At 49.7% G+C, this 286713-nt stretch overlaps 1 protein-coding gene, 2 long non-coding RNA genes and 1 other non-coding gene across 5 annotated transcripts; 2 read left to right on the top strand and 2 right to left on the bottom strand.

Moving 5' to 3' along the window:
* Positions 1–51444: 51444 nt before the first annotated feature.
* On the bottom strand, positions 51445–57763 carry LOC121827219 (uncharacterized). Of its 2 annotated transcripts, none has more exons than XR_006069375.2 (4): positions 57163–57763; positions 54873–56824; positions 53480–53625; positions 51445–52400 (listed from the first exon to the last, which is right to left on the bottom strand). It is a non-coding gene; the product is annotated as an uncharacterized LOC121827219 (long non-coding RNA). The 2 variants fall into 2 exon arrangements; XR_006069374.2 differs by having other exon boundaries at positions 51445–52341.
* A 62825-nt stretch (positions 57764–120588) lies between these two features.
* Trnaa-ggc (transfer RNA alanine (anticodon GGC)) lies at positions 120589–120661 on the top strand. The gene has a single exon. It is a non-coding gene; the product is annotated as a tRNA-Ala (tRNA).
* A 48433-nt stretch (positions 120662–169094) lies between these two features.
* Shb (SH2 domain containing adaptor protein B) lies at positions 169095–286436 on the top strand. The gene is made up of 6 exons (XM_006973710.2): positions 169095–169792; positions 215372–215492; positions 249550–249765; positions 261531–261702; positions 264015–264134; positions 285613–286436. Exons 1-6 carry the CDS (start codon positions 169097–169099, stop codon positions 285794–285796), a joined length of 1509 nt encoding a protein of 502 aa, XP_006973772.3. The 5' UTR covers positions 169095–169096; the 3' UTR covers positions 285797–286436.
* Positions 246279–247172, bottom strand: LOC143271842 (uncharacterized). The gene is made up of 2 exons (XR_013049089.1): positions 246898–247172; positions 246279–246775 (listed from the first exon to the last, which is right to left on the bottom strand). It is a non-coding gene; the product is annotated as an uncharacterized LOC143271842 (long non-coding RNA).
* Positions 286437–286713: the final 277 nt, after the last annotated feature.

Below are 286713 nucleotides of genomic sequence, written 5' to 3'. Positions count from 1 at the left end.
TGTCACATATTAGACTGACCTCAAGACATTCTGAGCTTGATGAAAAGTTAATAAAGCTGAGTAGCCCATAATCGGGACCTGCTACAGCCTCTTGACTTCTGTCTCGCCATCTCTCTGAGTCTCTCCCTCTCGGCATCCACCGTTCTCCTCTCTTCCTTGGCCTCTTCTCTCTCTTTCCTAATGTCAGCTCTAGTTCATAATTTTGCTCACAATCTGTAAATTATCTTAGAAATAAAGGTAAGTTCTAAGTCACATGGCCAACATCTGATCAAGATGTTTGCTGGCAACCATCAACAGAAAATAAAATCAACCTGGGCTAAAAGGCCGTATGATGGGAATTTTCATTGACTGAAAATTGACTCAAGAGTCAGAATTCTTGACATGACTCTGGTTTACTCAATAGAGCCCAGGAAACGTGAACTTGGTGGAAACGGAGACCACGGAAGACACGCCACAGTGGCAGATGCCGTGATGAGTCAGTTAAGCAAAAGCCATCAATAAACCAAGTCCATGTGACAAATGACATCCTTGTGGGAATCACGTCAGGAAGGTTAAAAGGGGAATGGAGGACCTGAGCAGCAAACCACAGACAAAAGTGACCAAGAGCGTCAATTCGTTCTGTGGTGCTCGCTTTTAAAACTGCTGTCTGCATAGACATTAATCAGTGTTGAAAGGCATCTTATTAAAATGTTGAGAGCTGCTGATGAGTACACAGACCTGTGCAGAGAGAGGGGACATGGATGGGTGGCCTTGGTTTACCTACCCGCTGTCCTATTACCCACTGTGTGCCGTCAGCTGCCTGCAACGAACTGCCCTGATTCTTCCTGATTTGTGGTTTTTGTACTTTAAAGGACTTGAGTTTTTACACTAATCACTACCTTCTAAATCAATTAATGAGACTTAAAAGGTCATTTATCACCGAAAATTGCAACAGGAATCACCAATGCACTCCATCAGCTTGCAGACGCTAAGGAATTGCGTCCTGCATTGATAATTGCACCCCCGCTTTAATGAGATTCTTATTAACATATACATTATTAATTAGACCATTAATGCAGATGTCATTCTGAGTCACACTAGGATTCCCGACGGCTCGTGTGGTTATTAAACCTTCCTAATTTGCACAATGAATTAATATTATATTAAAGGTTCTCTCCACTGTGTATACAAAATTAAACGCTCACTTTCGACATCGCACCCACAGCATCCACTCATGGTCGATAAGGAAAGGAATAAGGGGGAGGTGTTGCCATCCTAAGACCTGAGTGCTTCCAGCCTTGCAAATGAGTGGCAGTAGATGGTGAAGGGTAAGCTGAGGGAGTGGGGAGTAGACCGGAGTCCCTACCCATACCCCCCATGCTCAGGAGGGACCCCCTGTCTTTAATCAGCAGGGTTTCCTAATGTGTCTCAAATACAATGTCCCCTTTTTTTTTGTATTGTAAAATCATTTATTCCTTGTAAATTGTGTCAGAAATATGCATAAGCAAAGCAGTGTGAATATTTTCAATACTTCCCTATTCTCTCAGCATTCAGTAATTACCTCTCTGAGGGTTCTCACACAGAATCTTAGTTGTCGATGGTTAAAAAGGCATCCTCTTATGTGAATAGAATACTCTATACAGCTTCATCGTCTGTCTTCATAACTTAGAATTGCATGAACGCTTCCCCACACCACTGCATACTCTTGTAAAGCATGAATAATTGCCACGTTATATACATCCACGGACGTCACTCCTAAATGGCTTAGGATGCTGGCCACTGGGCTGGACTCCTGACACCAATTAGTCCTTACGACACTAACTTGGATATTGCCATGAAAATTTTTGATAGAATTGACGAAAAGCCATCCTTAGTTGGCTTTGAAGGGGATTTGTCTCGGATAACTCAGTGGGCCTAATCAAACTATGTGTACGTCCCTAAGGGTAGACACGTTGCTTCCCTGAGAAAGAAGAAAGTCCACCAATAAATTCCTGTCTTGCTTGGAGATCTATCCTGAAGACTGCAGACTCATCACAGAAGCTCTGCTATTTCCCCAGCCAATTACTGGCAATACAGTAAATTAACCCTGTTATGGCCCTCTCCTACAGACATACATTTATGTCTTAGTATACACGAGGAATTGGTTCCAGGATTCTAGAGGATGCCCAAATATCCGGATGCTCAAGTCCCTTATAAAAAACATCCTCCTCCTATATACTTTAAAAATTTATTTTAAAGTGTGTGTGTGCATTCGTGTGTGTGTGTGTGTGTGTGTGTGTGTGTGTGAGCGCATGCGCAATTGCCCATGGAGGCCAGAGGAAGGTATTGGGTCCCCTAGAGCTGGAGTTACAGGTGGTTGTGAGCACTGGTGTGGCCACTGGGGATCCTACTTGGGTCCTCTGGAAGAGTAGGATATGCTCTTAACCACTTAGCCATCTCTCCAGCCCCTCCCACATGCTTTAAGTTAGCTCTAGGTTACCCACAATACCTAACATAATGTAAATGCTGTGTAGATAGTTGTTACGCTGTATTGTTTAGGGAGCAAAGACAAGAAAAATGTCTGTACCTGTTGAATACAGATGCAATTCTATTTCTGAATATCTTTTGTCTACAATTGGTTAAAATTCCCAGATGCAAATACGGGTTAATGTGGGTTCATGGAGTGGGAGCTGGTGGGGAGATCTTCAAAGGCTGTCACGTTGGGTAACACCGTCATGGGGTCTGGCTGCCACACCTCCCAACAACCCACCAATATAGAAGCCTACTGTGTGTGTGTGTGTGTGTGCGCGCGCAGATATATATATATCCCTGCTGGATCTCTTCATAAATCTTTTTATATGGCTACACCATTCATTAGCACCGGGCTTTTTGCAGCTGGTCTTGCTGCTGGCTTGGCATGGCTCCTCCTGTCTCAGGCTGGAGCTGCCCGTCCAGGTATACTGTTGTCTGTCCTATTCCATCATGAAGACGCCCTGAACAGCGCAGTGCACAAAGGGAAGCCACCGTTGTTGGGAGGGTGTGGCGGTCAGAGCCCATGGCAGTGTTACCCGACAGCCTTTGAAGATCTCCCCACGAGTTCTCACTCCACGAACCCATGTTATCAGTCAGCCGTGGTCCGTTTCTCCGCCTTACACCCACACCCGTGCCTGAGAGCATGGTACCAGTTACAGCTTCTCCAAGCCCTTTCACGTTCTCCTTTGAGAACTTCCACCTGCAAACAATTGTGCCCTAACACCCTCTGTCTGGTCCTTTATCCCTGCCACACTTGTAACGGCTGCTTTCCTGTGGAAAACCCAAGGAGTTCAAGGAAGCTGATCCTTAAGAATGAGAGTGTGGCCAGGTGATGGTGGCACACAACTTTGATCCCAGCATTCTGGAGGCAGAGGCAGGCGGATCTCTAAGAGTTCGAGGTCAGCCTGGTCTACAGAGCGAGTTCCAAGACAGGCTCCAAAGCTAGAGAGAAAACGTATCTCAAAAAAAAAAAAAAAAAAAAAAAATGAGAATGAGAATGAGAATGTGTGACATCACCTTTAGTCCCAGCCCTAGGGAGACAGAGGCAGGCAGACCTCTGAGTTCAAGACCAGCCTGCTCTACAGAGTAAGTTCCAGGATAGCCAGGGCTGCACAGAGAAACCCTGTCTCAAACCCTCCACGCACCCCCCGCCCACACACACAGAGAATGAGAATGTGACATCCTTTCCCTAATATTAGGATTAAGGGCCTTTATGACACTCTGGCCATGTCATAACCTGCAGCACAAATGGACCAGATATTTGCCTAAATTATTCCTTCCGTCACCTGAAGACAGGCGCCTGTGGAAAGAAAGGCGGCCAGTGATCAGCTGGCCACCAAGGTAGATAGGACATTACAGAAGAGACAGGCTGAGGAGCTTGGGGTTGGCCATCTACTTCTGCCCACACTGACCGAGCTGGGAAAGGCACAGTGAGCTCGGCCTCAGTTCCCAGCTCAAGGCCTCAGCAGAAAAAGAAAGGGCTTTGGTGACTAGCCAGAAATGATCCCGAATTCACTGATTTAAACACAGTCCCCCTCACCCTGAATCAGCAGGCCTGATAGATCAGCAAGTGACCTTTGCAGTCACTTTTTTTTCTTTTCTTTCTTTCTTTCTTTCTTTCTTTCTTTCTTTCTTTCTTTCTTTCTTTCTTTCTTTTTTTTTTAATTTTTCGAGACAGGGTTTCTCTGTGTAGCTTTGCGCCTTTCCTGAATCTCGCTCTGTAGACCAGGCTGGCCTCAAACTCACAAAGATCTACCTGCCTCTGCCTCCCAAGTGCTGGGTTTAAAGGCGTGCGCCACCACTGCCCGGCTTGGAATCACTTTTTAAGGTACCAGCTGAGTGACAAGTCTTTGTAAACCTGGGGTGTTAGTCTGCAGAGTGGGGATCCTGTGCTCAGTCCGTGCAGGGCACTGTCTCTCCCACACCCAGGAAATCCAGGCAAGGAGACGACTCATATCACTACAACCTTTAATGGGAACAAGGGACTTTTTTATTTCCATCCTTTTCACTTTGGGTTCTCAGAGACAAAAACCTTGATTCCCAAGGTTATGCCAGCAGTGGGCATAACAGAGGGTCGACTGAACTGGAAGCCATCTGGCCAGTTTGGGCTCCTTCCACTAAACCAAGAAGCAAAGGGAGAGATTTTCATACCCACAAAAGCCGTTTCGCCCTGATCGCCAAAGAGAAGTTGCTGCCTCTAGACCAGTGGTTCTCAACCTTCTTAATGCTTCTCTCCTTTAAAACAGCTCCTCATGTGTGGTGACCCCCAACCATAAAATTATTTCGTTGCTTCTTCATAACTGGAATTGTGCTACTATTATGAATCATAATGTAAATATCTGATAAGGGGGATATCCGATATGCAGACCCCCAAAGGGGTCTAGACCCTATGGGCAATGTGGAGTCTTTCTGGGACTAGAGAGATTTTTTTTGTGGGGAGCCTTTTAGTATTTCCAGGCCCTGTGGTACAAGTTCATGGAAAACAGTGCCCTGTCAAGCAACACACAGACCCTTGCAATACAGAGTGAGCAGTTTTGTCAAGCAGAGATCCGTAACCAAAAATAATTAAAAAGGAAGCGGAGAGGGAATATGGAAGGAACATAGAATATTCTCGCGGCAGTACAGACTTCCTGCAATGAGGTGTTCCTTTATGAGACAGCAGGCTCTCCTGAGTGATGTCTTACCAGTATTGAAATGACAAAAGTTGGTCCAGCCATCGTTTCCCAGGCTTCCTTCCGAAGGTGGCAGAGCATCCATCTCTGCCCTGTTGACACAGCTCTGTGCTCAGCGGTCTTGCTGCCAGCCTGCATGGCATCTTCCCGCAAATCAAAATAAGGACTCCCCCAGGGCAAGTTTTAGATGAGTATATTAAATATGTTATTACTTCCTTCTTAATAACAGTCGTTTTGTATAAAATAGATAAGTTTTTCAACCATGAGAGAATACTCGAAATTCACAAAAAAAGCAGCTCTGTACTTAAGATTTGTGTGTCATGTACATATATCAAACCAGAACGGGTTCCGGAGAGGTGTGAGAAGTCATACAGTAGCCCAGGCTGGCCTGGAACTCAGAGATATTCTCCTGCTTCAGCCTCAAGAGTGCTGGGAAAGTAAGCATGAGCCGCTATGCACAGCTTTATAGTGTCTTAAATAAATAGAAAAATTAATTTTTCTTCAAAGTTACTTAAAACAGGCTATAGTTACTTCTTAAAAAATACTTAAGTATCTCGTGTGGGACAGTCCTTATGGTTACTCCATCTGGCTGCACACCTTTTCTCTCCAGCTATTTCAGAGGCAGCTAGGTGGACAATCGTGGTGGCTCATGGCTACCCCACCTCTGCCTACAGCTCTTGCTTTCTGCCCTGAGGGCTCCTTGCTGTGGTCAGGTAAGACATTCTGATCAGCATGCAGACTTCAAAGGACCAGAGAATTAACCTCGGGTAGGTCGGCAACCTTTGGCTGGTGGAGGACGGACACCTGTGGGAATCAGTCCTCCTGCCCCCGAGGTGTATAGGACACAGCTGCCCAGAAGGTCCCGGGAAGATAGCGTGCAGGTGCCCACAGAGGTGGCCAGCTACAGAGATGGGATCTATTCCTTCCTCCTTTCCACTCCCGGGGGCTGCCTTCTCAAAATGAACCACCCACCAGCAAACGCCCATCTCAATTTCTGCTTTTTAGGAAAACTGTGGCTAAGACATACTTTCAAATTATAGTCAAAAACCAAATAATCAGTAGTATGCGGTGGCTCACACCTGCAATCCTAGCAGTCAGGAGGTGGAGGCAGGAGGCTCAGGAGTTCAAGGTCAGTCTCAGCTATACCCAGAGTTCAAAGCCAGCCTGGGTTATGTGAGACACTGTTTCAGAAAAAAATCAAAAGCAAAGAAACAAAAATTATCATTATTTTAATGCCCACTTGCTTCAATGTCTTCTTTTTCGTTGAAATGGTATCAAATGGTAGTTAGATTTGACAGAGCACAAATTGTAAATAATCTTAAATGAGCTTTAATCTAAAAAAAAAAAACAAAAGAACTGTGCTCTCTACTGGCAGCCAATATGGGCAACGTTAAATACTCTGGAAGTCAGGAGAAAGTATTCAGAAACATGTTTGGTGAACTGCAATACTAAATGCCCACAGGAGCATTTAGGAAATAGTTTAAGATTTTAATTCCTCACAGGCCAGTGCCCATCAATAGCACAGCAGTCGGTTTCAATGGTGAATTGTCCACGAAGCTCCAAGCAGAAATTTGGAGTTCAAGCTCATCATCATTCTTCAAATTACACATGCCACTTTGAAGAATGAAGAGTCAGTGTTTCTCACACTGTAAACTGTTCTTCTAAAATAATGTTGTATCCAATATTTCCTCTGAAAAAATTGATCTGGGGACTGGGGATGCAGCTCCATTGGTAGAGTGCTTACCCAGCATCAAGAAGGCGTGGATTCAATCTCCAGCATCAAATAAACCCAGCAAGGGAGCACAAGCCTGCAGGTGGGAGGCAGGGATGGGGGGGAGGAGCACAAGCCAGCAGGTGGGAGGCAGGAATGAGGGGGAGGAGCACAAGCCAGCAGGTGGGAGGCAGGAATGAGGGGGAGGAGCACAAGCCAGCAGGTAGGAGGCTGGTGCAGGGGAGCAGACGTTTACAGTCATTTTTTTACCTACACATGGAGTTCAAGTCCAGCCCGGACTATGTGAGATCTTGTCTTAGGAAGAAAGGAAGGAGGGGGCTGGAGAGATGGTTCCGGGGTTAAGAGCACTTGCTGCTCTTGCAGAGGACCTGAGTTCAGTTCCCAGCACCCGCATTAGGAGGCTCAGTCTATAGCTCCAGCTCTAAAGGATCTGACACACTCTTCTCCCCACCGTGGGCACTTGTACATGTGCACAAACGCACACACAGGCACACACCCCTTTCTGTTCGAAGGAAACGAACAGAAAGAAACTGACTTTGAACTTTACATGAGTTATAACTGTGCTGATGATAAGTTAAAAGGAGCTTTCTGAGCCAGGCCATGGTAGCACACGCCTTTAATCCTAGCACTTGAGAGGCAGAGGTAGGGGGATCTCTATGTTCGAGGCCAGCTTGGTCTACAGAGTAAGTTCCAGAACAGCCAGAACTACACAGAGAAACCCTGTCTTGAAAAAATTTAAAAAGTAGCTTTCTGGTTTTATTTTTTGTTTGTTTGTTTTATTTTATTATATTTCCTTCTTTAGAGATGTTGGCATCAATTTCTTCTATTTGCCATCAAGAATGTATTTTTCTTTTTTTTTTTTTTTTTTTTTTTTTTTTTTTTTTTTTTTGGTTTTTTCAAGACAGGGTTTCTCTGTGTAGCTTTGCGCCTTTCCTGGAGCTCACTTGGTAGCCCAGGCTGGCCTCGAACTCACAGAGATCCGCCTGGCTCTGCCTCCCGAGTGCTGGGATTAAAGGCGTGCGCCACCAACGCCCGGCAAGAATGTATTTTTCTTAATCATCATTTAATTTTTCTTCAAATGAATTTTAATTCCTTTGATGTTTTCAAAGACATTTCAGGCAGTGATTTTAGTCCCTCTGTCTTTTTTTACTTATAATACCAGGTTGTTAACTCTCTTTTTAATTAAAATTACATTTATTTATTTTATGTGGGGAGGAGGTGAGCACATGCCACGGCACACATGTGACGGTCATAGGACACCCACAGAGTCTACTTCCTTCCCTCAGGGAGTTTCAGGAACTGAACTCAAGCTTGACTGACTGCAAGTGACCTCGGCTACCCAGCTCCGTGACACCACACTGCCACTCTGTGTAAAACATGTCGGACTGGTACAAAGGGAATTACCTTACAATGGATTTGTTGAGAGTATGTCTGTGAACTGCATTCCCCTATCAACATGTTCATTAGCTAGAGCTCTCAATGATAAAATGTATTCCTCCGTCAAAAATGAAAATGGGATGATATGATCAACCCTGTAGGAACAAGGCCCTTCGCTCCTATGTGCCAGAAAACTGCCCTAAACATATAAATCACCATCTGTAGAGTAAAGAGAAATTATAGGAAGAAATATTTTCTAATTTTCAAAACAAGAAATTGTTTGTAGAGCAAATGGTGCCCTGACACGTGACCCCACTCCACGTGGTGACCCAAATGACTCACAGGGCAGCCTGGGTGCTGCACCTGCTTGCTTCCGGCCTCTACTCTGCCTTTGCAGCCTCCGCTCTCTTGCCTCCGTTCCCGCTAGACATTCTACACAGCTCCTTGCTTGTGTGTGTCCCTGCCCCACTCCGACCTAGTGACAATTTAACCATATGGAGGACCTGCTCCCCCACTTCCAAAACGCTGTTAACAGGTCATTTGGACCTGTCCCCATGCCCAGACCATAAACTACCAAACAGGCAATGAAGTTCCACCTTGGCTTCCTGGGACGGACACCCAGCTTGTAGCAAGGCAGAGAATGTTTAATCAGCGCACTTTCCAGGGATGGTGCTGGCTGCTATTGTCCTAAGGTCAGGGCTGATTCTCTGGGGACTATTAATGAGAGGGGGTCACAGCCCTGCCTGGGGAGCATGTAAATAGGAAGAATGTACTTTCTCCATCAGCCTTCCCTCCAGTGAGTTCTTCTGAGGACACCGTGACCTTTGATGAGGGCCTTAGCAATGCAGCATTTATTGAGTACCTTGAGAAAAACCAGACGTAGACTATGCCCCAGGGACTCCAGTCTGGTGAGAAAAGCACATGCGGACTTGTGATGACAGCCCAATGTAGGTCATAAAAGTGTGCTGGGGAGTGCAGGGGAACAGGGGGATTTTCTAGAAGGATTTGGCTCATGCAGATTTGAAGATGCAGAAGTCCCAGGGCTACCGCTGGCATCTTGAAAACCCAACAAAAAAATCTGGTGTGCAATTTCAGCCCCCATCTGAAGGCCTGAGACCCAGGAGAGCCAATGATGCAGCCACAACCTGTGCTGAAGGCAGGAGCCCAACACTTCAAAGACAGCCAAGCAGAGAGAAAAAATTGTTTCTTATACAGTCTTTGGTCCTATTGAGGCCTTCATCAGATCAGCAAAGTCCCACCAATACCATGCACCCTCCTTAGTCTGCTGATTCCAGCATTCATCTCCTCCAGAAGCACCCTCATAGATACATTCAGAAATAACACCACTCTGTGGACACTGCATGGCCCAGTAAATCAGACACATAGAACAATGTTGTTCAAATTCTAAAACACCCAGAGCCAGATATAAGGGTGAAAGCTGAAAGATCAGAGAAACAGAACAGCCAACCACTAGTTCTTACCTCTATGAAATCCTCAGCCTAAAGAGAGCGAGTTCCTGTTTCCTCATGCCTTATATACCTTGCTCTACCCTGCTATATTACTTCCTGGGATTAAAGGCACGTGTGCTTCCCAAACAAAGGCATGAGATCTCAAGTGATAGGATTAAAGGTGTGTGCCACCACTGCCTGACCTCTATGTCTAATCTAGTGGCTGGCTCTGTCCTCTGATCCTCAGGCAGGTTAATTAGGGTACACACTATATCACCACAGAACAAGCCATCCAAAAGGATTAAATGGGACTCCATGTAAGTCAGCAGCAGCTGAGGAATGGGCTTGAGGCTGAGTTCCTCAGGGGAGAAGGTTTATGAATGGAATTCCAGAAAGAGAATAGAGAGTGTACAAAGACACAGAGCTGGGAAAGAGAGGCATTTTGAGGATCACAGTGGGACTTGGTATAAGGAACAGGGGTGTTGACAGGTGAGTGAGTAACATATAGAGATACAGGCCAAATCTTGATACCCAGGTTTACACTTTATCTTGAAACCAATAGGAATGTCAGTCAGAGTTCTGCTGAAGCAACAAGGAACTTGAGAGGATCAACTTAAAAGCAGGAAAGGGTCCTTTTGGCCCACAGTTCCAGAGGTTTCAGCCCATGGTCACTCGGCTCCCTTTCTTAGGAATGTAGCCAGGCAGGACATCATGGCAGAGTGCATGGAGTGGAAGAGAACTGTTCATCTCAGGGTCTTGCGGATTATTGGTGCATTATGTGAACATGTGTTGCTGTGATTGGTGTAGTAAAAAGATGGACAGCCAATAGCTAGGCAGGAGAGGATAGGCGGGATTTCCTGGGAGAGAGGAAGAGGAGGAGGAATCTAGGCACAAGGATTTGGAGCAAATCAGATGTGCTGTGCTAAGAGGCAACTGAGCCACATGGTAGAATATAGTTTTTAAAAACACAGGTTAACTAAGTTATAAGAGCTAGTTGGGAAAAAAGTCTAATCTAAGGCCAAGCTTTCATAATTAATAATAAGTCTCTGGGTCATTATTTGTGGCCTGGCAGTCCAAGATAGTCTGACAAGAAAGCTTACTACATCAGGGCAGCCAGAACAAATTTGTTTGTACTCTAACAAATAAAGCTTGTCTGAAGATCAGAGGGCAGAGCCAGCCACTAGTTAGCCATAGAGACCAGGCACTTGGGAGGAGGAAGCAGGAAAATCAGGAGTTCAAGGTCACCCTGGGCTACATGAGATTGATCCATTCCAAAAGAGAAACAGAGGCCAGTCGGTGGAGCCTCATGCCTTTAATCCCAGCTCTTGGGATCTCACGCCTTTAATTCCAGCACTAGGGAGGTGGAGACAGGAAGTGATATGGCTGGGCAGAGAGGGAAATATAAGGAGGAGGAGACAACAGCTCATTGCATTTAATCTGAGGATTCGTGGAGACAGGATCTTGCCCCCTTTCAGCTGAGAAGTCCTGGAGGTAAGAAGTCTCTCTAGTGGCTGGCTCCTTTACTGATCTTTCAGCATTTACCCCAATATCTGGCTGTGGGTTTTTATTATTAAGACTAGTTAGAATTGGTGCTACAGGCCCCACTTACTAAAGAGTCCATCATCACCCAATAGCACCATCTAGGGACTACGCCTTCTCCACACAAGGCTTTAGGAAACATTTACCATCCAAACTAGAAGAACAGGGTGTTAGCAGCATGGCCAGTGTGGAGTCTTAGGAAGAACATTATGCCTGAGAGGCTGAGCCAAACATGACCCCAGGGGGCCATGAAAGGTAAAGACACATATATGCCACAGAGATCTGTCTAGAGCAGGATCTCCATGTCCATGGGTCTAGAATGAATCCAGATTTCTGCATTTCAAACTACCCTACGACCAGTGCTCTTGGGTGAAAACACACAAGATCAAAACCTTTCCCCCAGGCCCTGCCTTTCCCATCCCTTTCCCGTGCGCACAGAGAAATCAGGAAACTTTACGTAGAATCAGGTTGCTGCTCATAAGGTCCCATGGCTGATGTATAAGCAGCTCTTGGCCTTGAAATATGCAGGAAAGGGGTGGGTTGTTCCAGAAGATATCCACCTTGAGCCTAACGTAATGTGTCCTACTCTAGGGACAATGAGAAGTCAAGAGGCACCCGGAGTTGAAGAACAGGGTAGGGACAGGACCAGATTCAGGGAAGTCCCAATGACTGAGGTATCTGGGCCATCAGTTGGAGATTAACAGGCTCAGTGTCTCATGAGACTTGATCATCTTCAAGTGTCCGAGGAGCAGGACAAAGGGAACAGACAAGACATGTGATACCCAGGGATCAGGCTAAAACTAAACAATGGGGTGATGTCACAACAGGAGTGATCTTGCTTCATTGTTAAATACACAGATCCCAGCAGTCAGAGATGCTCAAATCAAAGGCATGCTCCCTGGGATGGTAGAGGACATCGTGTCATTGGTGATGTCTGAGCCTGTTTTAAATGGTAAGTGCCTAAATGGGATGGGTCATGAGCCCCTAGGTTCCCCATCCATTCACCTATCTCAAGAGGTCCTCATTATTGCAGTGAGCCCAGATGTCTGCCAGGCCCATCAACTCCAGAGCCAACCCAACTGTTGTCTGTAAAAATAACCAAGGGATGATAGAAGTTTTACAACACTCCTTTATATCTTACTATGCTTTCCTGGCTGTACCACACTTCTGAGAAATCCTCCTCCTTGGACTTTGCTCCATTGCCTTGGAAATAATTCCTTTCCTCTCTGGACTGCAGTACTGACATTAAGCATCACTCCCACCCAACTCAGTCCCAAATATGACAGGTACACACATCCATATAGGCTAAGGACCACCATGTTCTGATGATCCCCAGGTCCTAAAGTATAGCAGAGGAATTAATGAATAGGCTTGGTGTCTTAGTCACTGTTCTATTGCTGTGAAGAGACACCATGACCAAGACAACTCTTATAAAAGAAAGCATTTAACTGGGTACTTGATTACAGTGTCAGAGGTTCAGTCCATTAGCACCGCGTCAGGGAGCATGGCCAGCAGGCAAGGCAGGCATGATGCTGGAGAAGTAGTTGAGAACCACATGGTGATCCTCAGGCAGAATGAGAGACTGGGCCTGGCGTGGGCTTTCGAAACCTCAAAGCCCATTCCCATGACACACTCCTAATCCTTTTAATCTTTTCAGATAATGCCACTCCCTGGTGACTAAGCATTTGAGTTTGTGAGCCTATGGGGCCATCCTTAGTCAAACCATTATGATTGGGCTCAGCGTAGTGACTGGGGTCTTTGAACTAAATTGAACTGGACTAAATTAACAACTTTGATGGCACGTGGTGGCAGGCAGAATGTTAGTGCCAGATGAACTTTAGAAACCACTCAGTGTCTTGCCGGGGTTTTCCTTCCCCACCCGACTCTCTGTTTCTGCTGAGAGAGCAAGAAACAGCTGAGATCTGTCCCCACTCTTCATGGAAAATGCTGTCTCTGCCATATCTCATCTGTCTTGAAAACACTGTAACCCTCCTAAGTAAGTTCCAGGCTGCTTAGCCTCCATCGGCCACCACTGCCCCTGAGATTTTCCTCCGTGCACCACAAAATAAATAGATCCTATCCTCCCCAAAGGCTTGAATCTGTCTGACACAGGCTCAGGAGTTCAAAGACCTGGTACCCAGTTGCTGATGCTCTTTTGGAGAGGTTGCGGGACCTGGTTGGTAAAGTGGCTTCCCAAGGACTGGCCTTAGAGTGTTATAGCTCAGTCCTGCTTCCGGTTGGCTGCCTCAGGCTCCCACACCTTCCTGGCCATGGTGGATGGATGGTCTCCTCTGAACGTGTATGCGCCAAGGAATCTACGCTCCCTTAATCTGCATTGTATTTGATCACAACTGTGAGAAGAACAACTGATACAGGAGAGCACTGGGAAATGGGGCTAGCTGGAGGAAGTGTCGTTGGATATGTCTCTAAGGTTGTATCCTGCCCTGACTCCTTCCTGGTTCCCTCTGCTTTCCGTCCGCTCTGAAGAGCCTCCCTCCCACTTAGGAGCGCACACTCTTGCCACCAATGATTCTCTGCCCAAGCCCCCATGAACTGGACGCTCTGAAACCAAGAAAAAAAATCGATCATCCTCCTTAAAGTCCTTCACTCAAGTAACTGTGTCAGCGCTCCAGAAAAGGAACTAATACCTCCCAACACCCGCCCCCATGAGTCCCCCCATATCAGCCATTGGGCACACCATCCCCCAAATCTCTTCATCAGAAATCCCGGGTTTGTCTTAGACTTCTCAATTTCTTTTCTTTTTATTTTATGTGCATTGTTGTTTTGTCTGCATGTATGTCTGTGTGAGTCTCCTGGAACTGGAATTATAGACAGCAGCAAGCTGCCATGTGAGTGCTGGGAATTGAACCCAGATCCTCTGGAAGAGCAGCCAGTGCTCTTAACCGCTGAGCCATCTCTCCAGCTCCGATTTTCTCAATTTCTTAAACCCTAGGCAGACTCTTAAGAGGGAAAAATAATGAATGATTCCTGAGTTTATTATTTTTACATCAGTAATAAACTCCATTTTGCAAGCTTAGAATAATAATTTGAAAAAGATACAGTGTGGAATCGATCTGAAAGTGCAGACTTCAGCAACGCATACAAATATCTGCTGAAATCACCAGATTATAAATTCTGTGCTCATCATAATTTTTGTTGGGTTTTTTTCCCCCAAAGCAGCAGCTGCTTCTGTCAGGTTGGCTGTGGGTGGGACAACCGGAATCACACTGTGTCCCCTAGGAGAACCAGCGTCAACTTGGAGGACTCATAGGGTCTGAAGTAAGGACTGAGGCGTGGGAGGTCTGGGTTCTCCTTTCTCTCGCTGCCCCGATCCTTCAGAATGGGCACCCCTAGGCTTCAGGGTTCAGTAGATGACGCTCTGCACTGTGTTTTTAAGATTTTGTGTGTATATATGTACATGTGTGTACATGTTTATGTGGCTGCACATGTGTAGGTGTGTGTATCTGTAGGTCAGAGGTCACCCTGGGTGTTGTCCCTCAGGATATATCCATCTAAGACTTTTAGGAAAGTTGGGACCTGGGGCTTCCTGATGAGGCCAGGTTAGCTGGCCAGGGAACCCCAGGATCTGCCTATCTGTGCCTTCCCGGCACTGGGATGAAACACACACAGCACCATGGCCAGATTTTTTAATGTGTGTTCTGGGCATGGAATTCAGATCCCCATGCTTGCAACGGCCAACATTGACTCACTGGACCATCTCCTCAACCCTCACAATAGGCATTTTAACAGGATCCCAAGTGACTCTGATATGTTCGGTCTGCTGGAACCGTTTTGAAAATTACCCACAAGACCATGTCAAGGGACCGTCCTAGGGCTGACACTTAGTGGGATGTAACAGTCACCCCTTCCAGTCTTATGTTTGAAATGAACTTGACTCTTAGGTGGGACTGGAACCCAAATGAGCCATAATGTATGATCCCTAACATTCCCTCCTCAGGGTGGGGCCAGCCATGCTAAGGACCAGATCAAGACTGGACAGCAGCACACATGTCCAGCTGGAGATGCATAAAGAGAACACATATATCCCTGGAACTGCAACAAAACGTTGTTTGTCCTTAAGGATAAACCTGTCACAAATTTCGGTATTGCCCACCCTTCTGAGCTACACATCTCGAAATCAGCTCCCGCCACTTTCACTTGACAAAGCAAATCTCATGACCAAATCTGATGCCAGTTTTGTAGAGGACTTCTAACCCTCTCACGAGAAGACAGGAAGAAACAGGAAGCAGTAACGCCACCCCTAAAGCCACCCAGGGGAGGCCGTCATAGCAGCCCCTTTCCCAAGTCTCCTGTGCCTCTGACCCCTGGCCTCCAAGTCTGTTCCCTCCAGTTGTCACAGCTCTGGCTCCTTCTCTACTTTCCCCAGCCCCACGTGCTGGTCCCATTTCAGAAATGCAGATACTGAGGACCACAACGGCGATCCAGGTCATCAAACCCCTTCCCAGTGGCCTTTTCTGGGCAAGGGACTCGGTGCCACCCCTGTCTTCCTGAGATCCCAACCCCAGTTCTTCAGAAGTGGCTGCTTGCTCTGAAGCCCCTGCCCACACTGGTATCTATCTCTGTGTCTCTCATAGTCCCCCAACCACTTGGTGAGGTCAGGAATATCGTTTCGCCATTTCAAAAACGAGGCAACTGAGGCCTACAGGTCGTGACCTCCCAGAGTCGTGTCCGTAGACGACAACACAGAGACTGGAAGCCAGGTTTGCCCAGTTCTAAAGCTGACGTCACGTCCCATCACCTCCCCTCATCCTGGCTCAGATCCTTTCTTCTGTGGCCTCTTCCATGCTCATGGCCATCTATGGTGCTATCCGAGATGAGCATGCTGGACGTATGCAGCCCCACGAAGCCAGCCTTTCGTTCCCACTGCAAGTCACAGAAATGAGGATAAATGTGCCGTCTGTGTCTTCTCGTCTTTGTCAATTAACGTACAGTTGGGCAGCAGAGCGGGTAGGGGAGGAAGCAGACGCCTCAGTGTGATGGAGGGGACGACATCCAGTAGTACAGGACAAGGTGAAGAGAGAGTGGGACCAAGAAAAGGCGGAGGCTGGGTGCGAGAGTGCCCTGTGGCCGCATCTGGCCCTGGCCCTCTCACTTGGCCAGCTCAACGGCCTCTGTGTACCAGACAGAACTCTTGGGGTTGGGCCAGGCACTTTCCCCTGCCAGTGAGGACGCTGAAGCAGAGGAGTAACTCCAGCTGGCCAGGGTCATCCAGGCAGCTGTTCTTGGAGTAGGACCAGAACTCAGGATGGAAGGGAGAAGCCAGCTGCTGCTGCACCCCTTCACAACCCCTGACTCCTGGACAAGAGGCGGAAAGAGGTGAACGAGCAGGAGCTTATGTTGGGCCTAGGGTGCCCATCTTGGCCGTGCCCTGGAGGGAGATGGCACCAGAGGCCCTAGCAGAACCTGGGGGCCAAGTGGCACAGGCAGCATGCTGAGAACTCATAGTTCACAGTAGGCTGACAATCCAGCCTAAGGAGGAACCTGGGGTCATCTGTGGCATCACGTGCCTGGAATCCCAGCTCTTAGGAATCTCAGGCGGAAGCATTAGAAGACTTTTTTCACAAAACAAAACCAAAAAAAAAAAAAAAAAAAAAAAGAGGACAGAAGCCTGGAACCTGAGGCCACAAAGTACAAGTCATATTCTGTTTGGGGAAATCAGTTTGTTCTTGTAAAAGCAGTGGGGAAGGCCGGCATGATGGAGAGCTTGGGAAATGGAGGAAGAAATATCCAAAACTCAAGTCCAGTCTGGGCTATGTAGCAAGATCCTGCCTCCGAGGGAGGGGGGAACATTTCACATCTTATTAACACTGTAGGGAAGAAACAAGGTGGGGGGCAGGGATGGGGATGGTTCAGGTGTAAGGTATGCACAAGGACCCGAGTTCAGACGCCCACAACCATGTTCTGCTTTGTTTTTGTTTTGTTTTGTTTTTAAAGATAGGTGTGGTGACCCGTCTGTAATTCCAGGTGGGTCCCTGTGGACTTACTGGGCAGCCAGCCTAACCTGCTCTCTGAGCACCAGGTTCCAGTGAGACCCTGTCTTAAAAAACAAAGTGGATGGCTCCTGAGAAAAAATACACTACATACACAATAGATACATCGGAGTCTCTGAGATGGGGGTGGGGGGTGATCTAGGGATGAGACTAACAAAGGCAACCACAGGAAAATTCTTCCGGGAATTTACAGAAACTTTAGGGACCTCTGGCTTCTCCTCAGAATGGGAATAGAGGTTTAAGTTGATCTTGACATTGAAAGTGCTCTTGGGAGACATTATAAGTGCTACTGTGTGGGAGAGAGGAAGGTGGACGTGGGGAAACTGTGTTCTCCATGAGCATCCTCCATAGATGGAAGATGAGGATGAGCAGGCTCGGGGCTGAAGGACCAAGCCTGTATCCTAGTCCTTCAGGTCCATAACCGCATGCAGCAGTCCATTCCATAACCTTGGAGCCTGATGACTAATATCACTCCATTCTACATAAGAGGAAGGGTACAGAGAGGTGGACTGGCTAGCTCCAGGCCACCCAGCATGCAGAAGGGACCCAGGATCGGAACCAGTCCTCCTCAAACCTAAGAGCCACCTCTTCTTTCTTTCCCATGAAACCTTGGTCAGCTTGGACATGCTGAGCTGAAAGGCAGAATAGCTTAGTGTTCTTTTGCTAGAAGACATCATAAGCAAGGAAACCTATAAAATAAATCACTTACTTTGGGGCTTGCTTACAGTTTAGGAGGATGAGTCCATGACTACCATGTCAGGGCTTCTGGGAAAATGAGTCTAACCTCTGTGTCCACTGAGCATCTAACACCAAGCCCTTACCCCAGTCCATGTCCAGAGAGGAACAAGGCAGGAGCTCTGTTATGTGACGGACTTTTAGTAGGGAATTGTAACGCACACACACACATCAATCAAGCAATCAGTTCATACCAGAAAGGGAACCCACTTTAACTGACCAAAATAAGGATTGCACCAATGTTCACCTTGGCGGCCCCGTGAGTTTTTGTTGGGATTACTAACTGGTGTGTCAGTGGGGGTTGCCAGCAAGGAGAAGGGATGGCTCAAAAGCAGCTGTGTCCCTGAAAGGTCCACCCTGACACGGGTGAGAATGTGTGAGCTGACAGCTCAGCAGTCCTAGAGTTCTTTCCTAGTCTGAGCTCTGTGGTCTGTTTCCTTCAGCGTGGACATGGCCATGGCCATCGTGAATTATAAAGTGACTGTGATCACCTGCAGGAGACACCCGGCATAAAATTAGATCCATCAACACTTTCCTGAAGTCTCATGAGCCACCCCTCCCTCCCGATGCTCACTAGATTCCTGGCAGGTGCCAAATAGAAAGATACCTGCTGAAGAGACCTTAAGAGGGGAATCCATTATGAGATGAGGAGGTTGAGAATCCTACCCGCCAGCATCAGTGGGAGCCTCAGCCACCAGGGCTAAGTGGGGCAAAGGGCTAGAGCTGACCCTCCAGAGAAGCAGCTGCAGCATGCCATGGCCACAGGGGGCCCATACCCCACCAGGGACGCCAAAGCAGGAAGGAAGCAGAGTGCCAATACCCCAACTTCTCTTTCCTTCCAACCTCTGACCTCCTGTCACTTCCCAGGGACTGACCCTAACCTGGTGACCCCTGAGAAAGGACAGTACCCTCCATGGGGGTCAGCCCGGGAGGCAGAGAGTGGGTCTAGAAAAAGATTATGGCGGAGAAAGACCAGCAGCCCCTAAGACACAGACATCCGCATTTTCTGGGAGCCTCTTCCCATAAAGACTGGACAGAGGCACTAGTATTTCGAGGTGACATGTTGGAAATGACAGTGCTGTTGTTAGAGACAGGCTGACCTTCTCTGCGTTCACCTTTATAAGAATCTGTCTTTCAGGCTGATCCTGAGGCTGTCATGTCCCCTTGTCCCAGACACAAATGGCAAGATAAGGCAGTGGATATGAGGACACACCATCAACCCTTCAGCTGTGGGGAGGGGGGTAAACTTCCCGTGATTGTCAACTCAACCATACAGGGTTCAGACTCACCTAGAAAATACACCTCCAGGCTTGTCTGTGAGGATGCTCCCAGGGAGGTGTGACTGAGGAGGGATGACCCACCCCCGCAGGTGGCTGGCACCACCCCACGGGCAGGAAATTAAAAGGAAAAACAGAGCTCGAGCAACAGAATTTATCTCCCTGTGTGTCCTGAGCTCCCCTGATGGGAGAAAGCAGCTTCCTGCCACCATGCCTTCCCCCACTGGAAGCCCAAATAAACCCTTCCTCCCCGAATTTCATCAGGTGTTTGGTCACGGCACCAAGAAAAGTAACTAATGCACCTCCCTTCTGGACTGAGGCACACGGGCGGGCGCTCAAAACAACGCAGTGTTAGGCACTATCCACCGAACACTGTGTGCAACCAGACACAGCTCTTCCACGCACGTTTGTGCACGCGCACAAAGCTCCCTCTTCTCCATTGGCCCTGCCTGTATCTTGAGCTAGACAACTAGAACTCAAAATCACTCTTGAGAGAGAGAAAACAATTTGAAAAGTCACAGGAAGAGGCACAGATGGTCTGTAAAGCAATGCTCCGGGTGCTGCTTCGAGAAGGGGGCTGGGTGTGAAGGAGCGTCCCGACTGTCACCCTGCATGAGATGAGACGGTGCAGCAGCAGAGATTCATCGGACGCATGCTCACAGATAGCACCAGCCGAGGCTGCCTGCCACAAGCCGAGTTTGTCTGTCCTACAGTTTCCGGGTTCCTGTTCTCTTAGTCAACACCTCATGACTTGCCTCTTCTCCTTCAAATTCCCTAACATCTCTACATTCTCCAAGGCTTGCCTAAAAGGACACCATTGTCCTTCATTCATGTTTTTTAACCAGTTGTTCCTGAAAAGCACTCTGCCAAGCATGTGAGCTGCCTAGTGACCAGGACAGACTTCACTCTGGCCCTTAGAGGGACCACACAGCCTCTCCCATCCTTGACTTCTCCCAAAGCACCCCGTTCCCATGACCCTTTGGTGTTTGACCTTTGGTGACCTTCACATCCCTCTAGGTCTACTCCTTCCCACCAGAACACAATTCCTCAGAGACTGAGTCTCTGCCTTTCTCTGAATCACTGGTTCTCAACCTTCCTAATGTTGCGACCCTTTATGTATGCAACCCTCATGTTGTGGTGACCCCCAAACCATAAAATTATTTTCATTGCTACTTCATAACTAATTTTGCTACTGTTATGAATGTAGTGTAAATATCTGATATGCAGGATATATGGAATTCGACCCCTGTGAAAGGGTCATTCGACCCTCCAAAGAGGTTGAGACTCACAGGCTGAGAACTGTTGCTCTAAATGTCCTGCTTGGTGCTACGCACATTAGAAGGGAATCCAGCAAATGATGAGGCCAATCAATCTCTTAACTTCAACCTCTTCCTCTGTATAATGGGAAACATTATCCTGGGGTTTTTCTGAGTTGATGGATGGGAGAGCACTTTGCAGATTACGTAAGCCACTGTGCTCCAGAAGGGAACAAGATTTTATTCGCCACCAGGACCACAAGGTACTTAAGCCGAAAGGACTCCATGCAGCTTACCTGCCTCAAGATCAGAGGTTGCGAGAGTGAATCTCTGCAGAACCCAGGGGACAAAGCTAGAGCTGAGGAGGTCCCCACGCAGCTTGTGACACACTGCACCCCTCCCTGCAGCTAACAAGCCAGTCAATTACCATCGGCTCATTTGTAATCATTACAGTTGTTGTCTTGAGGGTTTTTTTCTTTTTTCTTTTTCTGATTGCTCTTTCGAGAGGCCCCCAATCAGAGGAAGGGGCACAGGGTTGGAGAGCTTTTATTGGCAAACTCCATCTCGCCCTGCCCTGCTGTGATGCTGGGACAATGGAGTGTCAGGCTAGGGTGCCTGTGCCGTCTGCCATCCGTCTAGAGTGGCCGTGTTGACAGAAGGTGGGAGAGTGGGGGGATGGGACTCCCATTATAGGAAGGGACCCCTGGAAATTTTCATTAAGCTGATGCATACTGTCTATATTTCATCACCCAGGCAAGCTTTCTCACTCTTTTGACAAGAAAACAGACAGGTGGGGTCGTTTCGATGCGGCTGCCGGGTTCCTTCCCCTGGGAAGTGCTTCCTCTTGGCTTGCATGATAATTGAATTTCATGGATGGAGTCTTCCACATACTTCTCAATTAAGGCTTCGTATAGGCGGCAAGCTTTTTCAGGTGTTGATCTATGATCGTCACTCTCTTTTTACCTTTAAATTAATCTCCTTACTCTCTGCCATCACTAAATCCAGCTTTGCTAAATAGCATTATTCTGACTTCAACAGTCTAATCAGTTTGCCGTAAACTGGGTACAGCTGAACGTCATGTATGCCGGAGCCTCCCTCATCAATCACAGCTGTCAAGAAGTCAGAGGTCAAGGAGCAAAACTGTCTCCGAAGGCAAAGTGAGAAAAGAGGAGGAAGGAGCAGGCGAGCTGGTGTGATGGGCTAGATGGGCAAGGGCCAGCCTGGTGGGGTGGCCCTGGGTGAGTCACTGCCCTCGAGAAGTTACGAGTTGTCTCGGTCGTGGCGTCTCTTCACAGCAATAGAGCAGTAACCAAGACAGTATGTACACAGATAGAGTTACTGTGTGGTGTGTAATGTGTGAACATAGAGCTACTGTTAGTAAGATTGGAATGAAAGACTCTGGGCTCGCCTCTGCTGGCTTTGCCAAGGAAAGCAGGGATCTGGCAAGTGGCTGCCATTGAAAGAACCGCACCTTGGGAATGTGTTGTTATTCAATAAATTCTGACACTGTGGAAAGACACAAATGTGATCATCCATGTCAGACATTGCCCATCTGTGACACTGACCTAGAGACCCTGTCTCAAACAAACAAACAAACAATTTATAAAGAAAGGAAGGTGACAGACCGAGAGGGGAGAGGGAGGATGTAATCGCCTGAGTCCTCACTGATTTCATTCACCACATTCTCTGAACTTACATACGGCCCCTCAGGAAATGCCATCCAACACCACTGCTGGAATTGAAATGCTCAGCCATCATTGGCTCTTAGTACTGCAGGAACCCGCGAGTTCCATGACCTCACCACATTTTCCAAACTGAGCCAGGCTAGGTAATTGGGCAGGAAAGGAATAAAACATTCAGTGTCACATGACACTGTGTCCCCTTCAAGTCTCGTCCTTCCAGTAGTCCAGTGCAAGAAACCAGGTTGGGGGGGTACTCAGGGCCACTCTAACTCGCCAGGCAGGTACTAGTGGGGTACCGGGAAGGCAGGTGGACAACGCTGGTAGGTCTCGAGCCCTCTCCCAGTCCTCCAGTCTATATCCTGGATGCCCAAGACACCATTCCACCCAGTACCACCCAGCCTGGACCCAGTGTACGCCACAGGAACTGCACCACAGACCCCTGATGATGGTTTTAAACATGATAAGCAGTGCTTGTTACCGCACGGAAAGGTGACAAGCCATGACAAAACCCAGTATCAGAGCTTTATTAGGAGGGGGTTGGGGCAGAAGAACCAGGCCTGGGAGAGACGCACTTGAAGAGAGCAGAGAGAAAGAGAAAGATGATGAGCAGGACTGTGTTTGACTATGACATAAAACGACACAACCATCTCAGGGGTATTATCTTCCATTTTACAGCTCGGGGGAAACGTAAGTAGAGAGATTTCTTATACCATGCTCAAGGTCACACAGCTGCATGGGATGGATGGAGCAGAAGGCTCAGAAGTCTGCTCCCCTCACACTCCCCTCTGGTGTCTCTGCCACCTTCACCTCAGATTCCAGTCCTTTCCATCTGATCTTAGTGCCCAGCACCTGGGATGGGGCCTGATGCCTCTCACTTAGGATGCTCTCCAGCCAGCCCTCAGGGAAGGTCATCTGTGGAAGTCAGCAGACAGCTGATAAATAGTTGACATCAGTGTGTGAGATGCCATGTGGGACCAGCCTAGAGGGCTCTGGAGATGCGAGGAAGGCATGGCAACAGCAATTAAAGGAAAAAAAATCAGCCACCATAAGCTGGTGACCACCTGTGTGGAATTCTATCTAATACACACTACCCCAAGCTATGCCAATAACTTCATATGTTGGTGAGTTTTCTAAAAAATCCTTTAGGGTAAGTATCGCTTTTAATCATAGCTCATATATGAGGAAACCAGTGTTCAGCAAAGGGAGAAGGTGACCATGAATGGTTGGATCAAAGCCCGTGGCAAGGTGTTGAAAAGCCTCCCCAGGGAAGGTAACATGGGAGAAGGGTTTTGCTGTTACTTTTTCAAAGATTTTTAAAAAATTGTTTACACATGTGTGGGTGCCTGTGGAGGCCAGAAAAGGGAATTAGATCTCTTGGGGCTAGAACTGGCAGTTGTCAGCATCCTGATGTGGGTTATTGGAACTGAATTTGGGTCCTCTAGAAAAGTAGTATAAGCTCAGAGTCATCTCTCCAGTAACCGCCCCCCCCAACTTCTTTGAGACAAGATCTCACTATATAACCCAAGCTGGTCTGGAACTCACTCTGTAGACCAGGCTGGCCTGAAATCACAGAGATTCACCTGTCTCTGCCTCCTGAGTGCTGGGATTAAAAGTGAGTATCACCACACCCAACAGTGAGCAGGGTTTTTGTTTCTTTTTCTTTTTCTTTTTTTTTTAAGCTGGGCTAGAAACAGGTCAGAGGAGGTAGAGGAGATAGGTGAGGTTTCCAAAGCAAGGAAACAGAGAATCGGGACGGCGCAGAGGCGATTGGAAGGAATTTCAGTTTCCTCGGGAAGTGGCCGTCAACTCGTGTGTGTCAGAACTGAAAACTAGAGAGAGAGAGACTAAGATTCAAATAAAATGAAACCGCTTTAAGGATCACAGCATATGTTGTGATTACAACTGTACATATTTATAGTATATTATGCATGTGTGCATGTGCATACAGAGACTATGAATCATCACTGGGTGTCTTCCTCAATCACTCACCACTGATTTCTGAGACAGGGCCTCTCACAAAACCTGGAGCTCAAGGATTCTGCCGGACAAATGGCCAGTGAGCTCTGGGGATTCTCCCGGCCCCACCTCCCCAGGAATGTGATTACAAGTGCATCTCACCAAGTCTGGTTTTTCAGCAGAGGTGCTAGAGATGAAATTCGAGTCCTCACATTTACACAGCAGGCAGTTTGCAGACTAGCCATCTCTCAGCCCTGTGTGCTGTGATAATGTTTGTTTGGTGCCACCGTACTCAGGATGCCCTCGTCACCACTAGCCCACCAAGTCCCTGGTCCTCAAAATGTCCTGATGCTCTTCCCTGCATAAACCCTTGAACTCTGTTCTGAAGCTGAGCGCTGAGACCCAACTCCCGAGTTCAACTTTAAATGACCTTTGCCCTGCACAACAACCAGGCAAAGTGTTCCCTTTCATTAGCATGAGTTTGGGGATCAGCACCAAGGCCGAGGCAGCTCCGCTCTCTACTCGGTCCATTTAGTAAGATGTCAGGAATGGAATGGAGGCAAACCAGTCCCTAGCGAGGACATCCCATGGAGATAAGTGTCTGTGCCCCTGAGCTGCACAGATGTATACTAGGTCTGATGACCAGGTGATGAAGATGGACATGTGTCACCTGAGAAGGTACCACCAGCCTGTGGCTACCCATCGCCTATATAAACTGCTCCTAAATCAGCCTCCCGACATGATGTCCCTTCAGACAGTTGTGTGCCATGTTCCTATCACTGCCCCATCATAATGAACTTCCGTCTCTGCCACCAACATGCCTCTCGATTCTGTCACTGGGCAAGCCTAAGAGCTCTTATGTGGTAACAGTTCTTTCTCAAATTTTTCATGTGAATATTTGAATCTAAATATTAATTTTTAAATGCCTCTGCATTTTTATTGGCCTTCTGCTTCGTCCATAGATCACTTCGGAGAAAACTGACATCGAGACAATAGATTCTTCTGATTTTCTTTTTTAAGCCTTCCTTCATTTCTCTCGGTGATATTTTACAGTCTCGGGGAATGGGTTTCCATAACTTTTCTTAGATTTATGGTTTTTAGAGGGCTCCTGGTGCTGTTGTAAGCAGCCCCCTCTTTTTACTTCGGTTTCCAATTATCTGTTGATAGCATGTAACAAACATTGGATTTTTGTAGAATGATCTACTGCATCCAAAATACTATTACTTCTGGCAGTTTTTTGGTGTATCCCACTAGATTTCCGCAGAAATGAGCATGTTGCATGTGGAAGATTTATTTTTTCACGTCCTAGTCTGGGAGCCTCTGAGTCTTTCCCTGCTTGATGGCGCTGGTCAGCACCTCCAAGGTCAATGCTTCAGAGAAAGGGCAAGAGCAGAAACCCCGTGGGCCCGCGAGATGGCCCAGTGGACAGAGTGCTTACTGCATGAGTAATGCTGAGTTCCATCCCTGGAAGCCACATCGAGGTGGGGAAGAGAACTGACTCCACACGGGGTCCTCTGACCTCCACATGTGTGCACATGGCAGGCCCCACACTGGGTACACATGCGTGCACAATAACAACGTTAAACGGAAAGAATTTTTGAAAGAAAGAGAAGAGGAAAAACTGCCCTGTGTTGTTACTGACTTCATGGGAAAGTGTCTAGTCTGTCATGCCTGACTCCGATGTTCGCTTTGGAGATCTGGGAGATGTTCTGGTGAAGTGGAGGAAGAGCTTCTCCTTGTTAATGGACTAAGAGTTTTCATCAGGAGTCAATGCAGATTTTGTTCACTTTTTTGCTTCTGTATTTATTGATCTAGTTAAGTTTTTTTATTTGCTTGCTTTTGCTTCTATTTTTAAGTGCTGGTTGAACTCACACCTGCTAAGCAATCACTTGGCCACTGACCTGCACCCCAGCTGTTTGGGGGTTTGTTGTTGTTGTTTTGTTGTAGATTAATAATGTGCTGAGCCACATTGATTGAGTTTTGAATGTGAAACCAAGCATGCCTCTCTGTGGAAACACCACTTAATCATGAAGCGTCCCCTCCTAGTCATTACTGGATTCAACCTGCAATCATAACTTGATTGTTGAGATTATCCGGCTTATCTCCATTTTCTCATGATGTCTTCATCTGCTTTGGTATCGAGGAAATGCTTCTACCATGAGAGGAATGGAGGTGTGCCCTCCACCCCCTGCTCTGTGTCCCCACCCCATGCCCTCTGTGCCCCCACCCCCTGCCCTCTGTGCCCCCACCCCCTGCCCTCTGTGCCCCCACCCCCTGCTCTGTGTCCCCACCCCCTGCCCTCTGTATCCCCAACCCCTGCCCTCCATGTCCCTACCCCCTGCTCTGTGTCCCTACCCCCTGCCCTCCGTGTCCCCACCCCCTGTCCTTTATGTCCCCACCCCTGCTCTGTGTCCCCACCCCCTGCCCTCTGTGCCCCCACCCCCTGCTCTGTGCCCCCACCCCCTGCCCTCTGTGCCCCCACCCCCTGCCCACTGTAAAGTTTTGGGAAGAATTTGTGTTGAACTGGGCTTGTGTTTCTGAAATGTTTTGTAGAATGCTTTACAACTTGAAATTTCCATTTCTTTCACAGCTTGCTTGTTCTTCCTTGAGTATGATTTTGTAATTTGTGCCCTTCGGTGGGTATGTTCAGATCACCTATGCTATTGAATTCATTGCCACATTATCTCATTAACCTTTGTCGTCTGCAGAACCTACAGTACCACCCCCGCCCCCCTTAGGTTGGTATCAGAAGCCTGGATCTTTTCTTCCTGGCCAGTCTGATCACAGGCTTATTGGTCTTACTTTTCCTTGTGGGTCTCATTGGCAATCCCTGGTTTTCTCTCCCTGAATTCACTGATTTCTGCCTTGTTCTTTGTGTCCTTTCTTTGCCTTATTAATCTATTGGTAATTAATCTAGCATCTTATTTTCATGTCCTTCCATTCAACCTCTAGTCTGTCTCCATCTTTTTAAATGTTGATATGTGAGTTACTTGGCAAGGCGGCGATGTGTCGCTTCGTTCCCACAGGATCCCACTGAGATTGTTCTGTCAGTGCTTGATAATTTGATGGGAGGAAAATACAGACTCCCTCAAGTGGTCCTCTGACGTCACACACATGCTGCAGCATGCACGAACACACACACACACACACACACACACACACACATTTTGCTGGCTGTTTTTTGTTTTTTTGTTTTTTTTTTTTTTTTTGCTGAACCAATGAGCTTTTTATTGGGGTTATATACAGGAATATGAGTGAGACTTTACTTACAGGAGCATCAAAGATCACTCTGCATGGGTGATAGTTTGCAAAAGCTAGGAACCTGGAGCACACTGTACAGTCTTCAGGCAACTTAACAGGTTCCAGAGTGTCCCTTCCAAGTGACTCAGTTGGTGTAAACCTCTTCCAGGCAGCTCTGTGTGTTTCTGCGTCTTACAGGCTGCTGATCTACTCTGTCTTCTTTCAGCTTGGCTTGCCTGAGAGTGACTCTCTGAAGTCTTATTGATTACTCTTGGGAGGGAGGGGCCTAGTGAATGTAGTCAGTTTCAGGGACTTCCTGAAGCTATTTTGAGTTATTTACAACTTTTGTCTTAAAGAGTTTGACTTTGGTGGAATGTTTCAATCTATGGAGAAACTGCTACACAACACTTACTCCCTACTACAACTTTCTCCTGCTGAGTCTGGTTAGGAGTCTCAAAAAAAGAAAAATCTTTCTAGGATGGGAAAGGCTCTACACAAACAGGATGCTTGATGGTTTTATGCCAACTTGATACAAGCTAAAGTCATCAGAGAGGAGGGAGCCTCGATTGAGAAAATGCCTCCACAAGATCTGGCTGTAAGGCCTTTTCTCTATCCTGGGCTGGTGGTCCTGGGTTCTATAAGAAAGCAGGCTGAGCAAGCCATAAGGAGCAAGCCAGTAAGTAGCACCCCTCCATGGCCTCTGTTGTGAGTTCTTGACCTGACTTACTTCAATGGTAAACCCTCCCCAAGTTGCTTCGGTTATGATGTTTCATCACAATAGTGACCTATCTAAGACTCACACACACACACGAAATGTCTTTCAAACACCTCACACTCACAGTGGCATATTTTCCTACTCTTCAACATTTGTGCTATTGTTATCCACTCACTTTTACACATACTATAAACCCTACAAACTATGAACTGTAATTATATTATGTGAATAGCAAGTTATCTTTAAAAGGCTTTTAAGTAATATAAGAAATATAATTACCATATATAGTTTCCATTTCTAATACCTTTTATTATTTTCTGTGGAATAATAATTCTATTGGATGTAATTTTTCTTCTGTCTGGTTAATGTCCATTTCTTTTAGGTTAGGAATATTAATTTTTGAATTCTCTCAGCTTTTATATATTTGAAAATGGTTTTATTGGGGCTTTGTTTTTAATTTCTCTGTTTCTCTTACTCTCTCTCTCTCTCTCTCTCTCTCTCTCTCTCTCTCTCTCTCTCTCCCTCTCCCTCTCCCCCTCCCCCTCCCTCTCCCTCTCTCCCTCCCTCCCTCCTAGAAATCAGGCGTTTCTCTTCCCTCTCCCCCCACCCTGCAGCTAACTGGCCTCTGCTGTGTCTATTAGAGCACACTGGCAGGGATGTATGTGGAGAGAAAGCAAACCCAGCCCCTCCTCTTTGCAGTTGCAAAATCAAAGTTTAAAGTCCCAGCTAGCACTGGCCTTTGTGCTGGGAGTCAGGAGTGACCTTCCACGACCCTGTGGAAACCACAGAAGTCAGAAATCCCGTTTGCTGGGGGGTCTGAAGCTAACTTTTCAGCCCACCATTGCCCCTATACATGGCAGCTCTGCCCGCGTAAGCTTTCTGTCCTGTGAAGCTCTTCTCCCATGTTTGAAGGGAAGGCTCTCTCTCCTTAAGGACACTCATGCTGTCTCTAGTAGAATGTTCTCTCTCCTAAAACTCTCCCTCCCCAAGGCCTGGCCACGAGACCTCTCTCCTAACAAAGCTCACTCTGACTGGTAATTTCACATCAGCTCCTTTTCCAAACCTGCCACTGTTAGCATTCAGGCCCGCCCCTGACCTGCCCAGCGCCCTGACGTCATCATCTTACGTAATGCCCTCTTTAAGAGCAAGCCCCTCCCCTTCTCTCTTTCTTCTTTCCTCTCTTGCTGTGAGGTAGCAGGCGCCTCCTCCCTTTCTTTTCTTTACTTTCCTCTTTCTCTTTTTTCTTCTTCTCCTCTCCTCAGACCCTACCCGTTTTCTCTTTCTTCTCCCCTCAATTCCCCCCTTGATAAACTTTCCATGTGGGTGCTTGCCCGCATGGTGTGAATGACTTTCCACTGTGCCCCCTTGGCAGCCGCCAGCCATGTCTGCAGGGCTTGTCTCCCTCACCGAGTCTTTTTTTAAAATACAGCAGCCACATTGGACTTCAGTTTGTGTTATAAGACCCACTAATCTCCCCAGCCCTGAATATTTTTGATGAGTATAAAAGTCAATTTTCATGTGACTTCTCTACAGCAACACCTGTTCATCCAGACCGAACCTTTTCCGCCTTAGGAAATGAGGCCATCAAGTCCAGCATGGTGGTCAATGAGTTTATTGAAGCCAGTTATAGGAACACAGGTAAGGGATTGCTTACAGGAGCTTGGCTGACTCAAAGCTGCATCATCAAGAAGTCCTCCATTAGCATGAATGGTGACTCAGAAAAGCTCTGTCACTGGTGTCCAAACCTGCCAGCTCCTATGTATTCTAGCAGCATCCAAGATCAGATGCAAATGGGGGGGGGCAGGAAGGAGTGGTGGCTGGAATTTCAGGTGAGGGTCTGGTGACCCTCCACACTGCTCCCAGAGAGAATGTCAGCAGCTCCATTACCATCACCACAGACCGACTGAGCTATAACGGTTTACTTATTCTGTTGCCATGACTGTGGGGCCCAAGTTACCATAGCCATCTGCTTCATGCTGGCTGATGGTCATGTTAGATCTAGAAGAATTGGCTTGACCAGCAGTCTCAAGGTTGAAAGGCATTTTTAAAAAATTTTTATGTTTTTATTCATGTGTGTCATACATGTTTATACCTGTATGGGGATGCCTGTGGAGGCCAGAAGAGGCATCAGATCCCCTGCAGCTGGAGTTACAGGTGTTTGTGAACCACCCAGTGTGGGTGCTGGAAGCCAGACTTGGGTCCTCTGCAAAAGCAGCAAGTGATAGGGTTTATGTGGTGGAGTACCTTGGTGGGTTGGTGCAGCATGAATCTTAAAAAAAGTTCTTATCAATAAAAATAAACCTGGGGCCAGTTATTGGGGTGAATGCTGGAAGATCAGAGAAGCAGAACAAGCCACAGCTTCCTCACCTCGACAGTTCCTCAGCTGATCCTGTTTCCTCAGACTGGAAGCTTCTGTGTCCTCATCCCAATGGCTCTCAGCTGAACTGCTGCTTGAAAGCCTGAAGCTTAACCAGCTAAAAGCTTCTGATTTCTGCTCTTCGAGCCTTATATATCTTTCTGCTTTCTGTCTCACTCCCTGGGATTAAAGGCGTGTGTCACCATGCCTGGCTGTTTCCAATGTGGCTTTGAACTCATAGAGATCCAGAGGGATTTCTGCCTCTGGAATGCTAGGATTAAAGGCGTGTGCTACCACTGCCTATCCTCTATGTTTAATATTGTGGCTGTTATGTTCTCTGACCCTAGATAAGTTTATTAGCATGCACAATATTTTGGGGAACACAATACCACCACAGGTTGGGGCCAAGATATGTTGTGGAGATGACACCATCCAACAGAACTCACACAAGAGATTTATTGGGGGAGGGGGAGTGGAATGCTGTCTTGGAGTAGAGGCATGAAAGAGAGAGAGACAGAAAGACAGTGAGAGCAGGAGAACAGGACATGATGGCGGGACCTTTTAGAGGGTATGTGTGTTGCATTTGGCGGCTGGTGATGATGTAGCTACCAGCACTGAATCACTAACCTCCCTCCTCTTTGTTTATTATAAAAGGAGAGGAAATAAGGAATGGCTGGTGAGGCGGGAACGGGGTGCCATGTTCTTCAGACTGCCTCCTGTTGTCTGAGTGTGTCGACATCTTTGGAGACCCAAGAAAGCTAGGATACTGGCCAAGTCCTGGAAGAGAAGGCTGTTTCCCTGGCTGTCCAGTCTCTGTGGGACCATCTGGGACTAGGGACATGCAGACAGCAGCTGGAGCAGTCTGTGAGGCTATCCAGGATGCAGATTTTGAGGGAACACCTGCATCTGGCAGGGTGCTAAAACATATATATTAGGGACAGAAGGTAAAGCTAAGGAGTTTAGAGGGAAATTTCTTTCTTAGGTATACATCTGATACTTTTAGACCCATGGTCCTGGCGGTTGAGGGAGAAGAGTCTGAAGATCCGGGAAAGGGGGAGATATCCCACCCTCACGAATAGGCAGTAGGTGGGGAAATTTAGGCTGTTGATTAACAGGAGTACTTATCTGGAGTCCATTTGACCCTTAAGAGGTGGATTCAAGGGGCTGAAGAGATGACTCAGGGGTTAGGAGCACTGGATCCTCTTCCAGAGGACCTGGGTTCAATTCCCGGTACCCACATGGCAGCTCACAACTGCCTGTAACTTCCGTTCCAGAAGATCTGACATCTTCACACCAATGCACATAAAAAAACAAAATTAAAAAAGGGGGGCGGGGTAGATTCAAGTCAATTCCCTGAAGCTTACCAGAATTTTTAAGTTTACAAAAAGATAAGTTTTAGATATGTTAGCATTACCATTGTTTGTAATTTGTACTGAAATCATTGTTGAAAAGGCAGTAGACTCACACTTTTGAGTCAAAGTAGAAGCTCAGGGGACCAAAATGGTCCTGGGTTAAAAGTCTGAAGGAGTCTTTCCTCTATCCAGAAAACTGGGTATGTATAGATTAGACAGATGTTTTTTGCACAATGAGAAGCGTTTTGAATTCTATACTTAGAAGACAACCAAAGGAAATTTAAAATCTTGAGCATGTGACTACAATAGTGGAAGAGAGTGCTTACCAGAGCTATTAATAGCTTATCAGAATTCCAATGATTAATGTTAAAACTCTGAACTTTTGAAGTCTTAGTATAACAATAGCAGAGAGGGAAAGAGATTTGAAACATTTTTCATTTTTACACATATCTTAAATCACTTTCTTACACCTTTACAAATTGCATTTACATGCCTTAAGACACTTTCTTAGACCTTTATCATATCCTCAGACCTTACATAAACTTTACATTTTTTTTTAATATCTAATCATTCACCATGGACACAGGTGGTTGATTTCTGAGAGCAGCCACTGTAAAGTGAGTTCCTTTTTAATAATGGGATAGTGAAAAGTTACTTTGAAATCTGTTTTGTGAGTTTATCTCTTTTTAGAGTCTAGTAACAAAGTCAACGGAGTCTAGACCTAGTAGGAGCTCCAGGAGAGTGAGGCCTATGGCCTGATTTTTACATATGAAGAGAACTGAGAAGGCAGCTGAAGGAAGCCTTGGTTGCTGCTGTTAGGCTGGTAAAGCTATCACTAGTCCTCAACGCCATCAGAGAGATCTGAGAAGGATAAGTTTGACCAGAGTAAGCAGAAAGTACAGACCAAGCAGCTTCTGAACCTATTAAAAATGGCAGAGACTTACTGGCTACCTGGACAATTTATGGTTGTTGCTGGGAAAGGTCCCAGGGCAGCCCCAGTCTTCAGCCACCAGGTCCAGAAGATCCGACAGACTTTCCTGTGGTGTAGAAACTTGAGGGGACCAGCCTACCTTGTCTAGGCAAAGCAGGGCAATAAACTCCCCAATGTCCTGCTTGTCCACAGTTTGGACAGGTGTTAGAGTCTGTGGGAGATCAGCTCCGACTTGCTCCCACCTTTCCAAGGGTTCTTGGGTAGAGGAGAGAGGAATGAGGAAATATTAGATAGAAAGAGAGATAGAAGGAGATGATAAGAAAGACAGAGACACAGGATAGCCCTCCGGAGGGCCTGGGTCAATACTCAGCCACCCAGAGCTTTATTCTAAAGGGCTTTTTATAATATGCCAAGGGGAGAGGCAAAAGACCTCCCCCTTGCAAGATCAAAGCACAAAACATACAGCCAAGTGCAGACCCTTCCAAACACCTGGTAACCTTGCCTGTGGCCATCTCCTTATGCAGCCCTGCAGGTGAAGCAGGCTCAGATTCTCTGACCCTGAGTAAAGTCTCACTGTGGGCCTTCATGGCCAGGGTCCTGGCAGCAGGCAAGGTAAAGTGCAGTTTCTCAACCAGTGGCCCACTTTGCCACATTTAAAGCAAGCTCCAGGTGGAGTTCTTCTGTGCTCATCCATCTTCTTTGGAGGAGATGGGATGCTGCCAGGAGCTGGCATTTCTCTCTGTCATGAAAAGCTTTTTATTAAACATTTTAAATGACATATTCAGGAGATCTCTAGCTGTCTATTAAGTATACCTGATTTAGTTACTTGCTTTAGGCTAAATAAAGCTTATTCCTGTAATTAACTACATTAGTACTTAGCATGATTACAAGTATATTCTGAACACATTAAAGAATTTGATCATTTATAAGGCAGCTATTAATTTTCATGTCTTGTTTATTCTTAACAGTTTACAACAAGTTAGTAGTTCTCAGAAGACTAGCACTTTACATTCCATACCTGTTAGGTTTAGCTTTAAAAAATAACATTTTTTGATTTGGAGCTCCTTTAGTATTGAAATAAAACTTTTTAATCATAGCTACAGTCCATTGAGAGACTGGCAACTTTACTGATCCTTTTATAGTACACCATTATAAAATATTGTAGGGTTTTTTTTGGTATGGCTTAGTTTATCCAAATAGCTAAAGCTTAAAGTGAGCAAAGACAAAGAAGCTAGACAAATATTACTGTGAACCTGAGTATACTTGAGGAATTTATACATCTTGATTATCAAATATACCTTATTTATCAAACATATGCCATTACTTAACTAAATTTTCTAGTAGCTTGGTGCTGCACAGTTAGCAAAGACATAAGTAGTTAGACATACGTCTTAAGTCAGCTTTTATTAATCTGAATAGATTTTTTTTTTTTTTTTTTTTTTTTTTTTTTTTTGGTTTTTCGAGACAGGGTTTCTCTGCGTAGCTTTGCGCCTTTCCTGGAGCTCACTTGGTAGCCCAGGCTGGCCTCGAACTCACAGAGATCCGCCTGGCTCTGCCTCCCGAGTGCTGGGATTAAAGGCGTGCGCCACCACCGCCCGGCTAAGATTTTTATGACCTTAAAATTTTATCACCGTATACAGTGTATTCTAAACCAGAGACAAATCACATATATAGTACATTGCAGCAAATAGAACCTTAAATTTTTATCATCATACAAAAATCCATACTAATCCAAAATATTTGATTTTTGTTGCTTCTTAGTCTCAAGGAGATACAGTGATAAACAGAGAGCCCATCAGGACTAAGAAGTTCTACAATTGTTGCTTTATGCCATGTGGTCATCTTAAGATGGTGAAGTCACATGGCATGTACACTTTAACCTTAGTAAAGATGGCTGCCAGCCATGTGGCTGCTTACATCCGGATGAGGTCACCAGCCAAGATGGAGGAAAGGCACATGGTTGCCATTTAAAACATCTGTTTTCCTAGTAGATCTCTACATTTTTTCTATATATATTTTTTAAATGAGAATTGAATCCAAGTTACAAATACACACAGAGTTGAATCCAAATTATATACACACACAGAGAGTTGAATCCAAGTTACATACACACATACATAAACAAGAGTTAAATCACACACACACACACACACACACACACACACACACACACACACACATCCATGAATAGATTTTAATTATAAGCCTTTTATAAGTTTAAAGCCAAATTTTGTTACAGATTCCATTAACTATACCCAATGAATTTACAAATCCTTAGATAGAATTTATAGCATAATCTTAACAGATTTTTTTTCTGAGAGCTGAGCACAGAAAAGTCATAAAGATAAAAGACTTTTAAGAGTGGAAAGTAGAGAAAGTGTAGAGCAGAGCAAGTTAAAGATATAAGATATTTGGGAATCATTTGTGCAGGAGCAATTGTTACTACTTGTGAGAATTTGGAAATCAGGTTCCCCAATTTTTTGGCCATTGGTCTGTGCTGAGGAGAGACTGTTATAATAAAATCTGAGCCTGAGGAGGAAGAGAGAGCCACAGAGTGGAACGCAGTACAGGTGTGTTCCTGTAGCTCCAAGAGGGAGCTGAGAGCTGAAGCTGGACGACTGCATGCAGGCTGGAGCCAGAGACAGCCAGGAGAGTGGAGGGGGGGGGGTCAGGAGAGTGCAGGGGGAAGGGAGCCAGGAGAGTGGGGGGAGGGGCCAGGAGAGTGGGGGGAGGGGCCAGGAGAGTGGGGGGGTCAGAAGAGTGCAGGGGGAAGGGAGCCAGGAGAGTGGGGGGAGGGGCCAGGAGAGTGGGGGGGTCAGAAGAGTGCAGGGAGAAAGGAGCCAGGAGAGTGCCCGGGAAGGGGATATTGGTGAAATTATTAAGGCCACTCCACATAGTTAAAAGGGAGGTTTATTTAGTGGCGTAACTTACAAATGAAGGGATAGGTAGGTTGCAGGGTCTGGGAAAGGTGTGGCACAGTCCAGCGGTGTTCTCTGGAGAACTCTGCTCGGTCTACCTCCACCGTCCAGGGTCCAGGAACCAGAGAGCCCCCGCCTCCAGAACTTGGGTCTTCAGCATCCTCTCTCAGGCCTGCCTTGTAGGTATGACCATTACCGAAGCCTCAATGGGGATTGGGACTTCCAGGTCAAAGCTGGAATGGCTACCCGCTACAAGGGAGCCAGGAGAGGCGTGCAGAGGAAAGGGAGCCAGCAAGTGTCTTCAGTAGACAGGCCCACAGGGGTGTGGAAGGCCAGAGCTGAGAGAGAGAAAGTTGCCCACGTGGTGGGAGCCCCAAGGGTGAAGAAGCTGGCTCCAGTTTCTGGCACAGGACAAGAAAAGGAACAGTCAAGGGACGAGGTGGAACTGAGTAGCACATGGGTGCCCACGTGGAGGGCACAGCAGCAGAGGGCGGCAGCAGCTGAAGAACTGGACTCTAGAACTTGGAATCAAATTCACCAACAAATGATCTGTACGTCCCTTAGGAGAGTTAGATCAGCAGCTTGGTTCCCAGCAGGGGCTGCAGGGGAGAAGGGGTGTGTGCTGCGTGCAGCCTGCCCCTGACCTTTGCTCCTGCCTCCGGCTAGTCTGGCTCCAGCACCCACTTTGCAACAGACTTACAGGTCTCTCCACACTAACTTAAAGATGGGATAGTTATGTAGTAAGGGTGGGGGTGGGGAGGTGGAGAACCAGACAAAAGTAAACAGGTCCTGGAGTAGAGAAAAAAGAAATAGGGAACGGGGAATGCTTTGCCGTTTCCCCCAACTGCTTGGTTGGCTGCATTTTGGATTGATTATCTAAGGGGTATTGAGGCCAAATTTGACTTCAAAGGCAGATAAATTTAGAAGCCCTTAAGTTGGGCGCTAGGTGTTGGGGTCAGAGGTTCTCCAAGAGGCATCCCAAAGGGGAGCCCAGAGGTACAGACAGACAGCACAGTTCCCATGGATGAGGTAGAGGAGGATGTCTAAGGCCAGTCCAGTCATCCCTAGCATCCAGGGGTACCTAAGGAAGAAGGCACCTCACCAAACAGAGGCTTCACCAAACAGAAGCCAGGTTTAGCCTGGCTAAGCCTGAGGAGAAATTCAGTACCTGGTACCAGGACTTTTGAATGAAACCAAAAGATGGAAACCAAGCTCAAAAATGAAGCCTTACCCCAGGGAAAGGGCCAGGGGTCTGTACCTCCATCTCCAAGAGTACCAGAGACTCAGGGAAGCATTTAACCCAATTGAGAAGGATCACTCACCAATTGCTGGTGATGGATGGAGGGCCAGGGGATAGGTGGAGAACCTGAGATAAGAGGTAGGGTCCCAGCGTGGCTTACACCCCAAGCGGGGAGCATGCAGGCACCAGGATATCCCACTGAGTCATCGGCGTCAATGTTAGGGTTTTTTCAGTGGAATACCTTAGAGAGTCATGGACAACGTATGCCCCAGAGATCACACCACACAACAGATCTCACACAGAGATTTATTGGGGCAGGGAGTGAAATGAGAGAGTGAGAGACAGACAGAGAGAGCAAGAGAACAGCCATGATGGTGGGGACCCTTTAAAGGGTTCACACCTCAAATTTGGCAGCTGATGATGATGTAGCTGCTGGTGCTGAGTCGCTGAAGGCAGACTGGGGCAAACAGCAAGTGCCTGGACTGTGGAGACATCTTTCCGGCTCCCATTTTTATCTGTCTTCTCACACACAATGCTTCTGTTGAAAATTCTGTTGCTCTCTCGCCTTTGTTCCTGTTGTGGGAAAGTCGGAGGATATAGGCAGGTAGGAAAAGGAGAGTGGGCTTTTCTAAAGGAGGAGGTGTCCCCTTTCCAATGGGAGAGGTTTCTGGAAAGAAACAGCCCACCCAGGGACAAACATCTGGGAGAGAAGATGCGAAAGAAAGACCCAGGGGTCTTATAAAATGTCTAACCTAGAGTCCGCCCAGGAAACTCCCAAGTCTGTGTCTCCCCGCCCGCCCGTCCGAGAGGCTGCACCAGCCAACCTCAGTAAAAACTGTTGTTGCTCTCTCTGCCTCCTGGGCTCATGTCTTCCTCATTCCTCAGTGTCTTTCCTGAGCAGTTTTTCTTTGCCCATCCAGCAGAATGAACTTGGCTTCAGGATAACACTACGAACTGATGTATGTTGCTGCTGCTGCTGCTGCTGCTGCTGCTGCTGCTGGCGCTGCTGCTGTGGCTGATGGGAATTAAACCCACTGGCCTCCATGTGCCAGGTAAGCACTTTGCTACTGAACTACCTACCCAGGGGTTTTGTTTATTTGTTTGTTTATTTATTGAGCCAGCTGCCAGAAAACCCAAGCATGATCCTCCTACTTCAGGCTCCCAAGGGCTGAGATGATGTGTGCCACCAACCCGACTCTCTTGCTGCTTTTTAAAAGGTTTTCTTTGGCAATACTTTAAGCAGTCGGGTTATAAAGTGTCTTGGTGTCATTTTGGTCCTGTTTCTTGTTCACTCAACATTTTAAATCCTCATGTCTTAGTTAGGGTCTCTATTGCTGTGAAGAGACACCATGACCGTGGCAACTCTCATAAAGGAAAACATTTAATTGGGGCTGGCTTACAGCTCAGAGGTTTAGTCCACTCTCATCATGGTGGGACATGGCGGTGTACAGACAGACATGGTGCTGGCTGGGGAAGGAACTGAGAGTTCTACATCTTGATCCTCAGGCAACAGGCTGTGAACTGTGTTCCACACTGGGTGTAGCTTGAGCATAGGAGACCTCAAAGCCCGCCCCCACAGTGACACCCTTCCCCCAACAAGGATGTGTCTACTCGTACAAAGCCACATCCTCCTAATAGTGCCATTCCCTGTGGGGGCCATTTTCTTCCAAACCATCACACTATACTTTTATATTTATATAAAGTTGCTACTGAAAGACCCTAACCCTTGGGGGCTTACACCCCCAAGCCCCAGGAAATGAGGAACTAAAAAGAAAACTGGTTCCAAGGGCAACCTGACTCAGTCATTACTCAATCACCCCTGCAACAATGTAACAATGTAAAAAGATTTCTGTTAAGAGATGTGCTCAACTGTGACTGGGATAGTTGCAGGTGTTCCAGGAAGGACCACTGTGACCTTTGTGTAAATTCCACTCCCGCCCTGATACCCCCCTTGAGGTTTCAGGAAGAATGTACATGCGGACGTGACTGTACCCACTCTGTGATCAGACCATGATCTTGTGAAAGGAAATTGTATGGGAATTGTAATCTTATGGCTTTTGTGGGTTTTTCCTTTAAAAGCCCCCATGTGGCTACAGTAAGATGAGACTCTTGCTCTTTGGAGCAGAGTTTGCCCGACTGTACAGCCGCATCAATAAACACCTCTTGCTATTGCATCAACTGGCCTGGAGTCTGGGTTCTTGGGGCGCCCACTTGTGACCCTAGATTTTTGGGGTCTAACAGCCACAAATAGAACACCTACAAGCTAAACAAACAGGGGTCTTGACTTCATGTGGGAGCAGTGAAGGGTTTAATGAGGCGCTCATGGCTGGCTGCCACCCACGGCAGCCATGGCAACAGAAGAGAGCGCTGGATGCTAAGGTGGCAGAAGAATCACGAGCCATGGTTACCTTTCTAGAGCTTTATTAGGAGGAAGGAGAAAGAGAGAGACAGAGGCAGAGAGACCGCGTGGAGGGGAAGTACAGAGGGGATATGGAAAAAGAGCCCGTGGGAGGGCACACCTGCTTTTTAGGCTGGGATGGCGTCGCGGGCTGATGACGTAATAAGGACATAAATCCTTACAAGCAGATATTCAATCATCTCACAAACATATATTTGCCTATGGTGATCCACACAGGAGATTTACTCTGACAGGAATCTTCCGAGACTCCACAGCGTGGACTCCTAGAGAAGGGGATGAGTGATGGCTTCTGTCACTCACATAACCATTTGTTCCATTTTCACTCATTTCCTGTTTCCCAGGCTCTGAAGAGACGGTGCTCAACCAGGGACTCTTGTCCTTGCAGAAGGGCCATCCACTTCCCGACCACCATCCCATGCTGGCTGGGAAGTGCTGCAATTAGAAACCAAGAGCCAAGAGAGCACAGCCTGCTGGGAAGCCAGGGGTGAGACAGCAGGAGAGGATGGGGTCGTGTGAGAAGAGCGAGGGGAGGCCTGAAGGAGAGTGGAGGACCAAACCCTGGCCTACTGTGTGTCAATTCCTGTCACAGCTCCTTCAGCTCTCCAGGAAACCTGACTGTGCCCCAGCGCCCTCCTCCCGAGCCCCTCCCCACCTCCTTCCTTCTCAGGGGTGGTTCAGCTCAGCTGGGCCTCTTAGCCAATTAACACTCTTTGCATCTGAAAAGCTCAAATCAGCTCCTCGGAGGTGTGGGAGATCAGAAGTAATTAAGGCCTCTTTCTAATGTAAATCTAAACCTGAAGTGGGATGTTTGTCTCCTTGGGAAATTTGAGCCTGGGGTTATCCTGGAGCTGGGGAGAGGGGGAAGGCTATGATGACTTCAAGACTGTCAGCCAGTTTGGTTGGATGCTTTCCAGAAATATTAGGTTCCATTAAATCGAAACTGATTCCACAGCAATGGGAGCGAGCGTCTTCAAAGGTAAACGCAATCCCCTTTTCCCTACTCACAGGTCCTTTCTCCACAGCCTCTCGTCCTGATGCACCTGACCCTGGCTCTACCCCATCCTCCTCTCAGGCCCTTTTATTAAGTGCCTGTCACCCTTTGTAATTATTTTATTTACTGGCTTCCCACGTCATTAAGTAAATACGTCCAGGTTGCTGTTCACCCTGGAGCATAATATATAAAGTTGTCCAAGTGAAAAACAGCCTGACTGCAGATCAGCCAGTGCAGTTTGGAATGTACCTGAGAGCCTCTCACGAGGTGGGGCTCCTATTCAAAGCTGCTGCTGATTTCTCTCTTCCCACGTCCCCTTCTCTCCCCTCCCTGTCTTCTAGCCAGTGACATAGGATCTGCCCTTACCAATGACCAGCTCTCGCTACCAGGGACTCTTCTACTGAAGTGTTAGGTACCTGGACTTAGAAGCCATTGAGGGTAGAACCCTTCCCTCATAATTAATTTTAGGTCTCACCTCCTGTTTCCCTGGTAACGTTACAAAAGGAAACATCAGTCAGTGCTTCCTCCCTTAAGATTTAAAATTTGATATGAAAGGGGAGGTGAGCTTAGGTTAATGTGGAGCTACTTCCTCCTGGTCAGAAGACTAGCACCTGAATTCTGCCTCTGGCCCTGGGTGGAAACATGACGTTCTATGTAAGATTATAAAGATTGTCTCCTCTTTTAAGACATAATACAACTGGATCTGTCGATCACCTGGCTGGGAAAGCTGATTGACCTGAAGACAAGCTACGGGGGATGGGAAGAATAATTATCCTCTCAGTGAGACAATATACTTACACCTCTGCCCTCCCCAGGAAACCCTCTGACACTACAGCTGCTTACAGACCTTCACTAAGTTGTCTTGCTCTTCTGAGTTGTAACTCAAAATCAGTTTCTGAGTGTAACTTGGAGTTGCTGTGGGATCTCCTGTTCTTGCTTCTCCCACTGTGATGGCCAGCATTACCTGAAATACATGTGAGCGCCTGTCTGAATCACCACTCCATTCAATGTCTTTCCTTATCTAAGATATTGGGACTGAAACCTGGGAGTTTGATAGTTCCTCCACGTGGTCTCAAAGCACCAACACAGATGCATGCTGGGTATACTTAAACATTCCTCCCCATTTCTTCATAGGCTCCCACCCTGAAAGCTAAAGTTACGTTTTAATTACTGTGCTTAAGAGATTTATAAAACAAAAATTCCTCTGATCTGTAAGCCCCACCTGCCCAAGGACAGATAACTTCCTGGAATGCTGGGGCTGTTGTTTAAGCTAACAAGCCACAGGTCTTCACTTCTGTAAACAAGGTTGGTTGCCCCAACAGCACAGGATGTGCTGATCACACATAGGGTGTGTGTTTGTCTGACCGTATGAATGCCGGAAGTACAAACTTTGTACATTTGCCTTTTCAGGCCCCTAACCAATGTCATTTGGTGCCATATTCTGAGTATGTGTCTCGGGTATAGACCTGGTCAGAATTTAATAAAGTCTCTTATTTGTTAAAAATTTATTAATTGTCAAATTGGTAAATCTGAGTCACCCCAAACCCATAACAATTTGAGTAAAAATGACCTCCATGGGTTCATATAAGTGGCCTTGTTGGAGAAAGTGTCACTGGGGGGAGGGGGCTTTGAAGTTTCAAAAGCCCCTGCCAGGGACAATCTCTCTCTCTCTCTCTCTCTCTCTCTCTCTCTCTCTCTCTCTCTCTCTCTCTCTCTCTCGGTCTGTTTAGGATCCAGTTCTCAGCTGCTTCTCCAGCACCACACCTGCCTACAATCACGCTCCCTGTCATGATGACAATGGACCACACCTCTGAAACTGTAAGCCAGCCACAATTAAATGATTTCTTGAGAGTTGCCTTGGTCCTGGCGTCTCTTCACAGAGGTGGAACACTGACTAAGACAGTTGGTCATCCTAGAAAAGGAATGTCTGTTGGGACAGCCTGTCTCACTTCTGGCAAACAACTTCAAGAAAGAAACACGAGCTACATGCTGCAACAATTTCCTCATTCCTGAGCACCTCACACCATCCCTATAAAGGGTCTCAACCAAATGTTTTCCCTGGCAGACCCCTCAACTTCCAGAGAGAGGGGGAGGGGGAGGGGAAGAGAGAGGGAGAGAGAGAGGGAGAGGGGGAGGGAGAGAGAGAGAGAGAGAGAGAGAGAGAGAGAGAGAGAGAGAGAGAGAGAGAGAGGAGAGGGAGGAGAGAGAGGAAGGAGAGAGACAGACAGACAGACACAGAGAAACGCCCCTCATCATGTGCTTATAAACACATTCCCATCTGCTGAAGGTCAGGCTCCCGTCTCTTTCTGCTGTCTGGGTCTTTACACAGCCTGAGAAATTAACAGCTTATCAAATGCCAACTTCTCCCACCTGGCCAGGGTTAGTAAAGCATCTGGTCTACCTGAAACACATTTCACTGCCCATCTATACCAAATGGGTTCTCCAAGCCCATTTCTTTTCTTACCTAACATGGGAAACTTTGCCTCCCTGAAAGCACCCATAAGAAAGCACTAGGAACTTTGCCTCAGCTACACCTGTCCTTAGACCCCAGATCACTGTTTTCTTAGAGCACTTACTAAAAAGGGCTACAGTGGTGGCTGCATCCCTCTGGGATGTGTGTATATATCCTATAACTCATGAATGCCTTTCTCAAAGCCCTGGAAGTGATTGCTTTAGAATATTCTCATCAGAAAAGACAAGGTCTTGCCGGGCGGTGGTGGCGGCGCACGCCTTTAATCCCAGCACTCGGGAGGCAGAGGCAGGCGGATCTCTGTGAGTTCGAGGCCAGCCTGGGCTACCAAGTGAGTCCCAGGAAAGGCGCAAAGCTACACAGAGAAACCCTGTCTCGAAAAATAAAAAAAAATAAAAAAAAAAGAAAAGACAAGGTCTCTGCTTCCATTCTCTGTGGGAGGACAGAATCCTAACAGATGTAGATGGCATCATCAGCATCCATAATGACCAACACTGTTATTCACCCTATCCCCTGACTACTGAGCATCTGTTCTTTCCCGACTCTGCTCCCTTTATTTTTTTTTTTTAGACAGGGTCTCATGTATCCCAGGTGGCCTCTAGCCCATACAGCTGAGATTGGCCTTGAACTTCTGATCTTTCTGCTTCCACCTTCCAAGTGATGGGATTACAGTCATGCACTACCACACGTGGTTCAGGTTTATGCGGTGCTGAGGTTTGAACCCAGGGCTTCATGCATGCTAGGCAAGCAGTCTACCTACCAAGCTACATCCCTGCTGTCCCTTTAAAATGCCCAGTCACTTTTCTGTGGATGGGAGGTGGCTTCGGTTGGTGCTAGGCCCTAGCTTCTCTAGTGTTTAGCTCTGTTTATCTTTGACAAGACACATTTTAGAGTGACATCTCTCTGTCACTAACAAGCACAAGCCTCCTCCCCTTGAGTGTGTAGAATCTATGACTTATTTCAATAATGGACAACAGAAAAAGAAGAAAAAAACGTAACTTGTCCTTTTCTCTCTATTTCTTCTTTGGATAGTGTCCAAAATCCTGAGAGTGCTTGCTCTGACTCTCTGGACATTCTCCCTCTTTCTCTGCAGAGACTCCTACCCCACCCGACTCCACCCCATCTCCACCCCAGGGCAGCTGTTGCCAACAGCTGAACATGCTGGCTTTCTTGGACCTTAAAAAGGCATAGCTTTCTTCCTTCTCTCCATCTCCCTCCCGGCAGCTTTCAGGATTTATAGCTTGCCTGCTTAGAGTTTTTCCTCCCACACTCTAATAGATGGTCCTCAAGCTTCCTTCGGAGTCCATTTTAAATTCTTTTGTCAGGGAGACTAAAAACCCATAAAAGGGAATCCTGAGACCCTGGTAGCTGAACAACAAGCTGCTTGGTTCCGTGATCCCCCTCAAGCTCCTCAGTACTTTTCATATTTGGACAATTTCTAAAGTTGAGCCTTCATAAATATGCCTCTAGCCATGGAAGTGAACAGGCCTGGCATGTTATTTAGCTGAGCGGCTAACTCCTTTTCCTACCTCTACAGCTGGAAATCGTGCTTGAGGAAGGCAGGAGCCTGTGTCTAGCTTGGTCACCACCTAACCTTGCAGCACCTGGAATAGTCAGTACCTTTGCTGTGAGGACACAGAGTCAGAAACAGCTAAACAGAATCCTGACTGTCCATACTGTCAGGATGTATGGAATAACAATCAGTTCACCCCACAGGGCTGTTTCAGGCAGTTTACCTGATATTCTTACTTTCCTAGTTAAGGCCACCAAAGCAAGCATGGCTCTTTTATTACAATCCTAAGTGATATTAACTCTCAAATTAGATATAACAGTATAAATAAATAAATAAATAGCCTGGCGGTGGTGGCACATGCCTTTAATCCCAGCACTCAGGAGGCAGAGCCAGGCGGATCTCTGTGAGTTCAAGGCCAGCCTGGGCTACCAAGTGAGTTCCAGGAAAGACACAAAGCTACACAGAGAAACCCTGTCTCGAAAAAAACAATAAAAATAAATAAATAAATAAGTAAATAGAAAAGTGTATATGTTTCAGAGTGTTAGAGAGGCACCAGCAGAGGTCAAGAGGTTTCCGTAGAATGGTAGACACAGAAATAGACTCCCTTTCTGGTAAGGACCCAAACAGGAAAGACGTTGGAGAAGGCGGCTTGAAGTGTCCCAGGCTTGAGAGCAAACACTGTAGAGCTGGGTCCAGCTGCAGGGCAAAGAAGCAGGACTGTGGAAGGGAGGCCGGAGAGACGGCTCAGCAGTTCAGATCACCAGCTGCTCTTGCAGAGACCTGAGTTTGGTTCTCGGCAACCACATGGTGACTTACAACCACCTGTAACTCCAGTTCCAGGGGATCCAGCACCCTCTTCTGGCTTCCCAGGGCACCAGGTAGGCATGCAGTGTACATACATACATGTAGGCAAAACACTCCTACACATAAATACAAATAAATACATCTTTAGATGGGGGGCAGGGACTGGGAACGGACAGACAGATGGAGGTCCAAAGTGCAGGTCCAAACAGGAAGAGAGGCAGATGGCTATTGAGTAGGCCACATCAACAGTGGGCAGAGAGCCAAGCTGAACTCCCAGGGGCAGCTGGGAGTTCTCTGCCTTGTCCTTGAGACACCCTCCCAGTGGTCAGATTGAGGCAGCATAGACAGGCAGGGGAAATCCTGGGACATGAAAAGAATCCAGCTGTCCTCTCTGTCCAGCAGAAAAGCATGAATTTCAACGCAGTTAACAGCTGCTTATGGCCGCTCTCCCTCCCCAGCTGTAAACCTGCAATTCTCTAGGAATCTCACCAGAAACCCAATTTGGAAGGAAAGGGTGTGTCTTAAATTCCCCATGGCTCTTGATCTCACCTTATGATAAGCTTATAAGTCACCCAAGGCATTTCTGGAGCCACCCCACTCATCTCCCTTAACAAATGAGAGGAAAGGTAGAGAAACGTTCTAGTTTCTTGTTTTTATCTCTTCCTTTTACACAACCTAGCGAGCACAGCCTGGAAGCTATGTGTGACCGAATACTTCCTTGGCCCCTTACGTTGTGTCCCCAACTCTAGTCCGAACACCAGGATGGAGAGAGTGACTATCTCATGGGAGGACAACTGGCCTGACCAGCTCAGCCCCTATGCTTCAACCCAGTAAAACCTTACTGACCCCTAGGGCGGGACCCCTGGTGGCCCTTCCTTGGGACCCACTCTTGCTCTGTGGGCCGACTTGCTCCAGTGCTGTAGTTTTTTACTCTTTTGTGGGGGGGACCACCACGCAGAATCCAAATAAATCACACACAGAGGCTTTTTCTTAATTATGAATGCCCAGCCTTAGCTTGGCTTGTTTCTTGCCAGCTTAACTTTATTTTATTCCGTCTGCCTTTTGCCTCTGGTTCTCTTCTGTAAATCTTATTCTTACTCTGTGGCTTGTTGTGTAGCTGGGTGACTGGCCCCTGGAGTCCTCCTCCTTCTCTGGCTCTGTCTCATTTCTCCCTTTTTCTTCCCAGATTTCTCCCTCTATATATTCTCTCTGCCTGCCAGCCCAGCCTTTCCTTTCTCCTGCCTTGCTATTGGCTGTTCAGCTCTTTATTAGACCAATCAGGTGTTCTAGACAGGCACAGTAACACAGCTTCACAGAGTTAAACAAATGCACCATAAACAAAAGTAACACACGGTAGAATAATATCTACAACATTGTTCTTTCTCACACCCTCACCTACAATAAAACTCCTTCTAAAACCCACCCTCTCTTTGTCCATATTTTATTCTTCGAGTTTGTGAGACAAAGACCCAGAAGCCACTGGCCTGGAGTGGCTTCCGTGACTGTCGATCGTCTAGCACCCTAACTCCTGAAGTTAAGTTTGTTGGAGATGAGAAAGTCTCCGCCATACTCAAGGGCCCCAGTGCCACCTCCATCTCCCCATGTCAGTGGGTGCGTATTACTGTACTCTTCTTTGGGAAGCACGGACCCTCCGCCCACATTTGATTGAGTCTTACTTTTCAGTGCCTTCCTCCTCCTCTTGAGACAAGATGTTCTGGTATAGCTTTGGCTGGCCTGGAACTCAGAGCGCTCCACCTGTCCCTGCCTCCTGAATGCTGGGATTAATGGCATGTTAATTAATTAATACCACACCTGGTTCTCTCTTTATAAACAAAAGTTTTTATGAAATTTTCTTTATTTAGTGTGGGGAAGGAGGCCCTTTATGCCACTGTGTGCATGTGGAGGTCAGCAGACCACTGCGGAGTCATTCTCTCCTACCAGGTAGGTCCCAGGGACGGGACTCAGCTTGTCAGGGCTGGTGACAGGTGCCTTTACCCAGAGAGCCATCTCACTGGCTGGCCTCTATACCTTGTATTCTTATACTAAAATATCTCTGCTGTATCTCCAACTCGGCTTCATAAACTGGCTAGTCCCAAAATTCTTTTTTGTTTGTTTGTTTTGTTTTTTGAGACAGGGTTTCTCTGTGTAACAACCCTGGCTGTCCTAGAACTCACTCTGTAGACCAGGCTGGGCTCAAACTCAAAATGATCCACCTGCCTCTGCCTCCTGAGTGCTGGGATTAATGGCATGTGCCACCACCTGGCTTCCAAAATTCTTTTCGGTATTGAATCCACAGACTTCAGATTGGCCTGAGCTGTGGTCAATCTGCTGAAGGAGGTAGTACACAGCTGTGCCTCTGTCCCCACTGACAAGATAACAGGTCCATTGTCATCACAGTGCTAGGTGTTCACCTCCTTATGGGGTCCATGTGAAGGCTACCCCCTTCCTCAGTCTCCTATGTCCCAAAAGTTCTTGGGCCTGTTTTTCTTTGTGTGATTTTAATATGCCCATGTGCCTCTATAGTCTCAATTTACCCTGATGAGTTTATAGGGTGGCATCTATATGAATGTCTACTCTTAGGAATAAGTCACTTATCAGGCTGTGCCTCGTGGGTGGTACAGAACAGATGCTACTGTTTATATGTCCATTCAGATGCACTGTCATCCTTGAGCTTCAAAATGGAGTCAAGAACTACTTGTAAATGGAGCTTCTCAGGTCACAGCCTGAGCCCAACAGCCTGCCACTTGATGGATGTTCCAGAAATAGAAATGCTTTGAACAAATGCGTTTCCCGGAACTGCCAGTGTATAGACATGATGCTGGGCGTAGAGATGCAGAGCCGGACAGACGAACTCAGTCTTTGGGAAGAAGCCCAGCCCAGCAAGATCCCAGGACCGAGGACTCGTTTGCTCACTGAATGCCTGAATCTTCCCTATGGTGGAGCCAGACCACATGTCAGCCGAAGCAAGTACCACCAGATGGATTTAGAGAAAAGAAGGGAACCAAGAAATCGTCAACTTCTTCCCCACCCACTCAGATAGATCACACCCGGGGTGGATACAAAGTCGAGGCATAAATTAGGTGACCTGGGCAGAGGAAAAGGGCCTGAAAGACACTGGTGGCATGAAGTCACACCTCAGGGTCGATATAGTGAAAGAATAGGAGGAGATGCAAATATCCAATACTAGAAGTACTAACAAGCGCCAAGACTGGATTACGGTCCAGGCTGCTCATCACTTGAAAGCTACGATTTGGGAGGAGGAGTTCATAGGGAGGAATCGGACATCCTGTAGGACAAGCCCTGAAGAAGATGGAGAGACTGTTGTCCTCCAAGTTCCACCATGGTGAGCTCACAATCCACTCTCCCCATAGTCCACGTTCCAGGGTTTTGTCCGTCCTGGCAGAGGGGAGGTTTATCTTTAGCCTGGAGTTCAATTCTAAGAGCTCAGCCCTGTGGAGTTTGCAGAAGTGAATAAGGAGCCTTTGGAATAAGCAGATAAAGGCTAATATTCAATAAACTCACGAACAAGAGTTTTCCTTAACCCCCTTGGAAAAGACATCTCTGAAACAAAACCTAGGCCTGAGTTTCAATATTGGATAAGCCCCAGTGATCACAAGGAAAGCTAACATATGTAATTGACTATTGGCAAACACAACTGAACCAAATAAAGCAGTAATTAACAATTATTGTGCTTGAAAGTAACGGAACTAGACATCCAGGCTGCCTCGGAGTTTGTCCCCGGCATCGATAAGAACGGCGTGTTTGTTAGTGGGCGAATAACCCAAGTGTGAAATTCATTTTATTAGACTAGATCTAAGAATAGGCTTGAGCTACCAAATGGAAAAAAGATTTCTCCCCAGCTCCTCACTGTGGCACTCAGGGAATAAGCTCTATGTGCTGTTCTGCATTTATAAAAAGAGAGTTGGTGTAGGTGGTTTGTAAAACTGACTTCAGGTGTGTCCCTCTGCTTATCTGTACTGCTTTCCTGAAGGCTGTGTGGCTCACCTGCCAGGAGTGGAGTCCATTTTCACATCCCTGGCTTTATGATTAGCTTTGGCCAGAGAGGCCATTATGCTAGTTCTGAGCCCTCCCATAGCTGACCTTGCACCCTGCCACTCCCTTGCTTGGGAACCTTGTCTCCACCCCAAGAATAACCCCAGACTGAACAGCTGGTGGGTACAAGTTAATGACTCAGCCAAATGGTCACAGCCCAAGCCCTACACATGTATGTGAACTCATCCAAATCCAGGGAAGCCAATCTACAGCTGATTAACAGCTCACCACAGGGAACACAAGCAATCCCAGATGAGTCCACAGACTTGCCCTCAGAGGCCAAACCCCAACAGGCAATCTACAGCAACTTGGAGCAAATAATGGCTGTTAATATAAGCCAGTGAGTTTCAGAGTTACTTGTTACACAGTCATAATTAACCCAGAGGATTCTGGTTCATAAACACAGAAACGCACTAGGGCTTGGATAAACCAATTCTGATTGCTGAGCTGGGGAGTGGTGACACACACCTGTATCCTAGCACTCAAGAGGTGGAAGCAGGAGGATCACAAGTTCAAGGTCGCCCTCTGCTACATGGTTCAGTTTGAGGCCAGCTGGGGCTAACAGGAGACCTTGTCACAAAAAAGGAATCTTAATGACTACTAATCACTGGGCACTTACTACACACCGTAAACCTCATGTTTCTGAGGTGTGGTTAGCTACCACATCTACTTCACTCTACTTCATCTTTGAAACCCTACAGGGGGGCTCCCACACAGCAGGGGATCCCTCCTGTACCTGGGGTTAGACACAAACCAGACCCAAACACCTGTTTTCACAGAGACCCTTTATTAAGCGGGGAAGAAAAATTAAAGTGGCTGCTTTCTGACTCTGGCAGAAAAACAGCAGAAAATGACCTTGCAGATGTGATTTTTAAGAAGAGAAAGAGGAGGGGTCTGTGTTAGAATGGGACGGGGTGCAGTGGTAGAGGAGATAGGGGATGAAGGGGAAGGGGGCAGGAGGATTTATCCCAGAGGGAAAAGGACTGCCTCTGGATAGAGAGGAGACAGATGTGGTGCCTCTGGATAGAGAAGAGACAGATGTGGGCATGGGCAAATGGTGGTTTATAAAGGTAAAGGGGAACCCTGTATTAGGATGAGATGTTTAATTTGAATTGGGCATGTTATTTAGGTGAGTCAAAGGGGGCTTCTGATTGCTGGACCTTGGTAGTCAGCCAAGGAGGAGGAAGTGGCCAAATAAGGGAACAGAGCGTGGGGGCTAGCTTTAGGGATGTAACCTAACAGTTTTTAGCAAGGAAGAGGGAATGGAGGAGGAGGGCAAGGCCACGTGTTCGAGTTAGCTGGTGTCCCTTCAGTAAAGGCACCTGACACCAGGCCAGATGATCTGAATGCCACCCCTGGAACACACACGGTGGAAGAAGGCAATTGTCCCCTGCACACTGAACTCTGACCTCCACGTTGCACTGTAGCACACCCCCATCACGTACACAATACATAAGCAAGTGTAAAAAAAAATGAAACCCTGCAAGATGGAGTTGTTTCCACCATCTTGCAGAAAAATAGATGGGGAAACTAAGGCAGGAACCCATCTTAAGTAACTTGCCTAAGGATACATAGGAATTGAATAGGAATTCATACCAGCATACTCTTTCTAAAGGGGACCCCAACAAAGGCTGAGGCAATTCCAGTTCTGGGGTGCCTGGTGGAATAACAAGTGACTCTGAAAAAACAAGGGTCACCGCTGCGATAATTTTCAAGCCTCAGATTGATCTAACACTGACTATTCATACCAATGAAAATGGCAATGTGATATAATTGCTAAATGCATGATAACTGGCATTTATTTTTATAGTGTATTAACTCAGTGTACTGCAGGTGCCTTGGTAACAAAAGAAGGCAAATGTCATTCCTGTGGATGTGGTCAGTGTGCCTCTGCTCCATTAGGCATATAAAACATGAAGTCCAACTCAGGCACAAGGCTCTCCTGGATGAGTGCGCGCATACCCACTCACCCACACACCACCAGTCCAGCTCCATAAAACACCCATGACTGGGACAAAGACACCCATCTGCCTGCCACATCCTGCATAATGTCCCCACTTTCTCCTGGAAACCTGAGCAGGGTGATGAGGAACTAAATACAGAAGAGACACACATACCAAAAAGCTGGGATCGGGTGAGCTGTGCTGGCCATGATGGAGGACATCAACACAACAGTAACCTGGAAACTCAGCACATTTATTTTCTACACCTGAATCAAGGCTATGTTGTTTGAATCTTAGATGGTCTTATTAATAGAAGACCCAGAGCCAGATATCAGGGTGAAAACTGAAAGATCAGAGAAGCAGAGCAGCCAGCCACTAGTTCTTACCTCTACAAAATCCTCAGCCTAAAGAGAGTGAGTTCCTGTTTCCTCATGCCTTATATACCTTTCTCTGCCCAGACATTACTTCCTGGGATTAAAGGTGAGTGTGCTTCCCGGTACTGGGGGATTAAAGGTGTGTGCCACCACTGCCTGGCTCTCTTTCCAGTGATAGGATTAAGGGTGTGTGCCACCACTGTCTGGCCTCTGTGTCTAATCTAGTGGCTGGCTCTGTCCTCTGATCCTCAGGCAAGTTTATTAGGGCACACAATATATCACCACAAGGAGGTTTATGGCATTCCTCTGAACAAGGAGGCAGCTTTAAACTAATCTCAGTAGGGGTTTTCTGTTGGGGAGCAGCCTCAAGCTGTAAACATTAGGGAGGAGGAAGCTGAGATTGATAGTTTCTGTCCCCAAAGTCAACGTTTCCACTCAGCCCAGGGGAAGGCTTCACCACTCCCATGGGTCTGAGGCACTGGCATCCCTGACGTGGCTGTGCTCAGGTCAACAGCACACGTTCACTCAGGACTTCCCCCACTCTGCACACTGCCTGAGGTAGCCCTACGTGAGTGAGGACCTCTGTGGGAAGGGTTCAGGCGCAGTCTGGATTTCTGCAGGATCTGAGTGGGTTGTTTTCTTCACGTGAGTAGGTTCTGAGATGCTTCACTCTGCTGTGCCCAGGTCACCCAGAGTCAAGCAAAGCAGGGATTTGCCAAGAAGCCAGGCCACACTGCTGGCCTAGACATAGAGAAGCAGGTAGATGATGCAGGACTCCGCATGGTCCAAGGGGCTGGAGAAGTGTCATCACTTGGAATCTGGACCTTGAAGCATGGCTAGGAGTCGTCTGGAAGGCAAAGGACATGGCAGGCCACTGGAATGACGCCGCTGGTCTAAGCAGGTGGCCTAAGGAGATGTGCACAGTTTAAGACAGACCAGTGTAACCATGGCTACTGAAGCAGGGAACTTGGGAAAACAGTGTTTGACCCAGCTGGGTCTTTCTCTTTTGAGGAGTATAGCTTCGTGCTGCCAAAGAGATATCTCTGCCTGGGGCACAGCTGTGTGTCCAAAATAAACCCACAAGACCAATTCCACCCGCTTTTGCAGCTGCCCATCTGTTGTGGGATATTTGTGCACTGTGTGAAGATGTATTGTTGTGATTGGTGTAATAAAAAGCTGAACGGCCAATAGCTAGGCAGGAGGTATAGGCAGGACTTCCGGGCAGAGAGAGAACTCTGGGAAGAAGAAGGCAGGGTCATGAGCCAGATGTGGAAAAAGCAGGATGGCAGTACCAAGACACCAATGAGACTCTGAAGAAGTCGGGCATATGGTACAGAGTATAGATAACCAAGTCACGTGGCAGAATGTATATTAATAGAGATGGGTTAATGTAAGTTATAAGAGCTAGTGGGACGTGCCTAAGCTAAGGCCAAGCTTTCATAATTAATATTAAGGCTCTGTGTCGTTATTCGGGAGCTGGCTGGTGGGGCAGAGAAAGACTCGTTACACCCACCCACTGCCCTCATTTCAAAGGTCTACAACAAGCTGGGCCGGGCAGTGTAAGCCTGTAATGCCAGCTACTCAGGAGACCAAAGCAGAAGGGACTGTACATTCAAGGGCTGCCTGGGCTACAGAGCAAGTTCAAAGGTCAACCCAGGCATCTTAGTGAAATCGTGTCTCAAAATAGTAAGTTTTTTGTTTTTGTTTTTGATTTGTTAAAGGGGCCGACTGGAGAACAGAGCCCAGTGATGGTATGCTTGCCTATGAAATGTGAAGCCCCAGATTCAATTTCAGATACACACACACACACACACACACACACACACACACACACACACACACACCACACACACACACACACACACACACACACACACACACACACCCCTCACTACAGTATTCCCTTATATGCTTATGTTGCTGCTGGCCAGGAGCTCCCTAGACTCTCTGTCCTCCCCCTACACACACTAATCAGTGTCACTTACAAGCCAGACTGCACATCTCTGCTTCTAGGCAGTTCTGAGGTCATTCACACAGACCAATTTATTCAGAACAGAAAATGTAATGAGATGGTAGAGTAACAAAGTCACAGCTTCCTCAGGATTTCACAAGCTTGAGGGTAAAGAAAAGCCTAGAAGACAGAAGACAAGGAATATCTGAAGTGACTTGGAATCAAGTCTCCTGATCCAGAGCCATCTGGTCCAAGGACGGCAGATATGTGACATATATGTTCCCCTCCTCCCAGGTGATATTCAGGACAGACATTACTAATCAATTACCACAAATATCTTTCAGATAAGCCTGTGCCTATCAGTCAGCCTGAGATTGATGCCAGTTGGCCATCCCATTGCATGGATAAGATATGCAGATACCCAGAGAGGCTAAGGGGTCCCTTTCAGCAGAACTGTCTCCTATACCACACAACACATTGTTTCTACCTAATTTGTAGGAGACTTGCATGCCTCCTCTGTCATCACGGGGTGACTCTAGGGTGTAGGGTAGGAGTTTACAGTCAATGACCCCCCCCCATTCCCAGTTCAGTTGTTATTTGCCCGTGTTCTAAAAAAGGTTTTTATTATAATAAAAGACCACACACAGGATTAATAAATTGTGCCCATGCACTTAACAGAACCTTGAGGAATTCCTACATTCATCTGTGGGCCAGGCAGCAGTGTGTTCAGCGTTGTGTTGACGAGGACATGATGATGCCCCTGGAGGCTAAAAATGCCTGACTCTGGCATTCTGTTTGAGTAAGGGCTTCAAGAGCTGGTCTCACAAGCAGGCTGAGTCCCACTGTCCCTTCCCGGGGCTGGCAGGAACCCAGAGGTCCCACGCAAGTCACCCCCACCTTACCCTCTGTACAGTGGTCTCTGTGCCACACACCACAAGCCTGCCACTACGACAGGCAGTGACAGAAAGTTCCTGGCCCCCAAGGCTGCCAGCTGCAGCTTTCGCTCATTTTACCTGCCACACACTCTTCAGTCTGTTCCCTGAGTCCTGTGGGAAACTGGTTTTCTGGAGAGAATGTTGATGGGCAGGGAGGGGTCCAGGGCAAGACAAAGAAAAGCAGAAGAGCAGGCACTAAAACCGTCCTCCTCAATTTATGGTACGGCTAGAGCAGTGCCCATCTGCTCATAATTCTTACTGTATCCGTGGGTTATACCTGCCCATTCTGCTCTGGTGGGAGCCGAGGTCCTTGTAAATCCCGCTCCTTCAGAAGGCCCCAAATGCATTTTCTATGGGATCTTGTGCAAAAGAGCTGGTTGCTATGGTAACCATTGGATGTAAATTTCCCAGATCCCCCAACAAAACTATTAATCAGAACGATGAGGGGAGCACCAGGGTGGCAAATAAATCAGGTAAGAAACTGGCTCCTACCAAGAAGGAGCGGGAACAGGGTGCCTCCCGCCTTGTCGGGGAGAGGTGTCCTCTCACCCCTCCTGTGCATCTTCTGATTCAGGGGGAGGACGGCTGTAGCTCCAGGGGACCCCAGCTTCACCGCTCCTCTTTCCTACCGTTCGGTTCCTTTTCCTGTGGAGTCAGAAGGACTGGGAAGCCACACTCGGCACCTCATCAGCAAGGAGGAAGAGGCCTCTGGTTAGAGGAAACATCAAAAGGAAAAAAACGTTGGCACCTGAACAAAATGTTCTGGCTGATCTGAAAGAAACGTTCCAGTGGAGCACGGTGATGAGAGTGAGGGAGGGATTAGACTCCACGAGACAGAAGGCATGGAGCGGGGAGAGGCAAGCCCGGCTGGCTGGCTGGCTGGCTGGCTGGTGCTATCTCTTTCTTTGTCTCTGTGTCTCTCTGTGTGTCTGTCTGTGTGTCTGTGTGTCTGTCTGTCTGTCTGTCTCTCTCTCTCCTTCTCTCCCTCTCCCCATCCCCCACCAAAGGCCTGCCCCACATCAGACAAACTCTGTGCTACTGAGCCTTCTCTCCAGCCCTGGGAGGCTGAATCTGACAAGAAGTTTGCGGGTTAGCTTGTTTGGATTTCCACTAAGGGTTTCGTCCCCCAGCTCCCCTGTTTCTGTTGGAACACACAGTTAGTCACCTGACAGGGGGTTTGGATGACACCTCCAGATCGGAGTCCTGGAACACGGACTGTGCAGAGCAGAAACAAGGACGGGTTATTAAGAGAGAGAACTCACGTGCTGGGCAGTGGTGGTGGTGGCGCACAGTGGCACACGCCTTCAATCCCAGCACTTGGGAGGCAGAAGCAGGCAGATCTCTATGAGTTCGAGGCCAGCCTGGTCTACAGAGCAAGTTTCAGGACAGCCAGCTGTTATATAGAGAAACCCTTTTTCAAAAAAAAAAAAAAAATCAAAGACACAGAGAGAGAGAGAGAGACAGACACAGACACAGAGAGACACAGAGAGAGAGACAGAGCGAGAACTCTTCAGAGGTGGGGAGCAGGCTGGAGCAGAGAAAAAAATTTGAGAACCTAAATGGCCTCACCACACTGTGCAAAGATTTGAGACTTTTCTGTAAACTTTGCTGCTCCATTTGCATAGTACAGTCCTCGTTTATCTACACACACATGAAGTGTATGTAGAATGCATGTTTATCTATGATATGCAGTCTACATACACTGCATGTGCTGTCCACATGACAACTCTCAACTCTCTGCAACTCCAGTTCCAGGGGATCTGACGCCCTCCTCAGGCCCTTGCGGGCACTACACATTTTTTTAAAAGTAAGATAACAATCTCATATACTCGTCTCGTCAGCATACTAAAGCTCCACGCTAGGGTCTGACCTTCAGTACTAGTAAGCCACAGGTTACCTCGGACCCTGGAGTGCCCCCTGCTCCTGCTGTCCCGATGGCCAGTGTTACACCTGGGTAGGAGATGCTGGAGTGTCTGCTCCTGCTGTGCCAATGGCCAGTGTTAGTAGACCTGGGGAGGAGTTTATGATAATTTTGCGGGGCTTGTGAGGTTTTGTGCAAAGCTTTTGACACCTCTCTCTCTGCCCTGTTCTCCTGCCTCGGTCCTGACAAGGTGCTGTGCAAATCTTGCTAAGCCTCCTCTTAGAGACCTACAGACACGGGGAAGCTGGCTTGTCCCACAGCACCTGGGAAGAGGCACCTCACCAAAGACATCACCTTGATCAAGTCCAGCAGGGAACAGGAGAGCCAAGCTCACCCCGAATCCACATCAAGAGCAGAGAGATGCCCCATCGAGGCCGACAGAGAAGCTCCTCCAAGTCCGCTTTGCTCTCCTTTGGTTCTTAAGTTTCTCCAGGAAGGTAAGAGGGGATGGTGAGAATAGAAGAGGGGTGGGAGTGTCTCCACACTGGAGGCAGGAAACGGAGGCAGGGAGGTTGATTTAAAGCTGTAGAGAAAGTTAGACATGGCGGTGCATGCCCGTGGTTCCAAAACACCTGACTTTGGAGGCTGAGGCAGGGGTTTGGAGCTAGACTTCCCTAGAGAGTAAATAAACAGCAGCAACACAATCCACAAAGAGGTAAAAAGCTGACACTCATCCCATCCCCAGACACACACACACACACACACACACACACACACACACACACCTCTGCACCCCAGAAAGGCTACTCTGCCTCAGCATCCTAGAAGACTCTTTTCAGCTCCTTGGAGCCCACAGAGCATTAGAGGCCCCAAGAAGGGAACAGCTCTCCACAGTGAGCATCTGGGAGAGTCAGGGCTCACCTGCCCCAGGGTCTTCTGTCTCCAGTTTAAGCGGTGGTGTCCGCTGTCAATGGTGGAGCATCCTGCCTGGTCTTTCTTGGGCCTTTCCTGCCTGCTCTGCAGTGAAAATGGCAGGCAGGGACCCTGCCAGGATTGGTAATTTCTCACTGTGGGTGGCACTGAGGCTTCCCTGTCCCCTGGAGGAGAGAAATGAAGAGCTGATTAAGTACTTGAAACATCCCTGCCTGCGGATCATTTAATAAGCGCTGTGTCCATCTCTCAGGCTTCAGGCCAGACACTGGGCTGGCTAATCCAATTTGGCAGGTCTCCCTGTGGCAGGCCAGCGTTGCTGGGCACCACATCCTTTGATGTGCGCAGAATCGGTGCAAGGCCCCACACTGGCTCTAGCTGGTGGCGTGACTCTTCGAGATCTAGCCTTATATCACATCCAGCAAAGAAATGGCAACATCTATGATTCAAGAAGCTCAGAGTGATACAACTCCTGATTCAATCGACAGCCTGAGAATAAACCTACAAAACCAGATGTGGTCCACGAAACCGTCACTCCCTGGAGGAAATCTTAGAGGAGGAGACGACTGCAGTGTCTTGCATGAACGCCAAAACCTATGATGTCTCTTTGCTATGACTGTCCCTGAGTCAGGTGCAGAATTCCCGCTCCATGTATCTGCATCCCTCAGCCAGGAGAGTTTCTCTGCCTTGGCCACCCAGCAGATGTAAACACAGGGCTGTGGTGTAGACGCAGATGTTTCCCGTGCAGGCGAAGTACAGTTTCTCACCTCTTTTTTTTTTTTTTAATTTATTTATTTTTATTTTGTGTGCGTTGATGTTTTGCCAGGGGGGCCGGGTCCCCTGGAACTGGAGTTACAGACAGTTGTGAGCTGCCTTGTGGGTGCTAGGAATCGAACCCCGGTCCTCTGGAACAACGGTCAGTATTCTTAACCACTGAACCATCTCTCCAGCCATCTCCCCTCACCTCTTTTTAACTAAGCATTTGAAACTATCATATTTATTACAGCATATGTTTAAAAAAAAAAAAAGGACAGGGTCTCTCTACAGCCCTGGCTGGCCTTGAACTCACAGAGATATGCCTTCTCTGCCTCTTGAGTGCCAGGGTTAAAGGCATGCACCACACCTAGTACATATTCCTCATTTTTGTTTTGTTTTGTCAGTGTAGTTTGTGTAGTTTTGGAGCCTGTCCTGGACTTGCTCTGCAGACCAGACTGGCCTCCAACACACAGAGATCTGCCTGCCTCTGCCTCTCCAGTGTTGGGATTAAAGGTGTGCACCACCACTGCCTGGCTTCTAAAAATCTTGATAATGTAATTATTGGATTTTGCTGAGATGGTAGAAAGAAACACCAATTGTCTGAGATAAAAATATAATGACTCATGAATTATGTGCACTTGAACTTTATTACTTGTTCAGACCTTGCCAGCTCATCCACACAACACCTGACTATGCTCTGTCATCGTTAATTTCTACTGTCTGGGATACTCGATGATCTTCACTCATATAAAAGTTATAGCTGGACATGTTTTCTGCCTTTGCACTTGAGAGTCTAATTGACAAGACAGTAAAGTCAAGCATATGTTAGTTAACCGGCTGTTGGCGCGGATTATGCCTTTTAAATATGTGCTCCTGCCTCTCTTATTCTTATCCTCGGTGCTACAAAGGTCAGAAACAACCTGAGCTCCTTAGGAAGGGCCAGGCTTGAGCTAGGTGTGATGGCTCCTGCCCATGATCTCAGCACTTGCAAAGCAGAGACAGGAGGATTACTCATGAATTAAAGGCTAGCCTGGCCTACTTAGTGAGTTCCAGGCCAGTGTAGATGTAACCAACCGTCTTATTAAATAAGAAACACAGAACCAATGTAAAAGAGAAAGCCAAGAGGTCAGAGCTCAGAGCTAAAATCTTACCCTTCCTCCTGCGGTGCTCCTAGCTCTCCGAAAGAGACCTACTTCCTGTGTGTATGTCTTTAAATAGTCTTTCTGTTCTGCCTTCTCATTGGTTGTAAACCCAAACACATGACTGCCTCGTCACTGCCTGTAAGTACAACCCTCCAGGTCTTAAAGGCATATGTCTCCAATGCTGGCTGTATCCCTGAACACACAGAGATCTATGGGATTAAAGGCGTGTGCCACCACCGCCACGCTCTTTCTATGGCTCTAATAGCTCTGACCCCCGGGCAACTTTATTTATTAACATACAATTCAAATCACATTTCAGTACAAATAGAATACCACCATAGGCCAGCCTTAGCTACATGTTGAGAATTTATTAAAAACAACAACAAAAACCTACTGCGTGGGGCGGGGTTGAGGAATGGGGGACAGGCTCGTCACTCTGCCTTTCTGTCTTTCACAGTTCTTCTTTCCTCCACTGTTCCTCCAGGAACAGACACTTGGAATTCAACCATCTTGTGACCAAGAAGAGGCCAAATGAGTGGCAGAAGCTTAGGCCTGACCACTCTGAACCCCCAAATCCGGTTCAGACACCTACCCCACACCTCACCATGTAAGGAAGGTGAATGGCTGTTCGGTTAAGTCACTGTTATGTGGTTTCCTGCCCTCATCAGCTCAACACAAATCTCTAAAGGTAAATTCCAGTGGGGGCTGGGGGTGGCTCTCACCCCATGCTTTTCTGGTGTCTCTATCTCAGCTCCCACCACACTCAGACAACTGCTTCCTTCCTTCCTTCCTTCCTTCCTTCCTTCCTTCCTTCCTTCCTTCCTTCCTTCCTTCCTTCCTTCCGTCAGTCAGCCAATCATCTAATAAATATTTACAAAAGCCTACTTTGTGCCAATATCCATGACACTTCAAGCAACTGGAGAGGAATATGAGTCATGATTATCAGAAGAGCTCGTAGTTACAGGGATAAAAAGACAACATGAAAACTGAGTTCATCTATTTTACATTAAGTTTTTTACATTTCATTTGGTGTGTGTGTGTGTGTGTGTGTGTGTGTGTGTGTGTGTGTGTGTGTATGGCAAGCGCATGGAGGTCTGAGGTCACCTTGCAGGAACCTGCTCTCTCTCTCCACCGTGTTGGTTCTGGGGATCAAACTCAGGAGATGGGGCTTGGTAGCAGGCACCTTTACTTGCTGGGCCATCTTGACCCCCCAGAGAGTTAATCCTCAGTAACTTGGTTAGCCTGAGCCTAGTAAAGCATGAGTGTTCCCAGCACCCATTAGATAATGAGGTCTCTGATCTAATCCATAGTTGGTGGATTCAACATTTGGGACTATTGGGAGGTGGCAAGAAATGGGGACAGGAGACTGGGTGGAGGAAATGAGGCCCCGGGAGGGAGTGTGCTTTTGAAGGGCTTCTCTTACCCCGACTTCCCCATCGACCTTGAGGTGAATAGCCTCTGCCTCCCGTTTCCACCGCCATGACCTTCTGCCTCATCACAGGCCCCAAATCAGCACAGCCAACCAGTGGACAGGGAACCCAGGTAAGGCCCACCCCAGTGACAGATACTTTGTCCCAGGGGTGCAAAGTCTGGCCAGCCCAGAGATGATGACAGCAGACCCTGGCCTTGCCTATGGTATTAGTTGAGGCACAGGCCCTGTCCCAGCATCAGAAATCCATACCAACAGTGGCTTGAATAAAAAGAAGCTGATGTCCGCTTGTTTAAAGTCAGTAGTATCAGGGATATGTGGGAAATGTAGTCTTTCCTTTGGGCTTGGCCACCTGTGAGGCTCATTCATTAGCTCCGTGTCCTGCTCAGGCACTCAGTGCTTTGTTAACCAAGACCACACTATTTTGTAAATCTCCACTTTGACTGAACTGTGACAATTCCAGCCACTATAGTAATTTGGTTTCTAGCAGGAAATGAATGTATTTCTCTACATTATTAACTCTACATTATGGACTCTAGTCACGGCCAGTCAGGAGAGATGCTGGCCACAAATTCTCTGAGTACTCAATGGTTACCCCTAGCAGTGGCCAACTGTGGGCCAAATCCATTAACTTTTCCATCTCCTTCCCCTCCCTCTCCCTTTCTGCCCTACAACCAAACCAACTTGTAAGTGGCTGATGGGCTCTGATTTTTTTTTTTTTTCAGTTTTTTGAGACAGGGTTTCTCTGTATAGTTTTGGTGCCTGTCCTGGATCTGGCTCTGTATACCAGGCTGGCCTCGAACTCACAGAGATCCACCTGGCTCTGCCTCCTGAGTACGGGATTAAAGGCATGTGCCACCACTGCCAGTGTTAGGCTCTGACTCTTATAGATGGTTTCCACCCACCCCCAATAAAAGCCTGACATTTTAAGTCACTTGTTCCCTTGTCTGTGTTTCCTTTTTGGTGACCTCTCAGTGTCCAACTCAGAATCCAACCCCAGCCTTCAGGGGCCTCAGGAGGAGCTGATGATACTGTGTGTCACATCACGGATGCCATGGGTGCTTTAAGCACAGTGATAAATTATGGAGTGGATCAGTCCCTTTGGAGGGGGCTGTTTCCATTCAAAGGACATGCTGGCGCGATCATTTTTACCATCATCCTCTTGAGCTGTATCCGGATGTAAAAACTGTTTTTATATACCCGCCTTTTCAATCTCACCCAGTTTCTCAGCCTCAGTCCACCACTTGCTCTGCTCCCTACTCATTATTACCATTCAACCGCAAAATTTATGGCCACAGCAAATTGCCCATAATAAATGGGCCCCAGTAAAATCTCTGTAAATCCACCATCTTTCTCCCACGGGAGATTTAATAAAAATGAACTCAGATAAAAACACTCATTAAGAATTGAAACAAAGATTGATAGACAGCGTCTAATTCATAATTAATACATGAGAAAATAATGGTCTCTTTCTCTAGGGCATCTGAAATTATTTCACTCTCATAATGTTTGACCAGCATCAAAACGGTCCTCTGCCCATCTTTGTGTTTTAGCCATGCCCATGGTGGCTCTCTTCTGTGTACACAGAGACCTGGTTCGGGTTCTTGGGGGTTGGTCTCCGCCCTAGCTTAGTTTCCGCATGGCTTGGACTGGGCTGACCTTCCTAGTCATTACCCTTCGAAGATTTTCCGTGCACTTGCTGACCTAATGTGGGTAGAAATAATGAGAAATGGTGGGGTTTATTTTTGACAACTCTGGTGGCTTTAAATAAATTTCTTTGACCCAATTTTGAAACAGCTGCAGATTTTAAGGCACATTATCTACCAGCACATAAGTGGAACCTCCGGGTCATTAGTTGTCACAAACAGAATCATTTAAGCAGCACAAGGAAAATTCAGAGCACTTGTGTTTGGTGCTTTTAACCCTTCCTTGGCTAATGCTGTTCACATTAGTTGCTGGGTTTTGGTTTGTTTGTTTGTTTGTTTGTTTGTATTTATTTGTGAAGTAGAAGAAAAATCAGTGACTTTCTAGGTGACACCTGCGGTGTCCTGCTCTACATCCATCATTATGGATGACTCGATTCCACTATCTGGAAAAGGAAATGACATGGGTACCCAATGCTCATGGTTTGAGGACCCAACAAGACACACCAGGGCTTAGTTAGGTGCCCCAAGCTCCGGTTAAATGAGAGTTGTTATGTTGTTATTCTCAAGGGCAAATTAGAAATGTTCCTCTCTCTCCAAAAGGCACCAGTTAAGTGACTTGGTCTCAGAGTCTGTCCCCACAAATTATCTGGATGGCATGGAGGAGAAATGTGGGAAAAGTTGGCACACAACTTTCACACCAACAGCAGTGGGTGTACTTCTGAGATTAGTGCCCTGGAAAGTGCCCAACAGCACTTTGTGTAATTCCTGCCGAGAAGGTGGAGCCCGAGTCTGGACATGAAGAGACATGGCAGGGACCCAGCTTATGGAGCCTGACCAGAACGAAGGGCCTGTCTCTTTAAAACTGTCTAGCACATGAGCCAACAGGACAGACAGACAACTCATTCCAGAAGAGAGGGGAAAGATAAGCCTGCTAGAAGTAACTGGAGGGTTCCTCCTAGGCAGATCCCTGACCAGAGAGGAAGCCAGCTTTGCTGGGACAGCCGCTATCGTGAGAGCATGGCGCGGTGGTCCCGAAACCTTTCCCCATCTTTGAAACTGTTTCAAAATGAATGATTAACAACAGCTGCCTGTATATTCCTCCTGCTTTGAGGAGGCCATGGTTTGCAATCTGGAAACACATAGGCTCCCTGTTAGCTGGGTCTGTGTGTCTGTCTTGAGGAAGCAGAGAGCCGTCTGAAGGTGTCTAAAACGCTTTCTTCTGTGGACTCCAAATAGCAGGTCACCAGTTCAACAACAGAAGTGGAGTGAGCAGGATGAGCCCCCCACCCCCAGAGATAATTCTCCTACCACGAGCACCCGAGAACCCCAAAAAGTGTACAGAATTGTCTGTTGCAGAAGTGGGGTGCAAAGGATGCAGGGTGGGGATGCCAGGATAAGACACACAGGGGAGAGCCAAATCAGAATTCAGGGAAGTAGGCATGTCAGACTCAGCCAGGGAGACCCAGATACGCTGGCATATGTGCTCTGGAGGCTCAGACAGGCTCCATGTTCAAGGCCAGCCTGGGCTGCTTAGTGTCAGAAAAAGAGAGAACCACAGGGAAGTATGCCACGATGAGGTGGAAGTACCGAGTGGAGAGACGGAGAGAGCTAAAACCCCACCGCAGGCACTGGGATGCAGCTCGTGCTGGTCCAGGGTGGAGGGAGTTGGAAGGGAATTGGCTATTCAGAAACACTTGAGCCGATGGGAACGTTTTGCATCACACTCATGGTGGCAGGCACACAACTGGACACATTTTTCAAACCCAATGTACTGTAGCTTTAAAATACCATTGCTTATTTGTATGTCACACACATCTTAATAGAAGGAATTGTTTTCAATACGGTCAACACCCTCCTTCAGCAACCCAAGAGCAAAATCACGCGGTCTGTAAGCAGTTAAAGTTCACCCCCAGTTTTGTCCTGATACCCTGTGAACCTCTGGCTTCCACTTCTTGCATTTCCACTATTTCTTGATCTTCCAAGGCATAAGTAGGTCCCACCCAGAGACCCACCGGGCGTGACAGCTTCTCAAACCCAAGCCTTTATGGCCTCTGACTGTGGACTCCTTCACGCTCACCATCACTGACAGCTGAACTGCCTCTGTTTTCACAGAACGACACGACCTGGTTTTCTTGAGACACATGGTCACAGATTGCTTCCTCGGGGACACATCTGCCAGAGCAACATAAAAAAGTCCCGGGCCCCTCACCAAAAAGTCCCAAAGAAACTCAGCCTTAATGTTTTTCTGGCTTCTGTGAGGCCTCCACACTAAGGAAGTAAAATGTCCCAAATTGCTGCTAAAATTTTCCTTTGAGCTGTTCCTGTGGTAAGTTATGTTAGAATACATGCTAATCCATGTCACCTTCACGTCTCTGTAACTAAACACCCATGTCCATAGCATGCTACAGGGTTGAATAGTGTTTTATTTGTGGTTTCCATCTTTCTATTTTTTAAATGAATGACCAGTTTATTGAACAGCTTGAAGTCAATACAGTCTTAATATAAGTTTTTGGTCCAATCATTTACCTTCAAAGGAAATCTGTCAAAAGCCTCCTTCTCGACCTTAATGACATCTAAACGGATCAGCATGACCTTCTGGTCACCTTCACTCATTCTGAAGTTCAGCTGTCACTGGTGCAAAACTTCAGGGACAGTATCAAGAGCATCAAGTCCAGACCCAAATGTGTCAGGAACACTTCCTTCTCCAGCCTGCCACAAAGAGTGTAGGACACACACAACCCCCAGAGAGATCCAGCGATGTGCAAATGGTACCTCTGGATGAGGACCCCAGAGCACTTGGACACGGAGTAGTCCTCTAGAAAGAATCTGATGGCATTAGCCAGGGACAGAAGGCTGTGGGCAGCTCACAGCAGGATGGCAAGGTGCCAAGGGAGGACCAAAGGAAGGAAGGATGAGATGAGCCATGTTACCAAGCTGATAACAGAACACAGCAGGGACCCCACACTCCACAGCTGCCATTCAAAGGAGGGCATCTCCAGCGAGGGCACAGTGCTTGTGAAACATCCCATCAGCCGCTTCTGCTCCTCATCCCCAGCAAGCAAGGATAGTGCCTGGGTTCCTCCACGCTCAAGAGCCCACCTTCCTCACATAGGAAATGTCAGAAAATAGATGGTCCACCATCTTTTTCTCCAAAGCCACGGCTTCTGGGATGGCCTCTTCCATCCAGGACTGTCCTCTGTGACAACAGTGAACTAGCCAGGATGTGAGAAGGAAGGGACAAAGCCTTTCCAGTCTTGAGTCATTAAAGCACAGGGAAACACATAATTCATCAGGGTCAAGGACCCCACAACAGGCTTCACTGTTCCGACTCAGAAAGGGAGAATTCTGTTCATTGGCTTCATGATTCATGTATCCAGGACGATCCCATCCCCCTCAGATACCCTGGAGGGAAAGATGCCCAATTTCACTACCTGGAAAGCCCAGTTACATTAAGACCCGAGAAAGCACACACACACACACACACACACTCGTGCACACTGTGCTATAGGGACTGAGGTAGCTTGTACGTTTGGTCAGGACCGACTTTGTCCAGAAGTAAGTTAAGTACTTCCCAACTTCCCATGCTTGCAGGCAGGCGTGTGGCTGAAGCGCCTGCACTCTGTCCTTGTGTGGCGACGTCACCGAACAGGGCTGACTTCAGAACCTGGGCCTTCAGGCTGTGGAGACGTGGGCCTGTTTTTTCAACAAGCCAAGCCCAAGCCTCCTCTCCTGTTTGTAGGGAAATTATAAGAATTAGAATCTACGAAAAGCAATTAATAATGAATGGGAACTGGTTTTGTTCGACAATACCCCTGTCACACCTCTCAGTTGGGAGCCCCATCCTTGGCTCCTAGGAACTGTGAGGTGGGGGTAGGGAAATATGTCTGCCCCTGAGGAAATTCCCCTCCTTGCCCCCTTTCAAGACTTCAGCCTCTACTCTAGCATCAGGGTCCCATTACACAAATGGACCCCAGGTCTCATTTGGCTCACAACAAATCATCTGCAGCTGCTGTTCCCACAGGCCAGTCTCCCTGGCTAGGATGGGACAAAGGTTTACTTCGCTTGGTGGTCAGCTTCTCCTTCCAGTCTCCTGTCCTCCTCTACTCAGGGAGACCCAGCCACGTTCCCAGCAGCCCATGTGCTCCTACGTTCCCTGGGAATCCGCCACCTGCCTGTTATGGCCACCTGGGTATCCCCAGTCTTGTCCCTGCTCCACTGCACCCGTCCCATCTGCAAAACCAAAGGCTGTGTCCACCGAACTGGGAGCACTGTGAGCGTATTTCTAGAGAGGTTTATCTGAGTACGGAGGAGCCTTTCTGTATGTGGTGAGCATATCCACTCAGTTAGGCCAGCGTCCTAACCAAATGCAGAGGGGAAACAGCAGGCTGAGCACCAGCATTCACCTCTCTGCTTCCTGACGGATGGTTTGATCAACCCTTGCCACCACGACTCTCCAACCACCATGGGCTGTTAAACTTCATAGACCGTGAGCCAGACACACCCTCCGTTCCTCAAGTTGCTTTTTGTCAAGCATTTTGTCATCGAAATGAGAAAAGTAATGAACACAGTTGTGGGAAGCCACTGAGAGGGCCCGTGGTCCTCAGCCTCGGGAACTAGGAGCAAACCCACTTCTCCCTGCAGTCCTGGGCTATGGTGGCCTCCGACACTCACACAACAGCCAGTAGATGCACCCCACCAGTCTCCTGGGGACATTTGCCAGGCAGGCCAAGGACTCTGTTATGAAACTGTCATCTTCTCTGGGTCCCTCTTCTTAGGACCAGGCTCCACATCTCACAGACCAGCTAACAGAAAGATCTACCCCTACCCTGTACCCCTACCCGCCCCACCCCACATACCCCAGCAAGGGTTGTCTGAGGCCTCCCATTTGGCCTGGCAGGAGGGAAGTCTCTCCTCAGGCAGGACTGCGACTTCTCCCGAACCTTTCCCTCCTAGTCCTCTTTTCCATGACTTTCTTCCCAGGACAGCTGTGCTTGTCCCTTTCTTGTATGTGTTTGAAACAGCTAGACCACGGTGACCACCTATTTGCCCAAACGTTATTCTAGATATTTCTCTGCCCCCCCTTTGTGTGTGTGTCTGTCTGTGTGTGTGTGTGTAATTATAAAAGAGGCCATGAGAAATGATGCAAATGCAGTACTTATGTATGAAATTCTAAAAAAGTAAAAAGTTTAAACAAAAATTTTTTTTAAAATATTGGTTTACAAGCCGGGTAGTGGTACCTTTAATCCTAGCACTCGGGAGGCAGAGGCAGGAGGATCTCTGTGAGTTTGAGGCCAGCCTGGTCTACAGAGTGAGTTCCAGGACAGACAGGACTGTTTCACAGAGAAACCCTGTCTCCAAAACCCAATACATATATTTATATTGTGTTTTGCGTGCATGTGCACCACATGCACACCTGTCGCCCAAGGAAGCCAGATGATGGTGTTCCATCCCCTGGAACCGGAATTATAAATAGTTGTGGGCAGCTATGTGGGTGCTGGGAGCTAAACCTGAGACCTCTACAAGAACAGCAAGTGCTCTTAACCACTGAGTCAACTCTCCAGCCCCCATTTCTTAAAATCACATGTAAGTGTGTTGGGGGGGGGGTATGTGTGCATGAGGGCAGATGCCTGAGCAGGCCAGAGGATCCTCTTGGATGAGGATCCCAGTTACAGGCAGTTGTGAGGCATCTGGTTTGGGTACCGAGAACTGAACTCTGGTCCTCTGAAGGGGCAGGCATGCTGCTAACTGCTGCGCTCATCTCTTCAGCCCCATGCTTTCTTTTTAAAGGAACAACAGTGACTGAGTATATTGCAAGAAGGCAGACTGGGTGGTAACTGAAATATCACCCACAACCACAGTTATTTCTGGAGATTTTTGCTTGTTTGTTGTTTGTCTGAATTGTTGGGTTTTGTTTATTTATATGTACTTGTTTATTTTTAGTGTGTAGTGTGTGTATCTGTGTGTACATCATGTCATGGTGTGCTTTGGGGGTCAGAAACAACTTTCAAGGCTTGGTTCCCTCTTTCACCTAGTTTTGAGACTCAGTCTCTCTTGTTTCTGCCGCTATACTTCATATTCCAGGCTGACTGGCCTGCAAACCCCAGGATGACAGGAAACACCACTGCATCTGAATCTGGATTTTGCCTTGGGATCAGACTCTGGCCATCAGGCTTGCACAACAAGAATTTTATCACACACACACACACACACACCACCCCACCCCAGGCCATCTCCCTAGTTCCAGATTTTGTCCTTTTTTTTTTTTTTTAGATTAGCATTCAAAGCTGTGGAGTTAGAATAAAGCTGTTTAGCCCATATAATGTGGGTGGTCCTTATCCTCCACAATCACAGACTGACCTGTCCTGAGTACGAGGGAATCCGCCAGCAGATGCCTTTGGACCTGAACTGCCATTCTCTCCTGAGTCTCAGCCTGCTGGCTACAGAGCAGATGTAGGGTTTACCAAGCCTTCCCAACCCCATGAATAAATCACCTAAAGCAAGTCTCTCTAAATGCGCATAGCTTGTTTATTCTGTTTCTCTGGGGAAGCCTAAGCCGTCCTTGGCTTTATACAGTGCTGCCGCTGTGGGTCCCGATATTCATTCTGAGGCACTGGAAACAGGCAAAACTGGATTATAGTTTCCTGAGATTTCATTTTCAGGGTTTGGGATAAATTGTGCTACACACACACACACACACACACACACACACACACACACACACACACACGCCTGTGAGCACATCATGGTTTCCCTGCAAAGTTATCTATTTCCTGGAGATTGAAAGTAATCCACCTGCACAGTGCATCCATCCCTTTCCATATCCAGCTCTCTGGTGCTGTTCCTTTAGATTTAGGATGCTTCCGGTATATCTGCCAGGCTGTAGTTTTCTTATCCATTTTAATCACATTTCTATCTGTAGGTAGTTTTTTCTCATTAAAAAAATATATGTGTCTTTGTGTTCATTTCTCCTTTTTTGTTCTCTGGAATTGAATATTTAGGTACCACCCTACCCTTCCCCACCCCACCCTGTCCCACCCCACCCCCGGTCACACTCAGGTTACTGATGTAGAAGAAGCGTGAAGTAACAGAATTGATCTTGTACAGGACTTACCAACAGATTCACTTGGGAGTCACTAAGTCACACAAAGCAGACCTTAGCTAAAGGGAGCATTGTCTCCATAATACCCCAAAGATAAGCAGTGTGCTACCCAGGCCTGTTAGAGATGGCAGAAATTTAGGATGCCAGGATGCTAATGTTTATTCACCAACATTGACTTCCAATGAGGCTTCATTTCCATAACAAAAGGAGACAACCCTGACTTACCAGCCATTTGGTCCATCCCCACAGCAAAGAACATACCTCTACAGCGGTGGTTCCCAACCTTCCTAACGCTACGACCCTTTAATACGGTTCCTCATGTTGTAGTGACCCCCAATCATAAAATTATTTTCATTGCTACTTCCTAACTGTAATTTTTCTATTGTTATGCATCATAATGTAAATATCTGATTTGTAACCCCTGAGAAGGGGTTGCGACGCACAGGTTGAGAACCACTGCTCTAAGGGGCAATTCAGGGGGTCAGCACAGGGTGGCAGCCACCTTTAAGTCCTGGTCTGCTGTTAAGTCCACTGTGCTCTTATCAAGAAAAGTATAATTCTGCCAGGTGAGCAAGATGACCCCAGGCAACAACTATTCAAAAAGAACAGCACTGGTGTATTTAAGAAATAATTCTGACAATATCTTTGCTGTGTAAAATCCCATCTGCCCAAGGGGCCAGACTTGCAGTCTCCTGTCTCTGTTTAAATTGTTAAAAGTGTGACCTAGGGCTGGGACATGAAGGAGATTTAAGGATGACCGTGTTTGTTATGTATGTACATTAGCAAAAACTTCTGTTTATGGCCGCTTCCTCTTCCGGCAATAGCCAGAGCTGGACATGAGTTATTATTAAAGAGCTTTTCCTTTATTGCTCTCTAAGTGTGACTTCTGACAGGAAGGCTTATTAATATTAACTCTAGAGCAGTCTACACTAAGCAACAGGTACACACTGCAGTTCTCAATCTTCCTTTTTCTTTCTTTCTTTCTTTTTCTTGTTTGAGACAGGGTCTCCCTATATATAGCCCTGGCTGTCCTGGAACTCACTATGTAGACCAGGCTATCCTGGAACTCACTCTGTAGCCCTGACTGTCCTGGAACTCACTATGTAGACCAGGCTGTCCTGGAACTCACAGAGATCCACCTGCCTCTGCCTTCTGAGTGCTGGGATTAAAAGTGTTCACCACCTTGCTCAGCTTTTCTTTTTCTTAAAGTCAACTCAAAATTCCCCCTTCCTTTCTATTCCTCCAAAAGCCACTGGCTCTGGCCAAACAGGGTCAGTGTCTGCAGAGCTGGGGGGTCTTCATGGGGCATAAAGGACACAACACAAGATGCTGCCAGCAGCAGAACCACCCACGTGATGTGAGGGTGTCCTCGCAGGGGTGCCGGCACCAGAACGGAGAGAGCCGGGGAAAGCTGGGCAGAAGCCTCACACCTGTAACCCCAACGCTTGAGAAGCCGAGGCAGGACAGCCAGCCTGTCTCAAAATCAGAAGATGGGATGCAAGAGGTGAAGAGGAAGAGAAAGCTGAAGAAGGCATCCATGAGGGTGAAGCAGACAGACTGCAGGGCACTACAGGGTCAGGTGTGGTGGGAAGGTGTCAGTGTGCAGAAGGTACATTATACGAAGGCTGTGTATGCTAATTAAGTAAGTCTGAACAGAAAGGTTAACGGAAATCTTATCTTTCACTTTTGGGGAAAGAGTTCCAAATGCAGGAAACAGAGTTAGCACGAGGGCTGGCGGGATGGCTCAATGGTAAGAGCACTGGCTGCTCCAGCAGAGGATCTGGATTTGACTCCCAGAACCCACAGGGCAGCGCACAGCGGTGTATAACTCACATCCCAGGGTATCCAATGCCCTCTTCTGGCCTCCAGGGGCACAGACACACTAGGTGCACAGACATACATGCAGACAAAACACTCATACACATAAAATAATAAAATACATAAATCTCTCTTAAATTGTTTTTAAAGAAAGTTACAATGAGCCACTGGTGTTGGAGCTTCCATTTATAAATATGGAAATATAGATGCAAATGTGCATACATTGGGAGATACATAGAAATCTCAGGAACTGTGTTCCACCTGTGAGTCCTTTGCCAGAGCCTGGGGACCATGACACCCCAAAGGCAGTAAGCTCACCTTATACCCAGATCTCACCTTCTAAATGCCATTCTCACTAGAAATGAGAAAACCCCTCCTTGGAAGCTGCCTGACTCCGGGGTGTAACTTTTGAGATCTCCTGTCCCGCTAGAGATTGAGGGTGCATTCAAAGAATGACAGACCACGTTCAGAGGAGCCAACACAGAGGACGCCAAACACTGGTCTAAGACTTGTGTGTGTGTGTGTGTGTGTGTGTGTGTGTGTGTGTGTGAGAGAGAGAGAGAGAGAGAGAGAGAGAGAGAGAGAGAGAGAGAGAGAGAGAGAGAGAGAGAGGAGAGAGTAGGCCAGTGGTTGACATCTGGGGCCTTCCTCAGTCCCTCTCCACTTTATTTATTTAAAGATTGATTTATTTTATGAGTATGGATGGTTTATCTGCATGTGTCTATGCACCACATGCATGCAGTGCCTGGGGAGTCCAGCAGAGGGCATTAGATCCCTTAGAAATGAAGTTACAGTTACTTGCCAGCCACCACATGTGTGCTAGAAAACAAACCAGGGTCCGCTGGAAGAGCAGCTGGTGCTCTTAACGGCTGAGTCATTTCTCCAGCACACTCTAATTCAGTGGCCTTACTCTATGTTGACATGTGTCTTGTTGTAAAGCTTTCCATCATCCCAAACACTCTGTAGCCATCAACCAACACTCCTCATTCCCCAGCACCCAGCTCTGGTAACCTCTGGCCCACTTTCTGTCTCTATGAATTTGCCTGTTCTAGGCACTTCCTGTAAATGGGACAACACAGCATTTTGAGTAGTTCTCTTAGTTCCTTATTTTAAAGAGATGCAGGGGCAATAGTTCAGTGAGTAGTTCAATGATACTGTGTGCTCAGCACACACAAGGCCCTGGGCTTAACCCCAGGAGCAACAATAACAAGAAAGCTTACTCACTTTAGCCTAATATGGTGGCATACACTTGTAGTCTCAGCACTAGGAGACTGAGGCAGGAAGATGGCAAGTTCAAAATTATCCTGCATAGAAGAACCCTGCCTAAAAAAATGAAATAAAAGCTACAGGATGGTAGATATATGAGTGACTCTTCTGTTGCTGTGATAAAAACCATGACCATGCAGAAGGGAGGGTTTATTTGGACTTGTGGTTCCATCAGGATAAAAGTCCCTCGTGGAGGACTGGAGAGATGGCTCAGCGGTTAAGAGCACTGGTTGCTCTTCCAGAGGTCCTGAGTTCAATTCCCAGCAACCACGTGGTGGCTCACAACTGTCTGTAATGAGATCTGTTGCTCTCTTCTGGCATGTAGGCAGAACACTGTATACAGAATAAATAAATAAATAAATAAATAAATAAATAAATAAATAAATAAATAAGTAAGTAAGTAAGTAAATAAATAAGTAAATAAATAAATATTAAAAAAAGAAGAAGCCCATCATGGCTGGGAAGCATGGCAGCAGCTTACGTCACGAACTACAAGCAGGAAGCAGAGAGTGTACTAGGAAGGCCTTGGGGCTTTGAAACCTTCAAGCCCACCCCCAGTGACGTACTTCCCCCATCAAGGCAACGCTTCCCAAATTACTCAAACAGCGCCACCAACTGGGGACCAAGTGTTTAAACATCTGTGCCTATGGGAGGCACTGTCTTTCAAACCACCTACTAGGTTTTTAATTCTCAACCTTTTGGCTAAGATTAAGTATAGAATGGTATTTGATGTGTATTTGAGGGCATTTTTTAAAAAACTACGTATATCTTGGTTGATGTCAATACAGTGCACGCATTTTCTTTATTTTTCTAAAACTTCTGTAGCCATTCTCCATCAGAAATGAGGACAACAAGCGTTTGAAGTCAGTCTAATGTTCAGCCATATCTGTGCAGCTATAAAATAGAGCATATGGGACCAGGAAATGTTTTAAGAATAGAGAGCGATCATAGTGTGTGTGTGTGTGTGAGAGAGAGAGAGAGAGACAGACAGACAGACAGACAGAGACAGAGAGACAGAGACATAGAATCTAACACTTAGAGCTCAGGCTTGCTTGAAACTCACTATGTAGCCCAGGCTGGACTCAAACTAGCAGCAATTCTCCTGTTTCAGCCTCCAAGTGCTGAGGATTGGAAAGCCAGAAGTGTAATATACCGTGGGAGGCTGGGAAGTCCAAGATCCAGGACCCCTGCATGTGGCAAGGACCACCCAGCGGTAGAAGCACAGAAGAGTATATACCAGAGAGGGAAAAGGGAGGAGGGAGGAGGGAGGAGGGAGGAGGGAGGAGGGAGGAGGGAGGGGGAGGGGAACCGGGAGCTTGCAGCCCATGCTTTCCTGTAGCTCCCCTTCAGCCATGTGTTTTGTGTTCAGGAAAGCACGGGTGTCCTCTCACGAGACCTGCAGGGTGATGGACCTACATTATCAGACCCCTCACCCTTGGAGTCCCCTCTGGGATGACAACCTGGTGGTACCCGAGGAGACAACCTTGGAATTTGCCGTTCCTGTCTTGTCCCTGTGCTGTCCAGTTCTCTAAGAGGCGTCTACTGTATGTGTCCAAGTCACAGGTCACTGCGGGGTGTTGGTGCAGCTTGTCTGCAGCGGGGAGGGGGACACCTTAGTGGGGAGGGCTGGGAGTCAGAGCCACAACAGGGACCTTGGCTGGTCCCGGCCTGGAATCTGTCACCCAGATCTGCATCCCTTTTTCCCCAGCTCTAGAAGGGACCTTGGAGCTCAGGAAGGAGATTTCTCCCATTTCCCCTGAGGGACACTCTCCAGGAGCACTGGCAGGGGACGGCTGAAGGGAAAGAGCAGGGAGGGAGAGGGAGGAGAAGGAAGGTGAGTGGTCAAGAGAGAGTAAGCTGTAGCATCATCGTTGGAATTGGCATCCGCCTGCTGGTGTTGGCAGGGACGGCATGGCCTAAGGACCTCTCAAGGTCCCATCTCCCAACACAGCAGAGTGTTACCAGCCATGGTTGGGTTGGGGGCGGGGTGCGAACACGTTCGAACCACAGCAAAATTCGGACTGTCCAGACATTCTGTGAGGTGTTTGGCCGTCTGTCCATCCATTGCCCGTTTGTTTGTGTACTGAACTCCTTCCGCTGCTCCCTGGGGCTGCGATCTCTCCACAGCAGCAGAATGACTGCTTCCCTAGATCTAGAGCAGCGAGACATGTCCACTCCGTGCTTCTGGCTCTCTGCTCTCCACATCTATAAACTCCCCTCTTGCTTTTTTAATTTCTTTATCTTTCCCTCTGCATTTTTGATGAGCTTTCTCAACCTTGACGGCTCCTACACTGATTGAATATTTTACACACTGATTCTGTTCCTTAATCTTTCCGAGGGATTAATGGCGGGTCTTAATTCTGTGATTACATTTCCAGACTCTCTTACAGAGTTTCCTTTTCTCATCAGTTCGCTTCTCTTTTAAGCTTTCTGGAAATCTCATTCTGCGGCTGTATAAAAAGTATCTATCTGTCCTCTCGTCCTTAAGACTGTCTGCTCTATTCCCCAAGGGACTTCTGACTTAAGGACAAGGTCCGGTGGGGTTTGCCAAAGAGACCCAGAGCTGATGGAAAGACCCAAAGTGAAGCTTGTGGGTTCGGTACCCAAGTCTTCGCTTAGTCCATGGGAACCCGGCTCTACTTCCCTCGCCTGCTGCCTTGCCTTCCCCGACAGAATGGGCCATGGCCTCAAATGGGAGCTCAAATAAGCCTTTCCACCTTCCTCAGATGCTTCTGGCCTGGCGTTTGGTCATGGAAACAAGCCAAGGCACCAGCACAGGACTCCTGAGCTGACAAGAGGGAGATGCCGCTGTGGGGCCGCTCCCAGGGAGGCGAGCAGAGCGCCCGCCCGCCCTGACTGTCCGCCTTCCCCCGCTAGGAACTGGCCAAGGCAGATCCTTCCGCCCGGCCGGGCGGTTTCTCCTCCAGCAGGAAGGGCTGTGGGGCTGAACCTTGTCACCTTTGTCCCCTTAGGAGACCCAACCCTTCCACCAGCTTCAAGCCCCCACCCAGAGCCCTCCTTCAGGTTCCTCCCCAGACTCCTCCTGGCCTCAGCCCCGAACAAAGACGTTCGAACAAGTCCACAGCACAATCCTAATTGGCAGAGTCCTCAGGCGCCTGAGCCCGGAGGGGTTCAGAGCCCTGTTGGCGCAGCTAGAGGAGGATGACAAGGCAAACACCCTTAGCCGGCAGTAACACTGGCTCCTCTCTCTATTGTAATGTATTCAAATACATCCCCTGAAGGGGTCTGCAGGCCCTCGGGGCTACAGGAAGGTCTGTGGGGAAACAGTTTCTTCTAATTGCTGAACCAGACACACCAATACAAACTCCGGCTTGAGTTTCCCATTACAGAGCTGAGACTCCGCAGTATGCCAGGGCCTCCCAAAGTAGTTGTCTCAAAGCACCATTTCCATAAAATGTTAATAAAAAATTGGATCCCAGTTAAAATAAATTTGAGCTGTGCGCAGGAGCAGGTTTCCTTCCTACAGGACTCCTTAGCATCTTGAATGCTAATTGCCTATTGTTCAGTCAATCATTCCGCATACGCTCAGCATCTATTGTGTGCCAAGCATGGTGGTAATGAGATTTCCACAAGGTCCGGGAGTCTGTAAGAAGCTCCCAGCTGTGCCTGCTAGCACCTCAGCACTCCGAGCTGTGACATCACCTGCAAGCTGGTTAGACGCCGCCAGGACTCTCCAGTCCTTCCTCCAGGGCCACTGAATCAGAGTCTGCATTCTAACCCATGCCAGGCTGAATACACTGCACATGTTCAAGTTTTGAAAGCCCTGCAACGTGGCATTGTTATAGCCGAAAAAAGAAAGAAAGGCTGCCCTGGGCAACAGGGACCTGTTGCTGTGGAGCCCAGGTGAGACCGTGGGCAGTAGCGATGAGGAGGGACACTTTGCCCTTGCGTCAATGTGGGCTCAGCAAGGTTGTGGCCATGAAAAGAACCCAGACTGTCCTCCTCAAGGACTGTACCCCTCAAAGACTGTACCCCTCAAAGACTGTACCCCTCAAGAAATATGTTAAGGACACAGGTGTTCTCTGCAGAAAACAACCAGCAGACAGCCGGAGTCCCAGGACGCTAACCCCCCACTCCCCACTCACCCTGGCTTGCCTCCCTCCACACAGCAAGGGGAAGACAGGGAGGTGACCTCTCTAGTCACTGACTAGCAGAAGGCTCTGGAGACAAGAGCAGCTTTGTTTCTTGTCTGCTGCCTTGTATAGATTTGGTCAGAGGTGTCTGGGGAGAGAGGAAGCAATTATATTTGGTATTTACTGCCCTATACAAGATTCAGCTGAAAAATAATGTCATTTTTGTTGCAAAAAAAAAAATCAATTGTAACCAGAAAAAAAGCTTCTACACACAAGAAAATTCCCAGCTGGGGTCTGCAGGTGAGCTGACCCCATCTCTGCCGTCACCCCAAACTAAATAGGAGGCCACTGGACAAAGAACCCCGACGCAGGAACCAGCCCCTGGGGAAAAGGGATCCTTTCTCTAGGAACAGGTCACCTTGTTCTTCTCCTGCAGTCCCATCAGCCAAAGCCCAAACCTACTCAGGGACAGGTCACCCCAGAGGACAGCGGAAGTGATCATACCTAGGTCAGGCAAAGCTCTGGGTCAGCACAGGTATCAGCAAGGGGACCACACATTCTTCTGACCTCTGTGACTTAGTTTCCCCACCTGTATACTAAGGGTGTCACATTTTTTGGCTACAACATTCTGTGACTCCAATGTCTGGGCAGGGGCTGGCCAACCAGCCCTGCAGACTGGATATATCAGTTATTTTTCTCATTGTTGTGAGCAAATATCTGACGAAAGTAGTGGAAGGGGAACATGGTCCATCATGGTTTATTCAGACTCACAGTCTGAGGGGAGCCAGACCATCATGGTTTATTCAGACTCACAGTCTGAGGGGGAGACCGTCCATCATGGTCTATTCGGGCTCACAGTCTGAGGGGGAGACAGTCCATCATGGTGTATTTGGGCTCACAGTCTGAGGGGAGCTGGTCCATCATGGTTTATTCAGACTCACAGTCTGAGGGGGAGACGGTCCATCATGGTTTATTCAGACTCACAGTCTGAGGGGGAGACGGTCCATCATGGTCTATTTGGGCTCACAGTCTGAGGGGAGCTGGTCCATCATGGTTTATTCGGGCTCACAGTCTGAGGGGAGACAGTCCATCATGGTGGAATGGCAAGGTGCCAGGAGCACACAGGCACATTGCATCACTGTTGGGAAGCAGAGAGGCATGTATGCTGCTCTTCAGCTCTGGTTCTCTATTTGTCAGTCCCGAACTCAGTCTGTACCACGGTACTGCACACATATAGGTTGGATTTTCCCACCTCAGTTAACCTAATCTAACAACTCCCTCACAGATGTGCCCACGAGTTTGTTTCCATGGTGGTTCTAAATGCCATCAAGTTGGCAATCAAGATGAGCTGTTATACTGAATCAGGCTCTCAGGTGACTTCATGGCCCCAGGAGCTACGAATTATTTCTACGTTTTAAAGTCCAGTGGTAAGCCTAGTTTCAGGGAATTAAACCTGAATGTGGTGAGCATTCTTCTAGATAAATGGGCAGAACCAATCCATGAGGGGAAATCAGCTCTAATAAACCAAATATATGAGAGAGTCTGCAGCCATACCAGTAGCCAGACAAAAGTGCTAATAAAAATTATGAGATATCTTTTTACAGTTATTAAAACAGTAAAAAGTCTATTTCAAATCCTAGCGCCTGTGTTCACTATGACAATGGAATGGTCTCTCTCCCTCTGCCCTCATGCAGTGTGCTTGCAAAGCTGAAAAGACTATTTAAAGTCAATTTGGCAGTAGTATCAAACATCATGAAAATGCACAGACTTCTGACCCACGCATTCCACTCCTAAGAACTAGTCCAAAGAAAATAACTCAAAATAAGGAAAAAGGTTTCTGCATGGGATGATGCTGGTAAAATATAATGAAATGGGGAGCAATATAAAACCTGACCACAGAATGATGTTCCGGTGGTCCCGTTCCACCTGCGTGGTGTAGCTATTCCAGGATCATCCCCAACTCTCCTTCACACTGCAGGAGGAGCCTGTCTCAGTCTGTATGGCTGGTCACTTGCAAAGCCTGGGCGTGGTCCTTTGGTGTTCCCTGCCCCATGGACAGGGGGAGGAGAGCAGGATAGAGCAGGCCTAGAACACTGCAGATCTCCTATGGTACCAGCATCTTTGCCTCCCAGCCCCATGTCCACTCTTGGCTTCTTTGAGCTGTCCCCAAATCTTCCATGCAAAGTCTTTCTCCTCTCTGTCCCCATTCCCCCCCCCCCCCCGTCGTCCGTCCCCCCACTCCATGCGGTCAAAGCTCTTTTGGACTGTTTCTGTCACTTAAACCTTTCTACGAGGTGCACAGCAGAAACCACACCTTTTGTTGTGGGATATTAGCTATTATTTTAACTGGATAGAGATGTGTTACATTTGTTTCTGCTGCAGAATGTCACTTTAACTGTGTAATATTACTTTAACCGTGTGTAACTTTTGTTTATGCTGCATTTGTTTAACGATGTAAGGATGTGTGTTTAATTATATAAAGATGTGTTGCACCTGTTTCACCTTGCCTGCCTAAGGCACCTGATTGGTCTAATAAAAAGCTGAATAGCCAATAGCAAGGGAGGAGAAAGGACATACAGGGCTGGCAGGCAGAGAGAATAAGTAGGAGGAGAACTCTAGGCTTGTGGAAGAACGAGGAGGAACAAAAGAAGGAAACTGAGGGAGATGCCCAGCGCAAGAAGCCAGACGAACGCCAGACAGACAGACAGACATAGACAAGCAATGAAAATAAGACATAGAGAAGTAAGAAAGGTAATAAGCCCCAATGCAAAAGGTAGATAAAGAGAAATAGGTTAATTTAAGTTAAAAGAACTAGCCAGAAATGAGCCTAAGTTAGGCCAAGCATTCATAACTAATAATAAGTCACCATGTCGTGATTTGGGAGCTGGTTGGTGGTTACAAGAAAAAGCGTCGTACAACCTTTAGTTATGCATTTGGTCTTTCTTTGGGCTAGGACACTTTGGTCAGTCTGGTGATCGAGAAGGGAAAGGGAACCACCTGCACAGAGCAGGATAGCTGTGGTGGAGGCAGCAAGACCCACACTGCCCGGTGCCCTATGCCCGGCAGATGGCGCGAGGAGAATGCATCCTCAGCCTTTTTCCAGACAACATCCCATCATAAGCCAAGGACCATCTGCACACACCAGTTCCTTAAGACACGTGATGGGACCATTAATATAGATGGTGAACCTCCCAGCACTTGGAGGCAGAGGCAGGAGGATCAGGAGTTCAAGGTCATCCTTGACCTTACATCGATTTTGAGGCCACCTTCGGCTAAAGGAGGCTATTCTCAAAACAGACAGACAGATGGTGTGATATGAAACAACTTGAGGGAAGACGTCCTTTTAAAAAGTCAGATACAGAGTTTGGGAGACTGAGGCACATGGATCTTCATGATTCAAGAACTACCTGACAGGCAAGTGAAATGGTCAATGGGTAAGTGGCAGTCGCCTCCAAGCCTGCAAGACTGAGACAGTCCCCGTGCCCATAGGTAGAAGGAGAGAACAAATTGTCCTCTGTGGTCTACACACACACACACAGAGAGAGAGAGAGAGAGAGAGAGAGAGAGAGAGAGAGAGAGAGAGAGAGAGACTTAACTGATTCATTAATGTAAAAAGTTTTGCACACACCTTTGATCCCAGCACTTGAGAGGCAGAAGCAGGTAGATCTCTGTGAATTCGAGGCCAGCCTGGTCTACATAGTGAGTTCCAGGACAGCCAGGGCTACACAGAGAAACCCTGTCTCAAAAAACTATTTTAAAAAAGGGTTTAAGTCCAACCTGGGTTATATCATGAGATCCAGGTCAGCCTGAGCTGAAGATGCATGAGACCTTGTCTCAAAAACAACAAAACCTTCGGATTCAATTATCGACCGTGAGCTACATAGATCAAAATACACCAGAGAAAACTTAGGAAGGGGTGCATAAAACGATAAGCATGCGGCTGGGGCACAGTCATCTCCCGCCCCACACTGAAGCATTGGTTTCCGGAGAAGCAGGATTCTGAGCAAGCAAAGTGGTCACAGACCAAAGATCTGTGCTGCCTCGTGAGCAGGCTCGCCGCCCTCAGAAAGGAGATTTGAATCCCTCCAGCTGGAGAGATCAGAGGGGAAGACCAAGGAAGAGCGTTTGAATGGGCGTTAGGCCACAGGAGGGGTTGGCACAGGCGGAGAAGTGCGCAGAAGAGCCTGGGAAAAGGCCTCACACGCAGATGGGCTTCTGGGGCAGGAAGATGAGAGGCCACAGTGGAGTTCCTCGGGGACCAGCCTTGAAGCACAGGCGTCCCGCTGCCCTCTTCAGACCCCCGCTTTCTGTTAGGTTCACACCAGGATCACATGCTTGTTATTAGCCTCTCATCCAGCCTAGTCCCCACCAAGGCCCTCCTCCTTGTAAATTCCACAGACCGGGGCGCTCTCAACTCCACCAGTAGGGGGCGATAGAGGTTCCCTTGGATTAGAGGGGAAAGGACACAAACCAGATTGCACATCCACACACTATTCGATCAGGCAATTCCACTTCTAAGTGTAAGGATTTCCTTTCTGTGCACTGGGAAACACCACCGAAAATGTTCCTACAAGCATTCGTCCGTGATAGCAGAGTATCAGAAGCAAACTAACTGCCCATCATCCAAAGAATAAATGATATATAACATTTCTTGCAACAAAATATTATACAGCGTGGAAAATGAATGAAGTCAGCTACAGATATCAACAGGCGTAAATTCTAGTGATAATACTGAGTGTAAAAGACAGTTCACAGGCTGGGCAGTGGCAGCGCACGCCTTTAATCTCAGCACTCGGGAGGCAGAGGCAGACAGATCTCTGTGAGTTCAAGGACAGCCTGGGCTACAGAATGAGTTACAGGACAACCAGAGCTACACAGGGAGACCTTGCCTCGAAAAAAAAAAAAAAAAAAAAAAAAAAAAAAAAAAGCAATTCACAGAAGAAAATATTGTCCAGCTTGATAATATTTTATGAAGGTCAGCCTCAAGTATAAGCACATAATACACAGCTATGCAATATGTCCATATATACTTAAATTATTACAAAATGGTAAGGACATGAAAATGCCAGAATCTGAGCTGTGCTCACCTCTGAGGGAGGCAAGAAGGTAAAATAAGGAAGAGGCACTCAGACGTGGGCAAGATCGACAGGAAAATTCTGGTTCCAAGATAGGTGGTGGGCCCATGGGGGCTGACTTTAATACCACGTTCTGTAATGAACACACATTATAAATAGTTTTCTGTATGTATACATAGACACATATGTAAAGTAACATAAGACTCTTTTTTTTTTTAAAGATTATTTTATGAGTATGAGAGCTCTATCTGCATTGTATGCCTTTATGCCAGAAGAGGGCATCAGATCCCACTAGAGATAGTTGTGAGTCACCATGTGGTGGCTGGGACTTGCACTCGGGACCTCAGGAAAAGCAGCCTGTGCTCTTAACTGCTGAGCCATCTCTCCAGCCCGAGAACTCTTTTATTTATTTATTTATTTATTTATTTATTTATTTATTTATTTATTTATTTATTTATGGTTTTTCGAGACAGGGTTTCTCTGTGTAGCTTTGCTCCTTTCCTGGAGCTCACTTGGTAGCCCAGGCTGGCCTCGAACTCACCGAGATCCGCCTGGCTCTGCCTCCTGAGTGTTGGGATTAAAGGCGTGCGCCACCACCGCCCCGGCCCGAGAACTCTTTTAAATGGGACATAAATAGCTTGTGACAGTAACTCACATCCTCAGGAGGTTTCTGTGGGCTCTCCTACAAACATGCCAGGGGCCGAGGAGTGGGAGAGGACAGAACGTTCCAGGCTGGGCTCCCACCAGGCACTCTGGTTCAGATGCCCCCACCCCCATTTCAGGTTCTGAAGTCTAACCCCTGCTGCGACGTCTTAAGGCGGAAATTTAACTCAACTCTGCTATATACAGAGGTAGGACATCTGGAGGTGGCTAGGATTCGGTGGGGCCATTAGCATGGGGTCTCCACCATTTGCCGGAAGACACCCGCACGTGCTCTGTCTCTTGCTGTGTGACACCTTGTACCACCTCAGGATTCTCCCAGCCAAGGAGGGCGCCACTCGACACACCCGAATCTCTAAAACAGTAACGAACTGCTGTTCTTTATAACTCATCTAGTCTGTATTATGTAACAGCAACAGAAAATGAACAAGCACCCTGTGTGCTGTACCCCCAGGAATGGCCATTCCTCAGTAGAGCCAGGAGGGCGTGGCTAGGACCCTAGGCCAGTTTTCAGTCCCACCTCTAACTTACTGAGTAACTCCGCTCAAGTTTCCCAGCCTCCATTTCCCCACTTTGTACAGCGGGAGAACGGGGGTCTGGTAGTCAGGGGAGGTGGTCACTACGCCCCTCATTCTTGCTGCGCTGAGTGGGCCGGGTGCCTGGACGCAGTGGAGCTGTGGCCCCCACTAGCCGGTGGACCCAGGACCAGTGCTATGGATCTGAAATGTCCCCCACAGACTCGTGTTTTGGGTGCCTGTTTCTGGGTTGAGTTGCACTGCTTTACAGGGCTGTGAAACCTTGAGGAGTTGGTCAACTTGTGGTGGTAGGCAAGGCCTTTGAAGGGTATATCTAGTCCTGCTCTACTACCATGTGAACAGTCACCCCGCACACTCCTGCCGCCGCCATTACATCATCAGCCGACTGCTTGTCACGCCACCATGAAGGACTGTACTCTCTGACATGGTGAGCTAAAACAAGGCCTCCCTCAGCTTGTTTCTGTCATGTGGTTTGGTCAGTACTTCTCAGCGCTGGAACAAATAAATGGGCTGGAACTATTAACTGCCTCACTGGGCTCCTGCAAGAAATTAATACTTGTGAGTGTCTGGCAGAGACCCTGGGAAGAAGCCACTCCCGCACCTGTTGGGTACAGTCTCTTTGCTGTTGACTCCGTGGTCTGCTGAGGGTTTCCAGGTCCCAATTCTTGGGGCCACAGGCATCCTGGGGAATAGGATTTAGCCCAGTAAGACCCAGCTTAGATTTCAGACTTCAAAACTACAAGGGCGTCAACCTCATCTTCTTTGGTCACTACAGTTGGGGGCTTGTTAGAGCAACTGAAGAAACCCTCCTCCCCATAGCAGGTCCTTCCTGCTTTCTCTGTAGACTGTAGATAGTCTGAATGAGGAGGTAAACTGAGGCAAGGCTATACAGGCCTTAAATGACAAGCAGGCAGCAGGGAGCCCCATCCAGAGCAGGACCAGGCTGCAATGCAATCCAGAGACAAAAGCTCACCCCTCTCTGCTTCCATCTGTCCCTACATCAGCTGTGTCCAAACTGTGAGAGAAATCGTGAATTCTGAAGAGATGCCCAGGGACACGCCTGCCCCCGGTCCACAGAGGCGCCCTCTCCTGCTTCCCCGTGGCCTGTTCAAATGTGGAAGCTCACATCGATTGACTATTCACCACCTGCCAAGTGGGGCTCTGACATCCTTGCCTTTGTTACTTATTTACAAACGAGAACCATGAGGCACTGGGATGAAACGACTTGTTGACTTGTTCGAAGCTGCGTGGCCAGTAAGTGGCAGGGCTGAAATTTGAAGAGTCTGGCTCCAGGGCCTGAGACTCAGAGACTTGTGTCACGCCCCATTATTCTCTCCCGCCTCGGCATGTCCAGAGCCTCCCAGCTGTCCTCCATCACACCTATAGCACACGGCTGGGAATGCCTGCATCCCCTCCCCCAAACGTAGACCTCCCCAGCCCCACGGACACAGAGACATTATCAGGACACGAGCCTAGGGAGTGAATGGCTCCTTGAGATTGACACAGCAATCGTGTCCTTACCAAAGAGACAGCAGAGAGCTCATTTGTCCTTCCCATCAAGTGAGGCCATAGCAAGAAGGTATGGACCAGGAGAGCCCACAGCGGACACGGTATCTGCCAACACCCGACCACCTTGGACTTCCTGGCCTGTGAGAAAAATGTCTGCTGAGCCTGGTGTGGTGGCACATGCCTTAATCCCATCACCCAGGAGGCAGAAGCAAGAGGATTTCTATGAGTTCGAGGCCAAACTGGTCTTTGTAGTAAGTTCCCGGACAGTCAGAGCTACATAGAAAGACCACCCCCCACACACCACACACACACACACACACACACACACACACACACACACACTATCAGCTAGCCACTATTGTGGGTTTGTTACAATGACCCAAATAATGCTCATTCTCTACTATAAATCCAGGCTGGCAGGTCAGACTGCCCTAAGCCACACACTAGGAGCTCCTGGAGCTGAGGACCGAGGCTGTTATCGCTGCCCTTTCCAGCAAGCCCGTGGTCAGCTTTCCTCTTAGCAGCCATTAGCGACCATTAGTCAGGGAACAACTAAACAAAGCTTTAGCTAGGAACAGAGGGAAGGCGGACAGCCAAGGCCCACACACTGGGCACTGACTCGGGCCATCCACCGGACTCTGTGGACACAGAAAGGAACTGAAACGGTCCCCTGAGCCCCAGAAGCCCAAGACGTCTGAGCAGACAGATCTCAAAGCTGATTCCAAAAGCTTGGGGTGCCTCTGTCGCCACAGCCCAGACAAACCCTGACTCACACAGGAAAATCCTAGTGAGGTCACACACAACAGAGAGTACCCCTGACGACCCATCTCCGAGACTTGAAATCCACCACACCAGAAGGGCAGGCAAATGGTGAGAGTGGCCAGCCAGCCCCTACCCACAGGCTCTTCCCCTCCATGTTCAGTGAGAAGCCAGCTGAGTTGTGCGGTCTGGGCCCTAAAAGAGGCAGGAGATCCAGACATGGTCCCTGGACACAGGGATTTCACTAGCAGGTGGGCAAGGTGAATCACAGATGCCATCACTGTCCACTAACCCTCTGAACCTGCAGGAGAAGGGAGACGGGCTAGCAGATCACAGCTTCCAAGCACACGTGGAACTAAACCTTGACCCGCAGGTCCAGAAACCGACGGCCAAGGTGGAGGGATCATGTCTACAGTAGCCAAACCAGGACTGGGAACCAGGACCCCTCCCCCCCTACTCATACCCACCCTTTCCCGGTTTGAAAGGTAGAAATCTTGGCAACTCTCCCTGACCCTTGCGAAGATTTGAATGACAACAGACGAAAGGATTTGAGGGCCTCATTCCCAAGGCCCCCAGAGACAGCGGCCCCAATCCTGGATCAGCCACGACTGTCACAGTCAGCTCAGTCTAGGATCTGCAGTCCAGAGAACCACATGGCAGGGTCCCGCAGCACCAGTTCCGGGGGCAGAATCATGGCTTGCCCCTCCATCTTGGGGCCTCTTTCCCGGAGCTGATGGATACCCAAAGAGGTCCCAGATGACTGGACACACAGGAGGGCACATGCCAATATTAGAAGAGTCCTCCACTTGTGCCAGATAGGAATCTTGGTCTTTCCAGTATGTGGAGGCTTCGGGTGAGTACAGGGGCTGTGTATGGACCACAGCCTGGGAAGCCCCTAGCACTCTGACCCCTCTGTAAAATGGCGGTTTGGGTTCTGTAAGAACAGAGCGGAGGAGCGATGTAGGCCGGGCTCTGAGCACACTGCTCACACGTCTTTTTTTGTTTGTTTGTTTTTGTGTTTTGGGTTTGTTTTGTTTGTTTTTGTTTTGTTTTGTTTTCCGAGCTGAGGACCGAACCCAGGGCCTTGCGCTTGCTAGGCAAGCTCTCTACCACTGAGCTAAATCCTCAGCCCCCTGCTCACACGTCTTAAGAGCTCAGCTGTTGGCTGTATACAAACAGTGACCACAACTGAGGACTTTCTAGAGCAGACTGAGGCCACAGGTCCCAGACAGGATGTGCAGGGCCCAGGTGGCCACAAGGGCTGCTGGGGTTGGGGGGGCCGGGGGAGGGGGTGGTCACTAGCCAAGGTTGAATCAGACAGAACTGTGAGTAGAACAGACAGAGCCTGGGGCAACTCCACCAGCTCGGGAGCAGACAATGAGGAATATAAATGATGGATGTCATAAACACAAAGCAGGTGGCCAACCGGTGTTAGTTTTAGTGAGGAAAGTCAGCAACACCCTGGGGCACTCCAACCCAAGTATCTAAACCTATTGCTCAGATGCTCCCCGGCACCTAGTGCCACGTGTAAGACCATCAATTTTTGTTAGATGGAAGAAAGAATGATTGGTGGGGCGGAGGTCCGACCCCAGTTCGACTCAACTTGGTTTTGCTTGTTGATTCTAGATTTTTGTTATCATCGTCATCTGTCTGTTCTGAGACAGGGTCTTGCCATGGAGCCCAAGCTAACCTCAAATGTTAAGTCTGTCTGCTTTCTCTTTTTTGGTGGTGCCAAGGATTAAACTTAGGGCCGCACATGCCTGAGGCTAGCACTCTGCCGCCGGGCCTCACCTCCAGCCCTGTGGTTGTTTTTCATAATGAGCTGTATTGATTCTCTTTTTAATCACAAATTTTTTAACTAAAATAAAAATCCAATAACCTTTTTTACAGCTGGGAAAACTGAGGTCAATAAAGGCAGAGGCACTTGGTCAAGGCCCAGAGCTAGGCAGCCATCCCAGATCCAGGCCTCCTCCTCTACCCTGTTAGGTGGTCCTCCAGGATGCTGAGGCTGTGGCCAAGAGCTGGGGTGTGGCTGGGGCTGAGGCAGGGGCCTGGTGCCAGAGGGTAGGACGGCCAGGCTTCACTCAGCTCTCCCACTGCTGAGAACAGAACACAGCCCGTCAAAGGTGGTGCCTAAGATTTACACACCAAGGCATTCATCATCATGCTATTTCTAATATTGAAAAGTTGGAAATGACCCAGAAACACGCTCATAAATTATGCCACAGCCTTTCAGTGGACTGTAAAGCAGACACCCAAGTTCATCTCTCTGGAGACTGTTAAGCACAGATGCTGGGGAAAGCTGACCCCAATTTTAAAATAGTTATTCTGCGGAGGCTTGGGACGCGGCTAACGGGTAGTCTTTGTTGTTGTACACGTGGGTCCACCCCTCCCTGGTTTTGTTTTTTCACAATAAATGTAAAACTGTGAGTGTAAACAGAATTTAAGATTTCCTGCTCAGCCTCACCAAGCCCTAATTTTCTAGATGCCCATGCACAATGTCTTCTTTCTCACCCTTGTGTTTCCAGACCCTGGGGATGTCTCAGCTTAACACAGACTCAGCTTTTAATCTATCTCACGACTCAGTCACCACATATTAATAGACTCCTTCTTAATTAGTGAGCCAATCATTAAAAATTCTGAAGGCGTCCTAATACATATTTGCATTTAGGAAAATGCAATTCAAATGCTCAGGATTTAAAGCCCCAGAAGATACTATTTGTGTTTTCACGCTCTCTAGCTCATCCTTCACATTCTAGGAAGCAATGTGCCAGCTCTTCTTCTTGCAGAGACCTAACTGCCTTTTCTCTTCTCCACTGGGCTTATCACAGGTATTAATAATCTCAGGCGCGCGCGCGCATGTGTGTGTGTGTGTGTGTGTGTGTGTGTGTGTGTGTGTGTGTGTGTTGCCTGTATGGATGTATGTGTACCACATGCATGCCCGGTCCCAACAGAAGCCAGAAGAGGGCATGAGATCCCCGACACTGGAGTTACAGACAGTTGTGAGCTGCCAAATGGGTGCAGGGGATCAAACCTGGGTCCTCTGGAAGAGCAGGCAATGCTCTTAACCCCTGAGCCATCTCTTCAACCCCAAAGACGGTGACTTTGAAAAAGTCACCTGACTTCTCCCAGCTCCGGTTTCCTCTTCTGTAAAGACATTTCCAACTTGTGACCTCTAGCATCTCAGTTCCTTCATGGCAACTAGCACTATGATCTGTCCCTGTTACCAGGAATGTGACACTGCAGACCAGGTAAGTTCTAAAGAAAAGTTCATTTCATTTTAGCTCATGGCTCAGGTTCAGGATTGAGAGGATGCTTCTCCCGAAGGCCTTCTTGCTGGTAGAGTTCCAAGGTGGCCTGCAGCACCAAATGGCAAGAGGAAGGATGCACTTGAGAGACTGAGCCAACAGATTTGTACTGAAGAACGGCTTTGGAGGTGATGAGAGCCTGCTAATTCATAAATCCGTTAGTCCCACGAATAGGGAATCTATTCATGAGGATAGAGCCCTAACCACCCATGAAGTCTGACTTCCCAGGATCGCATGCAGACTAAATTTCAAGTGGAGTTTCAGACAGGCGAGGGGCTGATACTTTGTAATTGGACAGTTTGGAGACTGCACCCCATGGGCTGGCTGCTTCCTGCATCATCTCAGAGAGTGTTCAGAGAAGTGGCAGCGTCCTTTAAAGGAGGTGCTGAAACAGATTGGGCATCCTAAATGGGCAAATCATTAAACCATTATCTAATCTTTATGGGCTCTTGGTGCCTCATTAAATGTCCAAACCCCACCCTCCACCCCCGATTCTGAATCCCAGTTTCCCTTCCTGAGCAGCTCTTCTGAAGAGCTCTGATTGCACCGTAAATTACAGTGTTGAGGTTTCTGAAGGCACTTCATCTTGTGCTGTGGTGCCCGTGCTTTTATAGGCTATGGATGCTGAGAGGCTTCACTCGCTCCATCCCCATGGTTACTAGAGAGGGCCCAGCAGAACAGCTTCCCTGGAGCCATGCCTCAGTCCATACTGATGTTCGTTCCATTACAGGAATGCAGTCAACTCTCTCAGTGGAGAATCAAATCAATGGTTCTCAGCTCTCCTCCCAACCTGAAGCCCAGATCCTGCCTTTTTGAGGCTGAGCCAACTCCTTTCCGATGTCCTCGCTCCTCCTAGGAATTCAAGGGGTCAGAACCTTGTGTCAGGGTCAGCTCAGAGAAGTGGCTGTGGTGGCTGGCCAGGGGAGACAGTTAGGGAACCATGAGAACGGAGGGTGGACAGGAACCAGGCTTCTCTCAGCTTATACCCGACGCCCAGCTCAGCAGTTCTACGTCTGATTTCTGTGCTCAGAATATCTCCACCACCCATCTCTGGTCATTCAGTCCATTACTTGACATCTTGGCTTGGGTTCTTCCAGATATTGAACATAAAGATAAGAATTAGGAGTATTTACTTAAGAGGTGAGCCCAGAAAATGCCTGTTGGGGAAGAGGGTGTAGGCAGGGGAGAGACATGGTCCACTTTGGATTTTCAGTGTCCTCTAGGAGGGGACAGCAGCCTAGTAAGTGAGTTTTCAGTCACTGAAGCCCGTCTTCAAAGGGGATCATGCCTGCACTGTCTTCCTCCACTCTCTTGCCTCCTGGTCATGGGGTGCACAGTTCTGATGTGCCACACATTACTGCCATGATGTCTACATGTTTGTGTACCAATTCAGTCTTCAGAGCAATGCGCCTCCATGCCCCAGACCCCAAAGCAGGAGAGCCAACCAATCATGGGCTGGCACACTGAAACTGTGTGTGAGATACCCTTTTTTCTTTATAAGTTGATTGTCTTGGGTGTGTATTATAGTAACAGGAAGCTGACGAGCATAGGAAAGCAGATAATACAGGATGTGATGTCAAGTTCCCATGCTCTGGGGAACTCTGGGAAGTAGTGTGAAACACACACCTCAGAGTTTTCACCCCACACCTCCCAGGGGCAAGGAGCTGAGAATGCACGACAGCCAGCATGATGTTGGGACTGCCGGGAGGATACTTTTAATCTCCAGTGCTGTGGCCTACCTGAGGTCCTGGCAGGCGAGATAAATCATTGGTACAATGATTCAGCTTTTTGGAAATCAAGTGTTGGTCACAACAGTCGGGGACAGTTTACCTGCCACATCTACGTAGGTAGCCATTGCACCTGCCACATTCTGTGCAGTTAGTCCAGCTCCCCCTTGCAAGAAGGCAGATTTGGAGACACTGGGACCCCAGACAGGGAAACCAGGTGCCCACGCAGAGTGGCTCACGGGATTTTCTCACGAGGTTTGATGGTGTTTTCTATATTCTGTGCCCCTTTGTTCCCAGAACTCAGGTAACGCACCGGCTTCCTGGTGAAGAGTGGGATAACCCTGAGGTGCAGACTCTATGTGGCTTCCCAGAGCTCCCAGTAAGAGGCAACATGGGTCACCCACAGTGGCCACTTGCAGGATCACATCTCAAAGCAGCTCTCCGGTCCCTGCCCTTCTTTCTTACTCTCCTCCTGAGTCTCCTGGGCAGCACTATTAGGAGGTGTGGCCTTGTTGGAATAGGTGTGGTCTTCCTGGAGGAAGTGTGTCAGTGTGGAGGTGGGCTTTGAGGTCTCATATATGCTCAAGATACCACCCAGTGTCTGAGTCCACTTCCTGTTGCCTGCACAAAAAGTAGGACTCCCAGCTGCTTCTCCAGCACCATGTCTGCCTGCATGCCACCACACTCCTAGTCATAATAGACTGAACCTCCGAAACTGTAAGGTGCCACCTCAATTAAATGTTTTCCTTTATAAGAGTTCCCATGGTCATGGCGTCTCAGCAATAGAAACCCTAAGACAGTGCCCAAGACAGTCCTAATTCCTGGATTCAAGCAATGCTCCCACCTCGGCCTTCCAAGCAGCTGAGGTTACAAGTAAATGTTGCTGCTACAGCTCTTCCTCCTCCTCCACATCTCTTCCTCACTCCTCCACATATCTTCCCCCTCCTCCCCATCTCTGCCCCCCTCCTCCCCATCTCTTCCCCCTCCTCCCCATCTCTGCCCCCTCCTCCCCATCTCTGCCCCCTCCTCCCCATCTCTCCCCCCTCCTCCCCATCTCTTCCCCCCTCCTCCCCATCTCTTCCCCCTCCTCCCCATCTCTTCCTCCTCCTCCCCATCTCTGCCCCCTCCTCCCCATCTCTTCCTCCTCCTCCCCATCTCTGCCCCCTCCTCCCCAACTCTTCCTCCTCTTCCACATCTCTGCCCCCTCCTCCACATCTCTTCCTCCTCCTCCCTCCCCCTCCTCCCCATCTCTTCCACCTCCTCCCTTCTTCCTGTCTCTTTCCCCCTCCTTCCTCTCCTCCTTATTTTTATTATTTTTTTTCTTTTTTAGACAGGGTCTCACTATGCAGTGGTGTGGCCTCAAACTCACTGAGATCCATCTGCCTCTGCCTCCTGAGTGCTGTGATTAAAAGAGTGCACCCCTCCCCCATCCCCCCACACCCCGCCCCCCTCCTCTGCTGTCTCCTTCTTTTTGGTTTTTAGAAACAAAGTGTCCCTCTGTAGCCCCCACTGTTCTGAAATCATAGCAATCTTCTTGCCTTAGCCTGAAAAGTCCTGGGATTGTTGGCATGAGCCACCAGGCCTGGCTTAAAAACCATCTTTTAGTTAGCATATTGTTTCCTGACGCTATCACAGCCTGTTCTTCTGAAGGTCTGGAGGGCCAGCAGTATGAGACAAATGTTAGGGAGCTGAAACCAAGGTGTCTGAAGGTTGTGTGTGGGAGTGGTGGGGTGGTGGGCTGTAGGGGAGCAGGGCTGCTTCTGCCTCCTCTGACTTTTGGAGGCAGCCAGCACTCCTAATGTGTGGCTACCTGACTCCAGTTTCTACTCCCATCCCCAGAGGTCTCTCTCCTAATCCTGTCTTCCTGTTTCCCTCGTCTATGGATCCTTATGGTCACAAAGGGCCCATCCATATAACCCAGAATGACCTTCCTTTCTCCAAGTCCTTCAGTTAGCCACATCTGCAAAAACCCCCCTGCTATGCAAGGCACTGTATTCAGAGGCTCCAGGTATTAAGATGTGGATATCTTTGGTGGGGAGAGGGAGAGAGAGAGAGATCATTATTCATCCTGCCACCATCAGCTCAGACAAATAACTGAGCTAAAATAGCCAAAAAGTTTTTGAAAAGTAAGAAATAATAAAGGTAGCCTTGCGGTCTTGCACACGCTATAACCCTGATCACTGAAAACACACACTGTATGGGAAAACATATCAGCAGGAGCAGTGGAATGGACATTGATCCAATTATATGTAAAAGTCATTTTAAAGTAAATGCAGTAGATCAAACAAGCGGGAAAGGCATGAGAGACTTATTTACCCGTGTCTCAGCCCGGCCACTACTCACGGACAAGTCTTTCCTGCTGTGGCTCAGATCTGAAAGAGACTGCATTGGCTCATATTTTAGATGCTTGTTACCCAGCTAGTGTGATCTTTGAGGAGGCTGGACCTGTCTGGTGGAAGTAGGTCACTAGGGGAGGGGAGGGCCTCTGGAGGCTAGACTGTCCCCTGATTCTAGGTCCATCACGATGTAAACAGCAGGCATTACCACTATGGCGGCCAGCGTGCCTCCCCCACTGTGATAGACTGAGACCCTTGGAAGCCATGAGTCAAAAGGATTCTTCCATGAGTTGTTTCTGTCAGGTATGTGGGTCGCAACAGCACAAAGATCACTACAGAGTCTTCACTATTTAAAACAAAACTTAGATTCATTGTGTTTAAGATTCCAGCCAATAAGACACTAAAAAAATATATATGTAACTACAAACATGTACTGGCTTTTAGTGTTAAGGAGGATTTCTTAGTTTAGAAACAATAAAATTGTCAGGTGTGATGGTTCATGCCTGTGATCCCAGCACTTGGGGGACTGGGGCTGGAGGATTGCTGCGAGTGTGGGGCCAGCTTGGGCTATATAGTGATAGCCTGGGATACAGAGTATGAAACTGCTTCAAAACAACGTAATTACTTACATACATATATACATACATGCAATAAAATTTGTACTAAAAAAGAAATCCCTAAACTTGAGTACATAAAAAGCTTTTGTCTTGGCCAGGCGTTGGTGACGCACGCCTTTAATCCCAGCACTCGGGAGGCAGAGCCAGGCGGATCTCTGTGAGTTCGAGGCCAGCCTGGGCTACCAAGTGAGCTCCAGGAAAGGCGCAAAGCTACACAGAGAAACCCTGACTCAAAAAATAAAAAAAAACAAAAAACAAAAAACAAAACAAAACAAAAAAAAAGCTTTTGTCTCTGAGATTGAGTTAATAAAGTATGAACAGACAATGCAAACAAGAAAAAGTGTTCAACATCAAAAATCATCAGAAAAAAAAAGGAAATTACGATTACAATGAGATACCGCTGTAGCCCACCAGAGTAATTAAAATTTAAAACCCTTTTTAACCCCGTATGTTGGCAACGCTACGGAGAAACTGAAAGCACACTCGCCACTGGCGGCGGTAGGAGATGGCGCCTCTTCCTGGAAAACGGCAGGGCAGTTTCCAGAGCAGTTAAACGTGCACTTCCAATGGATTCTACCTCTCTGTGCTTTGGTGTTTACCCAAGGTAAGTAAGAACGAATGTTCTCAAAAAGCTTAGCACAAGAAAATCCACCTGAGTATTATTCATAGCGGCAAAAAATTCTAGAAACATCTGCAGTGTCGATCCACAGGAGAAAGAATGCACACACTGTGCCGTGCCCACACAATGGAATGTCACTCAGCAATAAAAAGGAACGGAGCCCCATCAGGAAGAACGTGGGTAAGTTCAAACACACTATGTCAAGTCAAAGAAGCCAGATGCCGAGGAGTCCGACTTCACAGTTGATTTTATGTGAAATGCTGGAGCGGCGAGGCTGATCTATGGTGATAGGAATCCACCTCTGGCACAGCAGGGCAGACCGAGATTGGGTGGGAGGGACATGGGAAAATGGCCAGGGGAACAGAACCATTACGTGTCCTGATAGACACGTGGGTTACTCTGGAATGTACGATGATCAGACCTCACCCTAGACTTCAGCAACAGTGAAGTACTAAAATAAAATCAATAAATGTAAAGATAACTGGTAAATTAATATCAGATATGTGGAAAATGTGACCAAGTCTGGTAGCATAAATATATGTAAGGATTATCAATTTACAAATTAACGTTTAAAAGAGAAAAGGCAAATGTGAATTTCTCAGCAAGGGGTGAATACATAGACATGGACACACACCACCAGTATAGAAAGCAGTAATAAACTGGATATACCACATGTACAGGCACAGGTCCATAATCCTAGCACTTGGAGGTAGAGGCGTGTGTGTGTGTGTGTGTGTGTGTGTGTGTGTGTGTGTGTGTGTGTGTGTGTGTGTTTGACGCATCCTGGGCTACACAGGGAGGCCTTGTGTCAGAACAAACATATGTTCTGGATCTACACCATACAATCATACATATATGTATGTCTATACACATATGCTTATATGAAAAGTCATAAATAAAATCTCTTTATATGTGAAAATTAATAATAAAATAAATACTAATTAGAGGCTGGAGGGATGGCTCAGTGGTTAAGAGTGCATACTTCTCTTGCTGAAACTGGAGTTCAGATCCTAGCAGCTATGCTGGGTGGCTCACAACCATCTGTAACTCTAGGTCCAGAGGATCCAACACCCTCTTCTAACCTCCACAGGCACCTACATATGTGTACAAACCCCCCCCCCACACACACACACACGTAATTTAAAATAAATCTTTTTTTAAAAAAGAAAGAAATGCAATGTTAAGTAGATCTAGTTAACTGTTGAACAAAAGGTAAAACTTGATCACTGTCTAATCAGGGGAGATGGCCAGCCTCGCTCATCCCAGCCCCTATCATCTGTCCAGGGCCTCCCTCATCACAGCCTCTATCATCTGTCCAGGGCCTCCCTCATCACAGCCTCTATCTGTCCAGGGCCTCCCTCCTCCCATCCTCTATCTGTCCAGGGCCTCCCTCCTCCCATCCTCTATCTGTCCAGGGCCTCCCTCCTCCCAGTCTCTATCTGTCCAGGGCCTCCCTCCTCCCAGCCTCTATCATCTGCCCAGGGCCTCCCTCCTCCCATCCTCTATCTGTCCAGGGCCTCCCTCCTCCCAGCCTCTATCTGTCCAGGGCCTCCTCCTCCCAGCCTCTATCATCTGCCCAGGGCCTCCCTCCTCCCATCCTCTATCTGTCCAGGGCCTCCCTCCTCCCAGCCTCTATCTGTCCAGGGCCTCCCTCCTCCCAGCCTCTATCTGTCCAGGGCCTCCCTCCTCCCAGCCTCTATCATCTGCCCAGGGCCTCCCTCCTCCCAGCCTCTATCTGCCCAGGGCCTCCCTCATCCCAGCCTCTATCTGCCCAGGGCCTCCCTCACCAGCCTCTGTCATCCTCCCAGGGCCTCACTCATCCCATCCTCTATCTGCCCAGGGCCTCCCTCCTCCCAGCCTCTGTCATCTGCCCAGGGCCTCCCTCCTCCCAGCCTCTGTCATCTGCCCAGGGCCTCCCTCCCCCCAGCCTCTATCTGTCCAGGGCCTCCCTCCTCCCAGTCTCTATCTGCCCAGGGCCTCCCTCCTCCCAGCCTCTGTCATCTGCCCAGGGCCTCCCTCCCCCCAGCCTCTATCTGTCCAGGGCCTCCCTCCTCCCAGTCTCTATCTGCCCAGGGCCTCCCTCCTCCCAGCCTCTATCTGCCCAGGGCCTCCCTCCTCCCAGCCTCTGTCATCTGCCCAGGGCCTCTCTCCTCCCAGCCTCTATCATCTGCCCAGGGCCTCCCTCCTCCCAGCCTCTATCTGCTCACAGCACTCCCCTGGTGACACAGGGCCCACACACTCACGTGGGCCCCTCAAAGTACAACCAGGGCACTGGTCACCATCGTCAGCGTGAAACAATCCACAATGACGTGAAAGAGAATCTCAATGAGTAATTATCTCGATTATGTTCATTGATGTGGAAAGAACCAGGCTAAAAAGGAACAGCACCACTCCCAGGGTTGGGGCCCTGGATTGTGTAAAGAGCAGGCTGAGGGTCAGGCATGCGTGCATCATTCTCCACTCACTGTGTGGCTACAACTAGCTCTTTCAAGTCCTCGCTTTGACGTCCCCGAACGATAGACTATAACCTGGGACTGTAAACTGCCGTGGACCCTTCCTTCCCTCGGCTGCTTTCGGTCAGGGCAGCTTATCCACGGGAGCCAAACGGTCACGAGGGTTCCGAAGAGAAGCTCAAAGATGAGGCCCTTGCAGCGCCTCATTCTCTGTGTCGCCTGAGATGTTTACCCTGGCTCCCGGCTTCCCACAGCTCCATCTCTGCACCCCGACTGTCGTCTATTAGCCCTTCATCCTGTTTTCCTGTCTCCACACCATCCCGTCTAAGTCCTTCCCACTGCTTCCTCCCCCGTGTCCTCCCATGCAAGGTTAACTTTTCTAATCTGGTGGCAGTCAATAATATCCCAGAAGGTCACAGGGCCAGTGGAGAGAGAAGTTTCCCAGATAAGACAATGTCTTATTTCCCTTGTAAAGGGATGTACTATCAATCAAGTGAGGAGAGAAGAGGGAATAGGCAGGTCTGAGGAGCAAAAACACTGTTAATAAACAAGTATATACTAGGACATTCTACCACTCGGACAATTAAAATAGAAAGGAAACTAAGACATGACTTCTTAACTAAAAATTAGCAAAAGGGAATTTGTATTAACAATACCAAATGCTGCGCATTGTTTTGTCCCTTGAGAAGGCCATCAGTCACAAGAATGTTCACATTGTTAAGCCAGCCATCCCTCTTCTAGAACAGGACATTAGAGAAGGCTGTCTAAGAAGATAAGAGAAAGACATTCACGGTTGTTAGAAAGTAATATCCAAGTAACCCAATAAATTAAAATACCCAAACAAAACTGGCTATTCTGTAGGCCTCATCATGCCTACATGTGGTGATGGTGCACACCTGCAGTCCCAGCACCTGGGAGGCAGAAACAGAAGGCTCCCTGTGAGTTCTAGCCCAGCCTGGTCTATACAGTAAGCTCCAAGGCCAGCCAGGGCGACATACTGAGATCCTGTCTTCACAGAAAAAGTATGTCTGGAGAGAACCAGTTCCCCGGGGAAAAGGCCACCAGCCACAGGCATGATTAAATTAGTGAAGGTAGTAAGGTCATTCCATGCCATCCTTCAAAGATTAGTGTTTTTATTAGAGTCACAATGGCATGCTTGTTTACTATTGTGGAGATGTAGGTTTTGTGACTTCCTGAGCATTATGCAGCTATCCAACTTTATTTTATTGCAGCTATCCAACATTATTTTAATAGATGGGTCAACAAGGTGGCTCAGCAGGCAAAGGGTCTACCAAGCCTGACGAGCTGAATTCTCTCCCTGGGACCCACATGGTGGAAGGAGGGAACCCACTCCTCTGACCTCCGCACACGTACATACTCTCTGTCTCTGTCTCTGTCTCTCTCTTACACACACACACACACACACACACACACACACACACACACACACACTCATACTCCAAAAAAGGGGCTAATACAGCTGTGTGTTTCTGGTTCAACCTCTGCGTAAATCATAACATCCCTGTGACTCCTTTGAAGGGCAGTTTAGCACCTGCCAACCTCACTTATTCACAGCTACGCTTCTCATCTTACAACGGAAGCTATGTCTCTCTCGAAGCCCCTCAGAAACTGAAGACACGCTAAGGCAAATCCCTACCTACCAGCACGGAAGAGCAGCCCGGGGTCCACAGGTTGGTTTGCATTCTGGTCCCATGGCTGACGGCAGCTTGCCACTGCTGCCCAGCACCCGGAGAGGACCACACCAAACACCGCTAGCTCAGGAAAGATCCAGATTCAAAACTGAAAGCACAGTTCCCCGTGAAGGCATGTCGTGTTTGCTTCGTGGTAAAGGAGAAATCAAGTGATAAGTGAAACTATCAGAGGTTAGGGACCAAGGTGTGTAGGCAACCTCTTGCATAATTCTATTACTTGGAATTAAAGGTACAAAAGTAATTCCTTCTGTGAACAAAGGTGGATTGTATAAAAGGTACATGAATTAATAAGTTGTCCACTGGTGTCCACAAGTTGTGTTCTGACTTCCATTCACACATCATGGAGCCACCTTACATATATTAAATAAATAAATAAATGTAAATGTTCTTTTTTTAAAGAGGGCATTAAAGTTGTTTGCATTTAGTTTTTTGTTTGTTTTGTATTGTCTTGGGGAGTTGTTTTATTTGAGCCGTGCTAGGAATCAAACTCAGGGCCTTGCAAGCGCTGGGCAATCCCTCTACTGCTCTGCTGCATCCCCAGCACCCCAAGTGTTGGTTCGTTCATTTGTCTGGAGACAGGGTCTCATGTAGCCAAGGCTGGCCTCAAACTCCATATAGCCCAAGATGACCCTGAACTTCTAATCTCCCTGCCTCTAACTCCCAAGGACTGGGGTTACAGGTGTGTGCCATCACATGGTTTTATGCCATACTGAGGAGGACTTGGTACATGCTAGGCAAGCACTCTACCACTGAGCTACATCTCCAACCCATTGAAGTAGTTTTTTTAATGGCAACAAATGAGGAACTACAGGATGTCCCCATATCAGAGCCTGAAACAGAAGTCATCTTGTTCCTGAAAGGGAAAGGACTCTCTCTACCTGTGCTGCTGAGGAGCTAGCCCCAAGAGGTGCAGGGAGGGCAGGAAGTGAGGGGCAGGATGGTGCTTGGTGACATCCCCTGGGTTCATTTTAAATCCATGCCTATACGCACCTGTCCATGCATTAAAAATCTTCAGAAGAATTCCCAAGGAAATGCTAAAAAGCAGTTGCCTGGGAGGGTGGGTGGGAGGGGGGATGGAGCAAACTTCTGTTTTCGTCTTTCTTGGTCTCTTGAGTCGCTTGCATTCTGTTTTGTCATTGTATTGTTACTTGTGTGGTTCAAAACTGATTTTAAAAGTACTCAGATATTATACAACATTGCAGGTCGACATTCAGTGATCAAAACAATAAAACAAGATGGGCCCTGTGTTCTGCACGCTGTGTTTGAGGCAGGGTCTTTGTACCCAAAGGTAATCCAGATGCCTCTGTCCAGAAACATTAGCCTTTCCCTTAGTTGCTGACTCCACCAACACAGGTATATCCCCTCCCCCATCAAGACAAGGTCCAGGAGAACCTGCCCGGCTCCTGTGGTCTCCTTCCTGACATGGACCCCGGAAGCAGGGTTTCATCCTACTTATCCTGGCTTTCGGAAAGTTCTCCAGTGGTGTTGATAAGCCACAGACTTCCCACCGCCCTGTCCCTGGAGCTGTCCTCAGCTCATGGCACCCTCTTTTTTTTTTTTTTTTTTTTTTTTTTTGATGTCTCCTCCTGGCACTTGGCTTGGCCCTCCCGGCCTCTCCAACTCCTGGAACATGCTGGCCAGTCTTTGCTTGTTCATCTTGCCTAAGCTCAGGCAGAACATCTCTCTCAGCGACCTCATCTGCTTCTCTAACTGCAGAATCACCGCTTGTGTGGAGAAGACACCTTGCCACAGCCCATGGGTGCTGGACTCTTTCCAGCGTGTCTCCCCAGGAGAATCCACACTTCTTCCTTGAGCAAATCTTCTTCCCCCATTCCCGCAGCCACAGTGGCACTACCAGTCACGGTAGCTGCCCTTCCCTACACTCGGGGCTGGGATACTTTCTACACCCAAGGCTGATAAACCGGAGTTCACCCAGGACCGGGATGCTGGCAGAACAGCCTCCTTCTGCCCACTGTATGAACTGAGCATGTCCAGTGGAGGGTCAATGGGCAGAGTAAAGGCAAAGATCAGAACTGATAGACAGAAAATAGGCAGATGCTATCGACATCAGTGAATGTCACCAGCCCTCTTAATAGAGCCATTTCTAATGCCATGCCTAGTGGTGCCCAGACTTCCCATACACGTGACATAAACCGCCTCCTTCATTCCAGCCTCCCTCCCTCCCTCTCTTTCTCTCTGGTTTCTTGAGACAGGGTTTCTCTGTGTAGCCCTGGCTGTCCTGGAACTTGTTATGTAGCCCAGACTGGCCTCAAATTCAAACTCCACCTGTCTCTGCCTCTCAAGCGCTTCTGTTAAAGGCATGTGCCACCACCGCCTGTCTAGAGTCACACCTCTTAACACCAGAAAAACAGTGATAGTCTACCAAGCCTGAGGCTGTCTTTTTATTGTTATGGTTGGTAGACAGGTTGATTGATAGAGACAGGATCTCTAGCCCAGGTTGACCTCAATTTCCCTGTGAAGCTGAGGAGACCTTGAACTTTTTTGTTTTGTTTTTGTTTTTAGAGCTAGGGTTTCTCCATGTAACCCTGGTTGTCCTGGAACTAGGTCTGTAGACCCGGCTGGCCTCAAACTCACAGAGATCTACCTGCCTCTGTCTCCTGGGTGCTGGGATTAAAAGCGTGACCTTGAACTTCTGATCCTCCCGCCTTCCCTTCCCAAGGGATAGACTTCCAGGGACTTACCACCATGCCCGGCTTGGGTGGTGCTGGCGATTGAAGCCAGGGCCTTGGACATGCTAGGTGAATGCTCTACCAACTGAGCCACATCTCCCCCAGCTGCACCTGAAGTTTCAAGTTCACAAACACAACAGTCTGGGGAATGTCTCCTTGTGAACCACCATGAGCCTAAGCCTAGACCCATCCAGAATGGAAGCCCACATCTTCCTCTCCCCTAGCCGGCCTATCCCTCCACCCATGTCTTTTGCTATCCTGTCTGGTCACTAGACACACAAACTAATGCTGAGGCAACAGGAAATTTGAAATAATAGCTTTTGTTCCTGGTTTGTGCCTTTTCCTCTCCGTGTTTAAAATATCAGCTATTCAGCTGTACAAGCCCCGGGAAATAGGTTACAATGTCACCTCTGGAAAGACTGAGGACCACTAACAGGAACTGTGCAGCGGTGCCTGAAGCTACTGCTTTCTAAGAACTTTGATTTCCTCCTGCCTCACCTCAGGGAACCATTGCTCATGAGTCCACGCAGATTGGATTTCACTTCTTCCTAATTGAACACGTTCAGCTAATGGCAGTCTCGATATGATCGTTAAAAATCTGTTAGTCACCGTACATCCCCAATCCCAGAGCTTCACTCTCCAAGAACCTTCTGTGACTCTCTGTCACTAAGAGCCCCCAGTTACCCTGAGCCTGTGGTTCCCTGGACACATGTTCCTGCCCTGGGGGATTCATTGTTTTTCTTCCCCCGTCCTCTGGTGCAGCAGCATCTGGGCTGCCACGGTGTGAATCAACCTCTGTTCCAGGTAGGAAAGACACCTTTCCCCTCCTGTCTGTATTCCTGGGGTCTTTGAGAACAAACTGTGTTTGGTTTGTTTCCACGTAGGGATCACATGGCTCATCTCCCTGAGAGGTTATGGTCAAAGGTGGCCTGGCCTTGACTGAGACTGGATTGTCTCTCTCCTTTAAACTCTGTTAACGACACTGCCTTTCACAATGACATGGTGACAGCATCCTCCCCTGTTCCTCCTCTTTGTCTACAGAGGCCAGGCAGGTCCATTTTATCTCTGTCTCAAGACCCCTGGTGTCTTAGCCTCATGCCTCGTTGGCACAATCCCATGATGTGCATATCCCTCTGAGAGTTTGAATCGATCAGCTCGGCCATACAGGCCAGGTGCTGCCAGACAGTGTGGGCAAGGTGCAAGAGCAGAGTGGGCACCAGGGGGCACCAGGAGTGCAAGCCATTGCAGGGCCAGTCGCCCTTTAACCTCTGAACTGACAGCCATTCCCTGAGCGGGTTTGTACAAGGCCACCTCCTGCAAAAGGCCAACAAGGCCTCCCCCTTAGAACCAGTCAGGAGCCGGAAGAAGCAGAGCTGGAGATGGCTCAGTGATTAAGAACACTTGGAATTCTTACAGAGGACCACCTGAGTTTGGAACCCAGCACCCACAATGATGGCATCACAACTTCAACTCCCGGGGGTCTGACACCTTTTCTGAGCACCTTGGGCACCAGTTCCACATGTGGCACATATACATGCGTGCAGGAAAAAAACACATATAATAAAACAATATATATATAAAATGAAATAGATAATTTCTTTTAAAAAGCTGGAAGAAGGCCGATTGATGGTGGCGCACACCTTTAATCCCAGCACTCAGGAGGCAGAGGCAGGTGGATCTCTTGAGTTTGAGGCCAGTCTGGTCTACACAGTGAGTTCCAAGACAACCAGGGCTACACAGAAAAAGTCTGTCGAAGAAGGAGAAGAAGGAGAAGAAGGAGGAGGAGGAGGAGAAGAAGAAGAAGAAGAATAGGAGGAGGAGAAAGAGGAGGAGGAAGAGGAAGCAGAAGCTGGAAGAAGACTCAAGGAAGACACCGAGGGACAACTGGACAGAGGGGAAAGATCCCGAGAGCCCGGTGTGAAGGATCCAGGGACCACCTATCGAAAGACAGAGGGTGGGTCTGTAGGATTAGAGGAAGGAGCCAGAGGCAGTGGGGACCTGGCCAAGAGAAAGGTATGGCAGCCAGTAGGTGGGCCAGATGTGGGTAAGCTCTAGACTCACTGAAACCTCAGGCCTGCTGTGTAACTAATAGCAGGGAAACCATACCCGTCCTGCTACCGTTTGGATCTGGAATGTTCCCCAGAGGCCTGTGTATTCTGAGCTTGGTCCTCAGCCTGGTGGTACTAAGCTGTGGTGAGCCTGTAAGAGACGGGCCTCGTGGGAAGACTTGGTCACTGACTGCATGGCGTCCAGCCCAATCCTCCCTTCCCCTCCCTCTTCCTCTCTCTCTCTCTCTCTCTCTCTCTCTCTCTCTCTCTCTCTCTCTCCCTCTCGTTCTCTCCCCCACCCCCACATCCTGGTCATGAATAGCAGCTTTTTGTCTGCCATGTTATGCTGCCTTGCCACAAGGCCAACTGATCCTGGAATGAAATCTCCAAAGCAGTGTGCCGAAAGAAACCGTGTTATACATTGATCATCTCAGGTGCTTGTACAGAAACAGAAAACTGATCAACACCCTTCCCGTAAAGGCTTGTTTCACTTGGGGCCTGGCCCCCGTGCGGCATGCCCCTTGAAGGCCGGTTCTCTCAGCTGAGAAGCCCTCTCCACCTCCACCACTTGTCCAGGTGGGAGGCCTGTCCTGTGCTCCAAACGTAAAGCTCTGACTCTGGATGGCAGGAGTCTCTTTCGGACTCCCATGTTTACTGAGGGCTGTACGGGAACTGGAATGGACAGGGAGAAAACTCAGGCATACCTGCTGGGTGTCCTGTGTTGGCATGGCTGCCCTCTTGCTGCCGCTCTGGATGCTTCAGATTCAGAGGATGGGGTCAAAGACATCGTCAAAGGTGACTTCCAACATATATGACACAGGATATACATTACCATTCCAAAACGCAGGGAAGGGAGCACAGTGAGGAAATACTTGACCAAAGCAAGACCAAAAACCAGCTGGGCAAACTCCAAACTGTTTCTCCATGTCTGATGTCAAAATGCTCTTCAGATCTCCAACTCCTTCAACTTTGCTGACTGCAACACATTTCTCTCTTTTGAGCTTTCAATTACATTTTCACCTGCTTTCTGTTTTTGATGGTTACCTTCACTGCCTCAGCGTGGCTGTTCTAGAACTTGCTGTGCATACCAGGCTGGCCTCAAACTCAGAGATGTGCAGGCCTCTGCCTTCCCAGTGCTGGGATTAAAGGCATGCACTACCACACCTGGCTCTAAGCTTTTCTTTAATTACTTTTCACAAGTTGGAAGCTTAGCTGGGTAGGATTTTGCCCTGAGGTCATCACTCCTTTATTCTACTTTTTAATCTGTGTATTTCTTTGAACACAGAACTTAATTCCATCCCACTTCCTGATGCTCCTTTTCTCTTCAAATTGTACATTTTGTATTTTTCCTTTCTCAGCTTGCTCCTTTTTGTTATAAATCTGTATAAGTATGAATACTAGTAGCCACATGACAGAGTATGTACTAGGCTGTTTTGAGATTTCCTCTGCCAATGGAATTAATCCAAATCTCTTCACTTTAGTCTCAGGCAGACTCTTCAGACAAGGGCAAAAGGCAGCCACAGTCCTCACCAAAATATCACAAGAATGTTGTCTAGGCCACACACTAACATTCTCCTCTGAAAGCTCTTGAGCCAGGCCCCACAGTTCATCAGATCACACTCAGCACCACTGTCTGCCATGCTCCTACTAGTATGGCTCATTACGCAGCACTTAAAACATTCAACTGCTCTTCCCAAGGTCCATATCTCTTCAAACAAAAGCACTATCAGGCCTATCACAGCAATATCCCACTCCTGGTACCAACTTCTGTCTTACTTAGGATTTCTTTTTTTTAATTTTTTAATATTTTTTTAAAGATTACTTACTATTTATTATGTGTATACATGTACTGCCTGCATGTATACTGACATACCAGTAGAGGGCACCAGATTTCATTATAGATGTTTGTGAGCTGGGAATTGAACTCAGGACCTCAGGAAGAGCAGCCAGTACTCTTAACCTCTGAGCCATCTTTCCAGCCCCCTTAGTTAAAGTTTCTATTGCTGTGAAGAGACACCATGACTATGGCAACTCTTATAAAGGAAAAACATTTAATTGGGGTGGCTTACATTTTCAGAGTTTTAGTCCATCATCATCATGGTGTGACATGGTGGTGTGTGGGCAGACATGGTACTGGAGAAGGAGCTGAGAGTCCTACATCTTGACCCACAAGCAACAGGAAGTAGCCTGAGACACTGGGCATGGCTTGAGCATATATGAGACCTCAAAGCCAACAGTGACACACTTCCTCTAACAAGGCCACACCTACTCCAACAAGCCACACTTCCTAATAGTGCCACTCCCAATGATTTTATGGGGGCCAGTTACATTCAAACTACCATGGGAAGTATTGTGGGATTAATTTTGTATCCAAATTCACAGAGACAGGAAGTAGAATAGCAGTCACCAAGGGCTGGGAACAGAGAGGAGTGGAGAGTTAGTGTTGACTGGGGACAGAGCTCCTCATCAGACACAGCTCTGGGTTCTGTAGGACAGAGCCAGAAAATCTGATGTGGCTCGCCCTTGCCTCCACCCTCTGTTAATCTGTGATCTTCTCTTTTTTTGTTGTTTTGCTTTGTATTTGGTTTTGGTTTTTGGGTTTTTTGGTTTTTTTTTTTTTTTTTTTTTTTTTTTTTTGGTTTTTTCGAGACAGGGTTTCTCTGTGTAGCTTTGCGCCTTTTCCTGGAGCTCACTTGGTAGCCCAGGCTGGCCTCGAACTCACAGAGATCCGCCTGGCTCTGCCTCCCGAGTGCTGGGATTAAAGGCGTGCGCCACCACCGCCCGGCCAGTTTTTTGGTTTTTTGAGACAGGGTTTCTAGCTTTGTGCCTTTCCTAGATCTTGCTCTGTAGTCCAGGCTGGCCTCGAACTCACAGAGATCTGCCTGGCTCTGCCTCCCAAGTGCCGGGATTAAAGGCATGTGCTACCACCGCCCGGCACCTGTGATCTTCTTAAACTGGAGATTGCTCACAGCTCAGCTCCAGTGGGGCCTCACATGGGAGAAATACTAAAAAACCATTCCATGGGGAAAATGCAGGAGCTTCCTAAAGGAGGCATACAGGCTGCCTGAATTCCTGTCAGGAAACAGTTCCCAGACCCAGAGTGCAGGCCAAAAGGATGCTCCTGACCTAAGCATGACCGGTGCTCAGCACTGTCCTGGGTGGTCAAGGAAGACAGCTGATGCCCACATCAGGAGAAATGGGAGAAGGGAAGAGGGTCCTGACTGCTTTCCTCACCAGGAACGTGACTGGCTGATTACACAAAGGGTTTCCTCCCTTGACGGACTCAGGAAGCCCCACCGTCTTCCCAAATCTTCTGGGCTTGTCTGCGTTGGGTTTCCATGGCAACCATATGTGACCATGTAAGCCAAGTGCACCCCATGTTTTTCCTCTGCTGTAAGGAATCCTGCAGCAAAGCTTAGAAAACCCTGGAATTGTCATTTTCCTCAACGCTATGATCCAACGCCTGACAAACAGCAACTTATGAGAGAAGGACCTTCTGGCTCGTGGCTTGAGAAGGAGGTGATCCACTGTGACAGAGAGGGACAATGTGTGTTCCCACCATTTTTCTCCTTTGTTCCTTTTTATCCAGTCCCAGCTGCCAGCGCAGGGGATGGTGTCACCCGTGGTCAGGGTGGGTCCTCCTGATCTTTCGAATCTTGAAGACATGCCCCTAAATAGTTTAAAACTCGGTCAAGATGGCAGTGAAGAAGAGCCATGGCAGGATACATGGAAGAGGGGGTCCGAGCACAGTAAAGCACCTGGGTGACAAAGGCCCCAGCCGCTGGCCCTCCTCTGTCTTCCAATGGCTTCCATTTCCAGTGAGGAAACGCCAGCCTCCATTCCAGAGAACTCCACAGCACCCTTAAAGACCATCCATATTGTGCGCCCCAGTTCCAGGAATGTAGGCCCAACGGGGAGTCTCTCCCTTCGATGTCATACTTCCTCCCCTCCACCCTCCCCCAGACAGCCTGACCAGGAGCGGGGTGGTGATCTGGGGGCTGGGCTTGGATCCCTCCCCTGGACTCAAGTGAGAGGGTGGGGACCGAGAAGGGCCTCTTTCGGGTGACACACTGGACAAGCCACACAGAGCTCTAAGATCAATTTAAAGATCTTGCCTAGGACTGGGTGTTGTCTCTCCAGCCCTTCATTCCTCGTGAGCTAAGACAAGATGAGGCAGAACTGAACACAGGAATCCTCCCCAGCTAGGATGAAACCCTGGACTCCCGCCCAACTCAGTCCTGACTGGGTCTCTCCAGCTGGAGTAAGAAGAGGTCAGACTGTTTCTAAGGGAGCTGGAGGACGTCCCTTGGAAGAACGAGAGAACGGCAGGGAATTCCTAGGGATGGGAGGGGTGTGGCACACACCTCAAGGAAGTACAGCTCACTCCAGCGCTGGGCAGAGCCACACCAGCCAGCCCTGGTCACCCTGTCCAAGCCCTGCCTCCGGCAGTCAGTGATACAGGGCCACCCCCAGAAAGGAGAACCTCATTGACAGGATCTCTTGCTGGAACCCCAGAATGGAAGTTCCTGAATCCCCCCATCTCAGCATCTCTCACCTCCTCTCTCAGCATCTCTCCTCCCACGTCATTTCCACTCCCCGGGATGGTAGAGAACGAGCCCAAAGGATATTTCCTGTGTCTCTGAGGGGGCCTAGGAACTAGGCTGGGGGAGGGGAGTCCATGGATGACAGAAGGCGGCTTCAGGACTCAGCTCTGCCACTGTCCTTGCTGTGTCCCTGAGTAGTCCCTCCTCTTCTCCTGGGACTCTTCTATCCACCCTGGGTCTGTCGGTCTGTAGCCATCTCAACCCTCCTGGTCCCCGGAGCTTCATCACTGGCCCCAGACCTCAGCCCTTCCCACAGTTCCTCACTCAGCCCTCATCCTCCAAAGCACATCAACCACAGTCAGGTACTCCCGGGAAGGGCTGGGGCTAGCAGCAGGGGAGCACTTTGCAGAATAAGAAAGCCATTTGAAGCAAGGCGTCGGGCTCCACTCCTGCTGATGCTTGTCAGCCAAACTTACCACGGGGAGTCTCTTAGCCTTTGGTTTCTGGCAAGACCCTTGTTGCTTTGTGTTTATTTATTCATTCAACAATTATAGATTGTGTACCTGCTGCGTACACCCGCCCTAAGTGATGGGAGAACACAAAGATAAGTTCCTGCTAGCACAAGGCTTGCTTTCCTGTAAGGAAGAAAGACAACTGTCCCGCCCCTCTCCGCCCCCCCACCCCCACCCCACCCCCCACCGCCTCCATGCATGCACAAATATGATGTCAGAGCAAAAGAAAATATCTAAAACACAGTAATAAGGCCCTGTGCCCTACAACACTGCCTAACAAGCGGCCTCAATATGATTTGAACAGGAAGTGTTCTGAACACTTCTTCTTCCCCAGCTTGTTTCAGGATGCCGTTGAAAGTTGAAGAGGTAAGGCCTAGCTGGAGGAATTAGGAGTCCCTGAGGATATCAGCCATGGTCCCTCTTGCAACCTCTGCTTCCTAGCCAACACGAAGTGAAGACTTCCCTCTGCCGCTATGATGTCCTGCACAAGCACTCGAGGCTAAGAAGTCACAGACTCAACTCTCCAAAATCATGAGCCAAAATAAGTTGGCTTGACTCCTTTAAGTTGATCACAGCAATGAAAAGTGGCTAACTGTGGCCTAGTCATTGTCTAATTGGAACTGCTAAATATGGACTCCACTAGCCACAGCTGGCTATTTAAATTTAATTTATTAACTTCATACTAAATAGATAGACTATAATAACCATAATCTTCATATGCTATAATTTATACAAATGTAATATTTAATTACTGACATTAGACCTTAATATATTTTGTTATTCCCACTGGGCGAGAATAAGACCACTACCACAATTTGGGGGCCAAATTTGAAGAAAGCTTTATTAAATACTGGCCAGGACGATGGACACTGGTCAGATACACACCCAGGATACCCAGAGAATGACCACAAATTACATTAGTCTGAAGCTTATAAAGGCAAAACCCATAAGGCTACATACTTACTACCTCTGTCCAATTAGGTAGAGTCAAGCATACATCCTGACGTACTTCCTGCCACCTACATGTGATCACACACATCCTGTGCAGCTGGGGCAACCAAGCTTGTTTACAGAAGCAAACACACATAGCTTGTTATCTTACATGAACAACAGCTCCCAGAATTCCAGGAAGTTATCTGGCCTTGGGCAAGTGGGGCTTATGTATGGCAGAGGCATTTTTGTTTTATAGATCTTATCCACAGTAATTTAAACTTAAAACATAATGTTAGCCATCATAACTTAAGTCATATGTTATATTGATGTATGAATACTATAGCATGAACTTAAACAGTTAAAATTCTGCTTTTCAGTCACACTAGCCACACATCAAGAGCTGAATGGCCCCTTGGAGCGGGCTGTCTGGTGGGATGGCTCTCACAGAACGCTTCTTTCAGTGGGGATCACCTTAGTTGCAGGAGAGTAACTGTTGACTTGTATTTACTATTGACTGGGACTCCACTTCTAAGACGTGGGTGGATGACTGAAATAGGCTGATAAGCTTCAAGTGATTTCGTCCAACAGAGATGCAAACGATGTCTGTCTGGGTAAAGAGATAACCCCAGAGGCGACAGTTTTAGTGTCCTGTAGGACATCCACCAATTTAGTAGATGGCTTGACAATCCCACCCAGATCTCCTTTCTCATTGATTCCGTATATTGGCACCTCTTACCCCCTCAGAGCCAGTGCTGTGGACTGGCTGAGCCCTTCACTAATGAATGGAATAAATCACTGACATCCTGGCAGATGCTGGATGAGAGCCGTGTTTCTGACTCTTTGGAAATTATACTTTGACATCAGGTAATGATCGGGGCTATGAAGAGAATTTAAGCAGATTGAAGAGACAGAGAGAGACAAGATGCGATTTTATTGAGGCAGTCTGGGAAGGCTTTTCTGCAGAGGTGACCTTTGAGCTGAGGATGAAGGACAAAAGGAGCAGGCCACTGGGATGTCTGGGGGTGGGGTGGGGGGCGCCCAGCAGGGAGCAGAGCAGGTGTGGAGGCTGGGATCCTGCTTGCTGTTTGAGCAGAGAAACTGGTGTGGACAGCATACTGAACTCCTGCTGACTAATAAATTATGGAAAAGGCAAGGAACAGATTGCCTGGGGCGCCCCTGTAGCCCAAAGTAAGGACTCTAAGTTGCATTTTGCAGGGGCATGAAGATACTAAGACCTGCTGTAACAGCCCTCTCATGCTCCTTTGTGATCAGCCCTGCTGGGAGACTCACCGGAGGATGGGGGAGATGCAACCTTCTAATAGCATGCTTAGCTCCCAAAGGCTGCATTCCCATAGCAACGTGACAACCACCCTTGCCAGCCCCCTGCTCTCCAGTGTCCTATCCAGAGCTGCCCACACCCATGCCTCACTTAAAAGGTTCTCTAAGTCGCTCCAGTAAAACTAAGGAGTTGTTTTCTGTGGAAGACTTCTCCGAGCTCCCAAAGAGTCCAGCACAGCCAGAATTCACATGAGCGGCTTGCTCCTCGGTTCAGATGGAAACTGGAATGGGGGGGTGGTGCTGGCTTTCGGAGCCAGTGAAGTTGCTAGTTTGAGTCTCTAGATTGTGGTGGAGAAAGAGAAGGGAGGATTGAGAGGCTGAGTGAAACCGGAGAAACAGAGACTTGAAGTTTCCAGAAGGGAAGAGCAGGGGCAGAGGAAGGTTGTAGCCTGGGAATGAGCTGTGACGGTTGCTGGAAACCCACGGATTAGGCAGGTATCAGTTCCCAGCACCCAAGTCAGGCAGCTCACAGCAGCGGGTAACCTAGGGATCTGGCTCCCTCTTCTGGCCGCCATAGGCACAGCATACATGTGGTAGGCATACATACACACAGGCAAACACTCATATATATATATATATATATGTGTGTGTGTGTGTGTGTGTGTGTGTGTGTGTGTTTATATATTAAAAATAAACAAATCTTTGGAAACCTCCATCTAGTCTTCTCAACCTCCCTCCCTGTCCTGAGCATGCAGAAGGTCCCAAGTTCCATTTCAAGCACCTGTTCTGAGCATGGCCCTCAGTGTTTATCTCCCCTTCTGGGCCATGTGGAAGTTGAACAAGAAGTGTCCGCCCCATTCCAGGTCAGACATTCCAGGGCAGAACGCTGGCATTTACACCAAGTAGAGCTCTTTGCTGGAGGAACCCACAGGTGGGGTTAGTCTCCTTGAATGATTCCTTTGTCCTGTAGGCTCAGGTAGTCAGGAATCCAAAGCTAGAAAGTCCTTGGGAATCGCTGGTTTAAGTTCTGGAGGGGAACTCTTCCCAGACCCTGAGTTGAACAGAGCCAAACGCAACCCTAGGCCAGAGTTTCTGTTGTCCCTTGACCTGTCCAGGCAAATGTGATGGACTTCAACTCTTCCCTCCGATCTCATTTCATATGTCCACAGCTGCTGAAACCCATGCACAGTCCGGAAAGCTGAGGCCCCAGCACCCAATAAAGAAGTCTCAGGGCAGGGACTGGAGAGACGGCTCATCATTAAGACTGCTTGATGCTCTTTCAGAGGACCTGGGTTCGGTTCCCAGGACCCATGTTGGATTCCAACCACCTATAACTCCAGCACAGGGGATCCAACACCCTCTTCTGGTCTCCTTGGGCACCCACACACTTGTGGCATGTGCTCATACAGAGATGCAAAGGCTTTGAGGCCATGTCATCCTGTGGGCCTCAGAGTCCCAAAGAGGGGAGCAGATGAATTCACCACTGGTGCATTTTCCAGGAGGCAGCAGAAGGAGAAGGCAGACCACTGGCCCCTTTAACTCTCCCGCCTCCTCCTCTGCTTCCTCTCTCACACACCCTGTGTCTCATTCTAATTCAGTTTGGGTCTTCGCTGTTTCAACTCACTTTTCGTGTCTCTCTGTGCGTGTGCCTCTTGCTCTGTCCCTATCTGCCCGTGATTCTTTTGTCGTCTCTTCTGCCTCTTCTGCCACCGCCATCCTGGGTGACTCTGCTCTTGCAATTTCAAAGGCAGGTGCCTACTTCAAGGTCTCACTGGTGCTCTAGGAAAATCCTTGTTCATGCTTGGAAAATCCTTGTTCATGCTCGGTACAGCCTCCCTCGGAAAGCCCCATAGCCTAGTGCAGAAGAGTGTAGACAGGCCTGGGAGGGAGGATCCTGGCTTCTTCCTCAGCCTTGCCCTGACCTGCCAAGTGATCTTGGCAGCTTCCTTAGGTGTCATCCTCAGCACCTATACCAGAGGGTGTTGGGACCCATTGATCTCACCTCTAACCAGCTCTAGTACTTTTAGGATAGGAAGGACCCAGATGCTCACACCACCCAGCCCACACATTGTGAGCACCATCCACCACTTGCCTTTGCGGGCACCGTCTGGGCAGTCCCCAAGGTGCCTGTGCCAGCAGGTGTCTCGGAGTTGGCTGATTAAGATCTTGCTCTAATCCCTGCTTCCTGCTGCTCCTTTGTGTAAACTCTGAGTGTGCTCTGGGCTTGGCAGCACGTGAGCCAGAGCCCTTCAGGAAACTCTATCTGTGGTGCTAGGTGGAATGGGACCTTTCATGTGGCACCACTAGGGAGGGAGACAAAAGCCAGAAACCCAGAGCTGAACCATCTCTTAGACAGCAAATGTTTACGGAATAGCGCCATGTGCCGCACCTGGCTCCGTCACCCGCTGCCTGCCTTTTCCACGGCAAGGGAAGGAAAGTGAGCGAGCCTTCCCAGGGGGACGAATGCTGCCGTGGCCGTGGCCGTGGGGAAACCACAAAGCTTCTCTTTGAATGAGGAGATCAAGGAACGCTTCTGAGAAAGCCACAGCGGCCCTGAAGCCCAGTGAGACAGTAGCATTTCCGGGAGGGGGGAGCAGGGACAGAAGGAGCAAGAGAATGGGGGGGGGGAGCTTCCTGCGGTAGCTGCCGAGGAGAGCAGAGGGTAGGGGGAGCCCCAAAAGGAGGCTCTGCAAAGCTCCCCAGGCTTCCTATAGCAGAGTGGCGTACACAGATGTGGGCTTTGGGACCATCCCACAGGAGAGCTGTGTGTGGTGGTGCACACCTGTAGTTCCAGCACTTGAGAGGCTGAGGCAGAAGGATCTCAAATTCAAGGCTTATCTTAGTTAAACAGCAAGGTTTGGGTTCGTATTTCATTTTTGGAAAAACAGTCTCACGGGTCATCAGTGAAGGGGCTTGGAATGGACTAGGAGAGACCCAAGTGGAAACTCTCAGAGAAAGCACAGCCTAGGAGCTGGACCAAGAGCTGAGTTCATTTGTACGATAACAACACACTCTAGGCTGTAAGGTGAGGGCAACACCGGGCGAGGCTGTCAGGAGCAGGAAGTGAGGTCTGAGCTGTACTTGGCGAGGGAGACGCTCACCTTAGAAAACAAGACTGTCAAGTAGGAGACGGGGGAGAAAGAACAATGTCTCGGAACTCCCGTGAATGAGCTTGTGTTGAAACACATCACACATGACAGGCAGGTTACCATACAGCAGAGCTGGCAGGGACTGTTCATTTCCTCCTAAGTGGGGATATGGAGGCCCAAAGGACAAGAAGAGCTTGCCTGGGTCCCCCGACAAGCCCAGGAAAGAATCCAGAGCTCTGACCTGGAAGTCCTATTGTTTATCTCCAACTCCACACTGTCCCGAGATTGTGGCTAGCTTCATCTTGTCAGAAAGAGACGGTCTCAGGGACCACAGGGAGACAGATGCCCAGAATCCCAGCTTCTATGAGGGTCAGACCCAGAAAGCAGGGAGCAAAGAGAGGCAGCACCAGACTTGTCTTCTACGGGGTCCGGGAGGGTGGAGTTGAGATGGGCACAGAGCCCGAAGTAAGGAAAGCTGGAGGAGGAAGAGTTCAAGGGAAAAAAGTTGGCAAGACCAAGTGAATGATGCTCCAGATGAAAGAAAGGGATAACTTGGGCATGGAAGGCTCTGTGGTAGGCTAGGGGTGTGGCTCAGTTGGTAGAGGGCCTCCCTAATATGTATGAGGCCCTGGGTTCAGTCCCCAGGACTACATACCCAGGTGTGGTAGCATATGTCTATAATCTGAGCATCTGGGAAGCGGCAGGAGGACCAGGAATTCAAGGACAAACCAGGTTTGCATGAGATCCTGTCTCAGAAGAAGAGACGGGGTGGGGCAGAGGGAGGGAGGCTCTGGTGATGCTGGACCCATGGGGAATGTTACTGTTAGTTAACAGGTCTGATGGGAGAAGAAGGCCCCACAGGGAGGGGACTGGAGAGCTAGAGGTGACAGACAAGATTTGGCCTAGAGTGAAGATCTGAGTTTGAGTTGGAAGCAATGGCCAGTACTTCTGAATGTCACGTCATCCCCATCACTGGCACAGAGTGCTTCACTGGGACTACAGGTGCTCCTTGAGAAGACACGCATCGTGATCCTTATTGGACAGACAGATGAGTCAGCTGAGACACAGAGCTGTCAGGAAACTCGCCCAAGGCTCCCCAGCTTGTAAATGTCCAATCTAGATTGCAACTCAGCCCTACCAGTCTTGTTATTACTGCACTCTATCACTAAGCGGCCAAGGAAAGGAGAGTTGGGAAATCACAAAATAAACATCTAAGTTGAGAGGAGAGAGTCAGAAGATGGGATACCCAGCAAGATGACAAGCACCGAGCAGGCGGAGCGAGGCCGGAGGATAAAACCTTTATCACAAAGTTGGCAAAGTCTCAAACCAACATCAAAGCCAGTCTGGAAGTCAGTCCAAAGTGGGTTGTGTGGGAAAGACGTGCTGGTCACGGTAAACACAGAGGAATCTCAGGTAACAAGAAATCCTTGAGTTTGTGAGGACATAGACTGCCAGAACACACAGTCAGCAAGCGGGTCAGGTTCCCATTATAGGGGAAGGAAACAGTCCAACTATGAGAACACGTAGGATGCTGGTGCTAGGATAAAATAATCTGAGAGAGAAAAAAAAAAAAAAAAAAAACTAAAAGAAGGATTCATTTGGCTCACAGTTTCTAAGGTTTCGGCCTATCCTGGCAAGGAAGGCATCCAGGAGACAGCCGCCCAGATCATCCTTGTGGAAAGGCACAGCCCACACCTACGAGGCAGAGAGGGAAGACCTGAGAAGACCTCTTCTTTCCCATTTTCATTCCATCTGAGGCTCCAGCCTACGGGATGGTATAGTGCTCACTCAGCAAGCCTTCCTTTTGTAGCTAGCCATCTACGGAAACATCTCCTCCTTTGCTAATCTTGGAGCATCTCAATCCAATCAAGTTCACGATCAAGATTAATCATCACAGGGCAAATCAAGAAGCACGTCCTGACACAGAAGAAGACCGGGCAAGTGAACTGGGTCAGATGTGAAAAAATGCTTCAAAGAACGCCACTAGGAAAGTAAGATGTTAGGTAAGAAATGGCTTTGTAAATCTTGCAAGGGCCGAAGCTCAGCATACTTAAGGAACTTTTAAAATCAACAATTTTTTTAAACTCTTTTTTCACCATCTTAGAGCCTGTGGAGGCCGCAGGAAACAGGACTTTTAAAGGGCAAACATGTCTGGAAGGCGTGGGCAAGGCTGTCTTGTTGGCTATAAACAGGTTTCCAGAATGAAGGAGGGCAGCTGTTCACGCTTGAGATGAAACCAAATTCAGCTTGGGCAAGAAGAGATGGGCTCGTGTCCAAAACAAAAGAACCACACAGTGACTCCTGGTGGCAAATTAAACAAAACTAAAGCATCTGGGGAAAGGTGACCCCGGCCCATGGAAACCAGCAAGTTCCATACCAAACACCGGAGCACCTTCCTGAGAGAACCATCCAACGGGACCCCAGGTACGCTGTACACCTCAGGGATTTGAACTAAGAAAAATCAATAGCTACAAGTGGATCTAAAACAAAAAAATAAATAACTTCATTACAAAGCAGGTAAGGAATTTGAACAAAACAACATTTGTCAAGAGAAGATATGTAAATGACCAACAAGCACATGAGAAATTACCTCACGCTATTAGTCATTGGGAAAATGCAAACCAAACTCACAATGAAATATTACTTCACTCTAGGAGGCTATAATAAGGAAAACAACAACAATAAATGGAGTGGAGGGTGGGAAACAGCAGAAGCCATCTGCACAGCCAGGGAGAATGTGAAATGGTGCAGTCACTTTGAAAAACAGTTTGGCAGCTTTGCAAAAAGTTAAATATAGAATTACTATAGAGTCCAAATATTTCACTCCTAGGCATATACCCAAGAGGGGTAAAAGACACATTTGCCCAAATAAAACTTTTACACTAGCGTTTATAGCAGCACCATTCATTAGAGTCAACAAATATGACAGTCCAAACATCTACCCACCAATGAATGAATAAGCAGAAAGTGGTATACCAGCCAGCACAGTACTATTCATTCATAAAAGAAAGTCGACATTGGCACATGCTGGCATGGAAACTTGCAAATGCCATGCTAAGTTAAAGCCAGTCACAAAAGCCATCAGATCGTATGACCCTGTTTATTTTAGTATTTGTACTATCTAGTATGTCCAAGCAGGTACGTTTTATTATTTAAAAACCTATGTGTGTTGGGGGGTGTGTATGTGCATGTGAATACAGGTGCCCTCAGAGGCCATAAGAGGGTATAAGAACCCTGAGGCTAGAGTGACAGGCAGTTGGGAGCTGCCTGACATGGGTGCTGGGAACTGAATTCAGGTCCTCTGCAAGAGCAACAGGAGCTCTTAACTGCTGAGCTGTTTCTCCAGCCCCGGTGTGACCCTGTTTATATGAAAGGTCCAAAGTAGACAAGCCCACAGAGACAGAAAGTAAATTAGTGGTTGTAGGGAGTGGTTTGGAGAGGAATTGAGAGTGATTTCTCAAAGGGTATCACGTTTCCGTGTGCGGTGCTCTGGAATTAGGTAGTTGTAATAGCTTCATGACCTTCTGGGTACACTAAAAACCACTGTACTATACACTTTTAGCAGGTGAATTTTATAGGCTGTCAAATACATCTCAATAAAAGAAGGAGAGCAGATAGAACCTTCTTATGCAAATATTGAAAATAGTTGTTTTAAATCCTTCTGGGAACATCAGAGAACCCACTTAGATCATCTAAAAGGAAAACAACATTTTATTTAACAGTTAATTCTTTTGAATGCATTTCTCTGAGGGCTACCTTATGCTGCATTTTTACTACCGTCTTATTAAGTTACATATTAATAACAGCTAGATTTATAGAGAAATGTCTGGAAGGTTGTTAGCTGCAATGTTAGCAGGCTGCCTCTGGGAGAAAGTAACTTGTGTGGTTTTAAATTTATTCTTTATGCTTTTATGTATCACTTGCATTTTCTATATGCATAGCTATCAACTTTATAATCACTAAAATCTATAAAGCTCTTTTTTTGCTTTGGCTAAAGAAAATAATTGGATATGTCTCGAAAATGTTAGGTGATTTTCAAATTTCTTTCTACATGAAACCAATGTCATCTCTCACTGGTTGCTCCCAGGAGGGGAAAACTGTCCAATTAGTTGAGCGATCACGATTCAATTACTTTCTGATCGCTAACCAAGAGCCCGTGTGAGCCTAGCTGTGTGAGTTCGAAGGACGTTTAGGCCCTGAGTCCTACATTCCTGGTCTTTTGATGCAGTAAAGAATCTAAGATGTGTAAATAAATAACCAAGAGCAAGGAGGAACATGAAAGCCCAGGACAGAGATGCGGCAAGGCACTGTGGAATCCCTAGGCGGCTCTGATCTGCCACTGAGGGATTCAGAATGAGGTACTTTAGAACTTGGCCTTGAGACTGAGTTCCAGGCTGCCTTCTGTGGAAGGCAGAGCAGGGAGAGCCAAGAGCCAAGGCTGTATACATAGCTGTTCTAACCCTAGCTCATCTTTCCGGTCTTCCTCGTTTCATATTTAGGCCTGGCCTTCCCGGGCTGCTGAAACTCTAGGGCAGGCCTACAGCTCCACACCTTCCCTGAGGGTCGCCTGCACAACCTCTGTCTCCTTCATCCCCTAGCTCACTTCTGCTCTCTCTTGCGAGCAGAACTTCGGCTTCTGGAAGCTTTGTCAGAACAGGCAGTTAAAGGTCATGTCTGGACTCAGGCAGCACTCTGAGCCGTCTCCAGTGGCACACTGTACCCCTATTGTTACAGCACTCTGAGCCGTCTCCAGTGGTACACTGTACCCCTATTGTTACAGCACTCTGAGTGGTCTCCAGTGGTACACTGTACCTCTATTGTTACAGCACTCTGAGTGGTCTCCAGTGATACACTGTACCCCTATTGTTACAGCACTCTGAGTGGTCTCCAGTGGTACACTGTACCCCTATTGTTACAGCACTCTGAGCCGTCTCCAGTGTTACACTGTACCCCTATTGTTACAGCACTCTGAGCCGTCTCCAGTGTTACACTGTACCCCTATTGTTACAGCCTTTGTTTCCTTCTCTGGTTTGTAGAGCAGCTGAAGAGAGGCTGGGAGCTGGCCCAGAGCACCCATGCTGCCCAGTGAGGACTTAGATTGATGGAATGGGGTTCTTTCCTTCCCTCTCCTCTTGACCACAGAGCTGGGCTATGTTGCTGGGTCAGTCCGAACTCCCTATGCCCCAGCTGTGGCCAGTGACCCAGAGGAAGCACACTTTTCTTGGTGACAAGTGGCACTGATCATTGTCTGTTCCCCACTGACCATGGTGACCATGATGTATTCCCTGATGGCCATGGTGTATTCCCTGATGACTTGGTGTATTCCCTGATGACTTGGTGTATTCCCTGATGACCATGGTGTATTCCCTGATGACCATGGTGTATTCCCTAATGACCATGATGTATCCCCTGATGACTTGGTGTATCCCCTGATGACTTGGTGTATTCCCTGATGACCATGGTGTATTCCCCGATGACCTGGTATATTCTCTAATGACCTTGGTGTATTCCCTGATGACCTGGTGTATTCCCTGATGACCTTGGTGTATTTCCCACCAACAAGAGGGAGGCATCTGCAGAAGATGAAACCATCACACAGGATAAACAGAAAGAGGACACTTTCATTACTTCTCTCATTGCTGTGATAAAATCCCTGAGGAAATCAGCTTATTGATGAAAAGATTTGTTGTGGCTCGTGGTTCAAGAAGGGATGCAGCTCATTGTGGCTTGGAAGGTACGATGGTGGGAGCCTCAGGTATCTAGTCAGAAGCACAGAGTAGATAGAAATGGAGAAGGAGCCAGGCATAGTGGCACACATCTTTGATCCCAGCACTTGGGAGGTAGAGGGAGACAGATCTCTGAGTTTGAAGTCAGCCTGGTCTACAGAGGGAGTTCCAGGAGAGCCAGGGCTACACAGAGAAACCTTCTCTCAAGAAACAAAACCAAGCTGGGCCACCACACCTTAAATCTTAGCATTCAGAGGCAGAAGCAGGTGGTTTGAAGCCAGCCTGGTCTACAAAGTGAGTTCCAGGACAGCCAGGGCTGTCACATGGGGATGGGGGCGGGTCATACAACAAATACAGAGCTACAAAACTCTAAGATCTACCCGGTGACCCACTTCCTCCAGTGGCTCTGCCTTGCATAGACTCCACAACCTTCCAGAACAGCACCACCAGCTGAGGTTTTTAATTCATTAGCATAGGGGTGGGGCACATTTCACATTCACGCCTCTACCGCAGGGAAGGCGGTTGCCAGTAGTGCTGAAGACCCTTGTTCCAGTCTCTGAAGTTCCCAGAGCTGCTTCAGTTCTGTCCTATGCAGGATCCTTCAGTAAAACCTTGGTGAGTATAAAGCAACAGATGCTTGGCTTTCTTTCTTAGTAGCAAGAATATCTCTGTCTGGTGCTGGGCATCTTCCTAAGACACAGGGCTGAAAGGACCAGCTAGCTGAAGCTGGACTGAGGGGCTTAGGGTTTATATTACAGGTTTGGTAATGAAAAGTCAGAGCCTCAGGACTGAGCGCCAGCATCACGTAAGCTCTGAATTAGAGGGGGAGGTGAGACTAGAGGCCAGTTGGAAATGCAAAGTAAAACCACCCCCATATATCATGGAGGTCACGGAGAGAGAAGATTGAATAAAACACTGATTTTGTTATGTAGGAAAGAGCACCCAGACCTGTGATGGATGAGGAAGTAAAGGAGCAAGATGGTCATGTCGAATAAACAGGCGTTTCTGAAGCACTGTGAGCAGTGTGGTACCCAAACATTAGTCACTGATATAAATGCCATCTCGGGGGGCTTTATAAACAAGCAAGCCCCTGCCAGAGCTCACATCTGGCAGGTGATACATCCATCGTGTGTAAATACTTCACACAGCATCGATTACCCTGATCAATTTCAGCCATCTATCATTTTCCAGGCTTGCAACCCAATATAGGCAAATTGCAAAGGAATAAAATGTTCCAATCATTCCATGGCAGTGGCTCATAGGGAAACAGGGAATGAATTCCTGCTACATTCTAAGGCATGAAGGGGCCAATTTGCAACATTGTTTTTTCGTAGAATAAGATCAGGAAGGCATCCCTTTCTTCCTTTCTTTCTTTCTTTCTTTCTTTCTTTCTTTCTTTCTTTCTTTCTTTCTTTCTTTCTTTCTTTCTTTCTTCTTTCTTCTTTCTTCTTTCTTCTTTCTTTTCTTTCTTCCTTTCTTCCTTTCTTTCTTTCTTTCTTTCTTTTTCTTTTTTTTTTTTTTTGGTTTTTCGAGACAGTGTTTCTCTGTGTAGTTTTTCTTTGGCGCCTTTCCTAGAACTCACTCTGTAGCTCAGGCTGGCCTCGTACTCACAGAGATCCGCATGCCTCTGAAAGTTGTGGGGTTTTTTTTGTTTTGTTTTGTTTTGTTTTTAATATGGTACTGGGGATTGAAGCGTGGGTCTTATGTATGCTAAGCACACATTCTACCACTGAGCTATATTCCAGCCCCTTGGTATCCTTTTCAAAATTATTTTTCAAAGCCATCCTCATCGTTGGAGGGGGAAAATACCCTCAGTTATAAGACACAAGAATACAGACAAGAGATGCTGCCTGGGAGCTGCTGCCATGGACTCTGGTGCTGCAAGGTAGGGTCTAGGGTAAGAGGAAGCAAGGCTGGAAAGGTAGTTGTCAGTCAGGAAGCAGGTTTCCTCCTACAGCCAAAGGGACTTTATAGAGGTCTTCTAAGCAGGAAATGACATGGTCAGAATGGGTTTCAAAAAGAGTGTTTTCAGAGTTGGGGATATAGCTCAGTTGGCAGGGTGTTTGCCTGGCATGCATGAGGCCCTGGGTTCGATCCCCAGCACCTCCTAAGCCTGGTATGGTGTGACACATGGTGGCAATTCTAGCACTCAGGAGGTGGAAGCAAGAGGGTCAGGAGTTCAAGGCCATTATAGATTACTCGAGACGTTGTCTCAGAACAAAACAACAACAAAATGCCTTTCTAGGCAGGCATGGACGGCAGTAGGGAAGACACTGATGACTGCTGAGCGAAACTGGCAACTGACTCAGCCTACAGCATTTTCTTTCTCTGCCAGGGCATGACACACGCTTCGTCTAATTCAGTGCCTAGGAAGAGTCCCCCGGGGTAACTAAGAGTATTCACTTCAAAGACCTAAGTGCCAGCAGAGCAACTTGGAGAGTGAAGCCCCTCACCGAGGCCACACCAGTCTTTTTTTTTTTTTTTCAGTGTGAGATACCATCTCATGGTGTGCATTTTTATTCCCCGTAATGTCCTAAAGAAAGAGTGAGGCTCAGAAATTTGAAAGCACACGTCCCACCAGCTGGTGACAGCCCAAGTCCAAGTCTGAAAAAGGCTGTCGCTGCCACCTCACCTCCCCAGTCAGCAGATCCTGGAAAAGGAGCCTTCTGGGGGGCTCCCTGGCGTTCACGGTTAAGGCTCCAAGTCAACTTCAGTTGTTTGTTTGGGAGATTGGGGCTCATATGTGCTAGGCAAGTGCCTTACGCCTGAGCTTCACTGGTTCATTTTTGAGACTGGCTCGCCCTATATAGCCCAGGCTGGCTTTGAACTCTAGATCCTCCTGTCTCTGCCACCTGAGTGCTGAACTACAGGTGTGAGCTGTCACTTGTGTCACTCTGCCTGCTGGTTGGCAGTGATGCTGAGGAACGACCCCAAGGTTCCGCCTATGATGGGCAAGTGCTCTGCCACTGAGCTCCAGCTCCAGCCCTAGATGGTTGAAACGCCATCCATTCCGGCTCATGGCCTTTTAGTATGGTTAGGAGAAGGGAGGTGTGTGCTTGCTTGCTTGTTATGATTTTAATGTACGGCCCAGGCTGGCCTAGAACTCCTGATCCTTGTGCCGCAACCTCCCCAGGGCAACATCTTGCCCAGCAGACTAACTACATTTTAAGGGACTCCAGGAGCCAGATGTGACGCTGTGCTGGTAATGGCAACACTCACAAGTCAGGATAGTGAGTTGATAGCCAGCCTAGGACTGCGTCTCCAAAAGAGAAATCCGATACATGAATATGTAAGTGGACAGAAGGGCCTGGGAGAGGGGCATTGTGGGGGCTGGGCAATAGAGACTCTGCTTCCCTTCCAGGAATAGGCTCAGCATGGTAAAAAAATCATTCCTCTGAAGTCCTCTAAAACCTCAGGTCTCTGTGGGGCAGCCCCAGCCTGCCATGGTAATTTCCAAAGCCACCACCTCGAAGGCTCACAAATCCTTTGTTCATGCTCAGACATATAAATTGCATTAGCAGAGAGGAGAACCATGGTCTCGTGGTGCACTCAGAGAAGAAGAGGCGCGGCCACCAAGTGTACACACGTGATAACTCTCTCGGGCCTGGCCTCGCTCCAGGGGAGTCCAGCAGAAGGGCCAGCCTTTCTGGGCCTCTTCAAGCCTCTTCGACTAGTAGAAAAGGAGCTGGCTTCTTCCTAATAGGGTCCCGGCTGCAGTGGGGCTGGAGCAGACACCACACCTCAGGTCATTTAGTGAGAATTTACAAGTCGACTAAGAGCCTGGGCCTGGAGAGTCTGGGGCATGTGTATGTTGGGCATCTCTTCCTGCAGACAGCCCCGAGGCTCCTCATATTTCCCCCACTTTGATCCTTCCAGCTAGCAGTTCATTAGTATTCCAAAACACACAGCATTTTTCCATCCATCTACATTTATACCAGGGCTCGGCTATTTCAGCTCCTGGTTCTGAAAGACTCAGCTACCAATTGGAAACAGACTTTTATTTCAGTCTCCCAGTCCAGACAGGACAGAGGACAGAAAACAGGGCTGATGACTGTCAGGCTCTGGGCAGGTTCTAATCTCAGCCTCCCTGCTTGCTCGCTGTGTGGTTTTGGGGAAGTCACCGGAATAAGTAAATCTCTGTACCTTTATCTCTAAGTCAGTAAGGTCAGTGAGGGAGGGAGGGAAGGAAGAAGAGAAAGAAGGAGGGAGGGAGGGAGGGAGGGAGGGAGGGAGGGAGGGAGGGAGGGGGGAGGGAGGGAGGGAGGGATTGTGTTCAGCACATTGATGATACGAAGATATGGGGGCTATTACAAGTTGGTAGCATCTACATATATGACTGATATGAATCTGTCCTAAAGGAATACATTTTGACACATGAAAAGCCAGGAATAATCATTGCCACAGGCTAGGATATATATGGGCGGGATGAACAGGGAGAGCCAGGGGTATTTTTAAGACAGTGAAACTATTCTGTATGATACAGTAACAGTGAGTACAGGTCACAGAAAATGCAGCATTCTGATGTAACTATGGACTTAGTAACAATGCACCAATATTGGCTTTTTGGCTGTCACAGACGTTAACACACAAGAGGGATTGGAGGACCTGGGAACTAACTACCTTAGGGATGTGCATAGCAACTCTCTCTCTCTCTCTCTCTCTCTCTGCTTCCCACTCTTCCTTCTGCGCTGTCTGTTTGGTCGGGTGGTTGGTTTTTGGTTTGAGTTTGTTTGCTGGCTTGCTTGCTTGTGAGATACTATAGACTGAACCCAGGGCCTGTGCATGCTAGCCAAGTACTCTACCACCGAACTATGTCCTCGGCCCTCCATCAAATTTTCTGACAAAATTAAAGCTGCTCTAAAATAAAATTTCAGGAATAAAGCCATGTCAGAACAGAGCAGAATGTTCAAAAGGATATTTGAACTCCCTACATAGAGCAAGGGGGGGCCCAAACTCACAAAAGCAACAGTGACAGGATGCTGGGAGCTAGCTTGGGGAGAACAGTAAGCCCAGGGGATATCTTTGATTTACCCAGAAGCCAGGCAAGATGGTAAGTATTTCAACAGGGGCCACCTGGGACAGTAATCTGCAGCTGGATTGCCACTAAGCAAAAACAAACAAATAAGAAAAAAAAAAAAAACCCAAAAAACAAAAAACCCCAAAGCAATAACAGGAACCAGGGCAAGAACTGGTGTGAATTAGCATAACACAGCAGGCTGGGAGAGGGTGCTAGATGTCCATGAGGTCCTGCCATCCTGGATAGGACCTGGTGAGTGAGTGGTCGGTTGATTGACTGGTTGATTGATTGATGAGGGTAGCAAAAGGAGAGAGGAGTCTGGGGAAGGCTGAGGTTCCTGGTTCCCAGCTCTGTGGGTGGCAGATCCATTCTTTCAGAGATATGGAATGAAGGAGGACCAGATCTGAAGACACGATGGCCTGGCCAGCTCTAACACGCTTTTGAGAGAACATCATAGCATGTGCTCTGTGAAATGCATTCCGCAATCTTTCTGACCTGGCCTTTCAGGACGAGTGGGAGAGACATTGGTCACCACCGACAGACTTGAACCCAAGCATACATGCTCAGCCTTGCATGGGGGTCATTCCAGTGCTAAGTTGAGGGTCATGTCCCTGTAGCTGCCTCCACTGGATATTCATGACTGCTGAAGAGTTTGGAAGGCCCTGATGCATTATTATAAAGATGAGGGGAAGGGCTGGAGAGATAATTCAGCAGTTAAGAACACTTGTTACTCTTGCAGAGGACTGAGGCTCAGTTCCCAGCATCCACACCGTGGTTCACAACCATCTGTAACTTCAGTTACAGGGAAACCAATGCCCTCTTCTGACTTCCATGGGCACCAAGCACACACGTGGTTCGTGTATGCAGGCAAAACACACACATAAAATAAAATAAACTGAATATCACACGCAGTTCATATATGCAGGCAAAACACACACATTAAAAAAATAAACTGAATAAATATTTTAAGGGGCGGGTGGGGGGCTGGAGAGATGGCTCAAAGCAAAATGGCCCAGAACGTTTGCTGTTCATGCAAAAGACCTGAGTTCAATTCCACCGTGGAGGTTCACAACCATCTGTAACTCCAGTTCCAGGGGATTCACTGCATGCACATGACGCACAGACACACATGGAGGCAAAACACCCCCCACATAAAATAATAATAAATAAATCTCCTTTAAATGATGCGGGGAGCATCAGGACGTGGAAGAAGGTGCCACTACCATCCAAGACCACACCCCAGCCTCCTCTCCCCGTCATCTTCCATTCCATCAGCCTCTCCACGAGGACCCCACAGTCTCCCCAACAAGATGACACCACTCCCAAGCTCACCCAGAACTCAGATGAAGAGACCCTGCCCCCTGTCAGACTGTGCGTCGCCATGTTTTGTTCTCTGTACATGGAACGAACATAAGTGGGAAAAAGATGCTCCTCAGTTGGCAAGAAGATATTTCTGGGTATTTTCCAGTTGTTTTCTTTTGTTTCATTTCGTTTTGTGTAGCCCTGGCTAACCTGGATCTCGCTCTGTAGACCAGGCTGGCTTCGAACTCACAGTGATCTACCTGCCTCTGCCTCACAAGTGCTGGGATTAAAGGTGTGTGCCACTACCACCTGGCTATTTTCCAGTTTTTATCTTGGCTAATATTGATCTTCTTCTCAACCCAAACTCCATGCACTTTCTCAGACAATTATCTGCATTCTCAGGGATATAGATAATGGTCACTGTGTTGATATTGTTTTTTTTCCCACAAATACCTAAAATATGTCGTCCTCGTATACACATTTTTTCATTCTTAACTGTTTCCTCATAAATCTTTTTTAAATGATGACTTTACATTTTACTTTGTCTGTCTGTCAGTCTGTGTGTGTGTGTGTGTGTGTGTGTGTGTGTGTGTGTGCAGGCACACTCACACCACAGTGTGTACGTGTGTTGGTCGGAGGACAATTGTCGGAGTCCGTTCTTTCCTAGTGCCAAGCGGGATCTGGTGATCGAACCCATGTTGCCAGACTTGAAGACCAGCACTGTTACTTGCTGATTTACCTTGCCAGCCCCTAAACATTATTTTTTATTTCCTGAGATACTATCTTTATTTTCTGTGTAGCCTTGGCTGGCCTGGAACTCACTATGTAGCCCAAGCTAGCCTCAAACTGGGAGAAATCCATCTGCCTCTGGTTCCCAAGTGCTAGGATTAAAGGAGTGTGCCGCCATACCCAGCCCATAAACATTTCTTAAGGAAAATTATGGAGTCGTCATACTTTACAACTTTGAAACATGCTGCCAAACTGCCCTCCAAAAAGGTTGAACTAATTTTATGCCCAAAGTAACATATAAAGCTCTGAACTTGTTGTGGTATTTTATTTTGTTTGCTTTGCATGCCGGCTTGTTAGTTTTTAGTTTTGTGTTTTTGTTTGTTTGTTTTGCTTCTTTGCTTTGCTCTGTTTGGGTTTTTGAGTAAGGTTTTGCCATGTAACCCTGGCTGGCCTGGTGCTCACTCTCCACCATAAGCTAGATTCAGACTCATGGCAGGCGGTCTTCCTGGGCACTGGGATTACAGTGTTTGCGTCACCGCGCTAGGCTGACGAAGTCTAACTTTTGAAGAACTCGTTATGAGTAGAGCCACATCAGCACAGCCCACTTCTCACGAAGATGAAGGTAGCCTTCTCTCTTAGGGGAATTTTGGCATGATGGGGGCTCATCCTTCAGCAGAACAGGGTAAATGATGATTGAAAGAGCCCCCACCTGGACCTGGGGCAAGAGGAGCCAGTGTCTCAGCAGCCACACTCCTCCGGCAGTGTCCTGAGCTGCTGAGTGCCCAAGACTGCAGGAAAGTTATCAGTGGCACGGAGCAGCCCCTTGGCAGTTCCTTGAAACATTCTCGGCACGTCCACAGAGCGGCCTCAGGAGGCTGTGCCAGCCCTGGGAGGGGCTGCATCACCTGTCCTGAAACTTATTTCTCTGTGCCCCTCCCGAACTGCCCCCACCCCCACTTCTGCTAATTAAATTTAGACTCATCCTTAATAAAAATGAAAACGGCGCAGTTAAGCATGAAAGAGCATTCTTCTCCTCCATTAAGTGGCAAGGTTCTGAGAAAAGAAAATAGTGCTGGCCAGAGTACAAGACTAAAGAACGCCCATGCTGGGGGCGTGGCTCCCATGCTTGGGGCGTGGCTGTTTAGTAGCCGGGTTGCCTCCTATCACAAGCACCTGAATTCCATCCCCAGAACCACCATTTAAAAAAAAAAAAAAAAAATTCTATACAGCAAATTCCAGAACAGCCAGGGCGGTTACACAGAGAAACCCTGTCTCCACAAAACAAAACAGAAGTTCTCCTGTTGCTGGTGGGAATGAGATCAGCCAGCCAATACGTACCAAGAACCACGCCCACTGAGCCGGCATTTCAGAACCATCCCCCAACAAAATAGCCAGATGTGCTGGCAGGTTTTAGTGCAAGATACTCTATTTTAACATTACTCATAGAAGCAGTGCATTTAAACACCGTCAAAGCATCCAGTAAGAGTAATTGCAACGATTTAGAAAACAGAATTAAGCATTAAGTATGTTTAAAGAAAAATACTTAATCATAACCAGACCTGGTGGAGGACACCTTTAAACCCAGGACTCGGGAGGCAGAGGCAGGCAGATCTCTGTGAGTTCAAGGCCAGCCTGGGCTACAGAGGGAGATCCAGGACAGCTGTTTGAAGCCATTCTCCACCACACAAGATGCTGTCATAGAGAAAGGGAGTAGTGGAGATAAAGAAAGGGGGAGGAAATAACAGAATCGGAAGAGAAAACGGAGGAAGAGAGGGACACGTCAAAGCAAGCAAACATCACCAGCTGGGGCAGCTGGAACACAGAACCCTGCACATAGGGAGCTGGAGGCCAGCCTGGACTGTATGAGGCCCTGGAAGGCGTCCTTCCTTTGTGCAAAATCCAAGTTTGCCGCTCTTGACTGTGTGACCTCAGGCAAGGCACTACCGATCTGTGTTCCAGGGGGTTACAAAAGGGAAGCATCTGGACGGGGGCCCTCTGGTGCCTCCCGTCAACCTGCAGAGACCAACACTCCATTCCACGCAAATGAATGGAAAGGCAACCAAAGCTTTCCCTTGGCCAAAACGTTTAAAACTATAATTATTTTGAAATAAATTAAGAGCTATAATCACTTTGAGCATACATCTTTCTAGGACACTATGAAGTGGCACCTATTAATTAAGATAGCCATCTCTCTTGGCTTGGGCTTCATGAGCTTGCCACCCCCCCCCCCCATGAGGGCAGATCCTCCTTCTCTGACTCAGTGCTACTTCCCAGCGGGCAGGAAAGAGCCGGGCACAAAGCCAGCACCCAGGAAGGATTGAAGTCCCGGAGGATGTGCAGTGGGATGCTCTAAAGGGAAGCTGAGTCTGCCCCATCATAAATGGACCCAAGGAGTGCAGGGGTTTCAGAGTTTCCCTTCTCCACCCTTACTCTTCAGATGCCTCTGTCCCCGTGAGACTTGCCTTTGGACCCCTGGACCTGATGAGAGCAGATTCCCTGGGGACCTTGGAACAAGCTGCTGTGGCAATGTAAACAGAGTGAGACGATCCTGCCACAAGACTTTTAAATTAGAATAATATTACCTAACATCTTAGTTGGGATTTTTATTGCTGTGAAGAGACATCATGACCATGGCAACTCTTATGAACAAAAACATTTAATTGGGGTGGCTCACTTACAGTTTCAGAGGTTTAGGCCATTATCATCATGGTGGAGAGCATGGTGGTGTGCAGGCAGACATGGTGCTGGAGAAGGAGCTGAGAGTCCTACATCTTGCAGGCAACAGGAAGTTGACTGAGACACTGGGTGGTATCCTGAGCATAGGAAACCTCAAGGCCTGCCCCCACAGTGACACACTTCCTCCCCCAAGGCCAAAGCCACATCTAATAGTGCCATTCCCTATGAGATTATGGGGGCCAATGACATTCAAACGACCACACCTAATGATCCAGCAATCTTCTAAGATTTATCTAAATTAAATCAGTATGTCCAAGAGACATTCCCACTCCTACTGTACTACAGCATGACCCACAATAGTCAAGACATGGAGTCAGCCTAAATGCCAATCGGCAGATGAATGGTCAATGACAGAGTGATACATACTTGGGACACAATTCTATTAAGCCTTCCAAGAGAAACAGATCCTGTCCCTTGTAACAACAGGTGTGATCTTAGAGAATGTCATGCAAAATAAGACTGGCCTTGAAAGTCGGGCGGTGGTGACACACACCTTTAATTCCAGCACCTGGAAAGCAGAGGCATCTCTGTGATCTCTGTGGATCTCTTTGAGTTCGAGGCCAGCCTGGTCTACAGAGTGAGATCCAGGACAGGCACCAAACCTACACAGAGAAACCCCGTCTCAAAAAACACAAAACAAACAATCAAACAAACAAACAAAAAAAAAAAAAAAAAAAAGGAAGAAAGAAAAGGCAAAGTCCAGATCATCCTCTTATGACCACTATTCACTGGTACATCATGTTTACAACTGCTGATTTGAAAATGTACTTGCCAGGTGGCGGCGGCAGCAGCGGCGGCATCACACACCTTTAATCCCAGTACTCGGCGAGGCAGAGCCAGGTGGATCTCTGTGAGTTCGAGGCTAGCCTCGTCTACAAAGCAAGTTCCAGGACAGGCTCTAAAGCTACACAGAGAACCCCTGTCTCAAAAAACCAAAAAAAAAAAAAAAAAAAAAAAAGAAAAAGAAAAAAGAAAATAAAAGGAAAGAAATAAAAAAAGAAAATGTTCTCACACAGAAATGCTTCTGGTGCCATAGACATATTAATTGCTGATTAGCTTTCCCACAATTAACCTCAAAGTGGCATGGGTATAACATAAATATACCTACTTTTAGTATGTCAATTAAAATAAATTAATTTGAACCAAGGAGACAGCTCAGCAGGTAAAGGTGTTTGCCACCAAGCCTGAAGACTCGAGTTCAAGCCCCAGACCCACATGACGGAAGGAGGGAAATAACGTCCACAAGTTGTCTCCTGACCTCCACATGCATGTAGTACGTACACACACACACACACACGTATACACACACACACACACACACACACACACACACACACACACACACACACGTATACACACACACACACACACACACAAATGAATGTTTAAAAATGTAATTAAAAGAATCAATCAATATGACTGTTGAGAATTATTTCTGCATCATCAATTATAGTCCATCGTTATGTTTTATCGTCTTACTGGCCTTTTGTAACTCAGTCTGGCCTCTAACTCATTAAGTTATTGAGAATGGCCTGAAACCTCCCAGTTCTCCTCCCTCTGGCCCTGCAATGCTGGGGTTACAGGCATGTGCCAACATGTCCTGCTCCAATGGTCTTGACTACTGTAGTTTCCTGGGAAGTTTTAGAACTAGGAAATATTATTTCTCCAGATTCTTACTTCATTTCAAGGTTGTTTTTGTTATTTTGAGCCCTTTGAATTTCCACATCAATTTTAGGATCAGGTTGCCAGTTCTGAAAAACAGTGGTTGGGATTCCGAGGTGGACTACCAACTCTAGAGATCTCACAGGGGAAGACTGACATCTTAATAATGTACGGCTTTCCTCTCCACAAACACAGGTTGATGTAGTCTTCTTTACATTCTTTCAGTGAGTTGCTGTAGTTCTCATTGTACTAGTAGTTCTTCAATTGACTTTATTTCTGAGTTTACTCTTTTTATTCTTCTTGGTGCTACTATAAAGCAAACTGCTTTTTTTTTTTTTTTTTTTTTTTTTTTGTTTTTCGAGACAGGGTTTCTCTGTGTAGCTTTGCGCCTTTCCTGGAACTCACTTGGTAGTCCGGGCTGGCCTCGAACTCACAGAGATCCGCCTGCCTCTGCCTCCCAAGTGCTGGGATTAAAGGCGTGCGCCACCACCGCCCGGCCTGTTTGTTTTTTAGTGTAGCTAGAGTTTTCCTGCCTGGCCCACAGTCAGGACAAATCTCTATCACTCACCAGTCCCACAGCTGCTCAGACTCAACCCAGTAAACACAGAGACTTATATTGCTTACAAACTGTATCGCCGTGGCAGGCTTCTTGCTAACTGTTCTTATAGCTTAAATTAATCCATTTCCATAAAACTATACCTTGCCACATGGCTCGTGGCTTACCAGCATCTTCACATGCTGCTTGTCCTGGTGGCGGCTGGCAGTGACTCCTTCTGCCTTCCTGTTCTTTCTTTTCTTCTCTCTGTTAGTCCCACCTATACTTCCTGCCTAGCCATTGACCAATCAGTGTTTTATTTATTGACCAATCAGAGCATTTGCCATACAGAATATCCCACAGCATTCTTCCTTGTTTTTATACACTTGTTTTAAAACTTCCTAGTTTTATACACTTACTTGGTAGTGTATAAAAACATAAGTGAGCCAGGCAGTGGTGGTGCACGAATGTAATCCCTGCACTTGGGAGGCGGAGCCAGGTGGATCTCTGTGAGTTCAAGGCCAGCCTGGTCTACAGAGTGAGTTCCAGGACAGGCTCCAAAGTTACACAAAGAAACCCTGTTCTCGACAAAACAAACAAACAAATAATAACAACAACAAAACCCATAAGTGAATTCTGTACCTGGATCTAGTATCTGGTGAGCAGCCTTGCTGAACTTATTTATTATCATTGATAGACTGTGTGTGTGTGTGTGTGTGTGTGTGTGTGTGTGTGTGTGTGTGTGTGTGTGTGTGTATACACGTGTGCTGCTTCTTCAGGTTTTCTCTATATTAGTTCACGTCTATTTGTATATAAATCATGTGAATTTTACTTTCTCCCTTTCCACTTTGGATGTCTTTTATTTCCTCTTCTTGCCAAATTTCCCTGGCTAGAACATCCAGTGTTGCTGTGCTGAGAGCACACAGTCTTACCCTGTTCCTGATACCAGAAGAAAGCTCGTGTCTTTCACCACTGCACAGTATATTAATTGTGGGTTTCCGTGGTTGTCTAGTGTCAAGTTAAGAAAATCCCTCCAATCCCCAGCTTTTTGAGTGACTTTATCATTATTGTTATCATCATCGTCATCATTGTGAAAGTGATTTTATCTACTCCTTTTTTGCATCTGAGATGATGAAGGGGTTTCATACTTGAACAACAGATGGGTTTTTAATGTGTTGAAGAAACCTTGCATTCTCAGCATAAAACCACTTGGTAAATGCTTCTTATATGTTGTGCGATTTGTTCTCCTAGTATTTTGTTGAGGGTTTCTGTAAGGATTCTGTGTATGTGCAGCTCGGGGTCTCATCTAGCGCCTTATTATGTCATGAGCGGGTGACTGAGTCCCAGCCTAAAAGCTGGACATGCACCCCCACGCTCTCTCTCTCTCTCTCTCTCTCTCTCTCTCTCTCTCTCTCTCTCTCTCTCTTCTTCTTCTTCTTCTTCTTCTAATAAAGCTCTAAAAGGTACCACTGGGCTCTGTCGTGACTGTGACCTTTCCACCAGCCACCAGCCCCGTATACCCTTTCAGTTTCTGCATCTACATTTGTAAATGACATTTTGTGCAGCTTTCTTATGATACCTGTCTTATTTAGGGATTATGATAACCCTGGTCCTGGAGAATAAGTTGGGAATGAATGTCCTCATCAGTTCAGATCTTCTATTTCTTCTTGAGTCAGTTCCAGGTACTTGTGATTTTTTTCTAGAATTTTTTTTCGTCATCTAACTTTTTATATCAGTTCCTGTCTTTCAAATTGTATTCTCTATGCCTCCCTCTCCCTGCCCCTGGCCTTCCTCAGATTACAGCTGGGCAAAAGCATGCATGAAGGGCACTGCAGGGTAGCTATTGCAAAGAGGAGACATAGAAGGAGGGGATAAATCCGGCCACGTGTTGGGAGGAAAATCAACAAGTTTTAGCCCGCATCAGCTATGGGAATAAGGAAAAGAGAGAAATGGGGGTGAGGGGGAGTGCTTGTGTTTTTGTCTTGAACAGGGAATATTTATGGCCTTTAGTGATAATGGAAATGGCATGGAAAGGAAGCTATCTGGGGGAGAGAGTCCAGCATTGGTTTTACCCATGGTTCACTGGAGATGCACCCATTAAGGTTCCAGGAGGAACTGGCCGAGGTGAAACATGAAATCCACAAGTCTAGGATCAAGAGGAAATGTGGGCCAGACATACAAATTTGAGGGTTTTTTGTTTGTTTGTTTGTTTGTTTGTTTTCAAGTGCTGGCGATCTAACTCAGGGTCTCAGCCATGATAGTGATGTTACCACTGGACCTCACCCGCAAGGGAGAGGTATAAATTTGAGGGGTTCTGCAGAGGATGGTGTTTCACACTGGGCTCTGGATTGGATCACCTGAAGCAATGGTTCAGATAATAGGAAATAAAAAGAGGCCCAGGATAAAAGTACTTCAGAGACCCAAAGCTGAGCAGAGAAGAGCTGGGAAGGAGGCTGAGATGGACAGGCCCTTGGGTGGGAATCGAGCCAGGAGGAGATGATGGCAGAGCATCCAGAGAACAATTACTGTCAGGAAGACTGTGGCCACAGTCTGCACAAAGACTGCTGCTAAAAGAGCAGAGATGCAGCTGCATCCAGGAGCCGGGGAGCCACTCAGGGAGTGCTGGGCTGGGGAGTGGAACACCCAGTAGTAAGGTCTGAAGTCTCTACAGGGTCTCTGTCTCGATGAATCTGGAGACAAACGGGAGGCTTTCTGCAAAACTCACAGGAAAAGAAAGGAGAAAATATAAATGACAGCCTGATGAGCTAGACATTAGTATCAAAGAGAGAAAGCAGCAGATGGAGACGCAATAATCAAAGAAACAGCAGAATAAGATGTCCTGACCCGAACAAACAGTGCCGTTTTCAGATCAAACGGGCTTACGGGGTGGCAGGCAACATTAAATAAATGAGATACGTGCTTTGATATAATCCAGTGAAGTTCTTCAACTAGTTAGTTGACACAGCTGTATTAAGCCCCAGGCATGTGCTCAAAATGAAAAAAAAAAGGGGGAAATTCCTATAAGTGAATGTGATCAGAATAAAAGTGTTATTTAAAAAAACTTAGTTTACTTCACTGTACAAAATAATACAGTCAAGAAAAAAATTGATGAGCTGAGTGTGGGGGTGCATTCGTATAATCCCAGTACTCTGAAGGCTGAGGCAGGAGGATTGTAAATTCAAGACCAGCCTGGACTCATATTAAAGACAGGAGGAGGAGGAGAGGGAAGAGAAGGAGGTAGCAGTGACAAAATTCAGTAACTTTGGAAGGGAAAATGTATAAACCAAAAGTCTACATCTAACCCTGTCGCTATTCCCGAGCAAATGCCGTCTTCAGATAGTTTTGGGTTTAGCTAAAACTGCACTGGGAGAAAAATTCCTCAGTTTAAGTATTTTTTTTAAAGTCATCAACATACTATTTCTCATACTTCCTTGAACACTTCTGAGCACGTGGGAGACTCGTCCAGAGCCAGGTAGTCACTTCCACCATAGAGGCCCCCACACCGTGGGTTCAGCTGGCAGAGACTCCAGCTGACCCAGCAGCAGGATGTTGGGTGGTGGGCAGTGCACAGCTGCCTCTCTCCATAGGGCAGTCGCCAGCACTTCTATCCCCTCAGACAATAGGTTTGCAGATGTCGGATGGCTGCTAACAAGATAAGGGGTAGGTCATTTCTGCCATTCTCACTTAAAACTCTTGGCTAAGATTTACAAACGGAACAGAGAGGATGACGAAGCATTTACTGCATTGTTGATACTGGTTTGGAGGGCCTAGCGAATGCAGCCAACAACAACAAAGCAAAAAAACTGACTGCAGATCTCAGTTTCTTAGACTACGTGTTACAAACCCATATGGGCTCATGTAGCTGAATTTGGGGGTTGTGAAAAATTTGGCAACCATATAAAGTTTCTGGGCTTGTAGCAATCAAAATTTAATTAAAAGTCCAGTATGCAATAAACTGAAGGTGTTTCTGTCAGGACTTACCCACGTTGCATGGTGGAACATCACTGCAGCCTTGGTTCTTTCTGCACACGGGTGCTCTTTGAATGCTGTCCCACCGTGCAACATAAAAGAATGCTTTGCCAACAAGTTGCCTCAGATTTAAGATCATCCTATGTTATAAATTGCAATGTCTATATACCTATATACAAAGTTTTCTTTGTTTCTTTTTCTTTTTTCCTTTTTTTTCTTTTTTCTTTTCTTTTTTTTTTTTTTTTTTTCTTTTGATTTTTTGAAACAGAATCCCTCTGTATAGCCCTGGCTGTCCTGGAACTTACTCTGTAGACCAGGCCAATGTATTCACACTCAAGCTCTTTTGGCAATTTAATCCCATTGGTGCCAAGGATGGCAGACTGCCCTCCAGCCCCACTGTGTGCCAGGGTCAACCTGCAGGTTGGAGCTTGCTTCCCTTACACCCAGGCTTAAGTCAGACTAAGCAGGAATCGTGGGGCCTCCTGGATTTCCAGGTGGCCTGATAAATAAGTGCCTGGTGAGTCCAGCTGAGCACCTACAGGGTGTCCATCTCAAGCCCTGAGTGAAGTAACAAAGACTATAGGGGTCCAGCCCCTTATAGTCTTTTCCCAGAGTTCCAGAAGAGATGCTACCAGTGGCAAAAATTAACCTGAGGCATCACGAGTGAATCTACATATACGAAACTCTTTAGTCCATTCACTTTATTCTTCTGAGTCTGTTCTCTCTCTGTACAACTTCTTTTCTGCTCTCATACTTAGCTCCTTTCTTGCCTGATTCTCTCTACATTTTTCTACTCTTCTCTCTAAGTTCTATCTTAATACCTTGTCTTAGTTTTTCCCATCTTAGTTCTTCCCCATCTAGTTCTTTCCATCTTGTTCTTCCTCATCGTAATTCTCTCAAGTGTCTGAGGTTTTCGTTTATATACCCATGCAATCAGCAATACTCTGGACAAGGAAAGATCACCAGGCTTGAATTCTTTCAGGGTCAAAAGGAGGGGTGACAAGATGCACGCAAAGAGCAGTAATTGTCACCTGTCATTTGCAGCCCCAAAGGGAAGTAACTCATGGGAAATGAATCAACTAAGGGCTAAATTCGGTTAATAGATCGAAAAGGGGAATTTATGTGCTCAAACTATATTCTTAGAAGTGGTTAGGTAAGATGTTAGGATTCTTTAAGCCCCTAAGTCATGAGTGAAAATAAAACTGCCTTTTTTCCCCCTTTGGCTCTGTATCTGTCCAAACTTAGTTGTGCTGTTTTCTGGCAGGGCAGGGGAAGTGTACTCGGTAACTAGGCAACCTGTGTCACAGCCAGATGTACCTGATTTGTAAAAGCCCTTTAGTCCTGAGTTAATTGTTAAAGGGAGATCTAGAACTAGAGAGAGCACTTTGAAGAAGGGGGGTCAAGTTTAATTAGCACATCCGCCTGGCCTGGGCAGTTGCCTCAGTGTAAATTTTTACCTTCTCTCAGGAACTAACCGATAGTCTGGATGCTTATCTATCTGCAGTCTGTTCTTACAAAGTCTGGAAGGAATCTCAGATAAAATACTTTCGTCTGCAGATGGTCTGGCTGGATGTAGCTAAAGACAATAATTACAGAAAGGCCTGAAATTAGGGGTCTGGACTGTGTGCCTGTTGTCAGCACAGTTTGGGGATGCTATCCAAATACCCCAATTGTATAGGGGGAAATTGTGCTCAGTGAACAATTCAACCACACTGTTAGAAGTCCTTGGGAAAAGAATCAAATGGGAAAGCTGTAATAGCACACAAGAAGTTCACTGCAGGAAACGGCTAATTTATTCAAAATTATATGACTCCTTGAGTCTTGGCTTTACCCTCTGGAAGAGCCCTTAGCTTCTTCCAGGTATTAATCTTGCTGTAGTCAGCTGAATTCCTACTTCCTGTTTGTGCGGCTCGCAGCAGTGAAGCGTGGGTAGCAGGGACGGGAGGGCTTCTTGCACTGCAGGACCCCCCCAGCACCCCGAGAGGGGATCTCTGGGTTTTGTGGACTGGAAAACACCTAACCTAAGGCAAAGCTGGACTTTTGGCTCTGATGACCGTGAAGGAGGAAATCTACAGGGCTGCTGAGATGGACAGGTGCTGCACTCAGACCTGGGCTCAGGCAGGCAGGCCTGGTCCGTACGCTTAGTGAGAGTACTTACAGCTCTTTCGGGATTTTTTTACTAAATGTTTAGCATTGGTGTCTAGTATGCAGTAAGTGCTTAATAAATATCAATTGGCTCTTATGGTGTTGCCTTCCTATGTTTTATGAACATGCATACTACACATATACACACATGCCACATACACATAGACCGCCACCTCCCATACCCCACACACACAACTTACACACACACACCACACACAACTCACACACACATACCACATATACCACACACACCACATATACCCACACACAATTCACATACACACACATCTCACACACATACACACTCCCCCTCCACAACTCACACACACACACCACACACAACTCACACACACACACACACACACACACACACACACACACACTACACATATATACACATGCCACATATATACATACACCCCATACCCCCACACACACATGCACCCCATCCCCCCCCACATACACCCCACACACAACTTAGCACACACACACCACATATATCCACACACAATTCACACACATCTCACACACATATACACTCCCCCTCTACAACTCACACACATACACACACCACACACAACTCACACACACACCATACACAACTCACACATACACCACACACACACACACACACACACACACACACACACACACACACGCACGCACACACACCTACCTTTTCTAGCCAGCGCCCAGGAAGCTTAGACCAAACAGGAATTACAGAGCAGATTCAGAGACAAATCCCCTTCCCCACACTTCTCTTTTCTACATGTGATCCTTACCCCCACCACCCTTTCAGAGGAGCTCAGAGCCCTTCACTCCATCACCCCAGACACAGCCACCATCAAACAACCACCACACAGCAACCATCAGGCACCATCAAGCACTTCCCAGGAGCCAAGTGTGTTACGCCAAGTGCCTCTCAGAGACCTGCCCCCAGCCTAGAAGCCAAGACCATACTCAGAGTCCCAAGCAGCCTGAGCCAAGAAGATGGAGCCTTCTGGTGTCCCTGTGCTCCAGAGTTGCTCCCTTAGGGAACCCCAGTCCCAAAGAACTTCAAGAATTGTTTTCTCTAAGCATACCTTCATGCCCAGTACTCATCCGCAAAATACCTTTTCTAATTTTCAGATGATTATCTTATTTTATTTTTTATTTATTTGTTTATTTATTCATTTCGGTTTTTCAAGACACAGTGTCTCTGTGTAACAGTCCTGGCTGTCCTGGAACTCACTCTATAGACCAGGCTGGCCTCAAACTCACAGAGATCCGCCTGCCTCTGCCTCCTGAGTGCTGGGATTAAAGGCGTGGGCCACCACTGCCCAGCGCATAATTATTTTAATTCCCCCAACTGATATAATGGTGTTCTTAAAACACAAGAGCTGAGGTTGTAGCTCATTTGGTAGAGCGCTTGCCGAGACATGGTGGTGCACACTTGCAAGTCTGGGACTTAGGAGGGTCAGGAGATCAAGGTCATCCTGGACTATATAGCAATCTTGAGGCCAGCCCAGGTTACATGAGACCATGTCCAAATAGATAAATAAGACTTAAGTAACATTTACCAAAGTAATTCTTTTGCATTTTCTAACTTGGACAAATGGGAGTAGAACCATAGTTTGCAGTCCTCTCCTCAATATATAGACCCACAAATTCAGAAATCTGACAGGAAACTATCCATCTGGACAGATTTCAGTTGTCCTACCCAGCAGGACACTCCCCTTCCTTCCTCCTTCTCTTAGAATATTAACATAATTTTATACAGCATCACCAAGCAGTTTCCATTGTATTTAACTGCTTTTCAGTCAAAGGGACCTGGTGAAGATATGACTCATACAATGAAAGATATGTAAGAAGTGAGCTCAGTTAATGTTGCTTGAAATTGCTATGGAGTGAGTGGTTCATCCTGAGGAAAACAGAGTTCTCCTCAAAGAAAAAAGTTGGCTTCACTGAAAAAGAAAAACCATACAAGAAAGGGGGAAACATGGTTCTCAGGGGTTGCCTCTAAGTAGTGGAATTATAGGCAAATATTTTCTCCAGTCTAATATTTTCATGAACTCTCTTTTCTTTTTTTAAGACAGGTTCTCACTACATAGCTCTGGTTGTCTTGGAACTCACTCTATAGACCAGGCTGGCCTCAAACTTAGAGAGATCTGCCTGCTACTGCCTCCCAAGTGCTGAGATTAAAGACGTGTGCGACCATGCCCAGCTATGGAATACTCCTTTACACTGTGTGAATCGATATAGCTGTGACTGGTTTAATAAAAAAGCTGACTGGCCAATAGCTGGACAGGATGAGGTGAGGCAGAAGAGCCAAACTAAGAACGCTGGGAAGAAGAAAAAGGGCAGAGTCTGGAGTCACCAGCCAGACACAGAAGGAGGAGATGAATGTGCCATGCTAATAAAGGTGCTGCCACGTGGCAGAGCATAAATAAGGAATATGGGTTAATTTAAAATTTAAGAGCTACTTAGTAATAAGCTCGAGCTACTGGCCGAGCATTTGTAATTAATATAAGCCTCAGTGTGTTTGTTTGAGAGCAACTGCAGGACAGGGAAACTCTGCCCACACTTGGCAAACCTACTATTTTTAAATTTTTAAGCATGTGTTATTTTTATAAGGAAAAGGGGGAAGTACACAGGATGGTAAATGATGAGGTTAAGACCCATGTCAAGCAAGTTATTACCCCCCCCCCCACACACACACACCTTTTCCTGGAACAGACATCAGAGCAGAAAGAGAAGGAGGTTGATGGGGAGGCCTTGTCCTCATTAGCAAATGGAGTTCAGAAATTGTATCACTTGCCCGTGGTCAGGGACATGGCAAAATTACAACCGGTGCCTGCGGCTCTAGGGTACCTGGTTCTCTGTCCTTAGAGTGTGCTCTACTTTCCCACTGCTCAATGAGATGATACGATAAACAATTAGAGACCGCTCTAAGGTATTCTGGAAACACTACCTCCTAATTTAAAAATCAGTGCAAGGCACAGCAACAAGCTCACATTCCAAGTGGGAAACTTGGTGCTCTGTGGGAGAGAATGTAAGATGTGTTGACCCTTGTGAGGAACAGTGCCATGATTCCTCCAAAACTAAAAACTAGAAATATTGCCGGGTGTGGTGGTGCACACCTTTAATCCCAGCACTTGGAAGGCAGAAGTAGGATCGAGGCCAGCCTGGTCTACAAAGCTAGGAAACCCTGTCTTGAAAACCAAACAAACAAACAAAAACACTATAAATATCATATAATCCAGCAATGCCTCTTCTAAGTGTATTTCCTAAAGAACTGAGGCCAGGATCCCAAGAAATATCCTCATATCTATGTTCAAAGAAGCACTGTTCACAATCACCAAGAGATGGAATCAAGCCAAAGGCCCATCAAGAGGTAAACACTCTATGGTATGCGCCCGCTGGACTATCACTCAGCCTTAGAAAGGAGCAAAGCCAGGCATGGGGGTCGTACTTGTAACCTCAGCACTAGCAAGACCGAGGTAGGAGGAGGACTGCCTCCAGATCAAGGCCAGCCTATACTATACAGTGAGTTCCAGGTCAGCCTGGGCTATAGTGTGAACCTTTTCTAAAAACACAAAACATGGAGATTCTGATTCACACTGCGAGCTATAACATGGATGAATCTTGAGCCCACGCTGACAGAAATAAGTACCACATGATTCCACTTGCGCAGTCAAATCCATAGAAGCAGAGTTCGAGTGGTTCCCAGGGCCTGAGCCTGGGAGAAGGAAGGGGGAGCTGTCTTTTAATGGATACACTGTTGCAGGTTAGCACGAAGAAACACTTGAAAGACAGCAGTAGGGGCACTTAGTAACACTGCACCATCCACTTAAGAATGGCTGGAATGGCAGGCTATGGCAGGCTATGGCAGGGCACACCCTTCATTCCAGCACTTGGGAGAGACCAAGGCAGGTGGATTTCTGTGTGTTTCAGGCCAGTCTGGTCTACAAAGAGAGTTCCTCACCAATCAAGGCTACATAGTGAGACCCTGTCTCCAAAATCCAAAACAAAACAAGAATGGTTTCAATTTGTGTCGCGCAGTTTCTGTCACAATTTTAAAAGAGGAAGGCTGAGGATGTAGCTAACCCCGCCTACAAAACTTCAGGTTAAATGAATGAGAGCCACTGGAGTCTTTTCCCATGGACTTGAACTACAGTTCTGTAACAGCTTAATGGCAAGCACCCCTCCCTCCATGGATCACATCAGTTACCTCATGTCACATCCATGGTGAGACCGGGCTAGTCCATCGGACAAGGAGGTCCCACAGGCAAAGTGACCCACAGTGGAGACTCTTTTTTTTTTTTTTTTTTTGGTTTTTCGAGACAGGGTTTCTCTGCGTAGCTTTGCGCCTTTCCTGGAGCTCACTTGGTAGCCCAGGCTGGCCTCGAACTCACAGAGATCCGCCTGGCTCTGCCTCCCAAGTGCTGGGATTAAAGGCGTGCGCCACCACCGCCCGGCACAGTGGAGACTCTTAACTCCTGACTGAGATCCACAGTCAACAATGGTAGCCTCTGAGCTTTGTAGGTCTAAGAGGAAGATGGAGTCGGTCCATGCTGGGGAAAGGAAGGCCAAGGGGACAGGAGGCTGGGTATGCTTATTATGTAAGCTTGTAATCCCTCACTTGAAGGATCAGAAGTTCAAGGTCATTCTTGAAACAAATCAAGTTCAAGGCCAGCCTCGGCTAGTGAGACCCTATCTCAAAAATTGTATGTATGTATGTATGTATGTATGTATGTATGTATGTATGTATGTATGTATAGAGGGAGGAAGGGAGGGGGAGAGGGAAGGAGAGAGTGTGGGAGACAGCTAGTACCTTTGAGTTGTTCTTAGACCAGAAGGGGAAACAAACCTAAGAACAGCTAAACAAACTCAAATAGGAAAATAAAATATGGTGAGAAAGAAGGCAGAGAATAAAAAGATGTGGTTTGTGGGAAAAACCCATCATCACAGAAATGTAGTCTGACACCAGATCTCAGTAGGTAAGAGCCAAGAGGCTGAGGCAGGGACCCACCTTCGCCAGGTGCTGCTGCTGCCGTCGGTGGAGCCCTTGGGAATTGGGAGACAGCAGGCTCCTGGGTTAGAGATGTGGAGCAAACACATGACGACGGCAGTTAGATTTGAATTTCAAATAAACATCAAGAGCATTTCCAGCATTATTATTTCCCAGATGCACTCAACAGTAACTGCTCACGAGAAACTCCAACAGAAATAAATAGGCTCCTACATGTTCACGTTTTCACCTCTAGGTGAGGGAAAACCGTTTCCAGCCTGAGCTCTGTGTCTCCTCTGGCCTAGTTTCTGAGGTTGTCACCTTCAAGAGTCATTTGGTAATCTTGACTTTGGGTTTAGCGGGACCTTGAGGAATGCCAGCAGGTTGTCAAGTGCCACTGAGCCGCAGTGAACAGTCACACCTCCCCCAGACAGGGATGAAAGGGAAAACTCCACCTTTGTTCATTCTGTGGAAGGTGATGCTATCTTCCATTTTTATACTGGCTTCTTTATCTTTTTGAGGTCAAATCTCCCCCTCCCACACACACACAAACCCTGGAGTTGATTAACACGAGGATGGAAGGCATCCGTTCTCTTCACGGCTTCAGCAGAGACAAGAGGAGGGAGAATACTAGCTTAATCAAGCATCTGAAAACTAGAATGCCGGTGGTGGCATGCCCTGAGGGGACCTTATCTTCCAGGTGGACCCAGAACTGCCACAGGCTGGAGGTGTTTCATGTTTATTTTTGGTTGTTGTGGGTTTTCGATGTGCTGGGATCAAAGCCAGGGCCGCATACATGCTAGGCAAGTGCTCCAACACTGAACTACCTCCCCAACATCCCCCTGCACCAGCCAACTCTTTCACCTCTCTAGCTTCCTCCCAGGCTGGACTGGAGAGTCAAAGCTTCAGGATAGCCACAGGAAGCCGAGCTGCATAAGCTTTGGCTTATGCAGCCAAATGGCAGGACCTGGCAACGGACAACCAAGTCAGAAGCTTAGGAAATAGAAGGCGGTGTTCAAGACCCTCCCTTCATCCATAAAACATGCCATGCAAAGTCATTTCATGCTCCAGCGTCTGTGCACTGTTCCAGAAAGGGGCACCCATTCATCTCTCTCAAAAATGTTTATGGAGAGGAGCTATCACCAGGAGAAAACAAACTCTTGAGTGAGATGCTACCCTTTGTGGAGATCTATTTCTGTGGAAACCTTGACAAAGGGACTGGTGTCTGCCTAAATGTGGAATGCCCAAAAGCACCGGGGAAAGGTGGCTTTGGAAAAAACCCCAGAGGTGGGGAGATTCTGTCACCCCAGTGCCTGCGTGTGTGACCGCTCCTAAAATGGGGTTTCTGAGATTGAAGGAAAGTGGGAGGGGAACTGGAGAGATGGCTCAGAGGTTAAGAGCACTGGCTGTTCTTTCAGAGGTCCTGAGTTCAATTCCCAGCACCCACATGGTGGCTCACGGCCATCTATAATGAGGTCTGGTGCCCTCTTCTGACTTGTAGGCATATATGCAAGCAGAATAGTGTATGCATAATAAATAAATAAATCTTTAAAAAACAAAGAAAGAAAGTGGGAGGGCTTCCAGGTTTCCAGAAAACACTAGGCAGACAAAATAGCTGAAGGACATGGTACCCCACACACCAAGACCCATTTCAGCTGCCTTTAAGGGCTAAGACTATACAAGACTCTGAAAAAAAAAAAAACCTTCAAACTAAAAGCCATTCTTGTTGACTCTAAAACAAAACATAAGTTCCCAAATGAAATGCAACTAAATGTTCAGGAAATCCCATAGCGTTTCAGCTCTAGAAACTGTTCAATTCAGCAAGCCTAATTTTTTTTGTAGTTGTTATATTTGAAAACAATTAGTGGGCCCATCCATGTCAAGGAATTCCTAACTATGCACAATGACTTCTAAGAAATCATAACCACTGGAAATTAAATTAGCAAAATTGTCTTGACAGCGAGCTACAGAAATGCCCTCAAACATATGCAAGAGAAAAATTAATTGCATTTTCAAGCAGGCCTGTGGGGCATTGCTGTTACAGTGTGTCTGAGAAAGTTGGATTGCTCGGCTTCTACAGAGGTCTTTGAACAACGCTGGACCAACGGGGTCAGGGACCATCAGAAGTTTTAAGGAGAGCAGGTGCACACAGAAAGGGGTAATGAAGAAATGCTTTTGTGACCAACTGAATTGATCCATTCATGCCACCCCAGAGACCATTTAAGCTGAAAGGACCCCGATTATCACTGAGTCCCGCGCAATGGTAGGGCTGGCCTCTGGGTCTCCAGACGCCAATCCCTCTTGTGCAAACAGGATGAGACACCTGAGGCTCGGAGAAGATGAGGTCACTGCTTAGGTCACGGCAAAGCACTAACCAGGGTGGGTGCGGAGCACAGACACAGGGTGCAGAACCTATAAGCTTAGGAATGAGACTCCCAGATTCCTGTTCCCCAGGCTTTGCCCTTCCTGCTCTATATGCCGACTTCCTTCTTCCTGCTTCCTCTACTAAGGCATGGAGGTATCCCTTTGTCTTTAAGAATTATCTGAATCTCTTGAAGGTCCCTTACCACTTTTTAAAAACCACTGTGGGGTGTGTGATAGAGTCACACGTGTGTTGCTGGCATGCATGCCCAGGTGTCTCTAATGCAGGGGAGGACATCGGGCATCGTCCTCTATTACTCTCATCTTATTTTCCGGGGGGAGAGGGGGGGTTCCCTCACTGAACCTGAAGCTCATTGTTTTGCAAAGCTAGCTGGCTAGCTCCTGGAACCCTCCCGTCTCCATCCCACCGTGCCGGGATTACCCCCACGTGTGGCCATGCCCTGAATTTTACATGGAGGCTGGGGATTTGAACTCATGTCTTCTTTCTTCCATAGGTCACACTCTTACCTACTGGGCTGTCTCCCCAGCCCTATACTGCTTTGTTACAAGAGGAGTCTAGCTCATATACTTAAATGCCTACTGACCTTCACGTGTCCTTGGTTCAGGCACCTGTTCCCAAGTTCCCTTCTGACTAGAGGATCACCTGTTTCCTGTGTAAATCACCCAAGCCAAGGTCTCTCTACCTGCCAGGACACAGCTAGCCAACTGGATGACCCCAGCCCACAGCTGCCACGTGAGGCTTGGCACTGGGACATGCCCTCTGCCGCCCCCTTGTGTCCACAAAGGGAGCAGCACGGCCTGGGACTTGGGTGGGCCCACGTGAGCCAGGCACTTTGGGGGTTACCTTGACTCTTTTTGCTGGAAAGGCTTCTTTATTTCTGGCTGATGGTGCGTGGGTGACAGCCTCTCTTCAACCCTGCTCCTCCAGTTATTGCCCCTGGCAACTTCAGCCTTCCCACCGAACAGTCAACCTACAGATTCCTAAGCAGTGATCGCCAGCCAAGGGTGATCAGTCTGGGGACAGGGACACGGAAGGGATGTACATTGTAGTTCATAATGAGGAGTCAAAACACTTCCACAGGCACAAATCCCTAAGTTGGATCCCCACCACCGCACAAATGTACCACAAAGACCCTCACCTGTGATTCCAGCACCGGGGAGGTGGAGGCTGAAAGATCCTAAGTTCAAGGCCATCCTCAGCTACGGAGTAAATCTGAAGCCATGCTGGGCTACACAAGACCTTGTCTCAAAAATAAATAAGTTGATGAGTTAATTAGTACAATTGAATTTTGACTGTTCTGTACCAAGAACTTCAAGAATTCAGAATCAAAGGTGAAGTGTAGGAGGCTGCTAGAGAGGACATATTCAACACAGTGTTTGGAAGGCAGAAGTATTGTGAAAACAAACGGCAAAAAAGAGGAGCGTTCTAAAAGGAAGAAAATCCCAGCAGCCACACTTGGGGTGTGAAGCGGTGTGGGGTATGTGCAGAGGGTGAGGGCTGGAAGTGCCCGGGAGAAAGGAAGGCAGGCGGACACAATAACAGCATCCATACACTAAGGCCACAGTAGCTGTGTATACGGCATAGATTATAAAGTGAACAACAAAAAGGAGATGGTGACACTCGGGGTGCCCAGAATGGGAAGTGTGGGGAAAAAAAGTGAATCTGAGAGGGGTAGGAAGAACAGGACATTTCGGTATATTGCCCTTGACTCAGTAACTGCCGCCAAACTATGTCGGTGATGTGGGAGGTTCTTGGCTTACATTACTCATGCCCATACAAGGCTGACAGCATCTGTATTAACAAAGAAAACCAGGCCCTAGGAGCAGTAATGGATATGCTCAAGGGACCAGACATGAGAGCCGGGACTTGAACTTACAACGTTGCGCTTCACAGCTTACATTTATCCCAGCCCAATGTTCCTCTTCTTCTACAACAGGTCTCTTTAATAATGTGAAGGGCCAGACTCAATCCAAACCTAAGAGGCAGTACTGGGACATCAAAGAGGCAAAGCTCTTAACCCTCTTCCATAAAGCCCAAGAACCCATGAAAAATGGGTGGGGTTGCCATGGGCATCTGTCATCCCAGGACTCCTGTGGAGTTGGGAGGATAACCAGAGGCTCACCAGCTAGTTAGCCTGATGTTCCATATCCAGTGAGAGACCCGCCCCAAACAATAAAGTTGAAGGCAGGAATCAACACCCCACGCCCTCTTGATGTGGGTCCTTTAAGGGTGAGGAAGCTTTTCCTGGCTCTTCATGAGCTTGCTTCAGGGTGCTAAAGTCCCCAAGATTGATAATCAATCATCAAAAGTCACCAGAGCCACCAGTGTTGATTTGAGTAAGAATAGCCTCCCCGGGGCTGTAGAGATGGCTCAGAGGTTAAGAGTACTGACTGCTCTTCCAGAGGTCCTGAGTTCAATTCCCAGCACCCACATGGTGGCTCATAGCCATCTGTAATGAGATTGGTGCCCTCTTCTGTATACATAATAAATAAATAAATCTTAAAAAAAAAAAAAAAAAAAGAATAGCCTCCCTAAAGGCTCATACTCGTGTTTGTTGGGAAGGATTGGGTAGTGTGGCCTTGTTGGAGGAGATGTGTCATGTGAAGTGAGCTTGGAGGTTTCAAAAGCCTAAGCCAGGCCCAGTCTCTCTCTCTCTCTCTCTCTCTCTCTCTCTCTCTCTCTCTCTCTCTCTCTCTGCCTACAACTTGTAGATCAGATTTGGGCCCTTGGCCTCTTCTCCAGCACCTTGTCCTCACACTCCCCATCATGATAAAGGACTAACCCTCTGAAACTGTAAGCAAGACCCAGTGAAATACTTTCTTATATAAGAGTGCCTTGGCCAGGTGAATCTCTGTGAGTTCGAGGCCAACCTGGTCTATAAAGTGAGATCTAGGACAGGCTCCAGAAGCTACACAGAGAAACCCTGTCTCGAAAAACCAAAAAAAAAAAAAAAAAAAAAAAAAAAAAAAAAAAAAAAAAAGAGTGCCTTGGCCACGGTGTCTCTTCACAGCAACAGAACAGTGACTGAGACACCATCCCAAGCCACTCAGTTGTATCACACCCAAGAAGAGTAAGAAAATTCAACACGGACAAGGAGTGAGCACAGATTTGTTAAAAAGTGAGAAGGAACTCCCTAGGGAGTAAGAGTGGCTGAAAGGGAGGAATAACTTTGGAGCCCCGCCCAATGGACTTTTAGGGATCTTATGGTGGGAACTGGAGGGAGGCTGAGGCAATCTCTGCTGGGATTGGTTGTTTTGAGCACATCTTGAGTGATTCACTAAGGACTCCACACGTTTTATGCACACTCTTTTGGCCCAATCAGAGAGCTGCCTGTCTACTTCTGGGAGGGGCCCCAAGTGCTATGTGCCCAGCTTCAAATGATCCATCATGGGATCTGTCTGTACTGCCTGAGGGAAGCAAGCTCCCGTCTCTAGACCCAGGGCAAGATCTGCCGTGGTTCATGTGAAAATGTAGGTAGGTCCCCATCCAGCTACATTGAGCCAGCTTCTTTGGAGTGGTTTAGGGACCTCTGACCTACAACTGTGGCTGAGGTAAATATACTACTTTATATAATAGCAAAACTGGTCTGTTGGGAAAGCAAATTCCTGAGACCAGTGCCTAATAATAACATAAAAAGGCTATCCCCACCACAAAAGTGTCCGCAAATGGGAGCAAAGGGAAAGAGCCAGGGAGTTTACATGATAATAAAAGCCTGGGGCTTAGGAAGCCAGCTGGGCTTCAAGCTGGGCTTTGGGGACAGAAATTCTGCCCAGACCTTCAGAGAAGGCACTTAGTCTCTGTTGTGTAACAGTTTCCTCCGAGATTGAAACATTCCATCCTACCGGGAAGCTCCTTAAACCGGAAGGTAAACAACTCAAAAGAGCTTCCGGAAGTCCCTGAAACTAATTGGATTTACTAGGCCCCTCCCTGCCTGAGTAAGCAAGAAGAGCTGAGCCTCCGTCTCAGAGGAAGTGAAGCTGAGCGGCAATGCAGACCCTCAGAGGAGAAAAGCTGCAACGGAGACCGGGAGATCAGACCAGCTGCCTGGCAGAAGTCTAGACCAACTGCGGCACCGGAAAGCACACTCCATGGGCTGCCTAAAGGCTGTGCACAGGGCTCCAGGTTCCCAGATTTGTGAGCGGTCATTCCCGCTGGGGTGGGCTTGGTGATTCAGCTGCTCCTGTAAGTAACTCCTCAGCCATATTCCTGGAAGTAACCCCAATAAAACTCACTGGTTCACCATGCTGGACTTTGATAGTATTCATAATTTGGTCTGTCATGGTTCCCAGGCTGGAGTGAGTAGGCCTGGGTAATCTCTCCCTAGGAAAAGTTTTGTTACACACTGTCTAGAGACCTCAGATTGACCACTGTCTGCACCTTAGGACGCTCAAGAATCCAAGTGGCTCTAAAACCCGAGCCCTGGGGCTGGAGAGATGGCTCAGCGGTTAAGAGCACTGGCTGTTCTTGCAGAGGACCCAAGTTCAGGTCCCAGCGCCTACATGGCAGCTCACAACTGTCTAACTCCAGTTCCAGTGGATCTGACACCCTCTTCTGGCTCCTTGGGCACTGCCCTCTCATGGTGCACAGACACACATGCAGACAGAATACGTAAAATAAAAACAAACCTTTCCAACACAATCAATCAATAAAAATAATAAAGCCCCAAAGGTTGATGACCTCAGTGTGATTCCTGGAGCAAAGGTCAAAGGGCAGGACCGACTCCACAAGCTTCACTTTAACCCCCACCTGTGAACCATGGCAACACACCTCCATCCTCTCCCTCCCTCGCCCCCCCACCTCTCCCTCCCTCTTTGTCTCTCTCTCACACACACACAATAATAATAATGTTTTAAAAATTAAAACCTGAGCTTAAGGAGTCCCTCTACTCACCATGGCTGGAAAGCCAAGTTCAAACAAGGGATCTAACAAACACAGCCGCCTTCTCCGGACAAGCACCGCACAGCATCCTGTAAATTCCCAGCACCAGGAATTCTGATCACCCAAGATTCTCCCTCAGCTCCAGGTCCCCTCCCTGCCTCTCCACTCTGTGTCCACCAACCTCAGAGGACTCTTGGGATATACACTATGTCAGATGACATTTTGATGAGGGACGCTGAGGGAGATCACCCAGCTTCTTAGCACACATGTGGTTTAGGAGGTGGCTGGGCTCCACTCTCTTCCAGGCCCGGGCATCAGACCACATGGCTCAGGGAATCCTAAAAAGTAGGTTTCAGACCAGCCTCTGCTCACTCACAGCAGGCATCTGTCCCCAGGGTCTGAGTTATTTTGGCTGGCTCAGCATCCAGTACTAAGCCCTAGACAGAAGAAGGGGGGGGGGGGTAGACTGGGCTGTATCCACCCACCCAGGCCACCTCCAACTGAGAAGGCCAGTAGACAGCCTTGTGAAATTTTCACTTGCTCTGGGCCTTTTCCCCCTATCCCATGTAGCAAAACCTTGGATGGCAGCACAGCTAAAAAAAAAAAAAAAAAAAAAAAAAAAAAGAAAGAAAGAAAGAAAGAAACAAAGTTTAATTCAACAAACAAAGAGCAAAAAGTAGTGGGATAGAATCATGCGTGAAAAGTGACCTTTAAATATTTATTGTCTTTAAATAATTATGGCCAAAGAAAGAACTTGGAAATTTCATCAGAACCTGCTTTTAAGCCACGCTGTGGTGATGCACACTTTTGATCCCGGCACTTAGGAGACCAGACAGTAGTTCTCTATGAGTTCAAGGCCAGCCTGGTCTACAGAGTGAGTTCCAGGACAGCCAAAGCTACACAGAGAAATTCTGTCTTGGGAAAAAAACAGCAACAACAACAACTTGCTTAGCTTTGGCTAAACATTGAAGAAATCACTTTCCTAAAGGTGTGTGTGTGTGTGTGTGTGTGTGTGTGTGTGTGTGTGTGCAGGTGTGCACAAATGTCTGTGGAAGTCTTGTCTGGTGTCTTTACTGGACAGCTCTCAATCTTTATTTTATTTTTAATTTTTTTTTATTTTGTACACATGAGTGTATATGTGTGGGCATATGTGCGCCACAGCATGAGCATGGGGGTCCAGAGGATAGCTTGTGAAAGTTAGTTTGGTCCTTCCACCGTGTGGGTGCCAGGGATCAAACACAGATCATCAAGCTTGGTGGCAAACACCTTCACTTTCCGAATCATCTGTTATAGTTGGGTTTCTGTTGTGGTGATAAAAACACTAACCAAAAACAACTTGGGGAAGAAGGATATATTTCATTTTACAGTTCCATATCACACGCCATCACTCAGGGAAGTCAGGACTCAACTCAGAAACTGAAAGGCAGGAGCCGAAGCAGAGGCTGTGGAGGGGAGCTGCTCACTGGCTTGCTCCCCAGGGCTTGCCCAGCCTGCTCTCTCACAGAACCCAGGACCAGCTGCCCAGGGCTGGGCCCTTGCACACCGATCATGAATCAAGAAAACACTCACAGACTTGCCTAAAGCCAATGTGATGGACGCATCTTCTCAAATTTAGGATCTCTCTTCCCAAGTGACTCTAGCTTGTGTCGAGCTGACAAAAGCTAACCTGCATGCCATCTCTCTCCAGTCCTCCTCGGTTAGTTTTTGAGGCAGAGTCTTTCACTGATCTAATGTTCATTGATACAGACAGGCTACAGTAGGTAGTCCATGAGCTGCAGAGCGCTCTCCTCCAGCGTTGGGTTACAGGTGCACACCAACCCCTTCTCCCCAGATTTTTATATGCATTTTTTTTAACCAACTGAGTCATCTTTCTAGTCTCCAAAGGCAAGACTTTTTTCTTTAATGTTTTTAGATTTATTTATTTTATTATTTTATGTGCATAAGCATTTGCCTGCATGTATGTGCGCATTCTGTGTGCATGCCTGGTGCCTGTGGAGGTCAGAACAGGGTGTTGGATCCCCTGGGACTGAAGTTACAGACAGCTGTGAGCCACTGAATGGGTGCTGGGAATCAAACCTGGGTCCTCTGCAAGAGTCACAAGTGCTCTTAACTGCCAGCTAACTTCCCAGCCCCTACTCCCAAGCAGGTCTTAAAGCAGTATGTTGCCTTTTCCAGTAACTCACATGTCTACTTTGGAAATGAGAAGAATCAGATTAAACTCCTCAATTGAGGACGCCTTTCTTGTATCCTGGCACATGCTGTCATCCACAAGTAACTGCAGGGTTTCCTTGTGTAAAATCTTTATGTCTCTTTTTGTTTGTTTATTTCCATGTTTTGGGTTGGGGTCCCCCCCCCCCAGCTTCTCTCTTTCAGACAGGAACTCATGCTGCCCAGGTTTTTCCCAGTTTGCTGTGTAGCTCAGACCAGCTTTGAACTCCTTGGTCCTCCTAATTCTGTCTCTCTGAGATTATAGGTGTGTGCTATTGTGCCCAGAGACCTTTTTTAGTTCTTTCTGACAGTACGCATGAGTAACCTTGGGGGAGAAGTGGTGAAGGTCTAACATCTCGGCTACTTAGATGCTCAGCATGGGGATGTGGGAGGGAGGAGGAGGAGAGAGAGGCTGCCGGGTTCTACAAGGATAAAAGAACTCGTCTATATGGATTCTTGGTAGTGTGGTTTGTTGAGGCCCAAGGTGAGAGCTCATATTTAGAAACCAAGATTTGATGGCTCTCAATGGGATTCAATCCCACACACCATGACTCAGGGCCTAGAGATTGGCAGGCACCAAGAGAATCCCTGAGGTGGACAGAAATGAATCGTGTGAGGCCCCCATTGCCTACCCTCCAGACAGCTCTAGAGGATGGGAGACTCATAGTCTGGGCACCTGGTATCCCCAACTAATCCATCTGTGGCTGAGACCTCACATAAGAAAACCTGATAGTACTGGTCTCTATCGTTGTGGGTGTCTGTCTCAACTACAGAACAATGCTGTTCTGTTCCAATTGCCACTTACTTCTTAGAGCAAATTTAGGCCTTTTACGCCCTGTTCTGACAGCTGCCTGCTGCCACCGCCACTGGGCTTACCCTAAAACAGGACAGAAGCAATGTCTGCTCCTGCCTCCTTGGCCCTGGGACTTCCCGGGACTGTATTCTTTCCACCTCCTTTGAGCCTGGTTCCATTCCGGACACTTTCACTTCTTGGCCCATGGGCTACAGAGCCCCTGTGCCAGCCTCTAGACTACCTGACCCACATCCATAAACCCACCCATTCTGGTCCTACTTCTGTTCCTTCTCGGCCCTGCTTTACTTATTCCTTATTCTCAATAAGCCTTGGATGCCCACAGTAACCTTCAAGATCGGCATCAGACTGATGTTCGGGATTGAAAAAGCCCCTTGTCCTCCGTGGATTTACAATCTCAGAGATGCCCCTGCTCCCTTTTCTTTGAGATAAAGTCTCACTACAGCCCCGACTGGTCTGAAATGCACTACAGCCCAGGCTGGCCTTGAACTCACAGAGCTCTGTCTGCCTCTGCCTCCTAAGTACTGGAATTAAAGGTGTGTGCTATGCCCTGCTGATTGGCAATCTCATAGTTTCTGCTGCAGTTGTTAAGTGGCAGGGAGTTTGCTCAAAGAGATGTCTCCCTGTCAGTCCCTGCCAGTCATTTGCTTCCCCAAGGCTTCTGGGATCTGGCCCTAAGTAAAGAACCCAGTTTGTACACAGAAACCTTCAAGGTATTTTGGCCCACTGATTCTCAGGCTTCAGCATACATCAGAATGACCTACAGGACCATCAGACTCCAGGTTCTAATTCTGAGGGTCTCAACCTCTTCAGAAATGTGCTTTTCTAATCTGTCTCAGGTTAGGAAATATGCTGGTCCACAGCCTTCAGTTTGGAAGCCATGGTGCATTCTGATCCATTTGTTTTCAAACTTGACTGTATACTGTGCTTGCTTAGGAAGTATAAAACAAACAGAGAGAGAGAGAGAGAGAGAGAGAGAGAGAGAGAGAGAGAGAGAGAGAGAGAGAGAGAGGCAGAGAGAGACAGAGACAGAGGCAGAGACAGAGGCAGAGGCAGAGAGATAGACAGACGGAGAGGAGAGGAGAGGGGAGGGAAGGGGAGGGGAGGGGAGGAGAGGAGAGGAGAGGAGAGGGAAGCTGCAGATCATGAATAGAGAGACCTAGGAAGAGAGAGAGAGGGAGCAGTTGGTTTTCAGACCTGTCCTGACCCGAGACAAGAAGAGAGGGGAAAAGAGGCCCCCCACCCCCTACCCCCAGAACCAGGCCTGGGGGCACAGGTTCAAAATCAGAACCAGGCCTGGTGGTCCAGGTTTGAAATCTCAACCCTCAGGAGGTAATGACTAAAGATCAAGTGTTTAAGGTCATCCTTGGCTACACAGTAACTTTGAGGGTAGCCTGGGCTATATGAGATGCTATCTGAGGCAAAACAAACAAACTGCACCTGAAATAACCTGTACAGGGGTTGGGGATTTAGCTCAGTGGTAGAGTATTTGCCTAGCAAGAGCAAGGCCCTGGGTTTGGTCCTCAGCTCTGAAAAAAAAAAAAAAAAAAAAAAAAAAAAAAAGACAAAATAACCTGTACAAATTCTGATCCAATCGTCTGGATTAAAACTGGTTCTGGCAGTGGTGGCGCATGCCTTTAATCCCAGCACTTGGGAGGCAGAGGCAGGGGGATCTCTGAGTTTAAGGCCAGCCTGGTCTACAGTTCAAGTTCCAGGCCAGCCAGAGCTGGTACATAGAGAAACCCTGTCTCTAAAAAACAAACAAGCAAACAAACTGGTTCTGGGTGCTTTGCAAGCTCTTCGGGCGACCCTAAGCCAGCCCCGGACACCTCTGCATCTGTCTGTACAGTCAGTAGAGATGGGCAAGGGGGGCAAGTCTTCTCTATCCCTCAAAGTGGACCTGGAGTTGGGTCAGAAGAAAATATAAAAAAACACCCAGTAAAACCTGAATTTCAGACAAACCGCAAATGCTTGGTGACCCTAAGCGTGCCCCAGCTAGTCCATGGACGTCCTTTGTTGTTTGGTCTCTAACTTCCCTCCCCCTTACCCTGTGACATCTCTGAAACACTCAATGAAACACCTGGTCTGGAGAGATGGCTCAGCCGTTAAGGGCGCATACTGCTCTTACAGAGGACCCGTTTGGTTCCCAGCACCCACACTGGGTGGCTCACAGCTGCCCATAACTCTAGTTCCAGGGGATCTGATGCTCTCTTTTGGGCTGTGAACACCTGCACAAGCACACATGCATACACTTAATTAAAAACAATAAAAATAAATCTAAAGAAAGACAGACATTGGCCTGCTGGCTCCCATTTTACAGACAGGAACACTAAAGTCCAGCAGTCCCATAGGAAATCAGAATAAGGATCAAGGTAAGGGCTCAGGAGTGTTGAGCCCAGCCTGGAATGCTTTCCTTCTTTACACTTAGCAGCGTTGGGTTGCGTAGTCTTCTTCAGTAGAGGGTTGCTGTCATTGAGTGGCCTGGAGGTGATTTCAAAAGGGTCAACGTGATTTATGTCCTTCGTGCTGTGCCCCAGTCTTCCCTGGCACCGCCCCTTTTTTATGCCGTCTTGAGGCACGGCCATTCTCGGGGCTGTCTCACTAATGGTCATCTCGGGGAGGGAGTGGGCAGGAAGTGGTACTGGCCAGAGACAGCTGGGAGCGAGAGCACATAATTAGGCAACACAAGGACAAGGGGGATTTGGCACCAGCAAAGCATGTTGGGAGAGGCCCACTTAATTCACAGAGACACTTGGAATTAGCTGTAAATTCTCTGGGAAGAGATCAAGGCAGCGGCATAAACAGCTCAATTAAGCTGTCGGCTCAATGCTCAATGCACAGTAATGGTCAAAACACAGCCTTTAATCTAGATATAGAGGATTATCTTTGGATTCGTAATGAGATTCCTAAGATTAGCTGTACCTGATGTGGAAGAAGTGGCTGGCTCAGTGACTCCGTAGGGACAGGCTTGCAGATCAGCAGGACTTGGACTCCTGTGGGAGGGGCTACTTGGAAGCCACAACCTTCCTAGAGCCCCCTCTGGATGCCGGGAGGATGGGGATGAGTCACAATCTGCTTTCTCCATTTAAGAGACAGGGTCTGGGAACAGAACCTGGGAACAGACACATCTGCTTCAAAACCACAGCGAGGGAAAACAGTATGGTACTGGCATAAAAAATAGACGCGTCAACCAGGGAACAGAATGGAGAGCACGGAAATCCGCCCAAGCTTCTACAGTCGCTTTCTACAAGGGCATCGAGAATACGGTGTGGAGAGGGGACAGTGTCTATAAGTGGTGTTAGGAAAACTGGATAGCTGTGTGCTAAAGAATGAAATTAGACTCTTGACTTATACCAGACACAAAAAAGCCCAACTCAAAATAGATTAAAGACCTAACTGTAAGACCAGAAACTATAAAAGCTTAAGAGAAAAAGTCATTGACAATGACCTTGGTAATGAGGTCTTTGGATATCACTCTAAAACAGCAGTTCTCAACCTGCGGTCAAGGCCCCTTTGGTAAACTTCTGTCTCCAAAAATAGTTACATTACAAGTCATAACAGTAACAAAATTACAGTTATGAAGTAGCAACGAAAACAATCTTATGGCTGGGGGTCACCACAACATGGGGCACTGTATTAAAGGGTCGAGGCATTAGGAAGGTTGAGAACCACTGCTCTAAAAACTCAGACCACAGAAGCAAAAATAAACCAAAGAGATGACATCGACCAGAAAATTCAGCTGCTACACAGTGCAGGAAACATCATGAAAAGGCAGTGTCCACTGGGAAAACAGGAGGACTGAGTCGAGATCGCCAGAACCCGAGTGAGAGCCAGGAGCCTGCTTAGGTTGCATCTGTAATGCTAGTCCTAGGGAGGGAGGGAGAGAGGGAGGGAGAAGACGGGGGTCTCGGCAGCTCACTGGTCAGCCACCTGACCAATCAGGGAGTTCCAGGTTTAGTGAGAAACCTTGTTCACAAAATAAGGTGGAAGGCTGGGTGGGCAGGGTGGCAGAGGTCCTTAACTTGGCAAATCTGTGAGTTCAAGGCCAACTTAGTCTACACAGTGAGACTCTGTCCAAAAAAAAAAAAAAAAAAAGAAAAAAAAAAAAAGAGGTAGATACCAGAGGAAATGCAGCTGGTAAGAGCCTTGTTGTCCTTGTAGAGAACCTGAGTTTGGTTCCCAGCACTAACATGGCAGCTCATAACAATTTTAATTCCAGTTGCAAAGGATCCAATGGCCTCGTCTGGCTTCTGAGGGCACCAGGCATGCACATAGTACATAGATTTACATGCAGGGCAACACTCATACACATAAATAAAAATAAATAAATCGTTTAATCAGTAAATAAATAGATAAACAAATAAGGTAGAGGCCAATTGAGGAAGACACCCATTACCAATCTCTGGTATCCACATGTATACACACACACACACACACACACACACACACCAAAAAAGCTCAAATTGCTATGTCCTCCAAGACGCACGCACGCACGCACAAAATGGCCAATGTGAGTAGAAAAAAAGTACTTAAATCACTAATCAACAAGGAAATGCAAATTAAAACAAAAGTAAGATGTCACTTCATTCCTGTTTGGATGTCTATGATCAGAAATCATAAGTGTAGGTGAGGAGGGTGTGAGGAAAAGGGGCTCTGAACTGTGAGAGGAATGAAATTGGGGCAGCTAGCATGAAAACACACATAGGGGTTCTTTCAAATCTATTTTAAAAAGGACTATCGGGGCTGGAGAGATGGCTCAGTGGTTAAGAGCACTGGCTGCTCTTCCAGAGGTCCCGATTTGATTCCCAGCATCCTCGTGGTAGCTCACAGCTCTCTGTATCTCCAGTTCCAGGGGATACAGAGATCTGATGTCTTCTTCTGGATTCTGTAGGTACTGCATACAAACCCATTCACATAAAATAAATAAATAAATAAATAAATAAATAAATAAATAAATAAATAAATAAATAAATGACTATCATATGGTCACATAATTCTTTCTGCTGGTAGTACACAAATAAGAGGAAGCCATCACTCTGTGAAGACGTCAGCACTCCAGTGCTCACTGAAGCATTGTTCACAACAAGCTACGGTATGGACATAGCCTGAGTGTATGATGATAGCTATTCTGCCTCAGGAGGTGTCAGGAGTTCAAGGCCAACTTTGGCTATGTAGCAAGGGTTGAAGCTGGGCTGGGCTACATGAGATCTTGTCTCCAAAAAAACAAAACAAAAGGTAGGCATGATAACATGTGCCTATAATCTGGACACCCAGGAGGCGGAGGCAGGAGGATTGTCTAGGAGCTGGAGGCCAGCCTGGTCTACATAGTAAGTTCTAGACCAGCCAGGGGTACATATGCAGACCCTGTCTCAGAGAGCTGGGGGGCAGGGAGCTCAGTCAGTAGGGTGCTTGTATGGAAACCTTGAGGACTTGAGTTGTGGATCTTCACAGTCCACACAAGAAGCCATACCTGGCAGTGCATCCCTAAAACCCCAGCACTGAGAAGGCAGAGACAGGGTGGTCTCTGGGACTTGCTGGCCAGACACTTTAGCTGAATTAGCTTCAGGCTCAGTGAGACACCCTGTTTCAAAAAATAAAATGGAGAGTGATTGAAAAAGGCACCTCATGTGGACCTCCAGCCTCCACATGCACCACACACACACACACACACACAGGCACAGGCACAGCCCACACACATGTGCCCATACTGGAACACGCACACAGAGAAATACACAAAGAGCTCTTACCAGCTGTTATAACACAGGTGAATCTGGAGAACATTATAGAAATACAAATGTTACATGCGCTCACATTTATGTGAAAAAATGTAAGTAAAATACATGGAAACAACAAGATGGAGGCAGTGCAGGGAGAATGAAGTCAGAGGGCATCTATAATTGCATGTGATGAGTAAGTCCAGGGGATCTAATGTACAGTATGAGCACTATAGGTAATATCGGAAGGTTTCAAGTTGAGGAGCCTGTAGATGCTGTATGGAGCAAGCCTATAATCCCAGTTATTCGGGAGGCTGTCGTGTTACAAGACTTTTCCCAGGGAAATACAACACACATGTCTACTCACCCCAGATAGGGAACTCATGATAGACCAAATTATAGATACCACCAAAACCCAATTTGGTGAACCATGAGTTGTATTGGGGTTACTTACAGAAACATGGCTGAGGGGTCACTTACAGGAGCAGAAACGACTCAGAGACAGCTGCATCACCAAAGCCCACCCCAGCCTGGGTGACAGCTCACAGAGCTGGGAACCTGGAGCACACTGAGCATGTAGCCTGCAGGCAGCCCAACACGTTGGAGAGTGTCCTTTCCAGGTGCCTCAGTTGGTCTGAACCTCTGCCAGGAAGCCCAGCTGGTTTCTTGTCTCGCCTTAGGGTCTTCTTTGCAGCTTTTCATTCATTCATTCATTCATTCATTCATTCATTTATTTATTTTATGTGCATTGGTGCTTTGCCATGGGTGCCGGGGCCCCTGGAACTGGAATTACAGACAGTGGTGAGCTGCCACGTGGGTGCCGAAGCAGCTCAGCTTCCTTCCATTTGAGGGGAACTCCCAGCTTTTATAGCTTATTCTGGCAAGGAGGGGGGCCTAGTGAACCTAGTCAATTTCAGGGACTTCCTGAAGCTACTTTGAGCAGTTTACTTTCCTGCTTAAGGAACTTCCTTGAAAGATAGAATGTTTCAGTCTCGGAGGAAACAGTTCACACAAGAAGCAGGATTACAAGTCTAAGGCCTGCCTTGGCAAGTTAGTAAAACTTGGTCTTAAAATATAAAATAAAAATAGGACTAGGCATACAGCTTAGTGGTAGAGAGAAAACATAGGCATCATGTCAAGTATCTTAAATATATCTTCCGTGTCCCCCCAATCCATCAAGTTTGACATGCTTCCACCTCCAGGCCAAGAACGGCCACAAGAAGACAGAAGTAGACAGAAATGCCAAACTATAGTCCTTCTGCCTTCTGTGATCTCTACTGCTCACCTACACTCTATCATCCAACAAACACGAACTGTTTGTCTACCTGCCACATGTCAGGCACTGTTCTGGAAATGGCAGTGAACAGAAGGGCAAAGATCCTCTAACCACAGTGGGGCCAGATCAAAAGCAAACAAGGAAAATCAAGCAAACATACCGTGGGTGAGATGGGGTGAGCCACACTCAGACAAATAAAACAAGGACGCAGGACATCAAATGTTGGGACTGCACTTGTGATAACGCTCCCGGGGGAGGCCTCGCTGAGCATGTGGCATTTAAAGACCCGAAGGACACCAGGGCTGAGCGTGGCGGGTATGTGTGTGCTGGGAAAACAGTCAAAGCAGAGGAAGGGTCCAGGCCGCAGAGCAGCACCCTGCCTGTGGCAGAAAGGAGAACACAGGACAGGGGCAGGAACTCAGTCATTCGCGGGTCCGTGAGCCACTGTCAAGATGTTGGCATTTACTACCAGGAGAATGGAATTCAACGGGGGGATCTGAGCAGAGAAGGGACAGCAGCAAACTTAGGTTCATGTTATAGAACGGTGGCTGCTGTGTTGAGATGGAAGAAGGAAAACGTCTACAGCATCCAGGCCAGAGACTCCCTGCAGATGGGCTGAAGTAGGCTTTCTTGTTTGGTTGGTTGGGTTTTGTTTTGTTTTTTGTTTGTTTCCTTTTTTTGTTTTGTTTTATTTTTGTTTTTGCTTTTTTCAAGACACGGTTTCTTTGGAGCCTGTCCTGGACTAGGCTGGGCTTGAACTCACAAAGATCTGCCTGCCTCTGCCTCCTGAGTACTGGGATTAAAGGTATTCACCACCACCGCCCGACTTGTTTTGGTTTCTTAAAACAAGGTTTCATTGTATAGCCTGGACCGTCCTGGAACTCACTCTGTAAGACCAGGCTGGCCTCAGACTCAGAGATCAGCCTGCCTCTGCCTCTGAGTGCTGGGATTAAAGGCGTGCGCCTCCACAACCACCACCTCTGGCGGGCGGCATAAGTAGGAAGTGAAGGGTCAAGAAGGCTGGACAGTTGTCTCAGATCTAAGCATCCAGCCCAGACTCAGGCCTAAAGGGCTGTGGGATATTTATACACTGTGTGAAGTTGTATTGCTGTTATTGGTGTAATAAAAGGCTGAAACAGCCAATAGCTAGGCAGGAGGTATATAGGCAGTACTTCCCAGCAGAGAGAGAGACTGGGAAGAAGAATCTAGGCAAGAGGGAGACTCCATTGAGTTGTGGAATGAGTTGGACACACAGAATGGGAGAGAAATAAAAGCCACGTGGTAGAATGTAGATTAATAAAAATACGGGTTAATTTGAGTTATAAGAACTAGTTAGGAACAAGCCTAAGCTATAGGCCGAGCTCTCATAATCATAAAAGTTTCTGTGTCATTATTCGGGAGCTGGCTGGCAGGACAGAGAAAGACTCGGTATGCTAAACTTTGGGTGTTTATTGTGCAGCTGGGACTATATGTCCTTCCACAGTCTTGGGCATTTGGACACGCAGTCTCCAGTTGGTAGTGCTTCTTGGGGGGGACTGGGGTGATAAGGCCTTGCTGGAGGAAGTACATCACTGGTAGCAGGCTTGAGAGTGAAAAGCCTGTCCGCTTTTGGCCTGCTCTCTGCTTCAAGCTTGTGGTTCAAGCTTGTGAGCTCTTAGCTTCCCATTCCTGCTGTCACGGCTGCTGCCTGCTGCCATGCCCCTTACCTCCTCGGGGACTCCTCTTCCCATTCTGCCAAAACAAACCATTCCTTCTATAAGTTGCCGTGGTCATGGTGTTTCCACACAGCAACAGGAAAGTAACTAATACACGAGTGACCGAGGCCCACGTCGCCTCCCTTTCTCCTTAAATGACTCCCTTATCTTTCCTCCAGTATTACTTGTCACCGGGCAAGGGCTGGTTGCTGTTTAAGGAGAGACCCAAGCCAGCAATCTGGGAGTCATTTGGAGTCCATTCCTCAACATTCTTCCACTACAGTGTTACTTATTCATTCAACAAAAGGGCTGGAGTACTTCTTGTGTACTAGATATCATCCTGGCACCATTTTTCTTTAATATTTAAAAGGCGGCACAGGCAAATGCACTAAGGCGTAAGAAAGCAGACAAGACATTGCTCTGCCTACCTTATGGCTCGCCCCCATGAAGAGCATCCTGCATGCTGCTCCCCAAACGATCCTTGTGAAATGCAGAAAAAAATTAAGTAATTTCCTTATTTCAAATAAGGAAAGATCACAAGCAGCCCCCACCCCCACCACTACTGACAGATGAAATTCCACTTCTCTTCATCGGGAGGCAGAGCTCTTTCTGACAGGCGGCCCCTCTCTGTACTGTTACCCACCATCTCTCAGCCCTCACAAATCCTCACATACTCACATCCTCAAACTAGGCCACCCATTATTACCCCAGTGGCTTCCCCCATGTCCTGCTTCTCTGCTTTTGCTAATGCTGAGTCTTCTGCCCAGAATTCCCTTGCCTCTTTTTTTTTTTTTTTTTTTGGGGGGGGGGGTGTTGTTTTGCTTTTGTTTTGAGACGAGGTCTCAAGTAGTTTAGAGGGGCCTTGAACTCACGTTATAGCCAGGGATCAACTTGAACTCTTGATCCTCCTGCCTATACCTCTCAAGAGCCATCCTAGAAGCCCTGTGTGCGGTAAGATAGAGAGAAAGACGTCCATGGAAAGATGGAAAGGGAGCCTGGAGCTATTGTTGGCAGGCATTTCTTTCCCACCCTTCAATTCCCAAATAATAAACGTGGAGACTTAACTGTAAGACAAATTGCTAAACAGGCTTATTAATATAAACCTGGAGCCAGATATTGGGGTTAAAACCTGAGAGATCAGAGGAATAGGAAAAGCCATGCCAAACTCACCTTACAGATGCCTCAGTCTCCAAAGAGACCTGCTTCCTGTCTACCCACACCTATATGCCTTTCGGTTCTGCCATCTCATTTCCTCTCTCCACCCAGCTACATTACTTCCTATCTGTCTATATAGAACTCCAGACCTTTATGTTTAACTAGTGTTGGAATTTAAGGCATGTACCACCACCCTGGCTCTGTTTCCAGTGTGGCCTTGAACTCAAAGAGATCCAGACTGGTCTCTGCCTCCTGAGTGATAGGATTAAAGGCATGTGCTACCATTGCCTGACCTCTATGTTTACTATAGTGGCTGGCTTCTTCCTCCATCCTCAGAGAAACTTCATTACGGTTGCACAATATTGGGGGACACAATACTTCACCACACTTAATATTAATTACAAATGCTCAACCAATAGCTCAGGCTTGCTACAAACTAACTCTTACATTTACATTAACCCATATTCTTATCTATACTTTACCATGTGGCTTGGTGCCTTTTTCTGAGTACAGCACACCATCTTGCTTCTCTTTGCATTTGCTTGAGGCTCCTCTGACTCCACCTTCTGTAAGTGGAAGCTTTTCTCTGTCCCGTAGTTATTTCCAAATAATCACTCAGAGGCTTATATTAATTCTAAATGCTTGGCCAGTAGTTCAGGCTTGTTACTAACTAGTTCTTATACTTAAATGAACCCATTTCTATTAATCTATGTATCACCACATGGCCCGTGGCTTACTGGTTCTTTCACATCTTGCTTCTTGAACAGCTCGAAGCATCTGCCCTGACTCTACCCTTCTCTATCTCTGTCTTCAGTTTGAGTGTCCTGCCTAACCTTATCCTGCCTTGCCATTGGCCAAACAGCTTTATTTATCAACCAATAAGAGCAACACATATTCATAGCATACAGAAAGACATCCCACAGTAGCCTTCTTCCTCCCAGCATTCTCAGTTTGGCTCTCTCACCTGACCTTATCCTGTTCAGCTATTGGCCAGTCGGCTTCTTTACTAAACCAATCACTGCAACATATATTCACACAGTGTAAAGAACTATTCCACAGCATTATTTGGGAACTGGTGGGTAGGAGAGAAAAGTCTGCCTACAAATGGCATTCTAACCTGGGGCCAGAATTCCCACATAAAACCTAACAAAGCTAAAAACAAACAAACAAACAAACAAATACTAAAAATAAAAATAAAGATTCTAAGCACACAAAAATGAAGCCAGGTGGGGCTTCCTAGTCTCATGTCGGCTGTGATTAGGAGGTACATCTCCTGGTCCATGCCTGCAAGCTTGAGTTGCCAGCACACCAAGAGATAAGCCTCATGGTAGGTTCCCACAGTCTCTCATGCTGGCTGCAATACAGAAAAACGTCTCTTGGCAGCTACCAGCAGGAGGGAGCCAGCCGTAAAAACAGAGGCAGAGGTCCTAGCCAAGCTGCTTAGCAGTTTAAAGGCTTGGGAGAGAGAAAGGAAAGAGTATATACAGTCATAGATTTAAAAATATAGTTTTAAAATAATAAAATCCTTAAAAGGCATAAAGTAATATAAAAGAAAACAGCCACATAAGGATGGGAAATACACAGAGAGTCTGGATTCTGTATGTTATTGTGTTGTCTTTAGATTTTCTGATTGCCAATGAAGGATTGGATTGTGAAAATTGCTGGATTAAACCAACCTATAAATTTAAAAAAAATTTCTTGACTTCAAAATGGAAGTAAAAAAATGTTACTTTGGGGAAGAGGTTTTGCTTTTATTTCCACAGGAAATGAGAGGCTGTGGATTCATTCAAGGTTAAAGATGATCAGGTTTGATCAAGGAAGACCCCCTGAAATCCTGGCTACAGACCCAAAGAAATAAACCTATAAAAATTACAAAACACATAATGTATATTTTACCTGCTCAAACATAAATAAAAAAAATCATCTTTGGCTGACTTGTGTACAAGGCACAGTCTATACTTGTATTAATACAGATATGTATGTCACCTTTAAAGGTTAAGTATTTTCAGAACACAAGATGAGACACCAATGAAAACAGATGACCCAGGTGATTCAGCATCTCAAAATGCCTTTGTTACAATCTCCTCAGAATTTTTCATCCAAAATAGCTTCAAGGCTGCTGAGATGATCCAGCCTCACAGAATACTCCAGTCAAGACTTAACAATTATCCTGATTTTCTCAAGGTTCTCCTAAAGATACCAGTGCCCACAAACAGTAGGATTCAGTCTAGAAAAAACAACACCTACATTTTCAAAAGATGGGTTATGGATATTTGTCATTGTTTAGGGGGGTTGGTTGCAAGTTGTTATTGGTAATGATCAGGGGAAAAAAACTAAACAAAAGAGATTAGATTCAGGGATCTTGTTCTGAAAAGAAGGGGGGATATAGAAATGATAGGATATAAAGGTAGATTATTGAATCTACTTTTATCCAAAAAACAACTATTAGTCTCAAAATATTTTACATTGGTATGGATTTTGGTTTATTAATGAAATTTTAAAGTTATTTTTGCTATACTATATGTATGTTTCTACTCTTGTTTGGGGCATTGTGCGTATGCAACTCATTTAAACATTTTTTTTTTTCAAGACAGGGTTTCTCTGTGTAGTTTTGGTGCCTGTCCTGGATCTCACTCTGTAGACCAAGTGCTCTGCCTCCCAAGTTCTGGGATTAAAGGTGTGTGCCACTGCTGCCTGGCTGCAACTCATTTAAAAATGTAACGTATAATTAAGAAATACAGATTAATAGTTAGTCATCTTTAATAGTCAAACTTATAGTCATGTTAGGTATGTTTTCAAGGTCATACATCAGATACATTTAGATAGATAAATAGATGATCTTCAAACACTTTAAAGACCTACAGAATATGACATTTAATATGTTTAATAACCTAAGGCTTTTCATGACAGTGAGACATGTCTGCTCTTAACAGCACCCATTTACTTCAAAAGAAGATAATGGGCATCAAAGACCCTCTATATGGAGTTTGCTTTCTTTATGGCAAAAGCTAGCCATTTGGACAAAGAAACTGCCCTTGCCTCAATTGCTGATGGTATGCTGTCGAAACTGGACCAGAAAGATGCAAAAGAAAAGTGACTGTCAAACTTTGTCAAGACAAGGTAGGATAGTCCTTCAAAATTTCCTGTTTCTCAGCAAAGTCTGTCAGGTATGCTAGGCCTGGAGGCCAAAGATGGATGCCCCAATGTTACAGAAGAGCTTTGGGTGACTGTCTAGGTAGCCAGATGTCCTTGTCGTTAGATAATATTACACCCTTCTGGGGTCTTTGATGAGTTAAAGACTAAATAATTAGATTTAAAGTTTTAAGGTAAATTAGGTATAAAACTTTACACTCAGCTGGGCAGTGGTGGCTCATGCCTTTAATCCCAGCACTTGGGAGGCAGAGGCAGGCGGATCTCTGTGAGTTTGAGGCCAGCCTGGGCTACAGAGTGAGTTCCAGGACAGGCTCCAAAGCTACACAGAGAAACCCTGTCTCGAAAAACCAAAACCAAAACCAAAACAAAACCAAAAAAAAAAAAAAAAACTTTAGACTCATAAAGATATTATCTTATAAAAAATATTTTCTCTGATTTTGCCAAATACAAATGGACTGGATATTGTAACTGTAATTCTCACTTGGCAACTGTTTTGTCGCATATAATTTTACTATGTGAAAGTCAAAAACCTTCCTTTTTTATTTAGATAAAAAAAGGGGAAAATGGAATATTTCTTTATACTCTGTTAATATATGTTGCTGTGATTGGTTTAAGAAAGGAGCTGACTGGCCAACAGCTGAACAGGATGAGGTGAGGCAGGAGAGCCAAACTGAGAACGCTGGGAGGAAGAAGGGTGGAGTCAAGAGTCTCCAGCAGAAGCAGAGAGAAGCAAGATGGGCGTGCCATACTGAGAAAAGCTACCAAGCCACGTGGCAAAGCATAGATAAGAAATATGGGCTAATTTAAATGTAAGAGTTGAGCTATTGGCTGAGCATTTATAATTAATATTGAGCCTCTGTGCGGTTACTTGGGCACGACTTGTGGGACAGAAACTTCTGTCTACCAGAAACAGAAACACAGCTATCTAAACATGACACCCCTCTCCCCATAAGAAATTGGAACAGGGCAGGGAGGAGGGACATAAACAGCACAGATACCAAGCCAGGGGTCAGGAGCACAGCTTGGTAGTGGAGCCCTCCCTCATCTAGTGAGGTCCTGTGCTGGGTCTCCCGCGTCTGGGGGGGGGGGAGAGCCAAGAGAGATGGGCGTACTTTATTTACATCATTCCTTCCACAGGGTTGGGGTTGTGGTGTCAAGGGAATGGTCATCAACGGCAGCTGTGCCTCTGACTCAGTTTCTCTCTGTCACTGGCCCCAGTGTCTCCTCTGTAAAACCATACAGCTGTAACTGCAAAGGGAGCGTGTCCACCTCCTCGGTGCTCTGATGACTGTCCTACAAGCATCTGGCTCCCAGAAACCCTGGGCATGATGCTTCTCCACCATCTTTCTTAATATTTTCTTGTTTCTTTTGAGACCTGTCATCCCTCACTTCATCTCTGAAGGTGTGTCTCTATAGGTTCCCAAGGAAAACACCCATAGACTTTTTGCTTGTATCAAGTAAATACCACTTTAGGCCAGCCACCCCATCTGTAAACCAGGAATAACATCAGATTGCAGGGGTACTGACTGGGGTTAATTATATACACTGTTTAGGGGCCGGGCAGTTACACAGGGACTCTGGGAGTTCTTGGCATAATACTATAGCATTACAATAATTCTGGCTTACAAATTACAGCTCAGAAGAAGCATTACAGGCGAAAGCATCTCTGACTCCAGGGCCAGCCGAAAGCAGAATGTAAAAAATAAGTTGTGAAATACAACTTCTCTTCCTAACCCTTCAGAAAAGCAAAGATAATGTTTCCATGTGCAGCCCACATGCAGGGAACAGGGAACAGGCGTCCAGATTCTGGGGAGGACTTTCTTGGCCCAGGTGGCCTGGCCTACTGCCAAGATCTGGCTTCCTTTTCCTCCTGAGCCTAGAAGCTGAAGTGAGGGAGCTGAATGGAGGTGGGGCTTAAAATGAGGATGTCCTGGCCTTTCAGGTTTTTTTTCCCCTTAATTGGGGCCTCCCTCCATGCTGGATGATTAAGTGCTTATGCAGCAGAGCAAGGATTTAAAGGGTAATTTGAGACATTTAAGACTAGGGATACCCAAAATAAACATCTTAGCATCAACTTCTGGGGCCTCTTCCTATGCCCCAGACACCACACATGCAACCTTGTGGTGTGTGCACACTTTAGGACTATTTCCTAGGGATGCTAAGTGAATAGGTCTCTCAGGTAAGAGGTAAGTGTTAGGTGAGATTGTTGGGATGTGGGTAACAGTGGGGTTTGGAAAATTCAAGTGGCCATAGGGAATGAGAGAGGCAAATAGCTTGACTGTGTGACTGAGTAGATAAAGCATAGCCTTCAGAGTCCTGGGCCTGCCTGTTGTCCACGGTGGTCTCAGGTATGAATCTGGGTAGAGGGAGAGCTTGGAAAGGATGACACTGTGGCCCACCATGTCCCAAAGTCTCAGGATGGGAGCTTGACCTCTTGCTCCAGAACATCCCGGGATTGCTGCCTACTTTAAAAGGTTACTACTCCTACAGGACACAGGACAAACAGTGTGCCGAACTCATATACACAAACTCACCATGTACAGATGGCAGATGGAGATTATGGACACAGGGTGCTACTTTGGCAAATCACCCTTCTTAAGGAATGTCTCAGCTCCCAGGGACTCACATCTTAGCCTTAAGCTATATTCCGGGGGTTGCCTAGCCAAATTTCAACTAGAATTAAGGTCGAGAAGGCAGGTGCCTTATTTTCAGGCAAGATTTTGGTCTTGACAAGGATTATGCTTACCCCCTCTGAGAGTAGACTCCAAGAAAAGCTACCCACCCCACTTTGATCTCGGTTTCCTCACACTTGGGTAATAACCACGTTGTTTTAAGTCACATCATTAAGAAGCCACCAGATCCCAGGGCTGGTATCCAAGTCCAGCCGTGTGATCTACCTCGGGGCCTCAGTTTCTCCACCTGTAAAGTCGTCTCTGGATTAAATAGAGCCTCTCCAGCTCCTGCGACCTTAAGCGTTAAATGTTTACATAGCTGGTTCCACTAGGTTGGCAGTGAACAGGGTTAAAGCCCCACTTCCTGCAAGGTGAAAAGGTAAGCAAACATTTCGACCTCCCCTTAGCCTTGCTCCCGGATTGGTGCCCCGCCGGGTCCCAGCCGCCTATCGCGTGTGCATCCGTCATCTGGATTGCTAATACACTCATTAGCATAAAGAGTCTTTCGAAGACCCGGCGCCGGCAAACCTGAACCGGAGTCTCTGTCCCTTTAAAGAGAAAAGGGACCTGCACTCTTTCGTTAAGGGCATCTCCTCCGCACGGTCCTCACGGTCAACTAAAGAGGTCGTGCGGTAGTCTACCCAGCCGACTACCCCGACGGTGGGCATCTATTCCTGGGGTGCACGGCGCGCGGGCCCCCGGGAACTGCGCAGACCCCTTTGGTCTCGGAGCTCGGCAGTCTCAGTCGGAAGGAGGCAGGGCCGGGCGAGCAGCAGGACTCCGGAGCCCTCGGGCACGACCCGGGGGCTGGCGCCCAGGCGGCCGCGGGAGGTGGCTCTTGCGGCAGGGGGAGGAGGGGAGGTAACCAGGCGCACGCGGGGGGCGGGGCCTCGGTGGAAGGGGCGGGGCCTACGGGGCCGGGCCGCGGCGCAGGGCGGGCTCTGGCGGCCGAGTGTCACACACGCGGCGGCTCGGGAGGCGGCGGCAGAGGCAGCGGCAGCGGTAGCGGCAGGCGCCGCCGGGACGGGCAGGGGCGCGCGGGCTCCGCCGGGCGGGCGCGGGCCTCCTCCCTCCGTCGCTCGCTTGCTCTCCGACCCGCGGAGGGGCCGGGCTTGCCCCGGCGTACTGGAGAAGCCCGCAGGCAGCCGCGGCTGGCACGGGGCAGGGGCGCGCTCCGCGGGGGGGCGCGCTCGGTGCGGGCGTGAGCGGCGGGGGGCGCCCGGCCTTCCGCTCTTCGAGGCGGGGGGCCCTATGAGACGCGCCCGTGAGGGGCGCGAGATCCGAAGCTCGGGCGGCGCGCGGCGCGGGCGGAGGGCTGTGCGGCGGCAGCAGCGGCCGGAGCCGGGCGGCGGCCCGCAGGAGGCGGCGGCTGCGAGAACTTGAACTTGGCGACGGGTACCCCGCACGCCCCCCACCGGGGCCGGGGCGTTGCGGGACTGGGCGGCAGCGCTGCCCCCCGAATGGCTGCGGCGGCGGACGGGGCTGGCGCGCCGCGGCCCTAGGCGGCCTCTCGCCATGGCCAAGTGGCTGAACAAGTACTTCAGCTTGGGCAACAGCAAGACCAAGAGTCCGCCGCAGCCGCCGAGGCCCGACTACCGCGAGCAGCGGCGCCGGGGCGAGCGGCGCGAGCAGCCCCCGCAGGCCGTGCCGCAGGCCTGCTCGGCTTCCTCGGCGTCCTGCGGGTCGGCCGCCGCCTGCTTCTCGGCCTCGTCGGGCTCCCTGCCCGACGACAGCGGCAGCACGAGTGACCTCATCCGCGCCTACCGCGCGCAGAAGGAGCGCGACTTCGAGGACCCGTACAACGGGCCGGGCTCGTCGCTGCGCAAACTGCGCGCCATGTGCCGCCTGGACTACTGCGGCGGCGGCGGCGGGGAGCCCGGCGGGAGCCAGCGCGCCTTCTCGGCGGCGGCGGGCGCTGCGGGTTGCTGTTGCGCGGCGGCGGGGCCGGGCGCCGCCGCCTCCTCGTCCTCGTCCTCCGGCTCCCCGCACCTCTACCGCAGCAGCAGCGAGCGGCGGTCCGCCACGCCAGCCGAGGTGCGCTACATCTCCCCTAAGCACCGGCTCATCAAAGTGGAGAGCGCGGGTGCTGCGGGGGATCCCCCGGGAGGCGTGTGCTCCGGCGGCCGCACCTGGAGCCCGACGACCTGCGGAGGCAAAAAGCTGCTCAACAAGTGCGCCGCCGAGGAGACCGGAGCCGGCCAGAAAGACAAGGTAAGACCCCAAGCTACTGGTGCGCATGGGAAACTGAGGCACCGCCACGTTAACCAGCCCTACCAGTCAACTTTGCTCTGGCACTCTGGAGTCTAGGCTACGGCGCGCACTCGGGTCCGACTCTTGTGTCTTTGGCTTGTCCTCCCCAAACGCCTCCTTACAGAGCCCACAGCCTGAGCGAGAGCACCCCGCCTAGCTTTACCCAGAAGACAGACTCAGCCAGCCCTTCCTGCTCCCCAGTAAAGCCAGCCTCGGCGGGCCTAAAAGAGCGTTTGCTCTTGTTTTCCCCGGGGTTGTGTGGTGCCCCCCCCTCCCAGATGTAGCTGGGAACTGAGGTCCAGAGCGGGAAGGGGACTCTCCGGGTCTTCGTTTTCCTTACTGGCTGTCCCTGAATGTGTGTATGTAAATGCTCCTAAACCTCGCACTCTGCGTGCCAGGTTTCCGAAGCCAAGCGAAGCGGCCTGTTGTACTGGAGCGGTATTGGGAACCCCCACGCAGGCTTTTCCGGTCTAAATGTCCGTCCTCCCAGAGAACTCACCGATCTGGTACTTCCTACCTCCTCGCCCTAGCTCCGGAGGCGGGTCTGCTAAAAGGACACCTACCTCTGCCACCCCATCCTCTTCCCTCACGCCATCCCTTACAGTACTATCTCGGGATGAGAAGCCTTTGTGGCAACCCCCTGCCAATCAGGCCTTTTAGTCGTCCCCTGCTTCGTAGCAAGAGTTAATTACAGCCAGGTCCCTCGGCTCCTTCTCTTCACACTCGGAGTTGCCCTCCCTTCCCCCATAAAATACTTGCTCTGTCTACTTGTAGTGGAGGCAGTGTTTTGATTAAATCTGAGGCCCAGGGAGAGATCTCGATCCTTAGGGCAGGGTTGCCTGGCTGTCAGGCCCCTGCTCAGGGTTCTCCCCCACATTCTTCTTGCAAGCTCAAACTTTTGCCTGTACTGATAGACTGGATTTCCAAACAGGGAGACATTTTCTGCCGGTCAGCTGGTGCTGGGCTAGGCTTTTTATTTTATGGGAGAGATGAGTAAGGGGACGCCCTCCTTTAATTTTCCTGCCTGGTTTTCTCCCTGGGGTCATCCTCTCTCCTGCTTTGTCTGTCCAGGATGGGTGGTGCGTGCTGTCTGAAGGAGCCTAGTGCTGGCTGAAACCGTGTGGGCACGTACCTTGGAGGCTTGTACACTCTGGGCTTCCCGAGCACCCAAGATGCCACACTTGGATGACAGCTCGAAGCCCTAGTGACTGCACAGCCAACAAGGGGACACGAGAGAGATGTCTTTGATGAGAACTGAGCGCTGTTGAGGCTTGTGGTTGATGTTTTAGGAAAGACGAGACTCTTACAGGTTCATATATGGTCAAGCTTGGTTTGGTTTGCCCACTGGGAGGACCTGGAAGCTTTTGTATGTGAAAGTTACGGGAAAGCTTTGCAGAGAGGTTTGCAGACCACGGCACTGGACTCGTGTCAGCATGGTTGCCCAAGACCACCCCCCAGGGGGCAGACTTTCTTTGTCCTACTGCTAGTACTTCAGCGGCCTCCCTAAAGTCTTTTTTTTTTTTTTTTCTGGTGGCTTTCAAAACTGTAATAAACATTTTTTTCTAATTAGAGTTAAGACTTTGAAATGCTTAGTAATGATACTTTGTAGCTGGAATGTTAAGTGTGTCTAAGACTTGGCTTCATTGTCCCCAGATATTTCCCATGGGTCTTAGTTCTCTTCTGCCAGGTGCTGGGAGGGGAATCGTGTGCTGTGCGTGTCTGTATCGAGTGCTGGGACAGAGGCTGTCCTGTGATGGGAGGCCTGGTGTTAAATGGGGGCTCCTGGAGGGCTCCTCTGAGGCAAGACCATTGTTGAACCTGAGCCACCGCTATTGTGGGTGGCTGGAGAAGAGTCTGGTGCTTTAGAGGACTTCAGGCAGAGTCTTCTGTGGCTGGGACGAGAGGTCAGAGTTGGACAGGACCCTAGAGGGGCTGCGGGACCTGGTTAAGGACTTGTAAACTGAGTGGTAGGGGATACAGTTTTTAATAGACTGTCTCTCTGGGCTGGTTTTCCTCTCTTACGTTGTAGCTTTGATCTTTCCAGAGTTGTCTCTCTTGGGGGACAAGGGAGGAAGTTACCAGATGCTCCTTCTATCAGGAGGAGAGGGGGTGGCCGCAAGGCAGTGGTTCTAGGACAGCAGGCTAGCCTAGCACAGTGGTGCCGAGTGTCCCTGGAAGCTGGCTAAACACTGGGAATGCGGGCCTGCAGTTTTATTTATTTTCTGAGACAAGACTCAAAGAATGCTGACCTTAAACTCACTAGGTAGCCAAAGGTGGGCTTGTGTGTCTTTTTTTGTTTCTTTTTTTTTGGGTGGGGGGAGAGGGGGAGGATTTTCGAGTCAGAGTTTTCTCTGTGTAGACCTGCTTGTCCTGTAACTTGCTCTGTAGACCAGGCTGGCCTCGAATTGAGCCTCTGCCTCCCGGAGTGCTAGGATTAAAGGAATGTACCACTGCCACCCAAGCTTGAGTTGTGACCCTCCTCCTTCTACTGCCCATACCTGTGAGGACTACGGGTGTGGACCACCTAGTTTTATGCGGTACAGGAGATTGAACCCAGTACTTGGTAAAGTGAACCCAGTACTTGGTAAAGCTAAACAAGCAGTTCTACCTAGGCAGCTGCATCCATCCTCAGCCCCGCTACAGTTTCTTTGACAATTTCATCCGTATGTACAAATGTACCTTGATCACATCCACTCCTAACATTCACTCCCCCTCACTTCCCCCTCCCCAACAATTGCTGTTCCTCCCTTAATCTCCTATTTTAAAAAAATCACCTACTGAGTCCAGTCAGTGCTGTCTGTGTGGACATGGGCAAACCACCAGGGCCACCCTGAACCTCGACAGCTGTCAGTTGCCAGTAGCTCCTCAGCTAGGGGTGGAGCCTCCGGAGTCCCTCTCCCACCCATGGTAGGATTATTGACTGGCTTGATCTTGTACAGATCTTGTGTGAGTAACCGCAGTTACTGTGAGTTCATGAGTGTCTAGAAGACAGCATTTTAATCGGCATTCCTCCCCGTCCTCTGTCTCTTACTATTCCAGCTCATTCCCTGAAGCTTGTGACTTGACAGTTCTGGCGGGAGCCTTGAGAGTGCATTTTGACAAGTGTCTGAGTGATTACTCCTACTGGTCCTAGATCCCACTTTGAGAACTCCCGATGCCATGGTCATGGTTCTCCACCTAACTCAAGTCTTCTGGCCAGGACCACTTTGGATACAGGCTGCAGGTGCACATCTCCAGCTTAGTATGTGGCCAGTACCTCCCATCTGGCAGTCAGAAGGCAGTCTGGTTTTCACATTATTTCCAGCAGACAGCATTTGGCAGGCCAGACCTACTGTGACCCAGCTCTGAACATCCCTGTCCATCCCTGAACCTGTCTGTCTTCAGTCCCCACCAGTGGCTGCAGGAAAATCCCCCTTAGCCTGGGGCAGCATTTCATTCCTGTTGTAGTCCTTAGAGAATTGGCCTGTGCCAGTGTCCAGTTTTAGCCCCAGACCTGAGTTGAGGGTTTCTGCATCCTGCAGTGGAGCTGGTGGTCCGTGCAGCCATCTTGCTGTGCTGCTCACACCATGGCTCAGTTTTTGGGTCCCTTCCTGTCCTTCAGCACTTGTTCTTTTGTTCATTCTGTCATCCCCCTGTTCTCCCAGGTGAGCGAGTCCTGGGGCACAGCCCAGTCCACCAGCACCACATCTGTTGTCCTTACAGACTCACTTGAGAAAGAGACTTCCCTGTTCCAGATTCTCTCCTAACGTAAATTGTGGGCAGAGATGGGGTAGGAGAGTGAGTTGTGGGAAGGAGGCAGAGGTTAAGGGTGTAGAGATCTTTGGTCTGAGCTTCTGGAGGAAGTGGATGTGTTTTTTCACCTTTTTCCCCATGGTGCTTTTGCCTTGAGAACTTGGGGGAGGTCTTTATCTGGGAAGTAGGCATTGAAGGTGAACCTAGAGGCAGAGGTGGGATTGAAGCAGGATGGGACCACCGTAGGCTGTAAGGGGGTTTGTGTGTCAGACTGAGTGTGCATATATGCTCACGACCAGAAGACCTCATTGTAGGATGTGTTCTTGGAAGACAATTACCCAGTGGGTCTTCTTGGGAATGAGAGGTGACAATATAAAAGACGTGGCAGGGGTATGATACCAGGTGGGGGCCTCAGTTTGGGTCTCCCAGGTGATTTTTACCCAGGGTAGGGGAGGAGGGGGTTGTTCTTAGAGCATTGGTTCTGAACCTTCCTAATGCTGTCCTCATGTTGTGGTGAGCCCAACCATAAAATTATTCTGTTGCAACTTCATAACTGTAATTGTGCTACTGATTCCATTGTAAATATCTGATATGTGACCCCCCATGGAGTCGTAACCCACAGGTTGAGAAGCACTGGCTTAGAGCCTTAGGCACGTCTGGAGGAGATAGCCCAGAATTAGGGGGCAGTTGTAATGTATTTCGGGTGAGAGGTAGTAAGGGTCTGGGCTCCTGGAAGAGAAAAGAAATTGTAGTAGGTTGAAGTAGGTAGAGCTAATACTCCTTCAGCTATGCTGTTTGGGAAAAAAAATGGGGGGTGGTGGTAAGTGCACGCCTTTAATTCCAGCACTCAGGAGGCAGAGGCCAGAGGATCTCTGTTGAGTTCAAGGCCAGCCTGGACTACAGAGCAAGGGCTACCCAGAAAAACCTTGTTAGGGGTAGAGGCGGGGAGAAACGAGTTACTTTGTGGGTTTCCTTGGATGCAGTCAAACCGGTCTCATCCAGTTAGGTTTTGTGCTGGTGTTGTTTCTTTTGTCATAATTAAATGGTGTTTCCAGTACACCTGGGAAAGTCAGGATGCATCATGACATCAGTTGGCCAGATTTGAAATACATGCTAATGTGTACCAACACGTGGTATTTTGTCAGCATCCACAGAGTTCACACGTTTTCCATAGCTACAGAATAAATAATCATAATTTTTAACTTGGAAAACACCTACCAGTTAGTTTCTGAGCTCTTTGCTAGGCAGGAGGAATTCAGAGAGAAGTAAGTGTGGCTGAGGAGGTATATCAGGGTACAGAAGACGGCTATGTGTCCTGGGCTTTGCAGCGGCCTGTGGACTTAATCATAACCCTCTGGCATTCAGTGGGGAAGTATTCCCAGAATACTTCCAATACTCTGGAAGTTGAGGCAGAAGGATTATAAATGCAAAATCTATCTGAGTGGCTACAGAGTGTTTGAGGTCAGCCTGGTCAACTTAGTTCTTGTCTCAAAGTAAAAAGACCTGGGGCTGGAGAGATGGCTTGGTGGTTTAGAGTACTCCCTGCTCTCCAGAAAACCTGGTTTAATTCTCAGTACCAACATGGTACTCATGCGTAAGCTTACAACCATCTGTAACTCCAGTCCTAGGGGTCTAATGCCCTCTCTTGGTCTCTGCAGGCACCAGGCACATACATGATGGATGCACTGATAGCATGCAAGCAAAACATAAAAATAAAAAGTCAAACAAACAAAAAGCAGCTGAGTACAGAGAGGGCTGAGGTGTCGCTTAGTGGTAGCGTGTTTGTCCAGCACGCACTAACTGTGACGAAACTTTCCCGGGGAGACAAACACAAGTCCTCGCAGTTTTCTCCTCCGAGAATCTTGGCTGCTGAGCTTCTGAGGAGACTCGGCTTTTCATGTTTACTCTGGCCGGGAGGGGCCTAGTGAATCTGGTCAGTTTCAGGGACTTCAGGAAGCTCTTTTGAATTGTTTACCTTCCTGCTCAAGGAGCTTCCTGAAGGATGGAATGTTTCAATCTTGAGGAAGGTTTTGCACAACCACCCGGCCCTGGATTCAATTCCCAGTACCATGATTTCCCTCTGCTCCCAAATTGCAACACAATTATTGACCATACGTGGACTTGTGTTTTCTTACTTCCTAAACCTAAACAGTTGTGTAACTGTGTATGTAGTATTACTTTGTATTAGGTCTTAGATGTCAGCTAGACAGGGCTTCATGTACACAAAAGGCAAATATCACTGTGCCTCTTTTCTTATTTTGTTTATTCTTTAGAGACAGGGTCTCTCTGTGTAGATCAGGCTGCCCTTGAACTCACTGAGAGCCTCCTGCCTTTGTCTCCCGAGTGCTGGGTTAAAAAGATGTGTGCCTCCTCCACGCCTGGCCTACTACATTTTATATAGGAGACTTAAGCACCCTTGGTTTGTGGTATCTGAGGAGAGTGCTGGAGACAACATCCCCTGGGTATCAAATGAACAAGCACACTAGGTTGTCAAGCCCGAGACCGTCTCCGAACCCAAGGAAAGGCTGCCTGCCGTGTGTGCAGAGGGCTGACAGGCCTGAATGCTGGCAGTGAAGGAGGGCCGTCGGACTCTGAGGGATGAGTGGGAATGCCTGGGCAGGGAAGCGGGAAGGTGGCCACAGTGTGGAGGATGGTGGGCCTGTGGGCAGGTGCAGAGGGGCCTCACCGTTGGCAGAATGGGTCTCGTGGGCCCTGCTGCAGGGGAGTTGACCTGCCGTTTGGTCTTTCCACATAAAATCACTAGTCAGGATCAAGGGAAGCCAGGGTCAGAATGTCAGCCATTTCTATTTGATTGACAGCCATCTTCTCCAGTCCTTACAGAGTTCTTTTTTTTAGCGGGGGTGGGGGGGGTGGGGGGTGGGGTGGTGTCCTTTCTGGAAAGGTTAGAACCAAAGTTTATTGCTGTAGTTTGGCTGAGGACAGGTTCCCCATTCATGTCCCAACCCTTGAAAGTAGTGTGAGAGAAATGCTGCCTACCGAAGCTGTTTTCAGTGTTAATTCTGCAGGTCACAAAGTCCTCCCAGTCATTCTAGGTACTAGGTATACAACAGCTGTTGCTCCATCACAGGTCACCGCAGCCTCCTGGGTTTTAAACTAGAAGTCAGCCACACACACCCTTAAAAAAAAGGTGGGGGGGCCAGAGCCAGGCAGATCATGTTTTCAGGTTTGAGAGCTAGATGGTCTGGTCTCCCTTACAGCTGGTTGGCTCAGCCATTGTAGCTAAAAGCGGCCTTAGAATATATTAGTAGGCATACTTGTGTTCTGGTACAACTTTATTTTGAAAGCCAGGCAGCTGGCCCCTGGGTTATAGTTTTCTGCCTAGGCATCAAACACTGAGTATCATTTCCGGTCTTGATGGGGCTCACTGATTCCCCTCCAGTACTTGCTCATACGACAGGGTGGGGTTCCAAGAGCAAGCAGAAGCCCATGAGGTGTCTTAATGGCATCTGGGACAGTGTCCCTTCTGCTGAACGTTGTTTACCAATGCCAGTCACAACACAAGGCCAAGATTCAGAAAGGGAGGCAAGGGGCAGGGGTGCAGGCAGGGGTGTGGGCAAGGGGCAGGGGTGCAGGCAGGGGTGTGGGCAAGGGGCAGGGGTGCAGGCAAGGGGCAGGGGTGCATCAAGCCATTCTCAGGCTTTCAGTGCTGTTGACCTGCTGTACTGTCAGCCCATCTTATGGATGAAGACGATGAGGTATAGAGAAGTGTCACAGCTTCCGAGTATCAGGACACAGTGCACACCCGTGCATTCTGAGTCCACTGCCCACGTGCTTCCCACGGATTTGGGCCACGGTTTCCAGTTCAAATGGCCATGGGAAGGCCCTGTTGTTCTGTGACGGTTGTCACGTGTCTCTGCCCTTCCGCTGAATGTTCCCCTTCTTAGCTCCCTCCTTGCTTTTACCCCAGCTGGATTCTCTCTCCCCGGTCTCTCCACTGCTGAATTCCACAAAGGAGATGTTAATGCTGCACTTGAGTTATTTCATAGAGAAATCCTGCGCACAGAGTAGGCGCGTCCCAGAGGACAGCTGCACAAAACGCATGTCTTGTAGCTGTCATGTCTTCTCACTCTAACACGAGACCTTCCCTCCCCCAAAGGATTGGCTAGGCTGTGTGTGCTCTGCTGTGAGATGGAAGCTGGGGGCACCTCGCTGACCGCATCCAGAAAGAACTTAAGTCTCCTAAGAGGAGATCAGGTGACCGTCTTCTCTAATTATACGCTCTTGGGAACAAGACTGATTAGGGCTTAACCTCAGGCTTGACCCTATCCTCTCCCTGCTCCCAAAGCGTTGCTGGTCTCTAACCTTGGCTTTCAAAGGCAAATCTGAAGCAGGTGTGGTTTCCTGTGGTCTTGCAGCCAAGCCCTCCTCGGGTGAGTTTTAACTTGTGTTGTAGAAGCCAGGTCAGCTTTGGTCATTGAAAAACAAACCTGGACTTGGGGCCCAAGAGATGGCTCCGCAGCCTGAGTTTGATCCCTGAAACCCACACGGTGAAAGGAGAGGACCAACCTTTTGAGGTTGTTCTGTGACCTCCACATGGGTGCCTACACACACACACACACACACACACACACCCCAAAAACGAACCAGAAAGCTGGGGCTGCTGACTCCCTGGCACCCCATTGGTTAGGAGTGCACTGGTAGAACCAGGTTGTGGTGGTCTGATTTCTCACCTTCCGTTGGTCCTGTGTTGTCCGAGGTCTTGCTACGTGCGGGTCATTGTCCAGAGCTGGGGGGTATGAGGATGGTGCAGGAGCTGGCCAGTGCCTGCACATAAGGACCTTCCGGTGGGGGACACAGAAACCCAAGGTTGGAACCCAGCTCTGTCTGCAGGACAGGAGTGATATGTGAACATCTCTGGGTGAGCTGAGAGTGATCCTGCAAAGAGGCTGGCCTGGGCAGCACTGTGGAGCTGAAGCAGAGAGGAGGGGAAATGCCCTTCAACAGAGGGGAGCCAGGAGGTGCCTCTGAGGAGGAGAGGTTTGGGCAGAGAGAGGAGTACTTACTGTGGTCAGGGACTTTGCACGGTCCTGCCAGCTGCTTGTACTGCTTGTATTCTGAGCCAGCCACCGTTCTGTGTGCTCTCTGTAGTTCCTCTCACTGCCCTCCTTTGATGTGTATGCTACTGTCATTTCTGTGTTATTCATTTTGCTAGTACAAGGCAGAGATGAGATTTGAAACTGGGTCCAGAGGCTGTTCCAAGCACTGTGCTGGATCACCTCAAATTGCATAATCTCACACCCGAGTTTTCTGCTTTGTTTGTGGTTTGCTTTCCTCTGTAATTTCCCTGTACCGGTAAGAGCGACTGGTGCTACAATCTTGTAATTACTCCACAGCCTGATGGTCACTTTTATGCCTGTAACTCACTGGCTTCTCAGAGCCACGTTGGGGAAACCACGGCATTCCCCATTAGCGGATGGAGAGTTGGGGCAGGACCTGCCCTGCCTCTCTGCAGGTTCTAGCTGGACCGGCAGCCTTGTCTTCTGAGGCCAGTGCCCTCTGAGCCAGGGTGGAGAGGCGACTTGGCCAGAGCTTGAGTTGGCAGGAAGGGTGACAGTCTGATTGAGTTCCGTTTCTTCTTATGTTTTGATTCTGAAACGCTTTGCTGAGACCATTGAGGCGCATGGACTGAGGGCCTTGCTTCCACAATGGAATTTTCCTTTGCTTCCTGTTTGGTATTTTCCAGTAATATTTCTATTAATGTTTCACTTTCAGAGGTGCTTACTTCCTGAGAAGCGGGAGCTTTCTCAATGCTGAGCCAGGAAGGACTGACTTTTCCTCTTGGTCATTCAGTTCCTTTCTGTTTTCTCCAAGGAGACCTCTGGATTTCCCATCATGCTGGAAGGGAAAGAGCTGGGGGTAGGGGGAGGGGGTGTCCTGGGGATGGAGAAAAGGTTAGTCAGGACCCTGGGGAGTGACTCAGCCCTTGCTGGTGAGGCACTTAGAGTAACTAATGGTCAGAAAGTGGCTTCCCGGGGCCCAGAAGGTAGAAATGGCTTGACAGGTGTGTGTGTGTGTGTGTGTGTGTGTGTGTGTGTGTGTGTGTGTGTGTGTGTGTAGGTCCTCTGAGTAGGATTTGCTAGCTGAACCCAAAGTCTCCAGTTGGAATGAGAATGACTTCATTTATGTATTCTCTTTTATTCAGTATCTCAGTATCTTGCTTAGAAGTGCTACGTGCTGGGTGCTGTTCTGTGTAGGTGGTAGGGTAGAGCTGTGCACCAGACATGAATACCTCACTCTCCCTGGAGTAGATAGAGCTTAGAAGGGACCTCACTGAAGGGCCAAGTGGTGTGAGCTGTACCTCTCCAAGAGAGAACTGCACACAAGAGAAGGGCCAGGCAAGAGGGGGAGGCAGGAGCTGGCAGGGTAGTTGAAGGAGCAGTGCAGAGGTCAGCACCCTTGGGCAGGGCAGGTCGAGACTGGGGCCTGTGGAACAGGCAGAGGTCTTCGCTTGAACTCCAGTTCCATAGGAAGCCAGTAGACGTTCTGAGCAGAGTTGGTGCATGGTCTGGGGCAGGTTTAAAGAGGATTGCTTCAGGGCTGGCGTTTGGCTCGGTGCTGGAGCACTTGGCCTACTGAGTGAGAGGCCTTGGTCAGAGAGCAGAGTGGGGGGCACAGGCAGGCCATTGGAACTGGGGTGCCCAGCAGCAGGTGATGAGCAGAGGTCCAGGTCTCGGAAGTAGAGACCCATGGTTTCCTGGCAGATGACTAGCAAGACAAAAGTCAGTGTGTCTGCTGTTTTTGGCCGAGGAGCTGGGAAAATGAATGGCCACTGGCTTTGTTAGGGGTTCCTGAGGACACAGGAGATAGGGCTGGCCTCTGTCTGGGACTGCAAAAGAAAGTGGGAATGCAGGAAGAAGAGGAGGAGGCCGAGTGAAGGATGGCTGCAGGGAGTGGGTAAGATGGGCATCCAGACAGAAGGAGCCGCCCCCAGCTGTGGGACTGGAAGCTGAGCCTGCGGGGTGCATTCAGCTGTGGTCAGAGCTTGAGAGGTCCTGCAGGGCATTACTACAGGGAGCGGGAAAGGGGACAAGAGGGCCAGTGCTTTGGGGGAGGAGGCGCTGGTCTGCAGTCAGGGCCTCTCTCCTGGAGAGGGTGTGGTCAGGGCTCCACCAGGGCTGCGGCTCCTCCTGTGCCCTGAGCAGAGTGCCCTGCTGCTGACCACGTCTGATGATAGGACCCTGGGGTGCAGGGAAGAGGCAGGCCCTCCGTGAGGTGTGGAGTAGGGCTCCCCAGCTTATAACATATTCTAAACATGAAGATGACCAGAAAGTTCCCGATGGCGAAACCTCACCATCTCAGCAGCCATGCCTTCTCTCTCAGAAGGCCAAACAGCCCCGCTCTCCGGATCTCTGGTTCATTCTGAGCCACAGCATGTGATTTGGGGAGTGCGTAGCATTCTGGGAATGGTGCAGCCCCAACCTGCCCTTCTGTATGTGGTGGTGTGAGCTAGCTCTGCCCAGAGGCAGGACTTGGCGATCAGTATGTGGTGTATCAGTGTTGGTGGTAACTTTATCTTTTATAACAAGATTAAAGGTTGATACAGAAACAAAAAACTCAAACACAAGCCAGCTCTGCACATTCAGAGAAAACCACCGCTGTTCACCTGTTAGTGTTCTTGGGTCTCACCGTCTTCAGTCTGCATCGGTCTGCTTTTCCTTCCTTATCAGTTACTTCTTTATGCCTTGTCGGTTTTGGGGAATGCTGTCTTCATTGTCTCAAATGTGCAGCAGCAGTGGTTTTTGCATCTCTCCTGCTTACCAGTTTTCACTAACTTAGCAGAAGTCTGATGATGTCCCTGGTTAACAGGAGAGTTGCTGGGTCCAGTGGTGACATGCGTGGTTGCTCTCAGTGTTCTGGGAAGATGGTTTCTCTTTGGATCTGTTTACTCTTCTCCACACACTGGGGAGCTGGATGCAGTTTGGTTTGGTTTGTGGTTTCTTGGATTGCTGGCGCATGTGCACATGAGCTGTTGGTCGCCTTCCGGAAGTTGTTTATTTACCTCTGTCTTCTGCCCATTCACGCCCACTGCCCCACGGCGGGGTGACCTTCCTGTTGGTGTGTAAGCACTCTGCAGTGGGGATGGCCGCCTGCTTGTTTTGTGGAATGCTTTTCCAGTTTCGCAGTTCAGGCTCTATGTCTGATGCTGTGCTTTCTTGCAGTGAATTCTTTTCTGTGGTCACATCGGGCCCAGTGCTCCTCACGGTGTCTTCCCCTTACCCAGTACTCGCCCCTACGGATCCCATGCTTTGCTGTGGTCTTTTCCCCTTTTTTTATGACTGACTAGTGTGATTCTGGGCACCCTCTCTTGCTTGCTCCAAATCTGCCTCTTTTCCTTCAGGCGCCTTTTTAAACTAAAGTGTCTTGGCTTTTCTTGTCCTGACAGTGTTTAGTTCACAGGTGATTACAGTGATGATAAAGCTTTTATATAAAATACCTTTTATCTGCAGATACCCTGGCACGTACTACAGTGATACCAAGGGAAGTAACCCAGTATTAGTTCTTAATTTTATGCCAGACCTGCCGCGTGCGCGTGTCTAAGCAAGCAGGAGAGCTACCCTATCTCTGGTTGTACGGGTGTCCCTTCTAGCACTATGGGACTAAACTGGCTAGGTATGTTTGGGGCAGTCACCCACAGTGGTTCACTCTGCCTCTGTGACCTTAACCTGAGAAATCTGCTTCACTTTTGGACACTGAGTTTGTAAAGGAAGATGAGTTGTTCAGTTGTCTGCGTAGCTGACTTTAAGAGGCCAGTCATTGTCCAGCCCTTGGCTGAGCCTTGTAGGAGAGTCGCACTCGATGGATGGATGAAGCCCCGGTGCTGTCAGAGCCTGGGAGGGTTGGATGCTGTATAGAGATGCAGTTAAATGACTTGCAGAGCCGCAAAGAGGCCTTTGCAGACAATGTGGGTTCAGGCAGTGGTAAAGTAGCCTGTGGGTAGGAACATTTGCATGTGAAGGGTGGAAGAGACCTTGGAAGGTGGAGGAACTACAGGTCACTTACACTTTTTAACATTTTAACGAAATCCAATGCAGATAGTATTCGCAGATTTCTTCCGTTTCCTTCATTTCTCTGTCCCGTTCAGCCCAGGTGTTTGCATCCTCGTCAGAGGCCTGTCTCACTCCTCCTGGCTTCAGCTAGGTCTAGTACATCCTGCCATGTCTGCTATGGGGACTGTGACAGTAATGAATTCATGCTGGAGTGCCAGATTAAGACCAGATGTGTTTGGGGGTGGGGGGATAAACCCAGGGAAGGACAGATGTTTGAATGCTTGACAGTTTCTGTAGCTTGAAGAGGCCATGGAATATCTGTCTCGTCCATACACTCACCCTGTGTAACACTGTGCCATTCAACCTTAGGCCAGCCTGGTAGCCGTTAGGGCCAGCGGGAACACAGATTTGTAAAGTTTAATTTGTTCAGCTCACACTTTAGATAATTATGCCACAATTCCTCTTAATTATGTGTGTGTGTGCATGCTCACATGTATGTGAATGTGTATGCACATGTTTGCATGTGTGTGGCTGTGTGCACACATGTGCTCATGGGTATGAGCAGGTGCCTATATTTGCTTACATGTGTGAGCGTACATGCATGAGTGTGTGCATGCATGTGTGCGTGTGTGTTGTATGCTGTGTTTTTGTTTTCTTTTTCCCTTCTGCTATATACTCCTCCACTTCCTTTTCTTCTCTTCTTCCTCTCTCTTGAAACGGGTCTTGCTATGAAGTCTTAGCAGGCCTGGAACACACGGTGTAGATCCAGTTGGCCTTAAACTTCCTGTTTCTGCTTCCTAAGTGCTAGGATTATAGGTGTGTACCATGCCTAGTTTCTAAGCCTGGATGTCAGTAGTTTTTAAGAATCCTATGCTGGTTGATTGTGTGACCTGCTCTCCTAGATCCATATGCCCCTGGGAGGGCCTGGGAATCTCTTAGTCTGACCGTCACCCCATCCATCCCAGAAAATGTCAATGATAAGTATATTTGTCCCTTACCACTCAGGCCAGCCTTTTGCACAACTTGGATTGAGGTTTTTTTTTTTTTTTCTTTGTAATTTATTTTTATTTTATACTTATGGGTATTTTGCCTGCATGTATGTATGTGCACCATGTGCATGCCTGGTACCTTTGGCAACCAGAAGAGGGTGTGGGATCCCCTAGAACTCAAGTTACAGATGGTTGTGAACTAGCATGGGATGTGCTGAGAACGGAACGTCAGTCCTGTGCAAGATCAGCAAGCGCACTCAACACTGAACTGTCTCTCCCCTCTCTCTGAAGAGTGTCGTCCGTCTGTGATTGTGTCTGCTGAAGCTCTGCTGGCCAGATTCCTTTTCCTCCTCTGTGGCACATAGTACAGCTTGCTAAAACCAGTCTGACCTTGCCCCTTCCATGTGATGACCTGTGGATGTACGATGATACCGCCTCAGAGCAAGCTATGGCACTGTCCTGCAGGGCCGGGTTCCCAGTCAGGGCACCAGGAGCTAAGGACAGGGACTTCAAGGTTACAGTGGAGGGCTTTGATGAAGCCTGAACTCAGGAGCTTGCTATGAAGTAGAAGGGACTGGTCAGAGCAAGTCCCGAGTAGGTGGGCCAAGATAAGTGCTAAGAAGTTCTCTCGGGAAAAACAATAACAACAACAACAACAACCACCACAACCACCCAGTGATTGGATGAGGAGCAGGGCCTTAGGGGTGAACTGGGGAGTATTCAGAGTTGGAGGGGAGCCACAGGCCTAGATTCCAGAGGAGCAGAGGAGAGACTTAAGTCGGCACTTAGCAGGCAGCAAGTGAGGGAGAGATTGCCTGGCTGAGTACACGGTTGTTAGGAGCTGCACATTCTGGCCTTGCCCTCCTGGCTAGCCGGCAAGGCCATAACTGGGAACTCAAAACTGTTTATCCAAACACTGCAGGACCCTGTTGGTGGTCCATTGGTTGTGCCGTGAAGCCAGCCTTGGCTTCGGGAACAGAAGCCTGATCTCTCTCACATGCTGTGCCTGGACTTAGAGTACATAATCAGCTTTTCCAGGCCGGGAATGGCCCACTGTTACACGAGGTTAATGGGAATGGCCTTGCCTGACCACTCACTGTATGGTGTACGCTTGCCACGTTTGAGCTTCATGGTTGGTCTTTGTGAGGGGGTACCATGAAGATCCCCACTTCACAAGTGGCAATGTGAGATGTTTCAGGGAAGTGAGCCAGGCACTGTAAGGGTTAAAGAAAGCCATTGCTTTCTGTGGCAGAGCACAGGGCCTGCCCTGTGGAAAGAGCCTTATGACTTTTGTGTTACTTTGACAATGTAGATGTAACCAACTGTCTTATTAAATAAGAAACACAGAACCAGTGTAAAGAAGAAAGCCAAGAGGTCAGAGCTAAGAGCCTTCCTTACCCGCCTGCTGCAGCTAGCCAAGAGACCTCTCTGAAAGGGACCTACTTCCTGTGTGTTTGTCTTTATACAGTCTTTCTGTTCTGCCTTCTCATTGGTTGTAAACCCAGACACATGACTGCCTCGTCACTGCCTGTATGTACAGCCCTCCAGGTCTTCTATGGTATTGAGATTAAAGGCATGTGTCTCCAATGTTGGCTCTATCCTTGACCACACAGAGATCTACCTAGCTCTTCTACCAAGTGCTGGGATTAAAGGCGTGCGCCACGAACACCCAGCTCTGCTATGGCTTGCTATTAGCTCTGACCCACAAGCAACTTGATTTATTAACATACAAATAAAATCACATTTCAGTACAAATAAAATACCACCATACTTGTCCTGGTCCTTAGCCCAGCTTTAGACTTGGGACTTCTTGAAGCCACAGTAAAGCCAAGCACAGTTTTGCTTTCTGGCCCTCGGCTGTCCTCAGGAAGGACCCTGTCCTTTTCCTTCCCTGCAAGTGGAGAGCAGAAGGAAACACTTCCTGGGACCAGCCCTGAGTCCTAGGGCTGTGTGTGATTGCAAGTCCCCACACATGATTTATGAGGCCTACACATGATGCAGCTAGTAGTGGGCAGAGCTGGACTTGGGGCTGTGTCTACCCCTGACTTCTGTGCTGCTCAGGTGCAAGGGATGTTGAGAGAAGAACTCTGTGTCAGCTCTGGTGGTCTCGGTTCGGTGAGGCTGACCAAAGCCCACTGGTCTTTCCATGGTGGGTGATGGAAGACACTGGAACAGGGAGGTGACAGGGTCAGATCTGTGCTTTCGAAAACCTGTGTGTCTGCAGCCCAGGGGGATGAGCTGGAGAGGGAGGCCTCAGTGGAGCCCTGAGGTGGAGACCTCAGTTAAGTGATTGTCAGATCTGTTGGCAGGGCAGCAAGGACCTGACCCAAGTTTGCCTGTTAAGCCATGGAACGTAGGCCTGGCCTTTTGGGCAGCTCTTAGAAACACACTGGTCAATGGAGGGAAATCGATCAGGCACTGGTCAAGGTATAGGTTTTTCTGGATCACTGTTGTCCATAGCCAGTGCCCTCTGTGGAAATCTGTAAGTTACTTCACCTTTAGAACAGCTGTCCACATTCTGTCAGGATCCCAAAGTCTAGGTGAGAGTGGAAAACGCATCACACCTTGATACTGCTGACTGCTCACCTCCAAAGGACATAAAGCAAAAAAGGGCAGAACACCTGCTTGGCTCATCTACACGAGTGGGAACAGCCATGTGTGTTCTGAGGATGGGTGGAGCTGGCCATGGAGGCTTGGTTTGGAGGCCCTGCTCTCCCATCTGACACCACAGTTGGAAGCATTCCCATGTGTCAGGACCAATGGTGACTGCTAGAAGGGAGCCACAGTGAAGTCACCCCATGGTCCTTGATGTACTCTGAAGAGGAGAATGCAAAGGGAACACGTAGCATGGGATTCTAAGCTCATGCTGACCTGTGACCTGTAAACACTGTCCTCCCAGGGGACGAGGTCTTTGAGAAACAGTAGGTGCTCAGAGTCCTTTGGGTCACCAGAGGAAAGCAGCAGCCTCTGGGGGTGCCTGCTGGTCTCAGGGACACCCTGAGGATTCCCCAGCCAGTTCTCTCTGCCTTTGCGTTCTGTCCCTGGCCAGTCTGTCCAACAAGGGGGCCAGAAAGAAGACTTCAAAGATGGAGGTACTCCCCTGCTGCTTAGCAGGCTTCCACAGGGCCGGATCCATTCGAAACCCATCTGTGGTGACTGTGAAGTGACAGGGTGGTGGGAGTCAGTGTCATCACTTGCCAGTCACCACAGGACAGCTGAGAACGCTGTGACAGCCTGGATTCCATTGCCAGAACGTGGGCTGAAGCTTGTCCAAGTGCGAACACCGAGCTCGGGTGTGTGACTGGGTTTGCCTACTGCCCTTGCCTCGTGGCAGGGTCGAACTCTGGGTCCCTGTGGGGTAAGGTGGCTGTGGGCCCGGTTCTGAAACAGGAAACTATCCAGGCCCGCCTTTTGTTTGGAGGCATCTCTGAAGGTTTTAGCCATGATGCCTCTGGTGGCCACAGAGTAGTGACGGCCCATGGCACGGTGCTGCTGCTGCTGCTGCTGCTGAAGTAGTTTGGTCAGCTTGCAGTCTGTAGATGGAGACTGTTCCGTTTTGGAGTTCCATTCTTTGCATCCCTCTCCTTGGTAGAGGTGCTTTATTTTTGTTTTCATTTATTTATTTATTTTTTTTTTTGGTGCCTTCCTGAGCCCGTCTCAGACACCCGGACCGTTTCTTTTTGACAGCACCTCTGCTCTCGTGGTCTGGCTTCGCCTGTATGAAGTGGTAACAGGTGCTCTGGAGCCTCGGGTTCCCTCAAGTTCAGCATGTCATGGCTCCGTTGGCACTCCAGCCTTCTGTACCATGGAAGCAAATGTCGGTGGCATGCTGTCTCTCCTTTTCAGAGTTATTTTATACCTGGGTGGTAGAAGTACACTGAGACAGGACACCAGGTTCACACATTCTTGTGCCTTCCGCAGAACTTCACAAAATTCAGACGGGAATCAGAGCTGCTCTGGCTGAGACCTGCCTTCCTCTGAGGTCTGTATATTTGACTCTCAAAGGCTTGTGTGAATAGGACACGGAAGTGACCTTACATTCGATCTAGAAGTCAGAGACCAGTGAGTAAGATTGTCACCCTTAGTCTGCCTCTGTAGCTGCAGAGTGATAGACCCTGCTCCGTGATGAAAGAGCATCATTTGGTCAGGACTTCTGGCGTTTGCCAGCCATGGTCCAGAGATGTTCAAACATTGACTGGCATCTGTGGGTGGACTCAAAACCTTGAGTTTGACTGGGGGATTTATACTGTGGCAGGCTGTGTGTGTTGCAGATTGTCATGTGTCGTATTTGATTTGAAAACTCCCCTGCAGGATGTGGAGAGTTTGATCCCAGAACCTATGTGGTGTAATGGTATGTGCTTGTTTGTAGTCTCAGTACTGAGGAGGCCGAGGTAGGAGATCCCTGGGGCTCCATGGCCGGCCCGCTTAGCTTACCTGACAAGCTCCTGCCAATGTGAGATCCTGTCTGAAAAAGCAAGGTGGACAGCCATGGAGGAATGACCTTTAGCCTTCACCCACGTTCCTGCATACATGTGAACAGCATGCACATATACTGTATATATAGTACAAAGCCTGGGTTCACTCTGCAGCGGGGATACACTGGGTGTGGGAGTGCACAAATGTATAAATTTTAGGACACACAAGACTTCGTCACAAACAAAGGAATAAAAAGTTGTTGGCTTGGTGTTAGGTCAGAAAGAATGGCCACAGACAATGAGGACATGAAGACAGGGTGAGAGGGAGGCGCTGTAAGAGTCTGAGGCCTTCATTTAAGATTAGAATGAGGAGAGCTAGAATGATTTCGTGACAGGTCACTCAGAGCATTGGGGAAAAAATAAAACCCTGGGAATTCCCCAGCACCCCACCCGGGAGTCAGCCAATGGGAGGCGCATGCCTGTGGTGAAGAAGGAGCAGCCAGCAGAGCTAAGCGATGCTGTGGGGCTGTGAAGAAGCTCGGGATGAAATGCTGAAGCCAGATAGAAAAAGCCAGATGTTGCCAGGCGTGGTGAAGCACGGCTTTAATCCCAGCTCTCAGGAGGCAGAGACAGGCAGATCTCTGAGTTCCAGGACAGCCAGGGCTGTTACACAGAGAAACCCTGTCTTGAACCCACACACACTCTCCGAAAAAAGAAAAAAAGTCACGTGTTTGTCTTCCCCTGCCTTTCCCCGATTCCCACCCTTACACTTATAGGCAAAGGGCTGGAAGCAAATAGACCAAAATGTCAACAATGGCTGTCACGGGAAAGTTGGATTATTTTGCACTTTCAAAAACAAATGCAGATTATTTAATCACAAAAGCCAATTAAAAAGCCAAATTAAAATAGAACATCCAAACAAACAAACAAACAAGCCAGCCCAGTGCAGTCTCAAGCGCCCCGTGAAGGGAATGAGAAGGTCAGGAGGTGTAGGCAGTCCCAGCTGCTGAGGCTGGCTGAATGAGCTGCTGAACTTCAAAGCCAGGCCTGAGCATGTCTCATTGTGTTGGAATGCTGGTGATCACAGGAAGTGGTGACAAGCCCTTTGTTATATAAGCTCACCAGGCTTGCTCATCCGCGCCAGTGCTAGCCCTTGGTGCTGGCTATGGACTGACATCTGTCTCTCTCTGCGGCCTCAGCCTCTGCTTAGCACTGTATGGGAACTGCACTGTCAGGCCCTGGAAGGTGGAGTTCACACCCTCTCTCGCTTAACCCCCTTCAGGCGCAGTGGGCCGTGAGACTAGGGAAGCCACAGTGGAGGGGTCGACTGGCTTCAGTCCTGACCCAGGAAGGGGTGGAGATTATCTCGGCTACCTGCCAAATCAAGAGCCTGCTCTTTGATCTCTTCTGTTGCTCAAGTCCTGTCTGTCTGTCGTGACAGCTATGGCCATGCTGTGGAATGTTGCTGCTCCAGAGACAGGGTACGGTTTTCCTCTCCTCTCAGCAGGAGGCAGGCAGAAGCGCATGACAGGTGCCTAATGAAGTTTCCATGCCTCCGTGTTTTCCATGCCACAGGTGTGTCTACACCGGTAGGTGAGGAGCCCCGGTCTCCAAGGCAGAAGACGTTTCAGCTTGCACCCCGGTTTTTAGTTGCTTCCTGGGGTCCTCAGGGCATGATGCACTCGGCCACTTGAGTTCTCTCGTTGCCCTGGTGATCCACACACAACTGTGGAAGGAAGGTACCCTCCATTTTTCTTCTATGCAGAGTGCTTTGGAAGGTCAAGGGCCATGCCTGAGGCCTGGCAGGCTTCTCTTTTTTATTGACATGCCTGAGTTATCTGGACTCCAGGATTGGGCTTCTTGAGAACACATACTTATTTTTGGTTGGCCCCTCACAGCTGGTACGGAACCTTGAATACGGTAGCCACTTCGGGTGAGATGAACGTTGAACTTCCAGGGCCAGGTGACTTGGAGCAGGTCCCATCCTCCCAGGGCCACTGTGCCTGCATTTGTAAAATGGACAGGTGTTAGGCTTGTTCACAACCCTTTCCCCACAGGCTTCGGCCATTCCAGACCACAGGTTCCTATGGAATGCAGTTGGTTTTGTAAGAGGGGGTTGTGAACCTCAGTCGAGTGAGGGGTTCTCACTCTCAGCCAGGGCCCAGACACCAGATGACTGTTGTGCATGTTACTGAGACAGAGAAGGAAAGTCTTACAACCTCATAAGGAAGCCATACTTCTCACTGTGATTTCCGGTCCTACTGCTCCTGGAAGCCTGTGTATTCGTTAGCTGATCACCCAGCTTTCCAATTGAACAGATTTGGAAAAGATTTAGGCACCTAACCTCTAAAACGGCAGAGGATGAAATTTTTTTTTTTTTCCGTTTTTTTTTGAGATAGGGTTTCTCTGTGTAGCTTTGTGCCTTTCCTGGATCTCGATCTGTAGACCAGGCTGGCCTCAAACTCACAGAGATCCGCCTGCCTCTGCCTCCCAAGTGCTGGGATTAAAGGCGTGGGCCACCACCGCCAGGCAAGGACGAAATTTTACCAGGCCAAGAACTTCAAAGAAATGTGAGGACGCCTTGGGGGATCTGCTCAGATAAGAGGAACCGACAGGGTCTTTAGGTGTGAGTCTGTTGCCCTGAGGGTGGAAACATGCCGGCTGGTGTTACTTTCTCATTTGTGTGACTCGGAGGGAGGGCGGCAAACTTGTTGTACAAGGCTAAAGGTGAAGAAGTGTAGGGTGTTTGGCCGCCTGGTTTCTGTTGTAGCTGATCTGCCCTGGCCGCGCAGAGGGGCTGTGGACAGTATGTAAATGAGTAGGTGTGGCTGGGCTCCAGTGACACACGGCTGAACCAAAGTGTTGCTCATCCCAGGTTGTACTAGTTACCTCTCTGTAATCACAGCCCATAGACTTGTTCTTGCTAGGTTTTGTCCAAGCCCACTTGACCTTCTGAGGACATGGAGAACCCCACCCACTCCACCCCTTAGTTCCTCGCAAGGCACCGCTGGTCCAGACATGCGAAGGTCTTTGATCTCTCCTGAGTTGCGCCTAAGTCACCCACATTCTCATGTATGTCAAAAATGTTTTTCAAAAAGCCACATCATTTGGTGTTCTAGAAGTGCTGTTGTCCTGGGGGAGATCTCTTGTCATCCAGTTGGGTTTTTTGTAAAGGTCTGGGAAACAGATACAGTAACAGATTGCTTATTGTTGCGGTGGCTTCGTTAAAGGGTGGGAGAGGAAAAGCCCTCTGCCTGATAGCCCTTGTTGCTTTTGTAAAATTCACTATGGGCATGCACAAGTGTGCATGTGTGTGCTCACGCATGCCGGTGCGTGCATGCCGTGGCACACGTGGGAGTCAGAGGACAGTTTTCAGGACTTTGTTCTCTCCTTCCACTGTGGCATCCAGGAATTGAACTCACTTGCCCAGCAGGAAGCACCTTCACTGTTGAGCCATCTCGGTGACCTGTTGTTGATTTTTCTGGTCAGGCCTTCGGTCTTCTGAAAGTGACGCTAGGTAATGTCATTGCTTAATGTTCTCCATGACTTGTGTTAGTCCAGCCTCCTGGAGTGACACCTAGCTGCCCTTTGCCTCTTAGAAAGGCTTCCTGTTGCCTCATTGCTTTCTGGGCCAGGCAGCTGGAAACCTCTTGCCTTGCCTGGAGTTAGAGTGCTTCCCTGCATGCCTCTGCATCACATTTATGCCCCTTGGCCTGCCATGTCCACTCAGCTGCCATGTCACTCAGGCAGCTTCCCGTCTCCTTTCCTTTCCCTGTGTGCACACGTCTGCATCTCTGGTAGTCACACCATGTCACTGCTCCTGTGTCTGTTGGGTTTCTGGAAAGAGGCAACGAGAGCTCCACACCTCATGCAGGTTGACCCCAGAGGGCACCTAGGGCTCCTTGTCAGAAGGTGCCCTCAGACCCAGTGAGCTCTGTAATTCTCTCAGTCCCCAGATTTCCCGTAACTCCAACACAGGAAAACACCTAAAAACCCAGAGTCCTGTGGAGGAGCCAAGACACGCCCCATCGTAGGCATCTCTGGCTCAACAGGCTGAGTAGCCGGCTTGGGCTGCCTGCTTTTCTGGTGGTGCAGAGACTTGGGCGAGTTTGTCTGGAGGCGTGTGGGGAGAGCAGCTTTCTTCTTGAGCAGCGGGTGGGAGAGGAGCCAACCGCTGCCGACCACTGAGACCCCAGTGGGGGAAAACATGTCGAGCTAGGGACTTGGCCGGGATCTGCTCAGGGTTCCAGGTGGGTGGGATGTAAGTGCCCTTCAGTTGTTTATTTTAACACAGTACCCAGCACATCAGAGGCACTCAGCAAATATTTTGTGAGTGAATTAGGCTAAATAGAGGTTTTATTTGGGGGGGGGGGAGCTATGTTGTGGTCAGATGGAAGGACCACAAATATCACAGCAAGGAATTAATTAAGCCTTTGCCACATAGGAAGTGGGGACCCAAGGACAGGTTTGTGCAGGGAGGGACTTCACAGTGCAACATGTGTCATTCTTAGCCCATTATTTGCCCTTTCCGGTGTGACAGAGATGCCAGATAATGAGGCGTTGGACTACATAAAGTGCTTCCTTGTGCAGGAGAGAGGCAGGGCCGGTCTGAAGCCAGCTGGCCAGCAGTCTCCTCCCTGTAATTTATGTGTGGTGGCAGGTTGGAGTAGGCTGTCAGGCAGAGCCAGGGCTTGCCCGCCTCCCCTGATTACCACTCAGCTTGCTGGCTCCAGCCCCAGGGATGTGGCCTGACTCGAGGCCTGTGCTTCAGTTTGCTGTCCATGCGCTCTGGAGGGTTGAAGACAGTGCTGGTTCTTCCGGGACTGGCCACACAGTTGGTAGTTCCTGTTGCAGGTGGAGGGCAGGTACCACTGACCCTTGATTTCTTTTCCTCCAGAAAGCCATGCCCCAGGCTCAGAAACCTCAGGCTTTTCCAGCACCCAAAGATATACTGGTTTGCAGTTTTCAGTCCCCAGAATCTGAGAGGAAGTCACTGGCGAAGGAAGGCTCATCTGCCTTGGTGCTGATGTAGAGGACAGGCCCAGGCCCTGTGGACCAGGCAGAGAGATGATGGTTTGGGGTAGTGGAAGAGAAATGGAGTGTTAGCTGGACATCAGATTCTGGGAGGGAAGTCCAGGCAGGGAATTAGGGTGGGTGGGCACTCCTTGGAAGAAGTGGAGCTAGGTTTCAGTTTGACCCTGGAAAGTGGCTGGGGGAGGAGTGAAAGCGTGCTAGGCCCAGGGACCAGCTTGCCACAGTCATGGAAGTTGGCCAAGGCAGGTTGAATCTGGGGCCTGGCTGAGGGGAGCATACAAATGGCTTCTAAAGCTGGTCAGCCATGTGGTGATGATGCCTGTGAGTGTCTTCTGCTTGGGCCTCTGTCCCTGCAGGGATTCAAGGAAAACCCAGGGGTGGGTGGGCAGTTGGCAAGAGCTAACAGGAATTCAACTACTAGGCTGGGTCCAGCAGCACCAGTGCCTGGCCCGACTGGAATTGGGCCCCTGTTGTTCTGCTGCTGCCCTGCTGTTCTCTTGGCTTGGCCTTCCAAGAGCCCTCCTAAGTGAGCTCTGAGGGATGCTGACAGATGGGCAGGTTGGAGCTGGCTCCCCTGTGCAGGCAGAATGCACGGCCCCAGGTGGGCACTTTACACTTTGCCCTGAGCTCTGAGCTCCCATTGTCCCAGCTGCCTCAGAAAGCAGAGAGAAAGGATCTCCCTCCTCCCCCTCCCATGCTATTTTATGGGTGGAGAAGTGAGTTGGTTCAAGTCACCCCAAAGTCAGGGGAGCTCCAGGCAAGGCTGTGACTGCCAGCCCAGTGTGTTATTCACAGAGCACTGCCCCTCAGTAATGAAAGGGCGTGTGCACTTTGGAGGTAAGGTTTGTAATTAAAGGACAACTCAAGACAGTGGATGATACCTGGAGTCTGCCCTCCTCCCCTTTAATACAAGGGCTCCTGTGGCACAGCCTGGGTTGGAACTTGATATGTAGCTAAGAATGACCTTGAACACCTGATCCTCCCCCTTGATTACAGACAGTCACCATCTCCAGGCCTGCTTGATGCAGTGCTGAAGATTGAACCTAGGGCTTCTACGTGCTAGGTATACACTACCACTAGCCACACCCCCTGCCCCCGACTGATTTTCTAATGCATGCTAAGCCTGCCCGGCAATGTGCTAAGAATGTTCCCTCATTCTCGTGTCAACCTTTGTAGGGGATTTTGTTCTCCTGATGAGACCCAGGCGTGGAGGGTTTAAGGGACTCGCTCAGAAACCGTGCTCAGGGACAGACCCAGTGTCTGATTCTCACCCAGGGCCTGAGCTCTTTGCCCTGATGCTCCAGCGTCTTTTGAGAGCCAGGTGCGCGCACAGCCCCTTGTCAGCCCTGCCGCTCCTGGTAAGCTTCAGTTAGAGCAGACTGCAGCTCTAGCTGATGACGTCACCGTGGGATTAATATTCCGAAGCCCAGGAGGAGACTGAAGAAGGAAAGAAATGGGCAGAGATTGAGTGGTTTGTACTAGAGCATAAGGCCCACTTGAAAGAATTCATGAAAGCTGACTTTGTGTTTTGGTCATTCAAAGGCTCGCACTGTGGCTCCCTCTGCTCCTTCTGCTCGCGCTTCGTGAACTTAGTCCTGCCCGGGCCGTGAGTCTTTACGAGGACAGCGCATCTCATTCCCTCCCTTAAAGTACAACACTGCACCAACCATTGGGCTCCCCGAGCTGCTCCTGGACTAACAGAGTTGCTTGACTCTGGCGTTCAGTGCCGCCTCCCAACACAGCGATCTTTCTCTGTGCTGCTCCGCCAAGGAACAGCCCTTCGGGAATTCAGTGACTTTTGGCCTCTCCATCTGTGCCCCTTCTTGAAGGAGGCAGGCCCGTCCTCCCAACTGCCCCCAGCTGCCTGCCTCCTGAACCTTGTTCCTCACATTTGGCCCCTCAGTAGCCCTCGGTCCCCCACCCTCACAGACCTGGAGGCCTTGCTGGAGGCTCCAGATGTTTGCTATTCCCCAACGGTCTTACGATGCCTGTCCGGCTGTTCCCTAGCTGTCGGACTGGCCGTGTGGCTGGTTCTGGGCTCAGCACCTAGTGAACTGACTGGCAAGTCAGAGAAAGATTCTCTACTAGGAAAGAGGGCTTGTGTGGGCCTCAGGCCAGAGGACAAAGGCCTGGTGGAGACGATAGAAAAGTGGCCCCCTGAAGTGACTTCCCTGCTAAGAACTTCAGAACTGTTTTCTACCTGCCGGTCCATTCCACAGGTTGACTGTGGGCCGATCTACACTATACCGTCTCTTCAGCTGTTTGCCACTGTGTCTGTCTAAAGCCCTAAAAACAAAAAGCCAGACATGATGATGGCATGCACTTGGTGACCTCAGTATTGGGGAGGTGGAGAAGAGGATCCCTAGAGCTCACTGTCTATCCTAATCAGTGAGCTCCAGGCCAACAGGAGAGTGTTTAAAAAAAAAAATAAGTTGTTTTCTTTCTTTTTTTTTTTTTTTTTCTGTTTTTTCCTTAAGGAGCAACACCTGAGGTTGACCTCTGTCCTCCACACACACACAGTACCTGCATATACGTGCATCCATACAAATATGCATGCATATACATGACCACTAAAATAAGCCCTAAAAGGTTTGGTATACAGGGTCTTAAAACCTATAATAAGGGGCTGGAGAGATGGCTCAGAGGTTAAGAGCACTGGCTGCTCTTCTAGAGGTCCTGAGTTCAATTCCCAGCACCCACATGGTGGCTCACAGCCATCTGTAATGAGGTCTGGTACCCTCTTCTGGCCTACAGGCATACATGCAGACAGAACACTGTATACACAATAAATAAAATAATTCTTTAAAAAAAAAAGATTAAAAAACCCAATAATAAGCCCTTGGCATTTCAAACTGGTCTCTTCCATCCACTCATCACCATATGCCTTAGTGCTGCTAGAGGGGGCAGCCTGAGCCACCTCTCCAGGAAGGCCTTGGACCACCCGGCCTTGCACAGCCCGCCATTGGCATTCAGCATGAGGTCTAGGAGTGGCTCTTGACCTCCACTAGCATGGTACAGCCTGTGGGTTGGTCCCAGTTCCCCTCTGCACCCAGACGCCTCTCTGCACAGGTGAGGAGTCTGGCTTTAGTGGTTACAGTTGCTCTTTGGTGAGGTCACTTTGCCCACGTCGTCTCATTTCCTCTCAGTGGACCATCCCCTCTTTTACAAAAGGCAGCTGAGACTTGTCTAATCCAGCTGGTGGCTCAGGCAGGACCACAAGTGGCCTTACTTCATCTAGTCTTATGTCCTTTGTGCTTCTCTAAGCCTTAACCACCACCCACCCACCCCCAGCTAGTCCCCAGCTTCTGAGGAAGTGGCTTTTCCCTACAGCCCAGGTCTGCCTATCCCTCAGGCCTGTGGGGCATGGCTCGTGCATTTCTGAGAAATATGACAAGGCTTGTCCTTTGCAAATAGCCACACTGTGAGAACTAAGCAGCCGTGAACACTCCAGCTCAGAAATGTGGCTGGTTTGAAGCAGTGATCCTACTCGAGTGAAGCTGTGGCTGAGGGATTTGTGGAGCGCAGAGCGGGGCTGTCAGGCTCCCATCCAGAGCTGCCCGCCCAGAGGGATCTTCCTGTCACCCTCCAGTGCTAGTGTCCCTGGGGAGGTCTTGTTGTCCCCTGGGGTTGTGCATGGCCACTCCCCCGAGAAGTCGAGACCGGCAAGGTCAGGAATGACACATGGTGGACTTGGGAGGGAGCTGAGCTTCCAGGAGGAGGCATTGCTTAAGGCTGAGCTGCATCATGGAGACCTGTGTGTGTGGTTAAAAGGGTTCTAGAAAGCTCACATGGCGTCGTCAGGAAGCAGGATTGCGGGGCACCTTGCAGTGGCTTTGTGACCTCCGTTGGTCAGGATAATAGTAAAACCCAGGAATCACGGGAGGTAAAGGTGTGCAGCCAGGAGCCGTGACCCCATCTTTCTAGTTCTCATTCCGAGGCAGCACAAATCGGTAAAGGAGAGCAGTGCCCACCCTGGATAAAGTTTTACAGGGACTGTTCTCGGCCTTAAAGTTCCCAGGGCACTGTCACAAAAGCCCATTTTATCTGTTTCTCTTGACGGAGCTGCAGTGGTCAGTCAGGAAAGGGCTGGGATCGTTGGAGATTGCAGTCTGTGCCAGGGACAGCGTTGGAGGCTTGAGGGCCAGCAGCAGTGTGTGCGAGAGGACCTGAGAATGCTCTTGTCACCGCACTGTGGTCAAGAACACAGCGGTCTGGGGTGGACCCGTCCTGCACTGCTGTCGGGCCAGCCCTGCCTGATAAACACTGTCTTCTTCACAGTCGACAGTCCAGCTCAGGAACTTCCATCGCCTCACTTCCTCAGCCTCCCATCCTGCCCACCCCAGCGCTGCCTTTGTTCTGGCTTCAGTGACGTCCTCCTCCAAGTTGTATCTGTCCGTTCCCACTCCTCCTGTCCTCACTTTCCAGCCAACTCCCTGACCGGCAGCCCTGTTCCCTGGGCCTCTCATGCCCGCGTAGGTCACAGGTTGACTGGGGCTGGCTAATAAATTACCCAGGGGGGTAGCAGTGGCCACAGTGCCCCCTGTGTGGGAGGGCAGGCAGTAGACTGAGGCAAGAGGGAGTCCAGGGACCAGGCAGGCCCGCTGCTTTTCTTTGTGACCCTGGGTGTGCCTCCCTGAGTCCGTTTCCTCTCTTCACAGAATTCAGTTTTTCATGTTCTGTATGTCAGGCCCAGCATTAGATGCAGAGATCATAAAGATGAGTGGACTCTGCCCTGGAATATACACCTGAAGGAGTCTTAATGAGCGTAGTAAGGTGAGTCAGTGGGTGTCTGGGAAAGAGCACTTAGGCATAGAAATGACTTAACTGTTCATTCAGTGCTGTGCACGTGAAAAGCGTTTGTTTGTGGGCCTTGCCGGAACATTGTTTGTGTGGTACAGCAAGGTTGTTTTCTTTGCACTCAAGCCTAGAGGTCCCTCATGTATGGAGCCTGTGTGCACACCCTGTCCTGTGGCCACCAGTCTCTGGTTAGAACTCCTAGGGCAAGGCCTGCATGTCTGAGACTGTGGAGTCAGAGAATACAGAGCCACCCTGGCCCAGGCTGCAAAGAAAGACAGACAGACAGGAAAAAAAAAAAAACTATGAAGTTTTCCAATGTAGTTTATTTGATTTAAAAACAAACAAACTCGTACAGCTTGTCAGGAGTTAGGGACGGTGCTTTTAGTTAGTGGGGAAAGAGCCAGACTTTTAAATAAAAAATCCTGTTAGCATGTGACAGAAGGTGAAAAAAATCACTTCTTTTTTTTTCTCCTTTGTCTTTTTTTGAGTGGGGTACGGGTGAGACAGGGTTTCTCTGTGTAGCCCTTGCTATCCTGGAACTCACTTTTCAGACCAGGCTGGCCTCGAACTCACAGAGATCCACCTGGCTCTGCCTCCCTAGGGCTGGGATTAAAGGCATGCGCCGCCAGGCCTGGCTGAAAAATCTCTTGCTAACCCCTCTTGGTTAGGTACCTTGTGTCCCTGCCGATTGTGAACTCACGTCTGTCCCTGACTAGCCTGGGAACTGCCGCAGGTTCACAGTTGTGTCTCCCTCTGCTCTGTGTCTGGAGCCGTCCAGCATGAACCATGCTTGGGGAGGCAGCCTGGAGCCGCAGATGGAGCTGTGGGCTCACTTGTATGTGTGCTGGTGGGGTTCTCGGGAAACGGTACTGAGTCTGGAGTGATGGCGGCCGCAGTCAAACCGTTCCCGTTGCCCAGCACTCAAAGTGGGCACTCTTCTTACCCTGGCTTGGTGGTGAAGAAACTGAGGCCCTGAGAGAAATCTTCTCAAGGTGGTGGGGCTAGGATTTTTTTTTTTTTTTTGGTTTTTTTTTGGTTTTTCGAGACAGGGTTTCTCTGTGTAGCTTTGCGCCTTTCCTGGAACTCACTTGGTAGCCCAGGCTGGCCTCGAACTCATAGAGATCCGCCTGGCTCTGCCTCCCAAGTGCTGGGGTTTTAACTGCTGTGGGGGACCAGGTAGGTGTTGAACGTGTAATAATGTGAGCAGACAACATCCTCAGAGTACAGTGTGGACAGAAAGCCACGGGAGGAAGCCAGGGGCTGGTGTGAATGGGGTGGGGCAGCAGCAGCAGGAGGGGGAGACTGTTCCAGAGTCCCAGGAAGAAGCCACTTCCAACGGCCCTGGGCCCTTAGCAGGTGGTAAGGTGTAATACAACCTAAGGAGCCCTGGGAGCTGGCTGTCTCCTCTTCCCAGGCTCTCAGGCCTCTCCTTGGAGCCCATTGGCAGGTGTCATGAGGTATTAGGAATTGTTTGCAGAATAGTTTGGCCTGGCTGGGACAATGCGCAGTTCCGTTTCCCTGTCTCTGAGCTGGGTGGCCCGCACTTGTCTTTGCCCTCTCTGGGTCTCTTCTGCCATCCTGGTGGCTCAGTGGAATCAGGCTCTTTGGCCATGATCGAGTCCTCTCGAGTAGGACACCTTGATTTTCCTGTCTGCTGAAACTCCCTCCTCTGCAGACATTGAGGTCATCGTTCTAGAGACCGCCCAGCCTCGGCCCAGCTCTTGCAACATTTCCAAGGCCCTGGGGCTTCCTTGTGCCGAGTCCTGCGTGGGCAGAGCTCTGGCAGGCAGCACGTTTTGGCAGGTCTCTGGTGGTGTCGTTGGAGAAAAGCTTCCTATGGCTGTGTGCTCATTAGGACTGAGGAGACCCAGTTTTTACAGCCTCCTTTTGTTCCTCCCAGATGCTAATAAACACTTACAAACTTTGCTTAAAAACTGCTTCTGGAGAGAAAGAGGGATGTTTGGGAGAATTCTGTTCCCATGGTAGTTCTAGGTCACGGAGGATTGGTCTGGGACAGGGGAGTGTCTCCAGTATTGGCCTGGGGTGGGGCAAGTGTGGCTGGCATTTTTCTGGGGTCCCCAGTTTCCTAGGGCAGAGGGACATGACCAGGAAGGCTCTTTTGTTCCAAGCTCTGTCTATCTGCATCTGCCCTGTGCAGGGTGAAGGGCCGGGCTGCCATTTCTGCAGGTCCAGATTCCCTCCCTGGCTCTTGACTCATTGTGTGACCTTGAGCAAATCACTTCCTCTGGGTGTGTGAAATCATGGGATTAATAGTGAGGTGTTTACACACATCTGTTAACAACTGGGGATTCTCAGTCTTGAATCTTTGTGCCCAAGCTCCCAGAGAGCTTTTAGAAAATGTGGGTTCCAGGTCCCACCTGGTAGCACTTGAGTCAGAATGTCCGGTGGAAGACTTCAGGGGATAATGGTGGTGTGCTAGACCAGCAGTAGTCAAATCTGGGGCTGCTTTTGTCCGTATTTGGTTGTGTCCTGTTGCGTATGGTTACTTTCCCATGACTGGTAACTGAGGAGTTTAGCAGAGTGTGTGGGAACCTCTCACTTTACCCCACAGGAAGCTCAAAGCTCTAGCATTTCAGTTCTTCAGAGAAGAGGTCCTGGAGGGAGACACTGAGCTGTCTGCTTTCTCTGCACTGTGGATATCACACAATTCCAGAACACAGGAGACCTGAGTGCGTCTGTGCCTCTCCCATGGCACCCAACCTTTCTGATGCTGCCAGGAACCCCCACCCCAAACTACCCCAGAGACACCGGGCTCCGTCCCTTGTCTCCTCTTAACCTGGACCCGTGAACCTGTCCCCAGTACCATGCTTTGCAGTGCTGTGGAGCCCTCAGCGGCATCGGGCTTCCAGTATACGAAGATCAGGTAGCGGCTGAGATGGTTCTGTGTGCCGGCCCGAGCCGCTCTGCTTGGAGTCGGCTGAGGTAGAGCACTCACTGCCTCCCCAAGCACCCTGTTCTGTGTGGAACAGCCGTTAGGTCATCTGGAAAGTAAGTCAAATACTCCCCATAACTTCTGCTGATGGAGACTGTTCTATCCTTTCTGACCCCACAGAACATTTTTTGTGTCCTGCTGTAGGGATTAGCTATTCATCCGGCAGCCCCCACACATCCAGTCCTCTTCAGAACACATTCCTTGGTTCCTCCTCCACTGATGCAGTGAGACAGAATCCAGACGCCATGTTCATGTTATGGCTCCTAATGAAAGGGCAGGGTCCAGAGTGGAAAGTGCTTCTTCCAGGGAACCCCCTATTCTGTGCAGAGAATTGAGGGGGATACTCCATGGGGGTGGAAGTCCCCGAGTGAACACACCTGAGATCATGGCAGCTTTGGAGAACATCTTAGACTACATGTGTGCAATGTCACTTCGATAAAGGTCTCAGGTAGGCAAGGTTTTGTAGACACATGGTGCAACTCTTGTCCACCAAAGGGCCCTAGGTCCTCCTGGCTTGCTACCAGGGAAGAAGCCAGTACTTGAATCCCTCCCATAGCAGATGGGGAGTGTGGCCATGAGAGAGCTTCCTGGGCCTTGGTTTTATGACATCATTGGGAACAAGGTTAATATTTAATGGCGAAGGGTGAGCCCTGTTATTACCGGAGCTCATTCATCAGCAGCGGAACTTGTTCTGCCTGTTGGTGTCTTGGTGTTGGGAGTTCATGAATGGGAATCCAGGTCTCTCTTTAAAGCCTGAACCACCACTCCCTTCTAGTGCAGGAGCTGGTACAGGACAGGGCGTCAGGACTTCACAGTGGATTCTTCAGGGGCAACGGGCCCTTCCTGCTTCACTCAGCAAGCAAGCCCAGCCAAGCCAGTCCACAGGCTGGGAGGCTCGGGCTGTGCCTAGGCATTTTGAGCTGGCTTCGGACCTCATAGCCCCTTGACTGGTGGATGGCTGGTAGAAATGTTACAGAGAGGGATTTGTCGATAAATCACTGAGTTGTGTGAGCCCCTCCAAAATGGCTGAGTGTCTATGGGAAGACCGGTGGGTATTCCAGGTCACCCGTATCGTCCCCAGTAAATGGGAAAGCAGGCTAGCCGTCCGGGGTTTGTCTTTTAGTAGGGTGCCACTTTGAGTCATTGCTTGGCCCTCTCCGGCCCACCTCTGAACTCCCATTGGGCTGACACCTCTCCCGTCTCACAGTCCCCACCGCAAATATGGCTACTCAGCCTTTTTAATCCGGCTGGGGTCAACTCTTCGCTTCAAGAAAAGTGAGCCGACACCACCTTAACCCTGTTCCCTTTGCTTGGTAGCTCTGACAAGAAAATGTAGTTAGTTTCTCCCTCCTCCCTTCCATTAAAAACACAGAATATCAAAAACGAGTGTGTTCACTGGGTACCTGGCACTCCGTAAGATGCCTTTCCAGCAGGTTGTGGCGCCAAGGATGCCCTGGGTGGGTGTGAGGAGGGAATGACGTCTGTTACAGTGCAGCTCACCACGTCTCTTGTGCCCGAGACTTGTCCTGCCTGAGGCAGCCAGGGAACAGAGGAACAGGCCCTTTCCTTTCGTAGAAAAACTGGGATCAGGTGGGCTTTTCTGGCCCTGGAGCAGCACCGACTTCACAAGACCCGGGAACCTGTTCATGCTGCGCTGGGGAGGGGCCCTCCATAGGAGGTCCCTGTGAGAGAGCAGCCTAGGCCGCAGCCACCCGGAAGGAGAAAGCTTGAGGTTACTGTCTTTGCACACACTGCCAACAAGGAAGGCTTCGCCATTCCTGAGAGTCTGAGGCACTGGGGTCTGATGTGGCTGGGCCTGTATCACACAGTACACACCCACTCAGGACTTCACCCTCTGTGTACACTCAGCAGGAAGGGAGGCAAGTTCTCTGTTTCCTTCTGGCTTCCATGCCCTTCTCTGTTCACAGGATGTTTTTACGTGCAGAGGTTTGGGATCAGGAGAGGGGGTCCTTGGACCTCTTTCACGGGGTGCTGTGAGTGGCTTCAGAACAGTGTGGGCTGGTGTCCATTACCTCTGAGGAGGAGGAGGACTGTGCCACAGTGTTACTTTGGGTGGAGCTGTGGGGTTCCTAGGCAGGATGAGCCTGGTGTAGGGATGGAGGGAGGTAAGAGCTAGAAGCCAGCGACCTGTTAGCACAGGCCATCTGAGGAAGCATTGCTTCCTCAGGTGTGGCCCTGGCAGGTGGCAGGTGTGTGGAGTCAGTCACAAGGGTGTCTGTCTGAGGAAGAGAGACTTCCAGTACTGACTGACTGAGGGAGTGTCAGGCGGCCCTTGCCCAGGGTTGGCACATCTGAGCCAAATTGGCAAGGTCTCTTCCTCTTCCTGTCACACCTTCCTTTGGAGATTTCCTATTGCTGGGAAGAAGTGGGTGGCGTGGGAGAGCCAGCGCTGGGGTTGACTGACACATTGGGATATCTGAGAGCCCAGAGCCTGGCTTGTGTCAGGAGCTCCCTCAGCACTGCCTCCGTGGTCACCTAAGCCCGAGCCGCTTCTCACCCTCTGGAATGTGCAGCTCCTTCAAGGTCTATCTGAGGTTCTTCTTATGTCCTGGCACTATCGGTTTGGAGTTTCCAGGACTCCGAACCCTGTGAGTCATACCTGGTCTCAGCAGAGAGGAAGTGGGGGGTGGGTGGATCAGAGACATCTCAGGGATAGCTCCCTTATCAACAAGGGGCCACCCCTCCCCCAGCTCCCAGTTTACCTAACAGTGGTGCTTTTTTTTTTTAATTGATAAATCTGGTATTCAGTTCAAGATAGCTTTAAGGATGAGACGTTTCCTGTGGCTGGTGAATTATGACCTGTGTGGAGGGAGATGCGATGTCCATTAATAAATAAGAGCTGTCTGGGCCTGGCCTGTGGGGCTCCTGTCTGAGCGGTGAGCACTGTACTGTTTCCTAGAGATAGTTCAGAGGGGCGGGGCAGGGGAGAGAGGATCGGCTCAGGGCAGCACAGTAGGCAGGCAGACGGGACGCCATCGTTGTCATGCCTCCCAAAGGCTTGGTGCTGTTAGTGGAACCAGGGAAATGAAGACTTGGGGAGATTTATTTTGTGTTTTGTTTCTACTTATTTCTGTTTATGTTTATTTTTATTTATTTGTGTTTTTGTTTTTTTCATGGCATCTGTCCCACAGTTGGGGAAACTGAGGCAGTGAGAATGCAATTTAGCAAATGCTGCCAAGCTGGGGAGAAGAGGGCATTAAGAATTTGAGCCTTGGCCTGGCGGTGGTGGCGCACGCCTTTAATCCCAGCACTCGGAAGGCAGAGGCAGGCGGATCTCTGTGAGTTCAAGGCCAGACTGATCTGCAGAGTGAGTTTTAGGACAGCCAGGACTACACAGAGAAACCCTGTCTTGAAAAAAACAAAAACAAAAAAAAAAGGATTTGAGCCTCAAGTGCTCCATGAAAACCTCTGGGTATGGAAACTAATTAGAATCAGCAATATCATTTGCAGGGCCAAACCCCCTCCCCAAAAATGTAAATTCCATAATGTAAATCCCATTTTTCAAAAATTATTGAAAACTGGGACTATAGCTGAAAAATACAGCACATGCTTAACACTTTGGAGGCTCTGGTTTCAGTCCCTCACGCTTGAAGAAAAGAATTTTCAAATTGGTGACAGTGAGACATTAAACCAAGTACAGGGCCTGTGTGCCTTGCATAGGCCACACATGTCATGAAGCTGGCCCTAGGGACGTAAATGTCAAAGTCCCTGATAAATAAAATCCTGTAGTACTTAACCCAGGAAATGGAGTGCATTGAGCCAGGCTTTTTAGACACCCAAGATCCCCAAGAGAGCATTTTCTCTGCTCTCTGTAGGCCTCTTATGTGCAGCTTGAGAGATGAGAAGGAAGGAAAGGGGAAGGTAGGGCCGGGTAGCTCTGGAGGGGGAGGCGGGCTCTCCATGTGCAGTGGCCCGCGGTGTTGGGATGATTGGAACGCATTGCTGAGGCTGTGCAGGCCTCTGTGGGGACTGAAGAGGCCCACTCGGTCCGGAGGGGTTTGGTCCAGGTGCTTATTTGAAGGGCGAAGTGACGCTTGAGATTTTCCCGGAGAAGCGGCCTGCTCTAGGGAAGGCCGCGGGGTCTTCAATGCCATCCTGACTCCTGTTCATGGGCGGTCTGTAGAATTTGCTCAGAACCCCAGAGAGAGGTTGTTCATGGATACTGGTCTCCCCTTTTCACAGTGCAGAAGTAGAAATGGCGAGATCAAGGATGTGAACAGAGCAAGGGACAAGCAAATTGGAGCTCAGGGAGGTAGCCCTGGTGCTCTCTGGTTCCACTGGGATGAAATGACTGGAAGGAGCTTCTTGGCTCCTGTCAGCCTATCCAGGGGACCTTTCCTGCTTTCCTTCTGATGCTCCTCATCTCTGCTTGAGGGGTTTTATTGTTGTTGCTTGCTTCTTTGTTTTTTGTTTTTTTCTGAGACAGGGTTTCTCTGTATAGCCCTGGCTGTCCTGAAACACTCTCTGTAGACCAGGCTGGCCTTGAACTCACAGAGATCACCTGCCTCTGCCTCCTGAGTGCTGGGATTGGTTGTTGTTGCTTTCTTAGAACACTGCCAGTTACCCGGCCTGAACCATTGGTTCCAAAGGGTGGGCCGTGCCTGCTTTGGAGAGCTGGCCTAGCAGCCGGTTTTCCCAGCTGTCCTCCCTCCCCAGGGTCGTTTCCCTCACAGTCCACTTGCATGGCAGCCCCTGATGAAAGGCCTGTTGTCTGGGGGAGTTCACACACACAGGGCTGTGGCCTGTGGGCTGGAAGGGAGGAGGGTGGCATCCTTCTCTGCCCTCTGGCACCCCTGTTGTCCTGTAACTCACTCACCCAGCCTCCTGCATCCACGGGAGGAAGGCGTGTTCACAGGGAGTTAGCACTCAGGCCGAGAGAAGGGGCAAGACATGTGCAGCGCCCACAGCTTCCACAAACCTGGAAACACCCAAGCCCAGGCCACAGTCCAGCACCACTTGCAATATCTGCCATGCTCGTCTCTTGCCCAGGATGCCTTGCTGGAACCCTGCTGCCAACCAGGGACTGTGCCATGGTGAACTAAGGGGCATTCTCCAGGGTCTCCTAGGTGAAGTAGGAAAAAAACAAGCCTATTAAAGCTTGTGGACCAAGGCCTGTGGGCAGAGCTTTTTTTACACTTACTCTGTGTGCCTGGGACAGATGCCTCCCTCCCGCCTTACGTGAGTTCTCCTGGGTTGGGCAAACTGATTGATGCCATCCTTCCTAAGGCCTTGGAAGCTTCCGGAGAGCAGACTTTCTTCAGTATTCCCAGAACTTGTTATGTGGTTAGTATGCAGTGAGTTGGATTGAACAGCCCTTAACCCAGGCCTGTGTGACCAAATTCTGCTACCAGGTGCCGAGGGCATGTAAGACACAGCATTCTGGACGTAAGGACAGTTTGTTAACCTATAACTGTACATGAAAAAGTTGGTCCAGGATTGGCATGACAGGAAGATAGCATTAATTTTAAAAGTAAATCAACCTGTATTGGGCATTCACTATTAAGCTGAACATAATTGGGAACCTCAAACTGTGGTGGTAGTTGTGGCTGATGCTGTGTGTCGTCAATAAAAAGAAAGTGTCTGTTGGGGGAGGGCAGCTCTTTATTGCTGCTTGTGTCTTAACGATGCCCTGGTCTGCCTCTGGGCTCGGAGAGGAGCTGTGCATGAATCATCCTAATGGGCCCCATTTGGAGAGAAATGACCCTTCGCTTAGAACAGTGTGCTGCTGCCTATTGAAATGTACTGGGTGCCCAGGAGCCGCGCCCGGCCAGCAGCCTCCCCCTTTACTGGTAGCTTCAGCACAGAGAGGGCCACTGGAGGAACAGGCTCTGCTTGGTGACTTCCCTCGACTCCTGGGGACGTGGGACATGGACGCCTGGTTTCTGAAGGTCCTCTTGCTAGGGACAGTCCCTTAGCTCCCATGCGCTGCTGTTTTGGCTGTGCAGACCTTCCCGTGAGCACACTGAGAGTTACGACTTCCGCGGGGTGGAGGGGCTGTTCTCACCATGAGAAAGCCTCACTGACATTCCTGATCTCCCCTTGTGAGGGCAGAGGTGGTAGATGGGCCCTGCTTATCAGGAACAGGAAAATACCCTGAAGATGGAGTAGCGTAAACTACATTTTGGGAGTAGACAGTTTATAAACACCCCGACTAACAGATGACTTTATGTCTCTTGTCCTTCAGGTTTAGGGAATCGGGTTGTGTCACCTCATGAGAGTTTTGCTTGTCTCCCTGTCCTTCAGGTTTAGGGAATCGGGTTGTGTCACCTCATGAGAGTTTTGCTTGTCTTCCTCTGGCTGCTCCTGTTCAGAGTGGCCAGGGTCTGCTCTGGTGTCAGGTAGCCTTGGTCAAGTTCTTTGCTCTGCATATTGTCTTTTTGTGGAAGGAGGTTAAGGGGGCCATCCAGTCCCTGCATCCCTCCCTTCCCGACCTTAGCTCTGTGGGCCCAAAGCGACAACCCCACTTTTGATTTTGTGGGCCAGGCCATGGCTGTGTTTGCTCCCCCATTCAACACCCCCTCACCCCCAGCCCCCCAGCCAGAAGCCTGGGAGGAAGGATTGTCTGGTAGGCTGGCCCAGCATCTTGGAGGCTGCTGAGGGAACAAGACAAAGCCCTGGCTGTGTGCACTCCCACAGAGAGCGAGCCCTGGCCTTGGGTGGTGCTCCTAGCCCGAGAAGCAGGGCAGGCGGTGGGGGCTCTTCTGAAAGGGGGCTGTGGTGAGAGTTCTTTGAAAATTTTTATTGATGGTTTTAAAAGACAAAAAGAACTATGGGGATTGCAGAAATGGTGTGGACCTGAAAGGTTGAAAGAGGTTTGGTTACCTGTTCCTGGCATTGACGTTGGTTAGTTCATCTTCTCTCTGGGCCTCTCATCTTCATTTGATTCCTGGTTACCAAACTGGGCAGTGGCCTTCTTTCTTCAGCGAGTGGCATATGTAAACCCTGTGAGGTTTCCTTTGTGCAAATCTTGTAAGAGTTGAGACCCAGTAGACTGACTGACACCCCCCCCCCCCCCGGGTCCTCCCGTGGTGTGAATCACCGTTGGCGCTGGGGGCCCCCTCTCAGGGTCCTCCCCGTGGTGTGAATCACCGTTGGTGCTGGGGACCCCCCTCAGGGTCCTCCCGTGGTGTGAATCATCGTTGGTGCTGGGGACCCCCCTCAGGGTCCTCCCCATGGTGTGAAGCACCGCTTGTGCCTGGTGCGTCTGTCCATCTGTCCTGAGAGAGCTGTACTGTTCTCTGTCCAGAGACCCTGGCAGACAGCAGTGGGAAGCTCTAGGCTTGAGTTACATCTGAGTTCAGAATAGACACTCTCACTGCTAGGGAGACGCTGACAGGCCTGTCCCCGAACATTTGACCGTAGATTTCTGGGGTGAACAGGGTTGGGCCAGGCTATGCTCCAGCCTCCTACCCAGATTAACAGCAGCCTGTGGAGAGTGGAGTGGGTGCAGAAGAGAGAGAAGGCTGTGAGTGGGGCCTGACAGGAGCCAGCAGAGGCCGGTTTGGAATGTCTTTGCTGACAAGCTGGAACCTGCAGGTATTTAGGCAGGCAGCTGTGGCTCTGTAAGAGGCAGGACTAGAAAATGCGGGCTGGGGGGCTGCATCTGTTCCCCTGACCACCTGGTAGGACAGGTATAGACAGTCAGTAGAGGGGCATCGTGGCAGAAGGCCAACTAGAAGGTCACATGGGCTGTCGGGAGGCAGAGCTCAGCTCAGTGTAAATGGTAGATCACTTTAAGCTGTGCAGGGCCGTGGTAACACAGGCCTTTAATCCCCACACTTGGTAGGCAGAGGCAGGAGGATCTAAGTTCAAGGCCAGCCTGGTCTACCAAGCAAGTCTCAGGACAGCCAGGGCTACGCACAGAGAAACCCTGTCTCAAAGCAGACAACCACAACAACATAGTGATGGCATCCCATGTGACAGAAACACCAAGTCCTGAACCCCCTTCTCCTGGAGTTTTGGGGCTGAGTACTTGGCAGGTACCCTTCTGTGAGGAAAGGGGGGCTTTGGGCTTGGAGTGGCTTGAGACTGAGTCAGATCTTGAGAGGAGAAAGGGAGCCCATTTCTAAGTCCGAGGTGAAGCGTGCCCTCCCACCCTCCTCTCCAGAAGCCGAGGCTGATTGCATGAATGCAGCTAATTAATCTTTCCCAAATTAATTTCCTTACTGTGTCAGAAATGATTTATTAGCGTGCCTGTATTGGGGGTTGGTCTATGCTGGTCAAAACCCAAGAGGCCAGGGAGAGACAAGAGGGTGTCACAGCTGGGTCTGTGGACACCTCCGAGCCTTGTGCACTGGAAGTGGGAAGCACACGGTTATCTCCCAGTGTACAGACACGGGTGGCCTCGAACCTCTGGAGTCTGCTACAGTTGTAGGGAGTGCGTCCTGCTCTAAGTGCAGGAGAGGAAAGGGCTGTTCCTAGAGGCTCTTCTTGGGGGTTGGGGAGGCAGACTAAGAACCATGACAGCCGTTGTCATGTTTAATTGCAGTCATTTCCTCTGTAATTACTGGGGCTCTAAACGAGGGGGGGTGGAGGGGTCCCCAAGCCTTTTGTTTTCACCTTTAGGGTTTGGCTTCTCTTGGGCAGAGGTCCTGTTAGGAGGTTTTTGCACCACACAGTCTTTATGGGTCCTTGGCACACAGGAGGTGTGTCCTGCTCTGGAACAGGCGCTCAGCCTGTTTGTCATAAACACTGACATCCAGAATCATCTTACTTGCTCCTTACAACCTCTCTGAAGGTGAGACACAAACCACTGTGCCCCAGCTCCCAGGGGAACTCCAGAGAAATCAAGCAGGTTGCCTAGATCTCCCCAGAGCTGGTTAGCAGAGCCTGTTTCCGAGTAATGCCTAGCTGCACGGTCGCTGCTCACCCATGACCTTGGTGCGGTGCCGTCCCTCTAGGCATCTATCTGGGTAGCCCCACGCAGGTGCTTTCCAGCCCCACTGCCTTGGTGGGGCTCCAAGGACAGCCGCTCAGTTGATCAGCCCTTAAAGCTGGGCTGCTTGTGTCTTGGGCTGCCCGGAGCTGCATGTCCAAGCCTGGAGACCCACCAAGAGCAGTGGCCTGTGGCATCCAGTTAGCTGACCTTCCTTCCACCCAGAGCAGGAGCCCCAGAGCCTCCGACTGGACAGCACCAGGACAGCGGCTTCCTTTCCAGACAGTGCTTGCTCCTTCATTGCTGCGCAGCTTCTTGGTGTACACAAAACATCTGTCCACTGCTGCTTCCCCGCAGCCTCCCGCTCTCCACTCCCACAGCCCTGTTTCTTTAACACCATCTCGGTTGGTATAGCAACAGTCTCCATCCAGTGGATGCCCGGCCTGCCAGGTCTGTGTCACAGTGGGTCCTCAGAAGGGGACAGGCACAACGCTGCCTTGTTACAGTGAGGATACAATGGTCCCACATGCTTGGTGCTCACCTTCAGGGAACCCTCCTGAGCCCCAAGTGACAGAAAGGGTCATGGCCCCTTAACTTCAAACTAGCAAGTAAGATAAAGAGCCCAGGGCCATAATGTTTATGGTGCCCCACCCCCACTACTCCCCAGTGCATGACAGGCCCTGTCACACTGTGCACTTGTTTTCGAGACGGGGTTTCTCTGTGTGTCTGTGTCACGGCCCTGGCTCTCCTGGAACTCGATTTGTAGACCAGTCTGGCCTCAAACTCACAGAGACTCTGCCTGTCTCTGCCTCCCGAGGGCTGGGACTAAAGGTGTGTGTCACCGTGCTTGGCTGTCTATACTGTCCATTTTTGGCCAGGTGAATTACCGTGGAGCCAGCTCTGATGGCCCTCCACCTTCCACCTCAGCACAGCAGACAGCATGTTTGTTTTCACTACTGTTAGGGTGGTTCTAATGGGAGAGGTCTGGTGTGGAGTGAATCTGGGGTTCACTGTGTACCTAAAATATACTCTGTGGGTGTGTGTACACACGGGGGGTGGGGGGGTGTCATTTAGAGATCCATGGTTTCAGACTGTTAATGAAGCTAAGGTCAGTGTTAGTGTGAGTCAGTGAGAGATGGTCTGACTGGACCTTGACTCAAGGTTTACGCAGGTGTCTTCACCTGGAATAAACAGAAAAATGTCACGAATGGCCTGGCAAGAGTCTGGACCTTCATGGGGCGCCTCCCTCTCACTTCCAGGGATGGAAAAGCATTTTAGAGACCCCCATCCTGCAAGGCCACGCTGAACTGGAGTGGCAGGTACTCAGTGACTGGTGGTCAGGAGGTGCCTGGAGTAGTGGGTTAGGGCGGTGCGTGCGTCCGTCCTTAGAAGACGGCAGCTGCTCTCTCCTTTTTTGCTTTGTTAGCGGATTGGATCTAGGTCTTGGATGAGTCTCTACAGGGCCTCCTCTGGGCAGGGCCACAAGTCCTTCCAGGAGCGGTGTGCGCGTGCGCGTGCGCGTGCGCGTGCGCGTGCGCGTGCGCGTGCGCGTGCGCGTGTGTGTGTGTGTGCGCGCGTGCTTGCGCCAAGAGCCTGGTACACAAGGCCTGAAAGTACCTGAAGGAGCCCTGTAGTTTCCTCGACTGGGAACCTCCTTGGTCCCTGGTTCCCTGGGTGGGGAGGGGACAGGGCAGGGAGCTTCCCTGGGGAACCCTCCTCCTGCACAGGCCCTGTTGTTCAGCGAAAGCCAGCTCTCAAGAGTGCAGAGGATGCCCTGCCTTCTGCATCCAAGGTCGATTCTCAGCCGGTGGACCAAGGTGTGCGAGGTCAGCCTGCACTCCCACTGACCCTGGGGGTAAGCAGGAGAGTCACAGTTGCTTACCTTCATGAGCAGGGCTGAGAAATCTCTGGGAAAAGTGAAATTCCAGAACAGTGACTGGAGGTTTGCCTTCAGACTTGTGGCGGAGGGGACTGACTCTTGCTTTTATTCCTGATAAGAATCATCTGGGATGCTTGTTAAGTACACAGACGACTGAGGCCAGGAGCCTGTTGTCTTAACAATCATTCCAGGCCGTTTCTGTCTGCAGACAGGTTTGGGAAGCAGTCTGTCTGCTGTTCCAAAAATAGCCTGTGGTGGAAGAGTCTGCAGCAAGTTTGGCTTTGCATGTCACACAGTAAGTGAGACACAGGCCCTCCTTGTTCGCAGCTCTGCGCTACCCACAGTCTCGGCACTAGCCCTGTGCTGACTTTCACCAGCTGGTCAGTTCCGGTTCCTCTTTTGTTTCTCATAAGTAGGTATGTTGCATTTAGCATCCCTGTTAGGACCCTTTCTGTTCAGAGCAAGCGACTCATTGAGAGCGCTGTTAGCACCATGGATATTAACTTGCTGGATAATAGTCCACAGTGTGGGATGGGATGGCATGCTCAGCAGTTCCCCTGTTGATGAATGTAGAGACTGTGTGGGGTTCCCCAGTATTACTTACTTCAGTGAGCATCTCGCCCCTGTTCCCTTGTGTACGTCAGGAGTAAACACTGAGATGGGAAATCGCTGCGTCAGACTATGTGCATTTGGAGATTTCCATTAATTCTGCTAAGTTACCTCACAGTGTCCCTAACTACTTCCCACGAGGGGCAGCTAGCTCTCTTACAAGAGCAATGAAAACACTCACCCAGGCATATGGAAGGGTAGCCAAGTGGCAACACCCACCTTCCTCACACTTCCCTTGGGGATGGACAGGAAGACTGCTTCCTATCACACAGCTAATCCCCAGGGAAAACACAGCAAGCCTTGCTGGCTGGAAGGGACTGAGTTCCACCCACAGCATGTGGGCTACAGAGTAACCTCTAGAGCCAGCTCTCAACCTATAGGCAGCCAGAAAGCCACAGAGGATGAGTTTTGGGGTATAGTGGAATCTAAATCCCAGGGTGGGAGTCAGGCTTCCTGGGTTGGCCTAGAGGGCCTGCTGCTGGGCTGCTCTGTGAATTGACCTGGCCCTGTCTCGGGGCCGCTCGGGAGGTTTAGGGAGCCTGTGAAAATCCTTTAGGGGCTGTGGGCTGAGCTGGGGTCGCCCGGGTTGTTTGAAAAGCTCTCCTCATAGAAGAGAGAGAGCCAAGGAAGAGATGGCCTGGATCCCTGTCCTGGTCCTGATGCTACCTCAGAGCCCCTTAATGCAGGGACCAGTGACCTTGCTTCCCAAAGAAAGCTGCTTGTGCAGTCAGGTGGCCTGCAGAGACGTCATGGCTGGTCCCATGGTTGAACTGTTGGCTAAGATTTAAGGAGTATCCGCTAATGGAGGCATTCTTCAGCAAAGCACCCTAGCAGACCCACATCTGTGGAAAGGCCCTCACTTCATTTGAACGCATGGCAGCCTACGCGCACCCCTCCCGCCGTGAGTCCCAGGTGACCAGGACAGCTCTGCTAAGTTGACATACCACCCTGTCTCTGTCTGTGTTCACAAGGGGCTCTGCCACCTCTCTGGCCCACTTCCTACCACCTGGTTAAACTTTGACTTCCAACTAGGACGTGATTTGCATAAGGTTGGACCGTTGAGGGCCCTGTTTGCCAAGTCTCAGGTTGCTTAAACCTCCCTCCCCTCCCCTCCACCAGCCTCACTTTGAAGTTCAAAAGCAAATTGATTAAATATACGTTTTACGAACTTTCCAATTTGCTTCTTAAACTAACAGAATTCTAAACTTTTTTTTTTTTAAACGGAAGGATTTCCAGCTGTCAGCAGGTATAACTGGAACCACATGTCATCAGAGACCAGGGGGTTTTCCTGGTTTTAGGATTTGTAAATTCCTAGTGAAAGGGAAGTAAGCAGGGCAGGCAGCTGGGGCCTCTGGCAGCTTGAGCTCAGCTCTCGCTTTAATTAGAAAGTATCGATAGGGCCTGCTTTATCACAGGCCTCGCAGCGCTCCCATCCCAAGGCGAACAAAGATTGGGCTTATATCCTGCCAGTCTCGGTGTTTGCAGATTACAGAGCACTTCCGGAAGGGGCTGGGGTGCTGATTGCTGAGCTACTTGGAGACTATATAGCCAGGCGAGGCACCACCTTACCACTTACGGTCCCCAGCAAAAACCAAATAATTTTCCCCCTGGAGGAAACAGTTCCTCCCCTCCTCACTGCAGAGCAGAGGAGGATTTTCAAATGGCAGAGACAGTGAAGGAGTGTGGCCTGGGCCAGCGGAGTTCGGTGTCACCTGCGGCTGTCTCCATTGGGATGTCTGGTTCCTTGAGCTCAAAACCCTGCCCACCAGACCCACGTCTGAACTGTTCTGGCTGACAGTGCTTCACATACAAATGTATTCTGCAAATGGTGGGTTCCAATAGCAAACGAAAGCAAAGGCAAGCCTCCTCTCCCCAGCCCCATTTCCTGGCCTGGTGTCTCCTGAAAGGCAGGGATTACCACGGCGGCATCTGGAGGAGCCCCTGGGACTACTAGAGTCGGACCTGGTTTGTCTGCCGGGTTTCTCCGTGTTCTGGGCCTGGGTCTTCTCTGATGGGTGTGGTCCAGTTTAGTGACGGGGCCTGCTGTCCCTCTGCGGCCTTCACATTTTAGGTGGCTGGCAGTCACTTGTGCCTCTGGCTCGGCTGCCACAGGCAGACCTTCACCCAGCAGATGCGGGTCTTTCTTTCCCTTTCCTAGGTTTACAGGCCTTTGCAGATGCCTTACATTCCTGGAGCTCAGAGAGAAGAGCGGCTCCCGTGGTTTCTAATTAAACCCACAATTTAAATAACAATTCATCAAGGGGGGATGCTAGCCTCCTCCCTCCCTGGGGTAGCAGCTGGGAGATTGAGGACTTATTTGCCCATTGCTAGATACCTGACCTGGAGGGGGAGGGGGGAGGGCTCTCAGTTTGGGGTGAGGCTGATGTGTAATAAAGTGTGGGTCGAGAGGGCTGTTGTCCTTCTGGTTAGGACTCGGGGAGTCAGAAAGGAGCAGAGGAGCTGTGTTTTGAAGCCTTCAGTTGGATATTGTCACCCTTCACCAGGGAAATGTGGAACTTCCGCTCCAGGGCGGGAGAATTCTAGATACTCGAATTCTCCAGAGTCCTTGCCCAGCCCGAGACCTGCCCCAGTGACTCATTCTCCTGTTGTTAGTCAAAGGGCTGGCGGGCCTGGCCTGCTGCCAGGCGAGGGCACTAGGATTTGTCTGAGTGAAGACCTGGGCACGCTCCTGCCCACCCTCTACCTCAGTGGCCCATCGGTAAAGCAGGGTCTTCTGGCCTCTGGCCCCTGAGCCATTTGTTTTTACTCTGGTATTTGTATATCGCTGAGTTTAGTGTTTTCGTTTGGCTTGTCTAGTGCCACACTCATCTTTTATAGTGTGTTGATCTCACCAAATTGTTGTGTGATGACCCACAGCATGATCGTGTTCCAGATTTGGAGAAAAGTGGAATGCTGAGTGCAGCTATCCTTGGCTGAGCTCTTGTGCCTCAGCCGGCACCAGGGGCTGCCAGCGTTTCTCAGCTTTCTATGATCTCCCAACTTTCTCTGTCTCTGTTGCTGTCCGGTTAAACCTAGTAACACACTCCCAAGACGCCAGGCCCTCATCTCTGTGTTTTGTGTGCACCTGACCTCCACCCAGCTGCCCTTCCATTCCCCCAGGGCGGGCTCATGTTTCTGGCTCCCCTCCCGCTCCATGCTAAGCTAGCCTGGCTGTGAACAGTAGTGAGACAAAGCCAAAGATGGCCTCACGCTCTCTTCCTCCTGCAGGTGACCATCGCTGATGACTACTCAGATCCTTTTGATGCCAAGAATGACCTCAAGAGCAAAACCGGAAAGGGGGAAAGCGCTGGCTACATGGAGCCCTATGAAGCGCAGAGGATCATGACGGGTAAGTGCAGTGTGAGTTGGTTTTCTGTTGCTGTAACAGAATGCCTGAGACGGAGTGATTTACAGAGAGTGTGTCATTTAAAAAGGTGCGCTTTCCTGATTCTAGAGGTAGGTCATTGAAGATGAGGTGGACACACTGTCCAGGGCCTCACACTACATCATCGTATGGCAGAAAGCAGAAGCAGCAAACTGTAGAAGAGACAGGTAAGATCTTGCCTGCTCTCAGAGTGACTAACCCAGCCCTACAAAGTAAGAACCCACCCACTTCCACGAGGTGGCATCAGTCTATTTATGAAGACTCCATCCCCACTATTCAAACACCGTCCATTAAATCCCAACGCTGCTGCGTGGAGCAGCTAGTGAACACCCCACCAGTTCTGGGGGACAGGCAGAGCACATTTAAACCATAACACGCAGGACTTACACAGCCCAACAAGAAGAAACAGCAGCTCTGCTGCACATCTTGCTCCCTTCACTGTGGAAGAGTGCTCCTTCACAGAGAGAGATACCTGAGGGGTGTGAGCTGTTCTATCCCATACTTAAAACATATGCCACATGCACATAATGGAGGCTAGATTGACAGGAACTGATGGTTTAACCACGTGAGTCCCGGGAATTGAACTCGGGTCATTCGGCTTGGCGGCAGGTGCCTTCGCCTCCTGAGTCGCTTCACTCACCCCTCCCCCACATCTTACTGGCTTCTGTTTCATCAACATCAGAAAAAGACTTTCAGATTAGAACACAGTTAACCAGAGAGACCAAGGGGTATAGGAGAGTTTGCTCAGAAATCGGGGAGTGCAGAGAGGTGGGCATAAAACCTTCCTTGGAGATAACTCCCAGCCAGGGCAAAAGTCAAGCAGGCCAGTTCATGAGAAATAGGACAATCTGAAACTACCTTGTGATCACAGCAAATGATTCTGTGGCGGCCAGAACAACTGGCCGCCATGCAAAGTACCTAATGTTTGCTGCCCTGTCCTCTTCCTCCCTTGGAGACCATGACTCACTTTACCTACATTTTTTTATTTTTTATTTTAGAATACAGACTTATAAGGGGCAATTTCTGGTTTGTGAGGATCTTGCCAAGGCTTCTTGTGTCTCTGGAGTCTTTGTGTGTACCATCACCATGGTTATTACTGTGGGCACGACCCAGGGTAAGCTATCAGAGTATAAATGCTCCAGGAAGGGATTCAGATTGACAACAGACTCAAAGCTTGCTTGGCGGGGAGAATCAGGAGAGGTTAGTGCTGGAGGTGGCCACGGAATGGGTGGCAGCGGTTGTGTCTCTAGACCAGACTGGCATTGAACTGTGCAGCCAAGCATGACCTTGAACTTCTAACCCTCCTCTTCTGGGTGCTAGGATGACAAGAATGAGCCACCACGCTGAGTTACACGGTGCTGGGAATCAGATCTTGGGCTAGGGGAGCTCTCCACCCACCTAGCCACATTTCTGCCCATCAATTTTAACTTTTGAAAGTGACCCTTTTAGGGATACCATTGGAATTTCTGTGCTGTATGTACAGGACCTAGTACTAGAAGGGCCCCAGGCTCAGGGCAAGCACATCTGGAATGAACACATGCCACCCAAACCTCTGGAATTCAGTTTTTCCTGTGTAGTAAGAACTTTAATTGCAATGTGCGAGGCTGCTCTGGGCTGCTCACTAGTGGGAACTGAGGCGGCACATTCTGTGCCCCTGGATTTCCCTGTGTCTGTAACAGTGACGATGACCGTGGAAGTTGACAAATTCTCTAGTCCTCGTTTGCAGTGGTTGATGTGGGAAGCAGGTGGAGGGCCTGTTTTCACCAGTGGAGAGCAGCAGTTCTTGGTTGTGAGGCAGCTTCCTGTGTCAGGACCATCCAGCCCCTTCTCTGCAAGGCTGGGTGCTGTGGTTTGCTTTTCAGTTTCTAGGCAGCATGGCCAGCTTCCCTGGGCCTCGCTGATGGCCTTTGCCCCTCTGCAGCCCTAGCTCCAGGTGGTTGGTGATGGGGAGCTTTTGTGAACAACAGCTGGTTCCAGCCCTGTGGAGGAGTGAGCACTGTGGCCTCCTCTGACTGCCTCAGCTCACTGTCTCCACAGGTTCTACTGTGTGACCTGTAAGAACCAAGGTCTGGACCGACACAGGTCAGGGGTCAGCATTTGCCTTGCTGAGTGAAGCCCTAGCTTGGTTCATTCCCCAGTGCCACAAGACAGAAGAGCCAGCTGGAGAGCCAGAGGCCTCCAGCCATTCCCTTTGGGGAACTGGGAAATTGAGACTAGAAAGAACAAAACAAGTTAATCCTTCTGAGATTTATTTTAGCCCCCTGATGAAATGTGAACTCCTTTATGAATCAGTCACCAGTCTGTCCTCAGTGGTATCAAAGCGAAGAACATTGGGAGACAGTGTGAAGGGTTGTTAAATTTCAGATGGGTGATTGGCTCCCAGTGACCTCTGAGGTCCATGTTCACCCTGAAGCCTTAGGATGCCATGAGTCATTGTGACTGCCTTTCACACACACAGATTGTCCTATCTTTCAGAACTGGCCCCGTGAAGGGAACAGGTGAGGACAGGTCTTCCTTGACTCAACTCTCAGATTCTGACCTTGGTTCCTTCTCGGCCCTGCTTCCTGTCTGGGCCTCTGTTTCTTTGTGTGTAATTAGAAAGAAAGATGAGAATATTCCTCAGTTTCCTTCCTGCTCACACACGTTTGATGTCCTTAGACCAAATCTCCTGTTGGGCCAGTGCTCAGACTGCTTCAGAGCCAAGGATTTTGTTACTTTGTTTTTTGCCGCCCTACGGGGAGTCGAACCTAGGACCTGATACCATTGTAGACTAACACTCCAACACTGAGCAGCTGTATCCAAGTCCTCTTCTTACATTTTATTTTGTGGTGGTCGTGGTAAATTGCTAGGCTGGCTTTGAACTCGCCCTGTAGCTCAGGTAGGTTTCAGCTTCCGTAGTAGCTAGGATTACAGGCCTGTGCCACCAGGCCCAGCTACAGCCCAGTCTTTCCTTTTCCCCAAATCTCTGTCCCAGGCTGCAAGCCCCTGACTCCCAGCTGTTTATAACTCCAGCTCTAGGGGACCTGATAGCCTCTTCTGGTCTCTGTGGATATATGCATTCAGCTCTTCTGGTCTCTGTGGATACATGCATTCACATGCATTATGCCCCTCCCCATAAATACCCAATTAAAAGTAATAAAAACAATATTAAAAAATAAGAATGCAAGAGGGCTCGGACTGTAGCTCAGTGTAGATCAGTTATGGGGAACTACTTGAGCACAGCCCTGATGGGGACCTTTTGGCTGGAGAGGGGCTTCGGATGAGATGATGTGAGTGGCAGTCCGTCATTAGCCTTGCAGAGGACTTCCCTGTGCACTCCAAGGCTTCTCTCACTTAGCCCTTGTGGAGCCTGTGAGGTACAAGCACTCTCCTGCCCGTTGACAGAGCACATTGAGGCTTGGGCCAGTGAAGGAAGCAGCAGCATCAGGATCCAGCCCCAGAGTCCTCACGTGCTTGCTAACCGCACTTAACTCCGAACCCTGCTCATAGCTCTTCCCAGAGTCTGTGGAAGTGAGAGAAGGTCACTGTGGCCTGGACCCCGTCTTGGTATATCTAACCCTTGCCTTCAGCATCCTTTACAGAAGCACTCAGTGTCAGCTCATAAGATGAGTCACTTCTTCAGTATTAATCGAAAGCATTTTCACTTGCTTTTTAGTATGTAATTATACATTAAAAACTCCTTAGCCGTCGTTATTACTAAATCAGCTTTACGGCATAATAGACTAACAGAGGTCCTTCCGCACAGCCCCGCCGCTGTGCGTGACTTCCATGTTCTTACTTGCCTCCTTCCCTTTCTTTTTTTCCCCCGGAGCTGAGGACCGAACCCAGGGCCTTGTGCTTGCTAGGCAAGCACTCTACCACTGAGCTAAATCCCCAACCCTGTCGTCTCCTTCCCTTTCACACTCTGTATGTGGTAGTTGTGCTGTGGGGAGGCCAGAAGAGATGTGCTTCTTGTTGCCTCCTCTTCTCGTGTGGCCTCCTGGTGGCAGTGTGCTTTCCAGAACCAGCAGCAGGTGTTGTGTTGAGAACAGTATTGTTGGTGAGAGCAGGCCGCGTGTGCAATGAGGCCTTAGTCTGGGCTCTATCCTTGGTTTGCTGTCATACGGCCCCTCTGAGCTTTGTTCCCTCATCTGTAAAGCCGGATTCTGCTTTTTATCACCAGGTGTCAAAAGATCCAAATAAGGTAACAGATCTGGGCTGCCTGTAAACCTATAGGGTACTGCTTCTGGAGTCATCTCTAGGGCCTGCTAGACCCCCTGATAGTTCTGAATCTCCTGGCCTTCCCTATGAAATACCCCCAAGTCTCTAGCGGGTGGTAAGTGCTGTCCTCTGCTCCCTCTGGCCCTGCTGTTCTGTTCTCTGTTTCTGGTCTAGAGTCCAGCAGATATCTCTCAGAGAAGGGCCCTGGGCCTTGCCTGAGATTCCCATCTCTGTTTTCGCTATCATCTCTGCTGTTTTGGACAGCTGGTCTTGCTTCTGGAGAGTGCAGCGCCTTCCGGTGTGGAGGACAGGCCTCTCCTCCCCCTTCCCCAAGCTGCACAATGCTGTGGACTCTGTTCCCAGCATGTCCCCCTCGTCCTCGCCCATTCTACCCTATACAACTCTACTTTCCAAAATGTCCCTGCACCTGCTTGTATCCCTGCTTCCCAGCTGCCCCCAGGTGGGTTCACGCTTTAACCTGCCCTGGTGGTCACAATGCTCCCTCAATAGGGACAAGATGAAGAGCAGGCCTTTGGCCTAACATTCTTTCTGCCTGAGACCCAGACAGGCATCCACTGGCCAGGGCCAGACTACAGCAGGCCTCAGCGCAGAGCTTGGTCTCTGGACTTGCCACGCAGGGCTCCTGGGCCTTGTTTTGAAATGTTTGGAAACCTGTCCTGGCCTCCTTCCATCTGGCAGGCAAGAGGGTTCGTCAGGGATGGTGCAGTTCCCTGGTTGGTCCGTCATTTACTGGAATAGCTTACCTACTGGACAGGAAGGAGATGATCAAGTGTAAATAGATTCTGGCTTAGTCAGCGATGACTTCCCTGTTCTTGACAAAGTGGAGCTCACACACCCAGCCCAGTACTGCTCACCTGCCCAGCTACAGGGTGGGTGGAGAGGTAGGGAGGTTGGGTTTCCATGGTGATGGACCCCCAGAGTTGTTTCCTCTGCTCTCTCCCACACCAGCCTTTCCCCTAGAACGCCTGACTCTTGAGTACATCCAGGTTTTGCAGGAAAGATGCAGCAAGCCCAGAACAGAGCCAGATGTATAGATTTCTAACTCCAACATCTGGAGGTCAGGACAGAAGAATCACAAGTTTGAGCTCAGCCTTGGTTTTCTGTGGGCAGTAAGTTCCTGCCTGCAAGCACACGCTCACCTTTAGTATAACACAGGTCAAAAATGACATTGGAGAGAGGATCTGTCTGGTCTCGGAAGGACACAGTGGGTGAAAGCCAGGGTGGGAGCTGGGCCACACTGGTGCTGGGGGAGCCCCGGTCTCTGGGCTCTGCTGGCATCCTGGCTGACGTTTTATCCATCCTTTTCTCTGCTTGATTTTAACTCAGTACTTAGCATGATTGAACGATCTCCTTTTTATCTTCTTTGTTCATAGACATAGGCACCTCAAGGGTGGAGCTATCTGTTTCCTGTTGGAACCTCAGTACCAGTGCAGTGTTGGACACCAAGTAGGTGCTTGGTGTGTACTGGTTGAATGAGTGAGTGTGTTAATTTACCTACAGGACGTAGGGCTGGTCTACAGAGTGCCGGGTGCGCCTCAGGCTGAGAGATCTGTCTTCTTCCGAGGAGCGCCGAGCCTACCGAGTCTGCGTTTCAGACCTTGCTAAACACAGGGCTGGGGGTGGCTTCAGCTCTGGGTGGGAGGTGAGCGGAGCCCCTTGGTGCCTCCTGGCCAGTTCTGTTCTTGTATCTGGAAGACTGTACCAGGTCTGAAGATACTTCTTCTCCCTCTGGGAAACTCCCTGAGCTGAAAGCTCCTTGGAGGAAGGTGCTGATCTAAACTGTCTTCATTTCTCATCTGAATTTGGTAAACAGTCACTAATTAAATGAATGGAGCCGGGTGTTGGTGGCGCACACCTTTAATCTCAGCACTTGGGAGGCAGAGACAGGCTGATCTCTGAGTTCAAGGCCAGCCTGGTCTACAAAATGAGTTCAGGACAACACAGAGAAACCCTGTCTTTGGGGGTGGGGGTTGTTTAAAAAAAAGAGAGAGAAGGATAGAATGTTGGAGAATAAATGAAAGAACAGGAAACAAAAACTCCCTGAGAACAACTTTTCCCGTTTGGTAAAGACTTAATTGTCCTTAACCACAGGGCCTCAGTGAAGGCACAGTACATTAATTAGTAAGTGGATGGGGGTTTCAAATACTGCTGTGTGCTTACATTATCGGTGAGCAAAGCTCCTGTTCTCAAGGCGCTTGGAGTCAGGTCAGGACCAAGGGAGGGCAGTGTCACCTGCCATGGTTCCCGAGACCTGGAACTCAGGGTCTGTCTTAACTAAGAGCAGAATGGAGACTTCTCCTTTCCTCACATAGGCTCAGGAACTCCGGTCCATTGCAGCCCGGTTCCTGCTATCCTGGGCACACCCTGCAGGGGCGAGACATAATTCGGAAGTTGTTCAGGATAATGTGTCTGCCTGGGTGTGGGATGGGTTAGAGCAGCAAGGAACAGGGGCTGGCAGACTGGTTCTGTGGCTGTGGCCAAGACACTCACGTATCTAGGTCAGAGAGTCGAGGCCTGGCAACGGCTGGGTGGGTCGGTGACTTGGGAACCTTGCCAGCCAGTGCAGTGCATGAGGAGGGGCCAGCAGAAGCCGGATGCCTAAAGTGGGGTCCTCTATGAGTAGGAGGATGGGAGCGGCATTTACCTGTCAGGGATGTCCTGGCTATGGAGGAGGGAGGGAGGGAGGGAGGCTCCTGGCAGGAGTCATTGAGTTCAGATGTGGATGCCTTTGGGGCTGCAGAGACCAGATCGTGTTGGTGTCTTGGAGCAGGAGCTGGGGTCAGTTCAGGGCAGGTCCCAGGGTGCCCCAGAAGCCTCAGCCAAGAGAGAGAGGATTGTTTCTGGTTTGAGGGGAGGAGGTGGTCCGCAGGGCTCACCAAGGACACCACTGTCTGCTTCTGTCCCCCCGAAGCCTGAAGGAGGGTTTGGCGACTGCTCTGAACCCTGTCATTTGACTCATTACTGCCCCCTTCTCCTCCTAAGTAGGGCTCAAGTGGCCTTTCTTGAAACTTAGAGGTGACAAGTCTGTATTTAATGGGTGCCCTTTATAGATTTAGCCTGGAACCTCCCTAGGGCTCTGGAAGGAAGCTGGGGGATTGTTTCTGTCTTATAGATGAGAAAGCTGGGTGTCTGGAGAGCTCTGCCCCTCCAGGCCTCTCTCTCATGGAGGGCTCTCTTGTGTGGTGATGCCAATGGCGGTGGGTGCTGAGGGTGGCAAGTGTGGCTCTCTTGATACTCCGGCACTGCAGGTGCCTCAGGTTCCGGCTTCCCCTCCGCTGTGCTTCTCCGTGGCACACTGCCTCTGGACCTTTCTGAAGAAGCAGCCTGAACATGAGAACGGAAAATGAAGCTTCTTTTTCTTTGACCTCCCTGACCGCTTGTTGCCTCAGGTATTTGAATGCTGAGAAGGAGCCTCCTCGAAGTGGGTTGCATTGCTAATGTTGTTTGTTTGAAATATGTGTGTATGACACTAGAAAGTAGGCATGTTTGTGCCACACGTATGGCGGTCAGAGGGCAACTTTGGAGTCATTTCTCACATTCTACCTTTACGTGGGTTCTGAGGATTGAATTCAAGTTGACAGCCTTGTATAGCCAAGTGCTTTATATACTGAGTCATCTCACAGCATCTCCCCCCCCCCCCCCCCCCCCGTTAATAATCTGGCTCGCCTCTTGAGGCCGCCCTGCACCCTGATGCAGAAGCCTCTTCTTAGGGAAAACTCCACCCCTTCCTCTCCCTCCCTCCCTCCATTGCCAGGAGGTGTGCACCCTTGACCCTTCTCTGTTTCTCTCTTCTGTCCTATCGTCTCTTTGTCTCTCCATTATAATACACCATTTCCGTGCAGATGCAGCCTCTGGGTTGTGAATGTCCACCCACCGCCATGCCTGCATGGAGTGGGTCGCCCGCCACTGCATCTGCCCAGCATGCCAGCATGGTTCCCTGCACGAGTGGGCTACCCTGGCCTGGCCAGCTGGGGGTTTCCCACGTGTACGTAATGGCTCATAATACCCCCTGTTGCAGGTTTCAATGGCACTTAAATATGTGCACACACATGTGAATACATACAAGGCCTGAGGTTGATCCTGGGAATTGTCCTCAGACTACTCTGCACTTTACTCAGTGAAGTGGGATCTTAGTCAAATCCAGAGTTTGTCGATACGACTGGCTAGTCTCAGTATGGCCATTTTTGCTAGCCAGCTTGCTCTGGGGAATACTGTCCTCCCCCTCCTGAGGCTAAAATCACAGACCGGCCACCATGCACACTCAGCATTTACATTCGGGGGATCTGAACTTCAGCCATCACGCTTGATACAGCAAGCACTTTAACCCTGGGCCATTTCCCCAGCCCCACACCCCATTCTGTGCCACACTGGAGGTAAGATCCGGGAGTGGGAAGAACTGAGATCACTGTCCCTCCGACTGGCAGTGTCAGGGTTTGAGATACTGACGAGGCTTTCCTGTGACAAGTGACTCCTGGTCAAAAGCGGCTGGTTTATGTGGACTTCATGGGAATGATGAGGAAGTAGACTGTCCTGGGAGGAGGCCTCGTGGTCTCCTAGCCCCTCACATCTGCCACTGTCTACTTGGATTTCCCTGGTGCTGGATTGTGGCTCTGGAGGGCCCTCTGTTCTACCAGGTCTTAGTACATACATGGGGACTGCCACGTATGCCTTCATGTCCCCAAGTTCCCAGCCATTCGTCCCCTCCATGAAGCCACCCTGTCTCGTTTCCCAGCCCTTGGTAAGCCCTACCCTCTCGCCCTAGCCATGGGCCTGGGTCTTCATCATCCTCATATGAACAGTCTCACGCTTTCTGGCCTTTCCAAGCACCTCCCATATGAGACTCAGCACATTGGGGGCTGGGGAGGATCTGCTGCCTCAGCAGATGTGCAGATACCTGTCTTGGCCCCTCACTCTGGACATGCGTTGGGGGTGGCATTCCTGGCTCAGCTAGCTTAGGCTCACTGTCCCTTGAAGCCCCCCACCCGCCAAACTGCAGCTTTCCGTAGACTCCCACGGTCTGAAGTCCGATGACGGCTCTGTTACAGCTCCTGCTCTGTGTACTCACCGAGGTAACCTGTGCCTTCCCTCCTCTGCCCCCCCACCCCGCCCCGCCCCCCAAGGCCAAGCTGTTTCTCTTTTGAGAGCCAGGAGTAGAGACTGCAGTGGCTGCTGGAGTCCAGGGGTTGTGCAGAAGCAAGTCAGTGGCACCACAGTGTGCTGAGGAAAGCATGTGGTCCTGGGAGTTAGTGGGTGACGGGCTGGGCCGCTGCGAAGTCAGCCTAAGTGGACCCTTGGGGCCAGCCCCTTTCCTCCCCAGTTTAAAAAAAAAGCTGCTGACAGGCAGAGGGGTCTACTTAGTGCCGGGCTCACCATCCTGCAGGGCTAGTAGACACCAGAGTGCCCTTGTCACCCTTGCCCCCACATCACACACACACACACACACACACACACACACACACACACACACACACACACACACACAGAGCCTGACAGGTGCCTGTCTTGTGTGTAGTACTCGGGATCGAACACAAAGCCACACGCTTGTCAGGCAGAGCACCGTACCACTGAGCTGTATCCCACCCCTGTTTTTAAATTTTGAGAAAGTGTCTCACTACATTATCCTGGTTAGCCTTGAAGGGTCCCCTTCCTGAGCCTCGAAGCATCTGGCTCCCAGACTTGTGCACCAGGCTTGCCGCCTCTTCTGTTTCTGTCCCATTTCCCATTCGCTACTTAGGTGCTTCTCCCAAGAGTCTGCTGAAAGGCTTCCAGTGTTGGAACCTAGAGCTGCTGTTGGGACAGGACAGTGGGACTGTGTCAGAGTAAAGTGAGCCGGAGGACGGGCTGCCTGCCTGCAGCTCCTGGCCTGCCCGTCCTTTAGTGGGTGAGTGACCTGGAGTTGAATCTAGTATGCACATAGACTTCTACCTTGTTTAAATGGGGCCTGCAGGACCGGTTGCGGTCCATTCTGTTCGTTGGTAGATGCTAGTTGCCCACAGCAGACTTTTTCCTCTGATGGCAGGTGAGAAACATGTTGGACTCAGAGGCAAAGGATACGCTGGCCAGAGTTGGAAGAGTTGCCAGAGGGTCTGTCCTGCGAAGCAACCCCAGAAGCCTTCATGTTTTGCTGTGCAACTTGAATCGTATGCAGTGTCTGCCCAAGACAGTTGCTTGGCCCCACCCTCATCCCCAGCACACCCCAGGCCGCCACACCGGCACAGACGAAGTGGTGTGGCTTCTTCCTCTCATCACTTATGCCCAGATGTTGAGAGGAAGGGTCTTAGGTTATTATAGATTCGGCCTGTTTGCTCCCCAGCCTTGCGGCTCCTTTTCATCTAGGCTCAGATTCCCTGTGCTCCTGAGCCTCCAGGGCTTGGGAAGCTCTTGGCTGCCTTACGGCCCCCACCCCGAGCTCTGGCTCACTTCCAGGACCTTGGAGGAAGTATATGATGTCTCAGGGCAGAGCCTCACCTTTAAAATCTGGAGCCCTTGTTATTTCTGCTCTGGGGGACTTGGTACAGCACCCTGGAGCCATGGGGACCTGGCCCTGGGACTATAGTCCGGTTCAGCCAACTTGGACCTGAGCTGCCGGATGTTATGGCAGCTGCACCTTGTCGTGTGGAGCTCTTCCTTCCCAGTGAGCACATCGGAGCTGACTAGTCTGGGACCCTTGTTGGCTGACCCCATGTTTCCAGGGTGAACACAAAAGGCAGGAGTGTCCCACTATGCCCCACTGGTGGAGATGTCGTCCCGGGCCAGGCTGCAAGACTTGCCTGTGCACTTTGATAATTGTAACCCCAGACCCTCCACGGCCGAGGTCTCTTGGTGTCTGGGAACTTGTTACCTGTGAATGGCAGGTGGCTTCTCTATGCTGTGTGTGTTCTCTATGGTGTGTGTGTGTCCCGGTCTTCTACTGATTGGTACCCTTAGGTATCACCTCTGTCCGGTGTGGTAGGTTGTGGAACAAGTCCTCCTTGTGCCTTGTGGGGCCAGCCAGAGCTCCACCCAGCCCCAGTTCTGCATCCAGTGATTCTTTTCCTCTCTTGGTTAAGGGTCTGAGGGAAACTGCTTGTTTCAGGAAGTCTGTGGTTTGGGGAAAACCCCTAAAATTGACCTTTCTCTAATTTCCTCCAGGAGGAAGCACCCAGTTCTTTGAGGGATGGGGTAATCCTTTTCTTTTACTGACTACAAAACACTTTTAAGACATTATCTCATTTTGTTCTTAAAACAACCCTGAAGGCATCCCTTGCTATTCTCCTTTCTAAGAAAGGAGTTGAACCCCAAAGTGTCCAGACACGAGCAGGAACCTGAACAAGGGTCTCTCTGCTGTATCATCTCAATCCCTGTGGTTTTCCCTCGGACAACTGAGAGAGCCTGTATTCAGGCAGGTCCTGTGTTGAGGGTCTCTTGTCCTCAACTCCTGTCCTCCAGAACTTGAGGCCGTAGGGGGAGACAGATGGTTTTCTATTCTTTGTCTCCTCAGAAGTAAGTATGGACAGGCGAAGCGAAGCCTGGAATCAGCAAGCTGGGCCCAGTGAGCAGGCCCAGGAATATGTGGCTTTCACTGGAGTTAATAGACCCCCCCACACACACACACTATCGGGACTGCAGAGGACCCAGCTCAGGAGCGTGCAGCCCAGCCCACATGGGTGAATTCGTAAGTGAGAGCATTCAAAGGACAGAAGCCACCGCACAGAGCAGCCAGGCTCCCCAGCCCCAGAACCTGCATGCCTGTGAACTCGGGGAGGGGGGCATAGTCGTGTCTGGAAAGAGCCCTGGCTTTGACACTAGACACAGGGCTGTAATTACCGTCTTGAATTCCCCGGTGCTGCTGTGCCAGGGAGACAGGCTTGGCAGTCACCTCTCCTGACAGGGTGGCTCCAGCTCCTGTGTGTGCGCTGACACACACACACACATGCTCACTTGAGGGTTCGCTGGTGTAAAAAGGGCCGTTCCGAGTTGCCCTCCCAAGGGCTTCTGCCTTCCTGGTTGGAGAAAGGGCTGAGCCACAGAAGCCAAGCAGGTGCGTTCTTGCTGCTGCTGCTGCTGCTGCTGCTGCTGTGGAATGCTAGCTAGCGCACCTCTGAGCTGATTCAGTCTAAGAAGCTGAGAAAAGAACAAGCTTTTTCCTGATACTGGAAGGAAGGAAGGGAGGGAGGGAGGGAGGGAGGGAAAGGAAAAGAAAAAAGAAAAGACACAGGGAGGTGGGCAGGAAGCCCCTCGGTGTTTCCATGGGAACACAGCCCAGTTCTTAGACTTCCTTACCACTGCATGGACACTGTCCCTCCATCTAGGTAGGGCTTGAAGGCTCAGAGAAGCTGAAGAACTTTCTGGAAGTCACACAGGAAAATGAAACTGGAACCCAGCCCAGGCCATAAGCAAGACTACTGTAGTCCAGGCTGGGCTGGGTGAGTGGTTTCCTGAGCTCTTCTTGTGGAAGGTAAAACCCCTGAGCCCCAAGCTACTGAGGGCCAGGTGCCGAATACGTTCTAGAGTTGTGAGGAGGAGCATTCCACAAAGACTTTGTAGGCTTAGGACTGTTGCATGCTGCAGAGGCGCTCTGTGGAAGACCGCCCAGGTTCCGTGCCCATCACTCCAGGTCATATTGAGGGGCAAGCCACCCTGAAGTCACACACACAGGTCTTTCCCATGTCTGTTTGAAAAAGCAAGGTGGTCTCGGGTGGTATTGATAATGCATAGTCTAAGGCCTTGACCCTCACAGACCCCTATTGGAGCCCAGGAATCTGCATGGTATAGTGCATGGCTCTGGTTCTCAGACCAGGATTCCACGTTTAGAGGGTCTCCTGAAACATCTCAGGTTCTGCTGTGGTCTGCCAGAACTTGAGTTCTTCTCCCTGACTTTCTCCTTGTCTTCCTTTCTGTTTTTCTGTCTATTGCAGGTGGGGGTATGTGTCTGTTTTAATGTCTCCTTGCCATCCCCATGTAAGTGCTGAGGATCTAGTCCGGCTGAAAGAACAGTGGATGCCACCTACTAGAGCATGGCGATGCCAGCCGTGCGTGAGCCTCACAGGGCTATGGTTCTGATGGGGAGAGAGCAGGGTCACAGGTGACTGGGGGTGAGTTAGGAGTGGAGGACAGTAGTGTCAGTCCCACCCCTTCTCCTGGTCTGATGGGAACAATGCATTGCTTGTCTTGGGGTCTCCCCAGTCTAAGCTCCGACCTGACCTGAGGGAACTTCACTGTCAGGAGACTCTGGTGCTGGTGGTGGCAGTATGACACCCTAGACGACACACTAGATGCATGCAGACCCTGCCAGGCTCAGAAACGCCTGGCATCTCCAAACATCACCTTCTTCCTGGTTGGTGACCTCCATGTAACGTGTTGTCTTGGTGTCAGCGGCTTCCCCTCAGCCTCTCAGAAACCAGCTTGTGAACAGGAGTCAGCATTTGCTTCCCTGGGGCATGTTTTTCAGTGGAAGCCTGCTTCCAAATGGGGCCTAATTTAACCATGCCTGCCTTTTTTTTTTTTTTTTTTTAATTGTTTTCCCCCTTTTGAAACTGAGTTTCATTACTTAGCCCTGGCTAGCCTGGAACTCACAGAGATCCGTCTGCCTCTGCCTTCCCAGTGTTGAAATTAAAGACATAGACCATGCCCAGCTTCTTTAAAAATATTTCTTAGTTGTACTTGATTGCACACACATGCACAGCATCAGAGAGACGTAAAAGGTGACGCTGTTGGGGTCAGGCTGCCCTGCACTGTCTCCCAGGTCCAGGAGAGCTCTTGGGAAGGAGGGAGTGAGAGCTGAGTAGCCTGACTCAGATTGTTAGCCTGGCTTCCAGTTTCTTCTCTTCGCTGTCCTCTGATGAGTTTCCCAGGTCGGGCTGATCTCATGGATCATGTTACTCACTTGCCAGAAACCTTTGCTTTGTCCCACAGAGCCACAGACTTCCAGGTCTTCCTCCAGCGGTGCCCCCCCATCCTCCGCCCCACTTCCCCGCCCAGACTCGGCTCTGCCTCGCTCAGAGCTCCTTCAGCAGCACAGCACAGGGCCGAGGACTTACTGAGGCATGATGAGTAGGGCCTTTTCTCTCAGCCGTCCGCGCCTTGCTTGGAAGTCTCTTCATTGCTACAAACAGAATGACTCGTTGAACTGTGTGATCTCTTTTTCTGCCCTGAAAAATGAGCATCCCAAAACTGTTTGGGGCCTATCCAAGCATGTGCTTTTCTGGGTTTGAAAACAGGCCATGCTGAGACCATTTGTCTGGCTCTGAGGGATGTCCTGAGTGAGTCTCTGGGGCGTCTGCGGTTCAGGGGAGTTTACAGCAACAGAGCCAGTTGTGGTGAGGAACCCGGGGCCAGCAGGATCACGGTCGGGCGTAGGGGTTCCCGGTTCCCACCATCTCTCCCACAGAGCCGCCCTGCCGCTCATCATTATTGCTCCTGTTGCCTTGGAATTACAGTAGATCAACAGGAATGCTCTGATCTCCACTGTGTTCCCCTTTATGAGCGCAGATGAGCCAGCCAGACAACTGCTTTATAGTCCAAGCAGCTCCACCACCCCAGAAGAGTCACTCACTACCTGTTCCGTTGTCCCCAGTGGTGCTGGCAGCCTGGCTCCTCTCTTCTCCATCCTTTTCCAAAGCCTTCCTCCTAGCAGGGATCCCTGTGGGGGACTCAGACCCCAAGGTATATTGTCCATTTGTCCCCCATTGCTTCTGTCCAGCTGTTGGATGCTGCTGTCTACCTGGATCCCTGCTGTCTGATAGCCTGGCTGCCTGGCCTGGAGTGGACGGGAGGACCGCTCAGGTTGAAAGCCACAGAGAGGATCTGGGTTGGGGTGGCAGCTCTTAAAAGTGGGTGTTGTTCATTCAGCAGTAATACTGCACTCGGGCAACCAGGGACCTGGTATAAATGAGACACGGGCCACTGTGGGGGGCAAGCATGGCCCTAGGTTTGGCTTCCTGGACATGGAGCCCTGCAGGGATGCTGTGTGGTCACCAAAATTTTAGGAAAGAGGGAACGTGAAAGCTTTTTTTTCTTTTTAAGATTTATTTACTTATTATGTATACAGCATATATGACTGCAGGCCAGAAGAGGGCACCAGATCTTGTTATAGATGGTTGTGAGCCACCATGTGGTTGCTGGGAATTGAACTCAGGACCTCTGGAAGAGCAGTCAGTGCTCTTAACCTCTGAGCCATCTCTCCAGCCCGAAAGCTTTTTGAGTGGTCAGAATTTGAGTTGAACCCCAGAAGATGAACAGGCAAAAGGGAAGGGGTCTTCTGGGTAGCAGAGGAGTGGACCAGCATGATGGCCCTCAGGACTTAACCAGTGCCTTCAGAGGAACTGAACTCAGGACTTAACCAGTGCCTTCAGAGGAACTGAACTCAGGACTTAACCAGTGCCTTCAGAGGAACTGAACTCAGGACTTAACCGGTGCCTTCAGAGGAACTGAACTCAGGACTTAACCAGTGCCTTCAGTCCTCTGAACTGAACTGATTACCTACCAGAGCTGGGGCCAGAGGATATGGGAGTTGGGTTAGGAAGAAGAAGAAGGAAAGGAGAGATTTGTAGGAATGGCAGCAGCCTAGCCATAGCCAGAGGCGGGCGAGCACCAGAGGAGCCCGCTTGGCCATAGCAGCACAGGTTTGTGAGGAAATGTGGCTGCCAGCATGTCCAGTGACCTTCCAAACCCACTTCCAGGAAGGAATTTGGCCTTTACCCTGGTGTAGTCTGGAATTGCTGAACCTTCACCTTTCTGCCCCGCCCCCTCCAGCTCTCAACTGATCTTTCCCCTGGATTGCACTATTAAGCTCTTTGGAATCCTGCTGATAGCAGGTGGGCACTGGGCCACATGCCACAGTCATCATCACATAGAGCCTCCACTCCAAAGACTGAGGCTAGGTGGAGACTAGAACTCCCATATACAGTCACACGGCAGTTTTTGGTTGTTTGGTTGGTTTTGGTTTTGGTTTGGTGGTGGTTGTTTTCAAGGCAGGTTTCTCTGTTTAACCCTGGCTGTCCTGGTACTCAACTCTATAGACCAGGCTGGCCTCGAACTCACAGAGATCCGCCTGGCTCTGCCTCGCAAATGCTGGGATTAAAGGTGTGCGCCACCACCGCCTGGTTCACTTGACAGTTGAAAGACAGCACTGGAAATGCCTTGGAGCCTTGGGTGATTAATTGAACAGAATAGTGCCATCAGTGCTCGTCCTGGAACCACAGTGACAGTTGGAGTCCCCAGAAGGGCCTGGGAGGGCACTTAGAGGAGGTCAAGTCTAAGCTGGCCTTGGGAAATAGGAGCTGAAAGGGAGAGCCATTGTTCGGGAAGGGCTGGTGCTGACCTTGACGTAGAGCGGGACCATCAGTGGCTGCCCGAGGCTGTCACTGTGAATCTCTCCAGTGTTCAAGGGCTGGGGAGCCTCCTGGAGATAAGGGTTGTAGATTCACGTGCAAGTGCCCACTGACTGACTTACATTTCTTTTCAACCAGCTGCCACTTTATCTGAGTACCACCTTTGAAGTTACACAGGCCCATGCAGTCTGGTCATGGATTCTGCATGCTTTTTGGCTTGGGATCTGGTAATTAGATGTGTGTGAATTGGGCAGGCTTCAGGACCATTGTCCATAGGAACTGATTCTCCCTCATGAGCAGACTTCCCCGGGGTATCAAGGGAGGCTCCGTCCTGTGGAAGTTGGAATGTCCAGTCAAGCCCTGTGAACAGGTAGCCGCAGCTGCGGCAGGTGGCTGCCCTGCCTGTTCCCACCTGCGGCCCCTAGCTAGCGTTGAGTGTACAGCAGGGCAGTTGGACACTTCTCAAAACAGCCATTTCAGGTTGTCAGGACCTGTAGACAGTCCCCAAGCAGCCTGGGGTCGGTTCTGTTTTAAACAGCAGGAGCTTCATGCTGAGCCTGTAAGAGGAATTAGTTGCAAATTAAAGCTCAGGAAACAAACAGATTTGACCTGTTGTATGGAATTGCTGGATGGGACCCAACTGGTGTGGAAGGACATCTCCAGGAATGATGATTTGGGTCTTGGAGTAATTGATCCTAAGCTGTTCCTTCTGGAAGGTAGAGTGGAATACACTCAAGGACCCCAGTGGCAGTGCCCTCCTGTGGAGTGGGTAGGGCTGGCAGAGCACTGGGCAGCTCAGTCAGCCTGTGATGTGGACTCCTTAGGGTTTTGTGAGGTTTCTAGATTCCTTCCCACCTTTTGGCTCCCTGTCTCCTCATGTGATGCCTTCTTTCATTAACGTATTTGACATTGTCAGTGATAAAAGCAGGCTGGGCGAGAGCCTCCCCAGCTGAGGAGGGATGTGGGCAACTGCCCGGCAAGACCTCTGCGGCTCTGTCATCCCTCAGGCTTGGCACATGCTGTGACTGGAGCCTTTTTGCCGGCTGACTAGTGCCCAACCCCCTCTCTTGATTGAGCTGGAGGAAGATTCAGAAAAGTAGAGGTCCTTTAGTCAAGATCAGGGGCCGATGGTTGAGATGTGGGGTCTGGTGGCAGTCGGTATCCTCCATAAAAGGCACTCTGCACCCGGCATTTCGAGTCCTGGTGACGGAGGTGTGGGGCGGCTCACCTCTTTGTCTCTGCAGCAGGAGGAAGATGAGCCAGAGCCCCTGGTCATGTGGCCTGGGGCCGGTGCCTCCTTGTCAGGAGGATGTGAGTGAGATCTGAAGTGTGAGTCTGTGAGTGTCTAGGAGGTACCGGCTGTACTGTGACAGCTGCCGCCCTCCCCTTGGGCTCTGGCCAGCCCTTGCCTCCCCAGTGCTGAGTGAGGACGCTTGTCTGGCAGCGGCACTCAGCTGTCATAGCACATCAGTGGTTGTAGTTCCCAGCTCAGGGAGACATGCCAAGCGCCAGCAGATGATGTACTTAACGAAGCACTCAGGAGAGAGCCTTGGCTCCAGACTGCAGCAGGTTTGAGATGCAGCGCCAAGGTGCTCCTTTCCCGGGGGCTTGGTGGGTGCTTTGGTGCAAATCCGTCAAACTTTTGAACCCACAGAACCAGATTGCGTCTTCCCAGAACCTTGTTAGGATCCTGCAGGGTTGCCTTTTGGGGGAAGGCAGATATGGAAAATACCAAATTGTGGGTTGAAGTCGACTTTATCAAAAAAGCTGTCCAATATAAAATGGCATGCCTTCTCCTGTGGACTTGAACCAACCCGACTGGCTGTGAGTCATATGTCCCAGATGTCAGTTAGGAACGAGGTTGTGGGCCTCTGCCTGTGTGTGTATATCCCTCCCTAATGGGTAACATCTGCACGGGGTTTTATGGTTTACAAGCCTCTTTTATATCCTTTGTCTGGTTTTATTTTATAACAGCCCCGTGAAGTCGATATTAATTTTCTCCCCACTCCACAGCCGAGCCTACAGGGCTCCACTGAGGCAGGCCCCTCGAGTCATGCGCTAGGGTGTTGCAGAGACGGGTTGAACCCCGCTCCAGAGTGCGCCCACAGATTCGTAGAGTTGCCTCCATACTCCATGACTGAAATCACAGAGAACACCTAGATTGTATTTACATTGATTCTATCGTGAACAGGGCCGAAGGGCGACGGAGAGGTGGGATGGAAGGAGTGCTTGCCCAGCACGCCAGCCTTCCTTGGTTCGATTCCCCAGCACGGTACATACCCACTGAGGACGCAGGGCAGAAGAGAAGGATGCCCACCTGCCTCTTGTGCCTTATTCCTCACCCACTGAGGCCTGCTGATGCCATCTAGCTGTGGAGCTCCTGGAAGCTCAGAAGGGTTGGAGGCCTTGCCAGGGTCACCAGCTAGAAGGTGGCTGGCCAGGAAGTCCGTCCACGTGTCCAGGGTGCCTTCTGCTTGCTCACAAAGCATTGCTGCAGTCACGTACAGATGCAGACACAGAACAGTGTGTGGAAGTCAGTAAATGAGTGAGCGGCCATGTCAGCAGGCCACTAAGTTCCGTCACTGTGAAGATGAGGAAGCTGCCAGAGGGGAAGGTGCAGGCTGCTCCGCAGGTGGAGCTGGACCAGACTCCTCCCTCCGGCCCGTCCTCCCTCCAGCCCGTCCTCCCTCCAGCCCGTCCTCCCTCCAGCCCGTCCTCCCTCCGGCCCAGCCCGTCCTCCCTCCGGCCCATCCTCCGCCCACTGGTTCTCAGCCTCAGACAAGCCCTGGTGGTGTGAGGTTCCTGTAAGTTTGGGGATGCTGTGAGAGTTGACCCCAGCCCTCCATCCTCAGGAAGCTGGAAGGGAACCAGAGGTTGCCGAGTACAAGAACACCGTTTGCTGGCATGACTGCCACCCCAGGTCCACAGCTGAGACGCCGCATTTCTCAGGGTTGAGTCCATATCCAGCCACCCAGTTATTTTTAGGTGGGAACTTCCTAGTCTGTGTTCCATCTCACTCTGCCCCTTGCCCAAGCTGTGAGTGTGTTTTCTGTCTGGCACTGGTGCTGGAGCTGCCTTATTTTTAGCATAGCTTGTTTTTCTTCCTGCCTTTCCTTCTAATTTAATATACACACACACATACACACACACACACACACACACACACACACACACACACACACACACACACACACACCCACTCACCACACTCTCACTGAAATAGGTGTTCTTCCCCATCCCACCCTTAGTTCTTATTCTAGGTCACGCAAGTCAATCCATGAGGCACGTGCTAAGCTTCATCTGACTCCAGCAGAAAGGCTGTGGCTTGAGCAAATCTTGAGGCTTTGCTTGTAGCACATACTGCTTGTCATTTTATTAAAGTCTCTTCACCTGTCAGTCACTTCTTCTGTCTCTAGTTCTGGTGTGAGACACTCACATGTACATACCTGATTGCAAATGCAGACGGTAGCTACTAGAGAACCTAGGGAGAGAGCCTGTGTGTGCATGTATGCATAGACATAGACGCTCCCGGGACCTAATTCTCTCCGTGGTGTTCATGACATTTGATTCTGGCCAGAGGCACTCCACAGTTGACACATGCCATCAGACCACAGTTGATGAATTAATCACGTTGTGTCATTGGGTTGATCTGTATTGTGGGGGCTGGCTGTAGTGGCACATGCTGCCATCCTACAGCATGATGCAGGCTGAGGCATAGAAAGGCAAGGTTGGCAGCTGTTGTAGTTTCTGTAGCTCTGCGTGTGTGTGTGTGTGTGTGTGTGTGTGTGTGTGTGTGTGTGTGTGTGTGTGTGTGTATGTGTGCGCGCGCGTGCGTGCGTGGGTGGGTGCGTGCGTGCGTGCACACCCACATATGCATATGCACATGCGTAGGTCAGAGGACAACTTACAAGAGATTTTCTCCTACCTCGTGGGTCCTGGGACTCAAACTCCAGTTGTCAGGCTTGGAGGCAGTCCTCCTTACCTGCTGAGCCTTCTCACCAGCCCCATTCACATTCCTTTGGCCCTTTCCTCATTTGCTTACACTAGGCGGCGGCACCTGTTCATCTGTGCAGACACATTCTTTTCTGCATAAGTGCTTGCTGGTCACATCTCGTCTGGGGTCATTGGTTCCTGTAGACAACTCTGTCAGGTGATTGGAGCCCATTGCTCCGCGTCATTCAGCTCACAGGGACCATCCATCCAAGTCCATTTATTTCTGCCTGTGGGACTAGATATTCTTAGAAAGAAACTCCGGGCCATGTGGTGTTGAATTCTTGTTAAATCTACGAAGTTTACCTCTGAAAAGGCCATCCTCAGTTTATAGTCCCTCTAGCAATCTGTTAGTACTATTTCTTTTGTAGAGTAGACAAGTATGTTAAAAATATGTTTTCTGTGCTAAATTCTGAATTTGTAGCAGACTTGTTTATGTTGTTCCTTCGGCTAGAGTATTTTTGGAGCATCTGCAGAACAAGAGTATGTTAGGCATCGTGGGGGTGTGTTGAGATGGGTTAGACTTGAACCCAGTCCTCAGAAGCAGAAGGGGAGCTTCTGCATTGCTAGAAGGTGGTGGCAGTTTCAGCCTCCCGCCCTCCCCCATGAGCGGAGCAAAGACTCCACTGCCTCTGTTGGATTCATCTTTGATCCCTCAGGTTTCAATTCTTTGTGTCCAAAACTAAACAGGAACTTGCATTTGATCCCAGGGGCAGGTCATCAGGCTGGGTCAGTGCAGGCAGTGAATTGAAAGTGGAGGGAAGGCTGTCCCTGCTTGTAGTCTCCCAGGGCCGCTGCTCTTGGGTTCCAGAAATGGGTGATAGTTCGGTGTTGAGTCTCTCTGCAGGACACTTTTTCGGGGCCCCATGGAGGGGCTGCTGTTTGGTTCTTCTACTTCATTTCCGCCAGGTGCTCCCCCCCCCCAATAGTTCTTAGGATGGCTGTGTGCATGGAGTGGTCTATGAGAGCTGTGCTGGAGGGAGCCCACTGGAATAACCTGGGCAATGGCAGCTTTCAGGTTCCTGCCTCTCCTTCCTGCTCCCGTCTCCTTGCTGGTTCTGCTGTGCTGTGACACTGAGAAATACAAGAGGTGACAACAGAGCTGGAGGAGCTAAGGGAAGAAATAATAAAACCCCTTACTCAGGAACTGACCTCACCGTGACTTGGGCAAGTCCTTTTCATTCTGATTTTCCCATTTCCCCGTTAAGTGTGCATGGCACCTTTGCACGCCAGAATCCTTGTGTGGTTGGGGCTGTAAGAAACCAGCAGTACAGAGGGTGTTCTGAGCTGTGGAGTGCTCTGTAGCCTGTCCTTTTTGCTAGGCTTGGCTTGGAAGTTGACTGGCATCAATCTGGAGCTGGGTGAGGATCCTCAACTGGATGGGCTGGTGGTCTGGGCTGAAGCCACGGCTCTAGAATAGAAAGTGCCTTATGATCCTCCAGGGTAGCCCAAGAAACCAGGCTGAGGGACTCCAGAGATCGTCTGCTCAACCTTCTTGTCTTGCCTGGGAGGACTCTCAGCTCCAAAGGCCTGGGCACATGGTTACCTAGCTGGTGAGCAGAGGCCCAGGCTGGTCCTGGGCCAGTAGCCCCACTGCCTCTGTCCAGAAGGCTGGGGCTGTCCGTCAGTCCCGAGAGGGACTAATTCCTCTCTCATGAGGAAGGCCGGGCAGTTTTTGCCAGTTCTCAGCAGGTCGCTTCCACTGGACAGCTGCACTGGGCATGGGACACGATGCCAGCAATGCTCCCTCAGCATGAGGCAGTGACCGATTACAGAGCCTATGGACAGTTGGGGTTTGACCAGTGTGCCTGGGAAGCTTGGCAGGGTGCCTCGGTTAGGTGATGGAGATCACCAGCCAGAAAAGGTTCCTGGCAGCCCTGGGAATGAGGCCTCTTTGCCTGCTGTCAGTTCATGGTTTTCAGCTTAGGCTGCAGGACTGGGGACCGACACATGGGTTGACTGCCTGTGTAGCATCCAGAACATGCTGAATGGCTCCCTGGTAGACCGGCTACCTAGGACACTGCCCTTGCTTTCCTCAAAGGCTGACTCTAATGATGCCTGTAGGCACCTGCATGTGGCCTTGCCGGATGGTCCTCAGGGCTGGGTGGGACCTGTTGAGATAGCCCCAGTCGCCTAGACTGATAGACTGTCAGCCAAAGGCAGGAAAGTAGCTTGCCTGGTCACTGAGCTGGCATGACCTGGCCCTTCCAGGGCTTGTGACCCTTGCTGACCTCAGCCCATGTTCTTTTTGTGCCTAGTGGAATAGGGGGCAACAGTGGCTGGCTGGAAGGGTGGTCCAGATGGCCAGGTGTTGAGAATGTGAGCTCTGGAGCCAGGCTGCCTCTTTCTTCCTACCCAGAATGGCCAGGGCTGTGAGTTACTACCTCCTAGTTGTCAGAATTCAAAGAGAAAGTTGGAGGTTGGGGATTTAGCTCAGTGATAGACCCTGGGTTTGGTCCTCAGCTCTGAAAAAAGAACAACAACAAAAAAAGACAAAATAGAAACGGGATGTCCTATGCTCAATAGACCTGGTACCCAGTACTCAGAACGGTGTTACTGGATAATTGCACATTGTCTTCCACACTCAACTCTGCTGCTCCAGAGTTTAAGCTCTAGACTAGTCAGTTCCGCAGAGTCCTGTGGCTCTTCCAAGCTGGCTCTGAGCCTCCTTGAGGACATGTGAGGACCTGCACAGTCAGGGTGAGGACGTAGCTCTGACTGGTCTGGCATTAAAGCCCATCCCCCATGGCTTTATCACATTAGAGTGGTCCTAGGTCTCTGAAACCAGACTTCATTGTGTTCAGCAGACTGGAAGATTGCCCCAGAGGGGCACAGACCCTCTGCACCACGACAGTCCTGATGGACTTGTGTCTGGCTCCATTTGCAGAGACTGATGAGTCCCTGCTGGGCGCTGGCCTCTTTCTGCAGCATGGGGAGCCTGGGAATGCTCAGCTCACCCTCTCAGGGTTGGCCTGAGGATGCTGGCAACCCACCAACCTGACTCTGGACCTTGTATCTTGTATCTGTCTGAGACTTCATTTCTGCACCATACAGTGCAGTACAGGTTGAGTATTGAAAGTACTTGGGACTGGAAAGTTTTGAGATTTGGGTTATGTTCTGGACTTGGGGATCTTTCTATGTATTGGGACCCAAGTATAAACATGAAAGTTACATATGCTGTACACAGCTACTGGCAGCAGCCTAAAGATAGTTGTATATGATATTTCGGCTTGCCTGCATTTTGACTGCAGCCTATATATAACATGAGGCCCAGTGTGGAGTTTGCTTCTTATGAGGTCATGTCAGCACTCAAAAGGTTTTGGGTTTTGAATTTTTAGATTTGGACATGTATTAATCCTCCCTGGGTCTTGGGTTGAAGAACACTTAGCTCCCAACTCCCAGGACAGTACCTGGCATAATAGCAGGCGCTAGAAGCGAATCACCATTAGTGAATTAAGTTGATGGTAAATGGTGATTCTCGGTTCTCCTGCTGAACCATGAGTTCACCAAGAGCTGTGTCTTAATCCCTTTCTGGTGTAGGGACCAATGTTGTACATAAAGGGGCATCAGTGAGTGCTTGGAGAAGAAAAGCAGCAGGCTCATCGCTTGCCTGTGACCTCGCAGTAGACTTGGAATAGATGTGTTGGCTGGGCCGATGGCTCGCTAGTTGAATTTTTGGTGCACAATCATGAGGACTAGAGTTTGGATCTCAGTACCCATGCAGCACCTCTGGCATTCCACAGATGTTGTCAGAAGATTTCTCCGGTCCTGCCAAGCCCCCACAGTCCTGTGGCCTGCTTATAAAATAATCATTCAGATGCTTATATTAATTATAACTGCTTGGCCATTAGCTCAGGCTTATTATTGACTAGCTCTTACATTTAAATTAACCCATAATTCTTAACCTATGTTTCGCCACATGGCTTGGTACCTTTTCTCAGTTAGACATTCTCATCTTGCCTCCTCGGCATCTGGCTGGTGACTCCTGACTCTGCCCTTCCTCTTCCTGTCTCTCTCCTGGATTTCTTGCCTGGCTATAACCTGACTCGCCATAGGCTTCTCTATTAGCCAATCATAGTAACACATATTCACAGTATACAGAAAGACATCCCACAGCACACAGACACCTGTAACTCTAACTCAGAGACATCCAACACACTTTTCTGTGTACTTACCCACAAACACATCATGTGCACATACACTCATCCATGCAGGTAGACAGATATGCACACGCATGTGCAAACACACACAAATAAATCTTTAAAAAAAAGTGGCCTCTTTAAAAGGAAACCCATCCCCTCATTTCCCTTCACCCCAGTGAGTCTCTACAGAATGCCATCCCGTCCATCTGTCCGTCCATCTGCCCCGCGCCCCCCCCCCCCCCCAGGCAGTCAGTCATTAGATGATGCAGATCAATGGCCTGGGCTCCAAGGACACAGCAGAAAAGACACAGAACACATAAGAGCCCTGTGGTGAGGCTCGTGTGGGCTTGTAAATCGGGGGTGGGTGGTGGGTGGGCAGGCATGTTGGTACACAGGCTTTGTCTACTCTGGTACTTAAGGCTGGAGGGGCTCAAGAAGGCCCTGTCGCTGGACAGACAACCAAGGAAGGGGAGCGGACTGGACCTCCTCCTGGCTTCAGACTGAGCCATTTTGTCTTCCCAGGGATGAACACAAAAGAACAAGTGTAGGCTTGCTGAGAACATGGAGATTATTGTTTTGGGTCCACACCCCTGCTTTGCAAAGCCCAGCCTCTGCTGGTTGGGTATTTCTATGCACACCTATGAAAGAGATGCCAGAAGAAGTCTTAATTAGTTGTCAGCTTCCTGGCTCTATGCAACTCTGGAAATGGAACTAGATAGAGGAGGAGGGTATGGAACCTGTGTGTAGGGTCAGATTGTCTCCAGGTCCTGTCTCTGAGCTGCTCTGCCCTATCTGACTCACCCCAAAAGACAGACTGCTCACCTGCAGCCTCCAAGGAACACCTGAACTCTAAACGCCTGGGCAAGTGCCTGTTAGGGAGGGTCTTTCTCTGGCAGGTGTTCACAGTTCAGATGAAGAGGATGCTTCTCTCCCTCTGATGTGGTACCCTGGCACCGGGCTGGGTTTCAGCTGTGTGTCTAATTAGGAACAGCCGCCCGCCACTCACATGGAGCTCCTCACTTGGTGGAGGTGCTGGATGTGCTTTTAACACCTCAGAGGCCTGCCATGCTTCCCAGAGATTAGAACAAGACAAGTTGATGAAAGAGATGTCAGAAAGCATCTGGGAGAGGCGGGAAGAACCCTGGTCCAGGAGTACAGGTCTTCAGGCCTCTTCCCTGCGTCACTAGGCCTCAGATCCCCCAGGTGTGCACGGTGAGGACTGAACATACTGAGACTTCCTGTGCATATTTCACGTCGCTCACGGCAGTAATGAGAGCCTGGCTCTCACTTGGGGTGTCAGACCGCTAAAGGAGCTGCTGAATTCGGAAGTTGTGGAGTCGGAAATGGAAATGGGTTTTGAGGTTGGTGTAAAGCCTTTCTTTAAAGCTTCCTAGGAGGACTCACCTGTCCAGTTGCAGCAAGCAGATCGCCGAGGCTGTGGGGGAAGGGCAGTCTCAGAGAAGAGGTCTTGTGGGGTTCCAAGGAAGCCTCGGGTAACTGAGACAGCAGCACTCCTGGGGTGTTGCTTTGCACCAGGCCTCAGTTGGCATGTGTAGCTTCATTAGTCCGTGACTTCTCCTAAACTGTGCACTTGTCTCACACAGTGATAAGGAAACTGAGGCAGCTTGCCTCAAGTCGAGCAAGTGCTGAAACGAGTCTTCTGTCTGTCGAAGCAGTCTGGCAGTGGTTTTTGTCTTCCAGCCTATGTGGTTGACCTCCCCACTCCCAGACCCAAGTTTTCCTCTCTCTGAGGTCTCTCTGTGGGGCAGCCTGGTCCATAGCATCATTCTAGTAACGCAGCCTTTCCTAACCACCTGGGACTCAGTCTCACCCACCTACAGCCCCAGCGTCACAGGCATGCTGTCCCCATGGCTACGCTGCCTGGAAGAGAGGTCAGAAACGGTGGGGATGCTGGCGACGTGGTCTGGAAGAGGAAGGGTGTCTTAGGCTAAGAGTGACAGCAAGACTTGGGTGGAGGCCTCTGAGGACCCTGTCCCCACGGAGCTCTGCCATCCTGTGACTTGAGAATTGCTCTGGATTCTCAGGAAGGCCTGGGTGGAAAGGTTAGAGGTGAGAGCTGCTGCCAGCACTGCCATTTCCGGGGAGGCTGCTGCACACCTGTGCCCTCCGCCCAGCCCACCTGGCACACCTGTGCCCCACCACCCAGCCCACCTGGCACACCTGTGCCCCTCCACCCAGCCCACCTGGCACACCTGTGCCCCTCCGCCCAGCCCACCTCTCACACCTGTGCCCCTCCGCCCAGCCCACCTCTCACACCTGTGCCCCTCCGCCCAGCCCACCTCTCACACCTGTGCCCCACCACCCAGCCCACCTCTCACACCTGTGCCCTCCACCCAGCCCACCTCGCACGCCCGTGCCCCACCACCCAGCCCACCTCACACGCCTGTGCCCCTCCACCCAGCCCACCTGGCACGCCCGTGCCCCTCCACCCAGCCCACCTGGCACACCCGTGCCCCACCACCCAGCCCACCTAGCACACCTGTGCCCCTCCACCCAGCCCACCTCGCACACCTGTGCCCCACCACCCAGCCCACCTGGCACACCTGTGCCCCTCCACCCAGCCCACCTCGCACACCTGTGCCCCACCACCCAGCCCACCTCGCACGCCTGTGCCCCACCACCCAGCCCACCTGGCACACCTGTGCCCCTCCACCTAGCCCACCTTGTCCAGAGGCCCCAGGAAGTGTCTACTCTCAGAAGCCACTCGACCTTCAGCTTCATCTATGCTTGCGTGTTGTAGACCCTCCAGTCCCCTGGGCTTGTCTCTTCTATCCTGTGCCCATTTTCTCTCCCATACCATTGTGCATGAGCCCAGGTCTGAATTCTTCATGGCCTTCACAGATTGTCCTTGTTCTTAGGTTATAGCCTAAAGTCTCACTAGGGACCTGGGCCGTGCCTCTATGTATTGGGCCTCTGGCCCTCCTTTGTTGAGGGCACCACCTTCTCCCATAATGGGAGTCTAGGGACAAGGACTGAGTGACATGGAAGACAGGTGGTGCTGGAGAAGGGGGGATGCCTGAGATGGAAGCTCACAAGTCAAGCTACTTAATCTTTTGAAGGGTAGGGAGAAGGTAATGAAAAGAATTATATGGCTGGAGAGATGGCTCAGAAGTTAAGAGCACTGGCTGTTCTTCCAGAGGTCCTGAGTTCAATTCCCAGCAACCACAAAGTGGCTCACAACTGTCTGTAATGAGATCTGGTGCCTTCTTCTGGCCTACAGGCATACATGCAGACAGAACAGAATATACATAATAAATAAATTAATTAAAAAAAAAATGAATTGCTTTAGGCCTGATGTGGTGGTGCATGGTATTAATCACAGCACTTCAGAGGCAGAGACACGTGGGTCTCTGAGATCCAGGCCTGCCAGGGCTACTTTGTTCCCCCAAACAAAAGAATTACTTTATTCTAGTCTTCTAACAGACAAGTTATTTTTCCCAAAGTATATTGTATTTTTTAACTTAGATATGACTACTTTCGATACACAGATGAAAGGCTGCCTGTATTGGAAAGAAATGTACATATCGAGAGTTTTCTGGAAATCTGTAGAGAAAAGCTGAGCAGATGTGCTCATCACCTAAGCTGACATAGCTGTTGAGGTCACACATCAAGATGAACTGTGTCCGCTCCTGTCTGTACCCAGCTTGGCCTGTCCCAGTCCCACCTCTAACCCCCCTCTTGTCTTCCCTGTTTCTTTATCTCTATGACCTGGGCTTCTTCAGCCCTTCAGTAGCATCCAAGCAAAAAGGAAGGTGTGTGCCTCAGAAGTGTCCGGGTGACACAGTGCAAAATGCTGTAGCTACTTTGGAAGACAGTTGGGCAGTTTTCCCCAAAGTAAGCATAGAAATCATATTACCTAGTACTTAATCCAGAGAAGTTGCACAAGACTATTTAAAACTTTATTTATAATTGCCAAAGCCCAGAAGCAGGCAAACTATCTTTTAGTAGGAAACTGGATGAACTCGGTAACACCCAGACAGTGGAGTATTGGTGACATCCTACGAAGTGAGAGGCTGGAGAGATGACCTAGCAGCTAAGAGTGCTTGCTGCTTGTGCAGAGGACCCAAGTTCAGTTCCCAGCACCCACATCTGGTAGTTCACATCTGCCTGTAACTCCAGCTCTGGGGGACCCAGTACCCTCTCCTGACCTCCACAAGCAACTGCACTCGTGTACACACACACAAATCCTTTTTCTAAAGAGACAAGCTATAATTGAGCTATCAAAAGAGGGGAAGACATAAAAGAAATTAAAATGTGTTTTAGCGAACGACGCTGATCCGAGGACTCGGCATACTGCCTGATTCCAGCCATATGTCATTCTGGAAAAGGTAAAATTATGGAAATGGAGCCAGGCGGTGGTGGCGCATGCCTTCATCACAGCACTCCAGAGGCAGAAGCAGGTGAATCTCTTGAGTTCAAGGCCAGCCTGGTCTACAAAGTGAGATCTAGGACAGGCTCCAAAAGCTACACAGAGAAACCCTGTCTCAAACCCCCCCCCCCAGATGATGGAAATGGGGAAAGATAGAAGATTGGCAGAATTTGGAGGGAAGAGCTGAGAGTGGGCAGAAAGCAGATGATGTCTGTGGAAACGCCGTGCATGCCGTGGTGATGGTAGACACGCCATTGTACGTCTGTCTGAGTCCACAGTCCACCACCAGGGGTGACGCTCACACTCTGTGGCCTTTGCCTGATGATGGTGTAACATCAGTGTAGGATCATCAGCTGTAATAAGCTGCTGTGGTGGGGTGTGCTGATAATGGCTGTGTGTGTTTAGGGGCGCAGGATACATGGGACAGCTCTCCATCTTCTGTTCAGCTTTTTGCAAACCTAGAAAGCAGTTCTGTTTTTAAAGGTGGGGAGCAGAGTTGGTAAGTACAGGGCAAAGTGTAGCTTGTTTTCTGTCAGGCCCCAGATCTAACCCCCGTCACATCCATTGGAGGGGGGGGCTTCTGGTTTGCAGCAAGCTCAGCCTGTCCTGGTTGTCTCTCTCTTTTCCTTGACTGTCAGTTATGAGCCTGGCTTTTCCAGCCCTCTGGTAAATGCTGCAGGTGAATTCTTAGGGTCCTTTCCTAATCGAACATTCTCTGGTTGTGTGGAGTGGGGAGGATGTGTTCGTTTTCATTTTTGTTGTTTTCTCATCTACTTGAAAACCTTTCTACTCCAGAGGTCAGGAGAAATCCCCACACTGTCAATTTAATGTTTCTGCTTGCTGCCTACAAGGCATGAAATCACAGCCTGCCTGCCACCCAGTGTTGAAGGTCATTTTCCTTTAAGGAGCACATGGTGATGTCTAGATAACTTGTGGCTTAGAACATATGGCCACCGACTCCCCATTAGATCCCCTGGGGACTGTCACCAGTGGACCTGGCTTATAAAGGGGATGTGCCATGGCCATTAGGCAGGAAACCCAGTGTCCTGCCAGGTGGCCTGGCCTGGTGGCCCTTGCCTCGCTGGTGCTCTTGGCAGCCTCTCGGGAGAGGAACTGCTCCCATTCCCGGGGGTGTGGGCTGGTGGCTGCTTCTGAGACAGACAGCCCAGCCTGTCTGCCCAACGCATCCGTGCCTGCGCTCAGTGTTCCCGTCATATTACATCTTTTTCTTCCCTAGCATCTTTGGTCATTATTCTCACAACTTTGAAAACTAGTTACACAGTGCTCTCTTCCCTCTCCACAGCAGCTATTTACCTTCCTTGGTAGGTTTTTCAGCTCTTTATTCCTGTGTGGCGGTATTTGGGACATTACTGTCACCTCAGTTTAGATGTTACGGGTAAAACGTGCCAGGTTGGTTTTGAGCAATTCCTGAGCAGGGAACACAATTCCCTTTGCAGGTGTTCACCTTGCCAGGAATTGTTTAGGAAGTTCAGTTCTACTCTGGCTCTCAACACACAAACATTTCTGTATTTTAATTTTTAGCTCAACATAATTTCATGTGCGTGTTCCCGTGTACTTACATTATCTTCCTGTTTGTCATTTTAATGACTGCTTAATATTCCATCCAGTTAACATGCCATAATTCACTTAACTATTCCCTATTGTTGAGCCCTAATGAAAATTTAAATCCATCATGTAATACACAGAGAAGCTGGTTTTAATGACCACAGTGGCATCCCGACAGCCTCAGCTGCCATTACAGACCCAGCTTTCTCAAGGCACGATCAATCCTGCATGAGAGGTGTCTTCCAAGTCCCTCTGATTGAATAGCTAATCTGTTCTCAGCACGTTCTCCTTCAGGCTGGTGTTTATGTAGCTTGCCTGTTTCTTCTCAGTGTTACTTGGCACTAAGCTGTGTGCACGTGGCATTTCCAGGCCCTTCATCACTGGTATCTGGGGTTTTAACAGTTAATGGGAATTGAAGGTCTAGAATGGTGTCTGGCTATCAGTTCTTGTTCATCTACCTCCCCACATTCCCTTGAAAGTCTGCAGTGGTTTCTGGAGGGAGGAGCAAAGTGCTTTCCTCAGAAGCATATCTGTGAGCTTCTTTATGCCCCTAGAATAGCAGTTTTCAACCTGTAGGGCATGGCTGCTTCGGAGGCGGATGTTGAACGACCCTTTCCCAGGGGTCACCTAAGACCATTGGAGAACACAGGTATTTACTAAGTTTGCTTATAACAGTAGCAAACTTAGTTATAAAAGTAGCCCTGAAAATCATTTTATGTTTGGGGGGTTGCCACACGTGAATTGCTTACTGTATTACAGGGTCGCAGCGTTAGCAAGGTTGAGAACCACTGCCTTAGAGAAAGTGGCCATTCCCACGGGCCATGTGAGTGAAGGAGAGGGTGGTTTTCCCAGGTCAGCTTCATCAGCCGCATCCCAGTGTCCCCAGGCTCGTGTGTCCTCCTCAGAACCAGGAGGAGATGTCACGGACCCCCACAAAGCAGTAAGGAGCCCAGATAGTTGAGTTCATGAAGGGATTTACAAAGTCAGCGTGGTGCTTTACCGTTGGTGCCCCCTTTACCGTTGGTCCCCCCTTTACCGTTGGTGTCCCCCTTTACTGTTGGTCCCCCCTTTACCGTTGGTCCCTCCCCTTACCGTTGGTGCCTTTTCTTCTCATTTTTTCTTCCCCTCTGTGTGACAAGGGTAGCATGGTGCTTAAAACTGAACAGTCCCCACAGAACCCATAAAAGCCACCACCTCTTACCAAGGTATGGGGCCGTCTCTTGGGAGATCTGTTCACATGGACACAACCACAGTCGGGGTTTTTCCCGTTCATTCTCTCCCTTTCCAGAGAATGAACATTCTCATTTTCAGTAGTTTGTGCCCACACCCCACCAGCTCTCTTAACACTTGCAGACCCCTCTTTTCCACGGAGAGAAAGCTGGCCTTGGGCTCCCTCCGCACGGCACCACAGTGGTACCGTCTAGTGGGCCTGTTTGTCATCCAGTCTTTGTATGTTTAGAAGTTGTTTGGGGGAAAGACAGCTACTTCTGGGATATCTACAGAAACCTCCTTTTTAAAATAAACTTAACAACAAATAACAGTGGTACTCTGGAAGCCAGAGCCGTAAAGTCGCTGTGGGACTTGGTAAAGTTTGGTAAATACTGGCATAAGAGTTAATGCAGTCCTGAAGGGCAGTGTGCAGCCATTGGCCTGTTGCATCAGGGCACAGGACGGGCTCTGTTTTCTGGTAAGATGCCCTTGGCCTGTAGAGCAGGGATCAGATCTTGCTTGGGAAGGTACCTGTCCTTCATGTGTTCCAGCAGCAGTCCTGCCAGGCCTGTGCCCGCTGCCAGGTCTCGGCATCCAACATCTGGTTTGGAAAGTGTGTCACACATACCTTGAAACGCATCCCTGCCTCCCTCACCCTTTGTGGTCGGCTGTACTGCCACTCCCTCCGGGAACCTGGGACCACAGCACAAGGGGACAGCAAGTGTCCCCGTCATGAGACGTTACTTAGCCTTGAAGACAAGTGAGGTTCTGCCACGTGGGCCTGCCTTGGAAACGCAATGCCATGCGCAGTAAGCCAGCCCCAGAAGGACAGATGCCACCTCTTCTCCTGCGGGAAGTAGCCAGCCAGAGTGGGCAGAATGAGAGAGGTGGACAGACTAAGGGCTGGGGGAGGGGAGAGGAGGACCCCTGTTTAATGGGCACAGAGTTGGAGTTAGAGAAGATGAGGAAGTTTAGGGATGGACGGTCGTGATGCCTGCACAAGGATGCTTGTGCTGAAGGCCCGTGAACTGTCTAGGCAACAGTGGCCAAAGTGGAGAGGTTTTACATACATCATTATCTACAGTGAAAAGCTAAAGTTGGAGCCAAGCGTGGTGGCCCTTGCCTCTACTCCAGTCACTGGGGAGATTGAGGCAGAGGAATCATGAATTCCAGGCTAGTCTGGACCACCTAAAAGTTCCATAGGCTACATTGTGAGACCTTAAAAAAGAAAAGCAAATAAACTGTGAGCTTGTCCTTTACATAATGGAGCCTTGGCTCACCCTGGTCCTACCTCAGAGGATGCTATCCTTTTCTGCTTCCACTTACCAGAGTCGTCATTTCAAATGTAGGTTCTTTTCTCCTGCCCTACCTCGTCCAGGCCACTGTGCCCACCTTCCCTTACCTCAAGTCAGTGACGTGATGATGTAAGTGTTAGTTCCTAGAAATAGCAGCCTTCCCCTGAGAAACCGAGACAGTGAAGGTCCTGCATAAACAGCAGGTGTTCACGATCTAGAAGCCAGTCAAGTTTCCTTGCTTGGCCAGGAAGGAAGGCCTGAGTTCAGGATCCCAGCAGCATCATAGTAACTAGGTTCTCTTTTCTGGATAAGCAACTGAGATGTCTGTCTGCTGCCGGGGGTGACTAGTCGGTCACCCATGTATGTCACTCTTCCCAGAAGAAGCCACCTCCTGTTCCCACACCTTTCAAATCCCCGGCATGTTCAGTTGGGCCAGATGAGCGGGCTCTGGAGTACAGAATTACAGGGAGGAATCACTCAGCTTCACAGCGTTGAGGAGTAGCCTGGCCAGGTCCTCTCCAGGAGAAACTTCGCATGTTGAGCTGGGTGGGAGCAGGAGGATCCTTTGGCCTGATGTGGATCTGTGGGAATGTGGGAATGGGATTGAAAGGCTCCAGTGGTGAGACAGGGCCAGCATACACAGCTGGCCCCTGTCCTTGAAGACAGATAAGACAGTGGAGAGAGCTGTTGTTAGGTTGTCGTTTATGGTCTTGGGAAGCAGGCCCTCACCTAGAGAGCTGAGAAGACAGACACTTTCTCAGTGCAGGGCAGCCAGGAATAGAAAGGGTCGTCTCTGCCGGCCCCACCTCTCTGGCTGGCAGCTCTGACGTCAGACCTGTTTCCTGGTTGGGGACTGCACACCTGTGACGTCTCTGCTTCTTTCCTTTTTGCCTGCAGAATTCCAGAGGCAGGAGAGTGTCCGGTCCCAACACAAAGGCATCCAGTTATATGACACCCCTTATGAACCCGAAGGCCAGAACGTGGACTCAGACTCGGAGAGCACTGTGAGCCTTCGGCTGCGGGAGAGCAAGCTACCCCAGGATGATGACAGGCCCGCCGATGAGTACGACCAGCCTTGGGAATGGAACCGGGTCACCATCCCCGCCCTGGCAGGTAGGAGCCATGTCCCTGCTGGGGAGGCAGTTGCTGAAGAGAGGTCAGCGCTAGCTGAAGTCAGCAAAGCACAAGTGAGTCCAGCCTAGCCAGGCAGACACCAGTGGAGTCGGGCTGTTCTTTCCCCTGGTACCCATGGGCCCTTCAAAGATGATTCCAGGTTCCTGAGGGAAAGGAGGACAAGCCAAAGAGAAACTCCAGTCTGGCACTGCGAGGTTCCAGTCCAGTCTCCCCACTTGCATAGGAGCTGGTCCCTTGGGTCTCATTTGGTCCTGCACAGCTTCAGGGCTGAGTTTCCTATCTGTAACTGAGCTCGGAGCTCAGGCTCCTCAGCTGGTTTCCCCACTGCAGCCCGTCTACAAAGTGGTGCGGCCACTGTCCCAAGTCAGAAACACATGCCCATGCCCTTCGCCTTTCTCAGGCCCACTCCTGAGACTATGCTGATGTCTAAAACTGAAAAAAGACAGTTTATGCTCATGAGGAATCAGGCCCCTGGGATGTCTGGCACAGGCATTTAGAGGAAATTTGTACATCCTTGTGGTGGAATATTGTACAGTCAAGAGTAAGCGAGGTTTAGAGTGAGTTTGTAACCAAGGGCAACACTTTGGTGTAACATTAAAAAGTGTAAACCAGATGCCCAGCCACACACCCCAGTACTCTTCCTGAAGTGCCCATCACAGCCTACATGGAAAGATCCTCAGCTCCCAACACCCTGCTCAAATAGCCGTGTCTCTGTGAGCACCACCCTGGTATCTAACCATGCATCTACAGACATCCTTGCATGCTCTCTGGGCCTGTCAGGCTTCTCACACCATCACAGAGCTGCTTCTGTAGACGCAGGGGAACCAGAGGGGCAGGTTCCAGCACGAGTGGGAGGGCTTGGTGCCATCCACAGCTCTTTGCAAACACTAACTTGATTGGAAGGGCAGCCCTCCCAGACACCGTCTGCCCAAGCATGAGTCAACACCACAGGCAGGTGTTAGGTTCCCCTGTCGCATGCTGGACCCTCAGAGGGACTGTAAGGGCCGTTGTTGCTTGTGATGCTCTCGTCTAGTCTGACACCTCGCTCTTGGTGGTCTCTGACCAGCTGTGTTGGCATTGCCTAGGAGCTGCTCAGAAATCTAGCATCTTGGGCCCGTGAGATGGCTCAGTGAGGAAAGGTGCTTGCCGCCAAGCCTGCTGACCATGGTTCAATCCCTGGGTCCCACAGGATGGAAAACGAGAGTTCTTGCAAGTTGTCCTCTGATCTCCACATACATGCCTTGGTGCATGCACATGTATGAACGAACGAACGAACGAACACACACACACACACACACACACACACACACACACACACACACACACACACACACACGGCAGGCTTCATTGTCTTGGGCCTTATACCAGGCATACACAGTTGGAGTATGTTCTTCCAAATCCTAGGTGATCTTAATGGGGAGGACATCATCTCTCAGAAGGCTGTCTGTCTGGAACCTGCTCACTCATGCTTGGAGACGGTTTTAGATAGAGCTGGTTGGTTGCAACTTTCAGGACCTGAAGTATTCATTCTGTTCTTGGTTTTGGTCACTGATTTATGATCTCTAGTGTCACCGTCACTCCAATTCCTGCCCTGCCTTCCCTCATCGAGTCTCTTGGCTTTACATGCCCTACTCCAGAGCAGATGCTGGCTGTGCTTGTCCCAGACAGCTCTGGGCTCCCTACTTATTTCCTTGGATGAAAGAGGAGGTGGATCCATCCATCACTCCTGGGCTGGAGGATGCAGTGAACACCAGCCTCCAGTCTGTTTACTCTATTCAGGCAGCAGCAGGTAGAGGCCAGTCGGCCGCCTCCGGTAATGACGATGCTTTGTGGCAACTTGATTGGATTGCTGAATGTCATCATGGTCCCATTTCCCAGCCCTGAAATGTGGTTACTTGGAATGATGGACACAGTTTCCTACTGAGGGGCTGTTACATGTTGCATGAGTGTGCATGCACATGGGGAGTGCGTGTGCAGGTATGCATGTGCAAATGTGTGCACTCACACTTCAGTGAGTTCCTGGAGTGTTCAGGGACTGGCAGTGCTCCTAGGTCCTGTCCTTACTGCGGTGCCTTCTAGAAACAACCCAGTTGTTTTCAGTCTTGAGCGTGCTAGGGAGCAGCTGTGTGGGATGAAGTTTGCTGAGCTCAGCTGTCCCTTCCTCTCTTCACTGCTCTGTTTTTGTGACTGTGCTCAGCCTGGCTGGAGAAGCCTGAGTGGGGGACGCTTTTCCATACTTTCAAATTCCCGAAAGGGGACGCTTTTCCATACTTTCAAATTCCCGAAAGGCATAGAACTGGGCCCTCGGAGGGGAAGACCCAGACTAGATCCAGGGAGTGGTAGGCATTTTGGAGGAACTAGATTGTGTAGATGTATTTTCCAGCCTCAGAGGCTGCTGTCGCAGCTGCATTGAGGAAGGTGGGTGGCAGAGAGTCGCTCTGCTCTGCAGCAGCAGTGTGGACTGTAGGCAGTTCTGGGCGCATGCCCATTCCCCTGGAACCCCCCAGCGTGCCGATGAGAGTGGGAGGGAGGATGCTGCCCTGCTCTGAGCTGGTGACAGGAGGCCCCTTTCAGCCAAGACCTGGCAGGCTGCGTGCGCACACGCGTTTGTGTGTGTGTGTGTGTGTGTGTGACACAGAGACAGAGACAGAGATAGGCAGACAGGCAGACAGAGGTAGATCCTCTTGTCCATGTCTCTCTGGGAACTTTACCACAGGAAGATTCCATGGTCGCCCTGCCTCTGTGAAGAGGGTATTGTGGGAGGATGAGGTGGCCTAGCTCCCTGGAGTGGGGGTCTCCCCTTCACTCGGAACTCGGCAGTGCATACTTTGTTAAGGATAGAGACTTGGGGAGTGAGGTGAGAAATCTCACCAGTCCTTCGCGAGCCCTTGGCACTCGTTCTCTTCGAGTGGTGTGAGGTGGTGAACGTTGGGGTGACAGCTTGCAGGACCAACAGGCTCTGCACAGAACTTGGCCTGTGGCCAGGACCACGGATTGGGGTGAGGAAGCGCTCAGCTTGGATGGCAGGCACCTGCTGCTATCAGGTTTCTCAAGGGGTTGTACCTGTTCTGGGGATTTTGACTGCCTCCCTGGCAGGGGATCCCAGCAGCCCTGCGGAAGCCTTGGTGAACTTGCTTCCCATCTGGAAAGTGGGGGCTCACAGCGCTATCAACTCCGCACCTTCTGCATGCATTGTCTCCTTGTGTCCTTGTGGCCACCCTCTGCGTGGGAACAGGGGCCCTGCCTGGTCAGCAGCAGAGCTAGTCTAACTGCAGAGCCTGTGCCCGAGCCTCTGTGCCACATGAACTATGTGTGGGGGCTGTAACTGCTGCAGCTCCAGCCTCACGTGCCAGCATGAGGTTCCAGAACAGCTCCAGCTAGAACAGCTCCAGCTAGGATCCCACCTTCTAACACAAGAAGGACCCTGCATACTGTACAGTCCTACTCCCTCTGTCATGGAGAAACTGAGGCAGAGGGGAAGAGAACCATAAATGACCTTGTGGCAGAGCCAGTCAGGCCATCTGTGGATGTGGAGAGCTGCAGGCGGGTCTGAGAAATAATCCGAGCACTTGAGAGTGTGGTGTAGCGCCTGAGAAGGCTCTGCTGGTCCTGAGGGAGACGTGACTCACTACCTCAGGATTGTCTCGCTTCAAGGTACTTTCATACAGTGTCCTGGGCTCCGCCAAAGGCAGAGATGGAGAACAGACACATGACTCAGGTGGGCATATCACTCAGCAGTCACTTGGAGCCCTTGTCTGTGCCCCATACCAGCTCCCTGGCATGTTGATCTGCCTTTGAAAGTTTAGGACAGCGTGTGCCATCTGTTAAGACCAAGGGCAGGAATCAGGCAGTCCCACGTTTGCTTGCCAGCTCAGCCATTCATCAGCTTAGACCTCAGGCAGGACGCTCAGCTCAGCCTCCCTGTGACCCTCAGTTTTCCCATCTAAAGAGAGCTAACAGTCCTGAGTTCAGTTCCCAGAAACCACATGGTGGCTTGCCATCATCTCTATATAATACAATTTGATGCCTTCTTCTGGCGTGCAGGCATGCATGCAGACAAAACACTGTATGCATAATAAGTAAATAATCTTTAAAAAGAAAAGCCATTGTGAGCCCTAAAGGGTTGTGCCTGTGAGGTTTATTACTGGAGTTCAGGACAGCTTGTTAAATTAAATAAAGCTTAATATAAAAACAGTGCTGCATGAAGAGGCCTCATTTACACCCTCATTCCTAGTTATGCCTGGCAATGGCAAGCAGGGACAGGTGTCCTGAGAGCAGTTCTGCCGTGGGGACCCTCCACTCGAATGCCACCTGCCAGGATGCAGCCTCACCGTGTTCATCTGAGGCTCAGGCCGGCGTCCATGTGAGAGCGAGAGGGTCCTCTGCCCTCCCCTGTTCTGGACATGGCGTGCTTGGCCTTCTAGGACAGGCATTTGGAACTGGAGTTGCCAGTAAGGCACTGCAGAGGGTCACAGCACCAAGAGCCACCTGAGTCCTGACCAAGTGTGGCAAGATGGGAGAACTCAAGTTCTCAGGGGACCCCACGTGGAGAGCCCCCAGTTTACTGATTGCATCCTGTGCTTAGTTGGGGGGCTGAGGGAGCCCGGGAGGGGGTATCACAGCTCTTCTCAGGCGGCACTAGTGGCAGCCCTTCTAGGGAGCCTCCCCTAACATGACGGTCCCTTGTCACCCTCCCGGATTGGGCTGGGCCTCCTGTCACATTCCAGGGATGGTCTGCTCTGGAACGCCAGATACACACTTGTCACTCTGCTCTCGTGGGTGCTGGGGCTGTGCCAGCCCTGTAGGTGGCCTCTCTGGAGTTCTGACACCTTCTCAACATTCTAAAGGCATCCGAAAGGACTGAGGAAGAGAGAGTGACGTTTAGGTATGGCTGTTTCCCGAACAGGTGTGAGTCATCTGAGCCAGCTCAGTGGCTGATTTGAAGGACCTGGGCATGGTAAACGGAGGAGGAGGAGGAGGAGGAGGAGGAGGAGGAGGAGGAGGAGGAGGAGGAGGAGGAGGAGGAGGAGGAGGAGGAGGAGGAGGAGGAGGAGGAGGAGGAATGGACAGGAAGCTAGCTTCTATTGAGCAGCAATTGCAAACCTGGTTTAAGTTAACCCTGTAAAGCCCTGCCGGGTAGGTGTTGTGTCACGGGGACAACGTAAATGACAACCCTGAAGCTCAGAGAGTAAGTGGCTCCGCGGCGTCGCATAGCAGTGAACTGGGTCCATCTGAAGAAGTGCTGTCCTCGCCGCTGTCACATGGGCTTCGTCCGGAAAAGGTGTGCCTCCTCAGGGGCTCAGAGTAAGCAGGCCCCGAGTCTGCAGAGAGTCCCACAGGGAGTCTCAGACCTGGTCACAGGCTGCCACACAACTGGCGTCCCTCCGTCCCAGAAAGCCTCCAGTCTCCTTCATGGCCTCCCAGAATGCCTTGGGCCTGTGAGGAAATTAACAATTGTGTTTGTGTGGGGAGCTTTTTGCTGTGTAATGAGTAACAGCCGGAATGAATGTTTAACATGCGCGTGAACAGCGGGTCTACCGGGGGCGGGGGGTTCAGTGAGAGCTGTGGGATCCCTCACTTCGTTGGCTAAACGTTACTGAGGGACAGGTTTCTCTGGTTGGTTTTCTCTCTGACACATTAATGAGTTCATTTAGTAATCTTAAAAAAAATGAAAACAAAAGCATCAGCATGTCGAAGCTTCGAATCCTCTCTTAATTGTGCTGATGGAAATGTTCCTGCAAATACCTTTTCCTGTGTGGAATTCAGGGAGTAGCCTTGCCCTTCTCCTTGGCAGGTCAGAGATCACCCCGGGGATGGAGACTGTAAGCTGCGTGAGGTCAAAGCCCTGCCTGCCCGTGCACAGCTGGGTCCCTGCCCCCCCCAGCTCCTGGTGCCCACTGAGTGCTGCGTCAGGCCTGGCCACACAAGTCCCCGACGCTGTCCCAGGCTAGGCTCTGCGGGTGGCTATGTGCCTTCAGGGACTTAGAGTCCTTGTCCTTCTGGTGTACTGGACACCTGTGTCTTAGCCACGTGAGGCCAGTTTTCAGAGGAGGACACTTGTGTGTGGCTGCTAACCCGACCTCCTCCCTTCCTGCCTGTGACTGAATTCCTTCTGAGAAACTGAAAGTGTGTCCTTCCTGTCTGGGGAGGAAGCCGCTGCCGGCAGCCTTGTGAGAGCTGTGTTCATGACCGCGGGCTTATCTTGGCTCACTCTCACTGCCTCATTGTCTACATACAGTGGGCGGTGGCATAAGCGTGCGCAGTGGGCCTGGAGCTTGGGCTTGTGGACCGACTTCCGCGAGTGCCCAGCCTGTGCGTGCAGGAGGGGAATTTGCCCCAGGCTCGAGGAGTCTTGTGGTGTCTGCAGGTGAAAAGGTTATGAATCACACAGGTCCTTAGCCTTGAGCAATTCCTAGTAACAGGTGACAGGTGAACCCAGCCCTGAGCTCAGGAAGGAATGGGTGCTGGGGCCATGGTGTGCATTTAAAGCTACCATTTGCTCTCCGTGACAGGTTGTCTGTTTCCTCGTCTGTAGGAGGAGGGTGACGCGAGGCACCAAGGTGGGGGCTGTTGAGTGCTGGGCAGGTGGTGGATATTGTTACCCCTGTCGTTACTTCGTGGACTCTTGGTACCTGTCCTTGTACCATAAGGAGATTGTGCTGAGCTTGCTGAGACTAAGATGGAGGAGAGCTTGTTTCAAGTCCGCGGTCAGAGCTAGCTAACTGGAGGAGCTGGTCCCATCATAGCCCCATGTTTCTCATCTGTGGAATGAATTGTGGTGGCAAAGAAGGCGGCGCTCAGCTGAGGAGGCCTCGTGCTTCGTTGGTCCAGTCCATAGGTCTTCTGCAGCCAGCACTCAGCTCTGGTGTCTGTGTTTGCTTTGGGGGGAACAGTCACAAATCAGAGGACAGAGGTGAGTCCCTTTTGCCATCCTCTGTCTACCTTCCCAGGCCCGGCACAGCTGTGTGATGGTGTTCTGGAACCTCTGAACCTTTCAGAGTCACCAGCCCTGACTGACATCTGTCTTCACACAACCAGTGAGCGTGGCAGTTGTGCCCCAGGGCCTGTGTGCGTGTCCTCAAGGTGAACTCTTCCTGATCCTGGAAATACAAACCTTTGTGAGGCTACCCTCCTTATATAGTCCTCCTGGAGGGAGGGCTTGAGAGTGACCAGGCTCACTCTGCATGAGAGGGTAGAGGGGGCCTTTCCTCTCGGTCTCCACCTCATTATCTGTGAGGTGGGAATTCTCGGGTATCTGGCTGTGTGTTGATAGGGGTCGGTGACATATGCAGTGTGCAGGTTTGAACACTGGCTGCAGAGGCCTGCTGTCACAGAAGCAAAGTTTTAGCTGTGCACACGTGTTGATTCAGTTCATAGCCCACCCCACCTGTGAAACCAGTGTGCAGTCCCCCTCCTCACCTGTCCGACCGCCACCTGGCTCTCGGTGCCCCTCAGGATTGTATTCAGAGCACGGAAGAGGCGCTGGGCACCTTGACTCCCCTCTGTCTCCTTCAGAGTAGTAGGACATCGGTAACAAGTGCAGGCCCAGAGCAACCCCAGCTCCTCCTGCGCCTCCTGAGAGGCCGAGGGGCCTGCGGCAGCCGGGCTCCTGCATGCTGTCTCCGTCCTCTTCAGCCTTGCTGTCTCTGCTCTAGTGACTCAGCCCTGTGCTGGAGAACGGAGAGCCAGAGGCTGCAGGCTGGCTAGCAGGGCAGTGCCAACACCGCCGCCGGGTAACACTAGGTTGGAGGAGGCCCCAAGGCTGCCCAGCAGAGAGCTCAAGGGCCGAGGCCCAGCCAGTAGCCCGGCATGGCAGCCTGCCTCATTAGCTGGGCCAAGTTCTGCAAGCTACACAGGCCTTGTTTGTAAAACCATGGGCGCAGTAGTACCAATCTCACAGACTCTGGTTAGAGGAAAATGTGTTCCTGTCTTCTGCAGAAATACTAAATAGAAGGATGAAACTGTTTGCAAAGGGGCCTAAGCTAGCTTGGGTGGGACTGGCAGGGCGGTTTGGTGGTTAATGGCACTGCCTCCAGGCCTGGGGCCCCCAGAACCTGTTAGTACAGAGCTAGCGGAGGAAGTCCAGCCTGAGGGGTGAATGGAGGTCTGACAGCTCTGCAGAGCTAGGCTGAGACTCACTCACTCGGTGAGTATCGATCATCGCCTGTACAGCAGACCTGTTCCGGGAACTGTAGAGATTTCGGTAAAGACTACAAAGTAAGATGGCCTGTCCTCTTGGAACTCGTTGAGATTTCTGAAGAAGTCAGTTCTGATACAAGTTACTTTATCTTTGTGAATATATGAACACACACCCCTTGTGGGTGTGACTGTGGAGAGGGATCTGCCACTGATGGAGGACCTGCCCGAACCATTTCCACAGCCCTTCCCTGCTTAGTAGGTTGTTATCAGCCCTGGTTAACAGATGAGGCAACTGAGCCCAGAGAAGTTTAAAAATACTCCCCGCGTCATGATGAGTAATGGCCCCGGAGGATGAAAGGCAGGTGTCCCTGACTCTCAAGTTGGGATGCAGAGCTGCTGCTGTTCCTCCTAGCCTGAGACTTTAATCTGTGGGCCATTCCCTGGAGCCAGCTGCGTGGTTCTGTGGCGATGGCTCCATTCTTGCCTGTAATAGGCAGATGCTGGGATAGCCGTGTAGACAGGGCACTTCAGGGTTAAGGAGGCTCAAGGAATCCTACCCGGGGGCCTAGGGCAAAGCTCCTCCCGGAGGTAAAACCTTCAGGCTGCACTTCATGGAATAGCTAGGATTTTTGCAGCATAACGAAGAAAGACATTCCAAGGCTAGACCGAGACAAAGCAAAGGCCCACAGGCAGGTGGCAGGTGATATTAGGGACCAGCCAGCCCGCGACTAGAGCACGAGGTGAAGGGGGAGGTCAGGCAGCCTCATCTTACCAAGGACCTCGAGGACTAGGTAGGGTGAGAAGTTTTTGCCTTTGAACCCAGGCCGCTGGGGTGCCAGTCAGGGACTCTGCTGTGGGGGCTGCCATCTGCTCTGAACAGTGGACAGGAAGGAGGTGACACCAAGGGAACATACAGGTTTGATGTGAGCACCATCGTCTCCTCCCCCCTCATTTTATTACAGTGTTAGGGTGGAACTCATGGCCTTGTGTATGCCAGTCAAGGGCTCCCACCAAGCCGCAAGAGCTCATGCTTTTTCTAAGGTGCTCTCTAGGCTGGGCTGTAGAGTAAATTGAACCGACAAGAGACTGGAGAGGGCTGAAGGAAAACCTTCCCGGGTGCTGCTCCAAAGAACTCGAGAGAGCTGGGAAGAGTGACTAGGTGGCCCTGGAGCACAGACACACGACCAAGGTCGAGAACCATGGGAGAGAGAGGCCAGCTCCCCTAGGACGTTGTGGGCAGCATTCATGCCGGTCCTGGGAAGCCTGGAGATGCCACTGAGGTGGAGCAGCTGGCCAATGAGGGAGACCACAGCTTCCGCCCATCTAGACCCTGGCTGTTCCTGGGGTAAGTCTGGCCCTGTGGACAGAGAGAGTCCTGGGCTAAGTACCCGGCCCTGCTGCTCTGCTCCGGGACCCTGCAGGACTTGTTTATACTTCCTGCCTGCACCATGGCAGGAGTGTTAGGGAGGTGCCATGCACACATCTTCTGTTAGTAGAAGGGACCAAACTTGAGCACACATGCGTACCAGGTTTCTGATCCAGAGAGAAGGGACCCCACCAGCCCTGAGACAGTCCAGGAAGCCTGGTGAAGCAAGTGGGAGCACTGCAGCAGTGAGCCCCGTTCCCCGGCCACACCTCTCGGGTAGACCTCCGGGGTCAAGCTACGGTGCTGACTGGCTGACCCTGAAGACACTGGCCCGGGTCACCTTCCTCCTACCACCAGGGCTAGTCAGTCTCCATCCTGGGAACTGAAGTCAGATGTTCAGTGAGTGCCTCATTCTGCACACCCCTGAGCGGCTGGCCCTCCCTCCCTCCCGCAGGATTCCAGCTCGAGCTTTAATTGCCTATCGGTGGGACTCATTAAGTTCTGTCATCTGAACAACTCACGGGGCCAGCATATTTTCCTCTAAATGCAGATATTCTTTTGAGGAATTGCATCTTTATCTCTCACAGAAAAATCACTAAATTAAAAGAATTGCCATTTAAAATTGCAGATTAAAGAGAAACTTAATTAGAAGGGATGGAAGCAGTTGTATTTGGAGCTTGTGTTCCGGGCCCTCCCCCTTTGGCTGTCGAATCACTGCACTTGGAGTTTGTGTATTTGTGTTTTAGGTGAAATGATTTGCCTAATTAAGCTTGTCATTCATCACCACCTGTTCCTACTAAAGTACATGGCTGCAGTATTAAGCATGCCAAAGGATGTATAAATTAATTCAGCGGGGAATTACAGCGTGGACTAGGACATTCTTAGATTTTATCCAATTTATCTGGTAGGAAAACCGATACTTTTTCCCCCCGATAAAGCAAACATCAGCTCATTAAATCTTTCATTTAGTCATGCACTGAGCACCTGTTACCTCACAGGTACTGTATGAGGTAGGGGACAAGTGGTACCCGTGCTACAGCCCGTCCTCAGTGGATTCTCGGGAGCCGGGCAGAGAGACTGGTGATTTGGATGCCATGGCCGAGGAGGGAGTTCTGAGGTTTCCAGAGAGAAGTAGCTTTTGAAGGGTGATGGAGTTGGTGAAACCTGAACCTGAGCGGCAGCTACATGTCAGAAGGCCTTATCGCCTGTGCCTGAGAGCTTGAGTTCCAGGGCTGGAGAGATGCTCAGTGGTTAAGAACACGTGGCTGCCCTTCTAGAGGACTGGAGTTGAGTTCTAGCCCCATACTGGGAGGCTTACAGCTGCTTACAACTCCAGCTTGCTTCTGTCTTTCATGGGGGCGCGCGCGCGCGCGCGCGCGCGCACACACACACACACACACACCTTCTCTTTAAAGAGCTTGGGTTCCTCTATAGCCTTGGTACGTGGTCTGCATGGGGACCTGCCTTACCGTGCAGCATTCTGCTTGCTGGGCCTTCACTTGTGTCTGTCCATGCACAGTATCTAAATGAAGAGCAACAGACTCAGGAAGCAGTGCGACCCCATATGGAGCTCAATAGGGTTTGCCAATGAAGAAGGGGTCAGATGTGACCAGAGTAGCCCTGGGTAGGAGGGGAGGAGTCACCTGAAGGCAGAGTTTGCCCCCTATGAGGAGCTTTGCCCACCTCTGCCCCACCCATTTAGAGAACAGGCCTGTAGGAGTGCTGTGAGCCTTGCTAAAAAGGAGATACAGCCAGCCCCTGAAATACGTAGCCCGACTTCGGCTTCTATATGCCCTGTCTTGGGAAGCTATCTTACCCCGTGTTATGCTACAACTGAATGCTTAAGTCTGGGTAATTTATAAAGGAAAGTAGGCTATTTGAGATTATGGTTCTGGATGTTGGCAACTCCAGGGCCTGATGCAGGAAGAGGAAGGGTGACCTGGCAGCTGTGGAAGGGAGAAACTGGGTTCTGGGGCATTCATTCCTCTTGCTCATGGTAGCCGATCCAGTTTAAGAACTCAGCATTCATTCCTGAGGTGCCCACAATTCCAATACTTCCCTTAAGGTCCTGCTATCCAGCATTGACTCATCCAGCATAGGAACTAGTGGGGATACATTTAAGCCCTAGCAAAACCCAGCATTTTTTGAGCCTTTCTTGCTCTTGGAAAGTATCGGCCCACTGGGTGCTGCCTAGGCCCCAGGTGACGGTACATCTTCTCTCTCCTCTCCATCCTCACAGCCCAGTTCAACGGCAGCGAGAAGCGGCAGTCTTCCCCGTCCCCGTCTCGGGACCGACGGCGCCAGCTCCGTGCTCCTGGAGGAGGATTCAAGCCCATCAAACATGGGAGCCCCGAGTTCTGTGGGATCCTGGGAGAGAGAGTGGACCCCACTATCCCACTGGAGAAACAAATGTAAGTTCACTGATGCGGTGTCGGGGCCGCCCCTGCTTCCTCTGGATGCTGTGCCTTCCTCGTCTTTATTGTAAGAACACAGTTGATCACTGGCCCTTGTGACAGAGGCTCTGGAGAGGTCAAAGCTGACCCCTGGCCAGGCCTGGTCTCGTCACACCGTGTTGACACCCTGACGCTCAGTGGCTGGCAGGAGGGACTGCAAAGTCTTGAGCTGTCTCTTTACTTCATTTTTCCTCCTAGTTGCTAAGTGTGAGCTAAGTAAGCCCACCCCTCAGTGTAAACTAGATTTCTTCTTTAGCTGTTAGGCCGCTTTTCTGCTCCATCTGCTCACTGTTCATCAGCTCGGGCCTTTGCACTCCTGATTTGATTTCCCCTATCCCTTTCTCCAGAGATCTCTCGCTTCTTGTTACAGTTTGAGGTCCACCCATACTGTCCTGCCCCTCTTCTGAGCACTGTGCCAGAACTGACCTTCCTCTTGACCTTGATGACACCTTCCTGCTCTGCCAGGTCCATTCATGCCAGAGAAGCTACCTCCCACCACAGCAGTCACGCCTCATCACGGCTCTTGCATTCCTGTGGGACCCTTGGGCTGTGCAGACTGACTTCTGTATGCCTTTGTTACCCTCCCTCTCCAAGTCAGCTCCGTGAGATCCAGGGTATAGTGAGGAAATACTGAGGAAACCAGTTGCTACTGGATGGGATGAATGGCAGAGGTTGAGTCTCCCTAACCCCCTGAGTCTGACCTGGCTGGCCATCTCCACAGGCGTCAGAGTGTTCCCATGTGATCTCTTGCTCAGGCCCAGCAACAGTAGGCCGGACCGCCCAAGACAGCCTGTGGTCTGCAGCCTCTTCCTGGCAGGCTGCCTGCTGGCCTCTGGCTACTGATCCAGTGCCCTTTGCCCCTCTTTTTGATCCTCTACTCCTGGCCCCTCCTGTCTTTCAACATAAAGTAGCCAGGACAGGACCTGGCGCTTACCCTCTTTGCCACCAGGGACTACCCTTAACGAGGCCCCCGGGAGGCGCTTCTCTGTCTCTGTTCCAGTCCCTGTGCTCAGGGAGGGCAGACAGCGGGCAGCAATCCCCTAGGGCCCTTTCCACCTTCCCTGAGGACCGCTCAGTTTCAACTGGCTGGAAATTGAGGTCCTAATAAAATGCCTTTGTCAGCTTGCTGGAGGTGTGTCACTCAGGCCACCTCTCCTGAGCCAGGTCTCACCAGGTCTGTGACTGCTTATTTGTGAAGCCAGCTTGGTTTGCCTGTTTCCCCCATGACTGCCTTGGGCCCTGGCATCCCTGGAAACTTTCTCATTATGGCAGCCTAAACATCCCCAACCTGTGGTTCTGTGTTCTGTCTGTCTGTCTGTCTGTCTGTCTGTCTGTCTGTCTGTCTGTCTGTCTCTGCCGCCGCAGTGTTCCTCTCATGGACCCAGCATAGCCAGCCACAGAGGAGGTGTGGGGAGTCCCTCCTCCCTGGCAGTGAAGGCCTTTGCTGTCCCGTTGAGTTTTGTCTCCAGCTCCCCCAGTCACAGAAACATGGTTTTCATCCCATCCTGTGGCCAGGTGGGTCCATATGCCCCCGCCCACATGTCCCCTCCTTCTCTGGCTCACGTGGGATTCTCATTGGCCCAGCTAGTGCCAGAACCATTCTGCAGGATCCGGCCAGTCTTTCGGGTTAGTGGGCTGCCCTCTACTTTGCCCACATAGGGCTTCCTGTCGGCATGTTCTAGGAGTGTTTCATTGAAAGAAGTGCCCTGGCTCACCTCAGGACCCCCTGGGCCACACTGCCTGCTCCTGTTCCCACCACTCCTACCCTGTTCTCTCTCTCTGGCGGCTCCAGCCAGTGGCTCTTTCCACCCCCCTTTCCAGACTTAGTCTTGTGCCCGCACTAGACTGCCACGCAGGCCCTTTCTAGCAGCCGTTCTTCCTGGCGTCCTTTCTCACCTCCTAAGGTCTGCACGGATCCGTCCCTCTCGCCACCCTGGTCACCCTGCCTAAAATAGCCCAGCCATGTGACCCAGCCTCACTTTCAATCTCCTGAGCACCTGTCACCACAGGACAACGTGACAACCACAGAGTATCTGGCGTTGGACTGCCTGTGTGGAATGTGAGCCCTCCATGGGAAGGGACCCAGGGCTTTGTTCTCTCTTCTTCTCCTCAGAATCTGACATGTGGCAGACACCGGCAGAGCAGCTGTTGAACTTCCTCACGGGAGGCTGGAGCCAGCAGCTGCCCTCTGAGGCACTGAGCCTCCTTGGAGGTCACTCTGGGGACCCTGTCCCCACCCAGTTCTGACTCCCCTCTTGTCCTCTCCCCAGATGGTATCATGGAGCCATCAGCAGAAGTGATGCCGAGAACCTGCTGCGACTCTGTAAGGAGTGTAGCTACCTTGTCCGGAACAGCCAGACCAGCAAGCACGACTACTCCCTCTCCCTGAAGTGAGTACTGTGCACCCTCCGCCTGCCCCGGCACCGCGGGTGGGCCTGCGTGGGTCTGGTGAAGAAAGGGGACACTAGGTTTCCCCAAGACACTTGTCCACACAACTTACTCCAGCCTTGGGTTTATTTAGTTCCATTCTGGGGACCCGGAGAAGCTGTGGTGGATGCCCAAGGAGGAAAGGCTTCTCCTCGGAAGGGTGGCCACTAGCTAGGAATAGCTCTCGTGCTTGGTGAGCTCAGACCTGTACGTCTTGGCTCTTAGTACGTCTTGCCTATCTTCATCTCCATACTAGTTCTTTGATGAGGAATATGTTGCCTCTCTGTAGACTGAGAAACTGAGGCTCACAGAGAGCAGGTGACTGATGAGCATCTCTCTGCCCCTCCATGGTGCTGGGAAGCTGCTGTGAGGACCCTTTCCGGTTGTCCAGGTTGTCTTCTGGGCAGATCTGCTCTTCATGTGCTCCACAAACGGGAGGGAATGCTGTGAGCCTGGCAAACCCCACTGGGGTTATCACCTGTGGCTGCTTTGCAGATGGCCAGGTCTTTCCGACCCATGAGCTATAGAAATGAACAGGGTTAGAAAAGAGGTTATTGAATTTTCTTTTCCTTCCAAATGAATGTTCCATTGTTCAGTGATACTGCCAGGCAGGACCCAAGAGAAGATCTTGAATCCATTTTATACATAGGAAAATTGAGGCTCAGAGGAAGAGAAATTCTCTAAGGGCACAGAATTAGTGACATAAAATGGAGTGTGAACCAGGTCCTGCGTCCAGACATCCTGGGTACCTTGTCTCCTCTCTACCCTAGGTCATTGCCAGAGGCTCACGATAGAGAATGGGCTTGGTAGCACGTCTCAGGAAAGCTTGCGCCCATGCTGGCAGGGTGGACCCATGAATCAGCCTTCACATTTGGTGCATGAAGACATGCGTACCCCTAAACCAAGCAATCTAGTTGAATGCTATGACCCTGTGGGATTCAGTACAGCTCTGCCTATGGAAAACAGTCTCCTGAGAACCTGTGATCAAGTGTTTAAGAATGCAACCAGTTGCTGAAGAAGTTACCCCAGTGAATCTAGCATCATCCACGTTTCCAGCCCCTCCCTATCACCCGACACGCATAGAAACCAAGTCACAGTTGGTTCCAGAGGCCAAAGTCTTGGCTCCTTTATCCTTGCCCTGTGTTATTCTCTGGATTGGGGCCCTCTCTTGGGGTTGGAGAGTTGTACCTTGGTTCTGCTTTTATGGTGGTCGGCTTGTCATTCAGGAGGTCTGGGTGCTGTGGGAGCCAGTGGGAGTCCACCTCCCTCCTTGACTGTGGCCTTCACGATTCTGAGCCTCCCAGTCCTCATCTGGGCACTGGGATGATGACCTGTTCCTAAGCAACAAGCGTCTAGTCCAATCAGCATCACCCATGTGACCTAGAGTAGTTCCCAACCTGTCCCTGCTTCCTGCCTTAAAGATGGCTTGTAGTCCGGTTAAGAAACCTGTGGTTGAACTGTGGTGACACACACCTATAATCCTAGCACATGTGACACAGAAGCAGGTGGATCTCTGTGAGTTCGAGGCCAGCCTGGTCTACTAGCGGGTTGTAGGCCAGCTGGGATTATGTCATGGTCCAAGATTGTAGGTGTCCTGTCCTGCCTCGCACTGCTTGGCAAGTCCCTCCCCTTTCATGTTACATCAGCAGCATGTGGAGCAGAAGTCAGACTTTGACGGTCACTATAGACACCACTGTGTCTGGCTCCCCGTGTGTCCTTGTCCGGATTCAGCCCCTACTTTCTGCTTGATGTGCATTCTCTGGCTAAATCCGCTGCACTTCCCCAGCCTGAGGTCTCCTGTTGAACCTGTCCTGTCTGCTCTGACCACCAGGACTGCTGTGGAGCCACCGCTCTTCTGGCACAGGAGCTGGAGCTGGGGGGTTGGTTCTGTCTAGAACCGGTAGAGCACCACGCTGACGGTCAGAGGGCTGTGCCCAACGGGGCAGTCCTTCCTGGAGGAAAGGCGAGCTGGGGAGAGGTGCTGCCCAGAGCAGCCCTGGTGCTGTGGGTACTGGCTGCTTTGGACAAGCACCACCTCTGCCAGCCCGTGTGCAGTATGTGGCTTCTCGCATCCTTGGGCCTGCTGCCAGCGGCCAGGTGCAGAGTGGCAGCCCCACACCGCACAGACACGGGCTGCAAGCTGACACTGGAATTCCAGCTATGCGTCTTCTCAGCCTCTGGCCATTCTCATGTGGGTCTTGTGGAGAAGAATGTACTTGGGAGAGCCTAGTCCCCTAGAACAGGGCCCTCTACCTGTTCAGTCCTTCCCTTGAAAGAGCTGTTGGAACCCTCTGTTCCTGGCACGGGGGTCTGGAGAGAGAGAGTCAAGGCAGCCAGCCAGGCCCAGCTGCAGACTCACAGCCCTGCTCACTCTGACTGCCTTGCTGCATGCGGGGCAGCACAGAGGGCTTTGGGTGCCCAGAGGCCTGTGGATGACCCTTAAGAGATGGATTGTTCCTCGGGCAACAAGGGCATCAGAAGAGAGAGAAGGTAAAGGTGTGTGGTGTTGAGGAGCCTCCTAGAGGAGTTTGTCAGATTCTCAGCGACAGGGCCACTGGCCAGCAGGTCCTGCTCAGAGTTCTGTCCCCTCATCCATCAGCAGATAGATGTCTGTGGCCTGCACATGGTGCTAGGATGGCCTCATACAGGAGCTAGGGCAGATCTTTGTCTGAGGTCAGAGGTCTGATGACCTGCTTAGGTCTCTAGCAAGGCTGAGGTTGGAGCTGTGACATGCGTGTGCGCGCGCACGCACACACACACACACACACACACACACACACACACACACACACCTCCCTTTCTATTTGATCAGAAGGCCTTAAGTTGTCAGCTGTGGGAATGTCTTTAGGGTTTATCTAAGGGAGGGAACGGCCCCAGAAGAGAGTCACAGTGGACATAACTCTGCCCTTGGGTGTGTATTTGACTACTCCAACAGTGAAGACAGTGATTTGCTTCTGTGGGGACCGGTGACACCCCTAGATCTGATGACACTGCCCCCCCCCAAGCTCCCTGTGCCTGTGGTCACTGTCTGTACCCCGTCCTCCATCACATCTCAGATGTGTCTGTCACTCCCCTACCGTGGTCAACACCCATCTTTGAAGCTAGTTCAGAGATCTCCAGATGGTTTTTATCACTCTCTGGTCTCCTCCCGCTGCAGATGTCTCTGTGGTCACGGTCACTTCAGCAAGACAGCGTGTATTAGCCAGCCTCATGCCTACCGCTGGTCCTGGGTGTGCTGGGTCTCTCCAGCCAGGCAAGCAAAGGGTTGGGCCTTCAGCAGTTGGTGAGAAACTGTCAACAGCTGATGCCCTCTCCTCTCCCTGGAAAGGCAGTCAGCCTGGGGAGAGGGAGGAGCAGTCTCGTTAACAGTTCTTCAGGCACTTTGAACTGTGAAGCTCCTTGACTTTTAGTTTTGAAAGATTTTGCAAAAGAATCTGGACAAGATGGGGGAAACAGGACTTCAAAGACAGCAAAGTTTTAGTCTTAGGGACATTGTGAGTCCTGCTTTGAGGGGGGGACAGGACTGGGCGGCTTTAGGGCCTATTCTTGTGGGCCTGGGATGGGTACCCAAAATCACACTTCTGAAGCCCCAGTCCTTTCCCACTGCATTGGAGCAAGAGGCCCCCTTAGGGCCCTCACAAAAGAGACCGTTGGCTTTCAAGTCCCCAGAGATGAATTGACAGCTTACAGGGACTGACCTGTTCCGTCACATCTACTCCAGCCTGAGCATCCGGTGCATTCCTCACCCTGCATGCTTGGTCCCATTCGGCACAGTTACTTCCTGGTCCAGCCCCGCAGGGCTTCACAGCCTGGCAAGGAAGAGAAGACACCTAGGAAATACACTAAGAATGTTAGGAGCTGACAGGTCAAAAAGTGCCCTGGGCCACACATGAGGAAGGGGCCGGAGAGAGATTTGAAGGACAAGAGATCTTAAGTGGTGGGCAGTAGAGATGGAACAGGCACAGAGTACGCTCAGAACAACAGATCGAGCATTGATCTATGCCCAGGAGTGGCACAGCCTGCCACCTGGCTAAAGGATGGGGCTTTATCTCACAGAGAGTCAAGGCGTCCCTACAGGGTGTATACAGGGAACAGTGATGCTCTCTGAGCCTTGTTCTAGGATCATCAGTAAACTAGAGATACGAGTGTTACCAAAGAGAAAGGCCACAGCTTTGGCCCCTCTGTGTCCCACGTGCCACACCTATGTGACCTGAGTCTGCACAGTCAGGGCACTGGCGGGGACCTACTGTGAAGGGTTGGAAGGAGGCAGGTTGAGAGCATCCTGGGGTAGAAGCCAAGATGGAGAGGGAAAACCCTGGCTGCTCAGTTAGAGGCACTTTGGGTGGAATTCTGGTTCAGTCTTTCCCCAGCCATCTGGTGCTAGGCAAGTGGATGCCCCGAGCCCTGTAGCAGACCTGAGGGTCCGGGTTCGATCCCCACACTGCTAACAAATGGTGATAAGATGAGGGCCCGAGGTTCCGTCATAACACTCGGTTCCAGCTTTGTGGCTCTGCAGTGAGTCCACAGAGACTTTCCTTGAGTCTGGGGAGAAAGGAGGGAGCACCTCCACCCTGTGGTGTGGGGTGGGCAGTTTATGAAGAAAGACTCTGTTTGCTTAGGGACATCCCTTTGCATCTGCCTGGAGCAGCAGGTTGTGTCGGCTGCTGGACACCCAGTATCAACCAGCAAATGCCCCCTGGTTTATAGGGGAGGGTCGGTAGGTGTCATGGGTCTGGAAGAGCCTGGGGGAGGCACTTCAATTGGGATGTTCTTCTTTCTTCTCTCCCTTCATTGATTTGTATGGTGAAGGAGAGAGTTTTCAAACAGTAGGCAGGTCCGGGTCCAGCCAGGCAGGCGAGTGATTAATCTTCGTTTGTTGCTGCTGACAGCCAGGAGCAAGAAATAATAAATGTTCGCAGGGAGGGAGGGGTGAGGAGAGGCTGAGCCCTGCATCCAACAGAGGGGAGCATAGACTTCACTACCTTCTGTGGAGTCCGCGTCCAGGGCTGGGGCTCCCGTGCCGTAGAGCCTGCCTAGTGTGGTCAATCCCCAGGGCCCTAAACCAAAAGAGAGCCATGGGAGGCTCCAGAAGCCCCACTGCTTTCAAGAGGAGCCCTGCTTGGCCGGCCCTCATCAGCTGTTTGAACTCACCTCAGCTGAGTGACTTCAGTCTAGCCAGCCATCTCCCTGGTCCCCGACAGGTCTTGTGAGAACATGGAGAGCCTCTGTAATGGCAAACCTTCAAAGACGGTGAGGTGTACGCAGTGTCCAGCTTGAGCACAGTCACTACTTGTCTGGGGACCCCACATTAGCCAGCTCTGACCACAGAGCCTTGGGCTGGTCTGTGTGTCCTGTGGTCTTCTGAGCTGCTAAGTTGTAAGTAAGCGGAGGAGAGGGATGCAGGAACAGTGGTGATGAGGGCCTAGGGAGGGAGAGGAGCTCTGTCCTTGGTGAATGCAGAGAATTAGGGCAGTCCGGGGTCGAAAGGGGTTACAGCAGGCAGGAGCCTGGCAAGTTGCGCCCTCCCCAGCATAGAGGTGGCCCTCCCCTGTACCCACCTGTGCAGGCCAGGTGCTCTAGCTCTGGATCAACCTGGCTCAGGGCTCTTGACCAGCTCCCCAAGTCCCTGCATCGCAGAATGTCTGAGCCTCGGTGTTCTCTCATCTGGGCATTTGAATGAAGAGACCGTGACTAGGCATGGCTCACACAATACCCCCTGAGCAGGAGCCTTGGTGTTGATTGTTGGGCTGTCTTGTAAACTCTGGAGAGCCACAGGTTGTAAGGACAGGGACTGCCCCTAGCTGCCACACTGCTTTACAGTGGTGGCAGACTGTGTTGGGCTGGAGAGGAGGCACAGAGTCCAGCACCCATGTGGCAGCTGACAGTCCTCTGTAACCCCAGTTCCAGTGGATCTGATGCCCCCTTCTGACCCCTGTGGGACCAGACACACACATGGTGCTTGGGTGGACATGCTGGCAGAGCACCCACACACATAAAATGATGAAAATAGATCAGTCTCTAAAAGAGAAAGAGTTTGTGTGGCTGCAGCTAGAGCAAACCCTCCATTCCCGTGACAGGACGGGTCTCACAGAACGGGGTACAGCTCGGGCTGCCCTCCTGGATGGTGACAGCTTGGAGGCTCTATTGACTCTGACCTGCATTCCTGGGTGGCTGTAGGCGGCGGCTGTCTCAGGAGGTTGCCTTTCCTTTTCCTGCCCTCCAGCTCTCCCTCCGTGACCTGACACTTAGTGAATGAGAGCTTTCTCCTCACCAGAATCTCATCTGGCTCCCCTGTCCCGTGCAGCACCCCCCGGGCAGGGGTACTGAAGATGTATGTCACAGCAGAAATCTTGTGGTCTAGGGACAGAAGAAACCACGGCTCAGAGACAGGAAGCCGTTCCCCATCCCCACCCTGAACCCCAGTCAGCATTTGAGACAGGGGGGCTTGGGCTGGGGTTGAGAATGGGGCTCTCAATCTGAGAAGGACCCCTGTGCTTTCAGGGCTGCTGGAGGAAAAGACGAATGTTCTGCTCAATCAGTGTGCTTTGTGTTTTCTCCTGCTGGAAGGTGAAAGGAAGTGTGATAATTAGAACTGCAGCTCTAGGCAAAGGGACCCTCCGCACTCTTTACAGGGGGTTGGGAGAACGGTGAGTTTGAAGTGTGCAGATGGGCGACAGAACGAAAGGATGCATGGGCAGTTGTGGTTCAGAAGGAACGAGATGTGCCTGCCAGCCAGCCAGCAGACACTTGCCAGGACCTAGAGCCTGTGTGTCAACAGTCTGGGGGTAGTGAGGTAGCCAGGATAGAAAAGTCTAAGTTCAAAACACATGAGTTCAAATCCTGCATTACCCCAGGTATGTGGGCATCCCGTCGCAGTCCTGGCTCTTCCTTTGGGAAAGGATTCAGGCGGAGCCCAGTTTGGGTGCCCCGGCATAGCAGGTGAGACATGTCCAGCCGCGAAAGCTTTGGGTTACTAAAATACCACTGTGAGGTGGGACAGTGGGGACACCCAGCAGGCGCTGGGCACTTCAGTGCAGCTCTCCCTCTGTGACAGCGGCGCGAAGGGCCGGGACTGTGCTTCGTTATTGCAGATAGCAGTCGTGGGATGCCACAGCTGTGAGTGAAACTCAGATTTTAGTACAGCTGACATTCTTTCTGCCTTGCGGGGTCCCTTTGAGCAGAAGGCACCCCTTCCTTACCGCCAGGACTGTACCAGATGTTCCTAGCAGGACCCATGTCACGGATCCTCTAGTCAGTCGTGATGTGTCAAAAGCCTGCAGACATAAAGGCCCTTGGATTTAAGGTGGATTTAAGCCCCTGAAAATGGGGCTCCTCTGTCTGCTTCTTACTCCATGGAGTTTCTGCTTTCTTCTCTGAGTCCAGTCTTCAAGCCACCAGTGAGGAAGTGCACCCCATGTTCCGAGGAGGAAACCTAGGTTCAGAGAAGCTAGGAACCTGCTCCAGGCGGTGGAGCAGGGGAAGGCAAGGCAGAGTCTCCTGACCTCAGGCTCCTTTCCTTCTGGGACCCCCCCCCCCCCCCGTAGCTATTTGCTCTGACTAGATGTGGAGGTGCTGCATGGAGACTTGGGGTATCTAGTAGCAGGCCGAAGCTGGTGCCTGCTCACGGGCTGGGGTACCTCCCTAGGTTTTTTTCAGAAGCCCTTCTGCCCATGCTAGGTTGGGAGTGAAGAGCTGGCCGGCCACTTGGGCGGCAGCTGCACCAGCTCCGTGAAGGACAGGGACAGTTGGTGGGTGGCGACAGAGCAAGAAGGAAGAGGAGTAGCGCAGTTGAGGACCGTGTCCAGTTTCTGAGCAGCTAGGGGATCAGAACAGTTGGCTTTAAAGAGCGGGAACTGTCCCCCCACACACACACTCGGCTCCCTGCTTCCCTCCAGGTGTGCAGACCTGGGAGGTAGTGTGTGCGATGCCGATGCTGCCTCATACTGCCAATCCATGCCCTTTGTGCCGGGAGGTGATGGTTGTCCTCTCCCAGCCTGCTCCGTCCTCCCCTCCACCAGACACACAGTACTGTCCTTTGTTCCTCCCAGGTCTCTGCAGCATCTGAACCACCCCGATTACATTTCCAGCAGGTTTTTAATTATCTCCTATCAGCCTACCTCCATCTGTTTGTGTAGCTCAGCCACCAGGGGAGGCATTCCAACTGCCCGTCCGTCACCAGGAAGCCTCCGTGGCGTGGACACTTCCCTTTGGAGGTGCTGGCCGATCTCTCCAAACCAGAACATTTCTTTCCAATCACCCTTACACCAGCTTGTTGATATAATGTGTTTAATGAAATTTTTGCCAGAGCCACCCAGGAAATGTTTGCTTGGGACCTACAGGGAGATCCCATGCTGTAGGAGGAGAGGCCGTGAGGGCAGCTGCAGAGCATGGATGTATGAGAAAGAAGTGCCTTGGAGCCAGAAGATCAGGTGTCCCCTACAAGTGGCTTCCCGCCTCTGTGCCTCTGAGGCCTTGCATAAGGACACGGGACTTGATGGTACTGTACTCACCTGTGTGTGACCTTGAGAGGCTGCACAGGTGCAGTGGGTTACTGCAGTCTTGGTGCTGACCTCAGAGAGGGGTGTGTGGCGGAGGAGGGCTTTGTTTTTCTCAGAGCTTGGTAGACAGTTCAAAGCTTCCATAGCAAACCCCATCAACCTCAGCTAGGCATTTGGTGGATCTCAAAGCCATCGTTCCATACGGTAAAATTGCAGCTCATATACAGGATTTAACTGTTCCCTAGATCACCTACCTGGAAGTTAGAGCCAAAGGGGCTTTGCTTTACCTGGCTCAAGACTATGACAAGCTGCTGGCTGAATCTCCATGTCCCATCTCTGACTCTGCAAGGTTATGACCCTGCTGAGCCTGTGAGCACTGTCTTTCCTCCTCCTCATTTCCTCATAGATGGTCTTGGTATTTGAGGCAGATTTATAAGAGCAGACGTTGGGTTTTACAGCCCTCATCTTGGCTCCCATGGCTCAAATGCTAAAGCTGTAAAAGCACCGTTTGGCTTTGTGGAGGGGTGTGGTATGAGTGAGAACCCCCCACACACACACACACCCTGCCACCCCATGCATGCACATCCTGGCACCTGCTTGTGTCCAGACAGGTCCCCCAGTGAGCAGTCCTCGTCCCCCAAAAGAGCATTCGGCACTTTTAATCATGCATGTGCTTTTTTCCTTTGTTTCTCTCTTTTTAAGATGATTACTTCACCCAAGAGGAATAGCAGGGACGGTTGGATTTGGCAAGGCTGGCTTATTAGAAATGCTTTAAATAGAATGTCTTCTTCCCACCCCTTTTGAAAGTTTTCCTTTTGAAAATCCACATGTGGCTGATGGCCTCCGGGTGTGGGGTTCACCCTGCCACTCTCTCAGATGCTCAGGGTAGGGTGCACACACAAGTAGAAGAGGTGTGTGGAGGGGGCATTAGGAGGCTTCTGGAGGTGGTGACATTTGGACCGGGCCTTAGAGTAAATACAAAGCTTGCATCAGCCGTCCTGTTGCTGTGACCACAGTGTCTGAAAGGAATAACTGCAGATGAGGGACGGCCTATTTCGCCTCAGGGTTTCAGCCCATGACGGCAGGGATGGCTGAGTGGCTCACTGTGTGGTAGGAGAGTGTGGTGGAGGCTGCTCACGTCATTGTAGCTTAGGAAACAGAGCCAGGTAAACCAAGGCAGGTGTAAGATTCAAGATTCACTGCCAGTGACCTCCCCCCTCAGCTCAGGCCCACCCCCTAAGGTTCTTGTAGCTCCCCCCAAAAGAACAGCACCACTGGCTAGGGAGCTAGTGCTCACAGCATGAGCCTGTAGGGGACCTCAGTCCAGACTCGAACCATAACATTTGAAAGGCGGAGCCTGGGGACGCTGTCTGTTGTAGAAGCACGACAAACAAAGATGCTTAAATTGGGGATGGGAGGAGCCAGCCGTGTCTCCATCCCATCATGTGGATGGACTGGCTCTTGTAAAATGTCACCCAGCTTTCGTTTCCAGATTTACACTGGGCTGTGTAAACTCGGGGACCCTGCTTTCTAAGGTGCCTTCTTATATAAAGGAGAGGCTGCTGATACCTAAGTCATGTACTGAGATGACCCTGCATCTATCTGGGTATCTCTGTGGCTAGAGACTCTGATCGTCTTCCCCAGGGTGACCATGAAGCCACCAGAGAGAACGTGATCAGGAATGTGTCTTGTAAGTTTAGACCACTGGGCAGTCCTGCCCGGTGGTGGCCATTCACTCCCCAGAGCGTCCCACTTTGCATCTCAAGATGAGGGTCTCGGGGAAGTCAGGGATTACTCACCTAGCTGTGCTAGCCACCAGTAATCATAGTCCTGCATCCTTTCCACAATTCTCCACCACGTCTTGGCTTGCCATAGAGCAAGCAGTGTGCTACACACAGCCTTCCATGAAGAGTGAGGTATCTGCCCTGCGCCCCGAAGCCTCCTGGGGTACCTGGTCACTGCTGTTAGGAACCGACTTAGGCTGTGAACAGTGTCCCCTGAGGCAGGTGGAATGGTGCCAGGGACAATGACAAGCTTGGGACAGTGCGTGAGTTCTGACAGAGACTTGGACACCTGGACCATGAAACCTGAGCACCTAGACTGCGTGTCCCACCTCCGCAGAGCAGCATACCCCTCTGAGTTCTAGTGTTCAGGCTGTAGAGGTAATCACTTCTGTCCAGAATGGTTCCAAATCCAAAACACCATCCAGGGTTGACACTGTGGAGTTCACACTTCTAACAGTCAGTTCTGATGGTGAGTAACTGTAACTAATTACTTGCAGCCATGCTGGGGGAAAAAAACATAATTAATGTGGCCGAACCCTGGCCAAATAATAAAATGGAGGCTTTGTTGTGTATCAAGGCAGAAATCAATTTCATTAGGGAGCAAAGAGCCAGAGATTTAATTTTGAGAAAATTCTCTACTGTGAGGAAAGAGGATGTCGGTAAGCTGCCAGAATGAACGTCCAGCATGAGTGAGTTTGCCCTCCAAAAGCCCAGACAACTGAAGTGATTGTGACCTTTTGGAATTGTTTGTCAGTCTTCTGAGTGTGGCATAGGCTGTGGCTTTTGCCTGTTAGCTGTCTTGAACATGTGTCCTTTGGTTTGGAAGAGAGGCGAGAACTTTCTGCACCTAATGGCCATGGGGAGTCAGTAGAGTCCTGTTCTTTCAGACTGAGAGGAGAGAGGTGCCCTCAGGAGGTCCGCAGACCTCCACCATTAATGATGGCGTTATGTACATGCAGCCTAGCTAGGCAAGCCCACCAGCGACACCAGCACCAGCCAGGCCAATTGGGTTGTGAACACGAGCGACTACGGTGGGAAGGGAGGACACTGTGCCCAGGAGGGGCAGGTGGAGAGGAGTTGCCCCCGGTGCTCCTCTTTGGCCTTCCCAGGGTGGATGGAATGCCCGCCCAGGACCTGTTGGAACCAGAGCCTGGAGCTGCAGCTGGTAGCTGCGGCTGAGATGAGTGTGTTTCAGCTCAGTGGGGAGGGTTTGCGTTGCAGAGCTGAGGCCCGAGACCCGGAGTGGGGTATTTGCCTGGAGACTGAGCTCCTCAGTGCCCCAGGTGAGCGGCGAGAGCATGCAGTGCTCACAGGAAGCATCTGGATATCAGGCATTTTCCTCCTCAAGATGCGACTAGAAAGATGCTTCTCAAGTTTCAGTGGGTCAGAATCCTCTGAAAAACACACCAAAGACAGATTCTGGCCCAAATTGGCCCGGGGAACAGCAAGTCTGGGAAGTGTCTTCAAGGACACATCCTAAGGAAGGAACAGTCTTTGAGAACTCACTCTGCTCCTTCAGCCCTGGGGCTCTGGGTACCCCTGAGGATAGAAGGCTTTTGTTCTTTGTCTAAATAGCCATTTCTCAGCATGTGTCTAATCAGTCATTGGGCTTCAAGGTTTTAGTGGTTGGGACCTCCATGGTCATCTAGTCCCCTGTCTTCATTGTATATAGATGGGGAAACTGAGGCCTCGGAGGAGGAAGCAAGCCAGGACCCTGAACTCTGAACCCTGAGCTTAGAGAGACTACTGCCTGGTTCCCTGAAGACAGCTGCAATTTTTCCCACTGGGAATCACTGTTATGTGTCTGGGCAGCTGGCAGTCCACCATGTGCCTTTGAACTTCCAGAGAGGAGAAAACCAGCCTGAGGTTAGAGGGCTTTTGAGCCCAGGCTAACCTCAGAGACCACAGACAGTGTAGGAAGGTGGCTGCTTCCTCTCCCGCCCTCCTCTTCCTCACTTGACCTCAAAGGGCTCTGTGGCATGGGCAGATCACAGAGGGAATAGAGGGACTCAGCCCCGCCCCTTGCTGGGCCTCTCAGTGATGTCTTCTTTCTGAGAAGCTGTGAATACAGTGGGCTCCAGCTCCCACCTTTTGGAGGGTCTTTAAGAGGAAGAGAGAGGGATGATGAAATATCAGATAGAGAAACCTAGCCGACCAGAAGAAAGACAGAAACCCAGGATAGCTTAGGGAAGGCCTGGATCAATACCCAACAGCCTCGTCCTTTATTGAAAAGGGCTTTTTATAATATGCCAAGAGAAGGGGGAAAAGAACTGTCCCTTGCAAGATCAAAGCACACCATACAGCCAAGTGTAGACCCTTCCGAACACCTGGTAAACACACCCATGGTCAATTCATCTTGTTACACAGCCCGGTTGGGTAAAGCAAGCCCAGACCCTGAGAAAGTTCTCACTGGAAAGCCTCTATGGGCTCCCACACTAGAGGTCATGTTTACTGATAGACTGTGTTTATTAATAGAGAGACTTATCCTCTTTGGCTTTTTGAAATAGGATTTCAGGTCACCTGGGTTGGCCTTAAACTTATTGGCTAGCCCAGGCTAGCCTCAAAATCCAGATCCTCCTGCCTCTGCTCCCCAAATGTTGGGGTTCTAGGAGTTCCCACCACACCCTGCTTTTCTCCTCCTCCTATCCTCATGGGGACCCCTCACATAGCAGTGTGGGTTTGGTTGTTTTTGCAGTATGGGAGGCTGGACCTCAGGCCTCAGGCCTGCGAGGCAGGTGCTCTATAACTGAACTACACCTTTCTGTTTATATTTTCACACAGGCTCTTGAAGTTACCTAGGGTGACCTTAAACTCACTCTAACCCAGGCTGTCCTTGAACTTGCAGTTCTCCTGTCTAGACCTACCAGACAGCTGGGATTACAGGCCTGAGCTACCAGCTGGGTGGAAACAGTATACTTTAGAGTGCCATGAAACATCTCTGGATGTGGGGAAGTGAATCTCAGGCCAGTGTCACCTGCTCTGCCCACTGATACACAGTGACAAAGCTGGGTCCATTACCCAGGCCTCCCTACTAAGTAGGGGGCTGCAGCCAGAGCGCAGCTTGGCCATCGTGAGTTTGAGGTTGCCAGTTTGGCCATGAACAGCAGACCAGACAGGCTTGGAGGGGACATGCTGGTTCTGGGCCCAGATAGACGAGCCAGCAGACAGACCAGATGGGCAGCAGTTGTGGGGCAGTTTCTGCCCAGCAGGGGAAGTGAGACCCATATTGGGGGCCCAGCCTTGGGCCCTGCATTTGCACCAGAAGAGACCCTGCCTGCTCTTCATCTGCCAGCTCAGACCTCAAAACCTCAGGACAGCCCTTAAACAGGTAGTGAGAACCCCTTTGCTCAGATCAAAGAGTGAGCATAAAGGGGCGTGGCTCGGGGAGGTAGCATGAGCCTCAGACCCAGGGCGGTCTGGCCTAGGGCCCTGGGTGGTATCCATCCTTGTCTCCCAAGTGTAGTAGCTCTCAAGCCCAGGAGTGTCTTCCCTCCTGTGAGATACGGTCTCTGAAATTTGGTTATGGGAATTGAAAGGATAGGCGCCAGGCTCAGTCTTGGAAGTAGTCTAGAAGCCCGGGGAACCAGGCCGTTTGGCAGGTCCTGTGTTATGTCTTGAGCCTTTACCAAGGAGCCAGATGGCCTTGCCTTAGCCAAGCGGTCACATTTGTTTATCCTGCAAGTGTCTGGGAGGACAGCGAGGTGTGATTCCTGTGCTGGTGACTGAGGAGGAGTGTGGCTTTGCGCTTGACACTATTGACATTCTAGGCTGGGTTCTGTTTTGTGTGTTACTGTCCACTTAGAATCATCCTTGGCTCCCTACTAGACGCTAAGCCCTGGATTGCCCAGACGTTGCCAAATCGGAGCAGCGGGGGTGATGGGCCCAGTTGAGAGCCTCCATCTCCTAAGGAGAATGTGGTCTGAGAGAGGCCTGTCCATTTGTCTTGAGTGGATTCTGTCCATCTCATTTGGCCCAGGTTCATGACTCCTGCTTTAGGCTGTGTCTGTCTCCAAGGCCAGAGTGTCCCCATTCGTCCCTACCCCCACCGGGCAGCGTGTCTCTCACTGGCTTGAGAACATCAGTGGAAGCATGTCCTCCACCTTTTGCAGAGGGTCCCTGAAGCCCAGAGGCCGGGGCTGTCCTATGGCCCCAGTGGGATCAGAGGCTGAACAAGATCTGTGACTTCAGTCGGGGCTTGGACTGGTGCCGGCCGCCACTGTCAGCCCTGCTGCAGCTTTTGTGTGTTCACACATGAGACGGGACGGGTGGGACACTGACCCAGGAGGGACACCTGCCAAACCCACGCGAGGCTCACTCCTGCCCAAGTCTTGTCGTTCACAGCTGCTAGCCTGACCCTTGGTGTGGGTTTTTCCCGAAGAAAATTGTCCTTAATGATCTCGTCTTGCTCTGCCTCCTCTCTGTGGCTGAGAGCAAGCCTTCACCTCTGCATTGATGCATCATGATTTACAGAAGGCTGGTCCTCTGGACTGTGGCTGAGAGCTGGAGGAAGGCTGGTCCCTGCTAGTGCCTTTACTGAAAGTGTAATGATTTGGCTATAAATCACATTGTTGGGCTCAGCAGGGATTACATGTAGACATGGTTCCCCGCTTGTCACTGTGAAGGCTCTTTGGAGGTGGTGGGCTGCAGGTGTCACCCTCTATGTAGTCCTGTCAGCCGATTCTGTCCCGCCAGCTCTTGGGACTGCTAGGACCGCTCTGTTGGAAGGGTCTTGGGCCCCTAGCTTGTGTGCTTGGACAGCAAAGGACGCCTGTTCTGCTCACACAGCCCGGGGAGCTCCGGGGTCCGTGCCCTGTGACCCAGAAGATTGCTTCTCTCTCACGTAGGCATTTGTTTTTCACATGCAGCAAGCATCTACAGCTCGTGCCAGTCCACTGCCTATCTTTGTCAGGAATCAAGAGAATAGTCAGGATCTCCTCGGGCACCTCAGGTGATCGGGCCCTGGGCAGCACTGCCTTCAATAGTGACCACACCTCTAATTCCCAGCACTGCTCAAATTTGAGGCTCACCTAGGCTACATAACAAGACCCTGTCTGGGGGGGGGGGGGTGTCTAAACAGGCTTTCTCTGGGTACCTTGCTGTTTTGGAACTCGCTCTGTAGATCCAACTGGCCTTGAACTCAGAGATCTGCCTGCCTCTGCCTACCAAGTGCTGGCATTAAACATGTGTATCACTGCCAGTCAGCTGTTTTTATTTTTATGTGCATTGGTGTTTTGTGTGTCTGTGTGAGGGTGTCAGATTCCCTGGAACTGGAGTTACAGACAGCTGTGAGCTGCCATGTGGATGCTGGGAATTGAACCTGGGTCCTCTGAAAAAGTAGCCAGTTCTCATAACCACTGAGCCATCTCTCTAGCCCCGTGACTCTGTTCCCCACCTAACCCCTCCACCCCCGACAGGGTTTCTCTGTGTAACAGCTCTGGCCGCCCTGGATCTTAGTTTGTAGGACCAGGCTGGCCTCAAACGCACATCCCAGGTGCTGGGATTAAAAGTGTGAGCCACCACCACCTAGCAAAGACCCTGTCTTTAAAAAAATAAAATAAAAACCAAAACCAAAAAAGGTGGCCAAGAAGTTTTGGAAGGTGGCCATAGAGAAATCACCCTAGTGATCACCGTGACTCCCCATGGGGTAGAACTCTCCCTCCTCCCAAAACCTGAGATCATATCTACTGAATGCTCTCTGATTATCTTGTCACAAGGGCCAGTCTCAAGTGTCACCAGGAGAGATAAAAGGCTTACTCCTTCTTCAGCAGTTCCCGTTAACTGACTTTCTCCACCCAGAAGTTAAGGCTACTATGGTTGCTATGAGGGTGTATAAACCCCCACAGAACAGCCATACAGTGGATGATGGTGATACTGTACTCTTAGGTCACCTGGCGGAACATGTGCCTTGCTGGAACACCTGCTTCCCAGATGTGAGGAGAGTTTCCCTAGGGATGCATTCTCAGCACCATGTCCCTCAAGGTCCAAGTAGGTAGGGATATCTGGGTTTACCTTCATAAAATCTAAGCGCTTTGGGAGGCAGGAAGATCATGAGTTCAAAGCCAGCCTGGGCTCCGTACCAGGACCTTGTTTGGAAGGGTGAGAGGGGAGTAGAGGTCTGAGTTGGAAAGCCGGCTAAAGGTAGGGGTTATGCCGGAGACCGCCAGCTCTGCAGCGGTTCTGTGGCTGTGGAGGACTTGGCCATGGTTAGCTTCCAAGCCAGTCTTGTCTCCCAGCGTCACAGAATGGGGCTTGTCTTTAGAGCAGGACCTTGCTCCCCATCAGTTTAGCACAACTGTCCTTGTCCGTCGTGGGCAGCTGGTCTGTCCTGTATGCTCAACACAGCCTGCGCTCTCAGGCCTCGAAGCATAGCCCTTCCTCTGTGGTGGAGGCCAGGCTAGGCACCCTCCACCTCCCTCAGTTGCTGAGTGTATTTCAAATGCATGGCTACACCCTTCAGGAAGACAGAATTTAGGGACGAAACCGGTCTTAGATTTGTGGTTCATGCATATGCATGTGAACCCTGAAAAGGGCAGTGGCCAGCTCAGGAACCCCAGGTGTGAGTTCTGAACGCCAAGGAAGGAATCTGACCTACTGTAGAAAATGTCATGCCTTGAAAGGCATGGATCTTTGTACCCACCTTGCAGGATTGCTCCTCTGAGAGCACCCTCCACCCCACCCCTGCCCCAGCCTTGCTGGGCTCACTCTCCAACCTGCCCTCCAGAGTTTCCCGCTGGCAAGGAGTCAGGGCCTCGGTTCCTTGCTCTAGAAAGACCCTAACTGGGCAGCCAGTGGAGCAAGGATGGCATGCCTGGAATGCCTTGACTGCAGGCTGGGCGGGTGCTAGGAGCCCAGAGCAGGGAAGCGTCACAGTCAGCAGACAGGCTTGCCGACTGGGTTCCACAAAGCTTAGGGCAAACACCCACCTGGACCCATCCGATTGGGCGACTGGTCAGAGAAGACGAGGTCACAGTAGAAGCTGCAGGTCCTGGGTGCCAGGCTGAGAAGGGCACTCAGGCTGCCGAGTCCAAGAGACATAGGTGTGAGGCCAGCATGGTTGAAGACATCTAATTAGCAGTTGAGAGTTGGGCCATCTTTGACTACATAGCAAGCCTGAGGCCAGCCTGGGCTATGTCCCTGGAGGAAGAGAGAAAGGAAGGGTTCAGATCTAAATCCTGGCCCTATCTTTTCTGAGCCTCAGTTTCCCCATCTGCGAGTGATGCGAGATGTGTAAGCTTAGCTCTCTTTCTGGTAGGGGTTTAAGGTCTACAATCCTGAGTCTGAATTGCCAGTGGGAGCTGTGGATGGGCCACCGCTGAAGGACGACCGTGGGAAGCGCTTGGCCCAGGGAAGCAGCCTTCAGGGCAGGGTGGAGCAGAAACCCCTTCTGTGCGGATTCCTGTGGCCTGTCTTGTCATGCTAGTCCCAGGGGGCCATTTCCTCCTTCCTCCCACATAAATATTATATGCAAGTGTTTTTAAGTCATTTCATCATGAAAAGAAACGATTTAACATAACTATTACCCAGGATTCTTCATGAAATATGCATCAAGCAATTAGGTCTAAAAGCGAGAGGTGAGGCCTCGCACCCTGGCTCAGCGGCGGGCAGCTGTGGGCTGAGTGATGTTTTATTAAAGCTCATGATGAGGAGGCGAGGTGGGGCCTGTTATTAGGCCAGCACACACCAGGCATGCTTGCTAATCCTGGCGACAGTGACAAGGAGGTGCTTTTTGTGATGGTAATGAGTGATCTAAGTGCCCTGACAGCCCCAGCATCCCACCACCCTGGGCCTTACAAGACTCATTAGACAGGTCACCCACCAGAAACACCCCTAATTGTGACTTCGCTCTCACAAGATGTCCTATCAAAGGAGACAGAGCCAACAAAGAAACAGTGGGCAGGAGCCTGGCAGAGCTCCCTGGGCAAGGTTCTGTCCCAGAACCACCATGCCTTGAAGAGGAGGGTAGAAGCAGGCTTTGCCTAGAGCCCACTCACCTGGCCCTGAACGGAAGCACAGAGCTCTGGTGGCATCTGAAGCCCCTTGCCGGGTGCCTCTCTGGCCTGTTTGCTCCAGGGTATCAAAGGGTGAGTGCACAGTGACTACAGGCTATTTCTCACTAACCATCTCGTCATGAGCAGCCACAGCCTCCCTGTGCACACCCGTGATCTGATGCACCCTCTGGTCCCCACAGGGGTTTGATTTCTGTTGCTGTGATAATACCCTGCCCAGGCTGGGTATGTTCGTACACACCTTTGATCCCACTGCTAGGAAGACAAAGACGGGCAGATCTCTGAGTTCGAGGCCATCCTTACCTTCATAGCAAGCTCAAAGCCAGCCAGGGCTACACAGTAAGAACCTGCTGCAGAAGAGAAGAAAAGAAACCCAGACAAAAGCGACTCGGGAAGGAGGGTTTATTTGACTAATAATTCCGGATTCCAGTTCATCATTGAGGGAATCTCCAGGCAGGAACTTAAGACAGCTGATCATACCACATCCACAGTCAAGAGCAGAGAACCAGTAAACAATCCAGACACACACGCACCTGACCTGCCTACAGGCCAACCTGATCCAGACAATTCTCCCAATGAAATGTCCCTGGTGATTCCAGGTTATGTCAAGGAGACAGTAAAAACAAACCGGGACACCTGCTGCCTATTTGTGTAGTGTTACAAGTTACGGTAAAACCACCCCTCGTTGGCACCCTTAAATCTCTTATGACCAGCCAGGCTGTGATACCACCCTGTACTTGTGTGTGTGTGGGGGGGGGGGGGGTGTGAGTGGGTGGGTGGGTGGGTGCGCGCCCACACACAAGGTGTCACATGACCTTGAAGTGACTGAAGAGCCAAGAACCTCTTGGGGTCAGGTCACCATCTTGTCTTCATGGCCAGGAGCTTCACTGGTTGGGACAGGCCGTTCCCAGTTCCTGGGGCAGTTTTTTTTTTTTTTTTATGTGTGGTCTTCCACCCCGCCCCTCTGGTCTCTGACCTGCCATTGCCTGGACGCTCTGTGTGGAGAGGGCATCACTTAGGCCCTCCTGCCGCTCCTGCTACCGTGCCTGGCTTCATGTGGAGCACTAAAGGTCTGGAGAGGATTCTGGGAGAGGCCCCCCGAGAGAAGTGGGCCTCGCTACTGATTGCTGTGGTGACTTCCAGTCCCCTGTGTGCGCAGGAAGAGCAGGGGGCAGTCCCCTGTCCACTGCCTGGGAATGGAGGCGTGCCTTCCTCCACCTGTAACTGCTAGAAAGCCGTTACCGCCCTGGCTGCCTCCTGGACAGCACCAGAATCCAGTGTGGAAGTCTCATGTTAACCCTCAACCTTAGGAGCTCCTTGCCCTGCCCTGACCCCTGGGAGTGTGGGGAGCTGTGATGTCAGCCTCTAAGAGCTGCTGCTGCCCTCTGTCTTACAGGTCCTCTGCCCTGCTCCCTCGGGTGTGAGTGTGGAAGGTCACAGAGCTAGGTTGCTTGTGCACTCGGCACCCCTCACCAGCACCCCCAGAGGAGAGTGATGACTCATCGTCACACATCCTTGCTTACCAGCCAGGCTTCTTGGACATCTTCCGGGTGTCACTGCCGCTCCAGGTCCTTTCCAGGCTGGCTGGTATTTGCGGGCTCCACGTCATGCCGGGGCACAAGTCCTTGGGCACCCTGGGCTTTGTTTTCTGTGTGACATCTGGCTTTTCCAGGTGTCTGAGCCAGCGCTCCACACAGCACCTCCTCCAGCAGGAGATGATTCTCGGGTGTGGTGACCCTTCGCTTCAGAGCAGAGCTTGCCACAGGCTCTGTAATTAGAACATCACAGCCTTAAAACTCTTGATTTAAATTTCAGTTCTTCACCAGAATTAGTCTCTCTCGAAATGTAATTGCTCTCTGAACGATTTCCTTTAAGCCCAGGGTGACATCTCTAAATACATTATTATGCGCAGATGTATCGCTTGGTGCCTGCCCGTCATTAAGTATTTCTTCTACCCATTTGGAGAAAATAGCAGGTTTTGGGGGGCCCACTCTACCCAGAGGACAGATCAGGTTTCAGACCCCCATTGGAATATAGAAACCAGAAAGGGAACTGGGGCTCAGGAAGGCCACAGCCCCCAGAGTCCACATGGGGCGCTTGGCTTCCCTAGGTGGCCCTGGCTGCTGGGTCCCTAGGGCTGTTCACAAGTTGCCAGGCCCTGAGATAGTGGCACACGCCCAATCAGAAACCTCGGGTTTCTAACACGTGACAGACACTGGGTGTAAATTGCACAGTGCCACAGGAATGGGCGCAGGCCAGGTTTGGGTGAATGAGCAGGAAGTGGCAGCCTGCACACAGGGTGATGGAGGCCTGTGTGAGCCAGAGTGTGACTGGAGCCTGGGACCTCTAATAGGAGAGGGCTTCTGTGACACAATATGCCAACAGCTGTGACAGTGGCCTTCATCCTCCACAAGCCGTACCCACCTGGCATAATGATAGAGTGCAGGCTGGGATGGGCCAGGGCACGTGGGCTCCCAGCAGTTGAAATCTGCCATTGCTTCTCCTTCAATTTCTTCAAGATGTTCTGGACAGATCTGAAACGGGGGTGGGGTGTGGGGGGGCACTGAGACCTGGCCCTGCTCTTCCATAGGCTCTTGGGGAAACTGAGTGTTGAAGAGGGATGTGGGGGTGGGCATGTGTTGCCACAGCTTAGAAAGTCAAGTGCAGATAGAGGCCGCATTGTCTTCAGGCCATTGGTGTGAGCGAAGGAACTCTGGCTTGGGGTGCCTGGGAGACTGCTGGCAAAGAGCAGTTACCAACCCTGCTTGGTAGACAGCAAACATTCTGCCCACATTCCATTGACTGTATAGCTTGTCACGTGGCTAACTGTGCCCAAGGGAAGCTGGGAAGTGTAGTTTCTGACTGAGTCGGCCCTTCCCTGAGAACAGTTATCCTCTACCTAAGAGAAGAACAGTTTGTCTGCTCTTGGCTACCTACCCCACTGGCCAAGGCTGCCTCTCAGTTTGGGACATCTTGTATACCTACCTGCAAGGTCTAAACAGGTCCCTGCAGATGGGCTGGGTTTTTGCCCACCCCACCCCCAGTCCCCAGAACCTTCCAGATACAGTCTTGACGTAAGCAAGCAGCTCCCTGACAGTCCCCTCACCTCTCAGGCACCGTGCACACCCTCTGACATCTGTGTTTCGTTCACAGGAGCAACCAGGGCTTTATGCACATGAAACTGGCCAAGACCAAAGAGAAGTATGTTCTGGGTCAGAACAGCCCCCCTTTTGACAGTGTCCCGGAAGTCATCCACTACTACACCACCAGGAAGCTACCCATCAAAGGGGCGGAGCACTTGTCCCTCCTTTACCCAGTGGCTGTGCGGACTCTGTGAAAGGACCAGCCTCGCCCTGCTCTGTGACCAAGCCTGATACCTGGAGGAGCCGGCAGGGCACCGGCCAGCTCTCTGTGTTGCCGGCAGTGCCCAGTGTGTGTCGTGTGTATGGTACTAGCACACCACTGCATGTCTTAGAATGCTGTTGTCACTTACAGGGTTGCAGACGGCCTGGATGAAGAGGGACAGCCTGCTGCCACACCACCCCAGCCCCTGCCCCACCCCCTCCTCGAGTTTCTGTGAATTAAAATATTTGCAATCCAAAGAGATGCCTTCCAGGGTGAACAAAGACGGAGCTGCCCCAGTGGTGGGTGGGGCCCAGCAGTGGGCGGGGCCCAGCCCTGGCCCGCATCTCTTTGTTCTCCAGGTGTCCGGAACTCACCTGGGTATGGACGAGGTCTTCCCGTTGGTGCTGGGAGCCCAGGAGGCCCTGGGAGCCACCCCTCTGGTACATGTGTGCGTCTCTGGGTATGCATATGGAGTGTAAACACACAAGAGACCATGTCATAAACCAGAGGAAGCTCCATCTACTTTTAGATGTACACTCTGTAATCGTTAGATGTCAAGGAACCATTGTGCAGTCGAAGAGGATGCAATTATTTATGAATAGGGTGTGTAAATAAAATAGTCATTTAATATATATTACTAGCCCTTTTTAAATTTTTTTAAACGTGTATCTCAGAGGGTCTCTGCAAGAGAGAAATGCCGGCCTGCTGGTTTTAATTCCTAAGCAAGATGTGTTTTCTGAACTTGGCTTACTGGCATGGCAGGCCCTGTGGAGGAGAATGGAGAGCTCCAGTCAGGTCTTGGCAACTTTCTGGGCACCTGAGTGACCGCTGTAGGAACCGGACCTCAGCGGGAGGAACAGTGTGGCCAGAGGAACGGGTCAGCCTGCGAATGTGCCCCAGACCCTGCAT

This window comes from Peromyscus maniculatus, chromosome 2 (genome assembly GCF_049852395.1).
Source record: "Peromyscus maniculatus bairdii isolate BWxNUB_F1_BW_parent chromosome 2, HU_Pman_BW_mat_3.1, whole genome shotgun sequence".
Lineage (NCBI taxonomy): Eukaryota > Metazoa > Chordata > Mammalia > Rodentia > Cricetidae > Peromyscus > Peromyscus maniculatus.
Note: the sequence above shows the minus strand (reverse complement) of the source record. Positions and strands in the feature narration are given on the sequence as shown.

Coding starts and splice junctions, on each gene's coding strand:
- Shb (XM_006973710.2), top strand. CDS start 169,097: ATGGCCAAGTGGCTGAACAAGTACTTCAGCTTGGGCAACAGCAAGACC. Junction 215,493..249,549: donor AGCGCAGAGGATCATGACGG/GTAAGTGCAGTG, acceptor TTTTGCCTGCAG/AATTCCAGAGGCAGGAGAGT. Junction 264,135..285,612: donor GACTACTCCCTCTCCCTGAA/GTGAGTACTGTG, acceptor TTTCGTTCACAG/GAGCAACCAGGGCTTTATGC.